This window comes from Taudactylus pleione, unplaced genomic scaffold (assembly GCF_031769625.1).
Source record: "Taudactylus pleione unplaced genomic scaffold, aTauple2 ptg000005l, whole genome shotgun sequence".
Taxonomy (NCBI): Eukaryota; Metazoa; Chordata; class Amphibia; order Anura; family Myobatrachidae; genus Taudactylus; species Taudactylus pleione.
In genome coordinates this window covers 19,592,531-19,880,888 of record NW_028284408.1, presented here as the reverse complement: position 1 = coordinate 19,880,888, position 288,358 = coordinate 19,592,531, and the positions used below count along the sequence as shown (strand labels likewise).

Genomic DNA, 288,358 nt, shown 5'->3' with positions numbered 1-288,358 from the left:
GATTTTCACACACCACAAGACAATCGGAGTGGTGAAAAAGAAATTTTGGAGTGGGTACATAAATAGATAAATAAATTATATAAATATATATATATATATATATTTTTTATATATATATATATATATATATATATACACATATACAAAAAAAATCAGCTTTACTCAACATAAGTTGAACTTTCAATTGTGCTGATTACCTCCAAGAGACTTTGGGCCTGATTCAGAGACGGACATTCTGAACGACCACTCGCTCTGAATCAGGGTGTTTTTTTTTTTTTTTTGTTCGGCCTCCTGGCCGCTCGCATAGCTGTGGGTGACCACCCACAGCTATTGCGAATGGCCAGGTTGATGGTCGCGATGTTCAAGACCATCACGACCATCGGGCTTGCGACGAGACCCTTGTGGTAGGATCTCGTGGCCGTAAGCCCCAGAGAGCTTCTGGATCTAATAGAGCCAGAAGCTCTCCCACTGACATCACTGGTGATGTCAGTGGGGCCGCCCCCAAATGGCAGGCGTTCCTTCAGGAACGCCTCCGTTTGGCCAGCCACCCCCCCCTGCCCACCTACCAAACGAGGCGAGCTGTCAATCACCATCAACAGCTCACCCCCTTTGGTACGAGACCCGGATGGATGGAGCACCCATCGCTAGCCGGGTCTCGCGCATGCCTGCGACGGAGCCGGTTCCGTCGTGCGCATGCCCAGTGGGCAAACATCGACCCGGTTGCGAGCGCTCAGTGCTTGCGACCGGGTCTGAATCAGGCCCTTTGTGCATATAGCTACAATAATACAATTACAATAGTACCATTTTCCTGCTGATACAGTATTTCCTTTTTAGAAATGTTTCTCTTTGAAATATGTGGCTGCTACAACTGAATTTTTAAATATATTGTTTTTCATATTATTGTTGTAATTGAATAAACAATGATAAAATATGTATTGACATATTTGCATATCAATTAGCATAGACATTCCCATTGCGCTGTTGTTTTGTGTTTTACTTTTAGTTTTTTTTTGGCTTGCTACCATTTCTCAATGGCAGCAAAGGATTGTGTATATATTTATTTATGAATGAGATTTATCAGTCTATTTTTATAATTATTGTGAACATAAGTCCTTCTAAGCGCCAGAGGCTATTATTTTGTTCTTTCATTGGCCCTGATTCAGAGCCGAACGCTCTGACCAGAGCGCTCGCTCTGAATCAGGGCCCACCTCCATAAATATAGAGCGTCCTCCTGGACGCTCGTATAGCTGTGGGTCACCACCCACAGCCTATATGAGCGTGCAGGATGATGGTCGCGATGGTCTTGACCATCGCGACGGTCTTGGGGCCAGCTTCTGACGGTAGGCGTTCCCTTGGGAACGCCTCCGTCTGGCTGGCACGCCCCCGGCACGCCCACCAAAGGGGGTGTGCTGTCAGTCAACATCGACAGCACGCCCCCTTTGATCAGACACAACGAGCGAAGGAAAGTTCTTCGCTCGTCGCGTCTCGCGCATGCGCACGACGGAGCTCCCTCCATCGTGCGCATGCGCAGTGCACACCATCGACCCACTTGCGAGCGGACAGCCGCTCGCGAGTGGGTCTGAATCAGGCCCATTGTTCCCAATTGTAAAGCGTAAAAGCATGTGCTGGCACTATATAAGTAACGGTTAATATGTTATTAAACATTACAGTTCTATTTATTGGCTATCCATAATGTCATTTCATACTAGATCTACTACCTATTAGGTTTATTATAGCTGTGCATCCATTGTTCATACATCAGTATAATATGGTGACTTGTAAGATTTTATATAATAAAATGATTTTAAAGTGTATAGAGCTAAAATATTTTTTGTGAAAGCAATAAAGTCATACAATTTTTCACCTGCCAGCAAAAATCACTTACATCTGAATTATTTGATAGTTTAGTCCCTGAATATTGAAAGATTTTCTTTGTAAGAAGAAAAAAGCATGACACAATTTGTGCCTTTCCAAACCACATGCATAATACAGCATTAGGGTCATATTGCAGTATAATTACTGTCTGTGAGGAGCACATTGTTTACAGGAAAATAAAAGGTGAGTGCTGTGAAAAACACAGATGATTATATCACAGCATCTGAAGGGAAACAGTTTTTTCAATAGGTTGTGAGAGAAAAAGTATAGAGGGAAAGAAATAGGAGCAAAAAAGTTAAGGAAAGGAGTAAAGGAATACATTTTTTGGTAATATGCATTTTGTCATAAAACATAACGGCCCAAATTTAATGGTCTACGATTTGCGGATATCTGTACAATTTTGGCAATATTGATGCTAGATTTAAAGTGGCAAATAGTTTTAAGGCAAAACTAAGTGGCTAAGGCCCCTATTTACTACAATCCACATTTCAATGCAGAGTGTAGTGTGATAATTTCACCTAAATTTGCATTTTGAAGTTAGGAATTACCATGAGAGTGTATCAACATTCTCAATCAGAGACCGAGCTTACGAGAAAGCTCTGTCCCTGTGAACCATCATCGCACAATTCTCATTATATTTTTTCACAAAAAACACAGTGAGAGTGCCTCCGCGCATTCACTGATATGGGCCAGTGCCCTCCCCTCCTCCCTGCGATCACCCATCTCAGCTGACACTTACCCCTGTGATTGGTGATCTCTCTCCATCGATTAGCTGGTCGTCTGGGCTCCTAGTCTGTGAGGTGGCGGTTTACAGCACTGCTGACCGGGGTCACAGTGCAGGAGTCCCAGTGACAGTGGCGTAACTAGGGTATTTGGAGCCCAGGGCAAATTTGATATGGGAGCCCCCCCCCCAAAAAAATGGGCGTGGTCACTTAAAAATGGGGCGTGTCAACATGACACACCACTTTATTTTCACGCTGAACATTCCTATCCATATGCACCTTAACCCCAGTAGTACCCATTATACAGCACCCCCAGTATACAGTTGTGGTCCCTCTTATGCAGGCCCATAGTAGTGCCCCTTATACAGTATCCCCAATAGTGGTCCCTCTTATACAGCCCCCAATTAGTTCCCCTTACTCAGTACCCCCAGTAGTGGCCCCCCAAATGCAGTGCCCCATGTAGTGTTCCCCCTTATGCAGTGCCCCCAGTAGCAGTCCCCACAATGCAGTGCGCCCAGTAGCGGTATCCCCTTATGCAGTGCCCTTTATATAGTGCCCCCAGTAGTAGTCCCCCCCTATGCAGTGCCCTTTATATAGTGCCCCCAGCAGTAGTCCCCCCCATGCAGTTTTCCCAGTAGTGGTCCCCCTTATGCAGTCATCCAGTAGTGATCCCCCTATCCAGTGCCCCCTGTAGTGGCCCTTCCTATTATTGCCCCCAGTAGTGGTCCCCCCAGTGCAGTGCCTCTTAGTAGGCCCCTTTTATAATGCCCCCAGTGGTAGTTCCCCCCCAAGTAGTAGTCCCCAGTAGAGGTTCCCCCTCCTGATTAAGTGCCCCCAGTAGTAGTTCCCCCATTAGAGGTCCTCCCAATAATGGTGCCCCCAGTAGTAGCCACCCCTCCCCCGTTGTGCCCCCTCCCCCAGTAGAGGTCCCCCCAGTAGTAGCCACCCCCCTCCCCCGTTGTGCCCCCAGTAGTGCAGACAGGTTTAAAAAAAATATATATAAAAATATACTTACCTGAATCCACGCTGCTGCTCCCGACCAAGACACTGCTCCCGCCGCCGCCGCCCGCCAGTCCTCCCGGGCTGGTGCGCTCAGCATTATGGGAGAGACGTCATGATGTCATGACGTCTGTCCCATTACCCACGGCAGGAGCTGGACGGAAGCCCGGCTCTTGCAGTGGGTGCTGCAGCAGTCAATGAGAGTCTATCTGACTCTCATTGGCTGCTTTTTAACACACGCATCGCCGCCAATGTGTTATGCACAGCCTGAGCCCGCCTCCTAGCGCTATTGGGCAAGCGCTCAGGGGTAGGGAACGGGCTCAGCTGTGCAGCACAGGACCGGCACTGGAATCCTAGCCCAGGTCCTGTGTAAATGTGTAGCGCTGACCGCACTCACTGTGGTCGGCGCTACACTGGTGGCAAACTAGGGCGGGCCGGCGGCGCCCCCCCGCGCCGCCGGTCCCATGGCGCCCAGGGCACGCACCCTGCCCGACCCCCCCTAGTTACGCCACTGCCCAGTGATCAGCTGACCGGAGGAGAGAGCTCACAGATCACCGAATGGCAAACTCCCGGCTGTAGGTGTTTTTTTTTTTTACTATTCTCTTTTTTGCAGTGATCAGTTTATTGTCTATTTAGACCACAAAGCTGATCACAGGAGGCCGGCTCCCAGCTCCGATCTGCCTGTCAGGGTGGAGCAGGAGCCCGGGAACCGGGGGGGAACCCTGCTTAATGCCATTTCCAGATGGCGATGTTATAGCAGGACTCCCGTCCGGTATGTTTTTTACAATTGCCCCGTAGTAAATTTCAAGCAGATCACATTTCCCATTACAAGTATGGGAAGAGCGATCTGCTTGCTAAAAAAATTTGAATTAAAGGGCTTGGAGTCGTTTTTCACGAAAGCTGCCTTTTAACTTTAATACATTTCAGTGAAATTAAAATAATGTGAAAAGGGTGTGAAAAAAAGATTGATAAATAGAGCTGTATATCTTCAAAATTTTACTGGTGCTTGCAAATCACAGGCTGTTATATTTGGGACAATATTTCACATGAAGATACCAGTTGTCTATATGTTGGCTCAATGAAGATGCATGGGTGAATATCACAGTCCTTTGTGGGTAACATATAGCAAATTCTATGTGCCTGGAACATTCACCTACTTGAACACAGTGCAGGAGAAATTGTATTAGTATGTGATATATGCAGTTAAAAGAAAACAGCTTAGAAAGAAAAATGTTCAGCAGTGACTGTCTGATTATTGTATAAAAATCAGGACGCTGGCACAACAGGGTGATTGGGAAGTAATAGCCAAGAGCCAGAGAACAAATTTGATGATTAATTGGAAGTTGATGATGTTGTGGGAAATTAAGGCCTATTAAACCACCAAACAAAAACAAAACATTATACAGAGAAGGGGCAGGACATCCAGAGAAGATGATAGACATTTACATTAGGACACAGCAGAGCAGACAGGTACTGATGAAACACAGATACACAGCAGGAGAGCCAGGAGAATTACGAGTTAAACATAAACAATATCCAGGAGAATGATAATGACCATGGGTATTATGTTGTTGGAACATGGGCCCTGATTCAGAGCTGAACGCTCTGAGCAGAACGCTCGCTCTGAATCAGGACCGTCCTATTTAAATGTGGAGCGGCCTTATGGACGCTCGCATAGCTGTGGGTTACCACCCACAGCTTATGCGAGCGTCCATGATGATGGTCGCGATGGTCAAGACCATCGCGACCATCGTGCTTGCGACGAGACCTTGCGGTAGGGTCTCGCTGCCACAAGCCCAGGAGTGATTTTGGCTCTATCAGAGACAAAATCACTCCCACTGACATCACTAGTGATGTCAGTGGGGCCGGACTTAGACGGTAGGCGTTCCCATGGGAACGCCTCCGTCTGGCAGCCACGCCCCCGGAACGCCCACCAAAGGGGGTCTGCTGTCACTCACCATCGACAGCACGCCCCCTTTGGTGCGAGACCCCGAGCGACGTATTTGTCGTCGCTCACTGGGTCTCGCGCATGCACACGACAGAGCTCCCTCCGTCGTGCGCATGCGCATTCGCCCACCATCGACCCGCTAGCGAGTGACCTTCGCTCGCGAGCGGGTCTGAATGACCCCCATGGTTCTGATGGTACTGTATGTCATTATCACATTGTAACGCTAGCAGTCTATAGACACATGGGTTAGATTGCAGATTAGACTTGCCTATTTTGTAAACCAAGATTTTACCTTGCATTATATGATACCGGATTCCATTGTGCAAGTGTATGAGACACCCATGGAAATACTTTGAAATCAGTTTATTATTGAAATTATAAATAGCTATTACCTTTACATTTCCAATAATATATTTAATTCATTATTATAACCCTTAGTACTAAATCAAAGGAAAAAAAAAACACACTCTTTAAAGAGACTATTGGATGATGCATAGTGTGTACTACGCAAGTTAAGCTGGGTACACATTACACGATATGTGTACCCAGCGTTGCAACCAGCAACACCCCCCCGTTGGGTGGCCCGTACACACTAGACGATCTGGTGCCCGACCGCCCGATATGTCGGCCCCTGCCGCATCCCGCTCCATGGGGTCGTTAACTGAATTGTCAGGTTGAGCTGCATGTTGGGACAACCTGACAATGTTGTTGACGACCAAATGGGAGCGCGCAACAGCCGACATAGTGGGTACACACTAAACGATTTTGACAATATGTTGTTCTGATCCGTCGGAATCGGGTATATCATCTGAGGAATCACCTAATGTGTACCCAGCTTTAGTGTAGCAGCATATCTTGCATGATACAGTATTCTTGAAAAGGGTATAAACAATTAGATACATGAAACTCATTCTGCATACATATATTTTTACTCACCAGCATATTTTCGTTGATATGCGCATACTCAGAGAATATGCGACCATACAGACAATGTAATGCTGCTTATACCCATCTGCTTCTGCATCGGCAGGATGGAGGATGGCAGGGGCATTCATGTGTAGGCCAAGTACAAGGGCGAGTTTGTATTTGACCGGTACACAGCAGTGACCAATCCATGTAATGTAGATTTAGCAAACCAGGTTTCTATTATTGGGATTGGTGTAGTGACTGCAATGCACTTGCACATAACCAATCAATACATTTCAATCAAAAGTTACTGGGGCAAAGTATAATATCAAAGATCACCTCACTTGCATCACATTAGATGCACATTGCAATATGTAGGAAGCACTACCAGGATGCTAATATTACATTGAGAAATTACATCTGATTGAGCATATTTGCTGTTAAAAAAATCCATGCAAATGTAAGCTCATACAGATGTGTCCTCTTGTATCTTTGCCATTTGGGCGGCTAATTGCACCACGTATGGCTTGGTGTGAACACTGCCCTGGCCTGGCGTACAATGGCGCACGTGTGTGTGGCAAGTCGCATGGCGTGATACTTGCACACGTTTGCTGCACAAGCTGTGATCATACAAGAGGACACATCTGTATGCAGAGGTATCCCCATTGTAAGATTTGTGCAGGACACCAGTAGCCAATGCCCATTAAGCAGACGTCACATACACCTGATTCAGAGCCGCTCGCTAGATGCGATCGCTCACATCCAGCGTATGCAAATTTTTCAAAGTGACGACATGGGAAGTGATCGCTCGCCAAGACATAAACGCACCCACTTTGGCTGTGTGAGTGCTCGCTCTGTGTATGCAGACACCCATAAGCGTATGTTGAGATGCCCACTAGCGCACATCATCTCCAGGAAGTGCATTAAAACATTGGTACATCGAGCACCATTGGTAGCGAACGCAGCGCTTGTGGTTGCCTTACCCTGCCGCAAGCACTGCGAGGACTTCAGTGTAAAAAACAGGCATGTGACGTGTACTATGACGCTGCCTGTTAATTATGCATGCCTTAAAAACGGAGTAGAAACACCGAGGCACGCCTGTGTTCGCACCTCCACTCCCCCGTTATTAGTGTCCTGCCCCTGTTACCACCCACAAGCTGCCTCTCCTGTCACTCATTTCACTGGGCTGTCTTCGCTGGGTGAGCGAGCGGGCTGTGATTGCACACAGTAGTTCGAGCACGCACAGAACGAAGCGAGCGCATGCAAACCATCGGGCCGCTTGCGAGCGGGTCTGAATGAGGTCCTTAGACCCATGTTTTTAACTACTTGTTTTAATTGCAAAATACACTTTCCCTATTAGGCATCAATAACATTTCACAATTCACTCTAATGTGCTTATTTGTGACCCTAAAAATTATATATACAGTCAGGTGCATAAATATTGGGACATTAACAGAATTTTCATATTTTGGCCGCTATTCACCACCACAATGGATTTGAAATGAAACAAACAAGATGTGCTTTAACTGCAGACTTTCAGATTTAATTTGAGAGTAATTACATCCTAATCAGGTGAACAGTGTAGGAATTACAACGGTTTCTATATGTGCCTCCCACTTTTTAAGGGGCCAAAAGTAATGGGACAAACTAAACAATCCTAAATCTAACTTTCACTTTTTAATACTTTGTTGCAAATCCTTTGCAGGCAATTACTACCTGAAGTCTGGAACGCATAGACATCACCAGACGCTGGGTTTCATCCCTTGTGATGCTTTGCCAGGCCTCTACTGCAAATGTCTTCAGTTCCTGCTTGTTCTTGGGACATAGACATATGCATACATAAAGATAGGGAGAGTGACACATAGGCACACACATACAGACAGGGAGGGTCATACATAGACACACAAATATAAATACATACATACATACAGGCAGGGTCACACAGACATATACATGCATATGGGCAGGGTCACACAGACACATACATACATATATACATACATAGGAACAGGGAAGGTCATACATAGACACATACATAGATAAATACAGGCAGGGAGGGTCACATACAGACACATACAAACTGGCTGAGGTACCTTCCACCTTGATATGGAGCCAGCAGCGACATGCTGCTGTAGTTCCACCCTCTACTGAGGTCAGAGGAGCATGTGCTGGGCTCCACCAATCAGGGCTCAGCACATGCTTCTATGTACTCCGATTCTCACCAGAGCAGTAGGAAGGAAGGACTGAAGCTGCTGCACTATATCTCCTACCACCATCCAGAGCTTTCCTAATGCAGTTCTCCAAAATTCGCAGCTGGGCCCGAGTCTCTACAGCTGGTAAAAAAAAATATCAAAGAAACGCCCGGCCATGGCACACAGTTTGGGAAACAATGTATTATAGTATACAACAAATTGCGAAAACTGAAAGTATTCAGTTTGCCTATGGAAACCATCTTCAGATAGGCGTTGGTTCCCGGAGCCCCACTCCTTCATATGGGAAGGAGGTCTGGGGTTGTGAAGGGGGATCCAATCAGATGAGCTGAGGTGACACCTGTGTAGTCGGACTGATCAGCAGTGGTCCCCAATGAGGAATAGGCTCCTAAATGAACAATGGGGGACTACAAAAATGGTCAGTTTTACCATACATTTTCTGGAGTAAATGTCAGGTAAATAACTAAATATATCAAGAAGGCACCATTTACTTTTTATGATGTTAGATCCATCCAGTGAGTAGCCTTTGATTTCAGTTATGTATAGTGGAATTATTTGATTCACTTTCCAAACACCCACTGGTAAAAACAAGATCTGTGTTCTATGTGATGTCACCATGGTCTGCTTTTGCTAAGGTCTGTCTAAATTAGATTGTCAAGGACTGAAGTGAATAAATATATTGTGGTTGTACACAGCTGTGTAATATGTTAAAGCAATAGGGATGCCATCGGATAGGCAGAATTGAATTGCTGAAGTGTGTCTGCCATCGGATAATGCATTTCAATGGTATGTGACCATTGTTCTAAACCATTCCATGGTTTAAATCATCCATTATCAGTTGTGCACATACGCAGATAACAGTGTTTTTTTCCTGTGGTTTGTTACATCACCACACATAGGGAGAACATGCCTAAAAAATATGCAATGGTGAAATAGTTGCAATCCAGGCAATGCATGGCAAATGTATCAGCATTGGATCGGAAATAAACCATCGGTTTCCGATAGCCATCCCTATAAAGCAATATAAACAAAAGATAGGAGGATAACAGTAATAATAATAGAACAGGGAAGACACAATCCATGTCTCCCAATACCACATTTGCAATAAATCACTATCAAAATGATCAAACCTTGGGCCTGATTCAGACCCACTCGCAAGCGGCTGTCCGCTCGCAAGTGGGTCGATGTTATGGACTGAGCATGCGCACGACGGAGGGAGCTCTGTCGTGCGCATGCGCCAGACGCAACGAGCGAAGGAAAGTCCTTCGCTCGTTGTGTCCGATCAAAGGGGGCGTGCTGTCAATGTTGATTGACAGAACGCCCCCTTTGGTGGGCGTGCCGGGGGCGTGCCTCCCTGACGGGGGCGTTCCCACGGGAACGCCTCCCTTCAGAAGCCGGCCCACTGACATCACTAGTGATGTCAGTGGGAGTGATTTTGGCTCTGATAGAGCCAAAATCACTCCGGAGCTTGCGGTTGAAAACCTCAACCGCAGGCTCCGGCTCGCAAATTCGATGGTCGCGATGGTCTCGACCATCGCGACCATCACAATGCACGCTCGTATAGCCTGTGGGTGGTGACCCACAGCTATACGAGCGTCCAGGAGGACGCTCCATGAAAATGGAGCCCGGCCCTCATTCAGAGCGTGCGCTCTGCTCAGAGCGTACGGCTCTGAATGAGGGCCCTTGTTGTTATCAAACTGGCAAAATGGTCCAAATCATTCCACAAAACTATCTATAGCAAATTTTTTCAAACCTGGTCCTGGTGCATATTGTCCTGGTTACATCATAGAATCACAAGTGAAATTAGTACCATAACAATATGTCAAACAATAATTAAGACACCTACTCTGCATCTGATTGTTACGGTTCTCGCAAGGTTGTGTAAGACCTCTAGAGCCAGGGAGAGGATCTTCCGCCAATAACAGCCACCCGCTGTTCCCTTAGTGATTTACTTACACACCTGTACTTAGGTGGCTGTCTGGACTGCTAACCAAGAACATGACAGAGATAAGGTGTGGCAGTCCTTCCACTACTGGCACTAATTTGAGTGTGACTGCAAGTGACTAGAACTGATTAAATGGACTCAGGGCCTGATTCAGACCCGTTCGCTATATGCGTGTGCTCGCAAGTGGCCCGATGTTCTGCATACGCACATGCGCAGCGGCCATTTGTGGGTGGTAACAGGGGCAGGACACTAATAACGGGGGGTTGGAGATGCGAACGCAGGCGTGCCCGGGTGTTTCAACGCCGTTTTAGAGGAGTGCATAATTAACAGGCAGCATCATAGTACACGTCACTTACTATTTTTTACCATTTCCTCGCAATGCTTGCGGAAGGGTAAAGCTACCTCGAGCACTGCGTTCACATCCGATGGTGCTCGATGTACCAATGTTTTAATACACTTCCTGGAGATGACATGTTGCTGGAGGGCGGCCGTGCCTGTGCGATTGGGCGTACGCATACACAAAGTGGCCGCACGCTAAGACATGGCGGGCGTGCTTATGCCTTGGCGAGCGATCGCTTACTGTGGCATCACTTTGAAAAATTTGCGTACACATCTAGCGAGCGTATGCAGATAGCGACCGGGTCTGAATCAGGCCCTCAGTACTCAAGCAGCGACAGATGACAAGATCTCAGGAATGTCTTGGGACTTATGGTGCAGCTGGGTTGTTTAGACAAGGTACAAGGTGACAAAGAATACAGGCTGCGCAGCAGGAGTGACCTGAACTGTGATATTGCAGGATTTAGAAAGGACTCACCCAGGCAGGACTGGTAAATTAGAAACCTAGACTAAACAGGCAAGATAACTGACAAGGAACAAGACAGGCAAATAACAAACATAAACCAGACATACAAAAAAAACAAAAACTAGGTACAAGATACGGCCTTGAGGGCCGAGGCATAACAGAAACAACACGGAGCGACCTTGAGGGCCGTGGTGCAGTTTTGAGAGCCAAAATGCGGCTGGAGAGCGAATAGATGTACAAGCTGTGATGCGACCTTGCGGGCCGAGGTGCGGCTTTGACCGCCGAGATGCGGCTTGAGAGCCGATAGGTGTACAGACTGTGATGCGGCCTTGCGGGCCGAGGTGCGGCTATGACCGCTGAGATGCGGCTTGATAGTTGATAGATGTACAGGCTGTGATGCGGCCTTGTATGCCGAGGTGCGGCTATGACCACCGAGATGCAGCTTGAGAACCGATAGATGTACAGGCTGTGATGCAGCCTGGTGGGCCGAGATGCGGCTATAACCGCCGAGATGCAGCTTAAGAACCGATAGATGTACAGGCTGTGATGCGGCCTTGCGGGCCAAGATGCGGCTATGACCGCCGAGATGCGACTTGAGAGCCGATCGATGTGCAGGCTGTGATGTGCCCTTGTGGGCCGAGGTGTGGCTATGACCGACGAGATGCGGCTTGAGAACCGATAGATGTACAGGCTGTGGTATGGAGATGTTACAGGCAGCAGAAAGATAAATTGCAATAGCAAAGTAACTGCTTTGGAGAGTCCAAACTGTGAGGACATAAGACAGATGGATACACGGCTGGAAAACACACTGGCAGGTACAGATCCAACTGGCAGGTACAGGACACCAGAACTGCAGAACTAGGAAAACCAGCTAGAACTCAGGCTTCTAAGAACAGACCAACAAACATAGCGGGCCAAATGTAATAGGTAGTCTGTTTTGGTAAATTGCGAGTTTGGTGCTAAACTCGCAATTTTTCACAACTCTCCAATGTAATAGGGTGTCTGTTCACTAAAACTCGCATTTTTCAGAGTTACTAAAACTCTCCATTCTCAAACTCGCATCCAGATGTTTTCACATTGAAAACAATCAACTGGCCCAATGTGATAGAGTGTCTGTTTCCGACTTGCAAAAAAAAGATTACCAAAAGTCCCCAAATAATAGACCTGCTTCAGGCTAGCGAGTACATCCTGAGCAGATCAGATTAACACAGAAACATGCACATATCCATGAGATATGTACATGTTTCTGTGTGTACTAATGTTAAATGTTATAAAATAAAAAAAAATTACGTGCACCCCCTCCCCAAAAGCATAACCAGCCCCGGGCTTTATAAAGCCTGTTCTGGTTCTAAAAATACAGGGGCCAAAATGCGTAGGGGGCCCCTGTATATTAAGAACCAGCACAGGGCTTTGTTGAGCTGGTCATGGTTCTGGAAAATCAGGGGACAAAACGAGTAGGGGTCCCCTGAAAATTCCTGAACCAGCACCGAACTCTTTCTAGCAGGGGGATAATGCCACGACCAGGGAAAACCTTTCACCGGTTTCCCCAGCCAAAGCATTATCCCTGACTGCTAGTCAGTCCAGGCCGGGGATCCCTGGGGAGTTGGGTACCCCCCCAATAAAGGGGTACCCCTCTCCAGGGCACCCCAGGCCTAGACTAGCCCGGGGCTATCCCCGGCACCCTAGAGTGGTGGGTGCCGGGTTGATAGTGTAAAGTGTAAAATTAAATTTACCATATTGTCTTTATTTGTAGAACCACAAGTACCAGCAAGCCTCCCCTGCATGCTGGTATTTGGAGAACCACAAATACCAGCATGCGGAGCATTACGGGCCCGCTGGCACTTGTAGTTCCACAACTAAAGAAATACGTAAATAAACAAACTTACACCGTGAAAGTATAATTTTAATAAAACATACATGCACACTCACACTCACCTATTATCCGAAGTAATCCATAGAGGTGTACCTGAAAAAAAAATCCATACTCACCTCTCCTATGCGTAGATCACGTCCTCTTCTCCAAGTAGGCAATCCAGGGGTTAAAATAAAAAAACGCTAAAAACCCGATCCATGCGGACTGAGCAAAGGTATGTGTGTACACATACCTTTGCTCCGCGTAAATGACCGGGGCACACGTGTGCCCCGTCAGTGCAGGGGCCGCCAGCCAATCAGGGAGCATCTCCGTCGGAGCAGCTCCCTGATTAGCTGAATGCGGCCAGCCTCTGTCTCCCATAGACATCTAGGGTGAGAAATCCCCATAGCCGTCTATGGTGGGAGCCGCTACATAGTAACCGCGACATTGTATCATTGATGTAACCACAAGATTAACATCAATTAATCTTGCGGTTACTATGTAGCGGCTCCCACCATAGACGGCTATGGGGATTTCTCACCATAGACATCTATGGGAGACAGAAGCTGGCCGCATTCAGCTAATCAGGGAGCTGCTCCGACGGAGATGCTCCTTGATTGGCTGGCGGCCCCTGCACTGACGGGGCACACTTGTGCCCCGGTCATTTACGTGGAGCAAAGGTATGTGTACACACATACCTTTGCTCAGTCCACATGGATCGAGTTTTTAGCGTTTTTTTATTTTAACCCCTGGATTGCCTACTTGGAGAAGAGGACGTGATCTACATATAGGAGAGGTGAGTATGGATTTTTTTTTCAGGTAAACCCCTATGGATTACTTCGGATAATAGGTGAGTATGTGTGAGTGTGAGTGTGCATGTATGTTTTATTAAAATTATACTTTCACGGTGTAAGTTTGTTTATTTACGTATATTTCTTTAGTTGTGGAACTACAAGTGCCAGCGGGCCCGTAATGCCCCGCATGCTGGTATTTGTGGTTCTCCAAATACCAGCATGCAGGGGAGGCTTGCTGGTACTTGTGGTTCTACAAATAAAGACAATATGGTAAATTTAATTTTACACTTTCACTTTACACTATCAACCCGGCACCCACCGCCCTAGGGTGCCGGGGATAGCCCCGGGCTAGTCTAGGCCTGGGGTGCCCTGGAGAGGGGTACCCCTTTATTGTGGGGGTACCCAACTCCCCAGGGATTCCCGGCCTGGACTGACTAGCAGTCAGGGATAATGCTTTGGCCGGGGAAACCGGTGAAAGGTTTTCCCTGGCTGTGGCATTATCCCCCTGCTAGAAAGAGTTCGGTGCTGATTCTGGAATTTTCAGGGGACCCCTACTCGTTTTGTCCCCTGATTTTCCAGAACCAGGACCAGCTCAACAAAGCCCTGTGCTGGTTCTTAATATACAGGGGCCCCCTACGCATTTTGGCCCCTGTATTTTTAGAACCAGAACAGGCTTTATAAAGCCCGGGGCTGGTTATGCTTTTGGGGAGGGGGTGCACGTCATTTTTTTTTTTTAACACACACAGAAGCCATCATGGATCTCACTGATCTGTGATGGCTTCTCTAAAACTCGCACCTTTTAATGCTACTCGCATTAAAAGGTGTCAGTTTACATAGTCCTACACTCGCCTGCACTCGCAAATGCAGTAGCCTCGAGCTGAAAACTGACTACCTATTACATTTGGCCCAGCATGTCAGACAATATCACCAGCATGGAGGGAAGGGCTGGCTGTATTTTAAGGAATGCAGGGTCCAATCAAAGCCATTTCCTGCAGAGAGCTATTCCTAATCACAGGCTAGTGTACATCTGAGCTGCACACAAACAGATGGTGATTAGTGAGCACCTGAGACCAGTGGCAGATCCAGACTTTACTTTTAGAGGGGGTGGTTTAAGAATACAATGCGGCTGGCCTCCAGGCAGAGCCACACTCAGGCACAGAGAGATGCTCTGTGCTCTGTGCCTGTGTGTGACTCTGGACACCGGCCGCGATGAGAGAATGGACTGACCCCCGGCAGCGATGTGTAGGGGTCGGCTTTGGTGCCGGGGAAGGGGGTGTGCAGGCAGCTGATGTCGCAGATATGTGAGCTGCTCATTTTGGTGTCATCCTTTTGAAGGGTGACATCTGGTGTGGGCTGCACCCCCCTAGTGATGCCACTGGGGAGGAGACAGGGGAAAGGGGCCACGGGACACTATGCTGGGCTGGCAGCCCAGCAGCAGAGCAGAATCACCAGCAGCAGCAGCAGCGATGTGTGAGTCATTGCTAGCACTGCAGGCTTGCAGACACTGACAATATAAGCGGACAGGGCTTCAGGCTTTCTGTATGGGGGGGCGATCGCCCTTATCGCCCCCCCCTGGATCTGCCACTGCCTGAGACAAACAGACAGACAGGAATGACAGGCTATGAGCTAAAAACAGACAAGACAGGAATCCGGCTGCCTGTAACAGCCGGAACATGGATCAGGACAAGATGCAGTGTCCCAGTGACAAGTATAGCTGGGACCTGCCACCAAGATGATCCGCTGTTGTGGATCCTAACACTGAGGTTTGGATCTTTACAGGGGGATAAGAATGAATGTGTCACCCATGTTGTTTGACTTGCATTGGTGACATGCATTCATGCAAAATAGCTTACAGTAAATTTCACTTGGAAGGAATGTGGTCCCAAATATGCATGCAGTGAATGGACAATGAGGTTTCTTCACAGAATGGACCTGATTCAGACCCACTCGCTAAGGCGCGATCGCTCGATCTGAGCTATTTTTGCCCATCTGCACATGCGTATAATTCGCAGTGCGCGTGCGCAAACCATTCATTATGATCTGCTTTAGGTAGCTCGTAAGCCACTATCAGGTCGGTGCTTTGAGTGACAGATAGTGCTGTTTGTGGGTGGTAACAGGGGAAGGTGCATGTGAACGGGGGGAGTGGTGTTGCGAACGCAAGCATGCCTGCCCGCCAAAACGGCATTTAAAGGGCGTGCATAATTAGCAAAGTAGCATCATTGTACACATCACCTGCATGTATTTCAGCCCACACTTATCGCAGTGCCTGCGGCGGGAAAAGGCAACACCTCCGATGGCTCACGATGGTCCCGATTAATCATACATTTCCCGGAGATGACGTGTGATGCGAGTGGCAAGGGGGTGTCTTCAGACACTTGTGAGCGCAATTTGCCATTGCATGCTAACACACAGTGGGTGTCCTTATGTGAAGCAGTGCGAGCGCTTAATTTAAATATCCGACCCCTTTTTGCCAGCAAGCGATCGCATCTTGCGAGCGGGTCTGAATGAGCTCCAATGTTCTTATTGTTTATACTTTCATCCCTCTTTTGGCCAATATCTGGCAGACTGGAATGCATAACAGCTTCATGTTCTTCTAGCCCCCACATTTCACCATCAGTGCCCAGGAATACTGAATAAATTTTGCTGCCAGAGTTGCAAGTAGCAAATGAGTGAAATACACTGAAGTGCCAAAAGTCATGGGATAGATGCCTAGTATCATGTAGGGGATGTAGTCAAGATCCCAACGGTCAGATTGCCGACAATCACAATACTGACAGTGACATCCTGATAGTCAAAATCCTGACAGATTACGATGGTGAGTATTAGGGTCAGGTTTAGGGTTGGGGTTAGGCACTAGGTGGAGGGTTAGGTTTAGGCAGCGGGAGGGAACAGTTAGGGTTAAGCTATGGGAGGGGTGGATTAGGGTTAGGATTGGAGTTATAATACTTACCAAAATCCCTTGGGCTTTTGACCTTTGGGATGCCGTTGTCTGTATTCTGATTGTTGGCATTGTGACCAATGGGATTCCATACCCAGCCCTCATGTAGGACCGCCTCAAGCCTTGCTAAGTGCAGCAACTCTACGTGGTCCAGAAGTGGATGGAATACCTCTGGAGGGATGTTGACCCATGCCGTCTGGTTAGATTCCCACAGTTCCCTGATATTTGTAGTTGCAGGATTTTGGGTGCGAATGGACCTTTCCTCCATGTCCCATAATGCTAATATGGGTTCATGTTGGATGAATGTGGTGGCCACACCATTCATTGGAACTCTCCTGAATACTCCTAGAACCAATTTTGGACAACGTGGCACCGATGACATGCATTATCCTGCTGGAATATTCCATTGTTGTAGGGGTACATGAAGTCCAAGAGGGGCTGCAAATGGTCATCAAGCAATGCAACATAGTAGTTACTGGTCAATTACATGTTCAGGCGGACAAGCGAACCCATCCCATTCCACGTTAATACACCCGATACCATTATGGAACCACCAACAGCCTGCATGGTACTGTCACACCTAAGATTTGGATTTGGTCAGAACAGTCATGGGGGGCTGAAGAGGAGACTTGGGAGGCATGGATGAAACTGGGTGGCTTGAGCCAGGACTTCCTCATGTATGATGAGGAGTTCATTGGACTGTAGAGGATGATGGGTTCTGAAGGTGAGGACAGTAAAGTAAATGTCTTTATTGAACAGCAGGTGGGCTTGGGAACTGGATATATGATACTGAAGAGATGGGCAGAATCGGATTAGGACCGATGGTGCTGGATTGAGAGCTGGATCGGTTTGAGTACGATCATGATGAATTGAAGAATTTGATGGAGGCAGATAGAAACAAGTCTCTGTGGTAAAACCAGACTAGAGTGTTAGATGGAATGGAGACTTGTAACCAGACTTGGAACTATAATCACACGGACTGGAACTGTTCAGATACAAAGGGCAAAATGTACTAAGCGGCGGGTTCTACATGCCCGGCGGTTTGGCGGCGGTTTTGCTATCTGCAGATTTACTAAGGCCAAAACTGCTGCAAAACTGCCGTCAAAACACATTATAGAATAGAACAGGGCTGTCATTTAGAAACTGCTGCAAAACCGCCACCAAACACCCGGGGTTCAGAAGAGAATAAAACCTGCTGTCAAAACGCCACCAAACCGCCGGGGTTTAGAACCCGCCGCTTAGTAAATTTTGCCCTTAGTACCTGGGAGCTCAGTACAGAGCTGTAACTTCAGCAGAAGCTACGTTGTACTGGCAACAGAGGCCAGTCAGGAGATGGAATGGAATTTATAGGGAAGGTTCCCCAGGGATTGGATGCTACGATCAGTTGGTCTGGGAGCAGCGCTGTAAGTGGATGAAGAGCATCAGGTGACAGAGTCCAACATAGCTGCACCCATACTGTGGTTTAGGAGGGAACTCTGGCGTTCAGCTTGCGTGCCACCATGCTGGGAAGACACGCTGTGAGAAAGATTCCTGGACTGCACAACCTGAATATATATAATGGGAGGTGCTACCTGATGAGATGAATTGCAGGCACAGAAACAGACAAATCTCAGGTGCACAACTCCAAATGATTGATAATATATAAATGCAATAAAATTTTGCAATCAATAGAGGTTTTTAGCATAATCATGGCCAAGGTTATAGGCCTACCCACCATATACAGGTAACCTCTTTAGGGTAGGTCCCTAACATACTAGGGTTCAAATCCAGAGTGCAGGACCCCCCCAAACTGGCCCAGCTAAGCTGCCCAGGGCACCGCCATAGTAATAAAAGTGAAGTGTAAAAGAGATTGTTAAGACCAGCCACAGCTGCATATAAAGAATGAAAATTAAAAAGTGAAATACATGTATAATAAACAAACAGTGAATGGTTAAAATGTGTTATAAAATAATAATGTGTTATAATGTGGTGCCCTGAAACAGATCAACCAAAGCAATCCAGGGGAACCCACGCCCCAAAATTGAACCAAAGTTGCACTACAGTATATAACTTGTAGGACTTACCTAGAATTGTGCCTAATACCAGTGTGCATATACTATACCAGACTCCATGCTTTTAAACCAATAAGGAAGGGTGCTAATCCAGACTGAGGGCATCTCCTTTCCCTCAAGTGTGCAATAAAGCACATTAAATGGAGCATATGGGAAAGATTCCTGGACTGCACATCCTGAATATATATATAATGGGATGTGCTACCTGATGAGACTAATTGTAGGCACAGAAACAGACAAATTTCAGGTGCACAACTCCAAATTATTGATAATATATAATGCAATAAAATTTTGCAATCAATAGAGGTTTTTAGCATAATCATGGCCAAGGTTATGGGCCTACCCACCATATCCAGATAACCTCTTGAGGGTAGGTCCCTAACATACTAGGGTTCAAATTCAGAGCGCAGGACCCCCCAAACTGGCCCAGCTAAGCTGCATCATAACCATAATTTGGAGTTGTGCACCTGAGATTTGTCTGTTTCTGTGAAGACACGCTGTGAGCAAGGGGCTGCGGAGAGTCATCTCTATGCTCAGTGACATGACACTGGGCGGACGGGGTGAGCAGACTTCAGTGCTAGCCTGGACAGACACGAGAGAGGTAAGAAAGTGGATTTTAAGGGCCGGAGCATGACAGGTACCTTGTTGACAACTAGGGACCATGGCCTCATGGGGCCTGCGCCACACTCGAACCCTACTCAGCCCGAAACAACTAGAACCATGACTCATTGGACTATGCCACATGTTGCTATTCTTCAGGGTCCAATTAGCGAAGTCACAGCACAGATGAGGTGCTGTGTATGGTGTCTTAGTGTTAACAGGGGCACTCTGGTGGCTTTTCTGCTCCCATATCCCATGGAAGTTAAAGAATGCTGCACTGACCTGCTGGATATGTGTCTGGCACCTCCTGCATTGAATGTGGATGTGATTTCAGCCAGTGTCACTTGTTTGTTACTATGGACAATTCTGTCCAGATGCCACTGGTCATGATCATTAAGCACCAGTGGTCAGCCACTATGCTGTCCACAGTGGGTGATAATGCCTTCCATGTGGTATTCCCCGGTACACACATGTGACACAGTACATCGAGTAATGTTGAATGTCCACACCACTTTGGAAATGGAATGTCCCATCTGTTGGGCACCCACTATCACTCCCCATTCAAACACTGATAATTCACGTTGACTTGCCATGAGCAGCCTAGGCAGTTTTCAAACTGACTCACGAGATGTCAGATTACAACTGATGCATGTCTTGGTATTTCCAAGACTTCACAGTATGGTGACGCCACCTACCATTACCTTTACATAATGCTGTCCCATAACTTTTGGGACTTCAGTGTAGATAACAATAGCATGAAGATTCAGTAGCAAGTGAGAAGACAAGGAGTTAGGAATTTAGAATAAATATATTTCATTATAATTCTTATTAATTGCAAAACATATTATTGTAAAACTGTGGATTCATTGATTTTTTGGGGGCACTTTACAATGAAACTTGAGGACCTCATTCAGACCCGCTCGCTAAGTAGCATACTCTCGCTGCTGCCGATGGTATGCAGTGTGTATCCATCGCAGTGCGCATGCACATACCTTAGCGAAAGATCACAATGCATTCGCTCACTGCACATAGACAACCCAGCAGAGTGAGTGACAGGGGAAGCCGTTTGTAGGTGGTAACAGGGGCTGGCCATTAAAAACGGGGAGTGGAGGTGCAAACGCAGGCGTACCTGAGCATCTCAATGGCGTTTTAGAGGTGTGCATACTTATAAGACAACATCATAGTACACGTCACCTGGCTTGTTTTTACATTGAAGTGCTATCAGTGCTTGCGGCAGGGTATGGTCAACCTCAAGCGCTGCGATAGCATCCGATGTACCGATGGTTGCATACACTTCCTGGACATGACGTCACAAGTGGGCGTCTTAAAACAGGCTGGTGGGTGTCTGCATACACTATGTGATTGCGCTCTAAGAAATACTGGGCGTGCTAATGCATTGCTGTGCGAGTGCACTGCCTACGCAATTTGCATACACATCGTGCGAGCGATCGCATCTAGCGAGCGGCTCTGGATCAGGCCCTGATTTCCACTACTGCTGCTATTACATATCGTATGAAACAAATCACATAGAACATACAGTACTAGTGTTTGACTTCATCTCCTTAATTGTAAGATTGTTTTGATGTCTATTCTAATGAATAATTATATTCTAAAAATCAGATAAAGATGGAAACAATTTATTTTCCATTGCTGCACTGCTGTTAAACATCAACTTACGTATGACAGATGTATTTTCAGAAGACTCAAAATGATTTTAGCTCATAACTTAATATTAATTTATGTCAAGATACTACTGAATTTAAACTGTTACAAAAAGGAGACATTTCACATTATCAAAATGTGACAGTGACATAAATTGAGCTGTTGAGTTAGAAATATTTGTTATGTAATACATGACAATCTACGGCACTTAATTGCAAACAACAAATAGTACCATTCAAACAGTGTGTTCAATTATCCTTATACTTGATTACAATCTAGTTTCCGCTGATACTTTGCTGCTGTGTCATTGGATCTAAAGCCGCACAATCTCTAGTCGACGGCGGCAAGACAGTACGATTACAACACTTTGGGGTCTATTTACTAAGCAGTGTTAGGAGACAGAATGAAAAGTGATAAGAAAGTGATAAGGTGCCAGCCAATCAGCTCCCAACTGTCATCTCACAGACTGTGTTTGAGAAATGACAGCTGGGAGCTGATTGGCTGGCACCTTATCACTTTCTTATAACTTTTCACTCTGTCTCCTAACACTGCTTAGTAAATAGACCCCTTTATCTCTATCCAAGGCTTAGTAAATAGACCCCATAGTGAGTTTTTTACTTGAATTTTGTTGATTGCAAGATCACATTAATGGGAAAAAAGGCCTGTCATAATCTTATTTTCGGGCTTTAGGGCCTGATATACAGTTGTACGCAAACCCAATGGTTATACACTGATGACCACTCTCTTCTCATACAAAATCTGTAATTCCTAGGTCTTCAGGACATTGGCCCTCATTCAGAGGTGCTCGCAAGAAGCAATAGCTCTCTCTGAATGAGGGCGACGCTTCTTTTTTTTAGCGCGACCTCCTGGTCGCTAGCTAAGCTGTGGGTTACCACCCACAGCTTAGCGACCGACCAGGGTGATGGTCGCGATGGTCAAGACCATCGCGACCTGCGCCGAGACCCTAAGGTTGGGTCTCGGCAGCCGCAAGCCCCAGGGAGCTTAATGCTCTGATCGAGCAGGAAGCTCCCCACTGACATCACTGCTGATGTCAGTGCGGCCGCCAACAAAATGGCAGGCGTTCCTTAAGGAACGCCTCCGTTTGTGAAACCACCCCCACGCTCCGTCTACAAAACGGGCCGAGCTGTTGATCAACATCGACAGCCGGCCCTTTTGTAGTGAGCTCCGGAGCGAGAGAGTTTCTCTCTCGCTCCGGGGCTTGCGCACGCGCAGTGCGGCCGCTGCACGTGTGCAGGGCCTAAACATCGACCCGGTTGCGAGCGCTCAGTGCTTGCGATCGGGTCTGAATGAGGTCCATTGTCTTTTCGTGATTCTCATCCTGCTTATTAAATAGCTCTTTCAGAGTTCACTTAAATTGATCCACAACCTCTTTTATTCCTTTATCATTTGGAGTACCACAAGGCTCAGTGAGGTACTCTGCTTTTTTTTATCTATACCACTTCTCTTGGTAAACTAATAAGCTCTTTCAGAATCCAGTATTATCTGTGTGTGGCTTGGTTTGATTTTCCCATCTGCAATCCATTTGTGTACCAGACCAGCTTGATGATCATTCTTTGTTCCTGCACATGCACGTCACATCTGTAGGCACGGCACAACTGTCCATCTGCAAAGCCCAAATCCCCATGCATGGCTCACTGGTGAAGATCACAGATTCACCAAGGAAGCACCAGCCTTCACAAACATTTACTGATGTTATATAAATATGGCAGATGGTGCGCAGAGCTGATCTAAGCTACAGCCATCTCCAGCTGCTGCCTGCATGAACTGTGATGTCACAATGCAGGTCACAGCCCTATATAAAGGATGCCTAGCTACTGGCAGCCATTTTGTGGTAACATTTGTCCTACATTGATACTCTCTGAGTAATTCCTGCTTTATTTAAATTATTTTTGATAACAACTACTGATAAGGACTTTGGATCACATCTTCCAATAAGGTCCTAAACAGCAACATCTTCAGAAAAATAATCTGAATAACATCTTCAGGTAAGGACTATATAACAAATTTTGGCCTGTCATCCTTACCCCTTCAGACACCTCCATCCATTTTATCCGCAGTTTTTAAGTTAAAAACAATGAATAAAGCAACTTATTCATCAGATATGATGCTGTATGATTTAAGATGGACACACACTTGTCCAAACCCCGGGAGAATCAACTCCAGACCAGACTTCTGACACAATCCTACTGGAGACCTGGACACAGATTCAACACACAATATATGCCTAGATAGCTGTTTAATTTTGCAGCAGATTTCAGATCTACATCTGCTTAAACAATCTGCTGAAAGCCTGTGTCACCGTACACACTCAAATCGTTGACAGACCAGCTGCCACTTACATGCAAGGGTATGCAGTGAGTGTGGCTACTGGTTCCAGGATGCCTGTGTAACCCTGGTTAAGGGTTAAAATAAGTACTGTACTCAAAAATGATTGTAATATTTCTAAATGTACAATTTGTGATGTAAAGTATTTGTATTTAATTGTATTCATGACATAACCCTTCTATAATTTATGTATACAGGTATATCTATTTTGTGTATTTACAGGAAGTTTATATGGTACTTCTTTCTTTGGTGGGGATGTGCCTCATTGTATGGGATACACACATACTAGTAGAAGAGGTGGAGTGATCTAGCTGGAAGTGGTTAGGTTCCTGTCAGAAAAAGAAGGACAGGGACAGAGAGATAAGAGGAGCTGCCAGTAGACTGAGAGGGCGCTGGAGTGCTCACCCTCCTGTGTCCCAGGTAGCAGCTGAGCGGTGGATAGGCTCCTGGAGGGCCGCAACTGGGGGGGGCTAGAGGTGCACGTGCACCTAGTGCCGGAATGCAGGGGGTAAAAAAGGGCTGGCTTACGGTGGCTTGGGGGCTGCAGATTCAGAAAATGGCCATCCAAAAATGTCCGCCGCCAAGGAGGAGACAGATGCTAGAGGTCCTACTGGACCTCTAGTGTCTATTTGGCAGCGCAAGTGCCGGGAGAAGATGCTGAAAGCTGCATCTTCTCCCGTGAAACCCCCTGGCAACGAGCATAAACCCCATAGCAACGAGCAAGAAACACCCTGGCAAGGAGCATGAAACCCCCTGGCAATGAGCATGTAACCCCCTGGCAACGTGCATAAACACCATGGCAACGACCATAAACCCCATGGCAACGACCATGTAACCCCTGGCAACGAGCATAAACCCCAGAGAAACTAGCATGAAACCCCCTGGCAATGAGCATGAAACCCCCTGGCAACGAGTATGTAACCCCCTGGCAATGAGCATGTAACCCCCTGGCAACGAGCATGTAACCCCATGGCAACGAGCATAAACCCCATGGCAATGAGAATAAACCCCATAGCAACGAGCATGAAACCCCCTGGCAACGAGCATAAACCCCATAGCAACGAGCATGTAACCCCCTGGCAACAAGCATAAACCCCATGGCAACGAGCATGTAACCCCTGGCAATGAGCATAAACCCCATAGCAATGAGCATGAACCCCCTGGCAATGAGCATAAACCCCATAGCAATGAGCATGAAACCCCCTGGCAACGAACATGAAACCCCCTGGCAACGAGCATGAAACCCCCTGGCAATGAGCATGAAACCCCCTGGCAATGAACATAAACCCCATAACAACGAGCAAAACCCCTTGGCAACGAGCATGGAACCCCTGGTAATGAGCAGGTAATTTTAAAGTAATTAGAAGCCTTACTGTGGGGCATAAAATGGTGTTGGGCAAATATGTAAGTGGCACTTTGGTAATAGGCATTACAGTGTGTGGCATAATGTGTAATGGGCATTATGGTGTGTGGAATAATGTAAGTCACTATACCAGGGACGTCTGAGTAGTGCACTGCCTTATGGAGGAGCAAGGACAAAATCCAGGTACGGGAAGGGAGGGGGCGCAAAATTGTTTGTCAGGAGTGGGTACAGGACAGCAGCACCCTGGCTGGGAGTTCTGAAAAAGCCATATCCTGGGCTGGTGAGCAGTGGCAGTGAGGATGCAGCGGCTGTAGCATCCGGTGACCAGGGGTAGAGAGCTGTAGTCGGAAGGCAGCATAGCTCTTTGTCATACAGCTGATTGGCGATCCTATCTGATGAAGGCTCCGGTAGGCTTTTCAAAATAACTGGACCAGCCCTAAGCAAGGCAAGTGCTGGAAGGAGTGCTGGGGGTAGGTTGGCAGTGGCTGTGGCACCCTACTACTAGTGAGTGATCTCCTTACACTGCCCCACACCCGGAGCTTAGCAGCAGCACAAGTGAGAAGAGTGTGGAGGCATATGGGAGTAATAGGGGAAATGACCCTGGGCACAGTTAGAGGAGAAATTTGGGGGAGCCCTTTCACATTCTCTTCAGTGAATATTAAAGGCAGAAAATAATAACAGATATCTATCTACCTGTAACTAACAGGTAGCGGTTGGAAATAGAGTAAAGCCGCCTTTAGCTGATCGGGCATAGGTAGGAGATAGAGGACAGCTGCCAGCAAATAACCAGTCCTCCCAGCTGAATAAAGAGGGGTATCCTGGTATTCTACACAGCAGCAGTCAGCAGAGGTTCATCACTATTGGCTGTCAGTGAGTAAATCATATGTACTGTACACATACAGCTACGGTATAGCAGGAGAGAGCTGTGCAGTCACACTGATAGCAGGCCGTGTTACCTGCAGTTACTAGCCTCATGTACTGTACACATACAGCTACGGTATAGTGAGAGAGCTGGGCAGTCACACCAATAGCAGGCCGTGTTACCTGCAGTTACTAGCCTCATGTACTGTACACATACAGCTGCGGTATAGTGAGAGAGCTGTGCAGTCACACTGAAAGCAGGCCTTGTTACCTGCAGTTACTAGCCTCATGTACTGTACACATACAGCTACGGTATAGTGGGAGAGAGCTGGGCAGTCACACCAATAGCAGGCCGTGTTACCTGCAGTTACTAGCCTCATGTACTGTACACATACAGCTGCGGTATAGTGAGAGAGAGCTGGGCAGTCACACTGATAGCAGGCCGTGTTACCTGCAGTTACTAGCCTCATGTACTGTACACATACAGCTGCGGTATAGTGAGAGAGAGCTGGGCAGTCACACTGAAAGCAGGCCTTGTTACCTGCAGTTACTAGCCTCATGTACTATACACATACAGCTGCGGTATAGTGAGAGAGCTGTGCAGTCACACTGATAGCAGGCCGTGTTACCTGCAGTTACTAGCCTCATGTACTGTACACATACAGCTGCGGTATATATAGTGAGAGAGCTGTGCAGTCACACTGATAGCAGGCCGTGTTACCTGCAGTTACTAGCCTCATGTACTGTACACATACAGCTGCGGTATATATAGTGAGAGAGCTGTGCAGTCACACTGATAGCAGGCCGTGTTACCTGCAGTTACTAGCCTCATGTACTGTACATATACAGCTACGGTATAGTGGGAGAGAGCTGTGACACTGTAACGTAGCATTTCACATGCACATACACCCGCAGACAGAACATAAGCATGCCACTTATCATTTTAATCAACAGAAGCTGCTTGTGCATTCTAATCGCACCACTGTGCGAATAAGACGCATTTGATTGAAAAGTCGCACGAAAAGACGTTCTGCACTACCGAGTCACGCCACGGCATGGTGTGACCAAAAGGGCTGTTTAAAGCGCAAGGAGGCTAGATGTATGTGGACACTTCTGTAAGCTAAAGGCCAATTCTAGCTGCTGCCTGCATGCAGTGTGATGTCACAATGCAAGTCACAGCCCTACATAATGGATGCCCAGTTACTGGCAGCCATTTTGTTGTGACAATTTGTCCTATTTTGATACTTCCTGATAATTTCAGTGACTTTGGATAACGACTACTAATACACCTTCCAATAAGGTTCATAATAATAATAATAATAATAATAATAATAATAGTAACAACATTTATTTAAATAGCAGCACCATATTCCATTGTAATTTGCCAGTGGGAACATAACAGCAATAAAATGAGACTGGGTAGAGGGGTTGGAATTTGGTAGACTAGCCTCAGGAGGTTAAGTGGGCACTTCAAGAATTTAAAGAAGTGTATTGAAAAACTATACATAAACATGTTTACATCTCTAAAAGCAAATGACTGGTTACTTGATTAAGATATATTATACTCTGTGAATCAAATTTAAAAAAAAAAAAAACAAAACAAAACAAGTATTACTTCAAGCAAAAGCCAAAGCAGCAGCGCTCAGAGCGTCACCAATCCTACTGCGGAAGGGCCAGAGCCTATAAGGGCCCATTGCCAACAATGCATGTGTTTATTTTTCACATTTATACTTTAATGGTTGGGCTCATTTTATATTTGCTCTCATTCCACATTATTTCAGTCTTTATGAGCTGAGTTATTCTGCTTCTTGAATAATTTGGGATAAAAAGCATTTATATAGAGAAGTTAAATGCTATTTCTGCATTAATATAATTTCAAGCTTTCCTAGTACACCATTGCAAGGCAATATATAATTTTACATTAATATTAAATAGATTATTTATTCAGTTTGTGTTTTGTTGCCAAAAACACCAAAATATACTTTTATGTTTCAGTTGATAAATACTATCATTTACACAAGAGTGCACAATTCTGCAAAGTTTTGAAAACATCTCCCTAATTAGCAAGCTAACTTTTATTTTCATACTGTGAGCATATATTACTCACAATCACCCACTGAGTGCACCAGCAGGTCTTGGCTGAGCCAGAATTACTTCTTTGATATGCCAGATTGATCAAGCTAGCCGTCTTGTCCATGCAACATCTGTCATAATCTTCAAGCGACTTATAAAATGTGACTTTAACTTACAGCCATTTACTGTAGACATGGTTTATTGTTTCTTATTACCGGCCCATCAGTTATACAGTGGTGATTTGATCTTACTTAGCTGGTCGTTCAGTGATAACATACTATCCTCATAACTGAGTTAGATATAGAAATGAGTCTGTACAATTGTGTTTCTGGAGCTGCATAAGATACCTGCATCTTGAAATCTAGTGCTTAGCATACTTGCGTAGTCTCCCAGGCAGGGCCGGTGCTACCATTAGGCAGGTGCCTAAGAGCGCTGGCCCCGGGAGGGCGCCACTGAATCCACAGCAGCATCTATAGAACAACCACCGTGACGAGGCAGCGGGAAGGTCAGTGACACTTGCACACCCTCGGCGCCTGTTTAACTGTGCCTGGTCTACTCCTTGAGACCCTCATGGCTGTGGGCATGGCTATGTGTGAGCCGAGCATCGTACACATGGCCTGATTAAGGGGGGAAGGCGCAGAGGTGAGTGAGTGCAGAGCCCCTGTGATTTCAATTTAAACAATGTGGTCACATACCATGTTGCACCCCAAATCTAGGAATGGTGAGTGCAGTGGATTAGTGCTATATATATATATATATATATATATATATATATATATATTAGGGGTGTGCACCGGCCACTTTTCGTGTTTTGTGTTTTGGTTTTGGATCTGGATCTTTCTTCGTGTTTTGGATCTGGATTGGTTTTGCCAAAACCACCCTTCCGTGTTTTGGGTTCTGGGTTTTGTGTTTTGGATCTGTATTTTTTTTAAAAAAAGCATAAAAACAGCTAAAATCACAGAATTTGTAGGTTTTTCTGCTCCTATGCTATTATTAACCTCAATAACCTTAATTTCCACTAATTTCCAGTCTATTCTGAACACCTCACATCTCACAATAGTGTTTTTATGTCCAAAAGGTTGCACCGAGGTAGCTGGATGACTATGCTAAGCGACATGAGTGGGCGGCACAAACACGTGACCCATCTAGGCATGAAACTGCAGTGGCAGACAGGATGGCAGTTTGAAAAACTAGGCCCCAAACTGTACATAATGCAAAGAAAAAAAAGAGGTGCAAGATGGAATTGTCCTTGGGCCCTCCCACCCACCCTTATGTTGTATAAACAGGACATGCACACTTTAACAAACCAATCATTTCAGCGCCAGGGTCTGCCACACAACTGTGGCTGAAATGATTGGTTCGTTTGGGCCCCCACAAAACAAGCTGGCAATTAATCTGTCCCTGCACAAACTGGCTCTACGGAGGCAAGATGTCATCCTCATCCTCCTCATCCACCGATTCCTCACCCTCTTCAGTGTGTACATCCTCATCCTCACAGAGTATTAATTCGTCACCGCTGGAATCCACAACCACAGGTCCCTCTGTACGTTCTGGAGGCAGGTCTCCCTGGAAGAGTTGATAATTCATTTTATGAACATCATCTTCTGCACATTATGTGGAAGCAACCTGCTATGCCTTTCGCTGACAAGGTTCCCGGCTGCACTAAACACTCTTTCGGAGTACACACTGGAGGGGGAGCAACTCAGGTAAAATAGAGCCAGTTTGTACAGGGACCTCCAAATTGCTTCTTTTTCCTGCCAGTACAGGTACGGACTGTCTGACATGCCTATTTGGATGCTGTCACCGATGTAATCCTTTAACAGACAGACGCACGCTTGTCGCTGCTGCTTTGAGGATGCAAGTGCGGCTACAGCCCACACAATTCACAAAGACAGAAAAAAGAAGAATATTTTTATTGTTTGTGTAGCACACTTTGAGGGTATCACCACCCTTTAACAGACAGACGCACGCTTGTCGCTGCTGCTTTGAAGATGCAAGTGCGGCTACATCGCACACAAGTCACAAACACTTCAAAAAAATAGTTTTTTAGTTTTTGGAGCACTTTGAGAGTTACACCACTCTTTAGCAGACAGATGCACGCTTGTCGCTGCTGCTTTAAGGATGCAAGTGCGGCTACAGCCCACACAATTCACAAAGACAGAAAAAAAAGAACAATATTTTTATTGTTTGTGTAGCACACTTTGAGGGTGTCACCACCCTTTAACAGACAGACGCACGCTTGTCGCTGCTGCTTTGAAGATGCAAGTGCGGCTACATCGCACACAAGTCACAAACACATTAAAAAAATAGTTTTTTATTTTTTGGAGCACTTTGAGAGTTACACCACCCTTTAACAGACAGACGCACGCTTGTCGCTGCTGCTTTGAGGATGCAAGTGCGGCTACAGCCCACACAATTCACAAAGACAGAAAAAAAAGAACAATATTTTTATTGTTTGTGTAGCACACTTTGAGGGTGTCACCACCCTTTAACAGACAGACGCACACTTGTCGCTGCTGCTTTGAGGACAGTATCATATGCAGTGACAGTAGACTTGTCAGAAACTGTTGGCACGTCCTTCAGTCCGGACCAGATGTCCAAACTAGCCCTTGACTTAGGACACAGGCGCACGCTTGGCGCTGCTACTATGTTGATGCACGTGCGGCTACATCGCACACAAGTCACAAAGACAGAAAAAAGAAGAATATTTTTATTGTTTGTGTAGCACACTTTGAGGGTGTCACCACCCTTTAACAGACAGACGCACGCTTGTCGCTGCTGCTTTGAGGATGCAAGTGCGGCTACAGCCCACACATTTCACAAAGACAGAAAAAAAAAGAACAATATTTTTATTGTTTGTGTAGCACACTTTGAGGGTGTCACCACCCTTTAACAGACAGACGCACGCTTGTCGCTGCTGCTTTGAGGATGCAAGTGCGGCTACAGCCCACACAATTCACAAAGACAGAAAAAAAAAGAACAATATTTTTATTGTTTGTGTAGCACACTTTGAGGGTGTCACCACTCTTTAACAGACAGACGCACGCTTGTCGCTGCTGCTTTAAGGATGCAGGTGCGGCTACAGCCCACACATTTCACAAAGACAGAAAAAAAAAGAACAATATTTTTATTGTTTGTGTAGCACACTTTGAGGGTGTCACCACCCTTTAACAGACAGACGCACGCTTGTCGCTGCTGCTTTGAGGATGCAGGTGGAATCTAGATGGGATTTGGAACCGGGGACACACTACCTCCATCAATTGTCTAAATCCCACTGCACTAATGGCGGATACCGGACGCACGTCTAACACCAACATAGCAGTCAAGGCCACAGTTATACGTTTTGCTTCAGGATGACTGCTGTCGTACTTCATCCTCATCGCTAGGGACTGTTGGAGGGTCAATTGTTTAGTAAAAGTAGTGATGTTCCTACTTCCTCTCTGGGATGACGAACAACTCCAAGCAGCAGGAACAGCGCTAGGAGGAAGTGGTTCTTGATCTTTCCCTATTTTATTTTTATCGGAGAAAGTTTGGTCCTCCATTTATGTTATATTGATATATACGTGCGGCTAAAGCGCACACAAACACAGAAAATATTTTTTTATTTTTGCTGGAGAGTAGTGCACTTTGTGGGTTACACCACCCTTTAAGAAATGAGCCAGCCGGCTCTTTACTTATGGGACACAGGCACACGCTTCGCGCTGCTCCTTTGTTGATGCACGTGCAGCCATAGTGCACACAAGTCACAAACACAGAAAATATATATTTTTTTGGTTTGGACTGGAGTGTACTTTGGGGGTTACAGCACCCTTTAACGGTCAAGCCAGCCGGCCCTTTACTTATGACACAGGCGCACGCTTGGCACTACTTTGTTGATGCACGTGCGGCTACTGCGCACACAATTCACAAACACAGAAAATATATATTTTTTTGGACTGGAGTGTACTTTGGGGGTTACAGCACCCTTTAACGGTCAAGCCAGCCGGCCCTTTACTTATGACACAGGCGCACGCTTGGCACTACTTTGTTGATGCACGTGCGGCTACTGCGCACACAATTCACAAACACAGAAAATAATTTTTTTTTTGTTTGGACTGGAGTGTACTTTGGGGGTTACAGCACCCTTTAACGGTCAAGCCAGCCGGCCCTTTACTTATGACACAGGCGCACGCTTGGCACTACTTTGTTGATGCACGTGCGGCTACTGCGCACACAATTCCCAAACACAGAAAATAATTTTTTTTTTGGTTTGGACTGGAGTGTACTTTGGGGGTTACAGCACCCTTTAACGGTCAAGCCAGCCGGCCCTTTACTTATGACACAGGCGCACGCTTGGCACTACTTTGTTGATGCACGTGCGGCTACTGCGCACACAATTCACAAACACAGAAAATAATTTTTTTTTTGGTTTAGACTGGAGTGTACTTTGGGGGTTACAGCACCCTTTAATGGTCAAGCCAGCCGGCCCTTTACTTATGACACAGGCGCACGCTTGGCACTACTTTGTTGATGCACGTGCGGCTACTGCGCACACAATTCACAAACACAGAAAATATATTATTTTTTTAGCACTTGGGGGGAGCACCCCTGATGGACAGAGCACCCCCTGGACAACACTACAGCACTCCTTTAGGACTGGGACACTGCACAGGACTTTGGAGTGGACACAGCCCCTATGGAGAACTGACTGCACAACACAGTCCAGCCAGCCCCTATGGACTTTGAAGTAGTGGACACAGCCCCTATTAACAACAGCAGCACAGCACAACACAGCCAGCCCCTATGGACTTTGAAGTAGTGGACAACAGCAGCACTACACTACACTACACTACACAGCCCAGCCAGCCCTAACTCCCACCCTCCCTCTTCACTGTCCACAGCCCGAGTGAGAAAATGGCGCCGACGCGGGTACCTTATATAGGATCCAAAACCCGCGAGACTCGGAAGCCGGGATGACGTTTTGCCTCGATTTCAGATTCGAGTCAGGCGGGAAAAGTCGAGCCTGACTCGGATCGGACTCGGATCGGGGGGGCTCGGGGGGGTTCGGATTTCAGAAATCCGAACCCGCTCACCCCTAATATATATATATATATATATATATATATATAATATTATGTGGTAGAACCTGTGCTGCTGCCTCATGGAGGTGTGGGGGGAGGAGGCGTATGCACCACGGGCCCGGTCAGGGGAGGAGGTGCAAGAGGGAGAGGGCCCCCTGTATTAAGTGCCCCGGGCTCCCCAATGTCTTAATGCGGCACTGAGCATGCAGTATTGCAGGCAGAGGCTAAGCAGTCATCCGGTCTCATACTGCTAGCAGAACAGGGGTTTATCCATTGGATCTCGTGCTCCAGGTACAGACAGGGGTGGAGGGCACATTCCGGACTATGGGCCTGATTCAGAGTTGGGAATAGAGATATCTCTCTCAACTGATCATCTTGGTGAATCCATGCTGCACTGCAGGTGGGGCAGATTTAAAATGTGCAGACAGATTTAGATTTGGGAGGAGTGTTTCCAAACTGACATCTGAATTGTAGAGTTATAATAAAGCTGTGCAGTATTTGTGGGCTACATGCAAAAGCAGCCAGTATTTACCCTACATGTAAATATTTTTTTCTGTATTTACCCCCCTTGCATTGCAATATGGTTTGTTCAGGTTCCCAGTTGAGAGAGATATCTCACTCTATTCCCAAGTCTGAACCAGGCCCTATGCCTTCGCCATGCTGCTGTGCAGGGTGTGTGGTGAGTGTCGGGGAGGGGGCAACATCATTGCTGTTGCTGTGTGAATCTCTGATTTTTAGTCACTGCTGGTTTTTGATGTCACGTTTTATCTTCCACAATTGCACAGTCATGTTTCCCTCAGTTTGTACCCCATTCCCACCATGTGCCAAGTGGGAGCAATAGGTGAGGCTGGCCTTCACTGCTATTCTGGCTCCCACTTGTCACTATGGTTACTTGCAGCCTGGTGCTGTGTATGTGTATATGTGTGTTACCCTCCTGTGTGCAGGAAGTACATGTCCTTAGTACATGGCGGGGAACTTGTGGGAGCGCTAGGCTGAAGCTTTGCCTAGGGTGTAGAGAGAGCTTGCTACCAGGATTTCTGGTAGATTTCTGACTTTCAGTGAGATTGATCACATCTTGGGAGAGTAAACACAGCCTCCCAGATGGGGGAGAGGGCTGCCAGGGGCTTGTTGACGTGATTCACACTGAATAATGATATTGTGGTTCCACCTTCCCCACAGTACAGAGAATAACGGCATTGTGTAGCATGAGTGAAGCCACGATGACATGAACCCACTACACACCCTAAGTACTTACCACCTGAATACCCTCCTTCGGATGCCTGCAGCCTACATTTTAAAAGTAGGCAAGTCTGGTGTATAGATCTGTACTTTGCAACATATGCACATTATTATCATCATCATCATGGGAAATAGGACATGTGAATATATCATCTTAAAATGTGTATCTTAAGAATGTATGTAAGTCAAAATTAGACATATCTCTAAAGGGTGCAGTAAGTTGTGCACTTGCATAGTAGTACAATCAGTTTTTAATAAATTGGTGAAAAAATTTATAAACCTAATAATAACACTTTCCCAATTCAAGTTCAAAGTATTTTAGTTTTCACTTGGCAATAGCCAGTTTCTCTAACGGGAATTCCCCAACAACATAGTTTTATGCTTACTTTGCCTAACTGTTTTGAAATTCCCAACTTATCACTAAGGGCTCTATTTACTACAATCCGCATATTGAATGCGGATTGTAGTGTGATATTACGAGTGAATTCGCATTGCGAATTCAGGCAATATCACAGGGATTTACTATAAATCCCATGCAGGGACAGAGCTTGCGATAAAGCTCTGTCCCTGCGGATCCCATCCGCACTCTAGTCGCGGTATTTTCGGAAAAAATACCGCGACTAAGAGCCTGCGCATGCGCCGACCGACCACCGCTACTACCCCCCCCACCGACGCTAAGCCCCGCCCCCGGTGCTAAGCCCCGCCCCCCACGATCGCGGACCCCCGCGACCCCCCCTCTCCCCCCTGCGACCCCCCCCTCCCTTCATTACACTTACCTGCATCCTCCTGGCCTCCAGTGATCTTCTCCGGGCTTCCCGATCAGGTGATCTCCCATACTGCACTGGGACCCGATCACCTGATGACCGGGCCCCAGTGCACTGTGGGAGACCAGCTGACCGGAGAGGAGCCATCACCGGAGGCCCGATCACCGGTCCCTGGATTCAGGTAAGGAAAAAAAAAATGTTTCATTTTTTTTTCAGTAATCAGCTTGCGGTCTACTTAGACCACATAGCTGATTACTGGTACCGGCTCCCGCCTCTGCTCTCTCCGTTAGAGCAGAGTGGGAGCCCGGTAACCGGGGGAGACCCTGGATAACGCCACCTCCAGGTGGCGTTATTATCACAGGGCTTCCCCCGGTATTTTTTTACAATTTATTTTTAGTAACTTGCACACAGATCACATTTCCCATTACAATTATGGGAAATGCGATCTGCTTTACTAAAAATAAGTGATACTGGGGGTTGGAGTAGAATTTTACTAATTCTACTCCAATTGCCCTGTAATGACTAAAGGTGAAACTAAAATAATGTGAAAAGGGTGTGAAAACACCCTTTTTCACTTTATTTTAGTAAAAACAATGTTAATAAATAGAGCCCTAAAAGTGGTGTAATTGTGCAGAGATGGATTGTAACTTAGCTGGAGGTATTAGTAGTTGCTGTGTAAACCATTATGCTGTCAATTACTAATGTGAAGTGGGCACCAATTAAATTTAAAAAAATCCATAATTTCAAAAGTAAAATGACTATTTTTTGAACCCCTATGTGACCACTCTGGCCTGATTCTGAGTTGAACACTATGTCAATGTTGGATGTATCTGAGCGTTTTGTTTTTACTGCACAAGCGTTTACTGTCACACAGCACATGTTCCAGTTGTGTCCATAGTCCATACAGGGTCACAGTAGTGATTTAAAGTCTGTGCAGATTTGTATCGATAATGTTTTGGACATGGTGACTGGTTGGTGACAGGGAGGTGGCTATGCAGATGCATGGAGATGGATTGTCTTATGGGTGTGTTATGAGAGAGTCACAAGTGTATGGCTGATAGTGGTTGCATACACAGACACTTAATCGCTCACATTGGAGGACGTACTCAGACAGAAAATCTCCACCTACCATAGGGCTTGTAGAGATATCTGCATAAAGTCGTACACATGCGACCAACAAAAACCACACACAGACACCACTTAAAACAAAATCCAAACCACCTGCGCCCTGTGACTGCAGCCCAGTACAAGCTTTAGGAGCACCACTCCTCCAGGTACACAGATAGACAAAAATAAGCGTTCCACAGGCGCTGTCACAATATTCCAATCCTCTCTCGTTCTCTTGATGTGGTATTCTCAAGTAAGGAAAATAAAAATATAATTAAGCTCCAAACAGATATGATGCTATTATACGATAGAATGACTTTGTAGGGACTCACCTATTTAAGGTGCCCTATATTCCTACAAGAGTTTCTTTAATCCTTTTCACCACAACCAATAGCGATATCTCTACTGCATATGATACAACTACTCCCCATTGGGTTTTAACTCACCTGGGATCAGGTATTGATATTCCCCAAAAGTTTCTTTGTATCCCTCAGTCCTTCAAACAGAAGCTTTGCAAGGTAGGAAATCAAAAGTCCTTTATTGAAGACCACTGCATCCGACTCAGAATCAATCACTATATGTTTCTTGGATCATGTAATTTAATTGATCATTTATTTGTATATTACCATTTTCGATGTGTAAACCTACAATCCTGTCCATGGCTGCAATACTTATAGCATAATAAATACATATGAAAAGCTGTACAGTACATATGTTTGTATGGCTGAACCATCTTTTGGGTGTGGTTACACCTTCCTTGCACTTACAGAACCCTAGGGAGGCCCAGATGGGTACATAGTACTTGCACCACCACCTCACGGACAGTATCATGAGGAGGGGTATGTAAGAAAAACAACACAACCTCAGACCCCCATTAGTACAGCAAAGTGATGTCAGGTTCTTAAAAAAGTGATGTACAGTAGGAAGACTACAGTGCATCCGGAAAGTATTCACAGCGGTTCACTTTTTCCACATTTTGTTATGTTACAGCCTTATGGAATAAATACATTTTTGTCCTCAAAATTCTACACACAATACCCCATAATGACAACGTGTAAAAAGTTTTTTTGAGATTTTTGCAAATTTAATTAAAAAAACAAACTAAGAAATCACATGTACATAAGTATTCACAACATTTGCAATGCAGCTCAAAATTGTGCTCAGGTGCATCCTGTTTCCACTGATCATCCTTGAGATGTTCCTACAGCTTAATTGGAGTCCACCTGTGGTAAAATCAGTTGATTGGACATGATTTTGAAAGGCATACACCTGTCTATATAAGGTCCCACACTTGACATGCATGTCAGAGCACAAACCAAGCATGAAGTCCAAGGAATTGTCTGTAGTCCTGCAAGACAGGATTGTCTCGAGGCACAAATCTGGGGAAGGTTGCAGCATTCCTCTGTGGAGAGAGGAGAACCTTCCAGAAGGACAACCATCTCTAAATAAATAATAAGTAGAATTTGATTGGTTGCTAGAGCCAACAACTTCACTTCTAAAAACCCTCACTTTAGTAAATATACCCCTAAGATTGAAAGGTATTAAACCCAAATATATAAAGAACAAAGGTTATATTTAAGCAGAAATAGAAATCACTTTAGATACACTTGGCAATGTGCTCACAATCTGACATTGTGTTCGATTTCCCCTTGAACTCTCCCCAGCAGCTCCCCGGCAGTCGTGGGCATGATTTGGTGTTAAAAACTGTCCAATGTGACAAACGATCTATCGTGCCTCCTAACTATTCCAGTACATCGTGACTGAGATTATCAGATCTGCCCTACAGCACGGCAGATATGAAGATGTGATGTGCGACCTGCGGGGATGCGCATCGGCATCGTGATCGTGAGTGGACACTCACGATTTGGGCATATTTTACACAATTTGTCGTTACGATGCGTCGGAATTGGGCAAATCGTGTAAAATATCACTGAGTGTAGGCACCTTAACAGCACCCAAAGTTACAATAGTGTATCCACATATATTTCTTTTGTGATATAAAGTAATTTGGTGAAAAAAATAACAATTTTTTTCTGTTTAATTTTAAATTTCCTGTACAATGTTTGTGTTAATAAATTACATTCTCTGAGTTTATAGAGATGATGTTTATAATCCAACCCCTTGCAACTTACAGGAAATATGCTTAAAAGTACTCTGGGGGTCATTCAGACCCGCTCGCGAGTGCTGGACGCTCGCAAGCGGGTCGATGGTGCCCTACTGAGCATGCGCACGACGAAGGGAGCTCCGTCGTGCGCATGCGCGAGACCCGGCTAGCGACGGGCTCTCCGTCGCTCCGGGTCTCGCACCAAAGGGGGTGTGCTGTCGATGTTGATTGACAGCACGCCCCCTTTGGTGGGCGTGCCTGCCAGACGGAGGCGTTCCCATGGGAACGCCTACCGTCTGAAGCCGGCCGCACTGACATCACTAGTGATGTTAGTGGGAGTGATTTTGGCTCTGATAGAGCCAAAATCACTCCAGGGCTTGCGGCAGCGAGACCCTACCGCAGGGTCTCCGTCGCATCATGGACGCTCCATTTTCATGTAGGAGGGCCCTGATTCAGAGCGAGCGCTCTGGTCAGAGCGTCCGGCTCTGAATCAGGCCCTCTGTCCTCAGCAGGGCCGTAACTAGGGTTGTGCGACCAGTACTACCGCACAGAGGGCCTGATTCAGAGCCGATCGTAAGCGGCCGCTCGTTCGCTATGAGCGATGTTCGCACGACTGCGCATGCGTATGGGTCTTAATGCGCATGCACAAACCAGTCATTGCGGTCGGAAATCGAGCGCTCGCAAAACAGCGAAGGGCTGCTAATTTGATTGACAGAATGTACCGTTTGTGGGTGGTAACAGGGGAAGGCGCTTGAAAACGGGGGAGTGGAGATCCGAACGCAGGCGTGCCTAACGGTAAAAAGGGCGTTTAATGGGAGTGCATAATTAGTAAAGGAGCGTCATCGACCACGTCACTTGGTTGTCTTTTAGCCTGAACTGCTCGCAGTGATTGCGGTTGAAAAAACCTACCACAAGCACTGCGAGCAGTTCAGACGCCTTTCGATGTACCCGATTAATCAAATAAATACTGGAGATGACGTGTGATGCGAACGGCAAAGGGGCGTCTTTACAAAATAGCGAGCGCATTTTTCGTTCGCTCGCTCAGACATAGAGGCGTCAACACACCGCAATGAGCGAGCGCTCAATTTAAATAGTCGGCCACTTTTTTGGAACGACTGTCCGCAAATAGCTTCCGGCTCTGAATCAGGCCCAGAGCACCGCAGGGCAGGGGGCGCTGTTCCAGCCTTTCAATTCTCTGTCTATAATCATTCTCACTTGTAGCTTCCACTTATTTTATCCCCAGAATCTCCTGGCCTCCCCATCTTTTCCCTGGTCCTTCCCTTTTTTGGGTGCGTTTTGTCCCCATTTGAAAAATAGGGGGGCGCCAATGGTCTTTCTGGCACAGGGCACCAAAAAGTCTAGTTACGGCTCTGGTAATCGTTACTGTCTGCTACATTTTCTTGATCATATAAATCTTGGGATTTAAGACATACTGATTTTCTGTACTAGCAACGCTCGTCCTTTATCTCTCTAGATTACTTTGCTATCTGTCTTGTTAAAGTTTTACTTTCTGTGGTTTTATTGCATTGTCATTGTGATATATTGCAAAATAAAGCAGACAAGTGTAGCATTCCATGTGAAGATTTATTTATCAGACACGTTTCCTAAACATCAAAATAATTGATTATTTTTTAACGCTTCCTTTCATCCTTTACAAAAGAACTCTCCTCAAAGTAATTGTTTTAAAAAGAGGTAAAATAAAACAGGAATGCATACTTACCTGTAACACTATACTGTGTTCTCTAGATGTGGTAAGGTCAGGGGCGGATTGGGAAATGAAAGTGGCCCTGGAAAAAAGTGTAAAAGAGGCCCAATGTGCGCGCGGCGGAGGCGCGTGCCCAAAAAAGTGGGTGTGGCCTTGTGGAAATGGGTGTGGCCTAATGTGAAAAGCCATGCCCACAAGCCACTCCTTCTGTTTCAGTCATGCTGGGGGCATGCCCACTGCTCCAGGAGCTGATGGGCTTGTCCACAGTCCTTCTCTCCAGTGAATAACCACAGCAAGCATGTGAATGAGCATTTTCTTACCTATATGATTTCTCTGCAACAGAGAACCTCTGAACAAATTGATCCTCCCTGGACAGGCAGTGTCTTGAGTTGGTATTTACTATTCATGCACGAGATCCCATGGTCTGGAAGTCGCCTGTATGTGTCGCAATAAAACCAATGTCATTATCATGCAACAGAGGTACAACCAGATAATAAATCAAACAAATTTATATTAATAAAATATATTTGCTAATTTGGTACCATTTGCATCAGTAATATGATTTAATTAGAATTGTTGTCTTACTGATGATTACTGTCCCCCAGTTGTTTCTTCTAATAGTACCAGCGGTTCTACCATCCTCTACCATGTATCACACAGGACACACACTATAATGCATCACTATATACAATATATGACAGGAGGCCCCTCTATAAACACCATGTACAATGTCTGAGATGGGACAGGACAATACAAAGCTGGGAAGAGGTTCTGCAGCAGCTGAGACTCAAGGTCTCCCCCCATTCCCCGGTTATACCTTTCGGAAAAGAAAAACGCTAATGGGCTGGAGAGAAAGAGGCTGAAGGGCAGGAGAGTATGACACTTAGGGGCAGGAGAGTGTGACACTGAGGGGCAGGAGAGTATGACACTGAGGAGCAGGAGAGTATGACACTGAGGGGCAGGAGAGTGTGACACTGAGGGCAGGAGAGTGTGACAATGAGGGGCAGGAGAGTGTGACACTGAGGGGCAGGAGAGTGTGACACTGAGGGGCAGGAGAGAAAGAGGTTGAGGGGCAGGAAAGAGAGAGACGCCGAGGGGCAGGAGCATAAGATGCTGAGGGGCAGGAGAGAGAGAGGCTGAGGGGCAGGAGAGAGAGAGAGGCTGAGGGGCAGGAGAGAGAGAGAGGCTGAGGGGCAGGAGAGAGAGAGAGACTGAGGGCCAGGAGAGAGAGAGACTGAGGGCCAGGAGAGAGAGAGAGGCTGAGGGGCAGGAGAGAGAGAGGCTGAGGGCCAGGAGAGAGAGAGAGAGACTGAGGGCCAGGAGAGAGAGAGACTGAGGGCCAGGAGAGAGAGAGAGACTGAGGGCCAGGAGAGAGACTGAGGGGTGGGAGGGGGAGACCCAGAGACAGGAGAGAGAGAGACTGAGGGCCAGGAGAGAGAGAGACTGAGGGCCAGGAGAGAGAGAGAGAGACTGAGGGGCGGGAGGGGGAGACCCAGGGGCAGGAGAGAGAGACCCAGGGGCAGGAGAGAGAGAGACTGAGGGGCGGGAGGGGGAGACCCAGGGGCAGGAGAGAGAGACCCAGGGGCAGGAGAGAGACACTGAGGGGACAGACACAGGGAAATCCAAAAGATTGTGTCCACCATCGAGGTTCTGCAGCAGCTGAGCCCCGCCACCCCCCTTCCCCCGGAAGAGGTTCTGCAGCAGCTGAGCCCTCTCCCCCCGGTTGTACCTTTCGCTGAACAGTATCTCAGCGCCATTTGTTCCTGGATGTGCAGCGGTCGGGGCGCCATGCTGCGGATGTGCGGCAAGATGAGGAGCCTCGCGGAGGTCACTGGCCGTAGGGCGCGACTACGGAGAGCAGCTGCTGCAGCAGCAGTAGCGTCCGGCCCAGCTAATGCCACCACACAATCACCGCCCCGGCCGCCAGGCAGCATCCAATGGAAGCATACGGCAGGACAGGGGGGGGAGGAGACTCCCAGGCAGCCACCCCAGCCCTGTTCTGCCTGAGTCCCTCATGCAGCCAGCCCCGATTATCAACTCTCCACTCTGCCCCCTCCTTAGGCTGTGAAGGTAAAGTTTAACTTCACAGCCTGGGGAGGGGGCAGAGTGGAGAGGAGACAATCGGGCTAGCTTCCTAAGCGGCCCCATTACTTACCCCACCTGCTGCCGCCGGCCGCGGATCTGCTGCTCTCTTTTCCAGGTGCTGGCAGAGTAGGAGACAGCTCCCTTCTCAACAGTAAAAGAAGCCCCTTCTCGCGAGAAGAGGCGGGCTGCGGGCAGCAGAACTCAGCCGGGCTGCCTGTCATGATAAAGCAGAGTGACAGCCGGATGACGCAATTCGGGGGGGCGGGGCCACAATTGACAAGCGGCCACACACACCAATCGGCCCACCGGGATTCTTCCCGATAAAAGTAATGGCCAATCCGCCCCTGGGTAAGGTATCTAGTTGGTCTACTGGTTCCACACTGCAATCCCTGTATTTTTCCTGCGCCACTGCCGAGGGGTAGGTTATTTTCCTTCTTTTCTTGCTTGTTCTGTTTGTACCTACAGGCAATTGCCAGTTTAAACCTAATATATTGGAAGCAAATATTCTATTTTTATTAGGGGTGTGCACCGGCCACTTTTCGTGTTTTGTGTTTTGGTTTTGGATCTGGATCTTTCTTCGTGTTTTGGATCTGGATTGCTTTTGCCAAAACCACCCTTCCGTGTTTTGGGTTCTGGGTTTTGTGTTTTGGATCTGGATTTTTTTCTTAAAAAATAAAAAAAAACGCTAAAATCACATAAAATGGGCCTTTTTTTGTTCCTACGCTATTAATAACCCCAATAACATTAATTTCCACTCATTTCCACTCTATTCTGAACACCTCACAATATTGTTTTTAGGCCAAAAGGTTGCACCGAGGTAGCTGGATGACTATGCTAAGCGACACAAGTGGGCGGCACAAACATGTGGCCCATCTAGGAGTGGCACTGCAGTGGCAGACAGGAAGCCAATCAGCGTTATGGTGCCCATTTGTATGTAGCACGAACCCGGGAGATCCGTGCTACATGCATCTGTGTGATTGGCACAGAGCAATGACAGGAGACCCGTCTGTGCTGCTGTGGTAAAAAAAACAAAACAAAACCGGTGTAAAAAAAAGAAAAAAATGGCGTGCACCCCCCCAAAAAAGAGCAACCAGCCCCGGGCATTAGTGACCCAGTGCTGGGTGTGCTTAAATACAGGGGACAAACGACGTAGGGGTCCCCTGTACTTAAGCACAACCAGCACCGGGCTAGTCAGAACCAGCACTGGTTGCCAAAATACGGGGGACAAATGACGTAGGGGTCCCCCGTATTCTGCGCAACCAGCTCTGGGCTCTGATCCGGTCCTGGTTCTGGAAATACAGGGGAAAAAAATTTGTAGGGTTCCCCCGCAGGGTAAACTTTAATAACCTTGCGACTCCCACCATTGACTACAATGGAGGGAGCCGTTCATTGGCTGAGAGACGGGAGATGACCTCTCTCAGCCAATGAACGCTTAGCAGCGGGGTTTCCATGGTGATACCCCGCCGCTAAGCTCTCATTCGGGAAGTACCGTTCTATAGAACGGTACTAAGTTCGTGGATCGCGTTTTCGTTTTTTTTTTTGCCAAGTCCGGGGATGCCTACTTTGGAACGAAGAGGACAGAACCTCGCATAGGAGATGGTGAGTATGTTTTTTTTCACAGGTCCCCTATGTATACTTTACCGGACAAGTGAACCGATGCTACAGGTTACATAGGTGAGTATGTGTACATGTGTGTGTGTATGTATGTTTAATAAACTTATACTGACACGGTGTGTGTGTCCTGTGTTTTTTTTAAACATTTTTTTACAGGTGAACTACAGGTACTAGTGGGCCCTTAATGCCCTGCATGCTGGTACTTGTGGTTCTCCAAGTACCAGCATGCGGGGCAGGCTTGCTGGGACTTGCAGTTCTACTTGTAAAGACAATGTTTGATATTCTTTATTTACACCACACCACACAATCAACCCGCCACCCACCGCCACCAGGGGTGGCGGGGATAGCCCCGGGCTATCAGCCTGGGCCTGGGGTGCCCTGGAGAGGGTGACCCCTTTATTGGGGAGGTCCCCAGCTCTCCAGGGATCCCCGGCCTGGGCTGACTAGCGGTCAGGGCTGATGCTGCGGCTGGGGGGCCCGGTGAAAGGGCTCCCCTGGCTGTGGCATCAGCCCCCCGCTTGAAAAAGTCCAGTGCTGGTTCTGGAACATACAGGGGAACCCTACTAATTTTTTTCCCCTGTATTTCCAGAACCAGTACCGGATCAGAGCCCAGAGCTGGTTGCGCAGAATATGGGGGACCCCTACGTCGTTTGTCCCCCGTATTTTGGCAACCAGCGCCGGTTCTGACTAGCCCGGTGCTGGTTGTGCTTAAGTACAGGGAACCCCTACGTCGTTTGTCCCCTGTATTTAAGCACACCCAGCACTGGGTCACTAATGCCCGGGGCTGGTTGCTCTTTTTTGGGGGGGGGCACGCCATTTTTTTCTTTTTTTACACAGGTTTTTTTTTTTACCACAGCAGCACAGACGGGTCTCACGGACCCGTCAGTGCTCTGTGTCAATGACACAGATGCAAGTAGCACGGATCTCCTGGTCCGTGCGTGCATCTGTGTCATTGAATTACACAGCAGCACAGACGGGTCTCACTGACCCATCTGTGCTCTGTGTCACTGTCAATCACACAGATGCATGTAGCACGGATCTCACGAGTCTGTGCTACATGCAAATGAGCACCATAATGCTGATTGGCTGAGAGCCGTGACAGACGGCTCTGTCAGCCAATCAGCACTTTGCCCATTAAAGGCAAAGGCATTTTTTTTAAAATGGCCGCTCGAGGCAAAACCTCGAGATCCGACAGCAGATCTCGAGGTTTTGCCTCGGGAGAGGGATCCGGGGCAGACAGGGAGATCCGAGCTTGGGCTCGGATCGCCCCAGATCCCCGAAGTTCGGGTGGGTTCGGTTCTCAGGGAACCGAACCCGCTCATCCCTAATTTTTATCATTAAATAACATATTATTATTAATTAATATATATGAACTCGCAAAGTGTTGCCCTAGATTTATATACCTTTTAAGTCATTAGAATAATTTCATTTGAATAAGAACATTGCACACAAGATGTGGTAAAGTAAAGTGTACAGTATTTATATTAATCAAACAGATTCTCATATAGTACAATACAATATAAGATATCTTGTAAAACATTATTAATTACATACAATCAGTGCTGAGAGAGAGGGAAAGAGAAAGATAGATGATTGCAGTGCCGGCTCTATCACTAGGCAGCTTTAGGCAGCTGTCTAGAGCTCCGGCCTCTTGAGGGCGCCGTATAACGAAAATAAATGAAGGATGTCTCTCCTTCCTTTACTTTGTGCTGGCAGCAGTCTGCGGGACTTAGCAGCAAGCGTTATCCCTGTCACCCAGAAGCGCTCTCACTGTTACCAACTGCATGCCGGGGCTGGCGGCCGTGCTTCCGGGATTCGCGTTCCTGTTGTACGCAACCCGGAAGCTGTCAGCCTCCCTGCCCTCCCTCCTAGCAGGACCATGGCCGGCCAGCGCAGCGGCCTCCCTGCACCCTCTAATGAGCGGTGGCAGCGGCAGTGCCCGGAGCTGGGGACTCCGCGTATCTTGCGTCTGGTGACAAAAAAGGCAGCAGCCATGGAAGTAAACATCAAGAATGATCATCACAACCCACAACCCAGGGAGAGGTATTGTGCTGTCATGCTGCATAATATACCACTGCTGAGCTTCTCTGTCCTCTCACAGCCTCTCCATGTACAGTGTAAACTGTATGTATGTATATAACTATATATATATATATATATATATATATATATACATATAAAGTAAAGTATATAATAGTATGTACATATATGTATGTGCAAGTCTGGGGTGTCAACTACTATACCTGGATATCTATATAAATAGGTATGTATATATATATAAAATGTGTACTAGGCTGCTGTCTGTGCAGTATGGGATGATGAATGTGCTCTATGGCGGTCACTGTCTGTATTTTCATGTCTGTATTTTATGGTTGCCGTATCTAAAGAAGGCAGCATTAGGTGTAGTTGGTCACTCGGAATTGCCACCATAACTGAGATGCAGGAGCCTTGTTAACTGCGAACGGGATCACAGACGCTGTACGTGAAACGGTTGAGACACGACCTGCATTTTTAACTGGCACTTCCCTTTCCCACCTCCAAATCGCTCCCTGCCTGCCAATCACACTGCGATTAAAGACACACAGTTTGCGCAATGCAACTCACTCATGCGCAGTGGCAAAAAAATTAGCTCTATTTGCGAAAACATTGGCGTAGCGTACAACTCTGAATACAGCCCCATGACAGCGCAGTCGGATATTCTGTTAGTAACAGATTATAACAACTTTCTTCCAGCAACATGAAGGGCCAGCGTGGGAGCAAGGGCGGTGCTGTGTAACTTTGCCTAGGGCACCTAGAAACCTTGCACCAGCCCTGGATGATTGTAAGAAAGCATGGTGGAAGATGGATATGTATGTTCTGTGTGGGGGGATGTTAAACTGCATGTTCCTTTGTTTACAGGCTTCATGTTACCAAGATAAACTCCATTACGAATGTAAGAAAACTCATTTAGGGGTCTAGTTACTAAGCAGTGTTAGGACTTAGGAGAAGTGAAAAGTGAAGAATGAAAAGTGATAAGGTGCCAGCCAATCAGCTCCCAACTGTCATTTTTCAAACACAGCCTGTGAGATGACAGTTGGGAGCTGATTGGCTGGCATCTTATCACTTTTCACTCTTCACTTTTCACTTCTCCTAACACTGCTTAGTAAATAGACCCCATAATGTTGTAACTCAGTAAATCATATATCCATTAATGATCATAATTACAGGGGCGGAACTAGCGGCGGTGCAGCCGGTGCCTTGCACCGGGGCCCGCAGTGGTGCACGTGCCCATGGCCGCCTGCATCTGACAGCGCCACTGCCCACCGACCTGGTCCCCATTAATAAAAATTGCCTGTTAATTGTCTGTTATATTGGAGCCGGAGCGCTCTGGCTCCAATATGATAGACATCCGCCACGGCTCGGCCCCTTGTTAAGACACGGCGCGCATGACGTCATGACGTCACGTGCGCCATGTCATAACAGGGGGCCGGGCTGCTGGAGAGGATCGAGAGGAGCCGCGGATCGAGGAGAGCAAAAGAGGAATGAAATAAGGTAAGTAAGTTGCAGTAGTATGGGGGAGAAAGCACACGCTGGAGAAGAAAAGAGGCTGACACACACGCTGGGACTGGGGAGGAAAAGAGGCTGACACACACGCTGGGACTGGGCAAGAAAAGATGCTGACACGCTGGGACTGGGGAGGAAAAGAGGCTGACACACGCTGGGACTGGGGAAGAAAAGAGGCTGACACATGCTGGGACTGGGGAAGAAAAGAGGCTGACACACATGCTGGGACGGGGGAAGAAAAGAGGCTAACACACATGCTGGGACTGGGGACGAAAAGAGGCTGACCCACACGCTGGGGCTGGGGAAGAAAAGAGGCTGACACATGCTGGGACTGGGGAAAAAAAGAGGTTGACACACATGCTGGCGCTGGGGAAGAAAAGAGCCTGACACACACTCTGGGGCTGGGGAAGAAAGGAGGCTGACACACACGCTGGGACTGGGGAAGAAAAGAGGCTGACACACGCTGGGGCTGGGGAAGAAAAGAGGCTGACACACACCCTGGGGCTGGGGAAGAAAAGAGGCTGACACACACGCTGGGACTGGGGAAGAAAAGAGGCTGACACGCTGGGACTGGGGAGGAAAAGAGGCTGACACACGCTGGGACTGGGGAAGAAAAGAGGCTGACACATGCTGGGACTGGGGAAAAAAAGAGGTTGACACACATGCTGGCGCTGGGGAAGAAAAGAGCCTGACACACACTCTGGGACTGAGGAAGAAAAGAGGCTGACACACACGCTGGGACTGGGGAAGAAAAGAGGCTGACACACGCTGGGGCTGGGGAAGAAAAGAGGCTGACACGCTGGGACTGGGGAGGAAAAGAGGCTGACACACGCTGGGACTGGGGAAGAAAAGAGGCTGACACATGCTGGGACTGGGGAAAAAAAGAGGTTGACACACATGCTGGCGCTGGGGAAGAAAAGAGCCTGACACACACTCTGGGGCTGGGGAAGAAAGGAGGCTGACACACGCTGGGACTGAGGAAGAAAAGAGGCTGACACACACGCTGGGACTGGGGAAGAAAAGAGGCTGGCACACGCTGGGGCTGGGGAAGAAAAGAGGCTGACACACACCCTGGGGCTGGGGAAGAAAAGAGGCTGACACATGCTGGGACTGAGGAAGAAAAGAGGCTGACCCACACCCTGGGGCTTGGGAAGAAAAGAGGCTGACACACGCTGGGGCTGGGGAAGAAAAGAGGCTGACACACGCTGGGGCTGGGGAAGAAAAGAGGCTGACACACGCTGGGACTGGGGAAGAAAAGAGGCTGACACACGCTGGGACTGGGGAAAAAAAGAGGTTGACACACATGCTGGCGCTGGGGAAGAAAAGAGCCTGACACACACTCTGGGGCTGGGGAAGAAAGGAGGCTGACACACGCTGGGACTGAGGAAGAAAAGAGGCTGACACACACGCTGGGACTGGGGAAGAAAAGAGGCTGGCACACGCTGGGGCTGGGGAAGAAAAGAGGCTGACACACACCCTGGGGCTGGGGAAGAAAAGAGGCTGACACATGCTGGGACTGAGGAAGAAAAGAGGCTGACACACACCCTGGGGCTTGGGGAAGAAAAGAGGCTGACACACGCTGGGGCTGGGGAAGAAAAGAGGCTGACACACGCTGGGGCTGGGGAAGAAAAGAGGCTGACACGCACCCTGGGGCTGGGGAAGAAAAGAGGCTGACACACGCTGGGACTGGGGAAGAAAAGAGGCTGACACACGCTGGGGCTGGGGAAGAAAAGAGGCTGACACACACCCTGGGGCTTGGGGAAGAAAAGAGGCTGACACACGCTGGGGCTGGGGAAGAAAAGAGGCTGACACACGCTGGGGCTGGGGAAGAAAAGAGGCTGACACGCACCCTGGGACTGGGGAAGAAAAGAGGCTGACACACTGGGACTGGGGAGGAAAAGAGGCTGACACACGCTGGGACTGGGGAAGAAAAGAGGCTGACACATGCTGGGATTGGGGAAAAAAAGAGGTTGACACACATGCTGGCGCTGGGGAAGAAAAGAGCCTGACACACACTCTGGGGCTGGGGAAGAAAGGAGGCTGACACACGCTGGGACTGAGGAAGAAAAGAGGCTGACACACACGCTGGGACTGGGGAAGAAAAGAGGCTGACACACGCTGGGGCTGGGGAAGAAAAGAGGCTGACACACACCCTGGGGCTGGGGAAGAAAAGAGGCTGACACATGCTGGGACTGAGGAAGAAAAGAGGCTGACACACACCCTGGGGCTTGGGAAGAAAAGAGGCTGACACACGCTGGGGCTGGGGAAGAAAAGAGGCTGACACACGCTGGGGCTGGGGAAGAAAAGAGGCTGACACGCACCCTGGGGCTGGGGAAGAAAAGAGGCTGACACGCACCCTGGGGCTGGGGAAGAAAAGAGGCTGACACACGCTGGGACTGGGGAAGAAAAGAGGCTGACACGCACCCTGGGGCTGGGGAAGAAAAGAGGCTGACACACGCTGGGACTGGGGAAGAAAAGAGGCTGACACACACGCTGGGGCTGGGGAAGAAAAGAGGCTGACACGCACCCTGGGGCTGGGGAAGAAAAGAGGCTGACACACACGCTGGGGCTGGGGAAGAAAAGAGGCTGACACACACGCTGGGGCTGGGGAAGAAAAGAGGCTGACACACACGCTGTGGCTGGGGAAGAAAAGAGGCTGACACACACGCTGGGGTGGTGGGGGGAAGAGGCTGGCACACATGCTGGGGGGGAGGGCTGGCACACATGCTGGGTGGGAAGAGGCTGACACATGCTGGGGCTGCCGGGGGAAGAGGCTGACACGCTGGGGCTGGGGAGGGGAAGAGGCTGACACACGCTGGGGGGGAATGAGGCTGACACACTCTGGGGCTGGGACTGGGGGAGAGAATGAGGCTGATATGCTGGGGCACACGCTGGGTCTGGGGGGAGAATGAGGCTGACACGCTATGGCTGGGGGGGAGAATGAGGCTGACACACCTGGGGGGAGAATGAGGCTGACATGCTGGGGCTGGGGGGGAGAATGAGGCTGACATGCTGGTGCTTGGGGGGGGAGAATGAGGCCGACACCCTAGGGCTGGGGGGAGAATGAGTCGCTGGGGCTGGGGGAGAGAATGAGGCCGACACACTAGGGCTGGACGGACTGGATTTACTGACTAGCGGGGCAGTGAGGGGTGGTGAAAAAACAAGGCTGGGCAGCAGGACGGACACTAGATCTAATTACGGGGGGGGAGTGGGGTGTGGTGAAAAAATGTTTTGGTGCGGGGTGCCAGGAATGGGCAGGGGGGGGCCCAAAGCATATTCTTGCACCTGGGCCCACCACTCTCTAGTTCCGCCGCTGCATAATTATAATAACTTTAACAAACCTATTTGAACTATACAACACCAAAACTGTCTACAATTATAACTATTATCACAAGACTAGTAATTCACAACTTCCATTGAACCAAGCACATGGTTCCAGGCCTTCTCAAAAAGGGAACAGCACATGGAACCTCCATTGAAAACTATTTTTGATACATTTTTACACACCATAACTGTGTGATATCATCAGGCAAACATTGCATTATATAGTATTGTAATATATAATACAGCCAGCATTCACTAGGCCCGGGCTATTGTTTAGCATATGGTTCAATGGGGGGAGGGGGAGCACATGGAGCACATGTTTCAAGGCTCAATGCTTTTGTTTATTCCACATGGCGGCAGCCATATTTAACAACACTGCAGACTCCATCTTGGTATGCGGGGGCCATCACCCTTATCCCATTCAAAGATGTTATTAATTCAACTTCCATGATGTAACACTGATACCAGCCTATGATTACATCCATGATACTATACAAATTTATTCAGATACTATAACATTGTATAATACATATGAGCTGATTCCTCTGTCTTTTATTATGTTCAACTTTGCTATCTCTAGTAAGCACCATATTACAGCTAACCACAAGAATATACTTAGACCCTTTCCATGCGTATTGAGTCTCATCTTACGTCTGTGGCTCCAGCAGTGTGAATGACTATATCTACCTGTATCCTGCTCCAAGTGTCTGCCAGCGACTGTTTCTAGTATCTGTTATTTTCCCATCTTCCCATCACCTGGTAGGTGTGTTCAAAAGGAAATAGGCTATTGGTCAACTGAAATCCTTGCTCAGTTGAAACTAGAGAGCTATTGATCTAAGGCTAAGCCTTCCTGTGTTGAGGCTATGTGTGGGCTAGCCATAGGTATACAAATGCTAATTAGATTGTAGTGTGAGCTGGCTACATCTAAGGTTATGCTGATGACCCTGATAAAGTGGTTTCTGAGCCCTGACTCTGGAATAAATAATTAATATTATTATGGCTAACTGTATAAGAATGTAATATTCATATACACACTCTTAACAGCCACCTATTGGAACTTAGCTGAGCTCTTGTTAATGCTCTTCTCCTTTTCCACTGAGGAAAATATTTACCTTTGGTTAGAGTTACATTTTAATATTTTGCGTAGTATCCAATTACCCCCCACTGGCAATTCAATTAGTTGCCTCTAGGTGGAAAAGTCCGTAAGAAAAAGGTACCATTGGGGGTTTAACACACAGGGAAACCTATTTATTCTACTGTATACAAAATAAGTGGGTTTCTTATGTTAACCCCTGATTTACATGCAGGGAAATACTTCTACATTGAATAGCATTTCCATAGCGGCACGGACAATTTGTTACCCCACAGCTTATTGCATTCCCCTTATATACCTTTAATAGTGTTTCATTTCAAATTCCAAAACTGATTGCTATGAAACTAATATATATGTGTATATGTATATACATATATATATATATATATATATATATATATATAAAAAGCAGCATAGGTATATAAGTGGCTGGAACACCGCATAAGCAAAAGTTTTTGTCAGATGGTACTATGGAATACTGAAGTAAAATTACAAGCATTTCATAAGTGTCAAAGGCTTTTATTGACAATTACATTAAGTTTATGTAAAGAGTCAATATTTGCAGTGCTGACCCTTCTTTTTCAAGACCTCTGCAATTCGCCCTGGCATTCTGTCAATCAACTTCTGGGCCACATACTGACTGATGGCCGCCCATTCTTGCCTAATCAATGCTTGGAGTTTGTCAGAATTTGTGGGTTTTTGTTTGTCCACCGCCTCTTGAGGATTGACCACAAGTTCTCAATGGGATTAAGGTATGGGGAGTTTCCTGCCCATTGACTCCAAATTTCGATGTTTTGTTCCCCGAGCCACTTAGTTAACACTTTTGCCTTATGGCAAGGTACTCCATCATGCTGGAAAAGGCATTGTTCCTCACCAAACTGTTCTTGGACGGTTGGGAGAAGTTGCTCTTGGAGGATATTTTGGTACCATTCTTTATTCATGGCTGTGTTCTTAGGCAAAATTGTGAGTGAGCCCACTCACTTGGCTGAGAAGCAACCCCACACATGAATGGTCTCAGGATGCTTTACTGTTAATTAACCTGAAATGCATAGAGCTGTACCTCTCAGCTCTGTGTTGGGGTATTACTTTAACAGTGACAAATGTTAGTGTGCAGGTGAAGCTGAATCTTCCTGGGCCTGGTCCACTCGCAATGTTGGATGGACAAAGTGATTTGCAGTGTTTTTTGTTTTGTATACAAATTACAATACATATCTTGTAAATAACTGAAATGTACTGACAGTATACCACTGGTATTTTTTTTTTAGAACAACAGGTGAGTTATACCACGGGAAACTGTCAATATGATTATTCCAAAAATTCAGTATGTTATTTATCAGTTCCTATTTATTCATTGGTTTAATCTCTAAATTTATGAGCATTTTCAGTTGCAATCTCATTAGGATTTTGGAAGTTTGCTTTTTCATAGTTTTTTTTCCCATGTCTCTGATTTACTTTTCTTTATAGTTATTAGTACCGTTAGTAATCAATCAATGAATCAATCAATCAATCCTGTACCTGGCTTCAACTAAATACTTTACCTTCATTAACATGTGCTGGCCCATGCCTCTGATCTAGTTCTTGATTACTTAAAATAGTGCCACTGAGGGCCGGATTATAGGTGGGGCGGACAGGGCGGTCGTCCAGGGGCCCCCACACATTGAGGGCCCCCACAGTGCCGCATTCATTCAGGGCCACACTACACACTCTCTGGCCAGCTCCCGGCAGCAGGCAGAAACATTGGTGACAGCCAGCAGCCGCAGCACAATCACTGCTGGACCGCCCGTGGCTGACATTGTAAGCCCCGCCCCCTGCCGCGGTTCGCGGGTGTATGGGTAGGGGGCGGAGCCTAATGTCATGAATTGCCCGCCCCCATCAGAAGCCTGCTGGCCTGATGCTGCAAGCCTAAGCCAGGTTAGTGATGTGTGTGCTCTCTCTCCCTTCCTTCCTCCTTCTCTTTCTCTCCAATCATCTCTCCCGTCCCTACCTCCTCCCCCTCTTTCTCTCCCTATGTCTAGCTCACTCATCTCCTCTCTTCCCTCCCATCCTCCTCTCTTCCTCCCCCTCTCTTTCTCTCCATCTTCTGTCTCCCTCATGACTTCTCTCCCCTACTCTCTCTCCCTCCCTCTCACTCTTAAGATAAGATGCCAGCAGTTACAGTGTGCACCCCATCAGCTTGAAAATTATGAGGCTGCCATAAAGCCGGCAACAGTCGACGCCACAGGCTGCTGCCTCATGGCAGTAATGCTCTATGCCAATGCTATGTACATTTTTTTCCTAATTAAGACATATATTTTTATGTCAGGCCTCACCCATAATCCCTATTTTTTCATTAAACTCTATTGAAGTGCAGTTGTTAAATATTTCTCTACTTATGCTAATTAATAGTCCTCTACTTACGCTAATAGTTGTATAAATTCATGTTCATTAGGTTCTCTTACTAAGTCATCCATTACTGATCTTGTATTATTCAGTGAGAAGGACAACTCCTGCTATTATGTTTTTGGTATCTAGTCCCGGGAATAGATCTTAGATCATGACTGTTACAGTGTTGGATCTCTGGGACTGATTCAGACCCATTCGCTAAGCCGCAAACGCACATCATGGGCGATTATCGCACAATTGCGAATGCATCAAAGTGGGCATGCGCGAATCAGTCACTGTGGCCAGGAATCGTGCTCTCGTAGTACACAGACTGGACACTAATTTGAGTGACAGATAGTGCCGTTTGTGGGTGGTAACAGGGGAAGGTGCTTGTTAACGGGGGAGTGGTGCTGCAAACGCAGGCGTGTCTGGCTGTCAAAACGGAGTTTTATGGGTGTGCATAATTAGCAAAGATGCGTCATTGTACACGTCACTTGCTTGTATTTCAGTCTGCAGTGATCGCAGTGATGCGGCAGGGTAAGGTCTACCTCAAGCGCTGCGTGCAGCTCCGATGGCTCTCGATGGTTCCGATTTTTCATACACATCCTGGAGATGACGTGTGCTGAGAGAAAAAGGTGGGCGTTTTTATACCGGCGTGCGTTCTCTCTGCCTTCGCTCTCTAAGACATAGAGGGCGTCCTTACACCAGACAGTGCGATCACGGCATTTGCATACCCGGCCCCTTTTAGCTGCGTGAGAGCGCAGCTTAGCATCTGGGTCTGAATGAGCTCCTCTGCTCCATAGTGATACCTGCCTGGTTGCCAGACCTTATGGTGGTTTTCCAGAGAGGTTAAAAGTTTATTTCTCAGCTCCATAGTGTAAGCTCAAGGCACGTGAACAGGCCAGGTTTTAAGGATATCCATGTTTGACCACAGGTGACTTAATTAGTACCACGGTCAATTTTATTTTTACCACCTTTGCTCAACCATGTATACCTGTAAAACCTGAACCCTCCCCGGCTATGGCGGCCGTGCATGTGCAGTCAGCCTGACTGCCCATGTGCAGCAGCCACCGTAGCTCTCTGGGCACATCGCAGAAACGGGTTCCTCTCGGAGCCCCTCTCCCTATATGTACCGAATGATACATCCGGGCACTGTGATCGTATCTTGCAATGCGATCATGAGCGGTAATGTCATGCCCAGATCACATTGCAATTGTGATCATTAAGAAATGGGGGCCTATAACTCTCTCCCTTCCTCCCACCTCTCTCTTTTTGTCTCCCTCCTCGTCTCTCTCTAACGCCACACTCAAAATCCTGCATTTGCCCCTGGCAGTGTACTAGATCATGCCTGCTATGCTGCCGGCAGTCGGTTCACAGCAGTGTTGCGGACATGATGTAGAATGCTGCAACTTTGCCGGTAAGTGGAGAGGCCAGAGACAAGGTAAGGGGCATAGTAGGCGCAGCGTGAGGCCATGGCAATTTTATTGATGGGGCCCCCACAGCATAGTTGCCCCGGGGCCCCCAAAAGCCTTAATCCGGCCCTGGTGCCACTATATTTCATAGATGTGCTATTTTATTTTAAACTGCCATGTATTTGTGCCGCTGCTCAGTTGCTTATGCTGGCCATACACGCTACAATTATCAGGGCGATCCACCCAATACCCGCGGATCGCCCCGATAATTGTAGGGTGTGTGTGGGCGACCAAGGGTTAAATATCGCTCGGTCATGTCAGATTGTCCAGCATGCCTGTCCGATGCAATATTTATGAGTTAAAATGTCGGCCGCATTGGGCAGTGTACTGTATTCCCAGCCGCTGCCAACAGACAGACATTTCCTGTGTTCCTTCCCATGGAAGGAACAGGGAAATGTCTCCTCCCCTGGGGGTGGAGCGCAGATGTCGGGGCTAATACACTGTGAGATATCTCACAGTGTATGTCGCGGACATCTGTGGGCTGGCAGGCTGCCAGATAAAATGTCTGTCGGTCTGACAGGTATATTATCTGGACGCGTATGCCCAGCTTTAGTTTAACCAGCCAGCTCGCTGTAGCCTTTGGTCAATATTGGTGAAAACAATATTGTGAGCTGTGAGGTGGCTAGAATTGACTGGAAATTAATGTTATTGATGTTAATAATATGTAAAAATAAAAAAACAGATCCAAATGACATGTTTTAATGCATTTTAAAGAAATCCAAAATCATAACCAAAACATTTGAGTGGTTTTGCAAAAACTAAAACATGACGAAGATTTAGAACCAAAACTATAACACAGGGGTCTGTGCACATCTCTAGCTTCAAGCCGTGCGTATCTACTAGGGATGAGCGGGTTCGGTTCCCTGAGAACCGAACCCACCCGAACTTCGGGGATCCGGGGCGATCCGAGCCCAAGCTCGGATCTCCCTGTCTGCCCCGGATCCCTCTCCCAAGGCAAAACCTCGAGATCTGCTGTCGGATCTCGAGGTTTTGCCTCGAGCGGCCATTTAAAAAAAAATGCCTTTGCCTTTAATGGGCAAAGTGCTGATTGGCTGACAGAGCCGTCTGTCACGGCTCTCAGCCAATCAGCATTATGGTGCTCATTTGCATGTAGCACGGACTCGTGAGATCCGTGCTACATGCATCTGTGTGATTGACAGTGACACAGAGCACAGATGGGTCAGTGAGACCCGTCTGTGCTGCTGTGTATTTCAATGACACAGATGCACGCACGGACCAGGAGATCCGTGCTACTTGCATCTGTGTCATTGACACAGAGCACTAACGGGTCCGTGAGACCCGTCTGTGCTGCTGTGGTAAATAAAAAAAAAAAAACCTGTGTAAAAAGAGAAAAAAATGGCGTGCCCCCCCCCCAAAAAAAGAGCAACCAGCCCCGGGCATTAGTGACCCAGTGCTGGGTGTGCTTAAATACAGGGGACAAACGACATAGGGGTCCCCTGTACTTAAACACAACCAGCACCGGGCTAGTCAGAACCAGAGCTGGTTGCCAAAATACGGGGGACAAACGACGTAGGGGTCCCCCGTATTCTGCGCAACCAGCTCTGGGCTCTGATCCGGTCCTGGTTCTGGAAATACAGGGGAAAAAAATGAGTAGGGTTCCCCTGTATGTTCCAGAACCAGCACTGGACTTTTTCTAGCGGGGGGCTGATGCCACAGCCAGGGGAGCCCTTTCACCGGGCCCCCCAGCCGCAGCATCAGCCCTGACCGCTAGTCAGCCCAGGCCGGGGATCCCTGGAGAGCTGGGGACCCCCCCAATAAAGGGGTCACCCTCTCCAGGGCACCCCAGGCCCAGGCTGATAGCCCGGGGCTATCCCTGCCACCCCTGGTGGCGGTGGGTGGCGGGTTGATTGTGTGGTGTGGTGTAAATAAAGAATATCAAACATTGTCTTTACAAGTAGAACTGCAAGTCCCAGCAAGCCTGCCCCGCATGCTGGTACTTGGAGAACCACAAGTACCAGCATGCAGGGCATTAAGGGCCCACTAGTACCTGTAGTTCACCTGTAAAAAAATGTTTAAAAAAAACACAGGACACACACACCGTGACAGTATAAGTTTATTAAACATACATACACACACACACATGTACACATACTCACCTATGTAACCTGTAGCATCGGTCCACTTGTCCGGTAAAGTATCCCTAGGGGACCTGTGAAAAAAAACATACTCACCATCTCCTATGCGAGGTTCTGTCCTCTTCGTTCCAAAGTAGGCATCCCCGGACTTGGCAAAAAAAAAAAAACGAAAACGCGATCCACGAACTTAGTACCGTTCTATAGAACGGTACTTCCCGAATGAGAGCTTAGCGGCGGGGTATCACCATGGAAACCCCGCTGCTAAGCGTTCATTGGCTGAGAGAGGCCATCTCCCGTCTCTCTCAGCCAATGAACGGCTCCCTCCATTGTAGTCAATGCTGGGAGCCGCAAGGTTATTAAAGTTTACCCTGCGGTTCCCACCATTGACTACAATGGAGGGAGCCGTTCATTGGCTGAGAGACGGGAGATGACCTCTCTCAGCCAATGAACGCTTAGCAGCGGGGTTTCCATGGTGATACCCCGCCGCTAAGCTCTCATTCGGGAAGTACCGTTCTATAGAACGGTACTAAGTTCGTGGATCGCGTTTTCGTTTTTTTTTTTTGCCAAGTCCGGGGATGCCTACTTTGGAACGAAGAGGACAGAACCTCGCATAGGAGATGGTGAGTATGTTTTTTTTCACAGGTCCCCTAGGGATACTTTACCGGACAAGTGGACCGATGCTACAGGTTACATAGGTGAGTATGTGTACATGTGTGTGTGTGTATGTATGTTTAATAAACTTATACTGTCACGGTGTGTGTGTCCTGTGTTTTTTTAAACATTTTTTTTACAGGTGAACTACAGGTACTAGTGGGCCCTTAATGCCCTGCATGCTGGTACTTGAGGTTCTCCAAGTACCAGCATGCGGGGCAGGCTAGCTGGGACTTGCAGTTCTACTTGTAAAGACAATGTTTGATATTCTTTATTTACACCACACCACACAATCAACCCGCCACCCACCGCCACCAGGGGTGGCGGGGATAGCCCCGGGCTATCAGCCTGGGCCTGGGGTGCCCTGGAGAGGGTGACCCCTTTATTGGGGGGGTCCCCAGCTCTCCAGGGATCCCCGGCCTGGGCTGACTAGCGGTCAGGGTTGATGCTGCGGCTGGGGGGCCCGGTGAAAGGGCTCCCCTGGCTGTGGCATCAGCCCCCCGCTAGAAAAAGTCCAGTGCTGGTTCTGGAACATACAGGGGAACCCTACTCATTTTTTGTCCCCTATATTTCCAGAACCAGGACCGGATCAGAGCCCAGAGCTGGTTGCGCAGAATACAGGGGACCCCTACGTCGTTTGTCCCCCGTATTTTGGCAACCAGCGCTGGTTCTGACTAGCCCGGTGCTGGTTGTGCTTAAGTACAGGGGACCCCTACGTCGTTTGTCCCCTGTATTTAAGCACACCCAGCACTGGGTTACTAATGCCCGGGGCTGGTTGCTCTTTTTTGGGGGGGTGCACGCCATTTTTTTCTTTTTTTACACAGGTTTTTTTTTTTTTTTTTTACCACAGCAGCACAGACGGGTCTCACGGACCTGTCATTGCTCTGTGCCGATCACACAGATGCATGTAGCACGGATCTCCCGGGTTCGTGCTACATGCAAATGGGCACCATAACGCTGATTGGCTTCCTGTCTGCCACTGCAGTGCCACTCCTAGATGGGCCACGTGTTTGTGCCGCCCCCTTGTGTCGCTTAGCATAGTCATCCAGCTTCCTCGGTACAACCTTTTGGCCTAAAAACAATATTGTGAGGTGTGAGGTGTTCAGAATAGAGTGGAAATGAGTGGAAATTAATGTTATTGGGGTTATTAATAGCGTAGGAACAAAAAAAGGCCCATTTATGTGATTTTAGCGTTTTTTTTTTATTTTTTAAGAAAAAATCCAGATCCAAAACACAAAACCCAGAACCCAAAACACGGAAGGGTGGTTTTGGCAAAACCAATCCAGATCCAAAACACGAAGAAAGATCCAGATCCAAAACCAAAACACAAAACACGAAAAGTGTCCGGTGCACACCCCTAGTATCTACTAGCAGATAGTGGAACGACAGTACGATTACAACCCTGCAGTGCCTACACTGAACGATATGTCATTCAGAGTAGGCACCCTCCCTCATCCCTGAACATGGCCAATTTATCGTTATCGGCAGATTGACCAGCATGTTCAGGCAATGATTGAGGTCAAAAAAGACCAGCGGGAGCACGCATCGCTGGTTGTTTCCAACATTTTCATGCCCGATTTGTGCACGATTAATGATCAATTGAACGATAACGATATCGTTCAATCGCTCATTTTAATCGGCAAGTGGATACCCGCCTTAAGGTTGACACATGTTTCTCATCGTAAAAATTACCTGTGGCACATTAGGAAGTTGCTATTAGCTCATTATTTAGTTTTTATCACAGCGTAAAAAAAAGTTCCTCTGAGACAGGTAATTTAATTCAATAAGTATATACCTTTACCTTACTGTACTGTACGTTTTTTTAAAAGCACTTAATCATTTCACTTTATAAAACTGTTTGCACACATCAGATTTACTGGTGTGCCAGTATCTATAATAAAAAAATTCCAATGTGATGCTGTCTATGTTGACATCAGTTGTTGAACTGACCTTGCCTTTTCCTACCTTATGAATCATGCAAATAAATATTTCAGATGCATCATCACTCTGCAGGTGATGAAGATTGTTTCTCCATACAGCTCGCTGCCTAACTCTTGGGACGGAAATCCCTCTAGTAGTTATATTTGTAGTAGTAGCTGCAGTGGCGTAAGTTCATCCCAGACGCCCGGAGGCAAGTTATAATTTGGTGCCCCCCGTCACAGCCGCTGACACTGTAATGTAGCCATTCACATGCAGACAGACTATAGATAGACAAAGGCAGCAGCTGATGGTCTGACATGGAGCTCTCCACTAGTGTATGGTGGCTTCTCAGGTGCCGGGAAGGGGTGCCATGTATTGGGCGGCAGTGACGGTACACTCCGGGTACAGCCCTAAGTGGGGTGAATATGTTGTGGACAATGGAGGAGGTGCCCCTTCAGAGCTGGAGCCCGGCAGCAGGCGCCTCCATTGTCTCCCATAGTTCTGCCCCTGAGCAGCTGTATTGCTTTTACATACTGCTGATGTATTTATTTTGCCACAGGCAGTAACCTTTTGCTGGAGACGCATCTTTGTCTTAATGAAAATGGGTGGTTGTACATTATATATTAAATTGGACTATTCTACATTAAAAGCTTTAGGCCATATCCCATTGCTGCCCAAATAGATCACAGAGTCAACTTAATCTCTCCTCTCTGTCATCTAAGAGGGTAATCACTAGTTATTCCTCTGTGCGATGGGACCCTCCTCTTCCTCTGCATGGCTGACCCTTTCCTTCACCATTTTCTTGGCACTCTGAACTAGAGCAAATCAGTTACATACCATGTCCACAATGCGCCATTCCAGAATAGCACATTACACCCTGCAACATCATAGGTCTTTCCTCATATCCCATAGTGTTACATCATGGTGATGGCGGACCATTGCTGGTAATTCAGTTATACTCTTTGAGGGGTATGTAGTCAAGAAGCTGGTGGTCGAAATGCCGACCGCCAGCTTCCCGACAACGATTTCCCGGCATGGGACTAATGATAGGCATCTAAATACCGACACCTATCATTATCCCCACGCCGAAATCCTGACGCCCGGCATACCGAACATAGGTAAGCCGGGCATCGGGCGATGATAGCCGTGGGGGGGGGAGGTTTAGGGACTCCTGGGGGGACTTAGGGTTAGGCACCTCCCCAGGAGGGTTAGTATTAGACTAGGGGAAGGGGAGGATAGGGTCAGGCAACAGTGGGGGGAGGTTAGGTTAGGCACCCCCCGGGAGGGTTAGATTTAGGGTGCAGGGGTTAGGTTTAGGCACCCCTGGGGGGAGGTTAGTGTTAGGCACTAGAGGGAATGTTAGGGTTAGGCACCCCTATATATATATATCCAAGTATCAGATCGCACACACCTTCAGATATATATTTGTGGGTGCCAGGTTTAGTAAATCCAGTAGCAATACCAAAAGTTATCCAACATAGGTAAACTTAAGGAACCAGCACACCACTGTTTTATAAATGTCCAAAAAATCGTATTTTAATTTTGTATCAAAAAGAGAAACATTTAAAAGCCATCCTGTGCAAAAGATGTTAGTACTAGGGGTGAGCGGGTTCGGATTTCTGAAATCCGAACCCCCCCGAGCCCCCCCGATCCGAGTCCGATCCGAGTCAGGCTCGACTTTTCCCGCCTGACTCGGATCTGACATCGAGGCAAAACGTCATCATCCCGCCTTCCGAGTCTCGCGGGTTTTGGATCCTATATAAGGTACCCGCGTCGGCGCCATTTTCTCACTCGGCTGTGGACAGTGAAGAGGGAGGGTGGGAGTTAGTGCTGTGTAGTGTAGTGTAGTGTAGTGCTGCTGTTGTCCACTACTTCAAAGTCCATAGGGGCTGGCTGTGTTGTGCTGTGCTGCTGTTGTTAATAGGGGCTGTGTCCACTACTTCAAAGTCCATAGGGGCTGGCTGGACTGTGTTGTGCAGTCAGTTCCAAAGTCCTGTGCAGTGTCCCAGTCCTAAAGGGGTGCTGTAGTGTTGTCCAGGGGGTGCTCTGTCCATCAGGGGTGCTCCCCCCAAGTGCTAAAAAAATAATATATTTTCTGTGTTTGTGAATTGTGTGCGCAGTAGCCGCACGTGCATCAACAAAGTAGTGCCAAGCGTGCGCCTGTGTCATAAGTAAAGGGCCGGCTGGCTTGACCGTTAAGGGTGCTGTAACCCCCGAAAGTACACTCCAGTCCAAACCAAAAAAAAAATTATTTTCTGTGTTTGTGAATTGTGTGCGCAGTAGCCGCACGTGCATCAACAAAGTAGTGCCAAGCGTGCGCCTGTGTCATAAGTAAAGGGCCGGCTGGCTTGACCGTTAAGGGTGCTGTAACCCCCGAAAGTACACTCCAGTCCAAACCTAAAAAAAAATTATTTTCTGTGTTTGTGAATTGTGTGCGCAGTAGCCGCACGTGCATCAACAAAGTAGTGCCAAGCGTGCGCCTGTGTCATAAGTAAAGGGCCGGCTGGCTTGACCGTTAAAGGGTGCTGTAACCCCCGAAAGTACACTCCAGTCCAAACCAAAAAAAAATTATTTTCTGTGTTTGTGAATTGTGTGCGCAGTAGCCGCACGTGCATCAACAAAGTAGTGCCAAGCGTGCGCCTGTGTCATAAGTAAAGGGCCGGCTGGCTTGACCGTTAAGGGTGCTGTAACCCCCGAAAGTACACTCCAGTCCAAACCTAAAAAAAAATTATTTTCTGTGTTTGTGAATTGTGTGCGCAGTAGCCGCACGTGCATCAACAAAGTAGTGCCAAGAGTGCCCCTGTGTCATAAGTAAAGGGCCGGCTGGCTTGACCGTTAAAGGGTGCTGTAACCCCCGAAAGTACACTCCAGTCCAAACCAAAAAAAAATTATTTTCTGTGTTTGTGAATTGTGTGCGCAGTAGCCGCACGTGCATCAACAAAGTAGTGCCAAGCGTGCGCCTGTGTCATAAGTAAAGGGCCGGCTGGCTTGACCGTTAAAGGGTGCTGTAACCCCTGAAAGTACACTCCAGTCCAAACCAAAAAAAAATTATTTTCTGTGTTTGTGAATTGTGTGCGCAGTAGCCGCACGTGCATCAACAAAGTAGTGTCAAGCGTTCGCCTGTGTCATAAGTAAAGGGCCGGCTGGCTTGACCGTTAAGGGTGCTGTAACCCCCGAAAGTACACTCCAGTCCAAACCAAAAAAAAAATTATTTTCTGTGTTTGTGAATTGTGTGCGCAGTAGCCGCACGTGCATCAACAAAGTAGTGCCAAGCGTGCGCCTGTGTCATAAGTAAAGGGCCGGCTGGCTTGACCGTTAAGGGTGCTGTAACCCCCGAAAGTACACTCCAGTCCAAACCAAAAAAAAAATTATTTTCTGTGTTTGTGAATTGTGTGCGCAGTAGCCGCACGTGCATCAACAAAGTAGTGCCAAGCGTGCGCCTGTGTCATAAGTAAAGGGCCGGCTGGCTTGACCGTTAAGGGTGCTGTAACCCCCGAAAGTACACTGCAGTCCAAACCTAAAAAAAAATTATTTTCTGTGTTTGTGAATTGTGTGCGCAGTAGCCGCACGTGCATCAACAAAGTAGTGCCAAGCGTGCGCCTGTGTCATAAGTAAAGGGCCGGCTGGCTTGACCGTTAAAGGGTGCTGTAACCCCCGAAAGTACACTCCAGTCCAAACCAAAAAAAAATTATTTTCTGTGTTTGTGAATTGTGTGCGCAGTAGCCGCACGTGCATCAACAAAGTAGTGCCAAGCGTGCGCCTGTGTCATAAGTAAAGGGCCGGCTGGCTTGACCGTTAAAGGGTGCTGTAACCCACAAAGTACACTCCAGTCCGAACCAAAAAAAAATTTATTTTCTGTGTTTAGCCGCACGTATATATCAAATCGATATAACATAAATGGAGGACCAAACTTTCTCCGATAAAAATAAAATAGAGAAAGATCAAGAACCACTTCCTCCTAGTGCTGAAGCTGCTGCCACTAGTCATGACATAGACGATAACATGCCATCAACGTCGTCTGCCAAGCCGATGCCCAATGTCATAGTAGAGGGCACATACAATCCCAAATGGCAAAGTTCAGGAAAATGACCTTGAAAAAGACATTTAAATCAGCTGAAGAGAAACGTAAACTTGCCAATATGCCATTTACGACACGGAGTGGCAAGGAACGGCTAAGGTCGATCCCTAGTATGTTCATGACTAGTGGTTCAGCTTCACATGACGATGGAAGCACTCCTCCCACTAAAAAAATCAAAAGAGTTAAGCTGGCAAAAGCACAGCGAAGAACTGTGCTTTCTAAGAAGATATCACAAATCCCCAAAGAGAGTCCAAGTGTGGTGGTGGTTGCGATGCCTGACCTTCCCAGCACTGGACGGGAAGAGGTGGCTCTTTCCACCATTTGCACGCCCCCTGCAAGTGCTGAAAGGAGCACCCACAGTCCACTTGCTGATATGCAAATTGAAGATGTCACTGTTGAAGTACAACAGGATGAGGATACTGGTGTAGCTGGCGCTGAGGAGGAAGTTGGCGAGGAGGATTCTGATGGTGATGTGGTTTGTTTAAATCAGGCTCCGGGGGAGACAGTTGTTGTCCGTGGGATGAAAAAGCCCATCACGGTCATGCCTGGGCAGAAGACCAAACATTCCACCTCTTTGGTCTGGCAATATTTCTATCCAAATCCGGACAACAACTGTCTTGCCATATGTACCATATGTAAAGGTGAAATAAGTAGGGGTAGGGACGTCAACCACCTAGGAACATCCTCCCTTATACGGCACCTGCAGCGCGTTCATAAAAAGTTACTGTCAAGTTCAGAAACTTTGGCTCAGACCGTAAGCAGTCCAGGGACACCTAAATCCCGTTGTCCTGTTGTATCCAAGCGCCTGCAAACCACACCGTCAACTCCCTCCTCGTCAATTTCCTCCTTAGTCAGGATCGGAAGTAGTCCTGCAGGCCATATCACTGGCATGACTGACTCTCCTATCCGGGATTCCTCCGGAGGATCCTGCATTGCTACGCCTACTGCTGCCGCTGCTGCTGTTGCTGCTGCTGCTGGGAGTCGTTCATCATCCCAGAGAGGAAGTAGGAACACCACTACTTTTACTAAACAATTGACCCTCCAACAGTCCTTAGCGAGGAGGATGAAGTACGACAGCAGTCATCCTGAAGCAAAACGTATAACTGAGGCCTTGACTGCTATGTTGGTGTTAGACGTGCGTCCGGTATCCGCCATTAGTGCAGTGGGATTTAGACAATTGATGGAGGTAGTGTGTCCCCGGTTCCAAATCCCGTCTAGATTCCACTTCACTAGGCAGGCGATACCGAGACTGTACAGAAACGTCAGAAAAAGTGTCCTCAGTGTCCTGAAAAATGCCGTTGTACACAATGTCCACTTAACCACGGACATGTGGACAAGTGGAACAGGGCAGACTAAGGACTATATGACTGTGACAGCCCACTGGGTAGATGTATCACCTTACGCAGCAACAGCAGCAGCGTCACCAGTAGCAGCATCTCAGAAACGCCAGCTCGTTACAAGGCAGGCTACGCTGTGTATCACCGGTTTCAGTAAGAGGCACACCGCCGACAACCTCTTAGAGAAACTGAGGGAAATCATCGCCCAGTGGCTTACCCCACTTAGACTCTCCTGGGGATTTGTGATATCTGACAACGCCACCAATATTGTGCGGGCATTACATCTGGGCAAATTCCAGCACGTCCCATGTTTTGCTCACACAATAAACTTGGTGGTGCAGAATTTTCTGAAAAGCGACAGGGGCGTGCAGGAGACGCTTTGGGTGGCCCGAAAAATTTCTGGCCACTTTCGCCATTCAGCGACTGCGTGCCGAAGACTGGAGCGCCAGCAAACACTCTTGAACCTGCCCCGCCATCACCTGAAGCAAGAGGTTGTGACGCGGTGGAACTCAACCCTCTATATGCTTCAGAGGATGGAGGAGCAGCAAAAGGCCATACAAGCCTATACATCCACCTATGACATAGGCAAAGGAGGGGGTATGCACCTGACTCAAGCGCAGTGGAGAATGATTTCCGTGTTGTGCAAGGTTCTTCAGCCCTTCGAACTTGCCACACGTGAAGTCAGTTCAGACACTGCCAGCTTGAGTCAGGTCATTCCCCTCATCAGGCTTTTGCAGAAGCAGCTGGAGAAAGTGAAGGAGGAGCTAAGACGGAGCGATTCCGCTCGGCATGTGGGACTTGTGGATGAAGCCCTTCATTCGCTTTGCCAGGATTCCAGGGTGGTCAATCTGTTGAAATCAGACCACTACATTTTGGCCACCGTGCTCGATCCTAGGTTTAAAGCCTATGTGGTGTCTCTCTTTCCGGCCGACACAAGCCTGCAGAGGTGCAAAGACCTGCTGGTGAACACACTGTCAGCTGAAGCGGAACGTGACACGTCAACGGCTCCTTCTTCATTTTCTCCCGCAACTGGGGCTGCCAGGAAAAAACTTAGGTATCCTAAGCAACCCGCTGGCGGTGATGCAGGGCAGGCAGGACCAAGTTTGGACATCTGGTCCGGACTGAAGGACCTGGCAACAATTTCTGACATGTCTACTGTCACTGCATATGATACTGTCACCATTGACAGAATGGTGGAGGATTACATCGGTGACAGCATCCAAGTAGGCATGTCAGACAGTCCATACCTGTACTGGCAGGAAAAAGAGGCAATTTGGAGGCCCCTGTACAAACTGGCTCTATTTTACCTGAGTTGCCCCCCCTCCAGTGTGTACTCCGAAAGAGTGTTTAGTGCAGCCGGGAACCTTGTCAGCGAAAGGCGTAGGAGGTTGCTTCCACAGAATGTGGAGAAGATGATGTTCATCAAAATGAATTATCAGCTCTTCCAGGGAGACCAGCCTCCAGAAGGTACAGAGGGACCTGTGGTGGTGGATTCAAGTGGGGACGAGTTAATACTTTGTGAGGATGAGGATGTACACACTGAAGAGGGTGAGGAATCGGTGGATGAGGAGGATGAGGATGACATCTTGCCTCCGTAGAGCCAGTTTGTGCAGGGACACATTAATTGCCAGCTTGTTTTGTGGGGGCCCAAACGAACCAATCATTTCAGCCACAGTTGTGTGGCAGACCCTGGCGCTGAAATGATTGATTTGTTAAAGTGTGCATGTCCTGTTTATACAACATAAGGGTGGGTGGGAGGGCCCAAGGACAATTCCATCTTGCACCTCTTTTTTTCTTTGCATTATGTACAGTTTGGGGCCTAGTTTTTCTAACTGCCATCCTGCCTGCCACTGCAGTGTCACTCCTAGATGGGTCACGTGTTTGTGCCGCCCACTCGTGTCGCTTAGCATAGTCATCCAGCTACCTCGGTGCAACCTTTTGGACATAAAAACACTATTGTGAGGTGTGAGGTGTTCAGAATAGACTGGAAATGAGTGGAAATTAAGGTTATTGAGGTTAATAATAGCATAGGAGCAGAAAAACCTACAAATTCTGTGATTTTAGCTGTTTTTATGCTTTTTTTCAAAAAAATACAGATCCAAAACACAAAACCCAGAACCCAAAACACGGAAGGGTGGTTTTGGCAAAACCAATCCAGATCCAAAACACGAAGAAAGATCCAGATCCAAAACCAAAACACAAAACACGAAAAGTGGCCGGTGCACACCCCTAATATATATATATATATATATATATATACATATATATATATTTCCTGACATGCAGAATCACACAGCAAGCTCACAGATATGCAAAGTCACACAGCAAGCTCACAGACATGCAGAGTCACACAGCAAGCTCTCAGACATGCAGAGTCACACAGCAAGCTCTCAGACATGCAGAGTCACACAGCAAGCTCTCAGACATGCAGAGTCACACAGCAAGCTCTCAGACATGCAGAGTCACACAGCAAGCTCTCAGACATGCAGAGTCACACAGCAAGCTCTCAGACATGCAGAGTCACACAGCAAGGTCTCAGACATGCAGTCACTCAGACATCCAGTCACACAGCAAGCTCTCAGACATGCAGTCACACAGCAAGCTCTCAGACATGCAGTCACACAGCAAGCTCTCAGACATGCAGTCACACAGCAAGCTCTCAGACATGCAGTCACACAGCAAGCTCTCAGACATGCAGAGTCCCACAGCAAGCTCTCAGACATGCAGTCACACAGCAAGCTCTCAGACATACAGAGTCACACAGCAAGCTCTCAGACATGCAGTCACACAGCAAGCTCTCAGACATACAGTCACACAGCTGGCTCCCAGACATGAAGAGTCACACAGCATGCTCTCAGACATGCAGAGTCACCAAGCTCTCAGACATCCAGAGTCACACAGCAAGCTCTCAGACATGCAGAGTCACACTCACAGCAAGCTCTCAGATATGCAGTCACACTCACAGCAGGCTCTCAGACATGCAGAGTCACACTACAAGCTCTCAGACATGCAGTCACACTGCAAGCTCTCAGACATGCAGAGTCACACTCACAGCAAGCTCTCATATATGCATAATCACACTCACAGCAGGCTCTCAGACATGCAGAGTCACACTGCAAGCTCTCAGACATGCAGCGTCACACTGCAAGCTCTCAGACATGCAGTCACACAGGAAGCTCTCAGACATGCAGTCAAATAGCAAGATCTCAGATATACAGAGTTACACAGCAAGCTCTCAGACATGCAGAGTGACACAGCAAGCTCTCAGACATACAGAGTCACACAGCAAGCTCTCAGACATGCAGTCACACAGTAGGCTCTCAGACATGCAGTCACACAGCAAGCTCTCAGACATGCAGAGTCACACATCAAGCCCACAGACATGCAGTCACACAGCAGGCTCTCAGACATGCAGAGTCACACTGCAAGCTCTCAGACATGCAGAGTCACACAGCAAGCTTTCAGACATGCAGAGTCACACAACAAGCTCTCAGACATGCAGTCACACAGCAAGCTCTCAGACATACAGAGTTACACAGCAAGCTCTCAGATATGCAGAGTGACACAGCAAGCTCTCAGACATACAGAGTCACACAGCTAGCTCTCAGACATGCAGTCACACAGCAGGCTCACAGACATGCAGTCACACAGCAAGCTCTCAGACATAGAGTCACACAGCAAGCTCTCAGACATGCAGAGTCACACATCAAGCCCACAGACATGCAGTCACACAGCAGGCTCTCAGACATTCAGAGTCACACAGCAAGCTCTCAGACATAGAGTCACACAGCAAGCTCTCAGACATGCAGAGTCACACAACAAGCTCTCAGACATGCAGTCACACAGCAAGCTCTCAGACATACAGTCACACAGCTGGCTCCCAGACATGAAGAGTCACACAGCATGCTCTCAGACATGCAGAGTCACCAAGCTCTCAGACATCCAGAGTCACACAGCAAGCTCTCAGACATGCAGAGTCACACTCACAGCAAGCTCTCAGATATGCAGTCACACTCACAGCAGGCTCTCAGACATGCAGAGTCACACTACAAGCTCTCAGACATGCAGTCACACTGCAAGCTCTCAGACATGCAGAGTCACACTCACAGCAAGCTCTCATATATGCATAATCACACTCACAGCAGGCTCTCAGACATGCAGAGTCACACTGCAAGCTCTCAGACATGCAGCGTCACACTGCAAGCTCTCAGACATGCAGTCACACAGGAAGCTCTCAGACATGCAGTCAAATAGCAAGATCTCAGATATACAGAGTTACACAGCAAGCTCTCAGACATGCAGAGTGACACAGCAAGCTCTCAGACATACAGAGTCACACAGCAAGCTCTCAGACATGCAGTCACACAGTAGGCTCTCAGACATGCAGTCACACAGCAAGCTCTCAGACATGCAGAGTCACACATCAAGCCCACAGACATGCAGTCACACAGCAGGCTCTCAGACATGCAGAGTCACACTGCAAGCTCTCAGACATGCAGAGTCACACAGCAAGCTTTCAGACATGCAGAGTCACACAACAAGCTCTCAGACATGCAGTCACACAGCAAGCTCTCAGACATACAGAGTTACACAGCAAGCTCTCAGATATGCAGAGTGACACAGCAAGCTCTCAGACATACAGAGTCACACAGCTAGCTCTCAGACATGCAGTCACACAGCAGGCTCACAGACATGCAGTCACACAGCAAGCTCTCAGACATAGAGTCACACAGCAAGCTCTCAGACATGCAGAGTCACACATCAAGCCCACAGACATGCAGTCACACAGCAGGCTCTCAGACATTCAGAGTCACACAGCAAGCTCTCAGACATACACAGTCACACAGCAAGCCCACATACATGCAGTCACACAGCAGGCTCTCAGACTGTCAGAGTCACATGGCAAGCTCTCAGACATGCAGACTCACACAGCAAGCTCTCAGACATGCAGAGTCACACAGCAAGCTCTCAGACATGTAGAGTCACACAGCAAGCCCACTTACAGTACATGCAGTCACAAAGCAGGCTCTCAGACTTTCAGAGTCACACAGCAAGCTCTCAGACATGCAGAGTCACACAGCAAGCACTTAGACAAGCAGAGTCACACTCACAGCAGGCTCTCAGATATGCAGAGTCACACTCACAGCAGGCTCTCAGATATTCATCACACTGCAATGGGACAATGCAATGAACAATGCCAAGCCTGGGTTTAACGGAGAAGGGTGACTCCTTTTTTGGGGGATCCCCACCCCCCCTGAGATCCCCAGCTTGGCCTGACCGGTTTGGGCTGATAATGCTTTGGACCCGGAGCCTCGGTGAAAGGGTCTCCGGGCTATGGCATTACAGCCTGGCCGTTTTGGATCTGGTGCTGGTTTCAAATATAGGGGGGACCCTACACAACTTTTTTCCCCTATATTTAAAATCAGGACTGTCCCTGCAGCCTGGTGTTGGTTTCTAAATTACAGGGGAACCATACACATTTTGTTCCCCATAAACTTAGAAACCAGGACAGGCTAGCAAGCCTGCGGCTGGTTAAGCTTTAGGGGGGGGGGGCTATGTCATTTTCTTTTACCACTTTTAACCCTTTTTTTACAGGTACAACACAAGCAGCTTACACATATCTCACTGATATGTGCAGGATGCTTGCTCGGGAGAGTTTTGCAGAGAGAAGACACTGCAATCTTGAGTGAGACATCTCCTGCAAAACCTGCTACTCGGGGGGAGAAATCTCCTGCAAAACCTGCTACTCAGCATAGAAATCTCGTTCTGCTTCACCATCTCATTCTCAGTTAAACTCCCATCTTTGTAAATGCTGATGCTGTGCTATACTCTGCTAAGTGGCTGTGTCCAGAGACTCACAAGTGGCTGTGACTGTGTAAAGGGGGCACACTGACTGGCTGTGTGTAAAAAAAAAAAAAACTTTTTTGGTGCTGTACTACACTGTGTAAGTGTGTATACAAGCACCGTGACTTTGTGGGCCACAGCCCTCTGTATATAAAATACAAGCACTGTGACTGTGTGGGCCATAGCCCTATTTATAAAAAACACAAGCACAATGACTGTGTGGGCCATAGCCCACTGTATAAAAAACACAAGCACCATGACTGTGTGGGCCATAGCCCTCTGTATAAAAAATACAAGCACTGTGACTGTGTGGGCCATACCCTCTATATAATAAATACAAGCACAATGACTGTGTGTACCATAGCCCTCTGTATAAAAAATACAAGCACCATGACTGTGTGGGCCATAGCCCTCTGTATAAAAATACAAGCACCGTGACTTTGTGGGCCATAGCCCTCTGTATAAAAATTACAAGCACCGTTTCTGTGGGCCATAGCCCTCTGTATAAAAAAATACAAGCACCGTGACTTTGTGGGCCATAGCCCTCTGTGTATAAAAACCACAAGCACCATGACTTGTGGGCCATAGCCCTCTGTATAAAAAATACAAGCACTGTGACTGTGTGGGTCATAGCCCTCTGTATAAAAAATACAAGCTCTGTGACTTTGTGGGCTATAGCCCTCTGTATAAAAAATACAAGCACCATGACTTTGTGGGCCATAGCCCTCTGTATAAAAAATACAAGCACCATGACTATGTGGACCATAGCCCGCTGTATAAAAAACACAAGCACCGTGACTCCGTGGGCCATAGCCCTCCATGTATAAAAAATATGAGCACCGTGACTTTGTGGGCCATAGTCCTCTGTATAAAAAATAAAAGCACTGTGACTGTGTGGGCCATAGTCCACTGTATAAAAAACACAAGCACCGTGAGTGTGTGGGCCATAGCCCTCTGTATAAAAAAATCAAGCACCATGACTCTGTGGCCACAGCCCTCTGTATAAAAAATACAAGCACCGTGACTTTGTGGGCCATAGCCCTCTGTATAAAAAAACATAAGCACTGTGACTGTGTGGGCCATAGCCCTCTGTATAAAAAATACAAGCACCATGACTGTGTGGGCCATAGCCCTCTGAATAAAAAATACAAGCACTGTGACTCATTGGGCGATAGCCCTCTGTATAAAAAATACAAGCACCGTGACTGTGTGGGCCATAGCCCTCTGTATAAAAAATACAAGCACCATGACTGTGTGGGCCATAGGCCTCTGTGTATAAAAAATGCAAGCACCGTGACTGTGTGGGCCATATTCCTCTGTGTATAAAAAACACAAGCACTGTGACTGTGGGCCATAGCCCTCTGTGTATAAAAAACACAAGCACTGTGACTTTGTGGGACATAGCCTTCTGTGTATAAAAAACACAAACACCGTGACTCTGTGGGCCACAGCCCTCTGTGTATAAGAAATACAAGCACCGTGACTAATTGGGCAGTAGCCCTCTGTGTGGTTTCATGATTATGGATCATGACAACCAACTGAGTGTAGAGCAGAAGCAGCAAGAAAATGCTATCAGTGCAATTCCTGGAACCAGTCATGATGACGATGCTAGTCATTCACTATCATCTAAAGCTAATGCTCAAGGGCGTAGAGGCTTTAAAAAATTAGGGTATCTGAAATAAAAAAATTGAGATTTCACATGAGTAAAGACCAAAAAACCTCTAAAGGTTACTGCAGAAAAACAGAAAATTCTCTATACTGTGTATACACAAATGTCAGAAATCCCTGAGGAAAGTCTAAGGACCTCATTCAGGAGCGGTGGTTAGTTGCAAGCGGTCGCTCTGAATCAGGGCGGCCATTTGTATCCTGAACGACCGCCTCCTTGTCGATCGCTAAGATGTGGGTTAACACCCACAGCTCTAGCGACCGACATGGGTGATGTTCGCAATGGTCAAGACCATCATGACCATCGGGGCTTACGACCAGACCCTATGGTTGGGTCTGGGCACTCGTAAGCCCCAGGGAGCTTCCTGCTCTTATCGAGCAGGATGCTCCCCACTGACATCAGCAATGATGTCAGTGGGGCCGCCCCCAAACGGCAAGCGTTCTGGTGGGAATGCCTCCATTTGGGCAGGCACGCCCCCTGCCCGCCTCCCAAATGGGGTGAGCTGTCACTCACCATCGATAGCTCGCCAAATCTGCTGCAAGACCCTTAGCGATGGAGCCATCATGCGCATGCCCAGTGGGGCAACATCGAGTCGGTTGCGAGCACTCAGCGCTTGCGACCGACTCTGAATGACCCCCTAAGTGTGTCCATGAGTGCTATGTGTGAGCCTGACCTTTCAGAGGAGCCACCTTCCACAGTTTCTGCTCCCTCTGTATTTGTGGGGATGAGCAGCATTGCTGATGACATAGAAATTGAGGATGTCAACATGGAATTGCAAGAGGATGAGTAGGGTGTTTCTGTAGCTGATGCTGGCACTAATGAGGATATTGAGGATGAGGTTGTTCTTTGTGTAAGTCAGGCACCTGTGGAAGGAGCTCTTGGCCATTATAAGAACAAGGCCGTTGTCATGCCTGGGCATAGGACCAAGAAATCCATATCTTATGTCTGGAATAATTTTTTACCAAATCCTGACAACATTTGTCAAGCCATTTGTAGCCGTTGTGGAACCACAGTAAGTAGAGGTAGGGACGTAAAGTATTTAGGAACCTCCACGCTATTACATCATCTGCAGTGAGCTCATGACAAGTTTTTTATAACATCAGAAACTGGTGCTAAAAAAATAACAACAAGCAGTCCAGCATCAGCTAGCTCTCTTCTCTCTACTAGATCCAAGCATCTGCAACCTCCTCCGCCAACACCCTCATCCACATAATCCTCGGTAATGATCAGAGGTAGTCCAGCATCCAATTTGCTAGGTGACTCATCCCCTTTCCAGGACTCCTCACAAGAATCCGTGAGCGCTAGGCCTGCTGCTGCTGCTGGGGGTGGATCTTCATTCCAGAAGTGGTCTAAGAAGACTACTAGTAGTAGTTTAACAAAAAACAATTGACTGTTAAAGAATCTCTTGCAAGGGGAAGCAAGTATGAGAGCTCTCACCCAGTTGCACAGCGGATCACTGAAGCTATTACAGCTATGCTGGTATTAGATCTGCATCCAATATCCGCAATTAATGCAGTGGGTTTTACAAAGTTAATTGAGGTCCTGTGTCCCCGGTACCAAATTCCATCTCGGTTTCATTTTACCCGAAAATCCATTCCTCGGCTGTACCAGGATGTTAAAAAGAACCTAATTATTGCCCTACAAAATGCCATTGCCAACGCACCCCTAAGGGAGGGTTAGGGTTAGGGGGGGTAATTAGGTTAGCGATACTTACCTTAGGGACGATCGGGATCTTCACCCTTGCCGGGCTGCCGCTGTCGGCATTTGAACCGCCGCCCGCATACCTACTACACCCTCTTTTATCTGTGCTGTCACATCCCAATCTCTCAGTGCTGGTTTTCCTGCACAGCCTACTAACTTTGGCTGCTGCACTGCACTCTCCTCACAGGCATGGCTCTCCCACTCAGACACTGCTCTCCTTCTTACAGCATGGGCAGTCACAGCACCCCCTTCTCCCTGTGTCTCACCCTGCTCCTCTTTCTCTGACTGGGCAAATCACCCAGATCTGTATCACTCCGCCTCCACATTGAAAATCACAGGAGTCATAGTTACACAATATATATTCCCATAACTGTTATATAGTGATATGTGCTCCTTCTGAGCCTCAGCTCTCTCCTTGTGTCAAGTGATGCCCCTCTTTGGGGGTATTACAATTAAAATGAACTGGAAATTTCACAAGGAAAACCTTTCCCGCTAATCACGTCACAGTACAGATACTTCTGTAATGGTGGATTCCAGCGGGGATGAATTAATATTGTGTGAGGAATCGGATGATGTACACACTGATGAGGGCGAGGATGGCAATGATGGTGACATCTTGCCACTATAGAGCTGTTGCCTTTAGCCGATTGGTAGCTTTTTTTGTGGGCCCAAACAAACCAAGCACTTCAGCCACAAAGTGGCAGTCCCTGTCGCTGAAATGCTTGGTTTGTTAAAGTGTGCATGTCCTTTTTAATATCCAACATAAGGGTGGGTGGCTAGGCCCAAGGACAATTCCTTTTTGCATTACCTTTCATTTCTGCCACTGCTGTGTGGCAATGTTTCATAGATGTGCTTTAAACTGTGGTGTCTGTGCCGCTGCGCCGCTGCTCTGATGCTTGGTAACCAGTCAGCTCACTGCAACCTTTGGCCAATACTGGTGAAAACAATATTATAAGCTGTGAGGTGATCTAAATTGACTGCAAATGACTGGAAATTAATGATATTGAGGTTAATAATACTCTAGGAAGAATAAAATGCCCAATTTATGTGATTTTAGCTTTTTTTGTAAAAAATCCAAATCCAAATCCAAAGTCAGTCACCGCAGTTTGGCAAATCCAAATTGAAAGCCGGACGACGACTTTGAACCAAATCCAAATCCAGCAAAAATGGTCCGGCGCACATCCCTAGTTAAAATGTCTAAAAATCTGAAAAAAGGAAGAACAGGTAGATGTAAAGGCACAACTACAATAGTATCTAATAAACAAAATGAGTTTGGAGTTGTTAAAGTTGCAGTACTTTAAAATTAGGATAAAGTATTCTTAACGATGTATAGGTGTTAAACAATGGTAGATACTACAGTAGTATAGAGATAAATTGACTGGTACAGGAATGATTTAAACATAAATACAAAAATTAAAGTGCAGCAAACTAACTGGCAGTTGCTTGCAATGCTGAAGCAGGGTATTGGATAAAGGTGTGTTGAGGTTATAATTAAAGCTGGTGGCTGAGTTGCAGGGTATCCAGAAGATCCTTTTAAATTGTTTAAAAGTTGTTCTATTTTAACTGTTGTCCTACTGTGTTCCTCCTGTCTAATGGTGCATACACACGGTCAGATTTTTCTTCAGATCTGAACGATAACGATTTTAAATATCGTTCAATCGCTCATATCTGAAGGAAAATCTGACATATCTGACATGTTTGCCAGATGAACGATGCGCGTTCCTGCTAGTCAGATAACGATATCTGTCATCTGATGTGTTTGCAGTCAGATTTGGACAATTCCATTCATTTTAATGCAGTCAAAAATCGTTCGTAGTTCAAATCATCGTTCAAATCGTTGGTCAAATCGTTCAGATCGTTCAAATCGTTCAATTGTTGATCTGACACATCTGACAAATCTGACCGTGTGTATGCACCTTAACTCTTTAAATTATGCTGTGCATATAATACCACTTAGAAAAAATCCCACTTTGAAATAAAAACCTATGCAGCCATGTAACAGGCCTGCAGCCTGTAACCTACTAAATATATAGTGAAGCAAACATGTATAGTAACTGATTGCACTCCACCCCCTGTAACCTCACCCACACCAAATGCAAGTCATACAATTCTAAAACAATAAGACACTAAACAGCATCCCATGTATCTAGGAGTTAATATATAGTTATATTGTCAGGATTTAAGTCACTCTGGTTTATGAAGATATTAATTGATGACAATATACCTAGAAAATCTGTATAGTCAAACAGCACTGGTATTTCTATATCAGCCCATTAAACTTAAACGGGCTATCAGCAAAATAACCCAAGGGGTATCTATGGTCTCAGAGTACTGGTGGTTCCAAAGAGGAGAAATGAGCCTCTTGCAATGCAACCAAATCAGCTCTATGTTTATGGAAGGTGAATAGGGCCATTCTATGCTTATTAGAGGAGTTCAACCCCTTAACACATAAGGAGAAAATCCAAACCATTCAAACAGGAAACTAAAATAATAGCCAAAACCATAGTTCTAAACAAAACATGACAAACATAAAAGCAATTCTCTTATATGACAGATAAACCCAGACCTCCCATGAAGTGCAGGGAGGGTAGGGGAAGGAACAGACTAATATTAATAACATACAGAAGGAAAGGGGGAAACCGAAACGACCCCCTACACTGGGCCAGCGTAGTTACTGCAGGGAAACAATGCAGTAAAATAGGGAAGATGGGAGTGTTGGCACTAACACCATCACCAATGCCCAAAGTAAATAATTTTAAATACTAGATAAAAATAGACGGCATTAGTATATAATGACAGTCAAATAGCAACCATATTAAAAATATTCAACGCTCTATATTAAGCATGAAAAAAAAAGAAATGGAAGGACAGCAGGTCTCAATTGGAAAATATGAAAATGCCCTGTGAAAATCCAGATCTTGGGGCAATAGGTCTCCAAGATGAAGTGCACATACAGGTCCCAAAAGATCCATGGATGAAACAGACGAAAGTCAGATAGTAAACCACAATATAATTTCTGAGACTTATCAGAGGAAAAGTAGAAACATTTTTGGTAGCAGAAAGGAAGATTGACCAATATGTTCCTGTCAGATAAGAGCTTAACTCCAGCCTCAAGCGATTATATAACATAAGTAGAACCTTCATATTAAACAGGCAATTTCACGGGAAAGCCCTAGCGATAGGGGATCTTTTGAGCATGGAGAGCTGTAGTCATAGGAGACAGAGCATTTCATTTGGCAATAGTAACGGCAGAGAAATCCGGGAACAACTGAAGGCCTCCCAGTCACTAGGAGGAGTTTCTCCTTAGTTGGAAAACAAACTGTATTCAAAGGGGAGTGTCTTTAGGGAGGGAACCAGAGGCAGACTGGGGACTATGGAGACAGTGTACTCAGGTGTTAATTCAGCAGTGCATGCAAGTTTTCCGGGAGTGGCAAGCCCAGGATCTGCGTTGATCAACGCAGTATACTGGGCTCGCAAGCCGGCCAGGCTGAGTAAGCTGAGGCTTACTCAGCTTTACTGCCACCCGGCACCATCCACCATCGAGATCATCAACTACCGATGGTCGTGATGGTGATCTCAGCACTTTGCAGTGCTGGGATCGCAAATGCAGCAGGATGTGTCATACACCTCCTGCTACATTTGCATTATTGCAAGGAAGCAATTGCAAAGCCTTTTCAATTCCGTTTCTTGCTGAATCAGGACCATAGTCAATAAGAAAGTCCTCTGCATTCAAGACTGACTCTGGGATGCCACTTATTTTAATGTTTCTGCAGGAACAGTCCTCCATGTCAGCCATTTTGTACTGAAACTTATCCTCCTCAGCTTAAAGTTAATCATATGCTGAAATGAAATCATTACCAGTTTCTCCATTTTTTGCTTAAGGCTAGGTACGGTCTCCTATGACTGAAAGTCCGACATTAACTTTCCATATGGCAACAGTGAGGTCACTGGACAGTTCAGTTTTAATGGCAGAAAGCATTTGGTAAAGAGTTTTAGCCAGTGGCAGCTCCTAAATGTCATCTCAAAGGGGGCTCCTGGCACCTCCTGATGCTCTGCTCTCACCATCCGCTGATTTGTCTGCAACTGCCGCTGCGCTGCCCGCACTTGCCGCCGTGCTGCCCACCACACTGCAACTATGTCAGGGAAGAGTAATTAAAGAACAAGCAGCAGTCAGTGTGGGGCATGGGTGGGGAACCTTTCTTCTGCCAAGGGCCATTTTGATACAAATAACATTATTAGCGGACCTGGTGTAGGCAACACCCCTCCGTGTGATGTCACAATGGATGGGGCAATAATTAGTAATCGCCAGTGATTATATCAATGTCCGCAGTATCCTGAGGATTCTCAGAGGAGCTGTAAGAGCAGTGGTGTAACCATCTGTAGAGTCCTAAGGATGCTCTAGATGGCACTGTTGCATAGATTCTGGCTGTATGGTGCCATTCTAGGCACCCTGCTAACCAGATGAGGCTAGCAGAAAAAAGCTCTGAGGGCCAGACCAAATGATTCCGCGGGCCTTATACGGCCCCCGGACAGGATGATCCCTATCCATGGTGTAGGGGAAGTAGAAAAAAAATACAGACTCGCACATGCACACTGGCTTCTAAGGACTGTATTGACTGTAGTCCCTTGAAGCATATCATGGCTTGCAAGGGAATTTGCGCATGCGCAACCCTACCCCCTTCTTGCCCACAACTTCTAGGGACTGAATCGGCTGGCCAAAAGGCTTCCCATTGGAAGCACTATTTGCCGATTGTAGTCCAGCATGTGATTAGCAGATAGTGACTCCAATGGAAAGCCACTGCAATCACTGGGGCTCACTGGTGGTGGCGGATTTTTACTGTGGGGGCTGCATCCCTGCAGCCCATAGGTAAAATCGGCCACTGGTTTTAACTGTTAATGGGGCCTCAGAATTAAAATCCACATCAGGTGTCAATAGAAGTCCAGTAGCACCCACCAGTAAGGGTCCATAACTGGCAAGAGATTGGAGAGTAACCGTCGAGGCTGGGTGACTGTGGTTGTTGAAATATGGGTCAAAGAATCTCATTGGTGGAGGAAGGTAGAGAGACTTTAGGCTTATTGGGAGGCATAGTGGATAGTATTATATATGGTAGTGTCTTTAGGTAAAGCAGAAAACAGTCTCTAAAGCCAAAAAAAAATAAAAATAAGTGGCATAGCTAACTTCCTTAGTAATGTTTTTTGCATTGCTAGGTCACAAAGCCATCAGCAAAAAGTATGGGTGGTAGAAGGTGAGAAAAGAGGTTTACAGCATAAGGACTCTGATGGAGAGAAACACAGGGAGCAGAGAAAAAAGACAGACAGTAGTCAACTCACATATCTTTCTGTGTGTAGGAGCTCCCACCGAGGAGTTGGAGGTACCCTGAAGCGGCAGCCACGTAGCCCAAGGCAGGAAAGGCAGCAATGGAGGTGCAGTAGGCTGCAGCACCCCCACAGTCCAGGATAAAGTACAGGAAATGATAGGCATCTGCAGATGGCTGGTGTTCAGCAGGGACAGCAGAGACCACCGCTGTGAAGAATCCAGGTCCAGCCTCTGAACTGCAGCTGATGAGAAGCTGTCCGTGACGTATCCCAGCCGAGGCACCAGCACTGGGGACACCACAACCGGACCTGCAGCCCTCCAGGTAACAGGGAGCTGGTAGGAGAAAGGATCGTGGCACATGATGAATGTTGACAAAATATGCCCAACCACTTTGAAAATCGATACAGTATCTTTAATAGGCAGAAATACTAAAGAAAATAGTATCTTAGTAAAACAGTTTCTTTTGTTTCAAAATACAATAACTCAATCAATTCAAATCATCAGTCATAATAACCGAATACTTGCACTAGATCCACTATTAAGAAAATGTTTAGACTTTAGCTCCTACTGTTGCTTTTCAAAAGCAATTCCACTTACCAAGGTTGTCATCTAAGCCAATTTAGTCACCAAGATGAATTTCACTACACTACAAACTTGTCTCATCCATGTACTATACAACTTATCATTATATTTACTCTGCAGCAAGAAGACAATTTCAAAGTCATTCATTAGAGCACAAAGATTTCCCATAAAATCACTCAATAATTGTGATTAAAAATCTATACTATATCTATTAGACTGTAAGTTGGATTTAAATAAATAGGACAAACAACTTGCATGCTGATAATACGTGCACAGAACTGTATGCGTATATTTACCTGGATACAGATTATACAGCTGTGCGACCGCACCACCCCTATCTGTATTCTTATAGCTGGCATCATTATCAGCGCACACTTGCATCTCCCCAATCCTTGATGTAAAAGGTGCATCTGAAAATAGGTGTATTTACACATACTCTTAACTCTGCATAGCCAGCAGCACTGTGGACACGCTTGCTGCACACCCACACTAAACTTATGCTGGGTACACACTGACAGATGCATTGGCCGATCAATTGATCGGCCAATATATCTGCTGCCTGTCGGCCAGTGTATACCCTCGGTATATCGGTGAACATCGTCGTTCACCGACATATCACATTGCGCTGCACAGAAGATTGACAGATATGTCTGCCTTCATTCTCTGTAGGGAGGGACTGTGTGACATCTACATCCCATCGTTCCTTGCGCACCACTGCCGCCTAGGGGCCGACTTGCCTGGCATGTATGGACGGCTAGGTGTAGAATTGGCTGCTGCAAAGGACCTCTGACGTCACACCAACATGACCCGCTACCAAAGGGGGAGGGGCAAGGATAAGAACGGGGGCCAAAAGGGCCCCTCGCAGGCATGCTTCGTTTCCCCCTCTATGCCCATGTGGATGGTAACACTGGAGCGGTCCAGCCCTTCTGCAGCGTTCATGTGGTGGCAACGTCAGAGAGGTCCTTTCTCCAACTAGGATCTAGCAGCAACATGCATGAACTCCCCTGTTCAATTCCACAGGTTGCATGTTTGTTCTTTAAGCAACCACTGGAGCCATCTATGTGCTAACAGTTGCTGTCCGATGTGGCCGTGAAGGCATGGCTATCTGTGTGAACCAGGTGCGGAAGGAAGCTGCAGCCTGTGTACACTCACTGTTTAAAGCAGAGAGTGTACACAGGCTGCGCCTTCCTTATGCACCTGGTTCACGCAGCCTTCCTCCCCAGCTGTGATGATGTCACCAACGACAACAGGCAGCCCCCTTCACCACGCTGCTGGCAGCATGCCAGTGCCCAACAGCAACATCTCCAACTTCTCTACAAAATCCTCTGAGGCCAGGCTCGAGAATCCATCCCTACAGTGATGGCAAAGGCAGCATTCCTGAGGAATACTCCACTGGACCCACTGCCCAGCACTGCAGTGCCTTATAACCTGAGGATCTCCATCTTCCTCCTGAAGTCCATGGGTGGCCCATGTTCCTTGATTGAGAGTGAGAAAGAAAGAAACTATTATTTTTATTTTGGTAAGTACTTTAATTCTATGTATTACATGTACAGTATACACTAACTGTTGTCCCCAGCGCTGCCCAGTTTTCTCTTTCATTCCTTTTGTCTATCAGTCCACTTCTTTAACTGTTTTATCAGGTTTGTTTTTACTTTCCTCTAGTTTTATCTTCTTATCCTCTATCTTATCACTTATATAATAGCATATGCCATTCTACCACTTTCATCCCTTTTATCCTTTCTAATCCCAGTCATTTTCACTTCCCTTATGTGTCTCTTCCTAATATACCCTCTCTCCTCTACTTAACTTTCTACCCTTCCTGCTCCATTGATTGACTGTTCTGTAGGGTCACTCCCTCTCTCTTTCCTGGATTCTGTACTTCCGAGGTATCAGCTCTTCCCAGCCATTAGCGTAAAGCCAGCTGTGGGGGCAATGAATCAATGTTTATTTTTATTTTTTCTGGCTGTGGGGGCAATAAATCAATGTGTGTTTTATTTTATTCTTTTTCCTGTGGGGGAAATTATTGAATCAATGTGTTTTTTTTTCCCCTGTGGGGGCAATAAATCAATGTTTGTTTTATTTTTAACTGGCTGTGGGGGCAATTAATCGATGTGTGTGTTATTTTATTCTTTTTCCTATGGGGGCAATCATTGAATCAATGTGTTTTTATTTCCTCTGGGGGCAATCATTGAATCAATGGGTCTAATCTGTGTGTGTCTTTTTCCCTGTGGAGGCCAATGTGTGTGTTTTGTTTCTGTCAGGGACAATGTGTGTGGGTTTTTTTTTCATGTAGGGGCCAATGTGTGATTTTTTTTCCCCTTTGTGGGTTTGACTCATTGGCGTTTCTTTGTTTCTCTTCTGTGAAATAATTTGTTTAATTAAAAACAAGGAAATATTTTTTTTGTTTAATAGAAGTATTAATTATGGATATAGCCGATATTATGGGTATAGCAGATCTGTGTGTGTGTGTGTGTGTGTGTGTGTGTAGGGGGTGGGGGGGCTCCAATATTTATTTTCCCAGGGTTCTAGTAGACCTGGTGCTGGCCCTGGCTGATCAGAAGCAACATGTCCAAAAATATCCGGTAAGTGCAAATATCTAATTTTAAGAATTTTTGCCCTATAACCCTGTTGCTGGTGAATGCGATGATGTATAATTTCAAGGTTTTTTGCTGGCATAGCTCAAAAGTGAAGGGCCCCCAACCAGTAACTTGTCAAGGGATCAATGTGGTGTTTACCCTATGTCCTTGGGTCTCAATAGGGAACCTGTAGGCATAGGTTCCCTTGAGTTATAGAAAAATAGGGCATAAAGAATAATACACTTAGGGCCTGATTCAGAGCTGAACGCTCTGACCAGAGCGCTCGCTCTGAATCAGGGCCCTCCTCCCTGAAAATGGAGCGTCCTCTTGGACGCTCGCATAGCTGTGGGTGACCACCCACAGCATATGCGAGCGTCCATGATGATGGTCGCGACGGTCTTGACCATCGCGACCATCGGGCTTGCGACGGAGACCCTGCGGTAGGGTCTCGCTGCCGCAAGCCCAGGAGTGATTTTGGCTCTATCAGAGCAAAAATCACTCCCACTGACATCACTAGTGATGTCAGTGGGGCCGGCTTCAGATGGTAGGCGTTCCCATGGGAACGCCTCCGTCTGGCAGGCACGCCCCCGGCACGCCCACCAAAGGGGGCGTGCTGTCAATCAACATCAACAGCATGCCCCTTTGGTGCGAGACCCGCAGCGACAGCTTGGCTGTCGCAGTCCGGGTCTGGCGCATGCGCACGACGGAGCTCCCTCCGTCGTGCGCATGCACAGTGGAGGAACATCGACCCGTTTGCGAGCGTCCTTTGCTCGCGAATGGGTCTGACTGACCCCCTTAAGCCCATGGCAACCTATAATTAACCCATGATTGTGTTTTGGGGCAAAAGTGGTTCTCAAGCTGATTAGTCTTCTGGCATAACACAACTAACTGCTAGAGTTAGAAGTCCAGCAAAGTCTTTAGGTAGCATTGGTGCTAATTCTCCAGGACTGTTAAAACACATACAATTTAATGGGATACAACAAAGGCAATGCACACTGGCAGTTATTTACAACAGTAGTGGGCGAGATCAAATGCCAGACAGGCTTGACCTTTATTTTCAATATACTTGGCACCTAATTGTGCACTTATCAAAATACATGTAAAGATAACGTCATTGAGCAATGTGATGGATGCAACAACCTGCAACTTGTGCATGACCTTATAGACACAGCACCGACTAGGTGTAGTAATGACAGTAGAATGTACAGACTTACTGTAGTTATGTGTTTATAATATGTATTTATGAAAAGTTGTACAACAGGCTATGGGGGAGATTTATCAAAACTTGGAGAGAAATAAAGTGAAGAGAGATAAAGTACCAACCAATCTGCTCCTAACTGTAATTTTTTAAATACAGCCTGTAAAATGACAGTTATGAGCTGATTGGTTGGTACTTAGGGGGATTCTATTGAGGGCAAATCCGTTTACCCGTCCAAATCTGCTTTACGGCAGCGGGATTTAACTTTTTTGTGCAACTCGGGCATTTGGCTGACCAGGCAAAGGGTGCGAGTCGGGCTGCCGTTGCCATGCCAGCATTTAAACGCCGCCGCAATAGCAATTCGCACCCTTCGCTGACAATTTAAGTCCTCCCCAAATCTCTCTCCACTTTCTCTCTCCAAGCTTTGATAAATCTCCAACAAAGTATTATACAAATAAAAGGGAATGTGAATAATTATTTAGTGAGCCTTTAATATCCATATTATAGACTTCAACTAAACGGTGACATTTTAAATAAAATAAAGTTATGTATTAAAAAATGTGAATGAAATTAATTTTTCTTCAGACCTATTTTCAGTAACCAAATCAAACCGCATAGTTTCTACTTATGCATATATTTTAAATATCTCCATATATTAACAACATGTATATATATATATATATATATATATATATATATTTATAGCTGCATAATCTACTGTATTGTTTAAAGTATGGCATAAATTAAAATGAGTAATTGTCTACATAAAAATTATTTATGTCCAGTGAACTACATCTTTCTTATAATAATCATTATTAATTTTCTTGCTGGCACATAAAAATTACATTTATATTATGCAAACAGTAAACTGAAACATATTTGACAGCTGTATTAACTGCTGATATCTTATACAATTCATTTTAAGCATAAACTACTGTACATTATTTCAAAGGAAAATCGCTGAATGTTGACTCCTCAGGGGCAGCTGGAGTAACCCACCACACCACCTACCTGATGACATTTCTCATGTGCACCATGCCGCTTGGATGCTGTAGGCAACGCCTATGGGCTTCTATCCGCAGAGCGATGTCAGAGAGATCCAATTGCATACCTCCCAGCACCCCCAGCGGGGTGTGATCAGAAGGACCGAGAAGTCCCTCACTCACAAAGGACATCTCTTACCGAGAGCTGTGCTTTGTGATTTTCTAAATGCATTCCGGCCTAATTAACACCGGCATGCATGAGAAAAGTGGCTGGTTGCATTGCATGCAAATTGCGATGCGTCATGCATCCTGCCCCTAGTCTTCTTACTCACAGACACAACACTAACACAGCACTACCGCGCAGCTCAGTGCTGGTCAACAAGTTTTATCACTCGCTGTGAGTGATAAAACTCGTTGATAAATAAGGCCCTGAGCCTGAGTGGTGCTGCTTGCAGTGCTGAGTGACTGTGCTGGCCTGGCTGCGTTGCTCCAATATCTGATTTAACCTCTCCAGCTGCACATTAGTTTGAGAGTGATATGCTGAAGAAAGGCTTATGCTTATGTTCAGCATAGAGCGAAAAGACCTACAATAAGTGCAACAAGCCATCTATATGGAACAATATTAAATAGAACACCGTGTAACTTGAAACACAGTGTAGGATGTATAGGGTGGACAGAGGAGCACAGTGTGGAATGTATAGGGTGGAAAGAGGAGCACAGTGTGGGATATATAGGGTGGAAAGAGGAGCACAGTGTGGGATGTATAGGGTGGAAAGAGGAGCACAGTGTTGGATGTATAGGGTGGAAAGAGGAGCACAGTGTGGGATGTATAGGGTGGAAAAAGGAGCACAGTGTGGGATGTATAGGATGGGAAGAGGAGCACAGTGTGGGATGTATAGGGTGGAAAGAGGAGCACAGTGTGGGATGTATAGGGTGGAAAGAGGAGCGCAGTGTGGGATGTATAGGGTGGAAAGAGGAGCACAGTGTGGGATGTATAGGGTGGGAAGGGGAGCACAGTGTGGGATGTATAGGGTGGAAAGAGGAGCGCAGTGTGGGATGTATAGGGTGGGAAAGGGAGCACAGTGTGGGATGTATAGGGTGGAAAGAGGAGCGCAGTGTGGGATGTATAGGGTGGAAAGAGGAGCACAGTGTGGGATGTATAGGGTGGAAAGAGGAGCACAGTGTGGGATATATAGGGTGGAAAGAGGAGCACAGTGTGGGATGTATAGGGTGGAAAGAGGAGCACAGGGTTGGATGTATAGGGTGGAAAGAGGAGCACAGTGTGGGATGTATAGGATGGGAAGAGGAGCACAGTGTGGGATGTATAGGATGGGAAGAGGAGCACTGTGTGGGATGTATAGGGTGGAAAGAGGAGCGCAGTGTGGGATGTATAGGGTGGAAAGAGGAGCGCAGTGTGGGATGTATAGGGTGGAAAGAGGAGCACAGTGTGGGATGTATAGGATGGGAAGAGGAGCACAGTGTGGGATGTATAGGATGGGAAGAGGAGCACAGTGTGGGATGTATAGGGTGGAAAGAGGAGCGCAGTGTGGGATGTATAGGGTGGAAAGAGGAGCGCAGTGTGGGATGTATAGGGTGGAAAGAGGAGCACAGTGTGGGATGTATAGGGTGGGAAGGGGAGCACAGTGTGGGATGTATAGGGTGGAAAGAGGAGCACAGTGTGGGATGTATAGGGTGGAAAGAGGAGCGCAGTGTGGGATGTAGAGGGTGGACAGAGAAGCGCAGTGTGGGATGTATAGGGTGGAAAGAGGAGCGCAGTGTGGGATGTATAGGGTGGAAAGAGGAGCGCAGTGTGGGATGTATAGGGTGGGATGTATAGGGTGGGAAGGGGACTCCACTGTCTCCACCCCTGAGCTAATGTTAGTCTTAGGGCTAAGCTACAGTTAGGGTTAGGGTGCTGTTAGGGTGTCTTTAGAGTAGGGTTAGGGCTTAAATGGATGTAAAAACACTATGCTGATCTACTGACTGCGGACATTGACTTGTCAATTTTGACATGTCAGCATTCATACCATATAGACATTCTGAATGTTGACATTTTGTACCACACCCTTCCATGTCTCTTCTGCTCAATAGCCTAGATGTTTTGGATAAATCCCATCACATGGAAGTCAAACACTATTCTTAGTACAATTGCCTCTACAAACTATTGGAACCATCACACTCCTAATGCTGTAGTTTAGTTAGACTCTTCACACTTCCAACAACAGTTCTGCGGAGCTATCTTTCCATTATTTTAGAAGAGACATTTAAATAAACAATATTCATAACCTGTGGTCAATTCACGCTTACAGTAGCTTTTAAAACTTAAGGCTGGATCTCACACCATTCATTTTCCAGCATAGCACAGCACACACTTGTAGTTCTTTCTCGCACTCCACTATTTTGCTTCTCTTGACGGGACCAGCATTTCCTAAACTTTTTTATTCTGTCCTTGGTGGGTTTTACCATGTATGATTTCTCATTCTTTTTTTTTTCCTTGAGGTTGACTACCCTCTGCTCATGGAAATATTTTTGGTGTCCTCTGCACGGGAAGTTTTAAAAAGGTGTTGATTCAAGTGGATCAACTAAAGCACTATCCTTATTTTCTGCCTTGAGCCAAAACCATGCCTTGGGGTGTTCAACAAAACCGGTATAACACATTTTTAGCAATATTTTGTAACTGCTGGATTGCCCGGTAGGTGGGGAATAAATTCTACCAAACCTGACATAAAAGGACCTCAAAATAATGTAAGTAGAAAATATGGGTTGTAATGTCAAATCAATAAGTGTAAGAAGAAAATTTGTGTCTCAAACTCACCTACAGTAATAAGGTGTATTTATAAACTCAGGGCCTGATTCAGAGCCGTTCGCTATTTGCGGTCGTTCGTTCAAAAACAAGGGGTGGCTATTCAAATGATCCGTTCGCAAATTGCAGTCTGTTCACACCTCTAAGTCTGAACGAGCAAGCAAAACATACGCTCGTTTATTTGTTAAAAACGCCCCCTGGCTGCTCGCACCATACGTCATGTCCGCTATTTATTAGATTAATCGAGTACATCGACCAGCGTATGAACTGCTCGCTATTCTTGTGGTTGGTTTTTGCTACCACAATCTTGCGAGCAGTTCTGGCTATAAAATAACCCAGTGACGTGGTCAATGACGCTGCTGTATTAATTATGCACACCCATAAAACGCCCGTTTTGACCTTTAAGCATGCCTGCGTTCGGATCTCCACTCCCCATTTTCAAGCACCTTCCCCTGTTACCACCCACATACGCCTCATTCTGTCACTCAAAATAGCAGGCATTCGCTATATTGCGAGCACATGAATTTCGGCCGCACTGACTGGTTCGCGCATGCGTATAACGATCCGTACGCATGCGCAGATGTGCGAACATCGCTCGGAACGAGCGTACTGCCGCTAGCGAGTGGCTCTGAATGAGGGCCTCAGTTTGTACTTTCCCCAGATCCAAGATATGGAAAGGAAACAAATAGAAACAACTTACTGCACTTTGTATATTAACTCTGTGAAACTACAAATGAGTGTAATAAGAGGCTGATTCAGCATTACACGTTTGTACAATGTTGAACACAAATTCCCGATTATATGGAATCTGCGCATGCACAGGACCCATTCTGCGAATGTACAGAATGGGTCCTGCTTGATCGCATGCAGCCCCTTTTATGCCTCTGCCTGAATTACAGACAGAGGCATTTAAGGGGCGATGCGGGGCGGGGATGACCATCGTTTCCGGAAATGGGGGTGTATCCGCCCCATTTTCCGGGAGTGGCAAGGCCATGGGGCTGCGTCCACAGATGCAGTTTCATGGCCATGCAAACCAACTAGTCTGAGTAAGCTGAGGCTTACTCAGCTGGCCGGCAGCCCGGCGCCATCCACCATTGCGACTGATGGTCGCTATGGTTATCCCAGCCTGCGACCTCGGTCGCAGTGCTGGAATCGCAAATGTAGCAGGGGGTGTCATACACCTCCTGCTGCATTTGCATGCTTGCGTTCAGCTTTGCAATTCCAGCCAGTACTGAATCACCCCCTAAGTTCATCTAGATGAAATTCTGTTTTTTTAAAATCTGAACAGAAAATCTTCATATATGGAAATAGCACATTTTGTTTATGTGCTCAAAAATGAAAAATAAATGTTATGTGTAATTCAAAGATAAAATAATGAGAGACATGGGGTGAAGGCTGCATTCATTTAAAGCACATCCTGATCGGGGCTTCAAACTGTGAATGAACAAAATATTTAGTCTACAAATACAATAAAAACATAAATAGTGCAATAGATCTTTATACTACAAACAGGATACACTCTCACATTTCGGTGATTAAAATTAATTTTCCAATGTTAGTCCTGGTTTCAGAAATTGCTGACATGCAAATCCTCTAAGATACCATTTCAATGTGTTTCCCAGGCAAGCTGCCTGCTTCCTCAGAGAAGTGTTGTAAGCTGCCTGCTTCCTCAGAGAAGTGTTATAAATTGATTTATGCACTGTTTATAAAGAGTCTCTAGTGCTCTGATTGGAGCATATTCACAAACTTAAAATTAAAGATGAGCTGGTTCGGATCTCAGAGATCCGAACCCACCTAAATTTCGTAGATCCGAGTCGGATCTGAGCCAGCCTGGGTTTTCCCATCTGACTCGGATCTCAAAATGAGGAAAACTGTCATCATCCCACTGTCGGATTCTCGCGGGTTTTGGATTGTATAAAAGTTCCCCGCGATCGCTGCTATTTTCATTCTGGCTGTGGAGAGTGAAGAGGGAGGGGGCTGTGAATATGATCACTGTTCTGAGCTGTTGCTGTGCATAGGGGCTGGCTACTGTTGTCACTCAAGGGCTGGCTGCTTAATGTGCATAGGGGGCGGGGCTGGCTGTTGTCCATATAGGGGCTGGCTGGCTGTTGTCCTGTCCATAGGGGCTGGCTGTTGTCCATAGGGGCTGGCTGGCTGTTGTCCATATTGGGGCTGGCTGGCTGTTGTCCTGTCCATAGGGGTTGGCTGGCTGTTGTTCATAGGGGTTGGCTGGCTGTTGTCCATATAGCACTGGCTGGCTGTTGTCCTGTCCATAGCAGCTGGCTGTTGTCCATAGGGGCTGGCTGGCTGTGCTGCTGTGTTGTCCAGAGGGTGCTTTGTCCATCAGGGGTGCTCTTCACCCCAGTGTGAAAAAAAATATATTTTTTCTGTGCGTGTGTGCGCGCGTTAGCCACACTTATCGCCAGCAACGTAGGTGCGCAGGGGTGCTGCCTGTGTCATTTATCAAGGGGCTGCTACCTTGTTCAGGGGAGCTCCCCGACAGTGTGAACAAAATAAAAAATACAAATTCTGTGTGTGGTTGTGTGCATTAGCCGCAACTTAGCTGCGCTATAATTGCTTGGTGACACTGCTGTAAGACCTCAGTGAGTATGGAGGACAGTTACATGACAGGAGAGCAGGATCCACATACCAGTCTTGTAGCTGCCAGCAGCAGTCATGATGATGATGCAAGGCCGTCAACGTCATCTATGAAGGTCGATGCACCAGGGCTTAAGTCAGGCCATGTAAAAAAATCAACTTTTACCCTGTTAAAGAAAAAAAAATCTACCGCTAAGTCAGCTTTAGAGAAAAAAAAATTGGCAATATGCCATTCACTACATGAAGTGGCAAGGAAAGGATAAGGCCATGGCCTTTATTTATGACTGGTGGTTCTAGTTGTGATGATGTAAGCCCTTCTGTTTGTAGAAGAGGTACAATAAAATTTAAATTGTCTCCAAAAAGTCACAGATCCCCGAGGAGAGTCCAAGTGTGTTTGCAGTTGCCATGTGTGAGCCTGACCTTTCTAATACTGTACTTGAAGAGGATCCTCCCTCCACCATTTGTGTGCCCTCTGCAAATGTGGGGATGAGCAGCACAAGTCAACATGCTGATGTAGAAATCGAGAATGCTTCTGTGGAATTGCACCAGGAGGATGAGGAGGATATTTACGTAGTTGGCGATAACAACAAGGATGATGAGGATGAGGATGTTGATGGTGAGGATGTTTGTGTAAAAACTGTAAATCAGGCAACAGTTGTTGCCCATGGTGGGAAAAATCACAGTGTTGCCATGCCTGGGCAAAGGACCAAAAAATCCACTTCTCATGTGTGGAATTATTTCCACCCAAATCCAGACAACCTTTGCCAAGCCATTTGTAACCGTATCCATGTAACTGTGAGTAGAGGTAAGGACTTTAACCATCTAGGAACCTCCTCCCTGTTACGTCACTTGCAGCGCATTCATCAAATTGGAAAGGGTATTTCAAATTCTGAAACTTTGGGGACAAAAAAATGAACAACAATCAGTCCAGTGTCACCTAGCTGCTCCCTTCTATATGGATCCAAGAGCCTGCAATCTCCACCACCAACACCTGCATCATCATCAACGTCCTCATTTGTGATCGGAAGTAGTCCTGCATTCAATTCCCTAAGAATAACTGACTACACTCCCATCCATGGTTCCTCAGAAGGATCCTTGAGTGCTATGCCAGTTGCTGCTGCTGGGGGTGGATCTTCATCCCAGAAAGGGGCCAAAAAGACTACTACTAGTAGTAAATTAAAAAACCAATTGACTATTAAACAGTCCTTTGATAGAGTAAGTAAGTATAACAGCTGTCACCCAGTTTCACAGCGGAACACTGATGCATTGATGGCTGTGCTAGTATTAGATGGTGAAATAATAGAAAATGAGGAGGATAGTGTGGAGGAAGTGCAAAAGGAGGATGAGGGGGAAATTTGTGCCCTATCTGACCCTAATGAGGATGTTGATGATGTTGTTTGAAAAAATTAGCCACCAGTGGCAGCAGTTCTTGCTCATGATAAAAAGAAAGCCAGAAAAGCCTCGTCTTGGGCATGGAATTATTTTAATCTAAATTCTGACAACAGCTGTGAAGGCATATATTCCATTTGTAAAGTCAAAGTTAGCAGAGGAAGGGACGTTAACCATCTAGGAACCTCCTCCCTCTTATGTCATTTGCAGCGAGCTCATGCAATTTGTTTAACAAAATTATAATAATTTGTAAGTTAATAACAAGCAGTCCAGTACCAGCTACCAGCAGTTTGGACCAGCACATGCAATCTCCACCACCAATGCCCTCATCATCAACCTCCTCCTTAATAATTGAAGGTAGTCCTTCCAAAAAATGTTTTGTGGGGGCCCATACAAACCAAGGAGTTCAGCCACGAAAGTGTCAGTCTCAGTGGCTAAAGTGCTTGGATTGTTAAACTATGAATGTCCCATTCACTCTTATGTGAATATCCCATATAAGAGTGGGTGGGAGGGACAATTCCATCTTGCACCTCCTTTCTTCACATTTTGCACAATTTGGGGCATTGCCGACTGACATTATTATAGTTTATTAAACTGCCATCCTGTCTGCCACTGCCGTGTGGCAATGTTTCATAGATATCCTTGATTATTTAAACTGCTATGCATTTGTGCCGCTGCTCTGTTGCTTACATTAGCCAGCCAGCTCGCTGCAGCCTTTCACCTATTTTGGTGAAAAATTGTGAAATCAATATTGTGAGCTGTGAGGTGGTTAAAAATGCCTAGAAATGCCTGAAAATCATTGTTATTAGGGTTAATAATACTGTAGGAACAAAACCAAGCCCAAATTATATGGTTTTAGCTGTTATTTAATTTTTTGAAAAAAATACAGATCCAAAACCAAAACCTAAAAATAAAACACGAAGGAAAAAGATCCAAAACCAGATCCAGATCCAAAACACAAGGAGGTACAGATCCAAATCCAAAACCAAAATACGGGGTTCGGCGCACATCTCTACTTAAAATAGTTCTAGGTTACATCAATACAGTTTCAAAGGTCATATTATTGTATTCATAATCACTTCTAATATAAAGAATATGTATTTCTCTGCGCCTTTGTTGAGGTTTCATCAGATGTAGTGAGTAAATCACATCTATGATGTGCAGAAACACATAAGGGACTCTTTCTGATGTCACAGACTGTGTCACCCAGCTTGTAATTGACATATTTTAATGAGGATGACTATGCTATGGACAGGTATTTTTTCCTGCTTTATAAATTTATTAAGTTATTTGTACCATGTCAGCCCACACAGTTCAGACTCGCAGTTGATTCAACAAGACTGTCAGAATTTACAGCAATGGACCATTGATACATGAGATGGCTAGGGAGAGTACACAGGGTGAGATAGACAATTGTTGGCCACATCATTCCCTATTGCAGCATATTGGGGCCCATTTATCAATGAGTTTCATCATAAGCAAAGAGTTTTAAAACTTGTTGCATATGATAATGGTGCACCAGCCAATCAGCTACTAACTGTCATCTGTTTGAAAATTTACAGTTGGAAGCTGATTGGCTGGAGCACCATTTACCTTATGCAACGGGTTTTAAAACTCGTTGTGTATGATAAAACTCATTGATAAATAAGGCCCATAATGCTGGACTTTTCTCCATTTCTGTTGTGAGTCTGGTTATTGCAGTCACACACAGTTTATTTTCTTACATTCACTGCTTTTGTTTTGTACCATTCAGTCCATTAAATCATACTAATGTTTAATATCCAATACAAGCACACATACTGTACATAATGCATTCATTTTTTCTCTCTGCTTCCTGCTGAATACTGTACATTTCCCTGTCCCTATATTATTATTGTTTTTATATTTATTTTTAAGTATTGTTTAGATTTTTTTATTTTTTATTTTCTATGACCTCCTGTGTACTTTTTATGTTATTTATATTTTTATATTTTATTATTTATTTTGATTATTTCAGATTTATTCTTTGATTTTGCAAGATTTTGTGCTTCTATTTTTTTATATTTTAAACATTTTAAACACACACTCGCAATGCACACACCACTACTCATAATATATGCCAAAACAACAAATAAAGAATGATCAAACATTTGCCAATCAAGAGCAACATCTACTGCTGACTTTTGGGCCTTTTTACCATTGGATGAAACTACCACTACATTCTATACAAATCCACTTCCCGTTACTGTCTGCATATGCACAGTAAAATGCAGCTGGATTTTAACTTTGTAGCCCCTTATGTTCGGAGAGTATAAGAGGGCAGCAATGCAACTGCAGGGCCTGATTTAGATTTAGGAGTAAATAAAACAAGAAGCAATTTGAACCTGGGGAAACCATATTGCATTGCAGGTGGGGAAGATTAATATGTGCAGAGAAATTTAGGGGTAAATTTACTAAAGGTTTTAATGATGGTTTGTTCCAGGAGCATATGGCTCCTATTTTGCTCCTTTTATTATGTGCTCCTATGTCTGAATCAGAGACTCTGTCTGCAGGACTCTTGGAGATATGGCAGGACCCCTGGAGATACGGCATAGATGGACATAGTTTTTACCTTGTTGGTTCTGAATGTTAGATGTAGATTTGTGCAGTTGCTGATGTATAATAATGTAAAACAGTTCTTTAGATGGAATGGGATTGAAATGCCGGACAGATCCCGACAGCGGCTGCCCGACAGGATGATAATCCCAACAGAGGCAGGTAAGTATGCTAACCTCCCCTGCCCCCCCTCCCTAACCCTCCCTTAGTGGTGCCTAACCCTAACCTCCCCCCCTAGTGCCTAACCCTAACCTCCCCCCACAAAACCTAACGCTAACCCCGCTAACTGCCCTAAACCTAACCCTCCCCCCCACGACTAACTACCCTAATCCTAACCTCCCTTACCACTCCCTAAACCTAACCCTCCGAGGGGGGTGATTAACCCAAACCTCTTCCTGGGGGTGCCTAACCCTAACCACCCCCTCCCCCCCCAAAACCTAACGCTAACCCCGCTAACTGCCCTAAACCTAACCCTCCCTCCCGCGGCTAACAGGACAGGCGCCCCGGACTTACCTCGTACGGGCACGTGTCGTCCTGGATTCGGGCATCGGGATTATGATAGGCGTCGGTATTTCGATGCTTATCATAAATCCCTAGCCGGCATTCTGCTGCCGGGATTATGACGGTCACATCCCGTTTAGATTGTGTGTTCCATTTTGCAAGAATACAGTTCAATATTTAAACTCTTGTGAAAATGTCCCCAGTCAAATCCTGGCAGCGTCTTTCAGTCTGAGGGGCTTATGTTATAACTTTTGATCTGCAGCCGCTGCAGGAATTCCGGCAAGTCTTCCCGTATTTTTAAAGTGGCAATCATTTTAAAGGCATAACCAGCTTGGTTTTGCCTTTAAAATGATTGTCACTTTAAAAATATGGGAAGATTTGCAGGAGTTCCTGCAGCGGCTGCAGCTCGCAGCGTATTACATAAGCTCCTGAGTCTTTTCCATGGCTGACCTCATACTGTACATTCTTATCTCTCCTGAAAAGCTGATATAGAAATCACAGACCCCATTAGAGCTAGAGATCACACTACTGAGTACACAGCATGGAGTGTGTGATAGTAGTTTTGGTACGTTCAACATTTTAAGCTGAAAATTAAAGTCTAACAATTTTTCAGTGCGGCACATCCATATAATAGTTTTTTCTTAATGTAAGAGATACTGTTGAAAAGGATTTATCACCGCAGGGAGCTTGCTCCTGAATAGACACTGTTCCCTTTGCAATTTTCTAATGAGGCATTTCTATCTTGTGTATTTCCATGCTTGGATGGCACTGTAGTTAAGTGAGTACCACATGTAGGACAGACTAGCAAATGACTCATCCATTCCCTCTTGTTTTTTTTCTGGCTGATGTGCTCAAAATAGATTCTTGATGCGTTAAAATTATACCTTCCATTAATGACAAACAAACGTCAATAAAAAGGTAATACTTTCACAATGTCGGAGCGGAAGCATCTATTTATAGGTATGAACAGCAACTGATCACTGTAACAAAAATGACCATAATTAAAGCTCTTTTTCTACTGTTGGATTCTTTTAATAGAAATCTATGTGACAGTCTCAGGTGATTGAACATTCTCTGAGCTGTTGGATCGAGATGAATGTGTTGCACACAAAAAAAAATTGGTTAAGACATACATGTGTAGTAAACTATGAAATGAATGCTGAATAGTTCTATCAGTTTCATTGTATATATGATCTGCATGTTCTCTATTTTGTGTCATGAACATAAATTATATAGAAAAAGGATTAGTCTTATTTTCGAGCAGCACCATTAACATAGTGGTTAGCATTACTGCCGCACATCACTGAGGTCATGAGTTCAGTTCATGATCAAGACACTATGGGGTATATTTACTAAAGTGTGGGTTTACAAAAGTGGAGATGTTGCCCATAGCAACCAATCAAATTCTACTTATCATTTATTCAGTACCTTCTAGAAAATGATAGCTAGATTCTGATTGGTTGTTTTTGGCAACATCTCCAGTTTTGTAAACCCACACTTTAGTAAATATACTCCAATGTGTATGAAGTTTGTATGCTCTCTCTGCGTTCATGTGCATTCCCTCTGGGTGCCTTGGTTTCCAACCGTAATCCAAAGACATACTGGTATATTGCTGTAATTAGCTTCTGATAACTGATTGTAAACTCCACTGGGGCAGGGACTGATGTGAATGACTGATTTATTCTCTGTAAAGTGCTGCACAATATGTGTGCACTATATAAATAACTGTTTATAAATAAATTTATTAATATTACATTTCAGGGATAACCCCCTCATCAAGTATATGTTTTAAAGAAGAGGAAGACCACTCACACATGCCATTCTTGCACCACAATGTTAATAAAGTCCGGTGAATACTGTTTTTGTGGAAACGAGATTGTTGAAATATTTGAAATCAATTAAAAAGTTGTTAGAATTTACAGTTTGTTTGAATTTAGCTATATTTTTTTAAATCTTCATTTTTTTAAATAAAATTTGAGACATTTCCATTTTTTTAACCAATTTTATGAGGTGATTTAAGACACAATTTATTGCCAGTGGTCAGTGTGAGAATCTCTAGGTACTGCATCGTAAAACCTCTGCATGAGTATTCAGTACAGGAAACTTGTGGGAACTGAGTGATCTGTGATCTGTAATTATTGTTATTAGTATGAAATGCATACAGACTCTTTTCCTAAGTTTTGTTTTTGTTTTGTTTTTGGCAGCCATGGTAGCCCCACATTTTACTGTAGTAACAAGTTCAACACACTTATAGTAATCATGCTTTTACCTAGGGTAATTTTTTAAGTACTCTGATCACCAGAACTATCAACCAGGAATGGAGGGGAAAAGATTAAGCAGTTTTAGGCAAGGCAATCCCCATAAAATAGAGATAAACTGGTAAAGAGAGTAGGATATTTGACTATTGAACGGTTACATGGAACAATACAAATTATTATTAATAGGCTAAGCCAAAATGACACATTGCTGCCTGTTTTCACTCCCCACAAAAAATGGTCATTTCCAATTTAACAATCTTTATTCATATGTTCACACTGCTACTAGCATATCATGTGGGCATTTTATAATGATATGAGATCACAGCTCTTGTATGGATAAGGATTAGTTTACAATTTGATCTAGGTTTATCTTTAGAAATTGAAATGGGACTATGAATCTGGAGTCTTAAACTAACAGGTCCAGGGTCACGTGGAGGACAAATGTTTTAAACTAGGCCATGTTACAAAACAGGCCAGGTTACAAAAAGGGTTAGTTTGACAAGATGGCATCTGTGTGTCTTGTCTCCATGCCGAGGTGAAGCTGATACGGCTATATCTTGCAGTATGCTGTGTTTCCTTGTAAATCATGTGTTTTCTAGGAAAAGGTGCATCTATGCTTTCTATTTATTTATATCAAGACTGATCATAGTAGGTCATGGTGTAACATTAGAAATTAGGTTTGCTAAGGGCCTAGCTATGCTCTGTTATTGACTTCTGTGTGATGTGTCTGATGATTCGTCTAAGATTAAGAGGATCGCTAATGGTTGTCCTTTTGCCCAGGTGGGCCCAGGCCAAATGCCTCATTGCACTATTATTGAAATAGTTCTACATGCAGCATCCCAGTCCTGTAGAAAGAATTACAGCAGCTGGATTTCATGATTTTCCAGTGTAGTAATGTTAAATAAATAGCTTAGGTGAGTGCTTGTGGAACATTGTATTTATATTTCTGAACATTTCATTTGGAATCAATAATACAAACAAAATTCTGCATAGTCATGAATTATTGATCCCTATGTTGATACATGTGTGTCCTTCACTTAGACAGTAATGTTGAACCCGACATGGGCAGAAATGCTAGAAATAATTGAATGCACATATTTAATGGGGCCCACACAAATAATCAGCATAACAGTTTACAGTTTAGAAATGAGTCCCAGACTGAATAGTGCATTTTGCACAGTATATGCAATACTCAGTTTCTATGGTAAGATCTCCAGTTTCAAAATGTCTGCAAGCAGCTTGTTTGTTTGTGACCAAGGGGGGGTTTTGACTTTTCAAAGGAATTTATGTTTAAATACTTCAAATGGCATCTGTCTAATTTACAGCAACACACAAAGAAAGAATGGCTTGGTTCAATAAGACTTGGAATTGAATGTCACACACTTAAATGTCACTGTGATGGTGGTGGGTTGCACATTCTACTGGCATAATGCCCCTTAAAGTAGCAATTTGCAGTCCCTAAGTGGAGTTTTATGATGTGTGTAGCAGAGTGCTATTAGTTCCTCAGGCTTGTGCCATTATTTTAGGCTTGTATAGCAGACTACTGCTCCACTAGCTTTATGCTGGTTTAGTTTGTTTGCATGCCCCAATGTGAAGCCTCATTTCTTCTTAGGTCCTGTTTTGTTGTTTGTTAATCCCAGTTCCATAGGCAAATATGATTTGCTGAAATAGGAGTGGGTTCGCTCATTCCCCAGTGGCAAGCTGCAAACTGCGGAAACATAATACTCCCTATGGGGTAAGCTGTTCTTATTTAAATATCCTTTTTCCTGTTGCTGATTCTATTCACCCTTATGGCACTGAAGAGAAGCTGTACTTAAGTTAGATTGCTGATTTAAAGCTCTTTTGCAATATATAATGTTTTGTTTCTGGGGCTAAAACTCACCTAAAATTGACCTTTAGAAAATATACTAAGAACCTTTTTCTTTTTTGAATGCAGAATAAGGATGACAGGCATTTTAAAGCTCTATCCTGGTTGTTTGAGGCACAAATCTCCTTTGTTAAAACATAGTGATGGGAGGACAATCTTCTAATGGTGCCCATACACGGTTTGATTTTTTACCCGATATGGACAGTTTTGACGGGTTGTACAGACCAATCGTATGAAAATAGGTGTTTTTTGTGTGAGTCCCATTTACTGCAGAAAGGGAAAAAGAGCGGGTTAATTTGACAACAGGAATTTTCAACTTTTGAACCAAAGATAATACCAGAAACTCTAAACTCTAAAAAGAAAGAATTTGAGAACAAGTCCAGTCAATATGAGGGTTATGAAGAGTTAACCATGGTAAACCAAGAACTATATCATACATAGAAATAGGTAATACCAGAAACTCTAAACTTTCTTCATGCAAAGCTCCTACCCTCAATTTCACAGACTTTAGAAATTCTAGTCCAATTTACTGCAGAAAGGGTAAAAGGACGGGTTAATTTGATAACAGGAATTTTCAACTTTTGAACCAAAGACAATGAAATAAAATTGCCAGCTGCTCCAGAATCTAGCAATGCAGAAAACTCTTGACATGAAGAACCAAAGTCAGGAATGCTCACAGAAATTAAACAATCTTTTTTGGGGGAAACTTTAGAGAGTACTCCTCGTTTGACTTCCCCTCTATCAACTAGGGATGACCATTTCCCAGCCTTATTGGACATTTAGCCAAAAAATGTTCTGAGGATGCACAATACAAGCACAGATTAGAATGCCTTCTATGTTGCTTTGCCACTTCAGACAATTTCTCTTTATTAATTTGCATAGGCTCATCAGATGTAACATGAACAGAGCGAGGCTGAGGAAGAGAATTTTTAGAACACTCAGTGCGATTCCTCTGAACCCCTCGTTCTCGCATACGCAGATCAATTTTAATAGTCAATGAAATGAACTCATCCAAACTCTCAGGAAGATCCCGAGTCACCAACTCATCTTTAAGTCTCTCAGAGAGACAATTCCAATATGCTGAAATAGAATGTATTCACAAAAGAAAGATAATCAGCAAGGTCTCAAATAAAGTCTCAAACAGCACAGAGGTTCACTTATGCAATAATAAGTATAGGAGAGAATTCCCAAATATATATATATGCAGTCTTTAACATATAAGAACTAATGTGGTAGGGAACCCCGAGTCCAGAATGAGGCCAACACCTCTGGATGACACTGAGTACCTTTGCCAGGGTAGAACCTTGTAGTAATGTAAATCTGGAGCAGAGCGGACCCTGCAGAATAATATAGTTCTGGGACAGGGCCAAGCCCTGTGGTGCAGTGAGAGATGAAGCAAACTTGAGCCTTGTGGAGGAGTGAAGTCGGAGCAGGGCTAACCCCTGTAAGGTGATGAGATTCCAGGGTTGAGCCCTGCAGCGTGGCTAGAGTTCGGAGCGAGGTTGAGCCCCGTGATGCAGAGAGGATTGTAGCGGGGTTGAGCCCCGTGATGCGGAGAAGATTGTAGCAAGGTTGAGCCTCAAGAGGCGGAGAAGATTGTAGCAGGGTTGAGCCCTGTGATGCAGAGAAGTTTGTAGCGGGGTTGAGCCCCATAACGTGGCTAGGGTTCGGAGCGGGGTTGAGCCCTGTGATGCGGAGAATATTGTAGCAGGGTTGAACCCTGTGGTGTGGCTAGGGTTCGGAGCAGGATTGAGCCCCATGATGCGGAGAAGATTGTAGCAGGGTTGGGCCCTGTGATGTAGCTAGGGTTCGGAGCGGGGTTGAGCCCCGTGATGCAGAGATGACACTGTAACGGTGCAGTTGACAACTGTAACAAGGATGAGATTAATATCCACAGGAACAGAAAAACAACAGGCAAAGTAAGTAGTTGAGCAAAATGGTGAAATTGCAGTGATGGAGCAATAAGCAATACTTAGGCAATAGGAATGATGGGCCCTGTAGTGCAGCGGATGACTGACATCAGAAGTTCATCTGGAATATAACAAAGTCCACAGCAATCCACAGGCACAGCGGGGATCTGGCAGGAGTCCAAGAAAAGACCTGAAAGCAACATTGCACAGACACTGAGACACAGTTAGTAACATGCTTTATATTAGAGGTCTGTGGTCCATAGGAAGTTTCAGAACATGTGACCCAAATGGAATCAGGTTTGAAGTAATTAGCAATCTAGGAATCCCACAACCTGACGACACGTGGGAAACAGATGATCACTTTAACACTCTATCCCCTGAATGAGAAGCATGCCAGCAAGCAGGATAGCTCCTCCAACGACCACAATGGAACTTTGGCAAAAGTAGTCTCTCTTTATGTACTGAAACAGTCTCAGTCATGACAGTACCCCCCCTTTTTGGGTGGTCTCCGAACACCCACCAGGTTTCAAAGGGAATTTAGCATGAAAGTTATGTAACAAATTAGGAGCATGGACATCAGAATCTTTAATCCAAGATCTCTCCTCTGGGCCATAACACTTCCACTCTACAAGATATTGCAATTGATTTTGATGCTTACGTGAATCCAGAATCTTATCGATCTCAAACTCCACACCTCGAGCAGTTGTTATGGGAGGTACTTTAGGCAAGCTGTCATAAAATTGGTGAAGATTTAAAAGATCTAAGCAAGGAGACATGAAAGGAGTAAGGTGCACGCATGGTTGGAGGTAACTGTAACTTACATGCCACTGGGTTGATAATTTTTATAATACGAAAAGGACCAGTATACCGGGGAGCAAACTTCATGGTAGGTACTTTAAGTCGAAGATTTCTAGTAGACAACCAGACACGATCCCCAACAGAATACTTAGGAACAGCCAAACATTTTCTATCAACAAAGGTTTTATAATTTTGAGAGGCTTTCCTAAGACACTTGTGTACCTGGGTCCAAATTCCAGAAAAATGTTGGAGGGTAGCTTTAGCTGCAGGAACATCCACAGTAGGAATTGACTGAAGCTGAGGAACTCGAGGGTGTCAACCAGTATTGGTAAAAAAAGGACTTACACCTGTAGCAGACGAATAATGAAAGTTATGAGCAAACTCAGCACAAGGCAAAAAATCCATCCCATCATCTTGGGAGGAAGAAATATACATTCTTAGGAAGGTCTCCAACTCCTGGTTCACTCTTTCAGTTTGTCCATTTGACTGAGGATGATATGCAGAAGAAAACTGTAATTTAATTTGCAATGATGAACATAAAGCCCTTCAGAACAAAGCAACAAACTGGACACTCCGATCAGACACTATCTCAGAAGGAAGTCCATGAAGACGAAATATCTCTTTGATAAATATTTGTGCTAATTTGGGAGCTGATGGAATTCGAGCCAAAGGACAAAAATGAGCCATCTTGGTAAAACGATCCACCAATAGGAACATTGCACAAAAGAGTACATTTTACGAACCCCTGGATGTCCAGAGAAACGAGAATTATGAGCCCAGGAAAAAAGTTTACCTCATAACTCAGGTGCCACAAATATTTTCCCAAGAGGAGGATCAGGAGAGATGGAAACTGAAGAAAAGGCCAGAGGGTTTATTATAGGGTACCCTTGATCCTCAATTTGTTCTTTCTCTTCCAACATTGAGAATGAGAGAGCATCTGCTTTTTTATTCAATGATCCTGGGCAATACCTGAGGACAAAATCAAAACGAGAAAAGAAGAGTGCCCAACGAGCTTGTCATGGGTTCAGACAATGGGCAGTCTTCAAATACAACATATTTTTATGGTCTGTAAAAATAGTAACATGATGCTTTACGCCTTCTAATAAATATCTCCACTCTTCCAAAGCTAACTTAATAGCTAACAGTTCTCGGTCTCCGATGGAGTAATTAATCTCAGCACTACAAAACTTTCATGAAAAGAATCCACAAGACACTATTCTCCCATCTGCAGCCACTTGAGACCAAACAACCCCAACTCCATAAGTGGAACCATCCACTTCTAGAAAAAATGGTTTCTCAACGTCAGGTTGAACTAGAATGGGGGGCACAGAAAATGCATCTTTAAGAATCTGAAAGACATTCAATGCCTCTGGGGACCATACTTTGGGATTAGCCCCCTTTTTTGTCATAGCAGTAATTGGGGCTACAATAATTGAAAACGCTTTATAAACTTTCTGTAATAATTGGCAAAGCCTAAAAATCTCTAAATAGACTTTAACGAAGTGGGCAAAACCCAATATTGAATAGCCTTTAACTTTTCAGGGTCCATCTGAAGCTCAGAACCGGAGATGATATACCCCAAAAAAGGTATAACTGGAACTTCAAAATCACACTTAGAGAACTTACCATAAAGCTTATTAGCTCAAAGACGACTTAATACCTCTTTAACATGGGTATGATGATCAGAAAGATTCCTGGAAAAAATCGAAATATCATCAAGATAAACAATAACAAACTGGTAAAGTATATCTTGGAAAATTTAATTCACAAACTCCTGGAACACTGCAGGAGCATTACATAAACCAAAAGGCATGACGAGATTCTCATAATGGCCATCTCGCGTATTAAATGCGGTTTTCCACTCATCACCCTCTTTAACTCTGATCAAGTTATAAGCTCCTTTTAGATCAAGTTTAGTCAGGGGCGGATTGGGCCGCCGGGCCGTTTCCCGCTGGGCCGGCCACATTGTTACCTTTAGAGGCTGCCACCCTTAATTCACCCCTACTTCACTACAGCTGGCCGGGCTGCAGTGATAGGAGCTCAGCTCCGATCGGGTAGCCAGGGCCGGCGCAACCCGCACATCAGTTCCTGCACTGCAGGGAGGCGCTCTCCCTGCAGTGGCTGCTGAGACAATTGTTGTTGCTGCTGCTGTGCGGGTGAACTACTGCTGCCCGCGCCCTGCTGTCTGCCTAGTAATCTGTAAGTAGAGAGGACAACTTAAAGCTCTGCCTCCTCCCTTGGCTCTATACAACTGGCCTGTGACTGGATAAATATAGAATGTGACACTGAGCACACGCAGCGCGCGTGTGCTCAGTGTGTGCATCTGCCTGCCTCCTGGTGAAGAAGACCTTGTTCGTGCCGAGCAGCCGAGGAGGAGCAGCGCGCTAGCATTGAACGGAAGCAGGAGGGTACCATGCGGTGCACCCCCCTGACTGAGACCCAATGTGAAAGCTGCGTCCTGGATCCTGAAGAAGAGGAGGCATTATGAAAAGCTATCAGGTAAGTGTGTGTAATTTATATATATTTATATATATTACACACACACACATATTTTTATATATACACATATATATATAATATATATATATATATATATAGATAGATAGATATATAATGCATATAGTGGTGTATGTACTCAAGTTCCACAGTGGTGTATGCACTCAAGTTTGCTTTGCCTGGTGCCTTTAGTGGTATGCAGTCGGCATCCCAGCATGCAGGATGCCGATGTTCTGAATACCAGTGCGGAAATACCAGCACCAGTATCCCGAACGGCAGCATCCTGAAGGTAAGTACGGGGTGTCAGGGGGAGGGTTAGGGTTAGGCACCGGGGAGGGAGGATTAGGATGCGAGGAGGGGGAGGTTAGGTTTAGGCACTAGTGGGTTAAGGTAAGGGTTAGGTACCGGGGAGGGTTAGGGTAGGGATTAGGAAAATACTTACTATTAGTTCCTATGGGTGTCGGGATTCTGGCTGTCGGGATGCCGCTGTCTGTATTCTGACCAGTGGCATCCCGACAGCCAGAATATCATACCCATTCCCTTTCAGCGATCCTCAAATAAGGTGCACATATAGGGGTCTATGTATTAATAATCACGGTACTGCCACATTTATTAACGGTCTAACTCGCCAGGAATATTTTCATTTTTAATAAAAACTATCCCGGCTATGTACTACCAGGAACTCACAGGGACAGCGGTTGCGGCAACCGCTGCCCTGCGAATTATATCCCTAGTATTAGAAGTCTTTCACACTCTTTCGGCAGCTTCTGGAGTCGACCGGGGGCTTTGAGGGAGAGAGGCTTACAGTATTTTACGCCATCTGAAGATAGTGTAAACTACTGGTGCTAAACTCCGAATAGCTTAGCTTTTTGGAGTTTAGTACATAGGGGTCAGATTGTAGTCCCTATTGATAATAATGGGGACTGTGATCTGAAGTGCTAATTAGCACTTTGCCAGAGATTTCTGTGAAATCTCCTGCATTGTGCTTTAGTTCATAGGATCGATACATAAAATTATGCAGAAACTGCAGTTTCTGCATAATTGTATGTAAAAATCGGCTAGATACATATGCCCCATAATCCACAGAAGCGGCACTCAGGATCCAGATAAAAAGACAATCAACACCAGGTAAATGTTTCCGATGTTTCAATGCTTTACTGCATTTTACTCAGGGATATAGATATCAACAAGCAATAAACACTACTCACCTTATATCTCCAAACACCTCGTGCAAACAGCCCAGCTTCCGGTTTCCTGCAGCTGGGAACAAAATTACGTTTTCAGCTGCAGGAAACCGGAAGCTGGGCTGCTTGGTTGAGATGTTTGGGGATATAAGGTGAGCAGTGTTTATTGTTTGTTCATATCCCTGAGTAAAATCAGTAAAGCATTGAAACGTCGGAAACATTTACCTGGTATTGATTCTTTTTATTTGGATCCTGAGTGGCGTTTCTATTGATTATATACATATATACAAATAAGGATTTTCTGGCACTCTCTGCATATATCTAAATGTATATAACCATGTCCACTTACAATATATTTTAATGGTGCTTTTCGCATTATCTATGGTGTAGGGTTAGTATCCTTGTCGTCAGCGTCTGGTTGCCAGGGCAATGGAGGGGTGTGCATGCTTGAACCAGAAGAGCCTAGACCGGAACTCCTATGTTAGCCACCCACAGAGCCTGCGGGTGACCAGCGTCGGTGACAATTAATGTTTATTTAAGGTAAGACACTGTATTGTGTTTCCTTGAAGATAGGTTGAAAGAAAGCCGAAACGTGAGTTATTTTTCACTGTTATGAGACCAGATATATATATAATGGTGTAAACATGGATGGCACTCTTGGTCCGTCATGCAAAAAATAAAGAATCATCAGGTCTCAAGGAGTCAGTCAATGTTTCACGATGCAAACCTTTTATCAAGACCTTGATCAAAGGGTTTGTGCCCTGAAACTTCGACTGACTCCCTGAGACTTGGAGATTCTTTATTTTTACATGACAGACCCAGAGTGCCATCCATGTTTGTATTGTATATGCCTGTATAGGAGAGGCACACCGGGCAAGTTGTTCTATTTCACTAGAGTGCCGGACAACAAAAAGTATTATTTGCCCTACTGGAGGATATCATTATATGTACAGGAAGTGCTGGTCTCCAGCAATTTCATATATATTTTTTATTTTTTATCACATGGTCACATTTGGTTACCTCAGAATCCTTGGCCTTACCCTTCCTGTAAATTCACTTGAGTGTCTCTGCCCTTAACTTCCCTGTTTCTCCCCCTTCAGTGTCCCTGCCCTCACCTCCCTGTAACTTCCCCTCAGTGTCCCTGCCCTCACCCTCCCTGTAACTTCCCCTCAGTGTCCCAACCCACACCCTCCCTGTAACTTCCCCTAAGTGTCCCTGCCCTCACCCTCCCTGTAACTTCCCTCAGTGTCCCTGTAACTTCTCCGTGTCGCAGTCCTTACCAATTCTGTAACTGTCCCTGAGTACCCCTACCCTCACCCTCCATGTAACTTCCACTGTGTTCCAACTCTCCACCTCAATATTCCTACCACCACTATGCCAGTCACTTACGCCATGACACTCATTCACATTGATCTTGAATTTCCCTACACTCATCATTTACAGTATTCCTGTCAATCAAACTATAACTCACGCTAAGTATCACATACTTGGCACTCATGCTAAAACTGAGCATACACGGTCAGATAAAATGGCTGTCAGGCAGACAGACATTTTACTGGACAGTCTTTAAACCAGCAGATATCATGGGCATACATTGTCACAGTGTATTGGCCAGGATATCTGGTTTCCTCCCCTAGGAAGAATACACTAGCCCATTCATTCCCTGTGAAGGAACAGGGGAAATGTCCATCGGTGATTTACTCTACTATGGAATTTGTGTATAAGGGGCACTACTGTGTAGTGTAAAGTGAATAAGGGACTCTACTATGTGGTGTAATGTGAATAAAATTGTGCTGCTGTGTGGCGTAACGTGAATAAGATTGTGCTGCTGTGTGGCGTAATGTGAATAAAATTGTGCTGCTGTGTGGCGTAACGTGAATAAGATTGTGCTGCTGTGTGGCGTAATGTGAATAACATTGTGCTGCTGTGTGGCGTAATGTGAATAAGATTCTACTGCTGTGTGGCGTACTTTAAATTGGGGGTCCGAATGCTTTGTTAAGCTCCTTACTTGTGAGACCACAGCCCTTCGGGGCGCGCTGTACCTTTATAGAATATGGGTGGGAGGGCGCAAATTTATAGTTTGCAGGGGGGCGCCAAACACCCTAGCACTGGCCCTGCCGTCAGTTACCAGATGTCTCCGCCTACAGCTCGTCAGTGGCCCGCCCCCTCTCCGACTCCTGCCCTGCACACACAGGACCCAGCACTGACCTGATTCCTGCCAATCTGCTTGAGTCAGTTAGCCTGTATATATAGTATGGGCCAGTCCCTTTAGTGGTCGGCCACTCAGCCAGCCGTTCATATACATATACATATAACAAGGAAATGGCAGTTACTTTTCTGGCAAAGCTCTTGATTCTGAGGGTACAGCATCCTGCCCCGTCACCAGTCTCCGCCCCTTGACAGTCCCCGCCCCCAATGGACTCCACCCCCATTAGGGCTGCTTCCAGAAATTTCCCGGGCTGGTTTTTTGACCCAATCCGCCCCTGAGTTTAGTAAATAGTTGAGAACCCTTAACTCTATCAAACAATTCCATAATGAGAGGTAAAGAATATTTATTTTTTACCGTAAACTCATTTAGACCTCTAAAGTCGATACATGGACGAAGACTGCCATCTTTTTTCTTTACAAAAAAGAAGCCCGCTCCAGCAGGAGATGAAGAAGGCCTGATAAACCCCTTTCGTAGGTTATCTCGCACATACTCCGACATGGCTAGAGTCTCAGGAACAGAGAGAGGGTTTACTCGACCTTTAGGTGGCATTTTACCAGGGATAAGGTCAATAGGACAATCTCAGGGACGATGCGGTGGAAGTTCATCTACCGCCTGCTCAGAAAAGACATCAGCAAATTCATGATAAGGCTGTGGGAGAGAAGGTGGAACATCTACTTTCACTTCAGCCAATCGTACCACATGAATCAAACAATTTAATTTGCATTTAGGACTCCAAGAAAGAATTTGAGAACAAGTCCAGTCAATATGAGGGTTATGAAGAGTTAACCATGGTAAACCAAGAACTATATCATACATAGAAATAGGTAATACCAGAAACTCTAAACTTTCTTCATGCAAAGCTCCTACCCTCAATTTCACAGACTTTGTTTGATGTGTAACATATCCATTAGAAATTCTAGTCCCATTTACTGCAGAAAGGGAAAAAGAACGGGTTAATTTGATAACAGGAATTTTCAACTTTTGAACCAAAGACAATGAAATAAAATTGCCAGCTGCTCCAGAATCTAGCAATGCAGAAAACTCTTGACATGAAGAACCAAAGTCAGGAATGCTCACAGAAATTAAACAATCTTTTTGGGGATAAACTTTAGAGAGTACTCCTAGTTTGACTTCCCCTCCATCAACTAGGGATGACCATTTCCCAGCCTTATTGGACATTTAGCCAAAAAATGTTCTGAGGATGCACAATACAAGCACAGATTAGAACGCCTTCTATGTTGCTTTGCCACTTCAGACAATTTCTCTTTATTAATTTGCATAGGCTCATCAGATGTAACATGAACAGAGCGAGGCTGAGGAAGAGAATTTTTAGAACACTCAGTGCGATTCCTCTGAACCCCTCGTTCTCGCATACGCAGATCTATTTTAATAGTCAATGAAATGAACTCATCCAAACTCTCAGGAAGATCCCGAGTCACCAACTCATCTTTAAGTCTCTCAGAGAGACAATTCCAATATGCTGCTCTTAATGCCTCATTGTTCCACTTAAGTTCTGCGGCTATAGTTTGAAAACGAACCACATACTGACCAACTGGAGCTGCTCCCTGCTTGACTCTTAAAATGTCCACAGATGCAGCCACTGATCTTCCAGGTTCATTAAATGTCCTTTTACAAGTAGAAACAAAAGCTTGGTAATTAGACATTAAGGCATAATTTCTCTCCCATAAAGGACAGGCCCACTCAAGAGCAGTACCAGACAATAATGACAAATCCTCTACATGTTTTTGGATTACCATCTTAAGAGGTGGGAGTTGGAAGTCATAAATGAGAAGCAGAAACCCCTGATGTACTTGTAAAAGAAATTTTAAGTTTATCAAGACGTGTGGAAAGATCCTGTAGCCATTGTAAAACTTGAACTTGAGTATTTTCCTGTACTTCCAAACGGGCGATCAAACCCTGAAGCACCTGTACCCCAGTAGACTGTTCCAGATCCAGATTCATTTTTAGGTCTGTGCAAACTGTCATGGCTGCCGACACCTGAGACTCCTGGAGGGAGGCAGGCCTACTAGGCACAATATACTGGGGTGGTCTTAGGAATTACCTTTCCATAAAAGTCAGTAGCACAGGATAAAAGTAAAATAGAATTTATTCACAAAAGAAAGATAATCAGCAAGGTCTCAAATAAACTCTCAAACAGCACAGAGGTTCACATATGCAATAATAAGTATAGGAGAGAATTCCCAAATATATATATGCAGTCTTTAACATATAAGAACTAATGTGGTAGGGAACTCCGAGTCCAGAATGAGGCCATCACCTCAGAATGACACTGAGGACCTTTGCCAGGGTAGAACCCTGTAGTAATGGAATTCCGGAGCAGAGCAGACCCTGCAGAATAATATAGTTCCGGGACAGGGCCGAGCCCTGTGGTGCAGTGAGAGATGAAGCAAACTTGAGCCTTGTGGGGGAGTGAAGTCAGAGCAGGGTTAAGCCCTGTAAGGCGATGAGATTCCAGGGTTGAGCCCTGCGGCGTGGCTAGAGTTCGAAGCGAGGTTGAGCCCCGTGATGCAGAGAAGATTGTAGCGGGATTGAGCCCCGTGATGTGGAGAAGATTGTAGTGGGGTTGAGTCCCATGATGCGGAGAAGATTGTAGCGGGGTTGAGCCCCGTGATGCGGAGAAGTTTGTAGCGGGGTTGAGCCCCATAACGTGGCTAGGGTCCGGAGCGGGGTTGAGCCCTGTGATGTGGAGAATATTGTAGCAGGGTCGAACCCTGTGGTGTGGCTAGGGTTCGGAGCGGGGTTGAGCCCTGTGATGCGGAGAAGATTGTAGCAGGGTTGGGCCCTGTGATGTAGCTAAGATTCAGAGCGGGGTTGAGCCCCGTGATGCAGAGATGACACTGTAATGGTGCAGTTGACAACTGTAACAAGGATGAGTTCAATATCCACAGGAACAGAAAAACAACAGGCACATTATAACATTGGCAAAAGTAGTCTCTCTTTATGTACTGAAACAGTCTCAGTCCTGACAGGGAGATACAGGACTTACAGCTCCTACCAGGAACGTGCAGTCAGAGTGGGCAGGGGAGGCAGAGCCTCCCCTGTCATACTCCCTCCCCTATCATATACCCTGTCATGCTCCAGAGTTGTGGTATAAAAACTGTGTTTTTATACATGTGTGCTTCCCCACCCATTGACCTCACCGCACATCACTGGCTCCTACATAATAGAAATGTATTTGTGCAGCGGCATACTATGATGCTTTGGGGCATATCCAATTAGGTGCTAGTTTACCAAAAATCTTGCACCTGCTGAGTTTTTCTCGCAGATTACATAAAAAAAAGAAAACAGGTATTCTTATAAAGGGCACTCACAGATTATATCCTTAATGTGAAAATGGCAGAAATCTGGAAGATGTATTAAACCATAACTTTTATTGAGTAATTTTATAATCGGCGAAATAAATATGAAAAAAAATATTTTTAATGTGAACAAAGAATAGTGGATTAAAATTATGACCGTAAAACTCTGTTGTGTATTATCTTATAATAAAGTCTGAGATACTCTTATAATTTGTACTATTGTGAACCGCAATATTCAAAATAAAGTCTCCACACACTGTAGTAGGCTTATTGATTGTCACTGTCTAAAGTTTATATCTTATATATGTACAAATATATGGTAATAGAGGTAAGTAAGCATATAATAATTATCTCTTATCAATTTCAACCACCAACCTCCAGATATATAGTAGTGCAATTACTTGAAGTGGGAATCAATAATAAACTTCCTCCTTATGAGATTATGCTACGTGATAGAAGAAAATGCCAAAAAGCCGTGTATGGCTTTAAAATATTTCAGCACACATAGAAATAATCCAATCATGTAAATTATTCTTATATTGTGTCCATCTTGATCAAATAATAATTGATTGCAGAACCGCCCTGACTTGTGGGAGTGTTATGGTAGTATCGTGGGCGTGTATCAAAACTTCTGTGTTATTCTGAGTTATGTGTATGGGGTAGGGAAGCCTGTCTCTGACAGATCTCTTGCACCTAACATGGGGCTGGTGCAAGTGCAGATACTAATGATGACGGTTGTGGCAGCCAGCGTAAAATCAATGGGTGGCATTGGTTTCCACTTGCACACACAAGATCCCCCGCATTAGTTGAATGGATACTCTCATTAGCATAAAGTAGTAAAACAGGTTTCCATGCAGGGGCGTTGTAAGAGAGGATGGGGCCCCCGCGGTGAAATAGATTCTGGCTTAGTGCCAGAATTTAGTGTGCATGCTCGGTTTGCCTGGAAAATTCCAGCCACGCCGGATTATGGCCCCAACTGTGCTCACTGGAACATTCAGAAGTTTAGAAAATCCTTCTGTAATAAATGTCATCAGTATGTTTTGCAACAATAAGGTTGCAAAGGTCTTGAGTGAGCTCTTTGCTTTTACCCATCATGAGATGTTTCTTGTATGACACCTTGGTAATGAGACACCTTTTTATAGGCCATCAGTTGTGACTAAACCAGCTTATAATAATTTGCACTGACAAGGGGCAGGATTGCTTTCTAATTACTGATAGATTTCAGCTGGTGTCTTGGCTTTCCATGCCTTTTTGCACCTCCCTTTCTTCATGTGTTCAATACTTTTTCCCTGTGTCATTTCACATTACACATAACTTAATTTATGGACATCTATGGTTTAATTTCTTTGCATGTGTGGATTGCATGGGTTGTTGCTGACATTTGGTGAACATTTCATTACAATAGCCCTATTACAAATATATTTACTGAGAAAATTGTTGATGTGTTCAATACTTATTTTACCCGCTGTATATATATATATATATATATATATATATATATATATATGTATGTACTGTAATATATATATATATATATATACACATATATATATATATATATACACATATTGCCAGCTATACGTAACTCTCTACCAAGTATATTTTTTATTATATATATTTTATTGTATGAAACTTGCCCTTCATGTGATAATTTATGCGTTTTTAGGCATATTTTGATTGACACACCAGTGAATCTTGCCATGCATTCAGCACAAGTATTGTTCCAATTATTGTGGAATAAGGTCCTGATTCAGTGCTGCTCGCAAGTAGCCTGATGTTGAGGGACTGCGCATGCGTGGCATCCGGCATGCGCGTGCACGAGCCCCGCCGAGCGACTGAAGTTCAGTTGCTATGGGGCTCGCAACAAGATGGGGCAGCTGTCGATGGTGAGTAACTGCTCTCCCCGTTTTGTGGGTGGGTAGGGGGGTTGGCTGGACAAACGCAGGCATTCCTTTAGGAATGCCTGGCGTTTGTAGGGAGGTCTTACCGACATCACTACTGATGTCAGTAATGGACTTCCTATTAGAGCAGAGAGTCCACTCAGCCTTGCGGCAGCCTATACTCTACCATAGGGTGTTGTCGCAAGGTCGATGGTCGTGATTATCGTGATGGTCTCCTGGCCACTCACAGAAGCTGTGGGTGGTCTTCCACAGCTTTGCGAGCAGCCGGAGATAAAAAATAAATGCCCACAATCCCAGCGTGCGGGTAGCGGCAGCGAGCGGCTCTGAATCAGGGCCTAAATCTTTATTTTTTTTATTGTGACCATATTACTGCTGCATTTTGGCTATCTATTACCCCCGCACCTTTCCTTCCCTCCCATAACCCCCCCCCCCACCGGAGGGTTAACATGAGAGCATTCCCTACATGATTACTATTTTCTGTGAACTAGGTAAAGAACCTAATTGTTTGCAGGCTGCAATCTATCACATAAACCTCATTGGATTTGCGCATATAGTTTCAACTTGATTCTAGGTTTAAGTTGTATATAATGTTTTTCTTTCAAACTGACACAGATCTTAAGAGATGCGAAGAGCTCCATGTGAGCAAGTTGTCAGCCTAAGTGGTACATGATATGACAACATCTCCTGCTTCAGTCTATCCTGCAAATGCTGCTGTCCTGACCTTTCCCAAGAGACCCACTGGTGATGAGCCAACTCAGAGCACCAGAGTAACACACCATTATGGCATCTGATCAGACTTCAAAGAATTGTCCAAAATTATTGACACCTCTGCCATGACTCAGTTTGACACAGTAAGCATGAATAGAATGGTGAAGGATTATTTTAATGACAATGTAAAAATTAGCATGTCACCCTGTCCCATTGAATACTGGGAGACAGAAAAGGCAATTTGGAGCCCCAGTTTGTACTCAGAAAGAGTGTTCAGCACATCCGAAACCTTTTGAGCGATCAGCGTAGGAGGCTACTTACTAAAAATTTGAAAAAACTGATGTTCATAAAAGCTAACTACAAATTCAAAACTACAAAGACAGACCTTTGCTGCCAATTACAACAAAGTACAGAGACCTCTGTAATGGTGGATTCAAGTGGGGATGAGCTAATATTGTGTGATGATTATATTAACACTGATGAAGGTGATGGTGAGGATGATAATTACATCTTCCAACCATAGAGATGATTAACAACACTGTTAGCCACCTTAAGCCCATTGGTAGCTTTTTTCGTGGGGGCCCAGACAAACCAAGGACTTCAGCGACAAAAGTGGCAATCCCTGTTGCTGAAGTGCTTGTTTTTTTAAACTGTGCATGTCCATTTTAATATACAACATAAGGGTGAATGGGGGGTCCAATGAAAATTCCACTGTGCACCACTTTTCATTACAGGCTTTGCCAAGGTTGTGTTTGACAAGCAGTGCACTATATATTAATGTACTATACTGGGGCATTCATGTTCTTTTGTATCTTGCCATCCATCACCTGCTTCTCATCCTGGCATGTAGGCCCCGTTTCATGCAGTTTCTGATACAAAGTAGTATTATGAATCAGATAATTAAATAATTAATAATTAATTATAAACTTCGACTAGGCCACAGGTTCTCAAACTCGGTCCTTAGGACCCCAAACAGTGCATGTTTTCCAGGTCTCCTCACAGAATCATAAAGTTAAATAATTATTTCCACCTGTGGATCTTTTAAAATGTGTTAGTGAGTAATGAATATACCTGTGCACCTGCTGGATGGCCTGAAAAACGTGAACTGTGTGGGGTCCTGAGGACTGAGTTTGAGTACCACTGGACTAAGCTGTTACTCTGCCTTGAATCCTGTGGCCTGTGATTTGCAGTTTGGAGTCAGTTTCCACTTTAAAAATCTCAGTGGGATTTTTGATGCTTGCTTTGTAATCGTTCATGCCATATGTCAGATTTGTTTTTGTTTATTTAGTTACAGTATGAGTAGAACCGTAATCAATCAATCAATCAATTAATCTCATTGGCATTTGGATTCTTGTTTTCTAAAAGTTTGTTCTATGTATCACACATGTTTTTCTTTATAGTTAAATTAGTACTGGAATCAATGAATTAATTAAATTTATTGGGATTTTGGATGCTTGTTTTTTATGTTTGTTCCATGTATCATATTTGTTATTCTTTATAGTAATATTAGTACTGTAATCATTGGGATTTTGGATGCTTTTTTAATAGTTTGTTCCATTTCTCACATTTGTTTTTCTTTATAGTTATATTAATAGTGTAATCAATCAATTAATCAATCAATCATTCTATTTGGGATTTTGGTGCTTGTTTTGTAATAGAGTTTTCCAGTTCTCTGATTTGTTTTTTTTAATAGTTATATTAACACTGCAATCAGTCAATCAATCAAGCTATCCTTTACCTGGCTTCCACTAAATACTCCATCTCCATTTTCCTGTGCTGGACTCGGGCTCTTATCTTGTTCTTGATTAGTGAAAACATTCTATAGCATTGTATAGTTTATATTAAACTGTAACCCTGTCTGCCACTGCAGTGCCACTTTGTTTCCTAGATGTGCTATATTATTTTTTAAACAACCATGTGTTTGTGCTGCTGCTCTGTTGTTTATACCCCTTTTACACCAAATCAAAACCCTGGGTTTTTGCTGTGTCTACCCGGGTCAATCCAACCCAATTAGCTACCAGGGTTGGACCCAGGATGGACCTGGGTAATGGTGTAGTGTAAAAGGCGCGACCCGGGTTATTCGACCTGGGTCATGCCTAAAATGAGCTGATTGGTGGTTGTGGAGCAGTCACCTCCCACTTTTTATGACTTCACAAGTTTAGCAGGGCAGATCCAGGTTCAGTGTGAACAGGGCTGACCTGAGAATAACCCAGATCAATGGTGCTGTGGAAATGGTTTCTGACCTGGGTTGGAATCATGGGCCTGAGTCAGACCCGGTCGCTATTTGCGGCCGCTCTTTGGCTAAAAGGGGACAGATATTTAAATCATGCGCTCACACTGCGTCGCTGCATAAAGACGCCCCTTTGCCACTCGCAACACAAGTCATCTTTGGCAGTTGTAGGATTAATCGGGAACATCGAGAGCTATCGGAGTTGCTCGCAGCGCTTGTGGTAGCCTTTTCCCACTACAACATTGCGAGCAGTTCAGGCTAAAATACAACCCAGTCAGTTGTGTTATGATGCTACTTTGTTAATTCTGCACACCCACTAAACTCCGTTCTGACGGTAGGGCACGCCTGCGTTCGCACATCCACACCTCCGTTCACAAGCACCTTCCCCTGTTACCACCCACAAACGGCACAATCTGTCACTCAAAATAGCGGACTGACTACAGGCTACGGGTGAGCACTTTGCCATCGCACTGACTGGTTCGCGCATGCGCATTGCAAATTGTACGCATGCGCAGATTGCTAAAAACCGCTAAGTACGAGCGCAGCATAGCGTCCAGATCTGAATCAGGCCCCATCTCTGAAAACTCAGGTCGGACCTGGGTTTTTGTTGAAAAGAGGTATTAGTCAGCTCTCTGCAGGCAGTCTTTGGCCAATATGGGTGAAAACAATATTGTGAGCTGTGAGGTAGTCAAAATTGACTGAAAAATTATTGGAAATTAAAGTTTTTAAGGTTAATAATATTGTAGGAACTAAAACATTTCATGATTTTAGCTGCTTTTAGCAATTTTTAAAAAGAAAATCAGATATAAATCCGAAACACTTGAGGATGGTTTTGCCAAAACCAAAATTTTGAGGGTGCTCTTGGCAAAGCCAAAACCAAAACACTGGGGTCCGCGTACATCTCTAAACCAATCTAACTTTGCAGACCATGCAGTATAGTTATATTTTTTTAAATAATATGTGCATCAAGGGAAATGGAAATATATATATATATATATATATATATATATATATATATATATTGTTATATTATTTTACACTGTATGTTTTTTATACCTCCCAACCTTCATTGGTACAACCATTCTGAATTTTGAATGTGAATGGTATAGGTACTAGAGACTGGATCGGTATGAAATATCTGATTTTTTTGGTCCCTATATGTATTTTCCGTTATTTTAACTGTCTAATACAGTAATGGGTAGCAGTTGGGAAGACGACGGACGTAATCCCAGCCGCCGGATTCCCAACTGTCTAATCCCGGCAGGGGTCTAAGAACAGGCATCGAAATCCCGACGCCTATCATTAGCCTTACGCCGGGAGCCCGACACCTGGCTTACCGATTGAAGGGAGGGAGGTGTTAGGTTTGGGGCTCCCGGGGGTGGTTTAGGATTAGGCACCCCCCGGGAGGTTAGCCTAGGGAAAGGGGGGGTTAGGGTTAGGCACCCCCAGGGGGAGGTTAGGCTTAGGTGGCGGGGAAGGGAGGGTTAGGTTTAGGCACTTAGAGGGGAGATTAGGGTTAGGCACTTGAGGGGGAGGTTATGGTTAGGCACCCCTAAGGGAGGGTTAGAGGGTAGAATAGGGTTAGTAAATACTTACCTTTGGACGATTGGGATTTTCATCCCTGCCGGGATGCCACTGTCGGGATTTGAACCGCCAGCCGTAAATCACACTGATTCCTACAGTAACTTAGTAAAAGTGTTATTTAATTTAAATTTAATTTGTAGTTTCCCCCTATCAAGGAGTGTCTTCTTAAATAGGTTCAGATTGTACCAGAATAATTCATTTAGAACAGAGCGCATCTAATTGCTTACCAATTTTTATTGTATTAGATTTTGTGCCATAGATCAGTTAATCTTTGCATGTCCACTCATTGATCTTTATACAGGATTAGTAGTCCTGCAAAGTAAACATTATTTAAAAAAAAAAGATCTATCAATGTTTTAGCTTTTTGTAAAGATCATAAACTTAAGTAACTTTTATACCAGTTGTATATACTGTGTCCCGACTTGTAAACATCTCTTCTTGGTAAAAATATGTTGTTTCCAAAGAATGCAAAATGCGTTACATAATTACTGCACAGAGATATGAATAAAATCCTGAAACAAATAATGGTACTGGGACAATATGTCTGTAGACTGGACATTGACTTATTAAAGGATTCTCACTGTTTCTTTTTTACATACAGTACATGTAGCACCACCTCAACGTTGTTGACATATATAGTAATATCAAATAAATCCAAACAAAATGATTTGAAGATGACTGTAATATTTTCATTGCCAAGCTAAAGAATCCCATCAGGGCACATCAAGCATCGAGAGGAATCTGTGACATATGAACATTCAAGTAGAAAAGAACGTTGCCAGGGAATTGTGGCCTGCAGTGGACATATGGGGGCCAGATGCAGTAAACTCCTGGTGTGCCAGATGGGTCTATAGTACAATAATAACCCCCATGGGCATTAAAAGGTTAATGCTGATATCTCTCAATGGGTTAACAATTTTAAATTGAAAAACGTTCAAAAAAAATAGGCTCTGGGTTTAGTTGTAGTGTATGCGTATATCGCAACATGATAATTTTGTCTAGTACACCGATGCTAATTACATATGTACAACAGACATCTTACAACTGGGTTTGCTGTATCTCCTTGCGACCAGTAGTATTCCTTGTGTTCCATTACTCAGAGATAATGGGCATTTTATACTGATAAGCAGGATAGATATGGTTATGTGTTGTTTGAGTGAGAGTGAGAGTGTTGGGGTTAGCTGCTATCTATCCATAATTACATAAACACTGGCACCTGCAGATGGCTGATTGATTGTTTGCTCTTTCTCACTAATGTAAATAAGAGCAAATGCTAATCTGCAGCAAGGATTTGCTAAGGTAAGAAGGAATTTGAACCATTTATTTAGTCATTTGTTTTTATTTTTACACCAAACCATGTTAACGTAGTCAGGCTTTAACATTATGTGTGTCATAGGACTGCATTGATATAATTTGACATTTGCCAAATCTTGTTTGCAATATATGAGTATTGATTCATGTTCAACATTTATTATTGCATCAAAAAATAATTTAAAACCAAATACTGTACATCCTCGAAACTGCATGGAGCATTTTGACAATATTCTGTCTGTAAACTGGTACTTTTATTTGTAGAGAATATGTTTATCAATAATGCTGGGCACACACTATACAATTATCTGTCAGATATCTGTCCAATCTGGCTATTTGAAATGAAAACCTGGTAATGGATGGGAGCAAATGACAATCGACTATTTGCTCACTAACACTGGAAAACAGACAAAAAATGGTTGTTCAGACAAATTGGTTAAAACACATGAATTTTACCAATTTGAACAATTGTTTTTTTGGCTGTTTTCCAGTGTTTAAAACCATATGATCAACTGACATTTGCTCCCATACATTACCAGGTTTTCATTCCAACCAGCCAGATTGGACAGATATCTGACAGATAATTGTATAGTGTATGCCCAGCATTAGAAATAAATGGTTTTAAAGAGTCATTGTGAATTTGTAGCATATTTAGGGGCCTATTTATCAAGGAGTTTTATCACTCACAACGAGTAATACAACTTGTTACTTATGATAAATGCTGCTCCAGCCAATCAGCTCCCAACTGTCTAAAATGATGACCATTATCATAAGCAGCAAGTTTTATTACTCGTTGTGAGTGATAAAACTCATTGATAAATGAGGCCCTTAGTGTTATATATTTTGAAAGCTAATAGTGGTGGAGTGAGAACTAACAAAGGAAAGTAGAGAAGCTGATTTAAATTTAAGAAATGTTAGTCTGGAAACAAAATTGTCATACACACACATATCTAAAGGGGAATAATGTATGTGGTAGAAATCAGACAGACCACATGTGAGGATACACATTACAGCATCTAGGACACAACCAAAAAGACTCAGGGGTGATGAGAGGGGGGAGTGGTGCGCGTGCAAATTACCAGGGCCAGGCCTTTCTGAGGAGCAGAGCCACACCCACTAAAGCATGTAATGAGGACAACATTAATCACAATGGGGCTTGGTCACACCCACAACACAGTTGACCACGCCCCTTGTGTACTTTCTGTGGCCCAGGAGAAGGCTCATTCAGCATCTCCCATAATCCATAGCTAAATAAAAGGTAAAGCTGCACAGCCACCCTGTTCTCCTGCTACTTAACTTGCTAATATTATTTCCAAAAAACGCTCAGAAATAGTTTTTTTTTTATGATTGAATGAGGAATTGGGAACGGTGACCAGGCATGCCCCTGCTCCGTCCCCCAAAGTCATACTGCGGCTTGGGGTTTCTGCGAAGGAGATCGCAGGACCCATTCTGCACATGCGTAGAATAGGTACTGCGCAGGTGCAGACCCCTAACCATCGGAGATGTATGTTTACCATTGGATGAACATACATCTCTAACTCAGGCTCTCTGTGAGAACCATTGGATCTCCACTATTGTTGCTAAAACCATCGACCAGTGGTGGTTAACCACAGATGAAAGATGGTGGAGATCCAATGGTTCTCCACCATCGATGGCACAGAGGGCCATCTCTAATGTCAGAGCACACTGGAGAGCTGAGGCTTTGTTATGTTTATATGTTCTGGGCGGCTGCTTCTCTCTGCAGCCCCCTGCTAATCACTCTGAGGGGGTCAGAACTGTCTAACATGTCCCTGGTGGCTGCATCTCTTTTCAGCCGCCAGGCAATCGCTGGAGGAGCGCTGATCTTACATGTCACTGGTGGCTGCAGGGAGAAGCAGCCGCCACAGACATGTAACATCAGCACTGCCACCCAGTGATTATCCAGCAGCTGCAGAGAGGAGCAGCCGTGGGGGACATTTAGGAACAGTGGATGCAGGCTCCAGGTACGAGCAGCCACTGGGTGTGGAGAGGTTGCCCGGCTGCCTGAACTCTGCAGTGATCGGGCAGCAATTGCAGGAGGTGCAGAGGGGCCGGGAGGTCCCTCTGAGATTGATGGCTGCTCATTAGATTATCTCCCCACAGCCATCCGGTGGGCATTTCTGAAATCAGACAGACCACATGTGAGGATACACATTACAGCATCTAGGACACAACCAAAAAGACTCAGGGATGCTGAGAGGGGGGAGTGGTGCGGGTGCAAATTACCAGGGCCGGGCCTTTCTGAGGAGCAGAGCCACACCCACTAAAGCATGTAATGAGGACAACATTAATCACAATGGGGCTTGGTCACACCCACAACACAGTTGACCACGCCCCTTGTGTACTTTCTGTGGCCCAGGAGAAGGCTCATTCAGCATCTCCCATAATCCATAGCTAAATAAAAGGTAAAGCTGCACAGCCACCCTGTTCTCCTGCTACTTAACTTGCTAATATTATTTCCAAAAAACGCTCAGAAATAGTTTTTTTTTTATGATTGAATGAGGTCCTAAACATCTAATTAAAACTTATCCAACATGATTTTATTAAAAAAGCTAATTTTTTTAAACACAGTATACTATAAAAATAGCATTTTTTATGGTCACTATTATTATTGATATTTTCAAACATTGATATCCATTGATATGTCAAAATATCCATATAACGCATGTCAGGTAGGGATGGCCATTGGTGGGTTAACAATCGATGGTTGCCATTGGTGGTTAACCTCGATGGTGTGTAACCATTGGCAAGAAACCATTGATGGAGGAACTCGGGGTGGGGAGGGGGGGGGAAGCTATGCTCCATGTATTGATGCCAGAAAGGGAAAAAAAAACATTAAGAGGCTCTGGGCCTGATTCAAAGTTGGACTGTTTTGCAGAGAGGCACACAAGCGGCTTGACTCTGGCCTCTTCCCTCCCAGAAAACGGGGTAGACATACCCCCCCCGTTTCTGGGAACGGTGACCAGGCATGCCCCTGCTCCGTCCCCCAAAGTCATGCTGCGGCTTGGGGTTTCTGCGAAGGAGATCGCAGGACCCATTCTGCACATGCGTAGAATAGGTACTGCGCAGGTGCAGACCCCTAACCATCGGAGATGTATGTTTACCATTGGATGAACATACATCTCTAACTCAGGCTCTCTGTGAGAACCATTGGATCTCCACTATTGTTGCTAAAACCATCGACCAGTGGTGGTTAACCACAGATGAAAGATGGTGGAGATCCAATGGTTCTCCACCATCGATGGCACAGAGGGCTATCTCTAATGTCAGAGCACACTGGAGAGCTGAGGCTTTGTTATGTTTATATGTCCTGGGCAGCTGCTTCTCTCTGCAGCCCCCTGCTAATCACTCTGAGGGGGTCAGAACTGTCTAACATGTCCCTGGTGGCTGCATCTCTTTTCAGCCGCCAGGCAATCGCTGGAGGAGCGCTGATCTTACATGTCACCGGTGGCTGCAGGGAGAAGCAGCCGCCACAGACATGTAACATCAGCACTGCCACCCAGTGATTATCCAGCAGCAGCAGAGAGGAGCAGCCGTGGGGGACATTTAGGAACAGTGGATGCAGGCTCCAGGTACGAGCAGCCACTGGGTGTGGAGAGGTTGCCCGGCTGCCTGAACTCTGCAGTGATCGGGCAGCAATTGCAGGAGGTGCAGAGGGGCCGGGCGGTTGGTGGCTGCTCATTAGATTATCTCCCCACAGCCATCCGGTGGGCATTTCTGACTGGTCGCATCAGATGCAACCATGTCAGGGAAAGCCCAGCCTGGTGTGGCCGCATTTGATTAGACCACGCCAGGCAAGTGGTTAATAGACACCTGCCTCAGGATGTCAAAGGACACTTCATTGGTAGTGGAAGAAAAGCAAATAAATGGTACCACTGAACAGGGCCGGACTGGGACTAAAAATAGGCCCTGGCATTTTAAAGCACACAGGTCCACCTTGCGTCAGCACCTGGCTCCTGGCTTAGACTCCTCCCCTTACTAATCCTGACTCATCCCACATCTTAGTCTATACGCTTACACATATAATTAATATTAGAACATAAAAGTGTACATCATTCTCTGTATTAAAATACACACATAAGAGCACATCCTGCAGGGGCTTCATACATGTGCCATATTTAAACATTTGGTATTTGGTTAGTTCTGTTAGGTAAAGCTGGCGCTACGTTGGTATATGTCACACACAATGTAAAGGAAAGGCATTTTCCAATTGACCAAGGCCTAGCCTAGCAGTTGTAGAGGATTAGATGGTGTTCACTGTAGGAATATTTTAGGGCAGGGGAGCTGAGCAGAGGAGGACACATCTGTGCCACCAAAGCAGAGCTGTTACTACACATTTTGATGCCTTGTAGACATAAAGAGGTTTCCCCCCGACACAAAAGAATATGGTAGTATGCGCACCGTAGGCGCGCGTCAAAAACAACAGTGTGTTCACTGAGAAGGGGCCTGAGCACACAATAGTACCCCCAATTCAAATTATTCCATACCATAGTGCCCCTTTGTCACATTACACTGCAGAGTAGTGCCCCTCATTCAAGTTACGCACAGTAATGCCCCTTACACCCAGTGGTCGCGCTAAATAAAAAAAAGTGTGGGTCCCAGGGACCCCTCACTTTAAAAAAAATGGGGTCCTACTCCATACTGTCTGGGTCCTATGACAATTTATGCCTCACTGTGTGTTGCGCATTAAAAATGCACAGAACAGCAGAAGGGGTACAGACATGAGGAGAATAGGGGGCACTTAGTACACAGAAGAGCAGAAGGGGTACAGACATGGGGAGAGGGGAACAGGGGGCACAGAGGTGGGAGGGCAGAGTACACAGGAGAGCAGAAGGGGTACAGACAAGGGGAGAGGGGAAAAGGGGGCACAAAGGTGGAAGGACAGAGTACACGGGAGAGCAGGATATGTAGAGACATGGGGAGAGGGGAGTAGGGGGCACAGAGGTGGGAGGGCAGAGTACACAGGAGAGCAGAAGGGGTACAGACACGGGGAGAGGGGAATAGGGGGCTCAGAGGTGGGAGGGCAGAGTACACGGGAGAGCAGAACATGTACAGGCATGGGGAGAGGGGAACAGGGGGCACAGGTGGGAGGGCAGAGTACACAGGACAGCAGAACATGTACAGATATGGGGAGAGGGGAACAGGGGGCACAGGTGGGAGGGGAGAGCAGAACATGTACAGACATGGGGAGAGGGGAACAGGGGGCATAATGGAGCTGGAGAGCAGAATGAGTATAGAAATAGGGGGAGGGTTAGGTTTAGGTACGAAGGGTGGAGGGTTAGCTCTAGGCACGAAGGGGGGGTTAGGTTTAGGCACTAATGGGGAGGGTTAGGGGGAGAAGGGGGAGGGTAAGTATGAAAAGCTCAGTTTTTAACAAACAAAAAAATTTGGTGAAAAGTGAGAAAAATATGGGAAACAATATGTGTATATTAGGGGTGTGCACCGGCCACTTTTCGTGTTTTGTGTTTTGGATCTGGATCTTTCTTAGTGTTTTGGATCTAGATTGGTTTTGCCAAAACCACCCTTCCGTGTTTTGTGTTTTGGATCTGTATTATTTTTTAAAAACACCTAAAAATCGCAGAATTTGTGGTTTTTTTTGCTCCTATGCTATTAACCTCAACTGTTTGGGGTCCTGAGGACCGAGTTTGAGAACCTGTGTGACTATACAATTATCTGTCAGATATCTGTCCAATCTGGCTGGTTGGAATGAAAACCTGGTAATGTATGGGAGCAAATGACAGTCGAACATATGGTTTTAAACACTGGAAAACGGACAAAAACAATTGTTAAAATTGGTTACATTCGTCTGTTTAACCAATTTGTCTGAACAACCATTTTTGTCCAGTGTTTGTGAGCAAATGGTCGATTGTCATTTGCTCCCAGACATTACCAGAATTTTATTCCAACCAGCCAGATTGGACAGATATCTGACAGATATTTGTATAGTGTATGCCCAGCATTAGTAGTAGTGTACCAAACTAGAGCACAACATCATTTGAAAGAGAACTGAAGCTATTGGTGTTTTAATGTGATTTTTGTGTTATTTGTTCATAAACATATTAAGCATTAGCATTATCTTTGAATTAATATTTACATAAATAAAAAGGTTAGTTTGTCCATGGGGACATATAAAATAAGCTGCTTTCCTTTGGAGTTTTTAGCCATAGCATCTCTGAATAAATATCCTATCTTTATCTTTTTTTCTGCTGTGAGATGACAGAAAGAGCAATGAAAGAGATGAAGAAAGACATTATCCTTTATCAACACCGTACTTCCTATAAACAGCCATCCTCCTCTGTTTCTAGCAAATGGCAATTGTATTTTACTGCCAGCATAATAAGAATAACTTCTGCCAAGTATGATGTTTCATCTATTGTTCTCAGGGATCATGGTTGCCAAATGGTAGTAAATTTACTGACGGTCAGAAAAAGATTTGCCTGCCACTGTGGAAAAGAGAGAGATCCGTAAGAATTATGACTGTGTACTACATTTCCTATAGCACTCACTACGCTGGTTATCAGTTGGAGTATGGCTATTCACCCATTATTTTCATTCTTTAGACACAACTTCTTTCATTAGATGCATTTTTATTTTTGGCACATTTTAGTACAGTACATAAATAATGTGTTAATAAAGAATGTTGGCACTCGGTACATTTTTGCAAACATGTCTGTAAACAGCAGTTTGCAGGAATCTATGACCTGCAGTTTATTTGTTCTAGAGCACAGGTTCTCAAACTCGATCCTCAGGACCCCAAACAGTGCATGTTTTCCAGGTCCTCTCACCAATTTGCAAGTGAAATAATTAGTTCTACCTGTGGATCTTACAAAATGTGTAATTAATTAATGAACACACCTGTGCAGCTGCTGTGTGAACTGGAAAATGTGACATATGTGGGGTCCTGAGGACCGAGTTTGAGAACCACTGTTCTACAGAATAGGTTTACCACCTAGCAACAGCCCCCATCTCATCCCACCCAAAAGCCAGAGGTAACTCAGTTAGAAACCTAGCAATATCATCATCTATATCCACTGTGGAAGGTGCTTGAACAATCTTGCAAAGATACTCTCATATGAGTGAACAATGGGATGACCATATTAGATATACCATGACTATACTTTGCGCCCGATCAGTTTTGATTTTGTTTAGTACACTCAGTAGAGATAGTGTGGGAAAGGCTTACGGTGGGATGTATGAAGCATCGCATTGTGGATGCAATACATCCCGCCACTTACCGCATGCATACCGGAGTTATTACTGCCCATATGCACGTAAAAATGCAAGTAAAATCTCAAAGGACGGCTCTTCTGAAAAGATCTGTCCTTTGTGATGGCAGGACTTCTGGGTATATGACCCTGGAATCCTTCTGTGTGTGCGCTGGCCGATGCACGAGCACGGGGGACACTGTAGGCTGTAGGTGAACAAGCCCACAAGGCAAAACGAGTGTCCTGAGAAGCCCCCAATCCGGCATTGTGGGGCATGGCCACTGACCAGAATAGGAGACCTCCACTCCACTTATAAATATAGGCTACCTTCTTTCTGTGTTGGCGACACTCCCGCAGCGAATTTGGTCTCTGCAATGCCTAATGCAACAGAGACCACCTAACACCTGCCATGGGACCTCTTGTCTTCAAATAACTTTCTTTTAATCAGCACTGGCTTAAGGCCCCCATACATCAGCAATCGATTGTGGCAATTCTGCAATTTACAATCGATTGTGTATAAAAATCTGCAATGTATGGGATTCACAGATCGCAGATTGCAACCAAAAAGTGATTGGAATTGTTAAATCAGATTGTCCAACATGTTGGATTTCACAGATCGATTGGGGCTGTAGATTGCTAATGTATGGACATGATCAGCAGATTTGCAGACTGTTACTAGCAAAAGGATGGGCCTTTCAAGATTGGCAGATCTGTGTTTGCTGCAATCGTTCTGTAAATCACTGAAAAAGATCTGTAATGTATGCGTGCAGATTACTAATTTGGAAAATCCGAAGATCGGGCAATAACTCTACAAATTGTTCAATTGTGGTTTTCAGATTGCTGCTGTATGGGGGCCTTATGTCCCTCTCTCATCCCGTGTCCTCTCATGCAAGACACCGGACAGCAGAGGGGACGGAGATATCTTAAGGCCCCCATACATCAGAGATTGATTGCAGCAATCGTGCAATTTGCAATCGATTGTGTATAAAAAAATATTTCCCTTTTTCAATCGATTGTGGCAATTCTGCAATCGATTGAAAAAGGGAAACATTTTTATACACAATCAATTGCAAATTGCACGATTGCTGCAATCAATCTCTGATGTATGGGAGTCTTTAGGCCCCCATTTACTAGCGAGTTTTATCACCAAAACGAGTGATAAATTTCACAGTGTATGATAATGGTGCTCCAGCCAATCAGCTCCCAACTGTCATTTTTCTGACAGTTGGGAGCTGATTGGCTGGAGCACCATTTATCACACACTGTGAAATTTATCACTCGTTTTGGTGATAAAATTCTTTAGTAAATGGGGCCTGTGTACTGTACTTAAAGCTATCTAATGCTCACTCGAACACCTGCGTTCTCAGCAGATTAACGGAACATGGTATTATATGCCTCATTGCATTTTATATTGAATCATGCTTGTCAGTATATGGCCAAGTTTGCTAAATGAGCTCAGCAGATACACCACGTTATAAGAGTGGGGAAATACTTTGGTACAGACTTAGCTATGCTCATTTAAATATCTGCGTTTTCAGATAATCATTGTAAAATATGAACAGACATTATTTCTGAGAGTTCTAAATGTTTATACCTTAGTAGCAAGCAGCACTATGTGTATTTAATTGTGTTTACTGTGAACAAACCCACCAAAACCACTGCAGTATATATTGAATTATGTTTTACAATATATGGTTATGACATGTTTTAAAAAATTGCTAAATGTCTTTACCTGTTGCACTATGATAGTGGAGATTCGCTTTGCTATGGACTTATTTAAGCTCAATTAAATGTTTGTGGTCTCAGAGGATTATTGCAACATATGAACAGACATTTGTTATGAGAGTTGCAAACATCCATGTCTTAGCAACAAGTAAAGCTGCCCATCCACTAGGCGATTTTGACAGGCGATTGCACGATAACAACATTGTTATCGCGCAATCGCTTGCAAATCGTGCATGCATTAGGCATGTTTTGGTCGGAAACAACCAGCGATGCACGTGCCCGCTGGTTGTTTCCGACATCTATCATCGCCCGTACATGCTGGCCAACCTGACGATCCCGTCAGGTTCAGCAGGTGCGGGGATGATCGATGTGCCTACACTGAACGAGTGAACGTTCAGTCTAGGCACATCACTAGACATGGAAACCACAGTACGATTACAATGTCGTAATCGTGCTGTCGTTTCTATGGTCTGCTAGTGGATGGGGCAGCATAATGCAGTATATAGTTGATGGATATTGCTGTGATATGTCAATAAACTGCTGAGTACCTCGAATGAATATGCTGTCAACATTAGATGTGTCTACTCATTTTCACTTTTATGGTTATGTGCACAAGTAAGGACACAGGGTTAAGCATTTCAAACCCTATGCTGTGAATATTTGCAGGATATTCGAGCAAGTATTTATGTTAATATTCAATAGCACCAATGCCTAGTTTCTGAATTATACAGTAATAACATATGAGGTTTTTTACAATAAGCATTGATGCATTGAGAGCTAGGCAAATCAAGACTTGTTTACTGATATTATTTTTTGATTATGTATAATAAGTGGAGGAATGTTTCCTATAATCTGATATATAAGAAAGGATTCATCTAATTACTCACTTGATCCTTTTTGTGGTTAGGTACAATTTAGTATTGACTAAAGAATTAGTATAAGAATTTTTTTGTTTAAGGACAGAATCGTTATCTTGTCCCCTCACCTCTTTTTGAGTTTGAAATAAACCCCTTTGATTTTTAGAAAATAATACTAATAAAGGTTACATTTTAGCATAAATTAATTTTTTACAATTAATATATTTCATAGATTGTAAATAAATGAGTGCCCCAAAAAGGATTTTTTTTATTTTTAGCTCTAGTTAAAATGTTGTGTATCTACAGGTATTTGCATATACTATTCCAGGGAGCACTGCCAACTACAATACTCATTTACATTGAGTAATAGACACATAATTGATAAGTTGGTACGCTACATGATTCTATATGATTAGTCCTGTGCGGGATCACCCCTAGTTCTTTGAGTGACATGGTTGGATTATTCCCAGATATTGGGTTGTCCATTTTTGTCAGTTAAGGAGAGATAAGTATATCACACACCCATTATTTCTGTAAATGTTCCCTTTTTTTCTCCTGTGCGGTTCTTCCTCTTGTGTTCTTTATAAATGCTAGGGTCCCTCAGAATAGTATACGAAGGCGGAATAAGCGTGAGTATAACTAAGAATACTATGTTTTTTGCTGTATGGCTGTTAATGACAGCCTTGTTGCTGGGCAGATTATATGGCTGTCTGGTCAGCTGGTTGGGTGAGCCAATGATATGGCTTGAAGGAGTGGTCAGATGATCAGTATATATTGGGCTGTGTGAGCATGGACAGCCTCTTGGTTCCTGGATCTTTGAAACAGGATGAGTAGTTTGCCTTTCAGATATGCTGTCCACTTTGTATTCACCTTTAACATGTCCTTCCCTTCCTTTCCCTTTGTAATTTATACTCAGTGTATCCCCTTTCATCTCCTGCACTCCAGCCACGCTTCCTTCTCCCCCCCCCTCCATGCAGGCTCATTGTTCTCCATTTCATCCCCTTCATGTGGCATACACCCTCCTCCCTCTCCTGCTCAAGTTCCTACGGGGCTGCGCGGTCTTCCGACTCTGCAGCCCCACTATATCACTCCCCTGTTACTCCGGCTATATCCCCCTCTTCTACGCCCCCGCTGGTCCCCCCCGGGCACCCCCCCCTCCTCCCTTACCTTCCTTTTCTCCCCCGGGGCTGCGCGGTCTTCCGACTCCGCAGCTCCATCATATCACTCCCGGCGGTATCCCCTGCCTCAACGTCCCCCGGGGCTCCCCCGGGCACCCTCCCCTCCTTCCTTACCATCTTTTCCTCCCCCGGGGCTGCGCGGTCTCATTACTAGGCAGCCCCGTCAGCTCAATTCCCTCCTCGTCGGCGGGTGTTCCCGCTGCCGTGGCTCACGTGTGGTTCTCCCTGCCGCCCCCCCCCCCTGCCTCCTCCAGCGGCTAGCGCCGTTGCGCACCCTCAGGATGGTGGGACTAGGTCTCCCCCCATCTAAACGGGGCCCCGGCACCCTGCCCTGTTGGTGGGCCCGGTGGCCATTTTAACTCCCTTGCAGCCATTTTGTTTGCGGTGCTCCACAGCACCGCGCGTCATGCCTAGCATCTGGGCAGCCTTGGTCACCCACATGGCACATTGTCCAAAGCAGTGGCCTCTGGCAGCGGCTATTCCCTGCCTCCCTGCCCCCCCACACGCATGTTCCTTTTACCTTTCACCCCTGTTCTCCCGTTCCGGGGTCTCTTAGTTTCCCCTCCTACATTCCATTATACCCGGTTTTCTCCCCCTCTTACCACCCCTATCAACTTTCCTTTTTCTCTTTTATACTTTCTCCTCACCCCTCCCCCTCCACTTTTTTTTTTTTCTCTCTCTCTTTCAACTCGCTCTTTTACTTCTCCACCATAACCGCCCCCGTCAGAGGGGCCACTCTTTAGCCCGCAACCCCCAGGGGTTCTTTCCACTTCAATTCACCCGCTCCACCCCCTGCTCCTCCATACATCCCCGCTTCCTCAACAGTCCCTCCTTTGCTTTTTCCTTACTTGTCTCATGTAGTTGCAGAGTGCGTTTTTGCACGAACAGTGTGAGGTGAAGACTCGGTGACTCAAGCGACTGATGACCCTACGCACGGCTGCTGTCCCGGTACGCGTCTAGTTGGCCCTGGATTACGGAAGAGTGTTGGGAGAAGACTCGGTGACTCGATCGGCTGTTGACAGCTACTGTTCCATTGCGGTGGCTAGTGATCCTGTGCGTTTGGAGATGGTTATGGCGGTCGAGCTGGCGGCTCCGCCGCGTTAAAACATCAAAGATGGTGTCTTGCAGAAGCATGGTAGAGGAGGTTCTGGGTCCACCTGGTGCTGGCGAGTATGATTGTGTCACAAATTTTGTTATGACTCCAGTTTTTGTTTTTTATCTAACGTTGTCTGGCGCGCTCGCGTCAGATTGACAGGAGGGTTGCGCAGAGGTTAGGCAGGGGGTTAGGAGGTAATTACAGGGAGGCTTATGATGCAGTTATCGGGGTTAGGGAACAAGGGTACTGTTCATTGTGTGAATTCAGCTTTTGCTGTGCTCTTTACGCTTCAGCGAATAAGGATCCGCAGAAGTAAATTTGCTGATTTTTCTTGTGCAATTTTGGGATGTCATAGTGTGGAATCAGGCGACTTAGGCGAGTGTCGCAATTTTTGTGAATAATAAATTGGGTTGGGGGTGGAGTTACATTCTCATCTGTGTCATGGGCTATTTGTCGAACAGAGTGCGGATCACAGGTGGATTTATTATACATTTGTGTTGTAGTAACATGTTTGTCTAGTCCAGAAATTTGGCATGGGGGCGATTTCGATGCCCAATGTGGGCGGAACCATGGCGGTAGGGTGGTTATGCCTTTTGGGTACAAAGGGTGTTTCAATTTGTTTATAGGTCACGGAGCAGCGTCGACCCTCCTTGGTCACGGGGCTGCCTCCGCATTACCTCTTCGAAACAGGGGTAATCCTGGTTTATTAAGGTATATGTTTCGCCAGTTATGGTCCCCGATGCGTTGTAGGTTGGGCTGTCGTTTGCCCTCAGGCCGCATTTGCGGGGGTAGCTCCTGTCCAAGGATAGCCTACGTGTATAGGTGGTTTTATCTCTCGTCTCAGGGGTTAGCTCTAAGGGAGCTAGTCGGGCTCAGGCACCTTTTTGTTTGGCTGTTTTTTCTCTGTGCAGCGTAGGTGGTGTGGTGGTTAGCGTTCCTCCCTCCCAGCGAAGAGGTTATGGGTTCGGTTTCCACCTTGGCCTGATATCTCCCTCTGTTTGTGTTCCTCCATGTATTCTGTTTCAATGCGTGGGGTTTTAGTGGTGTTCAGATGAATTAGCAAAATAATGTTTGCCTTCGGGCGGTGCGGTTTCCGGCACCTATATCGAGAAATCCATTTTTCTTACTTTCGCATGTTCAGGCCGGCACTGACCAGGTCGGTGTAGCACATCGTCCGTACGGATTTCTCTTCATGGGGACGGGAAGGAGTGACGTCTGTTTGGACCTCCTCTTGGGGCGCAGTCACCTTTTTTCCGTGTTTCGGGTGTTCCAGTTACGCGTGATATGTTGATAGGTTTTTGTGTCCAGTTGGTAGGTTGGAGAAGGAGATAGTCACGATAGCAGGTTATGGTTGTTTGGTAGATTTTGTAGCGTAGTGGGAAATGGACCACATATCACACTAGGCATTTAAGGTTTTGAGCCTCAGTGGAAACATTTAAAAAAAAAAAAAAAAGAATGATGTACGGGGTTGGTGAGTTGTTTGCTTAAATGCGGCTGATTTATAGGGTTACACAGTTTGAGCAAGCATTTCGTTGTTAGTCATGGTTTCTTGTTCAATTTAACGGTGAACTAATTTGTACTTCAGCGGCAGTTGTTGCTGCAATTTGTTTACCAATGCGGCTGGCTGGCCAGGTGTTTTGGGCTTTCAATTGGAGGGAAATTTTTTTATTTATTTATTTTTTCAGCGTGGTTTATTACGATACAGGTTTTTTTTCGAGTAATGGTTGCTGTTGGAGCCGTTCCCAATTTTCATGGCCATATAAGGCTGGTCAGTGCGCTGAGGATTAATTATTTTCTAATCTACGGAATTGGGTGCAGCTCATGCAATCTACAACCGAAACTCGTTCCTTTTGCATTTGTTTTGTCATTTAGTTTGGTGCGTTTAGGTTCAGAATGTTATATTTCTACATACAAATTGCGCTTCGGTCTCTCGTCCCAATGATACCTAGGAGGTATTAGTCTACCTGGCAATTTTGGTGAGTTTATGGGCTCAGCCATCTACGGTTTTTCAATATTTGCTTTACTACTTTGTTTGGAGCCATTCATAGTGGAGCGGCTTCAAAGTCTCTGCGGTGGCGGCGCCAGCGGGGATCTCATCTATTGTAAGCTTAAATGTATTCATGTACATACCCAGTCAGTTATTACATGTTGGGTGAATGGTTTCCCCGTTCGCATTGTCTCCCGGCGGCTTTTTGATGTGCATTGTTGATGCATTGCTTGTGGTTAGGGGCAGGTGGCTTCTGACGGGTGTGAGGCCTCGCTTTTATATTTGAACTTTCCAGCTGCAATTTTGGAATGTTTAGTTTTCTTCAAGGATTTTGTTTAAAGATATTGTTTTTCAGGGATTAGTGGTGCTTTGCAAGTTTTCATTGGGCAGTTCAGACCATAAAGGTAGGGGTGGATAGTTTCCGTTTCTCAACATCCAGAGGTTCATTTGCCTGGTACGCCTTACGGTGCATTACAGATGTGGCGCCCTGCTAGTGAACACTAGGAGAGTTTACAAGGAGGGTATTAGGCCTCGCTTTTACATTTGAACTTTCCAGCTGCAATTTTGGAGTGTTTAGTTTCATTAGGGATTTGGTTTAAAATATTGTTTTTTAGGAGATTAGTGGTGCTTTGCAAGTTTTTATTGGGCAGTTCAGACCATAAAGGTGGGGGTGGATAGTTTCCGTTTCTCAAGATCCAGAGGTTTATTTGCCCGGTACACCTTGCAGTGCATTACAGATGCGGTGCCCTGCTAGTGAACACAAGGAGAGTTTCATGCCAATCTTACCCTGCATTGTACAGTTCACTTAGAGCACGAGGGTGGTTTACAAACCACTCTTATCCTACATACTACATGTTAGTTTTCTGCGGGTTTTGGTCTAAGCTTTGATTGGGGCAGTTTCTATGCTTCAGTTTTTAGTACTCATTTTCTTCGAATCGGCGCAGCGATTGCCGGGGCATTTTCCTGCAGAGTTTAGGGCATACAAATGGCTGCCTATGAGACAAGTATTTCAGTTGCGAATAGAACTAGTTGCGCACCTGGCGACAACCTGAAACGTTGTTTACCAACCAATCGTTGAACGGCTAGCATTCAACAATTGGGGGGTGGTGAAGGGATTTTTTAATTTTTCCTCCCGGAAGCCTTGATCTGGCCCAATTTGGTTCACGGGTAGGTTTTTTAGTTTTTCCCCTTCACTCTGGTTACTTGTTTCCCCTCTTATGCATCCCTGCTATTTAGTTGCTATGTGTTTTCTTAAAGTTGTGTCGGGATGTTTTGGGTTTGGTGCGATACTCATGGTGCGGGTCTTTGTGGCTCACTGGGTTTGCAGCAGTTAACAATTTGGGTTGTGAATGATGTGCGCGGTTTGGTGTTGAATTTTGTGCTTGGTTTTCTTGTGTCCTCGGTGACTAAATAGGATGTGTCTGACTAGGAGGTGTTGCCTGTCAGGAGCAACAAGGTGCGTCAGCAGACAGGTGCGAGGTGATCGTTCGTAGTGAGAGATTTTGTGGGCTTCAAGCCAAATGGGATGATGTGTGATCTGTATAGTGTGACTCGGAGAGTGGTGTATAAGCATGGTGCGTTAGACAGGACGAAGAAGAAGGTGAATGTGTCAGAAGACTGTCATTAGGAGTCACTGGGTGGCTTGGTTGTGAGTCATAGCTTTTAGTTGGAGATTTAACTCGGTATTTTTCAATCCTGATTGAGGGCATCTTGATGACTTGGATTCAGTTTCCTTATTTAGGAATTCTTGTTTTGCGCTAGGTCGTGTTGGGTGGCGGGCCAGTTTCCTTTGGAGTCTGGCTTTGGCGGGAGTACGCTGCAGCTCAGTGGCTTTATGTGGCGTAAGATACGTTGTGGGGGCACTTGCCCTCGATGAACCTGGCGAATTTGTCCTGCTCCGCACGGGGGGACCCGGGCGCTTTTTGGTACGGAAGCGCCTCGGATTGGCCCAGGAGGGAAGTGGGACCCTCGCAGCGTTAGTGCGTCTAGAGGGGGGACGTGTCAGTCGTTCCCCGAGTATTTGAGCAAAGAAAAAGCTAGAACTGAGTCTGCAGCGTCTCTTTGCCACCCTGGTTAGGTTAATTCATTATAAATAAAAGCTGTGACCTTTTTTAGCCAAGCTCTGGTTGTCTGTGTCGTTATTTATTAGTTTAAGTTAAGTAAGCTATACAAGGTTGTTAAGGGTTAGAAGCAATAAACCAATGTATTTCTTATAGTATACGAAGGCGGAATAAGCGTGAGTATAACTAAGAATACTATGTTTTTTGCTGTATGGCTGTTAATGACAGCCTTGTTGCTGGGCAGATTATAAGGCTGTCTGGTCAGCTGGTTGGGTGAGCCAATGATATGGCTTGAAGGAGTGGTCAGATGATCAGTATATATTGGGCTGTGTGAGCATGGACAGCCTCTTGGTTCCTGGATCTTTGAAACCCACCATCCCACCCGTTACTGTTTATGTTGTGTCACACTAACTTTTTCTTCCCAATTCAGGGGAGGCGCAGCATGGCGGGAGTACGCTGCAGCTCAGTGGCTTTATGTGGCGTAAGATACGTTGTGGGGGCACTTGCCCTCGATGAACCTGGCGAATTTGTCCTGCTCCGCACGGGGGGACCCGGGCGCTTTTTGGTACGGAAGCGCCTCAGATTGGCCCAGGAGGGAAGTGGGACCCTCGCAGCGTTAGTGCGTCTAGAGGGGGGACGTGTCAGTCGTTCCCCGAGTATTTGAGCAAAGAAAAAGCTAGAACTGAGTCTGCAGCGTCTCTTTGCCACCCTGGTTAGGTTAATTCATTATAAATAAAAGCTGTGACCTTTTTTAGCCAAGCTCTGGTTGTCTGTGTCGTTATTTATTAGTTTAAGTTAAGTAAGCTATACAAGGTTGTTAAGGGTTAGAAGCAATAAACCAATGTATTTCTTAAGCCACAGAGAGACTCACATATTTATTGCTACACTATTGAGTTCAAATGACCATTAGCTGGCTTTAATTACAGTACACAAAGGCTAACTTTGCAAGAAGTACACAATGACACACTGAATTCTATCTAAGGTTTTGCTAAAGACACCTAACATAATATGATCATAAAAGAAGTCAACAATGAGCTAAGCAAACAAATGTATTTCATATTATGGTAAGAGGTGATTACCACTACAAATTATTAAATAGAACCCTAGAACTGGCTTAATGCATACATCAGAACCATCACCATTTGCCAGGGCAGTCTCACTTTTCAAGCACTGACACTGTCCTATCATTCCACCGGGTCAATTGTCCAATGAGGGGAAAGGATGGGAGGCCCATCTCTCTCACTTTCTTCTCTGCACAGCAGAGGTGGATGGCTTTTGTGCATCTAAACAGAGAAAGGTCAGACAAGCAGCCCAGGAATTGCTGGACACAGGAGCATCGGAACAATTTTATGTTGGAGGGCAACATAAATTCGCTCCGATGACCACCTGAACCTTCTTCCCTCCAAATGACGGCAGCTGCGGACAGTCAGGGGCTGTTCTTTACAACAATAGGCTGCGCAGCCTATCGCTATAAAGCACTGCCGCTTACTGTCCACAGCCGCCGCTCCTTTTCCAATGTTTGGGGGGACGGGCAAGCCACCTAAAATATGGTGCCAAATGTTGGGAGGTATGCTAAAAGATTGGAGTCCTTCACAACCTCCCTGAGGCATAACTACACTATTGTCTCCCTTAGCAAGATTTTGCAATGTCCCACATTTACCATCCAAAAAACCATCCAACACATACATTGTGCTTTGACAAGGAATTTGGGCCTTCCAAGCTGTGAGTCCCATAGCAACAACACCCCCTGCTACTATGGTAGTTAGGTGTTTGCACTCTCCTTTGTTCACTTCAGAGACACTGTAAAGCTATTATATAATGTGAGCTGAACTAAAGAAAGTCACCTTTCTACTACAAAACATCAGGACAAAAATCTAGGAAAAATGTAGACACCCTCAGTTTCCCAGAATTGTTTCTCACAATTGTTCAGGAAACAATGTTAACTTTATAAAATCGTAATATATGTATCTATTTTGAACAACTGGAAAACACAGTCCCAGAGACTGGGTATTGCTTTAGCAATACATGAAGTGATAGCGTGAAATGATACCCACACACGACAATGTCTTTCACATAAACATTGTTCTGATATAAAGGTTATGCAGATTGTGATAATAAATGAATATTGTAGACACATAAAGCAATGAGTCCACTCCTACTAATATTAAATAATATGTTCAATACATTAATTCATATTATTACTATGACTATAATATTACAAATATTAATGGGCCGCTGGTATTAACGTTTGCATCTAAAGAGAATAAATAACAGATTAGTCACTAAACCCATGACTATTTATGTTTCTATTTTCTAAAAGAAAAAGGCTCCCACTATCTTAGAGCAGCAAGGTCACAGCCTGTGTGGAAAATAAAGGTCATTGAGTATTATAGACTCAAGGTTGTAAAAACTTAATAAGAATAATATTTATACATTAAACCATCATACATTTTACACTGATGAACAAATGTAAATAAAAAAAACTGTACACTAAAATGTGGTTTCATCTGCCATCATTGTTATGTGATATGTCATTATAATCTCCTCATCACCTATTAGCCAATTCACTGAAACAGTCCTATGGTAAAATTACCAGAGACCTGTAGCGGAAGGCCATTTTTTTTGTCTTCAATTTTCTATCTCAGTAAAAGCGCCTTGTGTAACAGGCAAAAAATAATCTTTAACACAGTGAACATACAGAATGGTTGATTTTTGGCATGGCTTAGCTTATGTATGACATTATATTGTGCATTCAGGGTCTACGAGGGTGATTCAATTGACTTGGGCAGCCGTAGCTCCTGTCTAAAGTGAGTGGGAGCCATTTAATTGTTTTGGGCATCCAGCCGCAGGCTGCACTTATTGCAGGTTTCTGCGTGCACCCTCCTGAGGTGCGAGCAGAAATCCACCAAAAGTAAAGCTTTGGGTATCAGCGGTAGTGCCGGGTGCACCTTAATGGCTTTGTGCCTGGAACTTAGCACAGGATCTCCCGCTTTATGCATCCCATGCATTTGGGTGCAATAATGCAGCTGTCACAAGCAACGTGGGGGCTGGTTGCACAAACAGTTAAATAGCTCCCATCACTTTAGATGGTAGTTTTGAGCGCCAAAATAATTGAATCGCCCACTATATGTCCACTTGGATATATTCACTGTTAGAGCGCACCAACTAGTTGGGCTTAATACGGTATCTTGCAAAAAGATTTGTAAGAATGGTTGATAAAACTTGTAATGTATTTAATGTGAAGCATGTGCCAGACTATATTGAAAGCTGCCTGAACATTAGGAGCAGATAGTGATTTTAATGCACCTAGTTGACTGTAATGTGATGTGTCAGGGCCAGCTCGAGGCATGTTTAGTTCATGCGACCGCACAATTGCGCCAGGATCGCAACCTGGCCGGCCTCAGAAGAATCCCGCCCTCTACCCATACACTGGAGTTATTGGTACAAGCTCAGGGGGGGGAACGGGGGAAGGAAGGGGAGGAGGGAAGGGGCAGTGACGATTGTGTAGCACAGGACAGCGCTGGGTGATGAGAAACCTAGCACCGTGTCTGGTGTCAGTTTATTCTGGTGCCAAGTTGCCAACGGGATTGAGACCATAAGCAAATAAAATATTGTGAATATGTCTCTAAATAACGTTCAAAAAGGTTTGGAGTTTGAAGGAAGATCACAATATATATGAGAAGGTTCCCAGAGAGTTTTGAGAACCTCCATGTCTTATGGCTCTCTACCTCCATGTCTCACAGAAGGACCCTAATAACAGGCAGGAAAATACAGTGACATGGGGGGAAATGTATCAAACCTCTTCTAAACTATCATTTTATAGAATGTACTTGATAAATATTAGCTAGAAGCTGACTGGTTGCTTTGAACAAAATTCCACCACATGTCATTCATACCTACTATTACCTGCTACTAGCTCCAAAACACATGTCCTGAAACACCGACAAGCACTCCACTCTCACCTCCCCACATGCCAATGCATTTGTATAAAGACAAATATAATCCCAATACTATATGTACTCATTACCATATATGCATTAGAGATCAATTTATAGAAACCATTACGCTCCCTAACTACGCTTTCTGGTTACAGCGAGTGGTGGGAACAGTTAGCCCCCAATATGACGTTTTCTGGGTGTCTATATGAGGAACATTGCCCCACCAAGGACTGAATGATGTTTTGATAGTTTCCATAAATTTGATATCTAATGTATATATGGGTAATTAGTACATATGGTATTGGGAATGTATTTTTCTTTATATAAATGCATTGGCTATATTACCTTGTATTAAAATGATAATAAAATCCAATAATTTAGTGTTTAAATGTATCTTCCTCCTTTCTGAATTTTTGGTCTACTAAGTGGGATTTGAACTCTGGCTACTGGGCCTGATTCAGCAAGGAACGCAAATGAGAGAACGCACGCACCCAGCCACTGAGAAAATATGCTAATCAATGCATACCCACGGCAACCGCAGCATAAGATGCAGACGTCCAGCAGTATATAATGCCGCCCACCTCCCTTTACTCACAGCTTGAGTAGTTCATAAGAGAAAACATCGGTAACATAGAGAACCATCAAACACATTAGCATAATAGTGTTTGACCTAACCTCACGCTGGATTTGACCAACTTCCTGCACATAGTCAGAGCTCAGGCTTCGTAGGACCTCGCAATGGCTAATTTATGCATGCCCATGTAACGGCGTATAAATGCAGCCGCACGCCTGCATTCAGCCAACCACCCCCCATACCACCCACAAACGGCAGTTCCTGTCAATCCATATCGGATGGGTCTGCGTACACTGCGTGTAGTCTGCATACCTTTACCCATACACATGCGCAGTGCGAAAACATTGGCCGAGTGTGTGCGTTCTCTCACTTGCGTTCCTTGCTGAATCAGGCCCACAGTGCATTGTAGTGCATATATTTAATTATTTATGTGCGTTTTTATTATATTGATGTTTTTTTTATAATTTGTGAAACTCATTATTGGCTCATTGTTTTTTGGGGGTAGTGTATATCAGAGGTTCCCAAACGCGATCCTCAATGCACCCTAACAGTCCAGGTTTTAAGGATATCCATGCTTGACCACAGGTAACTTAATTATTACGTCAGTAATTGTGATGTAACCACCTGTGCTCAACCATGGATATCTCTAAAGCCTGAACTGTTGGGGTGTCTCGAGGACCGTGTTTGGGAGCCTCTGCTGTATATATTTGTTTATACTTGTTTCTAAAATGCAAGATATTTAGATAAATAATGTCATAATTGGTATAGTATGGCATATATAACATGAATTGGGAGCACTGTGTGGCATATAATGTGAACTGGGGCACAGTGTAGCAGACAATGTGACCTTATTGGCATAGTGTGGCAAACAATGTGAACAGTGGGCACAGTGTGGCATATAATGTAAATTTAAGCACATTGTAATCTACATATTGTAGTATATAGAGAAAAAATTATTTAATATTTTCTGTTGTTTTAATGGTACATATAGAAGACCTTTTATTCAACACGTTGAGAGAACCAGAAAGGGGAAAGAAGTAAATAAGCCTAATTGCTGCTGTTTGGTGATTTTGATAACTCCCATGCATGATTACAGAGGGCTTCCCCTACAGTAAGGAGTACTGCTAATCCAGCTAATAAAGGCAACGTGTTAATAAAATGGATGCAATGAAAGCTGTGGTCATTATTTGTCTAATATGGACAAGGTTTTATAAAGCTAACAAAAATGTCTAATCTTCGTTGTTTCAAGAATCTGTATTTAAATATAACTCATCCCCATCTGCAGGGCCACCATGTGATGTATAAGGTCCCAGTACTTGGGGTTGTGGCCAAGTGTAGGCGAATGGCCATACACCTTGGTACAGTTGTGGTGGTAAGCAGTTCATGGGGGCGTGGCCATACCATTTTGGGGGCCACCAGACAGGCATGGGTCTAGGTCCTTTAGATCCACACCCTCTTTTGGCTCTTCTGCCCATCCGTCACAACTGTAGTTACTGCTTACTCTGGATCCTACCATTAAACACCAAGAAAACTAGGCTAATCATGCCTAAAGCAACCTTTTTTCCAATAAGGTATATTTGCTAGTACCCAGTTGCCCCAGGGTTGAATATAGAGTTTTAAGTGTTTACTTACTCAGAGTGCAAACAAAAGATGGAAGTGGAGGACCCAAGATCAAAAACTGTTGGATACAGTCAGTTCAATAAAGGTAGTGTACAGATTTCAGTCAGGAGACATCTGATATATCCAGAGTTGATTTTAAGACACTAAAGTGACCATTCTAAAAACAACATAGAACATTCTAGTAACAAAAAGACAGTACAGGCATGTAGTCTAGTAATCAATATACAATGATGCTGGATGCATTGCAGTTATCACTACACACAACATATTGCTTACTATTGACAACTATACAATACTTACCCTAAACTGAAGCTACTCCAAATCTCTGGTGGCTTATCATACTGAACTCCCAAATCTTATCTGACTTTACAAATCAGACTCCCTTTGCTCCTGAGGAAGCTGGGTGTCACTTTACCCAGCGAAATGCGTTGAGTCACTTTCTGTGAACATCGCTGGATGATTATCTTGACTTATAGCTTTAAACACTGGGGACTGATTGCGGCGTTTTGGAAACCTTTATCCTGGACTATTGACAGCCTTCATGTACTGCTCCTTGGATGCTAATGGACTGTGACAACTAATCTATATCCACAATATGGTAAATCCTTTGCTGCTCAATTTTTATTCACGCTCCTGGATACAGTGGAAAAGTGTCCTACATCCAATGTAGATACACAGATACGAAGCTGTTTACTATTTATCATCTTTTCAATTTTACTTTTGACTTTTATGACAATTATTGCCTATTTATAGTTATTTGCACAAGATATATCATTAATATTTAAATAAATTTATTTATTTAAACCATCCTTCTATTTGTCTAAATTGTAATGCTGTTATTTCAAGTTGTCACAGACTCCCCAAATAGCTGGTGACTAAACAATACAGACCCTTACATTCAGGGGCGCAGCATGAAGGGAGCAAGTGGAGCTCATGCTCAGGGAGCCCTGGCCAGGGAGAAGCAGGATTTTTTTTTTTATAAGTCTCCAGGGGAACGTAGTTAATAGACTGGCAGAATAAATTCCGCCGGTCTATTTCCTGACACTAGATGCCCGACAAAGGACTTAGGATAGGAGTCGAAATACTGATGCCTATCTTAATCCCAACGCTGTAATTCCATAGGACACCGGACCGATCAAGGTAATTACGACCATCCTTAGCTGCAAGGGGGGGTTGTTAGGTTTAGGCAACCCCGGGGGGACTTAGGGTTAGGCACCCCCCTGGGGAGGGTTAGGGTTAGGCTAGGGGAATGAGGGGTAAGGGTTAGGCAACACTGGGGGGAGGTTAGGGTTAGGCACCCCTGGTAGACTTTAGTTTAGGGTGCAGGGCAGGGGGGTTAGGTTTAGGCACCCCTGGGTGGGACTTAGAGTTATGCACCACCTCCGGAGTTTTACGGTTAGGCACCACTAAGGGAGGGTTAAGGTTAGGGGGGACACAGGGGAGGGTTAGGGTACTTACCTGCCCCAGATGGGATCTTCATCCTGTCGGGCATCCACTGTCAGGATTTAAACAGCCGCCGGTATTTCTATCCCATTCCTTCTCCAGGGCCAGCCTCCACCTGCCAGCAGCATCCCAAATTGTGATCATGCCCCCTCCCCCCCCCCCCGATTCACAATGCTGGTTATCATGTATAGCTAGCCTATACAGTATATATACTGTTGATATGAGTGTGTGTGTGTGTGTATGTGAATATATATATTATGAAGTAATTGTGGCATTTCTTTAAATTTTTCTGCCAGAAATGTTTATATCTGTCAGTGAGGCAGTGATATGTCTGTCAGTGAGGCAGTGATATGTCTTTCAGTGAGGCAGTGATATGTATGTCTGTCAGTGAGGCAGTGATATTTCTGTCAGTGAGGCAGTGATATGTATGTCCGTCAGTGAAGCAGTGATATGTATGTCAGTGAGGCAGTGATGTGTATGTCAGTGAGGCAGTGATGTGTATGTCAGTGAGGCAGTGATATGTATGACTGTCAGTGAAGCAGTGATGTGTATTTCTGTCAGTAAGGCCGTTATATGTATGTCTGTCAGTGAGGCAGTGATATTTCTGTCAGTGAGGCAGTGATATGTCTGTCAGTGAGGCAGTGATATGTATGTCTGTCAGTGAAGCAGTGATATGTATGTCAGTGAGGCAGTGATGTGTATGTCAGTGAGGCAGTGATGTGTATGTCAGTGAGGCAGTGATATGTATGACTGTCAGTGAAGCAGTGATGTGTATTTCTGTCAGTAAGGCAGTGATGTGTATGTCTGTCAGTGAGGCAGTGATGCGTATGTCAGTGAGGCAGTGATGTGTATGTCTGGCAGTGATGCGTATGTCAGTGAGGCAGTGATGTGTGTGTCTGTCAGTGAAGCAGTGATGTGTATGTCTGTCAGTGAGGCAGTGATGTGTATTTCTGTCAGTGAGGCAGTGATGCGTATGTCAGTGAGGCAGTGATATATATATGTCTATCAGGAGGCAGTGATGTGTATTTCTGTCAGTGAGGCAGTGATGCGTATGTCAGTGAGGCAGTGATATATATATGCCTGTCAGGAGGCAGTGATGTGTATGTCTGTCAGTGAGGCAGTGATGTGTATTTCTGTCAGTGAGGCAGTGATGCGTATGTCAGTGAGGCAGTGATATATATGTCTGTCAGTGAGGCAGTGATGTGTATGTCTGTCAGTGAGGCAGTGATGTGTATTTCTGTCAGTGAGGCAGTGATATGTCTGTCAGTAAGGCAGTTATATGTATGTCTGTCAGTGAGGAAGTGATGTGTATGTCTGTCAGTGAGGCAGTGATGTGTATTTCTGTCAGTGAGGCAGTGATATGTCTGTCAGTAAGGCAGTTATATGTATGTCTGTCAGTGAGGAAGTGATATGTCTGTCAGTGAGGCAGTGATATGTCTGTCAGTGAGGCAGGGCTATTTTCCTGGAAAAGTAGGTTCAGGAACTGTGGGTTGAGCTACTGGAGGTCGAGCTATAGAAAAAACAATTAAATATATATTATATATAATATACATACACTACCGTTCAAAAGTTTGGGGTCACTTAGAAATGTCCTTATTTTTGAAAGAATAGCACTGTTTTTTCAATGAAGATAACATTAAATTACTCAGAAATACACTCTATACATTGTAGTAAATGACTATACTAGCTGCAAACGTCTGTTTTTTAAAGGAATATCTATATAGGTGTATAGAGGCCCATTTCCAGCAACCATCACTCCAGTGTTCTAATGGTACAGTACATTGTGTTTGCTAAGCGCGTTAGAAGCCTAATGGATGATTAGAAAACCCTGGTGCAATTATGTTAGCACAGCTGAAAACAGGTTTGCTCGTTAGAGAAGCTATAAAACTGTCCTTCCTTTGAGCTAGTTGAGTATCTGGAGCATCACATTTGTGGGTTATTATACTCTCCATTATACTCTCTAAATGGCCAGAAAAAGAGTACTTTCATGTAAAACTCCACAGTCTATTCTTGTTCTTAGAAATGAAGGCTATTCCATGCGACAAATTGCCAAGAAACTGAACATTTCCTACAACGGTGTGTACTACTCCCTTCAGAGAACAGCACAAACAGGCTCTAACAAGACTAGAAAGAGAAGTGGGAGGCCCCGGTGCACAACTGTGCAAGAAGACAAGTACATTAGAGTCTCTAGTTTGAGAAATAGACTCCTCACAAGTCCTCAATTGGCAGCTTCATTAAATAGTACCCACAAAACGACAGTGTCAATGTCTACAGTGAAGAGGCGACTCCGGGATGCTGGCCTTCTAGGCAGAGTGGCAAAGAAAAAGCCATATCTGAGACTGGCCAATAAAAGGAAAAGATTAATATGGGGAAAAGAACACAGACATTGGACAGAGGAAGATTGGAAAAAAGTGTTATGGACAGAGGAATCGAAGTTTGAGGTGTTTGGATCATACAGAAGAACATTTGTGAGACACAGAACAAGTGAAAAGATGCTGGAAGAGTGCCTGACGCCATCTGTCAAGCATGGTGGAGGTAATGTGATGGTCTGGGGCTGCTTTGGTGCTGGTAAAGTGGGATATTTGTACAAGGTAATAGGGATTTTGAATAAGGAAGGCTATCACTCCATTTTGCAATGCCATGCCATACCCTGTGGACAGCGCATGATTCGAGCCAATTTCCTCCTCCAACAGGACGCACACCTCCAAATTATGCAAGAAGCAGGCAGCTGGTATTCTGTCCGCAATGGAGTGGCTAGCGCAGGAAGCTTCAGGAAGCGTGTGATGACATTTCTTCAGATTACCTCAACAAATGAACAGCTAGAATGCCAAAGGTCTGCAATGCTGTAATTGCTGCAAAAGGAGCATTCTTTGACGAAAGCAAAGTTTGAAGGACAAAATTATAATTTCAAATAAAAATCATTATTTCTAACCTTGCCAATGTCTTGACTATATGTTGTATTTATTTTGCAACTCATTTGATAAATAAAAGTCAGTTTTCATGTAAAACACGAAATTGTCTGGGTGACCCCAAACTTTTGAACGGTAGTGTATATATATTATTTAGGAAAGAAGGCACTCAAAAGGGACTTTAAAATAAAACTTATCTTTTGAAAAATACATTTTGGCCCAGGACATTACATCATAGTTAATGAGAGGTTCCTGCTTGTTCCTGCTGAATAATAGCACTGCTTAAAATAGTTTAATTTAGATTATTTCTTTGCTGTTCTGTTTTATGATATTTGAAACCTCTATTGCACATTACACACTACATGTTGAGTGATTCTACATTCACTTATTGTTGCAGCTGGATCATTAGCTGTTACCAGCGACTGACTGCAGTATTGACTAGTCCAGTTTATGGGGTTTTAGTGGCTATTCATACCATTAAAATTATTTTGTTAGGAGAACATATTATTTGTTATTATGACTATTAGCAGCTTTTTTCTTATATTAAGGCTCAGTATACTGTATGTCATTTTACATACAGTTAAATCTTAGTGAGAGGCAGACATACTGTATAGATCTATACTGTTAATGGAAAAATAGTTTAATTCCGGCATCAAAATTAATCATCCCACGTATTATTGCAATGTAAAGGATATTCATATACAAATACTGTTCATTTCCATAAATATTGATGCTGATCCTGTCTATATGAGAGGAGCGCTACCGATGACTCTGATATCGTATTATAAGTCAAAAAAGAGAGAAAAAGAGTTTCTTATTTGGTGCACATTCCCATGGATCACATACATATTATATGTTTTATTATGTGGTGTGAAATTATTAAATTAAAACATACCTTTTACTAATTTCAACTAATATTAGACAGCTTGATACTGTACATAGTTGAAGTGAAATATAGAATAAAGAATGAGATATATGCAGGAAAACTGAAAAATAAAATCTGTTTAATACTGTTTAAATAGACAAACAGTATTTTTTTATATAGATTTTATTTTTCACAATGTTCCTACTTGTATCTCATTCTATATTTTATATTTCACTTCAGCTATATACAGTATCAAGACGTCTAATTTAAATTTAAATTAATAAAAGGTATTTTTGAATTAAATAATTTCACACTACATGACAAAACATATGACATGTATGTGCTCCAAGTGTATGTGCACCGAGGTAGAAACTTTTTTCTCTTTTTTTAAAATATAGATTTATACAGTTGCAACTAGGAGCTGCATCAGCTGCTCATCCACATCCATACTACAATCATTTCTCTACTCTTGTTAATTTGCCGTAGATTACAGTGTGTCATTGATAGCCTACAGCGTTCAATGTTAGTAAGTGCTTGGGTCTTTTACATCTGCAACGTGGTCAAACAGCTATAGACATTCTGATTCATTAATTTGACCTTTCATAAAGCAACACACTGCTGCCCTTTCTCTTATGGTCTATTGTTGTGTCCAGAGATTACATATCGTATCAGCCTTCAACAACTTCATACAGGTGATGCAAATAAGTATTCTAAATATTTGTTTTTGTGGTCTAATGTACTGTTTTGACTTGCTGCCTCCAGGAGTTTTCTGCTTACATTAGGTGTAAGCATAGGCTTGGTGTTTTACACTCATATTAGGTCTGCATGTGAGAGACAGACATACAAACCATTACTACTGTTACTAGCAGTCACACGCATGCACTAGGCTCACCACATTATTATTATTATTATTTTGCAGCACATATCATTGGAGCATTATATTATGTCAGTGATTTCCAGTTGCTAGCACTAGTGCTATTTGCTCTTGTGCGTGTCAGCACTTTAGTGTGTCAGTTTTATCTAGCAGTCTGACACACTATGCGGTTTCAGAAGTGACCTACAAAGTTTCTTTATTAATGTATTGATTGGATTACAGTAACATACTGTTGTTTATTTTATTATATCCTGCTGTTGTTATGGTGATGGTACACATTGGTGGAAACGCCCTCCCCCCTCCCCCACAGGAGTATGTAAATTTGTCTGTGCAATGAGACATGATGATGTCATCGCAACCCTGCCAGGATCTCTGTTAGGGCCTTATTTATCAATGAGTTTTATCATTCACAATGAGTGCTAAAACTTGTTGCATATGATAATGATGCTCCAGCCAATTAAGTCACAACTGTCATCTGTTTGAAAAATTAGTTGGGAGCTGATTGGCTGGAGCACCATTTATCATACACAATGAGTTTTATCACTCGTTGTGAATGATAAAACTCATTGATAAATAAGGCTCAACTGATAACTGTTTAAAAGATATGTATTGTTCTTTTTACACTGTTGTCCTGATGATTAAAGATCACTGATATGTTGCCCTCTACAGGCTGTTCTCCTCATTATTGAAGCTATATATATAGGCAAACTAGAAGCATTAACGGTAAAAAGATAATAAGAGATCCATGAGAGATCCATGAGATCCATGAGAGCCTCTACTTCAACATTTCAGTTTTATCCGAAAACTTTCTGCTAAAACTGAAATGTTGAACCGAAGGTTCACGTGGACCTTTTATTATATATTTACTGTGGATGCAGCCAATCTGCCAACATATTTGAACATATCTATGGAGGCCACCCAGGACAGTGCACATTTATTGATTTATTTGTGCTTTTTGGAAGCCCCCCTCCTCTAGAATGGACCACTCTGTGTCTCAAGACATTGGTGGAATACAGCAAGAGCCTCAGGCTGAATAAATGCTGCAAAGTAATACAGCCAATGAAAGGAGGTATTAATAGCGAAGGGTGCTAATGAAAGATAGGACTATTTTATTTTTAAATTTTTATTGGAGTACCAGTAAATATATAAATAACAAAGCCAAGCAGTAATAAATGTAAAATATTAGTAATTGTCAAGTAACTGAATGTAATGGGGTGCAGGTCAAGTTAATTTAAGAAATAAATATGTACAATTATCTTTTGGTCTTGTTTTTGTTAGATTTTGGATTGTTATTTCTTTGTGTGAGCATGGTGCCATGGACAGAATCAGTATGATTTGCCGCCGGCTGTACAACAGCCCGACAGAGGAGGGAATCCCGATCATCCAAAGGTAAGTACTAACTAATCTAATTCTACTCCCTAGCCCTAACCCTCCCTTAGGGGTGCCTAACCCTAACCTGCCCCCCCCAAGTGCCTAACCCCCCTCTAAGTGCCTATACCTAACCCCCCTGCCCCACAGGCTAAACCTAAGTACCCTGGGGGCGGGGAGACTAACCCTAACCTCCCCCTGGGGGTGTCTAACCCTAACCCCCCCTTCCCCTAGCCTAAACCTAAAGTCCGGGGGGAGGATGCATAACCCTAAGTCCCCCTCGGGAACCCTAAACCTAACCATCCCCTCCGCGGCTGTCCGCACCCTGCGCACCTTTGATCGTTAAGCCAGGTGTCAGGCTCTCGGCGTAGGTCTAATGACAGGCATCAGGATTTCGATGCCTGTCATTATTGCCTTACTGGGATTAGACAGTCGGGAAGCCGGCAGTCGGGATTACGTCCGTCGGCTTCCCGACTGCTTCCCCCATGGACTGCTGGTGAGAGAGGGATGTTTGAATAAGGTTTGGTGTCAGGGAGTGGTGATGAGTGACGGGTGTTTTAGTATTTGAGAGATGGCATCTGTGAGTAGTACTGGGTATGAGGCACTGTATACTGCATTGATGGGTGGGTGCTCTATATGGTATATATGGTGCTATTTATGGTGGTTGAAACAAGATAATGTGCAGTATATGGGATATATGAGTAATCTCAGTGATTAGCTCTGACATGGATTCATACAGCCATTGTCTAAGCACCCTCCTGCTGCTGTGCTTTCTCTCTGTGTAACCTATGGTCCACACATCATTGTTGAAAGAGGATTGTGCTACTGCACAGACTCCAGTCTTTCTGTGCTCTAGAGAGGATTCCTGCCCTGTTCTAAAATGGCCACCAAGCTCAATATTGAGCATGTGCAGGGGCCATCTTGTCTGTACTATGTACTGTGCAGAAAGACATGGTGGGAGACAGAAGTCTCCTATTTAGCTTCTCTGAGTGACCTGGTTAATACCTGCATATAAAGTTGTTCAAGATCCCTACACTGTTACCTATTTGTAGCATACACTCACCAGCTGAGCTGTATAGAACCACACTTTGCTCAAGCTCTGCTCCATCACCAGTGTGCATGTAACAGTACAGCTGTACCTGCTAACTATCAATAAACCAACACCACTAGTTAAGTAACTGGGATGTTCATAGTTTGAGTCATCCACAGGTGTGTGCCCACATAACTCTGTAATATCAACACCTGCACACACATAATTTCCAACAGGTTATGGGTCCTGGCACCCACAGGCCCAAACAAACAAGCTATTATGGCACCCAGAGCAGCATATACATGCCATCTTAAGCACATGTATAGTGCATAAGAAGTTAAGAACACAGAGTGAAGACAGCAGAGGATGTTTTCAGTACAGTGTAGCAGCAATGAAGCTGATTACAGTACAGAAGCTACACCCATGATGGGGGATATCAAGCTAAAAGGTGGCAACAATTATACATCATGGAAGTTTGCTATAGAAATGCAATTAAAGCGTAATAGGTTGGGGAAGGTCACTGTAGAACCAGATGCAAATTCAATCCCAGATGATATATAGAGAGAGGTGGGGAATATAGGCTTAAGTGTAGAGCAACATGTGTACTCTATATTGCATGGGAAAGAGTTAACAAAAGACACATGGACAGCACTATAAGCAGAATATCAAGATGAAGGTCTCATGTAGAGAATACATTTAAGATGTGTATGGTACAACACCAAATTGAATGAGTGCAGCAGTATGAGTGATTACATAGATAAAATTATGTCTGTTTCTCAGCAACTAATGTCTGTTGCAGTTCAAGTGAATGAAGAAGAATTGCTACAGCAATGCTGCAGAACTTGACGCCTGAGTTGACTTCCTGGTTGAGGCTTTGGAGGCAAACACAACAAGTTAACAACAGATAGTAAGAACACAGTTATTACAGTTCCTAGAATGTGTGCCCTGTGTTTTAAGTGCTGGGACAATTGCATTACATACAAAGAGTGAAAAATTCAGAAAATTTTAATTTTCAAGAATTACAATTGTTACAAGATAGATCATAAAGCAAAAACATGCAAGCAAAATAATGTGAATCCTATACAAAGCAAGAAATTTAATGGTAGAGATGAATCAGCCCTGAGTGTTACAGATAGCCACAGAAAATATTTTTAGTATATTGATTCAGACAGAACAATGCATATTAGCTGCAATGAGGAATGGTTCACCAAGGTAACCAAATGTGACCCTATCACTATCAAAGAAATTGGCAATCAAGTCCTTACAGCTACAATTAAGCTTGCTTAAAAATTGGAACAAGAACAAAAATTACATAGATCCAAGATATGCTTTATGTACTAGAAATGGGAACAACTCTTATAGCCATCAGTATCCTGGGGACCATCATAGCTACAGGCACAAGATGACACCAATTGTACATCCTTGATACACAGCACTGTTACGCATGGATGATAACTGAGTCACTGTCATTGGATCCCTGGCATAGAAGATTTTGTCATCTTGGATACAATAGTATTCAGAAGCTACAGAATGGGATGTTCACAGGATGTCGGTGACTAATGCAGAATAACCCACGAGAGAGCTGTATTGTAGGGAAACAAAGTCATCAGCCATTTTCAAAATCAACAAAAAGCTACGAAATCACTTGAAATAGTACATTCATATGTGTGTGGTCAAATGGAAGTAAAGTCTGTGAGTGGCTACAGGTACTTTGTGATGTTTATAGATGACTTCACAAGGATGAACAAGTGTACTTCTTCAGAGAGAAATTTTAAGTGGCTAAAATGATTGCAGATTGCAAAATACTTGTAGAAAATCAAACAGGTTACAGACACAAGATCCTGAGATCTGGTGGAGAATATCTCAACAGAGAGGTAGAACAATTCTTAAGAAAATATGGAAATAGAGCATCATTTGACCATTGCCTATACTCCTGAACAAAATGGCATCAGTGAACGAGCAAACTGTTTACTAGTAGAGAGAGCAAGATGCATGCTAAAGGACTCAGAACAAGCAGTTTTGTGCAGAAGCCATGTCCACAGCAGTTTATCACAAGAACTGTTTTCCTACAGTTGCCCTAAAAGACATAACACCTATTGAATTGTGATCAAAGAAAAAACAAAGTGTAAGACATCTCAGTACCTTTGGAAGTATGGCCTATGTGCATATACCAAAGCAGAAAAGATGAATGCTGCATTCAAAGTCAGTAAAGTGCATCACGCTTGGCTATTACCATGAGAGCAAAGGTTACAGGTTGTGGAATCCAAATACAAGAAAGCTTTTTAAGTCCAGAGATGTTATCTTTAAAGAAACAGCACTACTTGAACAAAAGTTGGAAGCTGATATGAACAGCAAGTATGTGTCACTGGACATATCAGCAGCTGGAGATATATCTATCAGCATAGAAGTTCAACCACAGAAAAGATCTGCAAGGTGAAATAGCGGCAAGCCACCTAAGAGGTATGATGAGGAATTTGCAAACCTTGCATTCAGTGAGTCTCAAGATATCCAAGTTGATTGATGTGAATGGAAATCCAAGATAGACAAAGACACTTTGCAAGATTTAACAACCATAAGTATGAGAAGCATCAAAAATTTTGAAAGTTGCAGCAGTCCCAAGCTCATGAGTCTAGAGACTGTTGTTAAGGTCAGTGCTATTAGTAAAGGAACTTTACTATAGTATCTTCTGAGAAGGACAACTTGGAGTCACGTGATGTGTTGATACCTTTTTAGTGCTAATAGTTTTTATTGATTAATTTGCTTATAATAGGAAACAAACATAGAAATCACAAACATTTCACCAGTTACATACAAATAAAATATAACACAAAAACAAAAAACAAATAAACAAAAATAAATATAAAATATGAAAATAAAATAAAATAAATAATTAGAAATAAATAAATAAATAAATACAACTCCGGGCTCAACAAAAGCAAACAAAGGAGAAGCAGCTCCCCTCTATTTCAATCTAAGGGACAGTCAAATTATAAACCAAAAAGGTGCTTCAAACTATTAAAAGGCTTAGGAAGGATGTGTTGCAATAATGTTCTTAAAGGTAGACGAGTCCTTGAAATCTAGCCAATGATACCATGTATCCCTAAAAGCTGTGTAGTTATCGTCTATAGAAAACAAAATATCTTCCATCTCCATGTAGAGGTCAACTCTATCAAACCAGTCCCTTACTGTTGGAGGAGAGGAGGAGCGCCACTTTACCGGTTAGCCGCATTATTTAAATGGCACAACAGGGACTTCTTATATCTTGAAATAGGGGCGGGGGATAGGTGAAACAGCCAGAACAACTGATCAGATGGGACCGGTTTGCAGAAAGTTTAAAGACTTCTGACCAAAACGGGCCAAGGAGAGAGCATTGCCACCATATGTGAAATGGGTTGCCAGGGGCATTTGAGCACCCCCAGCATATATTCGGCACACCTAATCCCATTTTTGAAAGGACATCCGGAGACCTATACCAGCGGGATATCAAGTTATATTTGGTCTCCCAAACACCAACACTAGGTGAGCAAGCATGTGCCAAATTAAATATTTTAATTCAATTGGCCTCCCCCACCTCAGAACCCAACTCCAAGTCCCATGTTTTAGTAAAGTATGGAAGACTGGTTCTCACGTCATCCAAAAGAAAATTATATATCAGGGAAATAGTATGGGTAGGAGGCGAGGAACTGGCACAAAGGAGTTCAAAGGGTAAGACTGTATGGAGGGAGCCAGAAGGGCCAAGGGAGTGAAGAAAGTGGTGAACTTGGAGGTATCTCCAGAATTCCCATTGAGGTAAGTTCCAATTACCATGTTATTCATCAAAGGATGTCACTGTGTCCCCACTTACCAGCTGTCTGACTCAGAAAAGACCTCTGTCCCACCAACAACTAAAGGCTATATGGTCCAATACAGGAGGAAAATTAACATGTGACAATAAGGACATATACTGGGAAGTCCGAGAGGAAATGGAAGGTTTTTGTCAAATAGAGTCTTCCAACAGGACAGTGTGGGCCCGATAGTAGGGTTTAATAAACTGGGGGGCGTCGGAAGCCACAGAGCTATATAAATAGGGACAGGCAATGACTGCTTCTCAATTTGCACCCATTGCTTTAATGTGTCAGTTCTTGACCACTCTAGGATCCTAGTGAGGAAACAGCAGTGATAATAACCTTGAATGTTAGGGAGCCGGAGGCCCCCTCTATGTGTTGTCCTGTACATCAAGTCAAATTTCAGGCGTGGTCTCTTACCTCCCCACACAAAATCTCTAAAGAGGGCCTGAATATCCAAAAACCAATGCTGGGGGATTGTAATGGGTAGAGTTTGCAGAAGATACAGAATCTTGGGGAGAGAATTAATTTTCAATACACCTAACCTCCCAAACAAGGGACGGGCTCTCCAAGAGTGTAGGTCCGAACGTATTTTGGCCAAAAGAGGGGAAAAGTTAGTTTCTGGTAATAACTACTTGAAGATATTTTAACTGGGAAGCATGCCAGGGAAAGGGAAAATCAGTTTTGAGTCCTGTTAACATTGGTGGTGGTGCGGTGATATTGAGGGCAGTTGATTTGGTATAATTAATCTTGAAGTTGGAAAGGTCACCAAATAACGTAAAAACTCATCAAGTAAATTAGGTAAGGAGATAGTTGGAGAAGTAATAGTACCCAGTAAATCATCGGCAAAGAGAGCCAATTTGTATTCCTTAACTTGGAGGACATAACCCGAAATATTAGTGTTTAGGCGAATCTATATACATGTACAGTATATATATATATATATATATATATATATATGTATACATATATATATATACATATATGTATATATCCATGTGTATATATTACACGTGTGTGTATATATATATATATATATATATATATAGACAATGGAAACGGCCCGGCACTCCCATGTAGAAATCAATTAGCCCAGGTGCCCTCTGCCAAACATAATCCAGATGACGAAGAACACAGCGGCACTCAGGGTCTTGTAAAAAATCGAACAAGTGAATTCAACAGATGTCACAGCATAAGTCCAACGTTTCGGAGCCCATAGCCCCTTTGTCACTCACCTTGACAAAGGGGCTACGGGCTCCGAAACGTTGGACTTATGCTGTGACATCTGTTGAATACACTTGTTTGATTTTTTACAAGACCCTGAGTGCTGCTGTGTTCTTCGTCGTCTATATATATATATATATATATATATATATATACAGACACACACACACACATACATATGTATATATATATATATATATATGCATATGTATGTATACAAGGCCAGTTTTGTCCCGGCACTCCCCTCCAATGTCAAAGGACAGCTTGCTCCTGGTGCCCTCCACTGGGGTACGAATCCTCCACAATGTAGAAATGAAGAACTGGAGGCACTCAGAAGACTTTTGTAGAAATAGTGAAAAACTTAGTGCTTTTAATATTTGTTTTGGGACTTTAAAATCAGTTCTTCAGGATACACAACATATCAGTGCTCGAAGTGTGCCGGTATGCAACGGTATGGCATACCGGCACTTCAAGCAATAAACTTTTTTTTTTCTTCTAGTTTATAGGGCAGAGAACTGAGCGGGAAAGCTACGTCTTACTGTCTTCTCCCGCAAGGCTCAGTGAAAAGGGGTGGACTGTGTCAGTGTGCTGCTGCCCTCCCATTCGTCCCCCGCCGGAAGGTCTCTGGAGTCCTCCTCCCCAGCGCTGTTGTGGCTAGTGGCTTGTGCCTCCAAAACTCCGACCGCCCGTCCGCGGGTGCTGTGTTCCTCACCCCTGTCCAGCATTTTGGCTGGTTTGTGCCTTCAAACCCTGCCCACTTACTCACGTGTGCCGGGTGCCCGTTCACCGCCCGTGCCGGGTGCCCGCTCACCGCCTGTGCCGTGTGCCCGCCCACTGCCCATGCCGGGTACTTGTCCCCACTGAAGGTATGCAGCATCCGTTACATGCTGCAAATGCAGTCCAGCATTGTGTCTCCGTCAGTGGCCTCCGTCCTGGCCGTCAGTGTGTGCCCATCCCCCACTGGTTTCAGTGATAGGAGCCATAGCCATACAGCTCCTTACTGGCCTCCGCGGTGAGGGTGACTGCGCTGGCTGAGGGAGCCCAGAAGCTTGGTTCTACTGATGGGGGCTGGCGGGACTTCCCCCTTCCCCAGTACAGCTGTTGGTGCCACTGGCTCCCTGCTTCCCTCTGAAAAAATCCTCTATGTCTGGAATCAGAAGCCTCAGCTCTGTTGCAGCAGCTTTCAGTGAGTTTTATACTTGCTTTCAATTATTTTTCCTAATGTGTACCCCACCTCCCTTGTGTGCCTCCCCACCTACCCTGTGTGCCTCCCCACCCCTGTGTACCCCACCTACCCTGTGTGCCTCCCCACCCCTGTGTACCCCACCTCCTCTGTGCCTCCCCACTCCTGTGTACCCCATCGCTGGGCGCCTCCCCATCCCTGTGTACCCCACCTCCTCTGTGTGCCTCCCCACCCATGTGTTCCTCCCCACCTCCCCTGTGTGCCTCCCCACCCCTGTGTACCCCACCTCCCCTGTGTGCCTCCCCACCTCCTCTTTGTGCCTCCCCACCTCTGTGTACCCCACCTCCTCTGTGTGTCTCCCCACCCCTGTGTGCCTCACAACATTTTCCTATTGGTGCTAATGTGTGTGTGTGTTTGTTTCCTGTAACCTATGTATTACTTTACTTTCCTATTGGTGCTATTAGGGGCAATTCAATTTAGCACAATGTTGAATAGCGCCGGGTAGAGGTTCCTGGAGCTATTCAACTGAGTGCGCTGTATAAATGGGTACACAGATGATTTTTTTGAACGATTTGGGCAATTCCAAAGGATCAGGACGACAAATCGTTCAAAATCGTCTAATGTGTACCCACTATGTCGGCCATTGCGTTCTCCCATTTCGTTGTCAGCCGCATCATCAGGTCATCTCTACATGCAGCTTAACTTGATGATGCAGCTGGCAACTCCATGCAGCAGGATATGGCAGGGGCCGACATATCGGGTGGTCGGGCACTTGAATGTCTAATGTGTTCTGGCCGCCCAATATGTATCAGTAGGGGGGTTATCAGTTGCATCGTTGGGTACACACTTTGTCTACTGTGTACCCAGCTTTAGTCTGACTAAAGGATTTATGCTTGCACCCTCCTGAGGGTGCAAGCAGAAATCTAACTAAAGTGACATCCGTGATGCTGTTTTTCAGTTTAGCGAGGTGCTGACAGCATTGGGTGATGTTTATAGTAATGGGAGTCCAACGGATCAATACTATTTATTCGGGCATCCATTACTTCTGAAGCACTCAGAAGCACTGGGTTTAGCCGTGCATTGCGGCTAAACAGGTCTAAACTTATGGTATCAAACCACAGACTTTTCGCAGATTTTCTCGCCCCTTCAGGAAGCTGCGAAAAGCAATGTATCACCCACAGTAATGCATGCCCAAAGGAGCAGCATCTGAATTGATCCTTTGGGTGCCTATTGACATAGGCAACATTCAGAACAATTGAATTCCCCTGTATGAGTTTGTTTGTTTTCCGGTGCCAATGTGTGTGTGTTTTTTTTGTTTTTGTTTTTCATGCAAAGCTTATGTGATTTATTTATTTTCTGCTGCAGGGGCCTATGAGTTTATTTTCTTTATGGGTGCCAATGTGTTTTGTTTTATTTTATGCAAAGCTTATGTGACTTATTTACTTTCTGCTGCAGGACCTATGTGTTTGGTTTTTCCTATGGGTGCCAGTGTGTGTGTATGTTTTTTTTTTCATGCAATGCTTATCTGATTTAAATATTTTCTGCAGGGTGCCTATGTGTTTGTTTTTTTCCTTATGGGTGCCAATGTGTGTGCGTGTGTATGTATGTATGTGTGTTTTTTTTTGTTTTATTTCATGTAAAGTTTATGTGATTTATATATTTACTATGGCTTATATGTTTCTTTATTCCCCTATTGGGTGGGGCCCTATGGATTATTTTTTATTTTCTTATCGGTGCCAATGTGTGTGTGTTTTATATGTGAAGCCTATTCGGCTTATGTAATAGGTATGTGTTCTGCAGCTGCTGCGGGGATTTATGCGGGTCTTCCCGTATTTTTTAAGTGTCAATTATAAACCAAGGTAGTTTTGCTTTTAAAAGATCACAACCGATTACATAAGCCCTTACGTGTGTTTTTGCTCCAGGCATGCTGCAGTGAGTCAGGAAATGAGTATGAGGCGTATGTACTATCTATGAGCGGTGTATAATATGTCTATAGCATTTAGTGAGAGTCTATAGGGAGAGAGAGAGGGAAGGAGAGAGTAAGAAGTACAGGGGAAAGGAAAACGGAGTGAGAGATGCAGGAGGTTACAAAGAAATAGAAGGAGGGAGTGAGAGGTGTAAAGAGTGAGAAATGGAAGTAGGGAGTGAGATGTGCAAAGAGTGAGAAATGGAAGTAGGGAGCGAGATGTGCAAAGAGTGAGAAATGGAAGTAGGGAGTGAGAGGTGCAAAGAGTGAGAAATGGAAGGAGGGAGTGAGAGGTGCAAAGAGTGAGAAATGGAAGGAGGGAGTGAGAGGTGTAAAGAGTGAGAAATGGAAGTAGGGAGTGAGATGTGCAAAGAGTGAGAAATGGAAGGAGGGAGTGAGAGGTGCAAAGAGTGAGAAATGGAAGGAGGGAGTGAGAGGTGCAAAGAGTGAGAAATGGAAGGAGGGAGTGAGATGTGCAAAGTGTGAGAAATGGAAGTAGGGAGTGAGAGGTGCAAAGAGTGAGAAATGGAAGGAGGGAGTGAGAGGTGTAAAGAGTGAGAAATGGAAGTAGGGAGTGAGATGTGCAAAGAGTGAGAAATGGAAGTAGGGAGTGAGATGTGCAAAGAGTGAGAAATGGAAGTAGGGAGTGAGATGTGCAAAGAGTGAGAAATGGAAGTAGGGAGTGAGAGATGTAAAGAGTGAGAAATGGAAGTAGGGAGTGAGAGGTGCAAAGAGTGAGAAATGGAAGTAGGGAGTGAGAGGTGCAAAGAGTGAGACATGGAAGTAGGGAGTGAGAGGTGCAAAGAGTGAGACATGGAAGTAGGGAGTGAGAGGTGCAAAGAGTGAGAAATGGAAGTAGGGAGTGAGAGGTGCAAAGAGTGAGACATGGAAGTAGGGAGTGAGAGGTGCAAAGAGTGAGAAATGGAAGTAGGGAGTGAGAGGTGCAAAGAGTGAGAAATGGAAGTAGGGAGTGAGAGGTGCAAAGAGTGAGAAATGGAAGGAGGGAGTGAGAGGTGCAAAGAGTGAGAAATGGAAGTAGGGAGTGAGAGGTGCAAAGAGTGAGAAATGGAAGGAGGGAGTGAGAGGTGTAAAGAGTGAGAAATGGAAGTAGGGAGTGAGATGTGCAAAGAGTGAGAAATGGAAGTAGGGAGTGAGATGTGCAAAGAGTGAGAAATGGAAGTAGGGAGTGAGAGGTGCAAAGAGTGAGAAATGGAAGGAGGGAGTGAGAGGTGCAAAGAGTGAGAAATGGAAGTAGGGAGTGAGAAATGGTAGGAGGGAGTGAGAGGTGCAAAGAGTGAGAAATGGAAGGAGGGAGTGAGAGGTGCAAAGAGTGAGAAATGGAAGGAGGGTGTGAGAGGTGCAAAGAGTGAGAAATGGAAGGAGGGAGTGAGAGGTGCAAAGCTTATGAGAAGAAAGGAAAGAATGAGATGGATGCATGACACAACCCCGTTTTGAGTGGCCGGTGTGGCACGTAGCCACGCCCTGGGATGTGGGACCATGCCCATTTTTTTTACACGTGCCAGAGGCACGCACACTGAATCCCCATACCCCCACTTCAAAATTCCCACTTCGACCACTGCAACATATAGATATATGCGTATATGTATGTGTGTGTATATATATATATATATATATATATATGCACATACGTGTGTGTGTATATGTATGTATATATATATATATATATATACTACCAGATCACTGTTCCGAGGGGAGAGGGGGGAAGTCACTGGGCACAAATCAGCAGACGCCGGGCCCCAAGGAAGAGGCACACATGAGCAGCTGCCACCGGGCAGAGGCAGGAGCAGCAGCTGCCACCGGGCGGAGACAGGAGGATCAGCAGCTGCCACCAGGTGGAGACAGGAGGAGCAGCAGCTGCTGCCGGGTGGAGACAGGAGCAGCAGCTGCCGCCGGACACCCAGCAGCTGCCGATGGGAGGAGAAGGTAAGCACGCTGCAGCAGCAGCCGCCGCGCTGGGGGGAGGAGGGGGCGGATTGTGGGCTGGCTCGGGGTCCAGCACTGGAGAAGAGAGTGGGACAACCCGTGGGCCCTGCATCACCAGAAGAAGGGGCGGGGGAGTCACTGCAGCACCGGGGGAAGTGGATGGGCCAGTCTGGGAGCCCTTCAGCACCGGAAGAAAGGGGGAGGGAGTCACCGCACCGCTGGGGAAGTGGGTGGGCCTGCTCGGAGTTACAGCAGCGCCAGGGGAAGGAGACACAGCCGCACCGGGGGAAGGGGACCCAGCCTGCAATGTGAGTACATGATGTGGCACCCGCTGCCTGGGGAGAAGGAAATGCAGGCTGCCTGATCACTGCTGGCCACAGGGATCATTATACATTGGAGCCAGTAGCCGCGTGGGGAGGGAGGTGCTGCTGGATGCCCGATCACTGTGGCCAGCAGTGATCGAGACACACTGGTGGGGCAGCTACATGTGCAGAGGGACCAGCATTCCTGACTGGTCGTATCAGATACGACCATGTTAGGTAAATCCCAGTCTGGTATGGTCGTATCTGATATGACTGTGCCAGGCAAGTGGTTAAACAACATATGTCCATTAAGGAGAATTTACTGAGATGAGCAAAAAACCAACTGCCCAGATGGGGAGGGGCCATATGATGATGTCAGGGAATAAGGGGCTGGAGGGATTCGGAGAACTTCTGACAAAAGTCAATATGGGCAACAAAATACTAACCCATTAACTATATCAGATTAGGAACTCAAAAAAAAGCAACAAAGTACAATGAGGAAGACATATATGTGTGGATATATATTCACATATGTATAATGGAGTCAGAAAACGAAACTTTTAGAGAGGTCAAGTGGCAGCAATGGAGGGTCAGCCCCATGAGGGGAATCGTGTCCTCTAGATTTCTTCTTGGAGTTCTGGACGTGTTCCCAGCGGGGTCTTCTCGGGAGGCTAGAAGGCAATGTGTTCAGGAGAGAGAGAGCCTGCCAATCAGGAATAGAAAGAGCATTCAAACCTAAGGCTGAGCAAAAATCAGGGAGATCTATGGGAGCTAAGAGAGTAAGGGATCTGCCTTCATACGAAACCTGGAGGGACAGTGGAAACCCCCATCTATATTTGATTTCCTTCTTACGGAGAGCTTCTGTGAGGGGTTTCAACATCCTTCACTGCTGTAGCATACACAACAAAAGTTCCTGAAAAATCTGTAAATGGGTGCCGTTAAAGTCCACTTCCTCCAAATTGCGGACCTTGCGGAGAATATCTTCCTTTTGTGAGAAGTAGTGAACGCGGCAGATCACATCACGTGGACGGTCAAACAAGAGCCCTTTGGACGAAGGGCTCTATGAGCTCGGTCAAATTCAATAGAGTAATTTGGATCCAGAGCCAGAATCTCCCCGAAGATTTATTAAGGACATCCATAAGGCCCGAAGGAGGAATATCTTCTGGGCGGCCGCGAATACGAAGATTATTTCTTCGACCTCTATTGTCCAAATCATCTAACCTGGTTTGCATAGCTCTCATATCCAGAGACTGTTGAGCGATTGTCTCATAAAGAAGATCCAGTTGGTAGTGTAGAGTATCTCTGTCCTCCTCCAAAGCAACCACGCGTGATCCCAGATGGGTGACATCGGTCTGGACTAAAGAAATTTGAGTTTGTAGAGATTCATGAAGCCGAGATTCCAATGCTTGCATATCTTGTTTGGAAGGGAGCGACTTGACATGGGACAGAATTTCCACATTTTCACCTCTCAACTGTGATATGTGATCATGAGGCCTATTGGAGGGAGTGGTGGTAGCCATGTTAGGGGGGGAACTGGTAATGATCCCGAGTGGGGCTTCAGAGCAGTCCATAGAGTGTGAGATAGACAAATAGGAGTGCAAATTTTGTTGGGAGGCGTTGACACTTGATTTCCGGGGAGTTCTGCTCTGAGACCCTTTCCCTGATTTGCCCATTAGAGAAATAAAATAGAGGAATATATATTTGAAAAAAAATAGAGAAAAAAGGATGACAAAACTCACATTCCCATGTTAGTTGATTGGCATAGCGGATGGGAAGTGCCTACATGAGGCCACTAATGCTGGCGATTCGAGGTCACATCGAGAGCCAGATGGGTGGACGAAGGTGCGGACAATGCTCCCAGCCAGGATAGATCTCAGTGACACTCCTTTACAGAGCACAATGGAGAGTATATATAATGAGGCAGTAGGAGCAGTGGGTTCCTTATTCAACCACTATGGGGAGCTCCAACCCAGGCAGAGAGTCCAGAACAGTATAAATCAGGAGAGCAATTTCACATTAACTCGAGGGGTTATCAGAATGTGCAGGCAGCTGAGAAACAGGTAGCCCTAAGTGAGGGATTTCTCAGGAGCACTACAGGTACTTTATAGGCTGGAGAGGCAGTCTTCTTTGCCTAGCATTAGTCCCCAAGCACCGGCAATGTGGTGTCCAAGATGGCGGTCAGGTCCCCACACAGGGCCGTTGCCACGGGTCCTGTCTGACCCTCAAAGCAGGGAGGAGAGTCAGGAGTCAGTGGTGAGAGGCAGCGGCGTCCCAGGTCCCGGGCATTAAGAAGAGGAGCGGGTCACCAGTAAACCGGAAGTTGCGAGGACACGGCAGCTGTGCGGGACTACCTGAGGCCGCGGCTCCGGCGATGTATAGGCCTCGGCTCGTAGGTGAGCCACAGAGGTGCACTACCAGTGGTGGGAGGAAGCCGGTAAGTAGTGGACACGGCCGGGTGACAGGGTGGGCGCCGATGGGTGCGTAGGGTCCGCAAAACAGCTCTAAATATAGCCCTAGCAGCGGGAGCTGATGTGAAGCATGTCCGTCCACTCAGCATGCCAAGCCACACCCCTGTATTGATGCCTTTTTACATCTAACCCAATTTATTTTACAGGTTGCTACGAGAAAGCCTTAGTTGAATATTTTTGTAACATGGAGAAGCTTATATGATTATGATTATCCTTAATTTAAATGGCACCAGAAAGGTTCTGCAAAGCCTTTCAAAGTACATAAACAAATGAAACAAGAAAATAGCAACTTACAGTACAAAACAATGCAGGACAAGGACATGCTTTATAAACATTGCTGCATTAGCAATCATAACACAGCAGGGCATCAGCAACCAAGTGTCAGGTACCCTTGTGGGGGGTTAGGAGTAGACGATAGTATGAGTAAGGGAAGGAGAAGCACATGAGGAAAGAGGGTCCTGCTCATGAGAGTTTACATTTTAAAGGGATGAGACAAACAGACAGGGTTGATAGAGATGGGGTAGACAGTTAGGAATGAGCATGGAGCAGCGGGTTAGGAGAAGAGTTCGGAGGCCCTGATGAAGTAATGGGTCTTGAGAGCCCATTTGAAGATTTGTAGAGAGGTTGAGAGTTTAATAGGGAGAGAGTTCCAGAGGTACGGAGCAACACGGGAAAAATCTTGGAGGTGGGAGTGGGAGGAGACATGCATTTGTTGAGTGAAGTGGGCGGGAAGGAGTGTAGAGGGAGATGAGGTCTGAGATGGAAGTGGAAAGGGGAGCCAGTGCAGGACTTCTAGGAGAGGGGAGGCAGATGTAGAATGGAGGAAGATGAGCCGAGCAGCAGCTTTGAGGACAGATTGGAGTGGAGAGAGGTGGGAGTCAGGTAGGAGGTGGTTACAGTAGTTCAATCTGGAGATGACCAGTGAGTGGATAAGAGTCTCAGTAGCATCCAGGATGAGAAAGGGTCTGATCCTGGGAATATTTTTGAGATGGAAAGGGCATATATTTTAGCAAGGGAGGGTGTTGAAAGAGGAGTGTGCTACTATGCAGATGCCAGTCTTTCTGTTCTCCAGATAGGCTTCTGAGCATGAGCAGGGGCTATCTTGTTTGTACTGTGTATTGTGTATGTAGAGTGACATGATGGGAAACAAAAGCCTCCTGCTTAGCTCCTTTGAGATACCAGGTTAATACCTGCATATAAACTTGATCCTTGCACTGCTACCAACAGTATTTGCAGCATACACTCACTGGCTGATAAGCTGCATAGAACCCTACTATGCTCTTGCTCTGCTCCATCAACAGTGTGCATGTAACAGTGAGTATGGCTGAACTTGTTATCTATCAATAAACCAACACCACTGGTTAAGTAACTGGGCTGTTCAAAGTTTGAGTCATCACTGGTGTGTGCCTATGCAACTCAATATCAACACCTGCACACACATCTTTTCCAGCAGTCATGTATATTTATGTTATGTGTAAAATACTATTAAAGCACATGCTCAAGTACATCAGTACCACCGTGTACCCCCCCCCCCTTCAACTCTCTCCACATGCTGGCCAAGCCCTCTCCTTAACCAAACTTTAGGGGTAGAGGATTTGTAACTTGGTCATGAATCGGACGCCTTGGCACTATGCTGCACCTCTACTTTTTTGTTGGTAATATATAGCAGGACTATTCCACCCAAATATCTATGGTTAGGAAACCCATATTTTTGTTGGCAATATGATGCAGGATGCAGACCCCCCATACCTGCAGAACCCACTCAGGTGACAATACAGTGCAGACTCTAACAGGTTTCTTTTGCTGCTCAATAATTAACATTAATTTTTGCCACTTAATAATACATTAACCTCTAAATCCCCTTGTTGTAGAGACCTCACTTGAACACAGCCTTTATAATCCATATGAATCTTTTCTTCTCCGATAAAACAAGAGACCAAATAAATACTCCTCCATTCAGTCACCGAGAAAGAAAACAACTGTAAGAGAACTTGGTGCAATTCGTTTTTAAATTTTTGTACCCAATAAAAAAGTAGACAGTTAACACTTAAAAATAATACAATCCAAATGGCCATATTCAATTGGGTGCGTGAATTGCAAAAATCCCGCACCTGTGAGGTTTTTCCTGTAGGTGCGGGATTTTTGCAATTCAATTAGGTGCGGGTTTTTCTTTTTTGACTGTCGGGAAGTTTTTTTCACGCACCTCCAGAGCAAGTGTGATTTTTCCTAAAATCGTTATTTTTAGGAATAATCAGTGGGACTTGCTCTGGGACCCCGGCGGCACTCACCCTTAGGACTAGCTAAGCAATTGGAAGTTTCCAATTAGCTTAATTAGTCCTTAATTACTTTCCTTCTGCAGCGCTGTCTTCTGCATCTTCATCAGCATCCAGCGTCGGAAGCCGGGTTTTCTACAGCAGGGGGAGTATGTCAGTGTGTGTGTGTGAGTGTTTGTAAGTTTGTGTGTGTGTATGAGTGTTGTGTGTGTGTGGCCCCCGGTGTGTGTAGCCCCCCCAGTGTCTGTGTGCTCTCCCCCAGAATGTGTACTGGGAGAACTACATCTCCCAGCAGCCCTTGCCCCTCCCACCAGTCCCTGGAGCCTCCCAGCAGCCCCCTCTCCTGTGTGAAGATAGAAGGGAGGCCATCAGGAGCCACGGAGACCACCGGAGACCCCCGGGCAGGCAAGTGAAGAATTTAAGCTTTTTTTTACGTGGTGCGGGGTTTTCAGAGCTGAAAACACTGTAACCACTTTTTTTTAATTGGATACAGCGCATATCGGGAGCGCGCATACCCACGATATTCCAAAATTGGGCGCGAGGGGAGCAAGGTTTTTACCTCGCTAAACCTCGCGCCCAATTGAATATGCAAAAAAATTATGTATAAAACCAGAAACATCAAAATGAAGTCCCAGTTTTCCTAACTGATGGTTAATAAATGAAAGCCCATTGCACAATATTAGTGCCAGGTGCACATACGATCCTGCACCCCACATTTCAAATAGGTCCAAAGTTGTTGATTGACACCTGTTGGCAAGGGACTGTAGTGTGTAGAAGACTCCTCTTTTTGCATATGGTTTAATTGCGTATACGAAATTAGATACCAATAACTTATACTTGGTACTAGTAAAGGGTGGAAAATACAGACTACAACTTGTACTTCAGGTTAAACCCAATAATCTACATAGAGGAAATGGTGTGAATATAAGCCAAAAATGTATCTGTGCACACACCTGTAGAAGACAAGCTAGTTATTCAGTTGCTGAAAAGTTGATAAGAAGAAATAAATTGTCAAAAAGTAGAAATATAACCTCCTTTGACATACAGTACTCCTTTGCACATTTTATTAAATAACATTTAATTTTACAAATAGTTCCTATTATATTGCTAGCAGAAGTTTTGTTGTGACTCATCACAATAATAATAAACCACTAGTGCTATATTAAATGCAAAACACCAGCATGTCAAAGTCAATACTATACTTATTTGAAGCCTGCCACTCAAAATGTCATTTTGTTTTCCAATAATATTCTTCTCTATTATGGATAGAAATTGTATGTTTGTCAAAGCGACATTGATTGCTCTCAAAATGTTAACATTCCCCGCTGCTACAGGTCTTCCAGCAGCTGATTACTGTTGTATATATTACTATCATACTGGTATATGATATTTTACAGACCTCATTACAGAGGAACTGCTGATCTGTGAAAATGTACAATATAACATAAGCAAACAAGCACAGGAGGGGATTTCAGTTGCCCGGAATCACCTCATCCCCACCTATTCCTGGCCCAGCCCACCACCAAAATCATGAGAACAATAGCGTAGTATAATACAAATTTACTGAGCTGCAGCCAGAACATGCACTGTATGGGACGGAATGGAGTTGCTACATATTCCCTGTAGCAGTAGCTTCTCCTACCGAGTTTGCTGTGTGTATGTGTGTATGTGTGTGTGTGTGCTCAATCAGCAACATGGCCAGAGAGACTAGAGAGCAGCTGTCATCAAGAAGATACTATATTCTAATTATAAAACCATAAGAAAACAAAAACAGTTAAGTTCTATACAAATTATATTCACTCATAGGTTACTTAAAAAGTCCAGAATCGTCTGTCAAGCAGGACTGGTCCAGGAGCATCTCCCACACTCTCCCAACTCCCAGCACAGTGTCTCCGCTGCTCAGTGACACCATCAGAGGTGACACCAAATGAAAATAGCAGAGCAGCTCTGCTACTTTGGTGGTACCCCTAGTGACTCCACTGTTTTCTATCTGTTACAGTATGGCTACAATGTCCAATTCAGATGGAGGACTAGGAGATCCCTAAGATTAGGTTCAATGAACTAAGAGGACATGATGATGACGTTAGTGCTTTTTCCCCAACTGCATGATTTTTGTTTTTCTATGTGGGGTTTGCAAACCGTGAGATTTACTAAAGGCTAAGGGGCATATTTACTAATCAAGTCTTTGACCCAGGATGCTACTAAGACCTTAATACACTCACTGGTCATCTCAAGATTGGATTACTGTAACCTTCTCCTATCTGGCCTCCCCAAATCCAATCTCTCTCCTCTCCAGCAATCCTTAATCCTGCTGCATGGCTTATCTTCCTCTCCAAATGCTCTACATCTGCCTCCCCTCTCCTACAAGCCCTCCACTGGCTCCCCTTCCCTTTCAGAACCCAATTCAAGGTTCTCACACTTGCTTACAAAGCCCTCACACCCTCCTCTCCCATTTACATCTCTGACCTCATCTCCCTTCACTCTCCTGTCCGCCCTCTTCGTTCAACAAATGTACACCGCCTCTCATGCCAGCTGATTACTTCCTCCCACTCCCGCCTCCAAGACTTTGCCCGTGCTGCTCCCCACCTCTGGAACTCTCTCCCTCTCCCCATCAGACTCTCCACCTCTCTACAATCCTTCAAACGGGCTCTCAAGACCCACTACTTCATCAATGCTTTCCAGCTCTCATCCTAACTTGCTACTACATGCTCCCTCCTCCCTGTCTTCCCCATCTGTATCATGCCCATCTGTCTGCCCCTCCCCTTGAGAATGTAAGCTCTTGCGAGCAGGGCCCTCTACCCTCTTGTGCTTCTCCTTACTTTATGTTCATCTACTTCTTACTCACCACTAGGACACCTAACACTTGGTGCCTATGCTTTGTTGCTTAATTGGGTGTTTTGGACACCTATGTATCAATGTATATTATCCATGTCCTTGTCCTTCATTGTATTGTATTTTACTGTAAGTCACTTTTTGGTTATGTACCTTGTAAGGCGCTGCGGAACACTTGTGGCACCATATAAATAAACGAATAATAATAATAATAATAATAATAATAATAATAATAATAAAGTCTACCCTTAATATATGTGGAAATTGTTGTTTCTGCATGTTTAATGGCAGAAATAAGTATCCTTTAAATGTACCAATACAGGGCCTGATTCAGAGTTGTACACTAATCTTGTACGCAGCGGTGATACAATATTATGCTACTGCCGCAGGAGGCATCTTCTGTAAATAAACACCTCCTGCATGATTCTGTGATCCGCTGCTGTGTTAGAGGACTAATCACTTGCATGAACATCAGCCATCTGAGTAACCCCATTGGCCGTTGACACCCCTTCCCCGCTCCTAAACGGCCGCAGCATGTCAAACATGCGGCGGCTTAGGGGGCTCTGTGACCGTCATAGCAGACACTGGGAAATGCACAATACAGATCCTGCGCATTAGCAGATCAGCAACCATCAGAGTTGTATGCAAATCATCGACTTTGCATACAACTCTGAATCAGTTCCACAGAAAGCAGTAGATATCAGATATAGCTCCTGCTTTCTGTCTGTCAGCCCCCCACATAAGTCAACCCCATAGTATTACTATGGGGATGGAATTTAACAAGATCCACAAAATGAAGCTTTGCCGATCTTTCCTGCATGGGTTAACGCATATGGCATTAACCCATAGGGGCCCATTTATTAATGATCGCATTTTGAAATGCGATCAGGGCATCCAGTACTGCTCGTGATCGCATTGCAAAATGCGATCATAGTGACTGAATGTATGTACCGGCACATGCAGGGAGATGGGCTCCGAAAGGAGCCCGTCCCTGCGATGTGGCCGTAGTGCATGCGGGGCTGCTGCGCATGCGCAGTCCAGTGGACTGCACATGAGCAGCGCCCATTGCCGGCAGAGGGATCTGGGAGATCCCTCTACCGGCTGAAATGCGGTAAGTCCCCATAGACTACACCGGATAGCGTTATCTTCAGATGGCTTTAGCTGCTGGGGCCAATACAAATGGGATCATTAGTATAATTTCCCTGCATTGGTTTTAAGGCACAATGATCCCTATGGCTGCATGTTCTGAAAGTATCAGTGTGTTTTCTTCAACAAGTAGATCTTGCTAACTGCTTTGGGGCTCGTTTACATTGGATGTAATGCCATTTTATGGCACGCTTTTCAGATGTAGCAGTACACGTCCACTTTACTGCCGCGCTCATAGGTGTTGATTTCACAATCTCCCTGAAATGCTTTTTCAAAAGTAGGCAAGTATGAAGCAAATAAAGAATTTGTATTGCCGTGATGTGTGGTGATAAGGACTCTTAATATTCAGTAGTTGCCACATTTTATAATAAATCTTTCCCCAAGTAACATATCAAAAACATTACTTCAAACTGCCAAATCTGAAACCGCTATTCTGATTGTTACACATGGAAACAATACAAACAGTACATTGTGTCACACTGTGGTTGGCAACTTCACGTCAAACTGCCATAAAAAATCCAGACACATAGATGAGTAGCATTGCTCAAACTGCATGCCACTAGAGTATGACGCCTATAAAAACGGTCTACACATTCCTGGTACCAAAACAATTTGAACCTGGTGGTGATTGATCAGGGCCAGATTAAGGTTTGTGGGAGTTCCAGAGCAACTAAGTTGTGGGAATCCCTACCAATAAAATTTTCTAAATGATATACTAGCAATGTTATTAAAAAGCATGTGCAAATACTCCCAGCACCACAAATATTGTAGTTTCCCCAGTTCACATTAGGCCATACAGAACTCCATTTTTTAAGTATGCCATAGTGACTTCCACATGATGTAGCTATGTGTGTGTTCCCTGGATAACAGCCCTGGCAGCCTGTTGTTATTCCTGTAGTGTGTTAAGTTGGTTGCTGTACAATAATTGGAGGAAAAAATATTAGAAGAAGGGAGGAAGAGGAGCAGCAGATGCAGAAGCACGTGCTGTGGACAGGGGTGAAGCTAGGTTGTGCTGGCAGGGCTTGTGCATTGGTCGTGGTAGGGTACCAGTAGAGATTCTGAGCAGGGGGAGCATTAGCAAACTCATCAACATGCCAGAGGCATGATGAGGTTTGTGTTAGGATTTGTAGGGATGATTACCCAAGAGCCTAGTCCTGCACAGTATTGAGGGCAGAGATGTAAGTCTAAAAGTAGTGTGGCAGCCTTTGGGCTGAGTAGCAGCCTTGAGGGCTGGAAACCTTGGCTATATGCGGCCTTAGGGCCAAGATGCAACCTTTGGGCTGAGTAGCAGCCTTTAGGCTGTGTAGCAGCCTTGAGGGCTGGAAACCTTGGCTTGGTGTGGCCTTTGGGCCAGGGAGCAGCCTTTGGGCTGTGTAGCAGCCTTGAGGGCTGGTAACCTTGGCTTGATGTGGCCTTTGGGCCGATAGACCTGGCAAGGTGACGCTGAGGTGCGCTAAGTTGACACTAGTGGCAGTACACAAGATTGCGTACACAGGACACTGAGGTGCGCTAAGTGCCGCCAGAATGACACTAGCGACACTGCACAAGTTTGCATACACAGGATGCTAAGGTGCGCTAAGTGCCGCTTGGATGACACTAATGGTAGTACACACAATTGCGTACAATAGTGTGCAACCTGTGCTGCCTGGTTGACACTAGCCGCTGGACGCTGGGTTGTGCACTCTGGACACTGAGTGTGGTCTGTGCCGCCTGGATGACAAATGGCAGAAGATGGTAATGCAGACCGTGCAACCTAGATGACATAAATGGCTGGAACAATAAAGCAGACTGGATATTGGGAACTCAACTGAATACAGAGACTATGCCAGAACCGGAAACACGTGGAATGCTATCACCGGCATGGAGTGAAGAGCTGGTTGGAATTTCACAGATACAGGGCCCAATCAGAGAAAGCCTAGCAAGCCTCTCTAATGACAGACTAGTGTGCACCTGGGCTGTGCACAGACAGAAGAATCAATTAGTGTGCAGCTGATACTGCACACAGAAAGGCAGTAATTAGTGCAGTGTCTCATTAGCAACTAAGTTTGGAAACTGCGAACAATATGATCTGTTAATCTATCAGTTTGAAAGCCCCACAACCCTGAGCTCACAGAAAGTTTGTTCACTTCTTGTCAAAGCAGAAGAGGTGCCAGACGGCACAGGTGACCAGCACTGCAGAAGTCCATCCCATGGTAAAAAGGTAAGAGGAAATTGAAGAGGCAGGAAGAGAGCTGTGAGGTGGCTGTATGAACTGTGAGGGGGCAATGAGAGAGCTATGGTGTAGGACAGTCAGAGAGCTATGGAGAGAGAGCTGTGGAGGGGGCAATGAGAGACCTATGGAGGGGGCAATGAGAGAGCTATTGAGGGGCAATGAGAGCTCTATGGAGGATGCAGTGAGATATATGGATGGAGAACTGAGAGATATGTAGTGGTAGTGAGAGATATGGAAGGAGAAATGAGAGCGATATGGGGGACAGTGAAAAACATGCAGGGATATGGATGGAGTAGTGAGAGATATGGAGGGGCCAGTGAAATATATGTAAGTGTAGTGAGAAATATTGAGGGAACAATGAGAGAGATATGTAATGGCAGAGAGACATATGGAAGGAGAATGAGAGAGATATGGATCAAGCAATGAGAGATATGTAGGGGTAGTGAAAGATATAGAGGGAGCAATGAGAGAGATATGGAGGGGTTAGTGAGACATACAGTATGGAAAGGAAAAATTAGATATGGAGGGAAAGTGAGTGATATGTATGGGTAGCGAGATAAATAAAGGGAGTACCAAGAGATACTGTACATGGAGTGGTCAGTGAGAGATATGGAAGGAGAAATGAGAGAGATATGGAGGGGTCAGTGAGAGATATGCAGGGGTAGAGAAATATGGAGGGAGCAATGAGAGTGATATGGAGGGACAGTGAGAGATATGTAGGGGTAGTGAGAGATATAGAAGGAGCAATAAGAGATATATTGAGGGGTCATTGAGAGATATGTAGGGGTAGTGAGAGATACGGCAGGAGCAACGAGAGAGATATGGAGGTGTCAATGAGAGATATGGAAGGAGCAATGATTGAGAAATGCAGGGGTCAGTGAGAGATACTGTATGTAGGGATAGTGAGAGATATAGAGGGAACAATGAAATATATGGAGGGGTCAATGTGAAATATTTAGGGGTAGTGAGAGAAATAAAGGGAGTAACGAGAGATATATGGAGGTGTCAGTGAGAGATATGGAAGGAGAAAGAGGAGAGATATGGAGGGGTCAGTGAGATATATGTAGGGGTAATTTAGAGATATGGAAGGAGCAATGAGAGAGATATGGATAGACAGTGAGAGATATGTAGGAGTAATGAGAGATATAGGCCAGGATGCACTAAACGGAAAATGCTGTAAAACTCCTGTTTACCGCATTTTCCATATTCATCAAACTCCTGGCCACAGGGCTCCGATGCAGAGGGTAATGCCAGCTTTTGCTGGCATTACCCTATAGAATCCTATGGGCTTCTACCGCATCGTGCTGCTTTGAGGAATCTGATCGGATCCCTCCCAGCATGCCCCGCAGCCGTTGCGTCACTCTGCGCATGCACAGATGGACTCCCAGGTCATAAACCCGTAAGTCCATAGCACAGGGCAGATCGCAAAGGACAGCTCTTATCGGAAGAGCTGTCCTTTGTGCTGCTGATTGCCTATGTTAGTGCATATGCAATCAGCAGGGAGGCGGTGTCCGGCGGTAAGTACTGCGAGGTGTTAGTGTATCTCGCCCATAGAGAGAGCAAAAAAGATAGATATTGAGGGGTCTGTGAGAGATATGTAGGGGTAGTGACAGATATGGCAGGAGCAATGAGATATGGAAGGGTCAGTGAGAATTATGGAAGGAGAAATGAGAGAGATATGGAGGGGCAGTGAGAGATATGTAGGGGTAGAGATATAGAGGTAGTAATAAGATAGATATTAGAGGGCTCAGTGAGAGATATGTAGGGATAGTGAGAGATATAGAGGGAGCAATGAGAGAGATATGGAGGGGCAGTGAGAGATATGTAGGGGTAGAGATATAGAGGGAGTAATAAGATAGATATAGAGGGCTCAGTGAGAGATATGTAGGGATAGTGAGAGATATAGAGGGAGCAATGAGAGAGATATGGAGGGGCAGTGAGAGATATGTAGGGGTAGAGATATAGAGGGAGTAATAAGATAGATATAGAGGGCTCAGTGAGAGATATGTAGGGATAGTGAGAGATATAGAGGGAGCAATGAGAGAGATATGGAGGGGCAGTGAGAGATATGTAGGGGTAGAGATATAGAGGGAGTAATAAGATAGATATAGAGGGCTCAGTGAGAGATATGTAGGGATAGTGAGAGATATAGAGGGAGCAATGAGAGAGATATGGAGGGGCAGTGAGAGATATGTAGGGGTAGAGATATAGAGGGAGTAATAAGATAGATATAGAGGGCTCAGTGAGAGATATGTAGGGATAGTGAGAGATATAGAGGGAGCAATGAGAGTTATGTGGAGGGGTTAGTGAGAGATATGTATGGGTAGTGAGATTTATGGAAGGATCAATGAGAGAGTTATGGAGGGGTTAGTGAGAGATTTGGAAGGAACAATGAGAGAGATATGGAGGGACAGTGAGAGATATGTTGGGGTAGTGAGAGGTATGGAAGTAGCAATAAGAGAGATACTGATGGGTCAGTGAGAGATATGTAGGACTAGTGGGAGATATGGAAGGAGCAATGAGAGATATGGAGGGGTTAGTGAGAGATATGTATGGGTAGTGAGAGATATGGAAGAAGCAATGAGAGATATGGAGGGGTTAGTGAGAGATATGTATAGGTAGTGAGAGATATGGAAGAAGCAATGAGAGATATGGAGGGGTTAGTGAGAGATATGTATGGATAGTGAGATATATAGAGAGGTAGTGAGAGATATGGAAGAAGCAATGAGAGCGTTATGGAGGGACAGTGAGATATATTTAGGGGTAGTGAGAGATATAGAGGGAACAATGAGAGATATGGAGGGGTCAGTTTAAGCTATGTAGGGGTAGTGAGAGCTATGGAAGGAGCAATGAGAGATATGGAGGGGTTAGTGAGAGATATGTAAGGATAGTGAGACATATAGAGGGGTAGTGAGAGATATGGAAGAAGCAATGAGAAAGTTATGGAGGTACAGTGAGATATATGTAGGGGTAGTGAGAGATATAGAGGGAACAATGAGAGATATGGAGGGGTCAGTTTAAGCTATATAGGGGAGGGACAGTGAAAGACATGCAGGAGTCAGTGAGAGATATGGAGGGACCTCAACATTTACTGTATCCCTGACTGGGGGTGCAACTCTGCTATAGACATAGTGTCGTAATATAAATACCTTGCTTATTATTCTGCCACCACTGATGGAAGTGATTCAAAGAGGCCACTGATCTTCTATTTAACTAATAATTGCGCAGGCTCGGCAACAGGATTCCCACTCAGTTAATCTGTTGCCCCGTGCTTCTAGCAATTAACACAGTTATAGCATAACCTCTATCACAATTGTGCTGGCTGGGCCACACAGATGACCACACAGTTCGCTGGCCCCTCGCTCGGCAACTAATAACAGTTTATATTGTAGCCCTTAGTGGTCTAATAATCTCTTCAAAGACTTGCTTTTTGAGCATATATGAAATAAATTAATAAAGAATATTTTATTTACAAAGGGAGTACAATGCTTAGTTTAAAAAAAGTGTTATGAAGAAAAATGGTTACAAAGGTACATGCATGTATAGCAATTAAAAAAAAAGGAAATACGTACAAATTAACAATCAGCTAATCTGTCTGGAAGGAATGGTAAGAAATGCAAGGAATGCAGATTAAACTTCAATGAGACATTGATCCCTCAGTTTGGACCCAGAACAAAGGACTGCAATACCTTTTATCAGCAGAGCATCACACCTAGGAAGATGTCATCCCAGTCCTGGCTGAATTGTGGATAAGGTAATTGGGTCTAGGACCCTTCCTGACTGCTAAATCTCTTTTTAACTTACTTCCCTTGCGGAAGCATAACCTAAAATACTGTATAGGGGTGTTCACATTAATTATCCTTATTTTAGCTATCATATGAATGTAAAAGTCAAGAGTTTGCAATGTGGGATTGTTGAGATATCTCATATCTCCCAAACAATACTTCTAAGCGATTTGAAAATCGTACTTAACCTGCAAATAGGCATGATACCTCTTTGTGGAAAGTTGGATGCTCCTAGTAATAAGGGAAAGATTAATTTTTCACGCAAAACCTCATAAAATAGTGTGTATGTGTGTGCGCATGTGATAGGGAATATAGAGTGTAAGCTCCACTGGGGCAGATCTGATGTGAATGGCCAAATATTATCTGTAAGGTGCTGCAGAATATGTATACACTATATAAATAACTGGTAATGAATAATAATAAATAAATAAAATACTTTTAATCTCTGCTGTATGTGTTAACGATACTGGATCAGAACCTCTATACACTCCTTCCTATACCTTCTAATATCCTGCCTATACCTCCTAGGATGACGCTAATTTGCGTACGTAGTCATACAGTAAATAAAGACTTAAGACCTGGAATCTGTGGTTCCAAAGCACAAGTATTATTCAGGTAAAAGTACAGTCAGTTACACGCTATTGATCCAGACACAATTCGGCGCAAAGGAATTATACAGACCCAAGTACAGTATACATACGCAGCGCTTCCGGACCAGATGCTAGGCATCAGCAAGAAACCCCTCGTCTATCAGCATTCAGCACGAAGACTAAAGACCCAGTGTTGGAGCACACATATTTATACCCCCCAGGAATAGACAACACAATAGGGATGTTTGTTGCTGATGCTATTGGTTCCCAAGGGGGACCCATCTGTTACAGAGCATTTAACAGGCTGATTCAAATAGACACAACCTAGCCTCCAACAACTGAGAGTCCATAGATTCCTGCCACATGCAACATCCTAACAGTTATTCATATTATATACATTTTGTTGCTTGAAGTCTCTGCGGTCCATAAGTCGAGAATGCATGATGCAATCTCCCCACCGTTAACACCGGAATACTGTGGAAAGAGTACGCATCAGTACAAAACCAAACATGGCTTACTTATCATGTATAAAACCTTAGTTACCAAACAATCTTTATTTCATAGCATCTATAGTAAATGAACAAACTTAAATCTTATACCTTAAAGCTTATGAAACCTTGTATGTGAATATGTAATGTGTGAGTATGCGGGGTTTGATATAAAGACGCTAGTTAACTTGGTGCGGGTGCGTGCGCATTTAGCTACTAAACGGTGTTTTCATATAGGATCTTATGCATTCGCTAATATGCAACTAGTTAACAGCGCAATTGTGCGCATTAAGGTGTATATGAGAAATGGTGAAAGATGCAATCACATGATGCTATTAGTAATATCGCCATATGTACTAAAATGTGAGTTTATCTAAAATGGCGCTTGGACGGCCATTCGCAAAATTACGTCTTGCGATCTCATTTCCAAGATGGCGTCTTGCGGCCAGTCACAAGATGGCGTCGCCACGATTCAATTTTAAACTGATCTTGTCTCAGCCAATTATATTCTTCGACAGTGTAATCACTTGAAGGTCAGAAGGAATACACATTGGTTTGACCAGACTTTGTTTATACCTGCAGATGCCTGCTGTGTATGGTTTCCTGCTTCACAGGTGATCAACATGTGGCCCCAGTCAAAAGGCCTTGTTTAATTGGATTGCTGGTCATAGGATGCCCTCAGAGAGTGACCTCCACATATCCGCTCTTGAGTGGAATTAATATGCTAATGAAAACCTTGTCCTGAGTTTTAATTGAGTCACCTGTGATAGTATGACAAGCCTTAACAAAAGGGGCTTCCTATGCCCTTACACTTACAAATCAGTTATACTGTGATGGCCACTTGCCCACTCTCTCCGAAATCAATTCATTTATGACTTTTAATTAACAACCATGTATCATATATAAACTATAATTCGCAATAGGTGCTCTATCTCTATATTCCTCACAGCATGTATAGGGTATACCTCCTTAAAGGAAAAGGGTTTTTGCTGCTATTGTGGGCATTTCCGTATAAACCTGGTATACAGAAGATTCAACATGGCCTGTAATGTATAACCATAGGGCTAGGGGCTTAGAAGAACCAGCTGCTACATAAGTTCAGATACTATGCAATTTTGCATTTACTTGTCATTTTACTCTAACCTAACTCTAACAGCAGCCTAACCCTAATCTATTTCTAATGCTATATCCTCTGTGAATATTCTGGCTGTCGATATTCTGAATGTTGACTTTACAACTACATACTATACAAACTGTTCTTTATATTTTCTTTATGTAATTTAGGTCACTTTTTTCCAAACTGCATTTTCGGAACAGTACTAAGAGATTTATTTATTTAATTGTACCCTGTAACATTTTGGTAAAAACTTCACACGCACAAGTAATTTTTAAATAAATATATGAAAATTTCTTCCAATTACATGCTTTGTTTTATATTAATTGTTTTTTTGTTTATTTTTTTTATAATCAAAGTATTATTTCAGTGCTCAAACAGCTACATTCCACTGATTTCCATGTCACAGTGCAAATAACTAGAATTCAGTTTTCAGATAAATATGTTAATAGTTAAAAAAATGCAAAATGTTTTTCTCATGAGCTCATATGTAATGCTGTGACTGCAGATATATTAGATCCATAAATAGTAAAGCACATATGACCTTTTATTAGGGGTGAGCGGCTTCGGATTTCTGAAATCCGAACCCCCCCCCGAGCCCCCCCGATCCGAGGCCAATCCGAGTCAGGCTCGACTTTTCCCGCCTGACTCGGATCTGAAATTGAGGCAAAACGTCATCATCCCGCCATCCGGGTCTCGCGGGTTTTGGATCCCATATAAGGTACCCGCGTCGGCGCCATTTTCTCACTTGGCTGTGGACATTTCTCACTCGGCTGTGGACAGTGAAGAGGGAGGGTGGGAGTTAGGGCTGGCTGGGCTGTGTAGTGTAGTGTAGTGCAGTGTAGTGTTGTGCTGTGCTGTGCTGCGCTGTGCTGCTGTTGTCCATAGGGGCTGTGTCCACTCCTTCAAAGTCCTGTGCAGTGTCCCAGTCCTAAAAGGGTGCTGTAGTGTTGTCCAGGGGGTGCTCTGTCCATCAGGGGTGCTCCCCCCAAGTGCAAAAAAAATATATTTTTTCTGTGTTTGTGAATTGTGTGCACTGTGGCTGCACGTGCATCAACAAAGGAGCAGCGCCAAGCGTGCGCCTGTGTCCCATAAGTAAAAGACCGGCTGGCTTGTCCATTAAAGGGTGCTGTAACCCCCAAAGGGCACTCCAAACAAAATAAAAAAAAATATTTTTTGCGTTTGTGAATTGTGTGCGCAGTAGCCGCACGTGCATCAACAGAGTAGTGCCAAGCGTGCGCCTGTGTCCCATAAATAAAGGGCCGGCTGGATTGACTGCTAAAGGGTGCTGTAACCCCCAAAGGGCACTCCAAACAAAATAAAAAAATGTTTTCTGTGTTTGTGAATTGTGTGCACTGTGGCTGCACGTCCATCAACAAAGGAGCAGCGCCAAGCGTGCGCCTGTGTCCCATAAGTAAAAGGCTGACTGGCTTGTCCGTTAAAGGGTGCTGTAACCCCCAAAGGGCACTCCAAACAAAATAAAAAAATATTTTCTGTGTTTGTGAATTGTGTGGGCTGTAGCTGCACGTGCATCAACAAAGGAGCAGCGCCAAGCGTGCGCCTGTGTCCCATAAGTAATGGGCTGGCTGGCTCATTTCTTAAAGGGTGGTGTAACCCACAAAGTGCACTAGTCTCCAACAAAAATAAAAAATGATTTTCTGTGTTTGTGTGCGCCTTAGCCGCATGTATATATCAATATAACATAAATGGAGGACCAAACTTTCTCCGATAAAAATAAAATAGGGAAAGATCAAGAACCACTTCCTCCTAGTGCTGAAGCTGCTGCCACTAGTCTTGACATAGACGATAACATGCCATCAACGTCGTCTGCCAAGGCCGATGCCCAATGTCATAGTAGAGGGCACATACAATCCCAAATGACAAAGTTCAGGAAAATGACCTTGAAAAAAACATTTAAATCATCTGAAGAGAAACGTAAACTTGCCAATATGCCATTTACGACACGGAGTGGCAAGGAATGGCTAAGGTCTTTCCCTAAGTTCATGACTAGTGGTTCAGCTTCACATGACGATGGAAGCCCTCCTCCCACTAAAAAAAATCAAACGAATTAAGCTGGCAAAAGCACAGCGAAGAACTGTGCGTTCTAAGAAAATATCACAAATCCCCAAGGAGAGTCCAAATGTGGTGGTTGCGATGCCTGACCTTCCCAGCACTGGACAGGAAGAGGTGGCTCTTTCCACCATTTGCACGCCCCCTGCAAGTGCTGAAAGGAGCACCCACAGTCCACTTGCTGATATGCAAATTGAAGATGTCACTGTTGAAATACAATAGGATGAGGATACTGATGTAGCTGGCGCTGAGGAGGAAGTTGGCGTGGAGGATTCTGATGGTGATGTGGTTTGTTTAAATCAGGCTCCGGGGGAGACAGTTGATGTCCGTGGGATGAAAAATCCCATCACGGTCATGCCTGGGCAGAAGACCAAACATTCCACCTCTTTGGTATGGCAATATTTCTATCCAAATACGGGCAACAACTGTCTTGCCATATGTACCATATGTAAAGGTGAAATAAGTAGGGGTAGGGACGTTAACCACCTAGGAACATCCTCCCTTATACGGCACCTGCAGCGCGTTCATAAAAAGTTACTGTCAAGTTCAGAAACTTTGGCTAAGACCGTAAGCAGTCCAGGGACACCTAAATCCCGTTGTCCTGTTGTATCCAAGCGCCTGCAAACCACACCGTCAACTCCTTCCTCGTCAATTTCCTCCTTAGTCAGGATCGGAAGTAGTCCTGCAGGCCATGTCACTGGCTTGACTGACTCTCCTATCCGGGATTCCTCCGGAGGATATTGCATTGCTACGCCTCCTGCTGCCGCTGCTGCTGTTGCTGCTGCTGGAGTCGTTCATCATCCCAGAGAGGAAGTAGGAACACCACTACTTTTACTAAACAATTGACCCTCCAACAGTCCTTAGCGAGGAGGATGAGGTACGACAGCAGTCATCCTGAAGCAAAACGTATAACTGAGGCCTTGACTGCTATGTTGGTGTTAGACGTGCGTCCGGTATCCACCATTAGTGCAGTGGGATTTAGACAATTGATGGAAGTAGTTTGTCCCTGGTTCCAAATCCCGTCTAGATTCCACTTCACTAGGCAGGCGATACCGAGACTGTACAGAAACGTCAGAAAAAGTGTCCTCAGTGTCCTGAAAAATGCCATTGTACCCAAGTCCACTTAACCACGGACATGTGGACAAGTGGAACAGGGCAGACTAAGGACTATATGACTGTGACAGCCCACTGGGTAGCTGTATCACCTTATGCAGCAATAGCAGCAGCGTCACCAGTAGCAGCATCTCAGAAATGTCAGCTCGTTCCAAGGCAGGCTACGCTGTGTATCACAGGTTTCAGTAAGCGGCACACCGCCGACAACCTCTTAGAGAAACTGAGGGAAATCATCGCCCAGTGGCTTTCCCCACAATCTCCTGGGGATTTGTGATATCTGACAACGCCACCAATATTGTGCGGGCATTACATCTGGGCAAATTCCAGCACGTCCCATGTTTTGCTCACACAATAAACTTGGTGGTGCAGAATTTTCTGAAAAGCGACAGGGGCATGCAGGAGACGCTTTGGGTTGCTCCAAAAATTTCTGGCCACTTTCGCCATTCAACGACTGCGTGCCAAAGACTGGAGTGCCAGCAAACACTCTTGAACTTGCCCCGCCATCACCTGAAGCAAGAGGTTGTGACGCGGTGGAACTCAACCCTCTATATGCTTCAGCGGATGGAGGAGCAGCAAAAGGCCATTCAAGCCTATACATCCACCTATGACATAGGCAAAGGAGGGGGTATGCACCTGACTCAAACGCAGTGGAGAATGATTTCCGTGTTGTGCAAGGTTCTCCAGCCCTTCGAACTTGCCACACGTGAAGTCAGTTCAGACACTGCCAGCTTGAGTCAGGTCATTCCCCTCATCAGGCTTTTGCAGAAACAGCTGGATAAAGTGAAGGAGGAGCTAAGACGGAGCAATTCCGCTCGGCATGTGGGACTTGTGGATGAAGCCCTTCATTCGCTTTGCCAGGATTCCAGGGTGGTCAATCTGTTGAAATCAGACCACTACATTTTGGCCATCGTGCTCGATCCTAGGTTTAAAGTCTATGTGGTGTCTCTCTTTCCGACTGACACAAGCCTGCAGAGGTGCAAAGACCTGCTGGTGAAAACACTGTCAGCTGAAGCGGAACGTGATACGTCAACAGCTCCTTCTTCATTTTCTCCTGCAACTGGGGCTGCCAGGAAAAAACTTAGGTATCCTAAGCAACCCGCTGGTGGTGATGCAGGGCAGGCAGGACCAAGTTTGGACATCTGGTCCGGACTGAAGGACCTGGCAACAATTTCTGACATGTCTACTGTCACTGCATATGATACTGTCACCATTGACAGAATGGTGGAGGATTACATCGGTGACAGCATCCAAGTAGGCATGTCAGACAGTCCGTACCTGTACTGGCAGGAAAAAGAGGCAATTTGGAGGCCCCTGTACAAACTGGCTCTATTTTACCTGAGTTGCCCCCCCTCCAGTGTGTACTCCAAAAGAGTGTTTAGTGCAGCTGGGAACCTTGTCAGCGAAAGGCATAGGAGGTTGCTTCCACAAAATGTGGAGAAAATGATGTTCATAAAAATGAATTATCAACTCTTCCAGGGAGAACAGCCTCCAGAACGTACAGAGAGACCTGTGGTGGTGGATTCCAGCGGGGACGAGTTAATACTCTGTGAGGATGAGGGTGTACACAACACTGAAGAGGGTGAGGAATCGGTGGATGAGGATGATGAGGACGACATCTTGCCTCCGTAGAGCCAGTTTGTGCAGGGACAGATTAATTGCCAGCTTGTTTTGTGGGGGCCCAAACGAACCAATCATTTCAGCCACAGTCGTGTGGCAGACCCTGGCGCTGAAATGATTGGTTTGTTAAAGTGTGCATGTCCTGTTTATACAACATAAGGATGGGTGGGAGGGCCCAAGGACAATTCCATCTTGCATCTCTTTTTTTTCTTTGCATTTGCATTATGTACAGTTTCGGTCCTAGTTTTTCAAACTGCCATCCTGTCTGCCACTGCAGTGCCACTCCTAGATGGGCCACGTGTTTGTGCCGCCCACTCGTATCGCTTAGCATAGTCATCCAGCTACCTCGGTGCAACCTTTTGGACATAAAAACACTATTGTGAGGTGTGAGGTGTTCAGAATAGACTGGAAATGAGTGGAAATTAAGGTTATTGAGGTTAATAATAGCATAGGAGCTGAAAAACCCACAAATTCTGTGATTTTAGCTGTTTTTATGCCTTTAAAAAAAAAAAAAAATACATCCAAAACACAAAACCCAGAACCCAAAACACGGAAGGGTGGTTTTGGTAAAACCAATCCAGATCCAAAACACGAAGAAAGATCCAGATCCAAAACCAAAACACAAAACACGAAAAGTTGCCGGTGCACACCCCTACCTTTTATACTGTTGAAACAGTATTTATATGCTGTGTATCTTAGTATAAGAATATACCGTACTGTACATATTGTAGTGTGTATATTTACATATTTTAATGTTTTAACATGTGTATTGTGCTCACTCTTTAAAGCTAATTGCCAATGGGCTTGCAGAAAATTTATTTAGTAGGGTTATTAAAACAGCATGTAGCCAATCAGATATATATACATATGGGATGCAGTTATTATGCCGGCAGATGGGTTGCCAGCAGTCGAAATACCGACCCCGCAATCCCGCTGCGTGGGCATAATGCTGACACGGATATCCCAATGGACATCAGGATACCGGCATCGGCATCCCGACCCCCGGAATCCCGAACGTCCAGACGGTGGTTAAGTATGAAGGTAAGCCGGGGATGGGGGTGATTAGGATTAGGCACCCCCAGGGGGGTGGGTTAGGATTAGGGTGGAGGGCACGGTAGGGTTACATTACTTACCTAGTCCCGTCGGGATCTCCTGCAGTCAGGCTTCCGGAGGTGGTATTTGAACTGGCGGCTAAAGAGCCGTCGGTATTTCAATACCCTTCCATTCACACTGTGTTCTGTTGCCTAGTGCAGAGGTTCCCAAATGCGGTCCTCAAGGCTCCCCAACAGTTCAGGTTTTAGAGATATCCATTTTTGAGTACAGGTGGTTAAATCAATTTGACTGAGGTACTAATTAAGTCACCTGTGCTCAACCATGTATATCTCTAAAACATGAGTTGTTGGGGAGCCTTGAGGACCACATTTGGGAACCTCTGGCCTAAGGGCATATTGAGTTAGGTTGCCTAGTGCATACTGAGTTCTGTAGCCTAGAGCAGAGGTTTCCAAACTCCACCATTACAGTCCATTGTTTAAGGATATCCATGCTCGAGCACAGGTGACTTATTTAGCACCTCAGTCAATTTGATTTAACCATCTGGGCTCAAGACTTCCAGAAATGTAAGTAAGAGTACAGTGTGGGAAAAGTGTGTATGTAAAACAAAAGTTTATTATTGAGTATAATAAAAGTGGAGATTTGGTGGGAGCAGAAGTTAAATAATAAAATATACAGTGGTTGGAGCTAGATGATATAAGACTTAGAAACAGAGCTAAGGTAAAAGTACATTGTCATAGAGGTAAACTGACATAACACAGATAAGTATGCATTAGGATTATATGTAAAGCACAGAGCCAGCAGCAATAGTAGGAAGGGAAGCACCAGGTGTATGCAGCTACCAGACAGGGAGTTCAGTGATGAAAGTCCTGGTTATGTAGTCCACAGGAGCTAGTAGTATGGAGAATGTGAATTCACAATTGTTCATTCCACTTTGTCCAAGTAATATTTGGCTTGCTGTTTGATTGTAGATCGGTGGGTTTCCCTCTGTTTCACTTCTGTTTAACGCTGATATAATGCCAATAATCGATTTAAAATTTAATTGGCACTTTTAAATAGGGCACTTATGAGATAGGGCATACCAGCCAAAGGCTAACCAGCGTAACTATGAACCTTACATAGGAGATCTGGCATGTGAGGCCACTGATTACTACCTACCCCCAAAACACTCCCACTAGTATTGCCAGCAATAAATTACCTTAAACACACAAATAGCACATACCAATAAGCTAGTATCTGGGTCTATATAACTAAAAGCTAACAAAGGACACAAAAACATAAAAAACTATATTCCAAACCATCAGCTACAGATAATATGCATTGATAAACTACTTAATTTAACATAACTGCTAAGTTAATTGTTCAGAGCAGTAGTCAAATACCTAGTACAGCTGAGGAAGGGACATACAATTACAATTGCAGCAAGAATATGCTGGGAGCAGTAGTCAAATACCTGCAGGTGAGAGAGAAGGATGCAGCAGTTCACAAGCAGCAGCAGCTGTAGATATATTAGTAACGCTGATATAATGCCAAAAATCGAATTAAAATTTAATTGGCACTTTTAAATAGGGCACTTATGAGATAGGGCACACCAGCCAAAGGCTAACCAGCCTTACTATGAACCTTATTTATAAAGTACCAAACTTCCACAGCACTAAGTAGGTAATACCTAAAGAACCTTCAATAATTACATGATTTTAATGTTCCAACAAGCATGAAACATCTTCTGACATAACCATCAATACTGATTTGGACCAAGAAACGCGTTAGTACACGCTATTCTACCTCTGAGACTCCACTCCAAAGACACTATCCCTTTTGGTTTGCTGGCCGGCAGTCCCTCGACTTACAGAAAATGTTACCACCATCTGGAGCGGACCATGTTGTAACTGTACTCCCTATGCATGGATTCCAAGCTGGGGTAAGAACAACCAATCAGCATATCTACCAGTGCATGTACGAGTGGGTGTGTGCGAGGTTATACAAGGCACTGGCTATGAGCAACACGGTCAGCGCTCTCCCTCTGCTCGTCACTCACAAAGTTGTGCAGCAGTTTCTTATTACATCCTTCCAGGGTTGAGCATAGCGCAGATGTGGAGTCCGGTCTGCGCTCTTCCCTGCATGAATACATGGCTTAGACTGACATATAAATGGAAACATTTAAAGGAACATACACCTATTATTATAAGTCCGTATTTAATTACTTGCAAGGACTTTCTGGCTGGCATCCACAAGAGACATTGGGCTACTGACCCTACACTAATATCAGCAAACAAGTGAGCAATATTTAGGAGTGGTATAATTAGCAGAGGACCTTTAGGTGTATTAATTGTGAATAAATTTGGATATACCATTATGGTTAAAACAACTTATTGATTATTCATTACACTACGCGCTCCCTATAGTGAATTGTCTCACTCCCCTGTTTTCCAATTGTTTGTGTGTTAATCCAATAATGAGGAGCTGTGATTATAAGTAATCTCAGGTTTTTTAATTAATTATACATTGCATCTCCGACTATGGCCCGTATTCAATTTGAGTGGACCCACGATACTTTTCCATCTCCCGGATTTTTCACCTACATTGCGTGTTTTGCAGGCGGAAAAGTATTCCGCACGTGACCGCGTATCCCGTATTCAATTTGAAAGTACGCAAAAACGGGACCCGGCGAAACTTAAACAAGTGGAAAGTACTGTCAGATTTGGGGAAAGCAGCCTGACACCCCCCAAAAGATGCTCTGACATGGGGGTTAGCTATGGTTACCCCCGATTTGGCTTGCTGAAGGTATTTTGGTGTTTTTAAATCGGCTCAATAGCTGGTAAATAGCGTTTTTGTATAAGTGGTGCAGAATAGTATTCAGGAGGTTTTTTTGTAGGAAATAACTTATCCCAGCAAATTTGGGGTACTTGAAAATGGGGGCCAGCATATTTATAAGTTGCTAAAGTTAACTTGAAAAAATCATGAAAAATCCCCCTGCCACAAGCCCCTGCAATGAAAAAAACGCATGGGGCATACTTGGGGACCCCCCCAGAGTCTAATTTGATAGTTTTTAACTTTGTCCCCCAACATTTTTTTTTGCCCCCAAATTCAAAGTGATTTTTTTGGGTGTTCTTAAGTGTTTTTTAAAAATAATTTGATGCAGTTTACCTTTGGGGAATTGTCTGAAGGCTGCACCCCAAAATCCCAATTCTGCATTTTTTTCCGTAATAGGCGAAACTTTTCTGCCTATTACATTGCATTGACTTTCCGCCTAGCTGGAAAGTCTTTCAAATTGAATACGGTGATACTTTTTCGCCTGGCGAAATGACGTTATCGGCGAAACTTTCCGCGGATTCCGGCTTTTCACCTCAAATTGAATACGGGCCTATATGTTAATGCTAGTATCAGGCCTTTCCCTGGTGTAGAGCCGTGTGTCTGACTGTAGAAGGACATGCCTATTTTGAGTGTCTTCAGATGCTGTAATATCGCTTTGTGTGTGTGATAACTCGCCATCACGAGGTATCACACAGTGGTTCCTTTCCCCTACCCTCGCATGCAGTCAGAGCAGCGTGCAGCCGAGGATGGGGCTTGTCCTCATGGAGGCCCGACACTAGGAGAGGGGAGGAACAGATTCTCTCCCTCATGGCTGGGATCTGTGAGCCTGAGGCTAGAAGGTGAGGTGGCTCATCCCGGGAAACTATTAAGTCGCGTACACACTTGTATATATCGTTATCGTTGAATCGTCAACAATATCATTCATCGCCTGAACATACAATATCGTCAGGTTGTGCATATTCAGAGATGCTGCCGGTGATGTCACTGAGGAAATCGTTTAGTGTGTATGCGCCTTTAGATAACGAGGCCAGCTGACAGTTGGGAGGTAACTGCCATGGAGTGAGAACCTGCGTCGGCAGCTGGGGACCTGTAGTCAGCGGCCGCTTGTCTGTGACGAGAGCTGATGGGATCTAATCAGAGGAGGACTAGAAGAGCAGCTGATTGAAGCCCAGCCTGCTGCTCTGCCAGTTGAGCTCAGAGCTTGCTGCTGAGGTGAATCACAGGAGACGGAGCTATTCTGCTGACAAGGTGCTGACTGCAGAGGAGAGAAGCAGCCTGAGGAAATAGGTCTCTCTGCAATTTGAGATAACTGCACATAATTAAAGGAGAGGACTAATTGACTTTTTTGAAAGAATCTCATTAACCCATAAAGACACATTAAGGAGAAAAGGGTCTCTTTTGTTAATTGACACCCCATAAAGATTTCTGAACACTAGCAGCTCTGAATTAGCATGCCTATAAATAATGAAATGTCACGTATGGGCAACTTCTATATGAATATTAGGGAGGAAGAAAACAAATGTTCCCCCTTCTATAATCCACCCCTCATTGGACTAGCCTAAATATACCTGGGAGATCAGGATAGACAATTTGTAAAGAGGAATAACCCTCAGGACAGAGGAATACTCACAATTCCCTCACTCACTTTATACATTTGACTGATTGGAGAGTCCGCTGAAAAGCATCTGTAATGGGGCATATGCACTAGATGATGTGCTGAAAGATATTGGTGAAAGATATTGGGTGTACACACTGAACGATATCGTTCAGTGACGTCATACTGCCACATCCCTGAACAGGCCTGCATATTTGCACGCAGAGCCAGCCCTAGGCATTGGCAAACTAAGCAAATGCCTAGGGCACCAAAGCCCACCTAGGGCTGGCGGAGTTTTGGGGAAAGCACTGAGGCACAGGGCACCTGCTGCTGGCTGGGACAGCTGCTACTGCCGCTGCACAGTGTCCACTGTTTGCTGCTGCTAGGCCTGATGGGAGTTGTCAGCTGAGCTCCGGTCAGGCCCGACAGCAGCAAACAGTGAGCGTATAGCAAGCGGCGGAACAGCCGGCGGCAGTTGCAGGGCACGTGGACAGTGGGGCTCTGCTACTGGTTAAGCGGCCATGATTGAAGGTCTCAGCTCCGATCAGGCAGCAACAGGCAGCTCGCAGCCAGCAACAACGGGCTGCCACTGCTGAAGCAAGCAGGTCCAGGGAGGCTGGAGCAGAATAGCAGACTCTGCACAATGGGGGCACTGGGCATCAACAAAAGTGACCAGTGGTCTCTGGAGGAGGACTGCCGTGCATGCCCATCCATAGCAGCTCCCCCTCTCATGGGTCTGTGCGGAGTTCAGCAGGCTGAGCCTCCACTGACTCCTTGCAGCCTGCCAGAGCCACCCCCACAAAGCGCAGTGATGAGGATTCAGCTGGAGCTGAAAACCGCATGCGGTGTCCCTGTAAAAACAATAAGTTGGTGGTGGGATTATCTGCTAGTGGGCACCAACAAAAATCTAGCCTAGGGCATCAAATTGCTTAGGGCCAGCTCTGTTTGCATGATAACAAACATCGGTAATGACCTGTGGGAGTGTGCATCGTTGGTCGCTTGGTGCATACACACTGAATGATATGAACGATATATCGTTGAATGATATCGTTATCGTTCATATTCTTTCACTTTTATCATCTAGTGTATATGCACCATAACTGATCTGTTCAGTAAAGTCATAAATTGGACCTATGACCCGGGTCATAAATAGGAGACTTTTGTAGAAATAACAATTTATGGGCTATATATCACCTATATAACATTTATTAAATTATCTTATTTTTTATGTTCATTATTATTAGTAGATTTTACACCCAAGAGAGGATCTAGTTGTTTTATATATTATATGGTATATTTGGATGTGAATTAATTTGGTTACATTTTCCTCCTATGAGTAATATTCTTTAAGAGCTGTTTTTAATAGGTGAACTCTGAATGTGTGATTTGTTCAGGTAATTTCTAACTAATGAAGAGCTAATTGACAACTATTGTTGCATGTAGGATTTGATTGGTGCGTACCCATTTAAATAGCCTTCCTATGTGCACAGGGTTGATATGACCTTTTGATAAAACCCCTGTGAGAGGGGAGAAACGAGTCAAGGGAACATCTTAGTTTCTGCAGTACTTCTGGGATCTATTAAGGCCATCTTTACTGGACTATTCCATTCAGCCACTGCATTCTTTCTTCAACCTGCCTATTCACCTTGGTTTTGATTGATCAGCTGCTGGTGCTGCTGTCCGGGTCCACTGTCGGTCATTGTGCTGACGGAGGCTGACCACGTTCTGCCCTATGTTCATTCTGCTGGCACAGCACATGGAATATCAGCGGGCTTCAAGTTGCTGGAGACTCACCACGCTGTTCTATTGTTTACTCCAACACCAAAAGGAGTTGTATTACACCGGATTACCAACCAAGGGTTAATTGCAAGTCAGGATTTCTGGAAGTCTTTGCTATTCCACCTAAGGGAGTGGTGAGTGGCATTGCTACTCAGTTCCATCTGCTGGATATTACTCCCCTGGAGATGGGGAAAGGTTACTAATACACCATTATATAGATGGTGTGCATATATACATCTTTTTACTGAATTTAATTATGTACTCATACATTTTGATAAACAGGACATTTTTTTATTGTATATGGAGCAAGCTTCAAATACATATTTTTTATTAGTTGGGACTATCTTTTTGGATACTCATTTCAATTTATCATTCAGTACACTGATTGTTAAATTTTTTCAGTTAATTTAACATTGTATCTAATATCCTAGGAACTGCAATTCTATTTTGTTTATGTTATTTTAATCATTATGTTGCTAATTGTCAAAACCGCTTTTAAGGAGTACTTTTTATAGTGGTTATAAGCGCAGACATTCATTCCTTGTCCATTTGCTTTTCTTAAGGGGTTCTGGCAGTATCCCTTTATGTTAGCTGCTATTAATCCACTCATGATCCCTGATTAAAGGGCGCACCACTATATTACTTTTTCTTTATTAAGTGTGTGTGTGTGTGTGTGTGTGTGTGTGTGTGTGTGTGTGTGTGTCAGGTATCCTTATTAGGAGTTATGCAGCCCCAGGTTTAAGAAAGACAGGCAGCACTAGTCCATATGTGAAAAGATGATGAATGTAATTCAATAGCTTCATGTGCAGGTTGACATTTCAAGTAGAGATGTACGCTGACCGCTGTGTTTTCATTTTGTTTTTGGATCTGGATCTCCCATGGTTTTGGATCTGGATTGGTTTTACCAAAACCTCACCTCCGTGTTTTGTGTTTCGGATCTGGATTTTTTCTTAAAAAATCATAAAAACAGTTAAAATCACATACTGTAAAATGGGCCTGTTTTCATTCCTACAGTATTATTAAACTCAATAACATTTATTTCCACTAGTTTCCAGTCTATTTTGCCCACCTCACAACTCACAATAGTGATTTTTTTTTTTCATCTAGTTAAGGGCCAAAAGGTTGCATCCAGCTAGCTGGCTCAAAACTGAGTGATAAATACAGTTGAGGACTGTGCAAAGATGATGGTTGGGGTACCCCTTGAGGATTGACTAATTGATAATTAATAGTTGGTGCAGCCACTGGCTGAAGTAAGAAGAGTTGATACTTGATGATTGGTGCAGCCACTGGCTGAAGAATTGATAGTTGGCGCAGACACTGGCTGAAGTAAGAAGAGTTGATACTTGATAATTGGTGCAGCCACTGGCTGAAGTAAGAATAGATGATACTTGATAATTGGTGCAGCCACTGGCTGAAGTAAGAAGAGTTGATACTTGATGATTGGTGCAGCCACTGGCTGAAGATAGTTAATTGTTGATGCAGCCTACGGGCTGAGTAGTAGTGGAATACAGAGCTATGATTAGGAAGGAACCAGTCCTGCAACAACCTTGATGGCTGGAACTCTTGGAAAGTTACAGCCTTGAAGGCTGGTGAGGAGTGACGACAGGTGGCATTTGGGCCCCTGAAGCAGGATGTGGCCTTTGGGCTATGTAGCAGCCTTGAAGGCTGAGAACCCTTGGCTAAATGTCACTGTTGTGCAACTTGTGCCACCAGGTTGACACAAAAAGCAGCATTTGGTTCTGAATTTACTTTAAAAAAAATGAAAGGGGCATGCAGGAGATGCTGTCTGTGGGCATTACAATTTCTGGACATTCATAAACCATAACATTAAAAATGTCAGGCAGCAATGCCCCAAACCGCACATAATAGAAAGGAAAAAGATGCAAGATGGAATTGTCCTTGGGCCCTCCAACCCACCCTTATGTTGTATTTATGAAACAGGAGATTCACAATTTAACAAACCAATCATTTCAGTGACAGGGACTGCCACTTGTGGCTGAAATTATAGGTTTGTTTGGGGCCCCCACAAAACAAACTGCCAATGCGCAGTGGACATTGGTGGCAATGATCCCATACACAAACTGGCTTTACAATACATTAGATTAGATGTCGTCATTATCGTCATCCCCATCAGTGTGTGCATTCTCCTCTTCTTCACACAATATGAATTCATCCCCGCTGGAATCCACCATTATAGACGCTTCTGTATTTTTTTCACTTAAGTGCTGGTAAAGGTCTTCCTCATAGAATTTGTAATTAATTTTGATGACCATCATCTTTTCTACATTTTGGGGAAGTAACCTCCTATGACAATCACTGACAAGGTTCCAGCTATGCTGAAAACTCTTTCAGAGTACACACTGGAAGGTGGGCAACTTAAGTACAGCAAAGCCAGTTTGTGTAAGGGACCCCAAATTGCCTTTTTCCTACCAGTAGTGAAAGGGACTGAGTGACATGCCTATTTGGATGCTATCCCTAATATAATCAGCCACCATTCTCTGAATGGTGACCGTATCAGACAAAGTCATGGTAGACATGTCACTCATTGTAGCCAGATCTTTCAGACCCAACCAGATGTCATTAGGTTTTGCTGACTGATCTACATCACCACCAGCAGTGGGTCTCTTAGGAAAATTTCATTTTTTCCTGGCAGCTGTCGAAAATGAAGGAGGAGATGCTGCCGTGTCATGTCCTGCTTGAGCTGGCAATTTTTTCACCATCAGCTCTTTGCATCTTTTCAGATTTATGTTCGTCAGAAAGAAAGACATAAGGTATGACTTAAACCTAGGATCAAGTATGGTCACCGAAATATAGTGGTCTGATTTCAAGAGAAGCGAATGAAGGGCTTGATCTACAAGTCCAACATACTTAGCTCACAGTTTCAGCTCCTCCTTCAGTTTCTCCAACTGCTTTTGCAAAAGTTGGATTAGGTGAATGACCTGACTCAAGCTGGCAGTGTCTGAACTAACTTCACATGTGGTTTGAGAACATTGCACAACACAGAAATTATTCTCCACTGCGCTTGACTAAGGTGCATTCCCACTCCTCTCCCTATGTCATAGACCATAGTGTAGCCTTAGATGGCCTTTTTCTGCTCGTCCATCCGCTGAAGCATATAGAGGGTAGAATTCCACCTAGTTACTACCGCTTGCTTCAGCTGATGGCAGGGCAAATTCAACAGTTCTTGCTGGTGCTGCAATCTTCAACACGCAGTTGCTGAATGGCGAAAATGTCCAGAAATCTTTCGGGCCACCGAGAGCATCTCCTGCATGCCCCTGTAATTTTTTTAAAAATGTTGCACCACCAAATTAATTGTGTGAGTAAAACATTGTATGTGTTCGAATTTGCCCACATGTAATGCTCACACAATATTGCTGGCATTGTCAGAAATCAAAAATCGCGAGGAGAGTCCAAGTGGGGTAAGCTATTTTGCAATGATTTCCCTGAGTTTTTCTAAGAGGTTCTCAGCGGTATGCCTCTTAGTGAAACCAGTAATACACAGAGTAGCCTGCCTCTGAATGAGCTGGCATTTGTTAGATGCTGCTGCTTTTTGCACAGTTTGAGGCAATACACCTACCCTGTCCTTGTACATATAGGGAATTGCTATTCTAGAGAAGTGGAATCTAGAAGGGACATGGTAGTGGGGACACAGGACCTCCATTAACTGTGTAAAACCCACTGCATTAATGGTGGATACTGGACGCACATCTAATACCAGCATAGCTGTTATGGCGTCAGTAATCTGCTGTGCAACTGGGTGTTTGTCATACTTGTTCGCCAATGCAAAGGATTGTGTGACAGTCAAAAAGTAGTCTTCTTATTGGTCCCCTTCTGGGATGAAGATCCACTCATAGCAGCAGCAGTAACAGCAGCAGCAGGCGGAACACTCAAGGCTTCTTCTGAGGATCAATTTTTTGTTTCTCTAAAGCTGACTTAGCTTTAGATTTTTTTTTAACAGGGTAAAATTAGATTTTTTTTACCTGGCCTGACTTAAGCCCTGGTTCATCGGCCTTCATAGATGACGTTGACGGCCTTGCATCATCATCATGACTGCTGTCAGCAGCTACAAGACTGGTATGTGGATCCTGCTCTCCTGTCATTTGATTGTCCTCCATGCTCACTGTGGTCATACAGCAGTGTCACCAAGCAATTATAGCACAGTTAAGTTGTAGATAACGCACACAACCAACCACACACAAAAATCGTTTGTTTTTTTTCACACTGGGGGATGGAAGCACCCCGGAATGAGGCAGCAGCCACTTGATAAATGAGACACAGGCAGCACAGAACCCCTGCGCACTTACATTGCTGATAAGTGTGGCTAACACACACACACAAAAAAATGTTTTTATTTTTTTCACACTGAAGGGGGAAACACCCTTGAGCGAGGCAGCAGCCCCTTGTTAAATTACACAGGCAACACCCCTAGTGCAGCTACGTTGTGCATAAGTGCAAATTGTTAACATGCACACACAGGAAAAAAATATTTACATTTTTTGGGCACTTGGGAGGGGAGAGGACCCCTGAATTAGGCAGCAGCCATTTGATAAATGACACAGGCAGCATACCTGCACACCTACATTGCTGATAATAAGTGTGACTAATGCACACATAGAAATAAAAAAAAATATATATTTTTATTTCACACTGAGGGTGAAGAGCAACAGCCAGCCAGCCAGCCAGCCCCTATATGGATTATGGACAACAGCCAGCCAGCCCCTATGGACAACAGCCAGGCCCTATGGACATTAAGCAACCAGCCCCTGAGTGACAACACAATTGTAGCCATCCCCTATGCACTTCAGCAAAGCACAGCACAGCTCCCAGCTCCCTCCCTCTTCACTCTTCACAGCCGGAATGAAAAATGGCGGCGATCGCGGGACCTTTTATACAATCCAAAACCCGCGAGAATCCGACAGCGGGATGATGACGTTTTGCCTCGTTTTGAGATCCGATTCAGGTAAGAAAACCTAAGCCGGCTCGGATCCCCTAAGTTCGGGTGGGTTCGGATCTCTGGAATCCGAATCCGCTCATCTCTAGTTTCAAGGTTACGTGAACCTTTTCATCAGGATATGTGTAGCATACAGAGTAAAGGAAAACATGTTGTACCTTTATAAGTGCAAATCTAGTGTGTAAGGGGCATGGCGATGCTGAGTCTGTCCAGCGGCTGGAGAGCGTTGCATACAGCAGCATCACAAGTGTTAATTAGCGCTGCAGATCGCAGTCTCCATAATTATCAATGGGGACTATGTACTAAACTTCAAAAAGCAAAGCTTTTCGGAGTTTAGCACCAGTAGTTTACACCATCTTCAGATGGTGGAAAGTAGTGTTTGCCTATGGGGGCTCCAGGAGCAGGAGAGAGTCTTTCGATCTCTCCCCCACAGCCCCTGGCCAATTACGGAAGCTGACACTGTACACATGTGCAGTGTCAGCTTCCCCCGGCGAAGTCTTTCACTTCTGCCGAGGATGTAACTTGCGGGGACAGCGGTTACCACAACCACTGTCCCTGCGAGTTCCCGGTAGTACATACCTGGGATATTTTTACTAAAAATGAAAATATACCCGGCGCGTTGGACTGTTAATAATGGCATCAGTACCTTAATTATTAATACATAGACCCCATAGTCTGTTGTATGCTCATCTGGAAGCATTGCTAAAGGATTTCTACCTGCTCACTGTTTCATGTTGGAACCTTGTTTGGATATTTTTTGTTTACCACAGACCTCATTCAGTAAAAATTAGAGTAAATTAAGAATTTCCTATTGCTTGCATTATTACAAATTGTGGATGAATACTTTATTGTTATAGCTAACCACCTCCATTGTTATAGCTAACCACCTCAATATTCATGTAGAAAGTTAGATTGTCTTGTTGTGTCTCCTTTTATTGACTTGCTAAAGTGAATATTGGTAACCAACTGAGGGCCTGATTCAGAGCCGGACGCTCTGACCAGAGCGCTCGCTCTGAATCAGGGCCCTCCTCCATGAAAATGGAGCGGCCTCCTGGCCGCTCACATAGCTGTGGGTGACCACCCACAGCATATGCGAGCGGCCAAAAAGATGGTCGCAATGGTCTTGACCATCGCGACCATTGGACTTGCGACGGAGACCCTGAGGTAGGGTCTCCCTGCCACAAGCCCTAGAGTGATTTTTTCTCTATCAGAGCCAAAATCACTCCCACTGACATCACTAGTGATGTCAGTGGGGCCGGCTTCAGACGGTAGGCGTTCCCATGGGAACGCCTCCGTCTGGCCGCCACGCCCCCGATGGAAAGCCCTTCGCTCCCCGGGTCTCGCGCGTGCGCAGGACGGAGCTCCCTCCGTCGTGCGCATGCGCAGTGGGGAACATCGACCCACTTGCGAGCGTACTGCCGCTCGCGAGTGGGTCTGAATGACCCTCTAAGTCCAGAGAATAAAACAAACCTAGATTTCAGCAGTTGTTTGTCTGGGAAGTGGGGACTCTTGCCTCTCTGCAGTGGCATGGAAAACAAGAAGCAACAAATATTATTATAACAGTGAGAAAGTCCACACTAAAGATCTTCAAACATACTAGAGTACTACACTATGTCTTTAGACACAACCATTGGTTGCACCCTCAAAACTTGCACAAGCCCCATGTTAGGTGCAGATTCTCCATCAGAGTATGGCCTCCAATGTAAGTGATTAAGCATCCAGTGAGTGAGTTTGCAACCAGTTCAGTGACACTGCCATAACACACCAATAAGATGGGCCATCTTTGTGCATCTAATATCACCTCCCAGTCACCGCCTAGGAATGTCCAGCACATTTTTAATACATTTCTGCTACTGTGCATCTCAATCAGAACTGCATACACCAATCAGCTCCATGATCATTGGCATTGCATGCGACTCAGAATCAGGACCTGTGATTGTCTGCTGGAATGAGGAATAGATATGGGGCGAAGTGTAATAGGGTGAGAGTTTCGAAAATGTGAGTTTTCTCGCACTTTTTAAACTCTGCCACTGTAATAGTGTCCGGGAACATGAAAACTCGCATGTTTTTAGACTCAAAAACTTTCACGATTTAAACTCTCATCCAGATGTTTTCCCATTTTGAAGATAACACTCAACCAATGTGAGAGTTTACTTCTAACTTTTTCTAAACTCTCACCCAGTTACATTTGGCCCTTGGTGTTGGAACTGTATACAAACTTGAAAACGATCCTTCATGAATCTTTATTTCTATTTAAGCAAGGTATAGCACACAGAGGGCCTGATTCAGAGCCGGACGCTATTTGCGGACGGTCGTTCCAAAAAGGGGGGCCGGCTATTTAAATTGTGCGCTCACTCTTTGCGGTTTGTTGACGCCTCTATGTCTGAGCGAGCAAATGTAAAATGCGCTCGCTATTATGTAAAGATGCCCCTTTGCCGTTCGCATAACACGTCATCTCTGGTATTTATTAGATTAATCGGGAACATCAAAAGGCATCTGAACTGCTCGCAATGGTTGTGGTAGGTTTTTCTTACTGCTATCACTGCGAGCAGTTCAGGCTAAAAGACAACCAAGTGACGTGGTCGATGACTTTCCTTTACTAATTATGCACTCCCATTAAACGCCCTTTTTACCGTTAGGCACGCCTGCGTTCGGATCTCAACTCCCCCGTTTTCAAGCACCTTCCCCTGTTACCACCCACAAACGGTACATTCTGTCAATCAAATTAGCAGCCCCTCGCTGTTTTGCGAGCGCACGATTTCTGACCGCAATGACTGTTTTGCGCATTATGACTCATACGCATGCGCAATTGTGCGAACATCGCTCAGAGCGAACGAGCGGCCGCTTACAATCGGCTCTGAATCAGGCCCTGAGTATAATAGGCAATGCAATTAGCAGCATAAAGTCATCATACAAGTTGGTTGATGGGATGAACGATATCCATAACATGTTTTATTCACTTCTTACACAACAATAATAATCTATCTCTGCAATATGATAGGTCATGCTATTATCTCTAAAAAGCACATTTTACTTGCCTTAGGCAACTATCTGAGTCCTGCATTTGTGCTAAACATGTAAGATTGTTTATCCATGAATTCAATTGACAGGTTGTTCCTTTAACATCTCATACAACTCCTCAGTTACAGTTGTGTCCCCATATACCTGTCCTAGCACAAACTGCCTGGTGCGATTCCAGTGATGCATACTTTTTGCACAGTTTTGCTAATTTTTGCACAACTTTGCTACTTTTTTCTTCATTGTGCTGCTTTTTCCTCAATTATGCATCTTGGGTAGATTTACTAATCGACAATTTGTTTTTTTTTTGCATTTTTCCAATGGTTTTCAATCCAGAGATTTACCAAAGGCAAATCTGATGGAAAATCAGACAATAGAAAACCCAGATTTACTAACCATTGTGTTTCTAAAACCAATAAAACCTGCAGAGAATATGCAGGAGAATAGTAATAAAAAATAGACTACCAAATGAGAGGCGAGCTTGTATGGCAAAAGTGCTCCTATATCTTCAAGCTTTATCATGATGCATAAAGGGGACAAATTCACCTGCAGCAATGTGGATGTAGAAAATATGGTATAAGCAGGCACTTAGTCTGTGATCACCACTTACCTTAGATACTCAGCACTCCAACAAAGGGCCCAGGAGGCAGAAACAGAGGAGGATCAGTGAGATTTAGTTAGCACCCCCCGAATCCCGATAGCAGTTGGAATCCCGGCTTCAGAATCCTGACCGCTAACAGCCTGACATTAAATATTAGGGTTAGAGGGAGGGTTTGGGTTAGGCACTAGTGGGAAGGTTAGGGTTAAGCTGCAGGGGGGAGTTAGATTACAGGGGGGAGGGTTATGGTTAGGCTGCGGGAGGGGTGGGTTAGGGTTAAGCTGCAGGAAAGGTGGATTAGGGTTTAGGATACTTACCTAATGCTGTCAGGATTCTGATGCTGGTATTATGACAGCCGGCATCCCGACATCCGGGATCCCGTACCAAACCCGGATCAGCAGCTTATTGAGATACCGCAGAGTCTACGCAGGCCTAGTTTCTTCAATGAGCAGTTAAATCTATTAAAATGTAGGTTCAGGTGCCTTGACAAATCTGGTGGAGTACTGTTATATAGCCCCACCAAATGAGCTGTATCTCTGCTGCTTTCTATTGTATAATCTGGCATTCCTCCCCATATTATGCAATATGCAGTGAGAAGGTAAGAGTCTTATTACCATCAGGTGACTCTCTGAGCAGGGACAGTAGGAGGCATGTCAGGCAGTCAGTAATCAATATTTTCACCTGTAAGTACAGTATACTTTATACTAGGGGTGAGCGGGTTCGGATTTCTGAAATCCGAGCCCCCCCGATCCGAGGCCGATCCGAGTCAGGCTCGACTTTTCCCGCCTCACTCGGATCTGAAATCGAGGCAAAACATCATCATCCCGCCTTCCGGGTCTTGCGGGTTTTGGATCCTATATAAGGTACCCGCGTCGGCGCCATTTTCTCACTCGGCTGTGGACAGTGAAGAGGGAGGGTGGGAGTTAGGGCTGGCTGGGCTGTGTAGTGTAGTGTAGTGCAGAGTAGTGTTGTGCTGTGCTGTGCTGCGCTGTGCTGCTGTTGTCCATAGGGGCTGTGTCCACTACTTCAAAGTCCATAGGGGCTGGCTGTGTTGTGCTGTGCTGCTGTTGTCCATAGGGGCTGTGTCCACTACTTCAAAGTCCATAGGGTCTGGCTGGACTGTGTTGTGCAGTCAGTTGTCCATAGGGGCTGTGTCCACTCCAAAGTCCTGTGCAGTGTCCCAGTCTGAAAGGGGTGCTGTAGTGTTGTCCAGGGGGTGCTCTGTCCGTCAGGGGTGCTCCCCCCAAGTGCTAAAAAAAAATATATTTTTTCTGTGTTTGTGAATTGTGTGCGCAGTAGCCGCACGTGCATCAACAAAGTAGTGCCAAGCGTGCGCCTGTGTCATAAGTAAAGGGCCGGCTGGCTTGACCGTTAAAGGGTGCTGTAACCCCCAAAGTACACTCCAAACCAAATAAAAAAATATTTTCTGTGTTTGTGAATTGTGTGCGCAGTAGCCGCACGTGCATCAACAAAGTAGTGCCAAGCGTGCGCCTGTTTCCCATAAATAAAGGGCCAGCTGGATTGTCCATTAAAGGGTGCTGTAACCCCCAAAGGGCACTCCAAACCAAATAAAAATTTTTTTTCTGTGTTTGTGAATTGTGTGCTCTGTGGCTGCACGTGCATCAAAGGAGCAGCGCCAAGCGTGCGCCTGTGTCCCATAAGTAAAGAGCCGGCTGGCTCATTTCTTAAAGGGTGGTGTAACTCACAAAGTGCACTACTCTCCAGCAAAAATAAAAAAATATTTTCTGTGTTTGTGTGCGCCTTAGCCGCACGTATATATCAATATAACATAAATGGAGGACCAAACTTTCTCCGATAAAAATAAAATAGGGAAAGATCAAGAACCACTTCCTCCTAGTGCTGTTGCTGCTGCTGGGAGTTGTTCATCATCCCAGAGAGGAAGTAGGAACACCACTACTTTTACTAAACAATTGACCCTCCAACAGTCCCTAGCGATGAGGATGACGTACGACAGCAGTCACCCTGAAGCAAAACGTATAACTGAGGCCTTGACTGCTATGTTGGTGTTAGACGTGCGTCCGGTATCCGCCATTAGTGCAGTGGGATTTAGACAATTGATGGAGGTAGTGTGTCCCCGGGTCCAAATCCCGTCTAGATTCCACCTGCACCCTCAAAGCAGCAGCGACAAGCGTGCGTCTGTCTATTAAAGGGTGGTGTAACCCTCAAAGTGCGCTCCACAAACAATAAACAAATTCTTCTTTTTTTTTCTGTCTTTGTGAATTGTGTGGGCTGTAGCCGCACCTGCATCCTTAAAGCAGCAGCAACAAGCGTGCGTCTGTCTGTTAAAGGGTGGTGTAACCCTCAAAGCGCTCCAAAAAATAAAAAACTATTTTTTTATGTGCATAAACGTGCATCAACACAGTAGCAGCGCCAAGCGTGCGCCTGTGTCATAAGTCAAGGGCCGGTTTGGACATCTGGTCTGGACTGAAGGACGTGCCAACAATTTCTGACAAGTCTACTGTCACTGCATATGATACTGTCCTCAAAGCAGCAGCGACAAGCATGCGTCTGTCTGTTAAAGGGTGGTGTAACCCTCAAAGTGCGCTCCACAAACAATAAAAATATTCTTCTTTTTTTTTCTGTCTTTGTGAAATGTGTGGGCTGTAGCCGCACCTGCATCCTTAAAGCAGCAGCGACAAGCGTGCGTCTGTCTGTTAAAGGGTGGTGTAACCCTCAAAGTGCGCTCCACAAACAATAAAAATATTCTTCTTTTTTTTTCTGTCTTTGTGAAATGTGTGGGCTGTAGCCGCACCTGCATCCTTAAAGCAGCAGCGACAAGCGTGCGTCTGTCTGTTAAAGGATTACATCGGTGACAGCATCCAAGTAGGCATGTCAGACAGTCCGTACCTGTACTGGCAGGAAAAAGAAGCAATTTGGAGGTCCCTGTACAAACTGGCTCTATTTTACCTGAGTTGCCCCCCCTCCAGTGTGTACTCCGAAAGAGTGTTTAGTGCAGCCGGGAACCTTGTCAGCGAAAGGCGTAGGAGGTTGCTTCCACAAAATGTGGAGAAGATGATGTTCATAAAATGAATTATCAACTCTTCCAGGGAGACCAGCCTCCAGAACGTACAGAGGGACCTGTGGTTGTGGATTCCAGCGGGGACGAATTAATACTCTGTGAGGATGAGGATGTACACAACACTGAAGATGGTGAGGAATCGGTGGATGAGGAAGATGAGGACGACATCTTGCCTCCGTAGAGCCAGTTTGTGCAGGGACAGATTAATTGCCAGCTTGTTTTGTGGGGCCCAAATGAACCAATCATTTCAGCCACAGTCGTGTGGCAGACCCTGGCGCTGAAATGTTTGGTTTGTTAAAGTGTGCATGTCCTGTTTATACAACATAAGGGTGGGTGGGAGGACCCAAGGACAATTCCATCTTGCACCTCTTTTTTTTCTTTGAATTATGTACTGTTTGGGGCCTAGTTTTTCAAACTGCCATCCTGTCTGCCACTGCAGTGTCACTCCTAGATGGACCACGTGTTTGTGCCGCCCACTCGTATCTCTTAGCATAGTCATCCAGCTACCTCGGTGCAACCTTTTGGATATAAAAACACTATTGTGGGGTGTGAGGTGTTCAGAATAGACTGGAAATGAGTGGAAATTAAGGTTATTGAGGTTAATAATAGCATAGGAGCAGAAAAACCTACAAATTCTGTGATTTTAGCTGTTTTTATGCTTTTTTTCAAAAAAATACAGATCCAAAACACAAAACCCAGAACCCAAAACACGGAAGGGTGGTTTTGTCAAAACCAATCCAGATCCAAAACACGAAGAAAGATCCAGATCCAAAACCAAAACACAAAACACGAAAAGTGGCCGGTGCACACCCCTACTTTATACCATCAGGGATGTTGCAGAAAAGCTCAAATATTTGCTCCAAAGGACAAATATTTCATTGTATGCATATGAATATACCTTATATTTCACTAAGGTGCCATATGTGAAGTTAGACATATATCATATGACCAAAACCATCATGCATAATGTGCTACTCAGGGGCAGAACTATGGGAGACAATGGAGGCACCTGCCGCCAGGCTACAGCATTGAAGGGGCACCTCCTCCATTTCCTACAATATATTCACCCCACTTAGGGTTGTACAGCTGCCCAATATATGGCACCGCTTCCTGGCACCTGATAAACCACTATACACTAGTAGAGAGCTCCGTGTCAGACCATCAGCTGCCGCCTCTATCTCTCTATAGCCTGTCTCTACTCATTGGTGCTGCTGCTCCTCAGCAGCTTCTTTGTCAGTGTAACACGTCCGGCACTCCCTCACCCACAACTCTCTGTCTCACTCCTCCATACAGTGTCAGCGGCCGTCACCAAATATGAACTTGCCACCGGGCATCTGGTATCAACTTACGCCGCTGGTGTTACTACTGTATGGGGAGAATTCAATCAGCTGCAGTAAAATCTATGTTTACCATCGCTTGACTTAACACTCTAATTTAACGATAATTTTGCTTACCGTGTGTACGCGTGCTCCTGCTTAACGCAGAAATCAATTTGGAAAAGGCTTATCCTGATGGTCGTGCAGTATTTCTGACTGGTAAAACCGACATTAAGGGCCATATTCAATTAGGCTGTGAAGATCCGTTATCGGCGATACTTTATCACCAATGACGTCATTTTCGCATTTTTCACTTTTCTTCATATTCAATTTCAAAGCCAAAATCCAGGGATAAGTTTTCACCATAGAATAGGTGGCGAAAAAAAGTGCAGAATTGGGGTTTTGGGGTTCAAACTAAAAAAAAGTACCCTGCATCCCTTGGACTGTCCCCCAAAGGTATTCTGTGTCAAAAAAATGTAAAAAGTTACACATGACACCCCAAAAAAGGGCTTTTCTTTTGGGGGCGAAAAAAATAAGTTCACTTTAGGGACTTAAAAATATGCTATTTTCATGTACCCCAAATTTGATGGGACTAGTTACTTATTTTTTTTTTTTAAATGTTGCTAAATGCTATTCTTCACCACTTTGTTAAAGACGCATAAAAGCACCTGTAGAGACTGTTTAAAAACCCCAATACCTTTAGCAGGGCATTTCAGCGGTACCCATAGTGATCCTCCATGTTAGTGCATCTTTTGGGGGGTGACAGGCTGATTTCCCCAAAAGTGACAGGACTTTTCGCTACTTTACTTTGCTGCCGGGTCCCATTTTTGCTTATTTGAATTTGAACACAGGGATACACAGGCACGCCCGATACTTTTTCACTTCCGAAACCTCAGATGGCGACAGAATTTTTTTGAATATGGCCCTAAGTGTGGAGAAAAATAGGGAAATCAGCCTATACCGCAAAAAAGTGCAAACAAATATTGGATAACAGTATAGAAGTCTATTAGTGGCCAAAAGCAAAGCATTCGGGGCTTTTAAAATGTGTGAAATGACTGATTTTTGCATTTTTTAATAATAGTGAAAAAATAATAGAAAGCAAGTGTTTTTCAGCAAATTAATGCTCTAGATAAATTTGGGGTGAATGAAAATGCCTGAAGTAAATTTTGTGTCATTTTTGCCACTTTTAAAAATAAAAAGAACACCTGTAACTTCCACCTGCAAGCTTAAAAACACCAGTCCCATCAATACAATACCTTCATATACTCTACCTGTCCCAAATCTTTTAACCCATTATTCTGCATTTTTCAGAATATAACCCCAAAAATGATATGCCATTATTGGCCAAATTAAGCTAATTAAAAACTTCTATGTACCTAATTAATCATTACGGGGAGGTGTCCCAGGGTTTCTGAATCAAGTCCCAATATTTTTTTTTCACCTTAAAATAACAATTTTCCCCAACTTTTCACCTGCTCAGGGCAAGCAAACAAAAATCTGCGTTTAATCCTATAGAGAGATAACGCTGGTTAATTGTGTGGCTAAGTGAATAGCAAATACATTTGCAACTGACCACGTTAGGTTGTATATACCCCTGCTAACCCGTGTAAAACTGTTTGCTCAATGTGTGAAATGTGAAAACATGAATCCTGAAATGTCATACTGTACATTAGGGGTGAGCGGGTTCGGATTTCTGAAATCCGAACCCCCCCGAGCCCCCCCGATCCGAGTCCGATCCGAGTCAGGCTCGACTTTTCCCGCCTGACTCGGATTCTGAAATCGAGGCAAAACATCATCTTCCCGCCTTCCGAGTCTCGCGGGTTTTGGATCCTATATAAGGTACCCACGTCGGCGCCATTTTCTCACTCGGCTGTGGACAGTGAAGAGGGAGGGTGGGAGTTAGGGCTGTGTAGTGTAGTGTAGTGTAGTGCTGCTGTTGTCCACTACTTCAAAGTCCATAGGGGCTGGCTGTGTTGTGCTGTGCTGCTGTTGTTAATAGGGGCTGTGTCCACTACTTCAAAGTCCATAGGGGCTGGCTGGACTGTGTTGTGCAGTCAGTTCTCCATAGGGGCTGTGTCCACTCCAAAGTCCTGTGCAGTGTCCCAGTCCTAAAGACGTGCTGTAGTGTTGTCCAGGGGGTGCTCTGTCCATCAGGGGTGCTCCCCCCAAGTGCTAAAAAAATAATATATTTTCTGTGTTTGTGAATTGTGTGCGCAGTAGCCGCACGTGCATCAACAAAGTAGTGCCAAGCGTGCGCCTGTGTCATAAGTAAAGGGCCGGCTGGCTTGACCGTTAAAGGGTGCTGTAACCCCCGAAAGTACACTCCAGTCCAAACCAAAAAAAAATTATTTTCTGTGTTTGTGAATTGTGTGCGCAGTAGCCGCACGTGCATCAACAAAGTAGTGCCAAGCGTGCGCCTGTGTCATAAGTAAAGGGCCGGCTGGCTTGACCGTTAAGGGTGCTGTAACCCCCGAAAGTACACTCCAGTCCAAACCAAAAAAAAAATTATTTTCTGTGTTTGTGAATTGTGTGCGCAGTAGCCGCATGTGCATCAACAAAGTAGTGCCAAGCGTGCGCCTGTGTCATAAGTAAAGGGCCAGCTGGCTTGACCGTTAAAGGGTGCTGTAACCCCCAAAGTACACTCCAGTCTAAACCAAAAAAAAATTTATTTTCTGTGTTTGTGAATTGTGTGCGCAGTAGCCGCACGTGCATCAACAAAGTAGTGCCAAGCGTGCGCCTGTGTCATAAGTAAAGGGCCGGCTGGCTTGACCGTTAAGGGTGCTGTAACCCCCGAAAGTACACTCCAGTCCAAACCAAAAAAAAAATTATTTTCTGTGTTTGTGAATTGTGTGCGCAGTAGCCGCACGTGCATCAACAAAGTAGTGCCAAGCGTGCGCCTGTGTCATAAGTAAAGGGCCGGCTGGCTTGACCGTTAAAGGGTGCTGTAACCCCCGAAAGTACACTCCAGTCCAAACCCAAAAAAAAATTATTTTCTGTGTTTGTGAATTGTGTGCGCAGTAGCCGCACGTGCATCAACAAAGTAGTGCCAAGCGTGCGCCTGTGTCATAAGTAAAGGGCCGGCTGGCTTGACCGTTAAAGGGTTCTGTAACCCCCAAAGTACACTCCAAACCAAAAAAATATATATTTTCTGTGTTTGTGACTTGTGTGCACTGTGGCTGCACGTGCATCAACAAAGGAGCAGCGCCAAGCGTGCGCCTGTGTCCCATAAGTAAAGAGCCGGCTGGCTCATTTCTTAAAGGGTGGTGTAACCCACAAAGTGCACTACTCTCCAGCAAAAATAAAAAAATTTTTTCTGTGTTTGTGTGCGCTTTAGCCGCACGTATATATATCAATATAACATAAATGGAGGACCAAACTTTCTCTGATAAAAATAAAATAGGGAAAGATCAAGAACCACTTCCTACTAGTGCTGTTGCTGCTGCTGGGAGTTGTTCATCATCCCAGAGAGGAAGTAGGAACATCACTACTTTTACTAAACAATTGACCCTCCAACAGTCCCTAGCGATGAGGATGAAGTACGACAGCAGTCATCCTGAAGCAAAACGTATAACTGAGGCCTTGACTGCTATGTTGGTGTTAGACGTGCGTCCGGTATCCGACATTAGTGCAGTGGGATTTAGACAATTGATGGAGGTAGTGTGTCCTCGGTTCCAAATCCCGTCTAGATTCCACCTGCATCCTCAAAGCAGCAGCGACAAGCGTGCGTCTGTCTGTTAAAGGGTGGTGACACCCTCAAAGTGTGCTACACAAACAATTAAAATATTATTCTTTTTTTTTCTGTCTTTGTGAAATGTGTGGGCTGTAGCCGCACCTGCATCCTTAAAGCAGCAGCGACAAGCGTGCGTCTGTCTGTTAAAGGGTGGTGACACCCTCAAAGTGTGCTACACAAACAATTAAAATATTGTTCTTTTTTTTTCTGTCTTTGTGAATTGTGTGGGCTGTAGCCGCACCTGCATCCTTAAAGCAGCAGCGACAAGCGTGCGTCTGTCTGTTAAAGGGTGGTGTAACTCACGAAGTGCTCCAAAAAATAAAAAACTATTTTTTTAATGTTTGTGACTTGTGTGCGATGTAGCCGCACTTGCATCCTCAAAGCAGCAGCGACAAGCGTGCGTCTGTCTGTTAAAGGGTGGTGACACCCTCAAAGTGTGCTACACAAACAATAAAAATATTCTTCTTGTTTCTGTCTTTGTGAATTGTGTGGGCTGTAGCCGCACCTGCATCCTTAAAGCAGCAGCGACAAGCGTGCGTCTGTCTGTTAAAGGGTGGTGACACCCTCAAAGTGTGCTACACAAACAATTAAAATATTGTTCTTTTTTCTGTCTTTGTGAATTGTGTGGGCTGTAGCCGCACCTGCATCCTTAAAGCAGCTGCGACAAGCGTGCGTCTGTCTGTTAAAGGGTGATGACACCCTCAAAGTGTGCTACACAAACAATGAAAATATTGTTCTTTTTTTTTCGGTCTTTGTGAATTGTGTGGGCTGTAGCCGCACCTGCATCCTTAAAGCAGCAGCGACAAGCGTGCGTCTGTCTGTTAAAGGGTGGTGACACCCTCAAAGTGTTCTACACAAACAATTAAAATATTGTTCTTTTTTTTCGGTCTTTGTGAAATGTGTGGGCTGTAGCCGCACCTGCATCCTTAAAGCAGCAGCGACAAGCGTGCGTCTGTCTGTTAAAGGGTGGTGTAACTCTCAAAGTGCTCCAAAAAATAAAAAACTATTTTTTTTATGTGTTTGTGACTTGTGTGCGATGTAGCCGCACTTGCATCCTCAAAGCAGCAGCGACAAGCGTGCATCTGTCTGTTAAAGGGTGGTGACACCCTCAAAGTGTGCTACACAAACAATAAAAATATTCTTCTTTTTTCTGTCTTTGTGAATTGTGTGGGCTGTAGCCGCACCTGCATCCTTAAAGCAGCAGCGACAAGCGTGCGTCTGTCTGTTAAAGGGTGGTGACACCCTCAAAGTGTGCTACACAAACAATTAAAATATTGTTCTTTTTTTTCGGTCTTTGTGAAATGTGTGGGCTGTAGCCGCACCTGCATCCTTAAAGCAGCAGCGACAAGCGTGCGTCTGTCTGTTAAAGGGTGGTGACACCCTCAAAGTGTGCTACACAAAGAATAAAAATATTCTTCTTCTTTTTTCTGTCTTTGTGAATTGTGTGGGCTGTAGCCGCACTTGAATCCTCAAAGCAGCAGCGACAAGCGTGCGTCTGTCTGTTAAAGGATTACATCGGTGACAGCATCCAAGTAGGCATGTCAGACAGTCCGTACCTGTACTGGCAGGAAAAAGAAGCAATTTGGAGGTCCCTGTACAAACTGGCTCTATTTTACCTGAGTTGCCCCCCCTCCAGTGTGTACTCCGAAAGAGTGTTTAGTGCAGCCGGGAACCTTGTTAGCGAAAGGCGTAGGAGGTTGCTTCCACAAAATGTGGAGAAGATGATGTTCATAAAATGAATGATCAACTCTTCCAGGGAGACCAGCCTCCAGAACGTACAGAGGGACCTGTGGTTCCAGCAGGGACGAATTAATACTCTGTGAGGATGAGGATGTACATAACACTGAAGAGGGTGAGGAATCTGTGGATGAGGAGGATGAGGACGACTTCTTGCCTCCGTAGAGCCAGTTTGTGCAGGGACAGATTAATTGCCAGCTTGTTTTGTGGGGGCCCAAACGAACCAATCATTTCAGCCACAGTTGTGTGGCAGACCCTGGCGCTGAAATGATTGGTTTGTTAAAGTGTGCATGTCCTGTTTATACAACATAAGGGTGGGTGGGAGGGCCCAAGGACAATTCCATCTTGCACCTCTTTTTTTTCTTTGCATTATGTACAGTTTGGGGCCTAGTTTTTCAATGCCATCCTGTCTGCCACTGCAGTTTCACGCCTAGATGGGTCACGTGTTTGTGCCGCCCACTCGTGTCGCTTAGCATAGTCATCCAGCTACCTCGGTGCAACCTTTTGGACATAAAAACACGATTGTGAGGTGTGAGGTATTCAGAATAGACTGGAAATGAGTGGAAATTAAGGTTATTGAGGTTAATAATAGCATAGGAGCAGAAAAACCTACAAATTCTGTGATTTTAGCTGTTTTTATGCTTTTTTTCAAAAAAATACAGATCCAAAACACAAAACCCAGAACCCAAAACACGGAAGGGTGGTTTTGGCAAAACCAATCCAGATCCAAAACACGAAGAAAGATCCAGATCCAAAACCAAAACACAAAACACGAAAAGTGGCCGGTGCACACCCCTACTGTACATATACGTAAACCATTTAGATATGTGTAAATAAGAAGCAGAGGTGTTTACAATCTTTAAGAAAAAATCACACATAATACGCAACAGTGTACAAGGTACTTTCAGGAACATATATGGTGCACACATATGATAAAACATCTACAAATATGAAGGGCCAGGGGCAGGGGCATTTCTAGAGAAGAGGGGGCCCGTGTGCAGTCTCCGACACGGCCCCCTCCTCTCCGCCTGGCAGCTGGCAGCGCACTGAGCTGTGCACGGCCAGCACCGGAGTTATAGACTCTGGGCAATAGAGTGTGCCCAGAGTCTATAATGAATGCACAGGTCACCGGGAAAATGGCCGCGGCAGCCATTTTCCCTGTACTGCGCATGCGCAAACGATGGGAAAATGGCAGCTATGGCCATTTTCCAGCCGTTTTACAGCGCCAGACCCCCGCCCCGAAGTGGGACTCCGGAGAGGTAATTAATATTATTGGTGCAGGGTGTTTGGTGTGGGGCCCCCCCTGGACCCAGGGGCCCGTGTTCCCCGCACACCCTGCACTCATTATAGATACGCTCCTGGCCAGGGGCGTAAATAAGTATTTGAAGACCCCATAGCAAAAGTTTGTAAGGGCCCCTATGCACCACCCAATGATGGAACGTGTATATAACACATGTAACTTTGACACGGAGGATGGACCTCCCTAAGCTCTGGGCCCCATAGCAGCTGCACTTATGGTATTTACACCCAGGGCAACAATAACAATATTGTACAGTATGTACATGTATTCATGAATGTGGCAAAATAAAATGTGCAATGCATATTTTATTTTCTCCTTCTAGGATGTTGACTAGAAGGGGGTCCTTCAGGGCTTCTCCGCACATATCCACCTCTTGTGCGCAGACCACTCCTGGGTGGTGATGATGGGGGGGGGACTAATGAAGGGCTGGTTGTTGAAAAACTAGCATGTCCCAGGTAGTAGGGCAATCAATTGAGGACCAGCACATTAGTGTTTAAGAGGTCTATTTACTAAGCAGTGTTAGGAGACAGACTGAAAAGTGATAAGGTGCCAGCTGATTGGCTGACACCTTATCACTTTTCACTCTGTCTCCTAACACTGCTTAGTAAATAGACCCCTAAATCCTTTATGGCATTGTTTTGTGAATCTTGAATCCCAATGTTAGAAGAAAAAAGATTGGGGAGTTTGGGGAAAGCTGGACTGCACACCCCAATTTTAAACATAATAAGAGGTGTTACCATGCTTGTAGTGCCATGCAGAAAAAATGAATGTATGTGCACACTCTGGGCCTGATTCAGAGCCGCGAGTGCCTGCTAATTTGAGTGACAGGATGAGGCGTTTGTGGATGGTAACAGGGGAAGGTGCTTCAAAACGGGGAGTGGTGATCCGAACGCAGGCGTGCCAAAAGGTCAAAACGGGTGTTTTAAGGGTGTGCATAATTAACAAAGCAGCGTCATCGACCACGTCACTTGGTTGTTTCTTAGCCTGAACTGTTCGCATGATTGCGGTAGGAAAATCCTACCACAAGCACTGTGAGCAGTTCAGATGCCTTTCGATGTACTCGATTAATCTAATAAATACCGGAGATGACGTGTGATGCGAACAGCAAAGGGGCGTCTTTACAAAATAGCGAGCGCATGTTTCGTTCGCTCGCTCAGACATAGAGGCGTCAACAGACCGCAAAGAGCGAGCGCTCAATTTAAATAGCCGGCCCCTTTTTCTGAACGAGCGAGCGCAAATAGCGTCCGGCTCTGAATCAGGCCCTCTAAGCACTAAGAATACTCACAATCAAATCAATTATATTTAACAATTTACAAGGAGTATAAAAAAGGTTCTTACCACATGTTTGGCTAAAAATGTATGCCCACTACCACGTCATAGTGAACCTCATCAGGTGGGTCCCTAACATTCCTAATACTGAAAACAAGGTGATGTCCGACGCTAGTTAGACAGGAGGGTCAAATATTAATGCAGCAGTAGAAATAAGAGGTGATTGTCAACCTCATTGGAAAAAACAAAACTGAAAATGACTGCACTCTAATACTTGTGCTGGGACATTAGTGAACACAAATGAATATCAGAATATTAATTTATTAAAGGAACATGAGTAGAAGCATACATGAATTAATTAAATAAACCTAAAAATAACCATGAAGGATAAGATAAAGAAAAATAAAAAATAAAAGAATAAAAGATACAAATATATAAAATATATTAGTAAAATATCATAAATAGCCAACAATAAAAAGCTGTAAAGACTAGAAAACACAGAGTTGATCAAGCTCTCTATGGAGTAAAAATTGTATGGAAATATATGTTCTATACAAAGTTGTATAGAACATATATTTCCATACAATTTTATATATATATAAGTAACTTATATATATAAGTGTGAGCCGTGCATGTGCAACAATGCAAATAAATATTAAATATTACAGTCACAATAACTTATTAGATAGTGAATTCATAAAAAATAAATTTAATTACAAGAAATGCCTCAAACAATGGGGCAACCAACATACAATAATAAATATGCCACTGCAGATGTTTAAAGCAGTTAGCATAAAAACAAGGTAAAAATACAAATATACAATGGAGGGATAAAAACGGGAATGGCTTATCTGAATATGGAAAGGTAAGTTCATGGAAGGTGGAGTCAGGAGTTGCCAACACGTTTCGTCTGAATTACTAGACTTCTTCAAGGGATATGTTTCTCCTGTGGGCTACCTGGTATAAATACCCACTTACTGGGACAAACTAGGCAGGAAGTGACATCACTTCCTGTTTCGCGGATAAAATGTTTGTTTTGTTAACTAAAAATAAAGTTATTTATTGTCCATATGCTGTTTTGGATGTTAAGGAGTGGAACCGCTGTTACTTGGATATAATCGCGATCCAACATTTAGGGCCAAATGTAATAGGGTTTAGAAAAATTAGAGTTTCTGACACTTTCTAAACTTTTCCAATGTAATAGAGTCCAAAAACAAAGTAACAGAGCGAACTTGCATGTTTTTTTAGACTTAAAAAACTCTCACGATTTAAAATCTTATTCAGATGTCTTCCCATTTTGAAGATGAAACTCAACCAATGTGAGAGTTTACTGCTAAACTCTCACATTTTCTAAACTCTCACCCTATTACATTTGGCCCTTAGTGTTTCTTTACCAATATGGGTAATCATATGATATACCCGGAAGTCACGTGATTGCAGTGTCTTCCTCTACGTCCGCCCAATTCGGGCGCTATTTAGGGAGTCTAGTGAGTGGTTTCTGCCCTGAGTTAGTGGTCAGATGACTTGTGTCGGCCATCTTGGTGCTCATAGATAGAGGCTGCAGTTATTGTCTTTTTGCTCACAGCCGGGATCGGCGGTGGTCATCTTGGTTCTCATATGTGTTGTCATCGGTGTCCATCTTGGTACTCCTATTCTCAGGGTTTGCGGTGGCCATCTTGGTTCTCATATATGTTATCATCGGTATCCATCTTGGTACTCCTAGTCTCAGGGTTTGCGGCGGCCATTTTATTATTCCTAGGCAACTGACAACAGACAGCTTCAGATTATGGTGGCCATCTTGGTGCTCTCATTTTAATAAATGCAGCCATCTTGATGCACCCCAGTTGGAATGTATCATCATAGGATGAGTGATGGACATCTAGATATGCAAAAACAATCTATTTATTTTTCATAAGGATAACTACTAAATATAAATAGAAGATAATATTTGTATTTATATCTATATATATAACAGATTATAGGTTCCCTTTGCTATAAATGTATTACTGACATAGGTATAGTGAGAAGTAAAAACAAATCTATTAAAAATTACATTAATGTAAAAAATATAAAATATGGGCTAGGTATGCTTAATAATCAATGCAGATATTTACTAATAAAGGCAGTTATAACAACCAGAAAAATGATTAGAATGTGTTCAGGAATTAAAAAATCTCTCTAAAAATAAATATATATATATCTTCATGAAACCAGTTTGTATTTTTATAGAGTCATTGGCGGAGTATGCATTCCATATTTAATATAATGTAGTCCAGGGAGGCCGGGGTTTCTTCTTATGATGTGTTCATGACTTGATTCTGTTTCTTATAAACTCAGTCTTTTTCTTTGATGATGCTTTCTGCTCTCAGGTAGCTGCAGACTGATAGTATAGAAAAGTGAATCTCGTGAAAAACTACAGTTCCAAGTCTTCCCTGGTAATCTTTCACCCAAGTACTAGTCAGGCCCATCACTGCTTAGCTTCCAAGATCTAACTGGATTGGGCGCTTATAGTGAGGTATGACTGTAGATACAGTACAAGAATCATAAAATACCATCAGAAGATGTTTATAGGAAAGGGGCTATCTCGTAGCTATCGTTGAATCCTCGCGGTGTCATGGTGTGGAGTTCAAAGATCCAATACATTTCTCTTTTGGAGAGTTTTTTGCCAGGTCTCCGCCCCTTGCTCCAAGTTATACATGTTCAATTGATTTAAAGGTCAGGTCTTCTGGATTGGAGTGATGGTGATGAATAAAATGTTGAGATACCAGATGTCCTTCTACTTTGTTCTTTATATTCCCGATATGTTCTTGTATCCGCAATTTTATTGGACGTTTAGTTTTGCCCACATATTTAGTCCCACAGGTACATTCTAGCAGGTATATGACTGATGTAGAGTTGCAATTCAGATGGTTTTTGATTTTATATTCCTTACTGTTTGTAGAGTTATGGAAAGTCCTTCTTTCTCTGTGTACATATTTACAGATATTGCATTTACCGAATTTGTAGCAGCCTGGGCAATTATGAAAGGCTGTTGGTTTTTAAGTGCCAGGATTTCTTAGCATACAAGGTGCTAGTGTGTTTTTACGATTTTTGGCATTCCTGAAGGCGATTGGAGCTTTTTTGGGGAGAACCTCTTCCAAAACTGGGTCCATTAGTAAGATGTTCCAATGTTTATTAAAAACATTCTTTAATTTTTCTTTCTTGTGTATTAAAAGTGGTGATGAATGGGATAATGTTGTTATCATCTTGTCTGGGGAGATCCTTATACTTTAGTAGTTCACATCTATTTACAGATTTTTTTTTTCTTTTCCCAGTATCCCCAGGGATCGACGCATGCAGGGATTTCCTTGAAACAGATCTAACAATATTTGCACCCACATAGCACATTGTGCGCTTTATATCAGTTTCACTATCTACACATTTTCTTTTTAACAAATCACCATTGTTAATATTTTACTGATAAGCTGACAACCACAACACTGGGGAGTGCTGTGTTTTAACTAGGGGTGAGCGGGTTCGGATTTCTGAAATCCGAACCCCCCCGAGCCCCCCCGATCCGAGTCCGATCCGAGTCAGGCTCGACTTTTCCCGCCTGACTCGGATTCTGAAATCGAGGCAAAACGTCATCTTCCCACCTTCCGAGTCTCGCGGGTTTTGGATCCTATATAAGGTACCCACGTCGGCGCCATTTTCTCACTCGGCTGTGGACAGTGAAGAGGGAGGGTGGGAGTTAGGGCTGTGTAGTGTAGTGTAGTGTAGTGCTGCTGTTGTCCACTACTTCAAAGTCCATAGGGGCTGGCTGTGTTGTGCTGTGCTGCTGTTGTTAATAGGGGCTGTGTCCACTACTTCAAAGTCCATAGGGGCTGGCTGGACTGTGTTGTGCAGTCAGTTCTCCATAGGGGCTGTGTCCACTCCAAAGTCCTGTGCAGTGTCCCAGTCCTAAAGAGGTGCTGTAGTGTTGTCCAGGGGGTGCTCTGTCCATCAGGGGTGCTCCCCCCAAGTGCTAAAAATATAATATATTTTCTGTGTTTGTGAATTGTGTGCGCAGTAGCCGCACGTGCATCAACAAAGTAGTGCCAAGCGTGCGCCTGTGTCATAAGTAAAGGGCCGGCTGGCTTGACCGTTAAAGGGTGCTGTAACCCCCGAAAGTACACTCCAGTCCAAACCAAAAAAAAATTATTTTCTGTGTTTGTGAATTGTGTGCGCAGTAGCCGCACGTGCATCAACAAAGTAGTGCCAAGCGTGCGCCTGTGTCATAAGTAAAGGGCCGGCTGGCTTGACCGTTAAGGGTGCTGTAACCCCCGAAAGTACACTCCAGTCCAAACCCCCAAAAAAATTATTTTCTGTGTTTGTGAATTGTGTGCGCAGTAGCCGCACGTGCATCAACAAAGTAGTGCCAAGCGTGTGCCTGTGTCATAAGGAAAGGGCCGGCTGGCTTGACCGTTAAGGGTGCTGTAACCCCCGAAAGTACACTCCAGTCCAAACCAAAAAAAAAATTATTTTCTGTGTTTGTGAATTGTGTGCGCAGTAGCCGCACGTGCATCAACAAAGAAGTGCCAAGCGTGCGCCTGTGTCATAAGTAAAGGGCCGGCTGGCTTGACCGTTAAGGGTGCTGTAACCCCCGAAAGTACACTCCAGTCCAAACCAAAAAAAAAATTATTTTCTGTGTTTGTGAATTGTGTGCGCAGTAGCCGCACGTGCATCAACAAAGTAGTGCCAAGCGTGCGCCTGTGTCATAAGTAAAGGGCCGGCTGGCTTGACCGTTAAAGGGTGCTGTAACCCCCAAAGTACACTCCAGTCCAAACCAAAAAAAAAATTATTTTCTGTGTTTGTGAATTGTGTGCGCAGTAGCCGCATGTGCATCAACAAAGTAGTGCCAAGCGTGCGCCTGTGTCATAAGTAAAGGGCCAGCTGGCTTGACCGTTAAAGGGTGCTGTAACCCCCAAAGTACACTCCAGTCCAAACCAAAAAAAAATTTATTTTCTGTGTTTGTGAATTGTGTGCGCAGTAGCCGCACGTGCATCAACAAAGTAGTGCCAAGTGTGCGCCTGTGTCATAAGTAAAGGGCCGGCTGGCTTGACCGTTAAAGGGTGCTGTAACCCCCGAAAGTACACTCCAAACCAAAAAAATATATATTTTCTGTGTTTGTGACTTGTGTGCACTGTGGCTGCACGTGCATCAACAAAGGAGCAGCGCCAAGCGTGCGCCTGTGTCCCATAAGTAAAGAGCCGGCTGGCTCATTTCTTAAAGGGTGGTGTAACCCACAAAGTGCACTACTCTCCAGCAAAAATAAAAAAATATTTTCTGTGTTTGTGTGCGCTTTAGCCGCACGTATATATATCAATATAACATAAATGGAGGACCAAACTTTCTCTGATAAAAATAAAATAGGGAAAGATCAAGAACCACTTCCTACTAGTGCTGTTGCTGCTGCTGGGAGTTGTTCATCATCCCAGAGAGGAAGTAGGAACATCACTACTTTTACTAAACAATTGACCCTCCAACAGTCCCTAGCGATGAGGATGAAGTACGACAGCAGTCATCCTGAAGCAAAATGTATAACTGAGGCCTTGACTGCTATGTTGGTGTTAGACGTGCGTCCGGTATCCGACATTAGTGCAGTGGGATTTAGACAATTGATGGAGGTAGTGTGTCCTCGGTTCCAAATCCCGTCTAGATTCCACCTGCATCCTCAAAGCAGCAGCGACAAGCGTGCGTCTGTCTGTTAAAGGGTGGTGACACCCTCAAAGTGTGCTACACAAACAATTAAAATATTGTTCTTTTTTTTTCTGTCTTTGTGAAATGTGTGGGCTGTAGCCGCACCTGCATCCTTAAAGCAGCAGCGACAAGCGTGCGTCTGTCTGTTAAAGGGTGGTGACACCCTCAAAGTGTGCTACACAAACAATTAAAATATTGTTCTTTTTTTTTCTGTCTTTGTGAATTGTGTGGGTTGTAGCCGCACTTGCATCCTCAAAGCAGCAGCGACAAGCGTGCGTCTGTCTGTTAAAGGGTGTTGTAACTCTCAAAGTGCTCCAAAAAATCAAAAAAAATTTTTTAATGTGTTTGTGACTTGTGTGCGATGTAGCCACACTTGCATCCTCAAAGCAGCAGCGACAAGCGTGCGTCTGTCTGTTAAAGGGTGGTGACACCCTCAAAGTGTGCTACACAAACAATAAAAATATTCTTCTTTTTTCTGTCTTTGTGAATTGTGTGGGCTGTAGCCGCACCTGCATCCTTAAAGCAGCAGCGACAAGCGTGCGTCTGTCTGTTAAAGGGTGGTGTAACTCACGAAGTGCTCCAAAAAATAAAATACTATTTTTTTAATGTGTTTGTGACTTGTGTGCGATGTAGCCGCACTTGCATCCTCAAAGCAGCAGCGACAAGCGTGCGTCTGTCTGTTAAAGGGTGGTGACACCCTCAAAGTGTGCTACACAAACAATAAAAATATTCTTCTTTTTTCTGTCTTTGTGAATTGTGTGGGCTGTAGCCGCACCTGCATCCTTAAAGCAGCAGCGACAAGCGTGCGTCTGTCTGTTAAAGGGTGGTGACACCCTCAAAGTGTGCTACACAAAGAATAAAAATATTCTTCTTCTTTTTTCTGTCTTTGTGAATTGTGTGGGCTGTAGCCGCACTTGCATCCTCAAAGCAGCAGCGACAAGCGTGCGTCTGTCTGTTAGAGGGTGGTGTAACCCTCAAAGTGTGCTCCACAAACAATAAAAATATTCTTTTTTTTTTCTGTCTTTGTGAATTGTGTGGGCTGTAGCCGCACTTGAATCCTCAAAGCAGCAGCGACAAGCGTGCATCTGTCTGTTAAAGGATTACATCGGTGACAGCATCCAAGTAGGCATGTCAGACAGTCCGTACCTGTACTGGCAGGAAAAAGAAGCAATTTGGAGGTCCCTGTACAAACTGGCTCTATTTTACCTGAGTTGCCCCCCCTCCAGTGTGTACTCCGAAAGAGTGTTTAGTGCAGCCGGGAACCTTGTTAGCGAAAGGCGTAGGAGGTTGCTTCCACAAAATGTGGAGAAGATGATGTTCATAAAATGAATGATCAACTCTTCCAGGGAGACCAGCCTCCAGAACGTACAGAGGGACCTGTGGTTCCAGCAGGGACGAATTAATACTCTGTGAGGATGAGGATGTACATAACACTGAAGAGGGTGAGGAATCTGTGGATGAGGAGGATGAGGACGACTTCTTGCCTCCGTAGAGCCAGTTTGTGCAGGGACAGATTAATTGCCAGCTTGTTTTGTGGGGGCCCAAACGAACCAATCATTTCAGCCACAGTTGTGTGGCAGACCCTGGCGCTGAAATGATTGGTTTGTTAAAGTGTGCATGTCCTGTTTATACAACATAAGGGTGGGTGGGAGGGCCCAAGGACAATTCCATCTTGCACCTCTTTTTTTTCTTTGCATTATGTACAGTTTGGGGCCTAGTTTTTCAATGCCATCCTGTCTGCCACTGCAGTTTCACGCCTAGATGGGTCACGTGTTTGTGCCGCCCACTCGTGTCGCTTAGCATAGTCATCCAGCTACCTCGGTGCAACCTTTTGGACATAAAAACACTATTGTGAGGTGTGAGGTATTCAGAATAGACTGGAAATGAGTGGAAATTAAGGTTATTGAGGTTAATAATAGCATAGGAGCAGAAAAACCTACAAATTCTGTGATTTTAGCTGTTTTTATGCTTTTTTTCAAAAAAATACAGATCCAAAACACAAAACCCAGAACCCAAAACACGGAAGGGTGGTTTTGGCAAAACCAATCCAGATCCAAAACACGAAGAAAGATCCAGATCCAAAACCAAAACACAAAACACGAAAAGTGGCCGGTGCACACCCCTAGTTTTAACACATTGTTTGTTTGTGGTTTGAAATATCAATTACTTCAATTACGAGTTACTCTAAACTGTGAAGGGATTTATATTCTCTCTGGCGCTATAATTTCTTATATATATATATATATATGTATATATATATATATATTAGAGATGTGCGCGGAATTAGTTTTGGTTCTAATTAGGGGTGTGCACCGGCCACTTTTCGTGCTTTGTGTTTTGGTTTTAGATCTGGATCTTTCTCCGTGTTTTGGATCTGGATTGGTTTTGCCAAAACTACCCTTCCATGTTTTGGGTTCTGGGTTTTGTGTTTTGGATCTGTTTTTTTTTTTTTAAAAGCTTAAAAACAGCTAAAATCACAGAATGTGTTGGTTTTTCTGCTCCTATGCTATTATTAACCTCAATAAACTTGATTTACACTAATTTCCAGTCTATTCTGAACACCTCACACCTCACTTTAGTGTTTTATGTCCAAAAGGTTGCACCGAGGTAGCTGGATGACTATGCTAAGCGACACGAGTGGGCGGCACAAACACGTGACCCATCTAGGAGCGATACTGCAGTGGCAGACAGGATGGCAGTTTGAAGAACTGGGCCCCAAACTGTACATAATGTAAAGAAAAAAAAGAATGTGCAAGATGGAATTGTCCTTGGGCCCTCCCACCCACCCTTATGTTCTATAAACAGGACATGCACACTTTAACAAAGCAATCATTTCAGCGCCAGGGTCTGCCACACAACTGTGGCTGAAATGATTGGTTCGTTTGGGCCCCCACAAAACAAGCTGGCAATTAATCTGTCCCTGCACAAATTGGCTCTACGGAGGCAAGATGTCATCCTCATCCTCCTCATCCACCGATTCCTCACCCTCTTCAGTGTTGTGTACATCCTCATCCTCACAGAGTATAAACTTGTCCCCGCTAGAATCCACCACCACAGGTCCCTCTGTATGTTCTGGAGGCTGGTCTCCCTGGAAGAGTTGATAATTCATTTTTATGAACATCATCTTCTCCACATTTTGTGGAAGCAACCTCCTACGCCTTTTGCTGACAAGGTTCCCGGCTGCACTAAACACTCTTTCGGAGTACACACTGGAGGGGGGGCAACTCAGGTAAAATAGAGCCAGTTTGTACAGGGGCCTCCAAATTGCCTCTTTTTCCTGCCAGTACAGGTATGGATTGTCTGACATGCCTACTTGGATGCTGTCACCGATGTAATCCTCCACCATTCTGTCAATGGTGACAGTATCATATGTAGTGACAGTAGACATGTCAGAAATTGTTGCCAGGTCCTTCAGTCCGGACCAGATGTCCAAACTTGGTCCTGCCTGCCCTGCATCACTACCAGTGGGTTGCTTAGGATACCTAAGTTTTTTCCTGGCAGCCCCAGTTGTGGGAGAAAAAGAAGGAGCTGTTGACGTGTCACGTTCCGCTTCAGCTGACAGTGTTTTCACCAGCAGTTCTTTGCACCTCTGCAGGCTTGTGTAGGCCGGAAAGAGAGACACCACATAGACTTTAAACCTAGGATCGAGCACGGTGGCCAAAATGTAGTGGTCTGATTTAAACAGATTGACCACCCTGGAATCCTGGCAAAGCGAATGAAGGGCTTCATCCACAAGTCCCACATGCCGAGCAGAATCGCTCCGTCTTAGCTCCTCCTTCACTTTCTCCAGCTGCTTCTGCAAAAGCCTGATGAGGGGAATGACCTGACTCAAGCTGGCAGTGTCTGAACTGACTTCACGTGTGGCAAGTTCGAAGGGCTGGAGAACCTTGCACAACACGGAAATCATTCTCCACTGCGCTTGAGTCAGGTGCATACCCCCTCCTTTGCCTATGTCATAGGTGGATGTATAGGCTTGAATGGCCTTTTGCTGCTCCTCCATCCTCTGAAGCATATAGAGGGTTGAGTTCCACCGCGTCACAACCTCTTGCTTCAGGTGATGGCGGGGCAGGTTCAAGAGTGTTTGCTGGCGCTCCAGTCTTTGGCACACAGTCGCTGAATGGCGAAAGTGGCCAGAAATTTTTCGGGCCACCCAAAGCGTCTCCTGCATGCCCCTGTCGCTTTTCAGAAAATTCTGCACCACCAAGTTTATTGTGTGAGCAAAACATGGGACGTGCTGGAATTTGCCCAGATGTAATGCCCGCACAATATTGGTGGCGTTGTCAGATATCACAAATCCCCCAAGAGAGTCTAAGTGGGGTAAGCCACTGGGCGATGAGTTCCCTCAGTTTCTCTAAGCGGTTGTCGTCGGTGTGCCTCTTACTGAAACCGGTGATACACAGCGTAGCCTGCCTTGGAACGAGCTGGCGTTTCTGAGATGCTGCTACTGGTGACGCTGCTGCTGTTGCTGCGTAAGGTGATACATCTACCCAGTGGGCTGTCACAGTCATATAGTCCTTAGTCTGCCCTGTTCCACTTGTCCACATGTCCGTGGTTAAGTGGACATTGGGTACAACGGCATTTTTCAGGACACTGAGGACACTTTTTTTCTGACGTTTCTGTACTGTCTCGGTATCGCCTGCCTACTGAAGTGGAATCTAGACGGGATTTGGAACCAGGGACACACTACCTCCATCAATTGTCTAAATCCCACTGCACTAATGGCAGATACCGGACGCACGTCTAACACCAACATAGCAGTCAAGGCCTCAGTTATACGTTTTGCTTCAGGATGACTGCTGTCGTACTTCATCCTCCTCGCTAAGGACTGTTGGAGGGTCAATTGTTTAGTAAAAGTAGTGGTGTTCCTACTTCCTCTCTGGGATGATGAATGACTCCCAGCAGCAGCACCAGCAGCAGCGGCAGCAGGAGGCGTAGCAATGCAGGATCCTCCGGAGGAATCCCGGATAGGAGAGTCAGTCATGCCAGTGACATGGCCTGCAGGACTACTTCCGATCCTGACTAAGGAGGAAATTGACGAGGAGGGAATTGACGGTGTGGTTTGCAGGCACTTGGATACAACAGGACAACGGCATTTAGGTGTCCCTGGACTGCTTATGGTCTTAGCCAAAGTTTCTGAACTTGACAGTAACTTTTTATGAACGCGCTGCAATTGCCGTATAAGGGAGGAAGTTCCTAGGTGGTTAACATCCCTACCCCTACTTATTTCACCTTTACATATGGTACATATGGCAAGACAGTTGTTGTCCGGATTTGAATAGAAATATTGCCAGACCAAAGAGGTGGAATGTTTGGTCTTCTGCCCAGGCATGACGGTGATGGGCTTTTTCATCCCACGGACAATAACTGTCTCCCCCGGAGCCTGATTTAAACAAACCACATCACCATCAGAATCCTTGTCGCCAACTTCCTCCTCAGCGCCAAACCAGTATTCTCATCCTGTTGTACTTCAACAGTGACATCTTCAATTTGCATATCAGCAAGTGGACTGTGGGTGCTCCTTTCAGCACTTGCAGGGGGCATGCAAATGGTGGAAAGAGCCACCTCTTCCCGTCCAGTGCTGGGAAGGTCAGGCATCGCAACCGCCACCACACTTGGACTCTCCTTGGGGATTTGTGATATCTCCGTAGAACGCACAGTTCTTCGCTGTGCTTTTGCCAGCTTAACTCGTTTGATTTTTTTAGTGGGAGGAGGGCTTCCATCGACATGTGAAGCTGAACCACTAGTCATGAACATAGGGAAAGACCTTAGCCATTCCTTGCCACTCCTTGTCGTAAATGGCATATTGGCAAGTTTACGTTTCTCTTCAGATGATTTAAATGTTTTATTCAAGGTCATTTTCCTGAACTTTGTCATTTGGGATTGTATGTGCCCTCTACTATGACATTGGGCATCGGCCTTGGCAGACGACGTTGATGGCATGTTATCGTCTATGTCATGACTAGTGGCAGCAGCTTCAGCACTAGGAGGAAGTGGTTATTGATCTTTCCCTATTTTATTTTTATCAGAGAAAGTTTAGTCCTCCATTTAAGTTATATTGATATATACGTGCGGCTAAGGCGCACCCAAACACAGAAAATATTTTTTTATTTTGTTTGGAGTGCCCTTTGGGGGTTACAGCACCCTTTAACGGTCAAGCCAGCGGCCCTTTACTTATGGGACACAGGCACACGCTTGGCACTGCTCCTTTGTTGATGCACGTGCAGCCACAGTGCACACAATTCACAAACACAGAAAATATTTTTTTTTCCTTGCACTTTGGGGGAGCAACCCTGATGGACAGAGCACCCCATGGACAACACTACAGCACCCCTTTAGGACTGGGACTCTGCACAGGACTTTGGAGTGGACACAGCCCCTATGGACAACTGACTGCACAACACAGTCCAACCAGCCCCTATGGACTTTGGAGGAGTGGACACAGCCCCTATGGACAACAGCAGCACAGCACAACACAGCCAGCCCCTATGGACTTTGGAGGAGTGGACACAGCCCCTATGGAGAACAGCAGCACAGCACAACACAGCCAGCCCCTATGGACTTTGGAGGAGTGGACACAGCCCTTATTGACAACAGCAGCACAGCGCAGCACAGCACAGCACAGCACAACACTACACTGCACTACACTACACTACACAGCCCAGCCAGCCCTAACTCCCACCCTCCCTCTTCACTGTCCACAGCCGAATGAGAAAATGGCGCCGACGTGGGTACCTTATATAGGATCCAAAACCCGCGAGAACCGGAAGGCGGGATGATGACGTTTTGCCTCGATTTCAGATCCGAGTCAGGCGGGAAAAGTCGAGCCTGACTCGGATCGGCCTCGGATCGGGGGGGCTCGGATTTCAGAAATCCGAACCCGCTCACCCCTAGTTCTAATTCATTGTCATGCTTTTGTTTTGGTTTTGCCAAAACCACACTCATGTGTTTTGGTTATAGATCTGTATTTTTTTCCCCAGAAATTGACAAAAACAGGTAAAATCATGTTTGTGTTTTTATATTATTATTTACCTCTATAACAGAAATTTCCAGTCATTTCCAGTCAATTTTGCCAACCTCTTTGCACACAATATTGTTCTCCAATATTGGCCAAAGGCTTGCTGGCTAAACTAAGCAACAGAGCAGCAGCACAAACACGGCAATTTAAAAGAATATAGCACATCTATGAAACACTGACACTCAGCAGTGGCAGACAGGATGGCAGTTTAATAAACTATATTACTAGATAAGTCTCTATCCTCTCTTGTGGGATACAGAACTACAGTAGGATTTATATATCCCATGAGCAACAGTCACCAAGAAAGCACCAACATTCACAAACATTTACTGATGTTACATAAATGTGGCAGTTAGGGCCCAGAGCTGATCTAAGCTACAGCCATCTCCAGCTGCTGCCTGCATGTATTGTGATGTCATAATGCAGGTCACAGCCCTACATAAAGGATGCCCAGCTACTGGCAGCCATTTTGTGGTGACATTTTGTCCTACATTGATACTCTGAGTAGTTCCTGCTTTATTTATTTAAGCGACTTTGGATAACAACTACTGATTAGGACTATGGATTACATCTTCCAATAAGGTCCTAAACAACAATATCTTCAGAAAAAGAATATGAATAACATCTTCAGGTAAGGACTATAGAACAACTCTTGACCTGTCACCCTTAATTCTTCAGATACCTCTCTTCGTTTTAACTGCAGTTTTTAATTTAGAAACAATGGATAAAGCAAATGATTCATCTGATGTGACACTGCATGATTTAAGATGGGTATACACTTGGCTAATCCCAGAGGGACACAATCGTACTGCAGTTCTGGTCACAGATTCAACACCCAATATATGCCTACACACCTGTCCAATTTTGCAGCAGATCTCAGATCTATGTCTGCTGAAACAATCTGCTGAAAGGATTGTGTCACCGTACTAACTCTTTCAATCTTTGACAGACCAGCCGCCACTCACAGGGATGAATTGGGAGAAAAATTGATAACACCAAGGTGATCTTCATGAAATTTAACTATTCTGCACTCTGTTGATAACACTGAATGAAAGAAAAGAAAATATATAAAGGGCGTCGGGTCAAATAAAACCAGGCTCAAATGAAAAAAAACATACAGATGTGTCCTCACACATCATTGCTGCAGTCATGCCAAATAGTCCCTTTTGGCATGCCATGTTCCATGCGACTCTGCTAGCACCAAGCATCTTTTTTACCTTAAATGTTTTAGTCGCAATAGTATGTGACTAGGATGCACCAGGACACTGTACTGAATAATTTGATATGCAATACTTGTATATCTGTGTGCGACTGAGTCTGTATATATGAAGCAAAATGGAACTTTGCATGGAAAATAATTAGCTCCACCTGTGGAATTTTAAAAATGTGTCAATGAGTAATGAATACACCTGTGTACCTGTTAGATGACCTGGAAAACGTGAACTGTGTGGAATCCTGAGGACCGAGTTTCAGAACCTCTGCATTATTACTTAGAACTTTAATAGACCACCAACCAATCCACAAGTATCATTTATACACCCTCACCTTCTCCAGATACTTACCCCCACTCCTGAAGAAGGCTCTTTCTGGTCTAGTACCTGTGGTCTCTTCGCATTGTGCAGCTCCATAAGAGACAGGAGGAAGGGGCAGCTGCGTCCCTATCTGTCTTTTCACCCGGTGTGGGCAGCAGGGGTGTGGCCTCACCGGGGGGAGCGTGGCCTCATGAGTGGGGGCATGGCCTCGTGGCCCGAACCCCCCCTTTTTATGTCACACCGGGGGTGCAGGAGGTGCAGGCTGCCCCCGGGGACCAGCCTGTGTGAAGTGCTGACTCCCTCACTGTGCTAGGAGCCGAGTGCTGCACATAATGCAGCACCCGGCTCCTGTCACTGAGGGGGAGCCAGCACTTTGGTGTCACCCCTCGGCTGGTGACACCCGGGTGCGACCCGCACCCCCCTTCTGACGCCAGTGGGAAGGGGTAATGATTAACACAGGAGAATAGAAGGGGCAGTGTCTCGAGAAGGGGAGGGAATAGGAACTCCTCACAGATAACTCATTGGTGGCTGGTCCTGGGGGGAAGGACCAGCCACAACGAAGCATATACAGTACCAGCCCCCTTTTTGGCACAGCACCAGTCACTGGTCCCATGAGGCACCCCTGCACAGCCGCTCTGCTTGAATTACCCTCGAGCCAACCATGATGCTATGATTTTGTAAATGCTATTAGATGTCAGAACACTTTCAATGGCTCACATACTTCAACATAATTAAAACCCATGCTAAGTGTATGAGAAAAAAATATAATAGTTGTCACAAATTATATTTTTTCTCTATCAATGACATTTGAGTAAGAAAACTGGATATTGTTTTGTAATCACAGTCTTCCTAAAATGTGAAGCCGTGGGGTTGTAACAACTTTTATCTATTATGCCATGTCTAAACAATGCAATTTTATGCTTTAAGCAATAGGGTTGAAAAGCAATTTCAAAAGAGAAAAATAGACATTTTAATGCATTACTTTAATAATCAGTCTGTGTTCAAAAGATAAAAGGTTAAACCATTTACTCTTACTTCATCAGCAACCATAATTACAACCATAATTACAGTAATATGCTTAATAAGAATTGTAAAAATGTAATGATGTGAATTTTATTTGTTGCTGTCAATCTCATATTAACTAGGCATAAAGAAATGATTACCATGATCATTACTCATTGTCATATTTTTGAGGCTCATTAGAAATGTCACATGAGAATTAAATTTTATAGTTTATTATATTAACCCATGAAAAATGACATAGTTCTCTAAGTAGTTCTTTATTTGAATGCTGGTTATGTAGATAAATTTGCAGGTTCCAGTGAAATGTAAACAGTGTTTTTTATATTTATGTTACTGTACAAATAGGATGTAGTTTATATCCCTGCTGTCGGGATGTGCAATAGATCCACTCTAGTGCCCAGAGTCTATTGATTCTGCGGTGTCCGGCCAGCCACATCAGTCGGTTACCGGACACCGGAGTGACAGGAGGGGGCCCATGACGGGAAAGGATGCACACAGGCCTCCTCCTCTCTAAAGACGCCCCTAATGGGAACATTCTATACTGCCATAGTCCATGTGTGGATTTCAGTTAAGCAATGGAGCAACTTCATATTGTATAGCAGCCACACACATATAAAATAAACTAGAAAATAATTAAGCTGATGAAGAGTTGGCCAAATATGAGCCCCAAACCGCAAGCAGAATAAGTCACAATTGCATGTACTGTATATGTAAAGCTACAACTGTTGCATGGTATTTACAGCTTGGCAAATCTGTAACCTATATACCTGGTTTGCACCAGTCATATGTCACATATACTTACACCATGTTTATGGCCAGTTGCGGAACTTGTGAGTGGTGGGCCCAGGTGCAAAAATTTGCTTTGGGCCCCCCTCCTCCACCCTACTTCAAGTTCAAAGTACAGTGGGTGACAGGGAGAGTTAGAGGGTGATGGGGAGAGGCAAGAGGTAGACAAAGAGAGGCAAGAAGGTGACAAGCAGAGGGTGACAGGGAGAGATAACAGGCAGTGGGTGACAGGGAGAGGGAAGAGGCAGTGGGTGACAGGGAGAGGGTTATAGGGAGAGGTGACAGGCAGTGGGTGACAGGGAGAAGCAGTGGGTGACAGGCAGTGGGGGACAAAGAGAGGGAAGAGGCAGTGGGTGACAGGGAAAGGGAAGAGGCAGTGGGTGACAGGGGAGAGGGTGAGAGGTGACAGAAGCAGTGGGTGACAGAGAGGGGGAGAGGGTGACAGGGATAGTTGACAGGCAATGGGTAAAAGGGAGAGGGGATAGACAGTGGGTGACAGGGAGAGAGTGATAGAGAGAGGTGACAGGCAGTAGTGACAGGGAAAAGCAGTGGGTGAGAGAGAAAGGGTGACAGGGATAGGTGACAGGGAGAGGGATGGACAGTGGGTGACAGGGAGAGGGTGATAGGGAGAGGGTGACAGGCAGTGTGTGACAGGGAGAGGGGAGAATCAGTGGGTGACAGGGAGAGAGTGATAGGAAGAGGTGACAGGAAGTGGGGTGACAGGGAAAGGGTGACAGGCAGTGTTTGACAGGGAGAGAGGAGAGGCAGTGGGTGAGAGGTAGAGGGTGACAGGCAGTGGGTGACAGAGAGAGGGGAGGGGCAGTGGGTGACAGGTAGAGGTTGATAGGAAGAGGTGACAGGCAGTGGCTGACAGAGAGGGTGACAGGCAGTGGGTGATGAAAAGGGAGAGGGTGACAGGCAGTATGTGACAGGGAGAGGCAGTGGGTGAGAGGGAGTGGGTGACAGGCAGTGGGTGACAGAGAGAGGGAGGGGCAGTGGGTGACAGGGAAAGGGTGATAGGAGGAGGTGACAGGCAGTGGGGTGACAGGGAGAGGGATAGGGTGACAGGCAGTGTGTGACAGGGAGAGGGTGATAGTGAGAGGGTGACAGGTAGTGTGTGACAGGGAGAGGGGGGAGGCAGTGGGTGACAGGGAGAGGGTGATAGGAAGAGGCGACAGGCAGTGGGTGATGGAGAGGGAGAGTTTGACAGGCAGTGTGTGACAGGGAGAGGTAGTGGATGACAGGGAGAGGGTGATAGGAAGAGGTGACAGGCAGTGGGTGACAGGGAGTTGCAGTGGGTGCCCAACATATTATACCACATTGTAGTGCCCCACACTATAGTGCCCACACATTATGCCACCTGTAGTGCCCCCACATTATGCTATACTGTAGTGCCCCCACATTATGTCACACTGTAGTACCCACACATTATGCCATACTATAGTGCCCACACATTATGCCACCTGTAGTGCCCACACATTATGCCACACTGTAGACCCCACACATATACCACACTCTAGTACCCACACATTATGCCACCTGTAGTGCCCACACATTATTCCACACTGTAATACCCACACAATATGCCACACTGTAGTCCCCACACATTTTGCCACCTGTAGTGCCCACACAGTATGCTCCACTGTAGTGCCCCCACATTATTTCACCTCTAGTGCCCACACATTATGCTACACTGTAGTCCCCACACATTATGCTACCTATAGTGCCCACACATTATGCCACCTGTAGTGCCCACACAGTGTACTCACCAGCAGCATCGGCAGCCGCCAGAGCAGCAGTTACAGCCTCACAATGAGTCACATGCATGAGGCTGCGCTGCTGCTAAACTCCAGGTCAGAGGAGCATGTGATGGGCTCCTCCATGCAGAGCTCAGCACATGCTCCTCTCACCCCACTGCAGCGACTACTGGGGTACATTACCCAGTAGTGCATTGCAGTGCTGAGCCTGACTGCACTGTGCTCTGATCCTCTCTGCGTGTAGCCTCCGGCAGGGTCAGTCACAGCCTTGGTGACTGCCTGGAAAGCAGCTGCACTGCAGCCGGTCATACAACTACAAACGGCGCCAGGCTGTGTGGACCCGTATCTTGCGGTGGGCCCCGGTGCAGTGCACCTACTGCACCGCCGGTAGTTCCGCCCCTGTTTATGGCTTTTGTTCGGTTTACAGAATGTACATTCACTATTAGGCATAGATAAAACTAATATAATTCTCTTATACATCAGAAAGAACTCATTTGCTATAATTCTGTATTTTTTGTTCACTTTTTGACAAAATGGTAAGTGGAAATGTATTAGAATTTGTCATGCTTTTCTACATTTTCTGTGCAATATTACTGTTCTATATGTTCTTTTTTGTGAATGTTACTGTCAAATACTATATCTTGCTGTATTTTTATATCATTTTAGTGGTGCTTACTGAATAAAAAAAAGAAAAAATAATCAACTCTCAGTCTTACACATGGGAATAAATATTGTGTTTAAACTTGCAAAAAACACACACATACACACACACACACACACACAATATATGCTCCAGCAACACAGATAGCAGCAGCAGTAATGCATTTGCAAAGAGCCAATCACAAGTGGTTCACTTGCGCTGGCCACCGTCATCTTCATCATCATCGTAATCATCATCGGCTATTTGCATCTGAACTTGACGATTTAATGCAACATAAGCTGCACTCATTGACATAATATTCACTCAGCATCAGGTACAATGTACTTAATTGAGGAATGGGGATGGATGTTAAATGCAATGTTGTTTGCTATGTTTAACTAGAAAAATAATAATGGACAGCCTTTACAAATACTAATTTGAAAATGTCATACTAGAAAATTGTTTCATAACAGCTGGCTTCCAGAAGTTTTCTATGAAACATCAAAATGGAAAGTTCCCACTAATTATATTATGAAAAGAGTAATAACAATATGAAGGTTGCAGTTCTGCTAGTACATTATTGACTTATCTTCATGATATCCTCTGATATTGGGAGATGGGAGATTGGTGGTCCGGAGTGATCCACAATACAAGTTTGCAAACATTTTTTAAGTAAGATAAACAGAGTTATTGGATGAGAATGGAGTGGGTTAAGCCTCAAGCCTGGGGGCTGACTTCGGTAACACAATGTGACTGAATTTGTCCTATTAGGAATAGGTGTGTATTTTACTTAGTCTGCCTGACATGCTCTAGCTCTGGGGAAGGCACCGTGTGGCACTCCAGCTGTTGTGGAACTACACATCCCAACATGCCCTGCCACATGCCCTGCCACATTTTAAGCATGCCCTAACAGCAAAACTGTGGAAAGGAATTCTGGGATGTGTAGTTCCACGGCATCTGGAGTTCCACAGGTTGCCTACACCTGTTACTGGTGCAACTTTTTTGGAGTTTTCCTCAGATATTTTTTTGGTTCTAAAATTCAAAACTTTCTGGCTAATGTTCACATTTTTGTACCTATTTGATGAGCCAATTAGAAAAACATCATGCGGCAGTTTCTCTAGATTTAATGAGGTTTATATTAATCAGCTTCTCTATTTTTTTTACATTGTTACCTGTATGTTATGTTGATGTACACGTTTTGGCCATTGCTGTCAAAGAGAAAAGAGAAGTAACGTTGACAGTACATTCCAAAGTATAAATGGGTCTGCATCTGAATAAAAGTTGTGATAAAATTGCTGAAAACGTTATGAATTTGGATGCCCTTAAGTAATCAGAGCATGTTAAAAGTTAAAGGTCAGTCTAAAAAGAACTCAAAACCTGGTGAAGAAAGGCAATTTTGTTTTAACGCCGATTTAATTACCATTCCCTAGGTGAATAAAATGCACATTACACTAAATTGATGGTGTCATAAGAGTTAGTATTATTTATAAACAGTAATTTAACCAGCGCACACATAGGGTCAGAGGCTTTTTAAGAGAAGAGGGGGTCTGTGTGCAGCCTACATGCGGGCCCCCTCGCCATTTTCCCAGTGATTTCATTCTGCAGAACTATCCATCGTGGGACTCCGGAGAGGTAAGTATACTAGTTATATTGGTGCAGGGTGCACACATTATAGAGACGACTGTGCATCGGGGGTGATTCAGAGGTGGATGCAAAGCTGTAACAGATGCAACTTTTGTCACCATATGGTGAAGTGCATAAAACCCTTCTCCACTTAAGCTCTGCTCCATCTTAACCAGTGTATTACAGTGAGTACGGCTGTACAACATTTAACACCAAATAAACCATTCAACTGGATAAGCAACTGGGCTGTCTAATAAGTAGGGATGTGCGCCGGACCATTTTTGCCGGATTTGGATTTGGTTCTAATTCGTCGTCCGGCTTTGGATTTGGATTTGCCAAACTGCGGTGACTGGCTTTGGATTTGGATTTGGATTTGGATTTTTTTTTAAAAATTTACAAAAACAGCTAAAATCACATAAATTGGTTTTTTTTTTCTTCCTAGAGTATTATTTACCTCAATAACATTAATTTCCAGTCAATTTAGACCATATCACAGCTTATAATATTGTTTTCAACATTATTGGCCAAAGGTTGCAGTGAGCGGACTGGTTACTAAGCGACAAAGCAGCGGCACAACGACACAGACACCACAGTATAAAGCACATCTATGACACATTGCCACACAGCAGTGGCAGAAATGAAAAGTAGTGCACCCACCCAGTGGGGTACGGCCTGCAGAATCACAGTACTTGTTTACATAGTGGGCTACGGCCCAAAGAGTCACAGTGCACAATCTTATTCACATTACACCGCACATAGGGCCTGATTCACATTACACCATAAAGTAGTGTCTCTTATTTATGTTACGATACACAGTAGTGCCCCTTTTACACAATGCCCACAGTAGTGCCCCTTTTACACAATGCCCACAGTAGCGGTGTCCCTTACACAATGCCCCCAGCAGTGGTAGCCCCTATGCAGTCCCCTTAGTAGTAGGGTCCCCTATGCAGTGCCCCCAGTAGAATGCCCCCCATTAGCAGGCCCCCCCAGTAGTATGCCCCCCATTAGCAGCCCCCCCAGTAGTATGGCCCCCCCAGTAGTATGGCCCCCCCAGTAGTAGGCTGCCCCAGTAGCATGCCCCCCCCAGTAGTAGGCTGCCCCAGTAGTAGCCCCCCTGTAGTATGGCCCCCCTGTAGTATGCCCCCCCAGTAGTAGTAAGCCCCTCCCCAGTAGTATGCCCCCCAAGTAGTAGTAAGCCCCCCCAGTAGTATGCCCCCCACAGTAGTATGGCCCCCCCAGTAACAGGCCCCTCAGTAGTATGGCCCCCCCAGTAGCAGACCCTCCCAGTAGCAGACCCCCCCAGTAGTATAGCCCCCCACAGTAGCAGGCCCCTCAGTAGTATGGACGCCCAGTAGCAGACCCCCCCAGTAGCAGACCCCCCCAGTAGTATAGTCCTCCCAGTAGCAGGTCCCTCAGTAGTATGGACCCCCAGTAGCAGACCCCCCCAGTAGCAGACCCCCCAAGTAGTATAGCCCCCCCAGTAGCAGACCCCCCAGTAGTATAGCCCCCCCCAATAGCAGGCCCCCCTGTAGTATGGCCCCCCACGCGTCCCCAGTAGCAGACCCCCCCCCAGTAGCGCCCCCGGCCCTTGCACAAGTAAAAAAGAAAACTTACCTGTATCCCCGCTCCCGCGCCGTCCGCTCTGCTGTCACACGCTGAGGAGGGAGCCGGAAGACGGAGCTCATGTGTGAGCTCCAGCCGGCTCCCTCCATGCAGCAGCCAATGAGAGTCTGTGTGACTCTCATTGGCTGCTGTAACAAACACACAGCTGCCGCTGGCGGCTGTGTGTTTGTGTCTGTGTAGGGCAGAGCGCTATCACAGCGCTCTGCCCTACACAATAGGAGCCCTGATGTCGGATTCTCTAGTGAGAATCCGACATCAGGCGGTCGCCGTTCGGCCCCGAACGGGGATCCGAGTCAGGCGGTGAACATCCTAACAGGGTTCGGGTGGACTCGGATCCCCAATGTTCGGAGCGGTTCGGATTCCACAGAATCCGAACCGCTCATCTCTACTAATAAGGCATCAGCTGGTGTGACTGTGTACATACAGTAACTCTGCCATAACACCGCACCAGTTCACACATTTCCAACAATATATACAAGATATTGCGCCTGTTTTTTTCCTTCCTTTTCTTTTCCCTCTTTTTACCCCTCTTACTCCATGTCTCTTTTCTCCATCTGTCTATATCAGCACTTGATTTTCTTATATACTTAGATTACTCTTAACTTTACCTTTTTTCTTTTTTTCTTTACTATTGTACTTTTTGGGACGTCTTCACCTTTCCTACTATACAGAGTATGTGACCTATGCATTCCTGTGTGTGCCATTTTCCTTTCTTCTATGCCGTTATACATTTTATTGGTTGATTTTCAGGAATATAATAAAAGTGGGTTTGTGGTGAAACTATAATGGTGCTAATACTGGGATAAATAAGTAAAACTTAGTCTTATGAAATATTTATATAAATATATGTTACGTAATATAAAATTGATAATCAAACATAGAAAATAAAGATAGAAAATAACTTTCCTTAAATTGACTCTTTGGACATTTTAGCTTGGAATTCCAATTTGGTCATTGGCACAGGTAAAATAAATAACATATAACAGTGAATAGTGGTATGCAGAAAAGCATTTCTGAATGCCCAGCATGTTGAACCTTAAAATAGTGGGCTACAGCAGTAGAAGACCACACCAGAAACCAGAAAAAGAGAGCACAGAATAAAAAACTATGCTATAAAAAAATGTCATGGACACACACATTAGCCAGATTATCTAGTATACAATTGCATCAATATATGCTGAAATTCTATATTTATGTCCTTTAAATGCATCTTGTTGCAGACGCATTCTCACACGCTATGTTGAGTTAGAACCAAGTGAGGGCGCAGTGTTTACACTTTTCACTTATATTAATATTTGGGTCAGAAATTCACTGTACATGAGCCCCATAGTATGAAACAATTAATGTTAGTTTATCAAATATATCAACTTTTTAGAATGAAAATCTTGAGGACAGTGGGTTAGTGAGCTTGAGAAATGTAAATGTATTTATGGAAATACATGTTTCCAGCCCACTCGCTGTAGGTGTAAAAAGTTCTAAGTAGTTTTTTCTGTTAAAAGTTAAAAAATTTTTCCCAAAGAGAATGAGAAAAAAAACTAACTTTGATTACGTATTATGCATTCTCTCTCTCCCTCTCTCTCTGTTTCTCTCTTTCTCTCTCTGTCTCTCTCCTCCCTCTCTCTGTCTGTCTCTCTCTGTCTGTCTCTCTCTCTCTCTCTCTCTTTCTCTCTCACACTCTCTCTCTTCCCTCTCTCTCTGTCTCTCTCTCCCCCTATTTCTCTCTCTCTCTGTCTCTCACTCTCCTCTCTCTCTCTCTCTCTCTCTTACACACACACTCTCTCTCCCTCACGGAATACAGACATGGCATGTCATAACACCTTGTGGTGAACTGCAGATTCAGCACTATCATGGACAGAGATTACAGCCACTGAAAATGGTGGAGCTTCTAACATCCTAACACTCTAAGGGGTCTATGTCAGGGGCGTATCTATAATGGGTGCAGGGTGTGCGGGGCACACGAGCCCCTGGGTCCATGGGGGCCTCGGCACCGCACACCCTGCCCCATAATATTACTTACCTCTCCGGAGTCCCACGTCGGTGAGGGGGTCCGGTGCTTTAAAAACGACTGGAAAACGGCCACCACGGCCATTTTACCGTCGTTTGCACATGCGCAGAACAGTGAAAATGGCCATCGGTTATCAGCGCATACTCTATAGCCTCTGGGCGCACTCTATTGCCCAGAGTCTATAACTGAGCTGGCCACGCACAGCTCAGTGCACTGCCGGCTGTCGGACAGAGAGGAGGGGGCCCGTATCGGAGACTGCACACGGCCCCCCTACTCTCTCGAGAAACTCCCCTGGTCTCTGTACTAAGCCTTGGAGATAGATAAAGTGGATCATGTAGTAGATCTAATAGTTTAACCTATTTAAGTTTTACAGATCCACATGTTTTATGTTAGCATACAAAATAAAAATAAACACTTTTCATATGAGGCTGGCATTTAATGCAACATTTTAAAAATGATGTTTGAGAATCCCATCATGGGCTTGAGCAGTGGTCTATTTATACATTTTCCTTTAAAGGCCTTGAATTTACTGTGTTTTCAAATAGAACACTCCAGCCTAGATGTACAAATATTTTTTTTTAGACCATTTAAAAGTAGGACTATTGGTAGCACTTTCCTAATCTGTGTAATCTCTGTTTTATTCTCAGTTACTGAGTAGTTATAATGATTCCTAGCAATGGAAGCTTAAACTCATTTTGTTAAAGCTATTTAAATGTACAAACTAATGAAGAGTTTAAGTGGAATACCTCTAGAGAATGAAATGTTCTAATATGGAATTAAACCTATGCTGTGTGCTAAATAAGATAATGTTATTATGTGTCTCTTACTAATAATTATGCCACACATTATGTTCATTTAATGAAAACTCAAAAGATGTTGAGGAATTCTATTTATTGATTATTATAATATAGTTTTACAAAAGATATTGGTGAATCCACTGCTATATATGCTAGAACAAATGTCATTTTCATTCTCCTGACTTGTTATTCTTTCACTCAATATAATTTGTTAAAACATGTGCCCACTATAATATACACCACAGTAACACCACCAGCATCCATCCAGCATGCCTCTACTTGTTTTTACCATGCCCTTTGAAGGGAGCAAACATTTAGCCGGTTTAGGGCTAATTCTATTTTCAGTGTGAGGGAATTCTATACGGTTTAGGGGTCTATTCAATAATACTTAAATTACCTTGGAGATAATTAGGTTTTGAATTCATCATTCCTCCTCTCCATAAGTATCTATTCCGAAAAGCTGTCATTTTTGCGATGACAACTTTTCTGAAAATAGATACTTTTCTCTCCCTGCCTGCATGCTGTGGGACTCCCTGACCCCCGCTCCCCGATCCAACCACTGTACTACAAATTTCTGTTGTCGGCGGGGGTGGCTCCAATCCCCCCGCAACTTATGTCCCTGCACCCTCCCCCTACCCGGCCGGCTGTCAAAGGCTGCCCTCCTGCCCATTCCCGGGCTGCAGCGGCTACAAGGGGACAGGACAGCCAGAGGGGGCTGTAGACTTATTTTTTTTTTTACTTTACTATGTTCTCCCTGCCGCAATGCTGCTGCTACCACCAGGCAGCGTCTCCCCTCTGTGTGTTCCCCGGAGGCACTTGTAAGTGCTTCTTTATTTAACTGTTTATAGAAGAATTGAAATAGCACTTACAAGTGAAGATGGCGTACAGTAACACCATCAAATTCTGAAAATACATAATTTTCAGTATTTGATGAATAGCCTAATTTCTTCATCCCCATACTTAAGTATGGGAAGTGTGGAAATGAACACAGACTCACTTAACCGGGAGATATCAGTGATATCTCCTGCGTTAAGTGTGTTAATAAATACAAGAAAATGGTAATTAAGGAAAAATGTCCTTAAAGTCGTTAATTTGGTGTTAATGAATAGGCCCCTCAGTGTCTTTATTAAAACAAAGATTTTTGTTAAACCTGGTGTGTTTTTTTTTTATTTGTTTACTTGACTTTGATTAAAGTACTCATTGTAAACTGTTAGGTTGCATAACTGTAAGATCAGGGGTATATATAGAACTTTGGGGGCCCAATAACAACATTTTGAGGGCATCCCTTATTTTTCTAGAAAGACACCTCTCTCTGCAGTAGTGGTTCATTTTATAATTCATTGTAGTGCCTCCAGTTCACATGCCACACAATTCCTCCAGTTCACAATATGCAACAATTTTAATGCCCCAGGTCACACTATGGGACATTGTATTGCCCCGGTTCATAGTATGGGCCTGATTCTGAGTTGCATGCAAAAGCACACGCAGCAGAGTCTATTGGCGGTCGCCCATCTGTGAGTTTATGAAAATGGTGCTTCAAACTCCTTCCCTCATGTACAGCCGATGGGCCAAATGTGCAAATACAGAGACATCCACTGTTAGCGCTCATGCAAACTGTAATACCGATTGGTGCATCCTTATACACCATCATCAGTCGCACCATTGAAACATGCACCGGCCCTATGGCCGGTGCAGTTTATCCGCCTGACCATGGTCTCTTATGCCTGCGGCTGTGCGTCTGTCGATGCAGCGGCTTGCACTGACACGCCTGTGACACTCCCATAACACACCGAATGAACTGAAACTGAAATTTGTGCATATGCGCAGTTGCAAAAAATCACTCAACTAAATGTACATCGGCATTATGTGCGGATTGCATACGGCTCACAATCTATGTCACACAGTGGCCCCAGTTCAGATTATGTCACGCAGTACCCCCAGTTCACATTGTCACATGGTGCCCCAAGATCACATTATGTCACAGTGCCCCCAGTTTACATTGCCAGGCTCCTACCACATTCCTTGACCTCAGACACTTTCTTCTTACCCTTGTGCTCCGTATGTTGAATCTGCTGTGAAAGGGACAGTCTACAAACCACTTCTCATGGTCTAGTCTAGTGTGTTCAGCGTGTAGACTGTCCCTTTCTGTATTCAATAAAGTGTCATCTGTTCTTACTAGAGATGAGCGGGTTCGGATCTCAGAGATCCGAACTCACCCGAATGTCGGGGATCTGGGGCGATCCGAGCGAAGCCCCGGATCCCGCACCCGAGGCAAAACCAAGCGACCCCGCTGTCGAGTCGCGAGGTTTTGTTTTGAGCAGGCTTAATGCTGATTGGCTGTCATGGCTCTCAGCCAATCAGCGTTAAGCCCATTGAAAACAGCACAAAGGAGAAAAAGAAGATGGTGCCCGCCATCCCCCACCGCCTGACAACGCTGGCATCCCCCGCTGCTGACTCCACCGGCACCCCCACTGGCAGCATCCCCCGCTGCCAACAGCACCACTGCCGACACTCCTGCACTACTGTCCAACGTACTGAGGACACCGTCAGCGACCCCCACACTGCCGACACTCCCACACTGCGGACACCACCAGCACCCCTGCACTGCTGACACTGTCAGCATACATGCACTGAGGACACCGCTGGCACCCCCGCTCTGCCGACACCGCCGGCACCCTGCATTGAGAACACCCCCGAACTGCCGACACAGCCAGTAAACCTGCACTAAAGACACAGCTGGCTCTCCCGCACTGCCGACACAGCCAGTAAACCTGCACTAAAGACACAGCTGGCTCTCCCGCACTGCCGACACTGCCAGCAAACCTGCACTAAGACACCGCTGGCACCCCCGCACTGCCGACATCACCGGTACCCTTCACTGAGGACACTGCCAACACCGCAGCACTGCCATTCCATGTACTGAGGACACCGTCAGCAATCTCGCTCTGCCGACACTGCTGTCACAGTAAGTGCACTATTGGTGTATCCAACCCACACTGTATAACACACTGCATCCATGTTGGAAATTAGAAGCTGAACTGCCACATGTCAGTGCCGCCCACTGTGTCACTTAGCTTAGTCAGCCAGCTAGCTGGATGCAACCTTTAGACCTTAATTAGATGAAGCAAATAATATTCTGAGGTGGTCAAAATTGATTGGAAATTACTGGAAATAAATGTTATTGAGGTTAAATATACTGTAGGAACAAAAACAGGCCCATTTTATGTGATTTTAGCTGTTTTGATGATTTTTTAAGAAAAAATCCAGATCCAAAACTGAAACACTAAAACAAAACACGGAGGTGAGGTTTTGGCAAAACCAATCCAGATCCAAAACCAGGCGGGATCCAGATCCAAAACCAAAACATGAGGGTTGGCGCACATCTCTAGTTCTTACCATGCCATTTGGCATTGATGTTGATATGAGCTGGGTGCAGGGAACTTAAGGCCAAAAGTCGGGCCCTTAAGCTTCTGGGACCCATAGCAAAGGCACATCCACTATAATCATGCCCATGTGCAAGTTCCCTCTTAGGCTAAAGGAAGAACCTCTGCTCTTTCTTGTGCAGGTCTTTTTTGCTCCTTATGCCAATATTCCTAAGGGAACCCTAACAGTGCATGTTTTACATACACTGTGCTGGAGGCTCCGGTATACAGTATGTATAACCATATTTTAATATATTTGTTATGATAAGCTTTTATATCTACTATTAAAGAAGTTTATCATAATTCTGCCCTTACGTTTACAACACGCGTTGCATAATTGGCATGTTTGGTGTTTGTACACAAATGTGGATTTATGTTACTTATACTGTGACATCAGCAGGAGGTTCAGGGTGATGATTTCAAATGTTCATCACAGGGGTGTATATAAACATGTTCTAAATGCATAATGGATTATCTTGATACAGTGTTTGCTAACTCCAGTCTACAGGGAAATTTAACAGTGCATGTTTTCCAGGTCCCCTCACAGAATCACCAGTGAAATAACTAGTACAACTTGTGGATCTTTTCAAATGTGTCAGTCAGTAATGAATATACTTATAAACTAGGGGTGTGCACCGGCCACTTTTCGTGTTTTGTGTTTTGGTTTTGGATCTGGATCTTTCTTCGTGTTTTGGATCTGGATTGGTTTTGCCAAAACCACCCTTCCGTGTTTTGGGTTCTGGGTTTTGTGTTTTGGATCTGTATTTTTTTAAAAAAAAGCATAACAACAGCTTAAATCACAGAATTTGTGGGTTTTTCTGCTCCTATGCAATTATTAACCTCAATAACCTTCATTTCCACTCATTTCCAGTCTATTCTGAACACCTCACACCTCACAATATTGTTTTTATGGCGAAAAGATTGCACCGAGGTAGCTGGATGACTATGCTAAGCGATACGAGTGGGCGGCACAAACACGTGGCCCATCTAGGAGTGACACTGCAGTGGCAGACAGGATGGCAGTTTGAAAAACTAGGCCCCATACTGCAAAGAAAAAAAAGAGGTGCAAGATGGAATTGTCCTTGGACCCTCCCACCCACCCTTATGTTGTATAAATAGGACATGCACACTTTAACAAACCAATGATTTCAGCGCCAGGGTCTGCCACATGACTGTGGCTGAAATGATTGGTTCGTTTGGGCCCCCACAAAACAAGCTGGCAATTAATCTGTCCCTGCACAAACTGGCTCTATGGAGGCAAGATGTCGTCCTCATCCTCCTCATCCACCGATTCCTTAGATAAAACAGGAAAAAGGGATTTAGGTGTCCCTGGACTGCTTACGGTCTTAGCCAAAGTTTCTGAACTTGACAGTAACTTTTTATGAACGCGCTGCAGGTGCCGTATAAGGGAGGATGTTCCTAGGTGGTTAACGTCCCTACCCCTACTTATTTCACCTTTACATATGGTACATATGGCAAGACAGTTGTTGTCTGGATTTGGATAGAAATATTGCCAGACCAAAGAGGTGGAATGTTTGGTCTTCTGCCCAGGCATGACCGTGATGGGCTTTTTCATCCCACGGACAACAACTGTCTCCCCCGGAGCCTGATTTAAACAAACCATATCACCATCAGAATCCTCCTCGCCAACTTCCTCCTCAGCGCCAGCTACACCAGTATCCTCATCCTGTTGTACTTCAACAGTGACATCTTCAATTTGCATATCAGCAAGTGGACTGTGGGTGCTCCTTTCAGCACTTGCAGGGGGCGTGTAAATGGTGGAAAGAGCCACCTCTTCCCGTCCAGTGCTGGGAAGGTCAGGCATCGCAACCGCCACCACACTTGGACTCTCCTTGGGGATTTGTGATATCTTCTTAGAACGCACAGTTCTTCGCTGTGCTTTTGCCAGCTTAACTCGTTTGATTTTTTAGTGGGAGGAAGGCTTCCATCGTCATGTGAAGCTGAACCACTAGTCATGAACATAGGGAAAGACCTTAGCCGTTCCTTGCCACTCCGTGTCGTAAATGGCATATTGGCAAGTTTACGTTTCTCTTCAGATGATTTAAATGTTTTATTCAAGGTCATTTTCCTGAACTTTGTCATTTGGGAATGTATGTGCCCTCTACTATGACATTGGGCATCGGCCTTGGCAGACGACGTTGATGGCATGTTATCGTCTATGTCATGACTAGTGGCAGCAGCTTCAGCACTAGGAGGAAGTGGTTCTTGATCTTTCCCTATTTTATTTTTATCGGAGAAAGTTTGGTCCTCCATTTATGTTATATTGATATATACGTGCGGCTAAGGCGCACACAAACAGAAAATTATTTTTTATTTTTGTTGGAGACTAGTGCAATTTGTGGGTTACACCACCCTTTAAGAAATGAGCCAGCCGGCCCTTTACTTATGGGACACAGGCGCACGCTTGGCGCTGCTCCTTTGTTGATGCACGTGCAGCTACAGCCCACACAATTCACAAACACAGAAAATATTTTTTTATTTTGTTTGGAGTGCCCTTTGGGGGTTACAGCACCCTTTAGCGGTCAATCCAGCTGGCCCTTTATTTATGGGACACAGGCGCACGCTTGGCGCTGCTCCTTTGTTGATGCACGTGCAGCCACAGTGCACACAATTCACAAACACAGAAAAAATATTTATTTTTTTTGCACTTGGGGGGAGCACCCCTGACGGACAGAGCAACACTACAGCACCCCTTTAGGACTGGGACACTGCACAGGACTTTGGAGTGGACACAGCCCCTATGGACAACTGACTGCACAACACAGTCCAGCCAGCACCTATGGACTTTGAAGTAGTGGAGACAGCCCCTATGGACAACAGCAGCACAGTGCAGCACAGCACAGCACAACACTACACTGCACTACATTACACTACACTACACAGCCCAGCCAGCCCTACCTCCCACCCTCCCTCTTCACTGTCCACAGCCGAGTGAGAAAATGGCGCAGACGCGGGTACCTTATATAGGATCCAAAACCCGCGAGACCCGGAAGGCGGGATGATGACGTTTTGCCTCGATTTCAGATCCGAATCAGGTGGGAAAAGTCGAGCCTGACTCGGATCGGCCTCGGATCTGGGGGGCTCGGGGGGGTTCGGATTTCAGAAATCCGAACCCGCTCACCCCTATTATAAACTAAGGGAATATTTTTCAAACTTTCCCGGTTCTGTCGATCCAATCTGCCTATGAGCGATCCATCCATGTATCTCGAAAAAACAGCATGTTAAAATCCCCGACTCACCAATCACAATTATTTTTTGGTCAGAATCGGCGAGTCGGGGAAATCCAATAAGTTGGATTTTTCTGATTCCCTGTGCCAGCCAATGGAAGAATGGGGAATTGCGGCCAATCAGTTGCAGATGTATGGGCCCTTTACCTGAAGCAACCAATCAGATTCTACCTATAGTAACTTTTTATAGACTGTTATAGATAAATGACAGCTACAATCTGATGGGTTGCTACACTTGTCCTCCTAGGAACATTTGATAAATTTCCCCATCCCCCCCATACCAAATGGTAAATGGAGTTATCAAATGTCCTCAATGAGAATAAGACAAATAATTGTCTAGTTTCTGAGAAACAATGAAATATAGAGTTCACAAATTCCCACTGCAAGTTAATAATAAGAACATGCTAATATTGTCTCATTATGATGAAGTGGTAAAATCATGAATATAATAATTAGAGATGTGAACCGACCCCCGTGTTTTGGTTTTGGTTTTGGATCTGGATCTCCCCTGGTTTTGGATCTGAATCTGGTTTTGGATTTTTTTCCTCCGTGTTTTTTTTTCGTGTTTTGGTTTTGGATGTGGATTTTTTCTTAAAAAATCATAAAAATAGCTAAAACCACATAATTTGGGCCTGTTTTTGTTAATACAGTGTTATTAACCTTAATAACAATGATTTTCAGGCATTTCTAGGTATTTTTAACCTCCTCACAGCTCACAATACTGATTTCACTATTTTTCACCAATATAGGCCAAAGGCTGCAGCGAGCTGGCTGGCAATAGTAAGCAACAGAGCAACGGCACAAACGCACGGCAGTTTAAAAAAATATAGGGCATCTATGAGACATTGCCACACAGCAGTGGCAGACAGGATGGCAGTTTAATAAACTATAATAATGTCAGTCGGCAATGACCCAAATTGTGCAAAATGTAAAGAAAAGAGATGCAAGATGGAATTGTCCCTCCCACCCACTCTTATGTGGGATATTAAAAAGTACATGCACAGTTTAACAAACCAAGCACTTTAGCGACTAGGACTGACACTTTCGTGGCTGAACTCCTTGGTTTGTTTGGGCCCCACAAAACATTTTTTGAAGGACTACCTTCAATTATTAAGGAGGAGGTTGATGATAAGGGTGTTGTTGGTGGAGATTGCATGTTATTGTCCAAACTGCTGGTAGCTGATACTGGACTGCTTGTTATTAATTTACAAATTATAATTTTGTTAAACAAATTGCATGAACTTGCTGCAAATGACATAACAGGGAGTAGGTACCTAGATGGTTAACGTCCCTTCCTCTGCTAACTTTGGCTTTACAAATGGAACAGATGCCTTCACAGCTGTTGTCAGAATTTAGATTAAAATAATTCCACACCCAAGACGTTGCTTTTCTGGCTTACTTTTTATCATTAGCAAGAACTGCTGCCACTGGTGGCTGATTTACGCAAACCACATCCTTATCATCAACATTCACATTAGTGTTAGATAGGACACAAATTTCCCCCTCATCCTCCTTTTGCACTCCCTCCACACTGTCATCCTCATTTTGTATTATTTCACCAACTAATACTAGCACAGCTGTCATGGCGTCAGTGATCCGCTGTGAAACTGGGTGACAGCTGTTATACTTACTTCCTAGAGGATACTTATACTTACAGCTGTTATACTTACTTCAAAGGACTGTTTAATAGTCAGTTGTTTTTTTAAATAACTTCCCATCACTAATGAGGATGTAGGTGATGATGCAAGTGTTGGTGTTGGAGATCGAAGGCGCTTGGATCCCACAGAGAGGGTGCAGGTAGGTGACAATGGACTTGTTACGTTTTGAGTTTTGGAACTTGGCGACGTACACTTTGATATTTGATGAATACGCTCCAAGTGACGTAACAAGGAGGAGGTTCCTAGGTGGTTTAGGTCCCTCCCTCTAGTCACTCTTGTATGGCAACAGGCACATATGGCTTAACAACTGTTGTCCGGATCGGGATGGAAATAAATCCAAATGTGAGAAGTAGATTTTTTTGTCTTTTGTCCCGGCATGACAACAATGGACTTTGGCTTTTTAAACCATGGGCAACAGCTGTTGCCTTACTTACACAAAGGACATCCTCGGCATCAACATCCTCATCACCAACATCTTCATCATCAACATCCTCATCATCCTTAGCACCTTCAACTACCAAAATATCCTCCTCCTCCATGTGCAATCCCCAGAAGCATCCTCAATGACTACGTGTGCAAAATGTTGACTGCCCTTTCCCACATTTACAGAGGGCACACAAATGTTGGAACTTGGATGATCTTCCAGTACACTAGTATTTTGGTCGGGCTCACACATGGCAACCGACGACACACTTGCACTCTCCTCTGGGATTTGTGATTTTGATTTCTCAGGGCACAAAGTTGGTTTTCCCGGAGCTGTCTTAACAACTTTCACATTTTTTGTTGGACCACCACCACTACTACTACAAGCAGAAGGGCTATCAGCAGTCTTCATAAAGAAAGGCCAAGGCCTTATCTTTCCTTGCCACTTTGTGTAGTGAATGGCATATTGCCAATTTTTTGTTTATCTAAAGGCAAATATCCTTTCAATTTTTTTTTCTTAACTTCAGTAAAACTTGCTTTACCATATAGATGGCGTGACTTTAGCCCTGGGGCATGGGCCTTCATAGAGGACGAGGACGTTGATGGCATTGCACTGCTGGCGGCAGCTACAACATGTGGTTCTTGACCTTGCTCTCCTGTCATGTGACAGCCCTCCATATTTTCTGCAGTATTGAAGCCGTGTCACAATCACCAATAGTGTAGCCAAGGTGCGGTTACAAAATTCACACACATGCAGTCGTGCGCACACACAAAAATATTAGAAAAAAAGACAAATGATTTTTATTTTTTGTCAGCTCCAGAAGAACTTGGGCCCAAAGCACAGATTGATCATGACTGAAGTCGGGCAGCACAAGGTTGTTGCAACGTGCGTTGCTGGCTGGCTCTTGGGCGTTACTGCAGTTAAGCCTAACACCCATGAGCACACACACAAGAAAAAGATATAAGACACTTTGACTGTTATTTTTTTGGAGCACGACTGTAGTCGGGCAGCACAAGGTTGTTGCAACGTGCGTTGCTGGCTGGCTCTTGTGCGCTACTGCGGTTAAGACTAACACCGACGAGCACAGACAAAAAAATATAAAAGACACTGATTTTTTTTTTTTCCCTTTTTTTTTTGGAGTCCAGAACTTGGGCCCAGAGAAGGACACAGCACAAGCCCAGGACACAGCAGACAGCCCAGATGGATCAGCAGACAGCACAGTAACAGTGACAGCACCGTGACCAGAGACCAGAATGGATCAGTAGACAGCACAGTGACAGTGACAGCACCGTGACCAGAGACCAGAATGGATCAGCACTAGCCCAGGACACAGCAGATAGCACCAGCACTTCTCCCAGCCCTACACTACCCACCCTCCCTGTTCAGTCTCCACAGCTGGAGTGAAATGGCGTCCATCGCGTGGTCCCTTATATACTGCATTGATCATAGAGACGAAAGCTCGCGAACCGCGAGATTTAGGACCTCATTCAGAGGCGGTCACTCGGGAGCGATCGGTCGCACTCAAAATGACCGAGAATATGCAAAACAAGCGCTCAGTCGCAAAGCACATCGTAAGAGCGGAAACACCCACAACAATGAAAGCATACCTCCTATGTCTACAACCTAATTCAGAGTCGGTCGCAGGCGGCAACCTACGTCAGCACGATTAACACCTGTTACATTGTTAATTGCCTGCAAACATCGGTTGAGGCAGTGACCATCGCCAGTACTCGCAATGCTTAAGGTAGACCCTGGGCTACCCTTAGCTCTGCGAGCAGTAGCGTCGTTATTGCAACGAGATGACGTGTGTGATGACTCGCTCAGTAATATATGCACACCCTTAAAACGCCCTTTTTAAGGTCAACCACGCCTGCGTGCGCACCACCAGACCCCCGTTCACAAGCACCTTCCCCTGTAACCACCCACAAACGGCACGAAATGTCAATCACAGCTACGACCTCGTAGTGACTAGCGAGCAAGAGGATTGCGGTCGGGAAGACAGGCTTGCGCACGCGCACTGCCAGGTACACGCATACGCAGTTGAAAAAACATCGCTCGCTACATTCAATCGCTCCGTGTGACCGCCTCTGAATGAGGTCCTTAATGTCTATGGTTTTGCCTCGATCTGAGAGATCCGAGTAAGGCGGGAAACTCCGTGCCTGCTTGGATCCGACTCGGTAATGCTAAATTCGGGTGGGTTCGGAACTCTGGAATCCGAACCCGCTCATCTCTAATAATAATCAACAAACTCTACCTCTGAATAACAAGAAAGGAAACCTTTATTCTTATATTATCTTAAATAAACAAGTAGAATTAGCTCAGCAGAAGGACACTTAAGGCAAGCTAGTTGAATTTTTACAGCAAATGCTTCAGAGTTAGGGGGAGATTTATCAAATGCTGGTTTACCATCAGTTTTGAAATCAATGCAAATTGCTAGTGGTTTGGAGGGTTAAAACTAGGGATGAGCGGGTTCGGATTTCTGAAATCCGAACTCCCCCGAGCCCCCCCGATCCGAGCCGGGAACCAAGTCCGGCTTGGGTTTTCCCGCCTGACTCGGAACTGAAATCGAGGCAAAACATCATCATCCCGCCTTCCGGATCTCGCTGGTTTTGGGTTCTATAAAAGGTCCCCGTGTCTGCGCCATTTCTCACTCCGGCTGTGGACAGTGAAGAGGGAGGGTGGGAGCTAGGGCTGGCTGGGCTGTGTTGTACTGCTTTTGTCCATAGGGGCTGTGTCCACTCAGTCCATAGGGGCTGGCTGGGCTGTGTTGTACTGCTGTCATAGAGGCTGGCTGGGCTGTGTTGTGCAGTCAGTTGTCCATAAGGGCTGTGTCCACTTCAAAGTCTATTGGAGCTGGCTGGACTGTATTGTGCAGTGTCCCATAAAGGCTGTAGTCCTAAAGGGGTGCTGTAGTGTTGTCCAGGGGGTGATCTACCCATCAGGGGTGCTCCCCAAAGTGCACTCCAAAAAAAATGAATTTTTTTTTTCTGTGTTTGTGAATTGTGTGCGCAGTAGCCGCACATGCATCAAAAAAGTAGCGCCAAGCGTGCGCCTGTGTCATTAGTAAAGGGCCGCTTGGCTCGTCTGTTAAAGGGTGGTGTAACCACCAAAGTGCACTCCAAACAAATAAAAAAATATTTTTTACTGTTTTTGTGAATTGTGTGCGCTGTAGCCGCACTTGCAACAACAAAGTAGTGCCATGCGTGCGCCTGTGTCATAAATCAAGGGCCGTCTGGCTTGTCCATTAAAGGGTGCTGTAACCCCCAAAGTGCACTCCAAAAAAATATATATATATTTTTTGTGTTTGTGAATTGTGTGCGCAGTAGCCGCACGTGCATCAACAAAGTACTGTAGCGCCAAGCGTGCGCCTGTGTCATAAGTAAAGGGCTGGCTGGCTCATCTGTTAAAGGGTGCTGTAACACCCAAAGTGCACTCCAAACAAAATAAAAAATTATTTTCTGTGTTTGTGAATTGTGTGCACTGTGGTTGCACGTGCATCAGCAAAGGAGCAGCACCAAGCGTGCGCCTGTGTCCCATAAATAAAGGGATGGCTGGCTCATCTCTTAAAGGGTGGTGTAACTCCCAAAGTGCACTCCAACAAAATAAAAATTCTTCTTTTCTGTGTTGTGAATTGTGTGCGCTGTAGCCGCACGTCCATCAACAAAGGAGCAGCGCCAAGCGTGCGCCTGTGTCATAAGTCTGTTAAAGGGTGGTGTAAACCCCAAAGGGCACTCCAACACAAATGCAAAATTCTTCTTTTCTGTGTTTGTGTGCGCCTTAGCCGCACGTATATATCAATATAACATAAATGGAGGACCAAACTTTGGGCCTGATTCAGACCCAGTCGCAAGCGCTGAGCGCTCACAACCAGGTCGATGGTGGCCCAGAGTGCATGTGCACGATGGAGCCGGCTCCATCGTGCGCATGCGTGAGACCCGGATAGTGACGGGCAATCCGTCGCTCCGGGTCTCACACCAAAGGGGGCGTGCTGTTGATGTTGAGTGACAGCACGCCCCCTTTGGTGGGCGGGCTGGCAGGGTAGCTGCCCTGACGGAGGCATTCCCATGAGAACGCCTACCATCTGGGGGCGGCCCCACTGACATCACAAGTGATGTCAGTGGGAGAGCTTTCGGCTGTGTTAGAGCCGAAAGCTCTCTGGGGCTTGCGGCCATGAGACCCTACCACAAGGGTCTCATCGCAAGCCCGAAGGTTGTGATGGTCTTGACCATTGCGACCATCATCCTGGCCGCTCGCATTAGCTGTGGGTGGTAACCCATAGCAATGCGAGCGGCCAAGAAGCCACACCATAAAAAAAAAAGATGCCCTGATTCAGAGCGAGTGCTCTGTCAGAGCGTTCGGCTCTGAATCAGGGCTTTTGTCCGCTAAAAATAAAATAGGGAAAGATCAAGAACCACTTCCTCCTAGTGCTGAAGCTCCTGCCACTAGCCATGACATAGACGATAAAATGCCATCAACGTCGTCTGCCAAAGTCGATGCCCAATGTCATAGTAGAGGGCATATAAAATCCCAAATGACAAAGTTCAGGAAAATGACCTTAAAAAAAAACCATTTAAATCATCTGAGGAGAAACGTAAACTTGCCAATATGCCATTTATGGCACGGAGTGGCAAGGAACGGCTAAGGTCTTTCCCTATGTTCATGACTAGTGGTTCAGCTTCACATGACGATGGAAGCCCCCCTCACGCTACAACAATCAAACGAGTTAAGCTGGCAAAAACACAGCAAAGAACTGTGCGTTCTAAGAAGATATCACAAATCCCCAAGGAGAGTCCAAGTGTGGTGGCGGTTGCGATGCCTGACCTTCCCAACACTGGACAGGAAGAGGTGGCTCTTTAGACCATTTACACGCCCTCTGCAAGTGCTGAAAGGAGCACCCACAGTCCACTTGCTAATATGCAAATTGAAGATGTCACTGTTGAAGTACAACAGGATGAGGATACTGGTGTAGCTAGCGCTGATGAGGAAGTTGGCCAGTAGGATTCTGATGGTGATGTGGTTTGTTTAAATCAGGCTCCGGGGAAGACAGTTGTTGTCCGTAGGATGAAAAAGCCCATCACGGTCATGCCTGGGCAGAGGATCAAACGTTCCACCTCTTTGGTCTGGCAATATTTCTAACCAAATCCAGACAATAACTGTCTTGCCATATGTACCATATGTAAAGGTTAAATAAGTAGGGGTAGGGATGTTAACCACCTAGGAACATCCTCCCTTATACATCACCTGCAGCACGTTCATAAAAAGCTACTGTCAAGTTCAGAAACTTTGGCTAAGACCATAAGCAGTCCAGGGACACCTAAATCCCTTTGTCCTGTTGTATCCAAGTGCCTGCAAACCACACCGTCAACTCCCTCCTCGTCAATTTCCTCCTTAGTCAGGATCGGAAGTAGTCCTGCAGGCCATGTCACTGGCATGACTGACTCTCCTATCCAAGATTCCTCTGGAGGATCTTGCATTGCTACGCCTACTGCTGCCACTGCTGCTGCTGGTGCTGCTGGGAGTCATTCATCATCCCAGAGAGGAAGTAGGAACACACTACTTTTACTAAACAATTGACCCTCCAACAGTCCTTAGCGAGGAGGATGAAGTACGACAGCAGTCATCCTGAAGCAAAACGTATAACTGAGGCCTTGACTGCTATGTTGGTGTTAGACATGCATCCGGTATCCACCATTAGTGCAGTGGGATTTAGACAGTTGATGGAGGTAGTGTGTCCCCGGTTCCAAATCCCATCTAGATTCCACTTCACTAGGCAGGCGATACCGAGACTGTACAGAAACGTCAGAAAAATTGTCCTCAGTGTCCTGAAAATTGCAGTTGTACCCAAGTCCACTTAACCACGGACATGTGGACAAGTGAAACAGGGCAGACTAAGGACTATATGACTGTGACAGCCCACTGGGTAGATGTATCACCTTGCGCAGCAACAACAGCAGCGTCACCAGTAGCAGCATCTCAGAAATGCCAGCTCGTTCCAAGGCAGGCTACGCTGTGTATCACCGGTTTCCATAATAGGCACACCGCTGACAACCTCTTAGAGAAACTGAGGGAAATCATCGCCCAGTGGCTTACCCCACTTAGACTCTCCTCGGGATTTGTGATTTCTGACAACGCCACCAATATTGTGCGGGTATTACATCTGGGCAGATTCCAGCACGTCCCATGTTTTGCTCACACAATAAATTTGGTGGTGCAGAAGTTTCTGAAAGTGACAGGGGCATGCAGGAGATGCTTTGGGTGGCCCAAAAAATTTCTGTCCACTTTCACCATTCAGCGACTGCGTGCCGAAGACTGGAGCACCAGCAAACACTCTTGAACCTGCCCCACCATCACCTGAAGCAAGAGGTTGCGATGCGGTGGAACTCAACCCTCTATATGCTTCAGAGGATGGAGGAGCAGCAAAAGGCCATTCAAGCCTATTCATCCACCTATGACATAGGCAAAGGAGGGGGCATGCACCTGAATCAAGTGCAATGGAGAATGATTTCCGTGTTGTGCAAGGTTCTCCAGCCCTTCGAACTTGCCACACGTGAAGTCAGTTCAGACACTGCCAGCTTGAGTCAGGTCATTCCCCTCATCAGACTTTTGCAGAAGCAGCTGGAGAAAGTGAAGGAGGAGCTAAGATGGAGCGATTCTGCTCGGCATGTGGGACTTGTGGATGAAGCCCTTCATTTGCTTTGCAAGGATTCCAGGGTGATCAATCTGTTGAAATCAGACCACTAAATTTTGGCCACCGTGCTCGATCCTAGGTTTAAAGCCTATGTGGTGTCTCTCTTTCCAGCTGACACAAGCCTGCAGAGGTGCAAAGACCTCAGCTGAAGCAGAACATGACACGTCATCAGCTCCTTCTTCATTTTTTCCTGCAACTGGGGCTGCCAGGAAACAACATAGGTATCCTAAGCAACCCGCTGGTGGTGATGCAGGGCAGGCAGGACCAAGTTTAGACATATGGTCTGGACTGAAGGACCTGGCAACAATTTTTGATATGTCTACTGTCACTGCATATGATACTGTCACCATTGACAGAATGGTGGAGGATTACATCAGTGACAGCATCCAAGTAGGCATGTCAGACAGTCCGTACCTGTACTGGCAGGAAAAAGAGGCAATTTGGAGGCCCCTGTACAAACTGGCTCTATTTTACCTGAGTTGCCCCCCCTCCAGTGTGTACTCCGAAAGAGTGTTTAGTGCAGCCGGGCACCTCGTCAGCGAAAGGCGTAGGAGGTTGCTTCCACAAAATGTGGAGAAGATGATGTTCATAAAAATGAATTATCAACTCTTCCAGGGAGTCCAGCCTCCAGAACGTACAGAGGGACCTGTGGTGGTGGATTCCAGCGGGGACGAATTAATACTCTGTGAGGATGAGGATGTACACAACACTGAAGAGGGTGAGGAATCGGATGAGGAGGATGAGGACGACATCAGCAACAGTCGTGTGGCAGACCCTGGTTCTGAAATGATTGGTTTGTTAAAGTGTGCATGTCCTGTTTATACAACATGAGGGTGGGTTGGAGGGCCCAAGGACAATTCCATCTTGCATCTCTTTTTTTTCTTTGCACTATGTACTGTTTGGGTCCTAGTTTTTCAAACTGCCTCCTGTCTGCCACTGCAGTGTCACTCCTAGATGGGCCACGTGTTTGTGCCACCCACTTGTATCGCTTAGCATAGTCATCCAGCCATCCAGCTACCTCGGTGCAACCTTTTGGACATAAAAACACTATTGTGAGGTGTGAGGTGTTCAGAATAGACTGGAAATTAGTGGAAATTAAGGTTATTGAGGTTAATAATAGCATAGGAGCAGAAAAACCCACAAATTCTGTGATTTTTGCTGTTTTTATGCTTATTTAAAAAAAAAAAATACAGATCCAAAACACAAAACCCAGAACCCAAAACACGGAAGGGTGGTTTTGGCAAAACCAATCCAGATCCAAAACACGAAGAAAGATCCAGATCCAAAACCAAAACACAAAACACGAAAAGTGGCTTGTGCACACCCCTAGTTACAACAATGAAATGTAGTTTTGCCTATCTGGTCTTTTACAACATAATGAATAGGCACCATACATTGATGCATTTTGCTGGAAATAATTATTTCTCATTTACGCCAGCCAAAACAGTCAATAAATACTTCTATGGGGGAAACATTTCTGCATTCTATTAATAATTCTATTAATACTTCATATTAAGAGAGTATTATTATTTTTTTTATTAAATTACAGGGGCAATAATATTTTAAAGTAAATGAGGCAATATTAATTAATATTAATAAACTAATGAATACCAATTAATATGAGTAAACTAATGATGATTATAGTGCAACCTTTTGGCCCTTGCCAGGTGCATGCTGGCAGTTGTCACTAGTGTGCACAGTAAATCTTGCCCCTCAAAGTCACCTCTGTTTTTTTCTGACAGTTTTCCCAGCGGCTTTGATTGCTGTTTGAAAACTTAATAAATATTGTGTTTTGTATTCAGAACATGCAAAAACATAGGATGGCAGAATGTTGGGTTTTAAAATGTCGACTTAGTGATTTTCTAGCTATTTTGCTTTTGATAAATATGTCAGTCCACAGGCACTGTTAGGAATCCAAGTAACCAATGGATTAATTAAAAACAGTTTCAGAATTTTTTATTACCAAAAGCAAAGTATGGTCTTTCACTACATTTTTAATCCATCTATAATGTAATATAGAAGGTTGATGGAGAATACAGGGAAATGGCAGTAATATAATTATTGAAAACATGCATAAATCTGATTGACATTAAGTTCCCTTGGTTTTAAAGCGCCCAGTTTATGGATTCATAGATAATCTTGCTTCAACTAAAATGTAATCTAAAAGAGGAGACTGTAGATTAATAATAACATATCATACTTGTTATTTATCACTGTTGTTTTTTTCCAATGCTAGAGAGATGTACACCCTATGGTTAGACATTTTCCTTTTGAATTCTGTAGTAGTTTTACCTATGTGGAAGAGGATGTATGATATTTAAGCACAATGCATGCCCAAGAGTGGTGATAATTGAACTGATCATCCAGAATGAGACTCCTATGAGTACAATATTTGGGCCCTGGTCCACCCCGCCCCCTCTTACCTGTCAGCAGCGTGAGCTGGGCTGCTGCCACTGTGTGCTGGGCTGCAGTGGGTCCATAGAGGCTATTGCCGCTGAACTCAGCAGCATACACCTCTGCCTGCACATGATGTGCGGGGGGAGGGGGAGCGATCGCAATGATCGGCCCCCCACCTAGACACCTAGATCTGTCCCTGGCTGTGGGGTGCACGGTGCTATGATTCATAGTTTGCAATACTCTCTTTGTAGGTGGCATGGCATGATTAGGCCATGCCCCCTGCAGTACCCGGGACCAGCACCAGACTGTTAGTGTCATCTAGAACCCACGTGCAGCAGTTTGACTGCGGTTTTAATGTCAAATTGCTAGCATTGTCTAACATTCACTTTTAAAATCAATTAAAATCAATTTAAAAACAGTCCCCCTTCAACCCCCATCGGATTATAAATGACATCCCACCATGGTGTGTTCTATATGACGGCGGTTTGAAACTAATATGGATTAAATGCAGTGGCATCATGCGGGGGGTGTGGGCCGCACACGGGTGTCACCCTCGGAGGTGGTGACACCAAAATGCCAGCTTCCTCTGCAGGAGCCAAGTGCTGCAGTCTGACATTCTCCTGCAGCACCCTGCTTCTGTCAAAGAAGAGGAGCCAACAGTGCAGACTGCCCAGTCTCCGGGGCAGCCCAGCATCTCAAGTGATACTGGGCTGCCCCCGGAGTGATGTTATCCGGATCCCCTGTGAAGCCATGCCCCTTTATTTAGGCCATGCCCCCTTTTCGGGTGGGCATGATGCCTCTGATTATATACTATTCTTTTTATATTTATTTAATGGTGCTTTTATAGAAACACCATTCAACTGACATCATTGAAACAGCTGGCTACTTTCTCTTTGACTTTGTGGGTTTGTGAGAAGTTTAATAGTGAGCTAGGAAAGGTCCTGTGTGTGTGTGTGTGTGTGTGATTGTGGTGTGATTGCGTGTTCGTGCTTTATTTTTTATATGTTTTTTGTTTATGTATATCTGTTAAAGTCCAGTCATATCTGGTGAGAGGCAGTATAATCCTCCATAGACTAATCGTATGATATTCCTGTCAATCAGTCTTGCCAGTCAAAATGAATTAATTTACATACTGTTTCAGCTCCTGTCTGAGTCTAGTCATTTTATTAGTCCGGTTTGCCAGGAGTTCTATGTCGGTTTTGATAATCATCGCAGCGAGTTGGATACCAAAGTGTTGAGGCACCTTAGGAGCATATTAATAAATTGGCCCCTTAGATATTTATTAATAGGTCTTATGATATATCACAGAGAAAATGTAAATCATAGCAAAAACATAATACAAATATACAATGTATTCACAGTAAAACAATGTACCAGCATTATTTCAATCAATTATAGTGTTAAATTGAACACATTTTCAAACATGTCATATGAGCTTGTTCAAATCCATTACTCAAAATGCAAATATTGCTCATAATCAGCTGTGATGCACCTTCAATTTTTTTATTCACACTTCTTATCTTATGAAATATGCAAATTAATCTATGGTGTCTGTGAACTGACAAGTTGATACATTTTCAGACCAAAGACTAGTGACATTTGTATAATTGTTCAGTGAGTTTGAAAGACAGAAATGTGATATATAAAAATCAGTTTGATGTGAAAATTGGCTGAAACTGCCATACTCTATGTATAGTATAAAGGGAGTTACAGAAAAACTTTACATTTCAAGTAATCATAAACTACAAAGTTAGACTTAAGGGGCCCATACATATGTAACTGATTGCAGCAATTCCCTGTTTCCCAGACACATGTGTTTAGGCATTGGGGAAATCCAGCATGTTGGATTATAATGATTTGTCGATCCCGACCAAAATATAATTGGGATCGGTAAATCGGGGAATTATGACATGCAGAATTTCCCTGATTTCCCGACCGCCCGGCAATCATCGATGCCCACCGTTCAGTAGTTTTGATCGGCACATTACTTGTGGTACGTTGATGCTGTGATCCAGTAGGACTGAATGAAGGCTCCTCACTTTTTCAAAAATTGGTAAGTATTGTTGACAACTAGAGATGAGTGGTTCGGTTTTGGCTGGGATATTCTTGCCAAGTTCAGATGTCAGAATGAGGCAAAATGCCTTCTTTCACAGATATCTGTGCCGAGATGTTCGTGAAAGATGATGTTTTTCCTTGTTCTTAGATCTGAACTTTGCAGGAAGATCAAAAATGGAACCGCTCATCTCTATTGCCTACCCTCCCCCCAGGGCACAAGTATATTATATAAGAGGGGAGATCTAAGAAACAGAGAGGTGTCCTTATACATAGCTGCAGTCACACCAAACCACCCCTCTTGGCGCACCATATCCCATGTGACTAGGCCAGAGCGGATTTAGAACTCATGGGGCCCTAAGCAAGACACCGATTTGGGGCCCCCCTTCCTTAAACAATCCTGAACACTATTTACGTTCCTGATTTATTCCCCTAGCATTATTAGTCAATTTTCCTCCTTATATTCAACTTTTTAGAATATTGAACATTAGGGGTGCTGTGAAAAAAATGCTGATACTCTAGGGTGCTGTAATTCAAATAAATATGGAAACTGCCCGATAGGTAAAGTCTGAATGCTGGCTGCAGGGACAGAGGGCCTGATTCATAGATGGACGAAATGGCAGAGCCGCACACAAACAGCTGTGCAATTCCGTCCATCTCAGATGCAAATGCAGCACATGGTGTCTGTGGGAAACAGACACCTCCTTGCTGCATCTGTGACCCCAGTGTTGCGACCGAGGTCGCAGCCTGGTATCACCATCACGACCATCACGACCATTAGACTCACAGATGGAAAACTGTGCATGTGCAGTCCTTTAACAATTGGAGATGTGTGCTAACCATCCCCCCATAGAAACCTATGGGGGAAGCGCCTGCCAGCTGGAATGGAGGGATTGCAGCATGTATCAGAGATATCTGCTGCGGTCCCTCTGTGTTATATCTGGGGGAAACTTAATATCTGCGGTTAAAGGGGTTATGTCATCCTTTCAGTATTTAATAAACAGCAGGAAACTTAGTTTACCGCTGTTTGTTACCCGAATCACCGCCAGGTGAAAGTGTAATGCACATGCACAGACTGGCACCTGGCATGTGCAATACACGACAGCCCATCGCTGGCAGCTTTAGGCTGCCAGCAACAGCGTGGAGGACATCGCTGGACCTCGCTGAAGGGGTAAGTAATGTTAAATACCAATAGCATGTTTGCTAGTATCACTGCGATACTAAATTAATATGCCACTGGTAATATGGATTGTTTTTAAATTGAGCCCTTATTACCTGTCTAGGGTCCACACTAAAAGGTAAATCCCTTTTGTTAGTATAATGGTGGCAGTCATCAATCAATAAAAGCAGGGGAAGAGAAGAGGATGGAAAGTAGAAGGGGTGTGATGGGGAGGAGATGAGGGGGCAAGTCTGAAGTTAGTAACTCTCATATATACACAGACAGCAGCTTAGCAGAACCTTATCACTACCTTTCACAGAGATTAATGCCTTTGTGTAGCTTTCCCTGCTGCAGAGATATAAATCAGAGCAGCTATATAGCTGCACTGCTAATATACAGCTATATATACAGTACGTGTGGGGAAGCAGGTCATATGCTAATAGTGCTCCTCTTGTTCATGGTGACATAGTAATAAATCCACCCTCCTCTCTCTTACTATATAACAGTGTACAGTCAGAAGTACATCAGCATACTCACAGTTTTACATAGCAAAGCCCTAATCCCGGTGAGCACAGTAAAAGGGGAGGTGATAATAATTACACCCCGGTGGTAATCTCTCTTGCTTCAGCCGGTAAAAACTAAAGGCACTGACAGCAGCCACCTCACCTTATATTAAACAGCTGAGCAGCGCACTCTGCGTGACCTCGCTGTCTCCTCCATCCTGTGTTGCCGGCTCCTCGCCTCTCTCCCCCTCTCCGTGCGTGTCACGTGTATACAGTGCAGGGGAGGAGGAGACGGACACTGACTAGGCAGAGTGGTGTGCTGGTGCTACTGTAGCTAGCTCCCGGCGGTGACAGCAAGCAAAATGCCCTATGCTTCATTACACATCCCCGTCGGCTGCTGGGCCCCATGGGACCCGCCGGGCACTAAGCGCGCGTCTGCGTTGCCTAGCGGTAAATCCACCTCTGGACTAGGCTAGTGCTGAGAATATTTTTTTCGTGCATTATTTGCCTGAAAAATCCATCTTAGTCACATTGTAATGCAACTAGGATGCACCAGAAGACTGTGCTGATTAATTTGATATGTGACACTTGTATATCTGTGTGCGGCTGAGTCTGATTCTGTATATAAAATGCAGTGGCCATAGCATTTTTCCATGCCAAGTTCCATTATGTTTCATATACAGACTCAGGGTCTTATTCAGCAGGCAGCTTTGCAATTGCGATCCTTGCAGATTTGGTAATCCAGCAGGAGACATCATGCCTCCTGTGCATTACCTATTCGAGCTGCATTGTTTAACACAGCATTGGATAATCTGCGTAACATCGGCCAGAGTCATGCCAGGGCCGCAACTAGGGGGGGGCAAGAGGTGGACGTGCACTGGGTGCCGGATTGCAGGGGGTGAAAAAAGCTGACTCGAGGTGGCTTGGGGGCTGCAGACTCAGAAAACGGCCATCCAAAAATGGCCGCCGCCAAAGAGGAGACAAATGCTAGAGGTCCTTACTGGCCCTCTAGTGTCTGTCTCCTCCTTGGCGGTGGCCATTTTTGGATGGCCGTTTTCATCTAATTCCATGCGGGCTAGCTGTCCGCATGGACTCTTCTGAAAACGGCCATCCCAAAATGGCTGCCGCCTAAGAGGACCTCTAGTGTCTGTTAGGCCAGCGCAATGCACACAGCGTTCCCGGCAGCAGGAATGCTGGCGCTGCCGGGAGAAGATGCTGAAAGCTGCATCTTCTCCCATGAAATCCCCTGGCAACGAGTATAAACCCCCTGGCAATGAGCATAAACCCCCCTGGCAACGAGCATAAAACCTCATGGCAAGAAGCATAAACCTCATGGCAACGAGCATAAACCCCATGGCAACGAGCATGTAACCCCTTGCAACGAGCATGTAACCCCATGGCAACAAGCATGAAACCTCCTGGCAACAAGCATGAAACCCCCTGGCAACAAGCATGAAACCCCCTGGCAACGAGCATGAAACCCCATGGCAACGAGCATGTAACCCCTGACAACGAGCGGGTAATTTTAAAGTAATTAGAAGCATTACTCTGGGGTATAAAATGGTGTCGGGCAAATATGTAAGTGGCTCTTTGGTAATAGGCATTACAGTGTGTGGCATAATGTGTAATGGGCATTATGGCGTGTGGAATAATGTAAGTCACTATACCAGGGACGTCTGAGTAGTGCACTGCCTTATGGAGGAGCAAGGACAAACTTCAGGTACAGGAAGGGAGGGGGCACAAAATTGCTGCCTTGCACCGGGTGACAGATGTCCTAGTTTCGGCCCTGGTCATGCAGCCAGCCACCGCATTTGAGAGCAAGAGCCAACAGAGATCCTGGCCTCTTCCCTCCCCCCCAATGGCGGCGACACACCTCTGTTTCAGGAAACAGAGGCCATCTCTGCCCCCTCCCCGCAATCAAACGGCAGTGCGCTGCCAGTCTGCGAGCGGGATCTCATACCTGTTCTGCACATGTGCAGAACTGGTCATGCACCTGCGCAGATTCCCGATCATCGGGAATCTGCATTCAGCAGTGCATGCTGAATCAGGCCTTCAGTTGCACACAGATCCAAAAGTGTTGTATATCACATTAATCAGCACAGTCTCCTCATGCATCCTAGTCACATCACATTGATGCATTTTCAGGTAAAAAAAGACCTGGCACTAGCAAGGTAGCATGGAACCTGGCGGCTCACTTGCACCAGGCATCTCACACCTCATGGTGTATTGAGGATAGATGTACACACCTAAAAATAAAGCAGAAAAAAAAGATACAAATCTAATTTAAGTTGTAATGCGTTTCACAGCAGTTGAACAGTGAACTGCCTGAGGAAGTAGCTGAATGCCATGAAATGCGTTGCAACTTAAGTAAGATTTTTTATCCTTTTTTAATGCTGTGTTTAATATATATTAGTTATTATGTCCTATTTTATCATGTGATACTGCTTTAAATTTATAAATCAGAAGAAAGAAGCGCTAACCAAAATAGTATCAAATTTAATCAATCGAATGGATAAATATGAATTGAAATATATAAGCATTAAAAAATATTATCAACTGATATCAACGATCAATAATACCGGAATACCGGACTATACTCAGAACTAATCATTGTTAGATTGCATCAAAAATCAATAACAGAGACCAGGGAGAAAATAAAAATAAAAATAAATGTAAAAATAAATGTAAAGATAAAAATAAGTATAAAAAAATATAACATAGTAAAAGGAAACTGCACAAGGGCAATTACTTTGAGAAATTCCCTTAAGTAACCATTTGTGTGCACACATAACAATTTACTTTAACAAGGGATTGTTTATCATCCTAGGAATTGGAAGATCTCCTCATCAATCAATCTAGGAATCGTGACAGATTTTCTTTTATGTATTGGTCCTAATTGTTTATTCTAATGGGAGACACAACGAAGTCACTATGCACATAGACAAGCGCCTATTTAAATAGGTTTTATTGATTTTCATATTTTTATTATTGTGTTAATTATTCATTTCATTACTGTTCATTGATATCAGCTGATAATAAATTTGTAATGCTTATATATTTCATTTTATATTTATCCATTCGATTGATTAAATTTGATACTATTTTGGTTAACGCTTCTTTCTTCTGATTTATTCTCCTTTGTATTTATATAAGGTCCAGCACCTTATACATAGCAGCAGCAACCAATTTTTAAGTATCAATTTAATTATACCAATTTTGAGTCACGCTAGCGCCTGATGAAAAATATTCTCTGTGTGATTTCTGTTTTAAATTTATTTAATTTTACATTTTTCATCAATTATTGTCTACACTAGAGAAAAACGCTTATCCAGGACAGTAGTTGTATGTTTTTGATGCCATTAATAAATACAAATGTACTATTTATACTTGGTCACTCTATTGGTGAATCCTATTTTATAATATAGCTCAATGTGTGAGAAAGAGGTTGATAATTATATTGGTTGAAGTTGAGACAATTATCAGGACAGTCCCAGAACAGTATAGTTCTCCTTTTAGGAGAGTAAGGGACAGTCTAATCACAGTACTATGTCACAGACACATTTTATCAGGTTATAACCAAGATTGTTGCTGTTCCCTCCTCCAGTGTCAGACTGGGACATGAAGGGTCCACCAGGGGAAGGCAATGTTAGGGGCCTGCTGAAAAACTGCAAATCTGCCATAGAACACATATTATTGTCCCCTCAAAGGCACCTCTAAGTAAGTACTAGCTGCATGAGCCAGGGACTTGGGGAATGTAGTTAGTACAGACACAGTATGGAACACAGATAGGACAGGCAGACACCGATGATGGGGAGATACATTAAGCCTTGGAGATAGATAAAGTGGAGAGTGATAAAGTACCAACCAACCAGCTCTTAACTGTCATTTTTCAAGTATAACCTGTAAACTGACAGTTAGAGGCTGATTGGTTGGTATTTTATCACTCTCCACTTTATCACTCTCCAAGGCTTAGTATATCTCGCCCCGGATATAGAACACAGACAGGACAGACAGACACTAAGGATATGGAACACAGACAGGACAGGCATACGCAGGATATAGAACACAGACAGGATAGGCAGATACAGGTTATAGAATACAGACAGGACAGGCAGACACCAAGGACATAGAACACAGACAGGACAGGCATACGCAGGATATAGAACACAGACAAGACAGGCAGATACAGGATATAGAACACAGACAGGACAGGCAGACACAGGATATAGAATACAGGCAGGACAGGCAGACATAAAATATGGAACACAGACAGGACAGGCAGACACAGGATATAGAATACAGGCAGGACAGGCAGACATAAAATATGGAACACAGACAGGACAGGCAGACACAGTATATGGAACACAGGACTCGCAGAAACTGAGTGTGGAACACAGACAGGCATCAAATATCTGACCACTTAGCACTTGCATTTGCTGTGCCTCTACAATGGTCACTGCTACAATGGTCACTGACAGCTGGATGGATCTCTGTGAAGCAGAGGGGGGTGAGAGGGCTGCAGGCGGCAGAGCACACTTCAAAGGCATCCTCCTATTCCATCTATGTTCAAGCTGCTAGTTGGCTCCTGCCCTGCATTCTGGACTCCTCCTGCTCCCTACTGCCTATGGGACCAGAAGGTCAAATTCCCCAGCTATCACTTTCCACATGACAGCAAAGGGTTCTGAATCCACCACTGCTCTGATGACTGCTTGGGAGGGAAGGGGCTGGGAGGGCAGATACATATATGCTGGGCAGCAACCCAGAGGCATAACAAGGGTTCATGATGCCCGGGGTAAATAAAAATAATGGTGTCACTCCATTGTCTCACAGCCTCATCCCCCCTGTTTCTCTCAGCTTCACCCCCCATGTTTCTCTAAGACTAATTCCCCCCCCCATTGTCTCTCAGCCCCATCTTCCTTCATCTCCAGCCCCCCAGTGGTGGATTTGCAAAGACACACACAAGTTTGTATCAATAATGTCAAAACCAAAGAGGTTGCATTCAGTTCCAACAAGCCAAATGACAGCCAAGTAATCACCACTAGTCAGTGACATTTATCTTCTATATATTTATATTTGATTTAAAATGAAATAAAACAATAGAAGCAGGTAACACTGACGAAGTCTTATGGATGAAACGCGCTGGAAAGTGGTTCCTCTTGCCTCATGAACTTTGTGCTGATATTTCACTCAGATAAGAACTGTCTTTTTATTGTCAATCAATTCATTATTCTTATTTATTTATTTATTTAAGAATTTTTTCTCTTTTACCGAGTACTTCTTTTAACATCTACAGTATGTTATGAAATTTCATCCTATGAACTCCTGTACTAATAGCTTGCTTTTAATTGTCTTATTGCAGCCATAAACTCTATTAATTTATCTATACCCTTCTTAGCATTGTGGATCTCATGTTTTAAACCATATTTTTAGACCCATTAGTATTCTCCTGTATTTTTATGTATTTTTTTTCTCTCACGTTAAATGCACATCACTGTTTTAGTTTTTATATATTGTCTAGAATAAATATATATTGTTATACTTATATGTTCACCACCACCTTCTTTATTTATTTATCTACTGAATTACTATTTATTCACTTGCACTTTAAAACCATATTAGAAGGCACAGATGCTTATCAGTTGATATAATGATATCTGCCTATCACTAGATTTTGTGCACTCACTCGCTAGAAACAAGACAGTCGCTAAAAGCAGTACACCCATCTATATACTATTTATAGCATCTATCCCTTACTTCTTATACTGTTTAAGCTGATACCCTGATACACAAATATAGGGCAGTTTCTTTATACCTATTAACATATATACACATTCCAGTATACACTTACATAGGTGTTTTGTGTTATATTTGTTTTGTATTGAGGGGGATTGTTATCTGTTATTGGCACCATCTTATCTCTACTTACACAACACTGATTTGTTATCTAAGAAATCTGCCCATGCAGTACTGGTCAAGTCAAAGCAAGAAGCCATACCAGGGTGTCCCACCACAGGTTGGGTATGGGATGCCGGCGCTCGGGATCCTGACTGTCAGGATCCCAATGATAATAATAATAGTGTGTCTTCCTTTCAAAATATTATACTAGTACATGTAAACACATAACCCCACCATTAGTGAATAATAATTCATCCCGTCTCATTGAAGGCTGTGCGTGCATCTCGTTAATGTATCGGTTATACCGTCATAACAACAGGGAAATGACATTAAAAAGATTACAGTATTAAAAAGATTGGTTGTGCGAACATGCAACATGCAACATGCAAATACTGTACACTGGGTGAACTTGATTGGCCAGCTTGTCATACACTTCTACAGTATGGTATTCATTAGTATATGCACCTTCTGACTTGCCTCAAGCTATGCTCTGCAGTTTCCCTCCCTAGCGCTGCCTGTGATAACCTGAAATGACCGCACTGTGCTCCATTCACTACAAACTGCGTACCTGTCAGCACAGGAACCTCTTTATTCTGTCTGGTGTGGGGGGGACAGGTGATACAATTTAAATAAATATATAAATATATTGGGTTGCCAAAATGAATTATATCTTGCCCCCAACCTAAAAACTTTGTGAGCCCCTGGCAACACTATTGCTAATTACTAACTAGGGCACTCCCAGGGGCGGATTGGGATGGAAAACCAGCCCTGGAAATTTATGTTAGCAGCCCTAGTGGGGCGGGGTCTGTTGAGGGGGAGGGGCCTGTCAAGGGGGCGGGATCTCTCCTCATATGATCTGATTCTGAGTTGGATGCAGTTGCAGTCTTTCTTTCATTTTTTGGTGCAGTTGTGTCTGTGACTTTAGGCAGTGGCATCCCTCTCCGTTGTGACACCCGGTGGTGGGAGGGATGCCATGCGCACGGCGCCACCAAAAAAGGGGCATGGCCTTGGGGAAGAGACCGTGGCCTTGCTGCCCGAACCCGGGTTACCGGTCCGTGGTCAAACTTATCAATGGGGTGGTGGGAGGTGCCGGAGCTGCGGGCAGTGCCGGCTCCCTCACTGTGACAGGAGCCGAGTGCTGCACTTAATGCTGCAGTGAAGCACCCGGCTCCTGTCACTGAGGGGTAGCCTGCACCTTGGTGTCACCCGTCGGCGGGCGACACCCGGGTGCGGCCCGCACCCCCCTTGTGACGCCACTGACTTTAGGCTAATGCTGCTACAATTCCTTTCACTGGTGAACATTCAAATATGCAAGGACTGAGACAACCACTGTCTACAGAGGCTTAATTCTTAGTAGTGATGAGCGGTTCGGATTCTGATGAATCCAAACAGCTCCGACCAGGTGGAATCCGAGTCCACCCGAACGCAAGTTCGGGTGTTCCCGCCTGACTCTGATTCCACCTTGAGGCCGAATGTCACCTGGCCGGCGTCAGATTCTCGTGAGACCTCGCGAGAGCGGGGTGACGTTCGGCCTCTATAAAAGGTGCGGCGCCCTGCTGTCGGTGCCATTTCGCGTGACTGTATCAGACGGAACAGTCACGCTTAGTTAGTTAGTGATAGAGAGGGGAAAAGTGAGACTAGAGTTAGATTACAGTTAGAGAGAGTAGTTCTTGCCACTGTGTGCTCCGTGACTGGGCTTAGCCCACTGTGTGTGTATTATACAAGCTCGATGACTGGACTTAGCCCACTGAGTGTATTATACAAGCTCCGTGACTGGACTTAGCCCACTGTGTGTTTTTATATTATACAAGCTCCGTGACTGGACTTAGCCCATTGTGTGTATTATACAGGCTCCGTGACTGGGCTAAGCCCACTGTGTGTATAATACAAGCTCCGTGACTGGGCTTAGCCCACTGTGTGTATTATACAAGCTCCGTGACTGGGCTTAGCCCACTGTGTGTATAATACAAGCTCCGTGAAAGGGCATAAGCCCAGCGAGTGTATTATACAAGCTCCGTGACAGGGCATAAGCCCAGTGAGTGCATACAAGCTCCGTGAAAGGGCATAAGCCCACTGAGTGTACTATACAAGCTCCGTGACTGGACTTAGCCCACTGTGTGTATTTATAATATTATACAAGCTCCGTGACTGGACTTAGCCCACTCTGTGTATTATACAAACTCTGTGACAGGGCATAAGCCCAGTGAGTGTATTATACAAGCTCTGTGAAAGGGCATAAGCCCACTGTGTCTATTATACAAGCTCCGTGAAGGGGCATAAGCCCACTGTGTCTATTATACAAGCTCTGTGAAAGGGCCTAAGCCCACTGTGTCTATTATACAAGCTCCATGACAGGGCATAAGCCCAGTGAGTGCATACAAGCTCCGTGAAGGGGCATAGCCCACTGTGTCTATTATACAAGCTCAGTGAAAGGGCATAAGCCCACTGAGGGTATTATACAAGCTCCGTGACAGGGCATAAGACCAGTGAGTGCATACAAGCTCCGTGAAAGGGCATAGTCCACTGTGTCTATTCTACAAGCTCCGTGAAAGGGTATAAGCCCACTGAGTGTATTATACAAGCTCCGTGACAGGGCATAGCCCACTGTGTGTATACAAGCTCCGTGACGCCAGTTCATAGTGATAAATTAATATGGATCACGAGAATGAACTGAGAGGAGAGCAGAAACAACAAGCAAATGCTAGCATTACAGTGGCTGGAAGTCCATCACTTTCATCTAAAGCTGATGCTCAAGGGTGTAGAGGCTTTAAAAACATAGGGAACCTGAAATCAAAAAATTTAGATTTCACAGGGGTAAAGACAAAAAAAAAACCCTCTAAAGACTACTACTATTGCAGAAAAACAGAAAATTGGCAACATACCATTCACCACACGTAGCGGCAAGGAAAGACTCAGGCTTTGCCCTTTATTTCTGAGTGGTGGTTCTGCAACTGTCAGTGAGGCATCTTGTGCTTCTCATAATGACAGGGGCTGGCTGGCAACTTTTAGCCTGGGGGGCAAATGCATGCAGGCGGCCCTGGCAGAGGAGTAGCGTGTAGCCAGGGTGCTCGAAAGAACGTGCGTGCTACGGTGCCCCCCCTCAAGTGTTCTAGGAAGGAGGCGGGTCCATATGGGATTAATGTAAGGTAAAAATAAAGATATGGGGCAGCCCCCTGTCGTAGTGCCCATATGCAGTGCCACCCTGTGCCACAGGAGGACACCCTTATGCAGGCCTCGAGTAGTGCCCCCAGTAGTGATCCCCCCTATGCAGTGCCCCTTGTGCCCCCAGTAGTAAGCCCCTTATATAGTGCCCCCAGTAGTGGTAACCCTTATGCAGTGCCCCTGAAATAGTGGCCCCAGTTGTAGTCTTCCCCCTATGCAGTACCCCCACTATTGCCCTTTATATAGAGCCCCCAGCAGTGGTCCCTCGATGCAGTTCCCCCAGTGGTAGTCCCCTCCCCCCTATGTAGTGCCCCTAGTAGTAGTCCCCTCCCCCCTATTTAATGCCCCTAGCAGTAGTCCCCTCCCCTTGTAGTGCCCCTAGTAGTAGTCCCCCCCAGTAGTAGTACCCCCCTTGTAGTGCCCCCAGTAGTAGTAGTCCTGCCCTTGTAGTGCCCCCAGTAGTAGTAGTCCCCCCCTTGTAGTGCTCCCAGTAGTATTCCCCCCTGTAGTGCTCCCAGGAGTCCCCCCCTTGTAGTGCCCCCAGTAGTATTCCCCCCTGTAGTGCTCCCAGTAGTCCTCCCCTTGTAGTGCTCCCAGTAGTCCCCCCCTTGTAGTGCCCCCAGTAGTATTCCTCCCCCTGTAGTGCTCCCAAGAGTCCCCCCCATGTAGTGCCCCCAGTAGTATTCCCCCCCTGTAGTGCTCCCAGTAGTCCCCCCCCTTGTAGTGCTCCCAGGAGTCCCCCCCTTGTAGTGGCCCCAGGAGTCCCCCCCTTGTAGTGCTCCAAGGAGTCCCCCCCTTGTAGTGCCCCCAGTAGTCCCCCTCTTGTAGTGCTCCCAGGAGTCCCCCCCTTGTAGTGCCTCCAGGAGTCCCCCCCTTGTAGTGCCCCCAGGTGTCCCCCCCTTGTAGTGCTCCCAGTAGTCCCCCCCTTGTAGTGCTCCCAGGAGTCCCCCCCTTGTAGTGCCCCCAGTAGTATTCCCCCCTGTAGTGCTCCCAGGAGTCCCCCCTTGTAGTGCCCCCAGTAGTATTCCCCCCCTGTAGTGCTCCCAGTAGTTCCCCCTGTAGTGCTCCAAGGAGTCCCCCCCTTGTAGTGCCCCCAGTAGTCCCCCTCTTGTAGTGCTCCCAGGAGTCCCCCCCTTGTAGTGCCCCCAGGAGTCCCCCCTTGTAGTGCTCTGAGGAGTCCCCCCTTGTAGTGCCCCCAGTAGTCCCCCCCTTGTAGTGCTCCCAGGAGTCCCCCCCTTGTAGTGCCCCCAGGAGCCCCCCTTGTAGTGCCCCCAGTCGTCCCCCCCTTGTAGTGCTCCCAGGAGTCCCCCCCTTGTAGTGCCCCCAGGAGTCCCCCCCTTGTAGTGCTCCCAGGAGTCCCCCCCCTTGTAGTGCTCCCAGTAGTCCATCCCCCCCGCAGTAGAGGCATAATAAAAAATTTTTTTAAAAACCACACTTACCTTACACCCGCTCCTGGTCCCACCGCCGAGATCAGCTCCTCCGTCCGCCGCTTTGCATTATGGGAGTGACGCGTCATGGGAGTGACGCGTCACTCCCATTTTACCCACTGCGGGAGCCGGAAGATGTCCGGCTCTGGCAGTGGGAGCAGCAGCCGATGAGAGTCTGTCTGACTCTCATCAGCTGCTAAAGCAAACACACAGCTGCCGGCTCCGGCGGCTGTGTGTTTGTGCTGTGTAGCGCTGACCGAACTCCGTCCGGTCAGCGCTACACACGCGTTGCAGACTGTGTCACAGTGACACAGTCTGGACCGCGGCCCGCGGCCCGCATGACGCTGCGGCCCGGGGGGCACATGACACCTTGCCCCCCGGCCCAGCCCGCCACTGCATAATGATAAAAGACCTTTTCAATCAGACTATAGAAGTGTGAAAAAATTTAAAACCAATAAGGCAATAGATCAAACTGTGTTTTTTGAAACACAAATGTCAGAAATCCCTGAGGAGAGTCTAAGTGGGTCCACAAGTGGCATTGCTATGTGTAAGCCTGACCTTTCAGAGAAGCCGCCCTCCACAGTTTCTTTTCCATCTGTAGTTGTGGGGATGAGCAGTATTGCTGAGGACATAGAAATTGAGGATACAACCCTGGAATTGCAAGAGGATGAGGGGAATATATGTGCAGCTGACCTTGGCACTAATGAGGATGTTGAGGATGAGGATATTATTTGTATAAGTCAGGCACCAGTGGAGACCACAGTTAGTAGAGGTAGGGACGTTAAGCATCTAGGAACCTCTATGCTATTACATCATCTGCAGCGAGCTCATGACAGGTGTTTGATAACAGAAACAACTGCTAAAAAAATAACAACAAGCAGTCCAGCATTAGCTAGATGCCTTCTCTCTACTAAATCCCAGCACCTGCAATCTCCGCTGACAACATCTTCCTCCTCAATATCCTCAGGAATGATCAGTGGTAGTACAATATCCAATTTGTTAATGCTAAGTCACGGTGACTCCTCCAATTTCCAGGACACCTCAGAAGAAACTGAATCTTTGAGCGCTAGGCCTGCTGCTGCTGCTGGTGGTGGATCTTCATCCCAGAAGTGGACCAAGAAGACTACTAGTAGTATACCAAAAAAACAATTGACTGTTAAAGAATCTCTTGCAAGGGGAAGCAAGTATGACAGCTCTCATCTTGTCGGACAGCGCCATGACAGCTATGCTAATATTAGATCTGCGTCCAATATCCGCAATTAATGCAGTGGAATTTACACAGTTAATTGAGGTCATGTGTCCCCGGTACCAAATTCCATCTCAGTTTCATTTTACCTGAAAAGCCATTCCTCGGCTGTACCAGGAGGTTAAACAGAACCTAATTATTGGCCTGCAAAATGCCATTGTACCCACTATCCACTTAACCACAGATATGTGGACAAGCGGTAGTGGACAAACTAAAGATTACATGACTGTGACGGCCCACTGGGTGGGTGAATCACCTTCGGCAGCAGCAGTATCTAACAAACAACACCAGCTCATTCAGAGGCAGGCAACTCTGTGCATCACCGGATTCAATAAGAGGCATACTGCTGATAACCTCTTAGAAAAACTAAGAGATGTCATAGAAACATGGCTTACCCCACTTGGACTCTCCTCAGGATTTGTGATTTCTGACAATGCTACAAATATAAAAGCATTACAGCTGGGTGAATTCCAACACATCCCCTGTTTTGCTCACACAATAAACTTAGTGGTGCAGGGTTTTTTAAAAAACAACAGGGGCATGCAGGAGATGCTGTCTGTGGCCCGAAAAATTTCTGGACATTTTCGGCATTCAGCAACAGCATGCAGGAGATTGCAGCACCTGTAAGAGCAGTTTAATTTGCCCTGCCATCAACTGCAGCAAGAAGTGGTAACGAGGTGGAACGCAACACTGTATATGCTTTAGCGGATGGAGGAGCAGCAAAAAGCCATCCGTAGCTATACGACAAGCCATGACATTGGGAGAGGAGGTTGAATGTACCTTAGCCCAGCACAGTGGAGAGTACTTTCTGTCTTGTGCAAGGTGCTCAAACCATTTGAAGTTGCCACTTGTGAAGTGAGTGCTGACACTGCTAGCTTGAATAAGGTGATTCCCCTGATCTCGCTTTTGGAAAAGCAGCTGGAGAAATTGAAGGATGAGATTAAACAAAGTGATTCCGCAAAGTATGCTGGACTGATAGATCAAGTCCTTTGTTCGCTTCGCCAGGATCCACGGGTGGCCAAGATCTTGAAATCTGATCATTATATTTTAGCAACCATGCTTGATCCTAGGTTCAAGTCGTATGCTGTGTCTTTTTTTACAACTGACCCAGATCTTAAAAGAACCAAAGCACTGCTGGTGAGCAAGTTGGCAGCTGAAGTGACACATGGCACTACGATGACGTCTCCTCCTACGGTTTCTCCAGCAGCAGCCAGAAAAAAAATCACCTTTTCCAAAAGACCCAGTGGTGATGCAGATAAGTCAAATCAACATTTTGACATCTGGTCGGGTCTAAAAGATTTGCCCAACACCAGTGACACCTCTACTGTAACTCCATCTAATACGATTATCATCCAAAGAATGGTGGAGGATTATTTTCAGGACACCATACACGTAGACATGTCACAGAGTCCATTCGAATATTGGAAGAAAAAAAAGGCAATTTGGAGACCCTTGTATAAACTGGCTTTGCATTACTTAAGCTGCCCACCCTCCAGTGTGTACTCAGAGAGAGTTTTCAATACAGCCGGGAACCTTGTGAGCGAATGATGAAGGAGGCTACTTCCACAAAATGTAGAAAAAATTATGTTCATTAAAATGAACTGGAAATTTCACGAGGAAAACATTTCCCGCCAATCATGTCACAGTACAGATACTTCTGTAATGGTGGATTCCAGCGGGGATGAACTGATATTGTTTGAGGAATTGGATGATGTACACACTGATGAGGGTGAGGATGGCAATGATAGTGACATCATGCCACTGTAGACCTGTTGCCTTTAGTAGATTGGAAGATTTTTTTGTGGGGGTCCAAACAAACCGAGCACTTCAGCCACAAAGTGGCAGTACCTGTCGCTGAAATGCTTGGTTTGTTAAAGTGTGCATGTCCTTTTTAAGATCCAACATAGTGCTAGACAATTCCGTCTAGCACTATCTTTCATTTATGCCACTGCTGTGTGGCATAGTTTCATAGATGTGCTTTAAACTGTGGTGTCTGTGCCACTGCGCCGCTGCTCTGACGCTTGGTAACCAGTCAGCTCACTGCAACCCTTAGCCAATAATGGTGAAAACAATAATTTAAGCTGTGAGGTGGTCTAAATTGACTGTAAATGACTGGAAATTAATGTTATTGAGGTAAATAACACCCTAGGAAGAAAAAAAAGCCCAATTTATGTAATTTTAGATTTTATTGCGAATTTTGGCAAAAAATGCAAATCCAAATCCAAAGCCAGACACCGCAGTTTGGCAAATCCAAATCCAAAGCCGGCCGACGAATTAGAACCAAATCCAAATCTGGCAAAAATGGTCTGGCGCACATCCCTAATTCTTAGTTACCCTATCATACGCACCTTTAAAACTTTCACCAGCCCTATCATCCACCTGAGTATGGCCTCCAATGTGAGCAATTCAGCATCTCTATATGCAACCACTTTCAGCAACACGCCCATACTATGTTACATCTGCATCTGATTAGCCAGCCCCCTGTAACTGCCTATGGACACCCAACACATCTCTAATACACTTCTTGCATGGATGATTCTGACACTGTACTGCAACTCTGTATGAACACCTACACGGTGCAACTCAGAAGCATGCGCAGACAAAAAACATTGTACAGGGAAAAAAACATGCACATTGGCCCCCACTGGAAAAAACACAGACATTAGTCCCCACAAAAAAACAATAAAATACATTAGCCCCCACAGGCAAAAAAACAAACACATTGGCCTCAGTAGGAAAATAAAACACATTGACCCTCACAAGCAAAAATAAAAAACACATTGGCCCTTATATAAAACAATAAAACACATTGGCCCCCACAGGAAAACAAATAAATCCCAATGGCCTCCACAGGAAAAAAAAACCCAAACACAACAACTCCCGACAGGAAATAAAAAAGCACATTAGTCCACACAAGGGAAAAAAAAATACATTGGCCTCCACAAGAAAAAAATACGGTAGATAGTGTATGTCCTGTGTCTAAGGGGCTGGTGAGTGGTGAGTGTACATACCTGGGAGATTGGTGGTAGCGTGGGTAGTGTATGTCCCTGGGCCGAGGCATACTGTATATCTAGGGGCCAGGGGGTAGGATGGGTTACAGATATGTACCGAAAAGGAGGGTGCCACTACAAGCCCTGTATACTGGAGGACCTAGAGGGTAAATCCTGTCTAAACTCCAACAGCAGAAGTATGGGTTGGAGAAGCATGGGACTCCCAAGCTCCCTGTGTGTCTGCACAACGGAAACAGTTAGTTTCAAAAGAACCCAGTTGGTGGTGCCCTGCTGGGATGGCAACCCAAAAGCCCTGTCGAGCAAGTGTCAACCCATAACAAGAGGCCAGTGTATGTGAGGCCATGGAAGAGGAGCAGTTATTGAGCTGGGCAAGTGGCTTTATATCTGTGAATAAGGGTGAATAAGAGCTGTGTGGCAATACATCTCAGAGGAAAGAAGGGGCAAAAATAGAGCAAAAGGGAGACAGAGGCACGGGAGGAATTGGAACAGTGAAAGAGAGCCACAGGGAAAGGGGGAGAGACAGAGAGAGAGTGGGGAAGGGGAGGCGGAGAGACAGGATGAGAAAGGGGACAAGGGGCATATATAGAGAGATATTGGATAAGGCAAGGATAGAAACAAGTGAAAGAGGTAGAGAGTTGGGAAGGTGGAGGAAGAGAGGAAAAAAAATGTCTGCAATGCTGGGCACAACAACTAGCGACCCAGCAAATGAGCGTACAACATACTAATTTTATATAAACACACTTACTGTACATACAAGCTAGCATGGTACCTTCTGCATCTACAGTATACATACAGTACATGTATTTTATATTAAACCAAAATTATACAGCTCTGTGGGATATATATATAAAAAAGTATACTTAAAATATTTAATCTTCATCGGGTACCACACCTATTAATTTTAAACAGTAAGGGGATTAATATGAGACAATTTAAATTTTATTTTGAGACAGCTGAGGGTGGAATGACCTTGAAAAATATATTAATCCCACACAACCTGTATGGTACACAAAAAATTACATAAAATAAATGAAAAAAATAAATACAATGCAGAAAATGTGACCCGGGCAATTATCAGCCACAAATTCAGAAAATGATTGCATATTGATTGTCAGTACACCAGGCAACTATGTAATGCAGATTACATGACTTTGGGCTCTATTTATTAACATTATTTGTACTAAAATAAAGTGAAAAAGAGTGTTTTCACACCCTTTTCACATTATTTTAGTTTCACCTGTAGTTATTACAGGGCAATTGGAGTAGAATTCGTAAAATTCTACTCCAACCCAACATCACTTATTTTTAGTAAAGCAGATCGCATATCCCATAATTGTAATGGGAAATGTGATCCGACCAGAGTTACTAAAAATAAATTGTAAAAAAATACCGGGGGAAGCCCTGTGATAATAATGCAACCTGGAGGTCTCCCCCAGTTACCGGGCTCCCACTCTGCTCTAACGGGGAGAGCAGAGGCGGGAGCCGGTACCAGTAATCAGCTATGTGGTCTAAACAGACCGCAAGCTGATTGCTGTAAAAAAAAGAAAAAAAAAATTGAAACATTTTTTTTTACTTACCTGAATCCAGGGACCGGTGATCGGGCCTCCGGTGATGGCTCCTCTCCGGTCAGCTGGTCTCCCATAGTGCACTGCGGCCCGGTCATCAGGTGATCGGGTCCCAGTGCAGTGTGGGAGATCACCTGACCGGGAAGCCCGGAGAAGATCACCGGAGGCCAGGAGGATGCAGGTAAGTGTAATGAAGGGAGGGGGGGGGTCGCGGGGGTCCGTGATCGCTGGGGGCGGGCTTAGCGTCGGTGGGGGGTAGCAGCGATGGTGGGTTGGCGTATGCGCGGGCTCTTAGTCACGGTATTTTTTCCGAAAAGACTAGAGTGCGGATAGGATCTGCAGGGACAGAGCTTTATCACAAGCTCTGTCCCTGCAAGGGATTTATAGTAAATCCCTGTGATATTGCCTGAATTCGCAATGCGAATTCACTCGGTAATATCACACTACAATCCGCATTCAATATGCGGATTGTAGTAAATAGAGCCCCAAGTGATCTGCAGTATACAATTAGTTAAGGAGAGTTTATGTTGGGACATCCAATTACATATAATACACTTCATTGTATATATTACACCATATTACTAAAATTATTGTAGTTATCTAGACACACACTGACCTACAGTATAACACTCACTAGTGGTGTAGACACACTGGATTGCACATTTGGACGATGAAAACAGGAGACAAAGGACCGGAACCGTCCTTCTGCACCAACAGCTCACCCCCTGAGCTGCACCTGACGGGGGCAGAGTGAGTTTAACATACAGCTAAACAGTGTGTTCAATGAATTGTCGGCATAGGAAGAAGAGAATGTAATGTTTTCAGCCAATGGAACATGATCTATGTGTATGCTGAATCAGGGAGGGAAGGGGCAGTGGCAAACGCAGGATTTCCAGAGTGGGGTTTCCAAATGCTTGATTTAGAGTGAGTGTGGCCAGTCCATGAAGAGGGCATAATTAGCACTTATCCAGCTTTAATATGCATCATACAAAGTATATTGTGTGTCATAATTCCAGCATATACAGAACCAGCTATCACAGTAAGCTATTAGATGCGGCAGTAGAGCCATCTTGCCTGAGCTGAATGTTTTCATTTCAGATGTGGGCACCATTCCAGAGTATTAGAGCAAGTCCAGGAGTCTGGAGGAGCAGCGGAAGAACATAGCACTACCCTGGACATATATGTACATATTGGGCTCTATAGCAGCACATCCCTAACAGTGAATGTTTTCCAGATCTCCTAGTTGGTGCACAGGTTATTTATTACTGACTGATACATGTTAAAAGATCAACAGGTGGTGCTAATTATTTAATTTGTGATTATGTGAAGAACATGCAGCACTAGTAAAATTATATTACATTACTATTGCTATTGTGGTCATGGTGTGGGCTGGGGAGGGGGGTTTCCAAGCAGACGGAAACCCCCCTGCGTTTGCCTATGAAGGGGGGAGGTTTATGGAGCTCCTGTCCCTTCTGCTACAATCCCAATTCCCAGGTAGTCTAGTAATAACTCTGGGAGGAAACAAAAGTAGTACTATTTCGGCCAGGATGTCGACAGTCGGCCCCTATCAACCTCGGTGAGCACTAGCTTCACTAGCTCCGGCACCTTACGCCTCTGCCTCCAGCAGCCCCATAGGAGGTGTACAGGCAGCAGAGGCTGAGGGAAGGGACACAAAAGCCAGAATTTACTGGAAACGCAAATGCGGCAGCTGCCTCTTGCTTGCAGTCATAGGAATCGGCGTGGCAAAGAGGAGGATGGGACCGGCCCAGCGGGAACTTTCCCACTGTCCCGGTGGCCCAATCCACCCCTGGATACTACTATGAATCATAAAATGAAATAGCTCACTACTATGGTTCATAGAATGAAGTAGCTCACTACCATGGGGCATAAAATGAACAACCAATGTATCGAGAGGTGTCTCTCTTGAAGCATTGGGCAGGGTCCGCTTCAAAATGTCACCATGAGACCTTAAACTTTTGGCTACGCTCCTGTGCACTATTATGGGGAATAAACAACTGCTGCGGAGAGAGGTGTCTATCTAGAACAGGCATTCCAAACTCGTGGCCACGGGCCGCATGCGGCCCAAATAAGCATTTTATGCATCCCGACAGTGTGGGCCCAAATACATATATGATGGGGCCCACACCCCTGCTGCGGTCGCTGGAGCAATCAGAGACCAAAGAATCCTCTGATCGCTTCAGAGGCCAGAGTTCCCAGTGATGCAGTGCGCGGGTGACATCATGACATCACCCACGATGAGAGAAGCCTGCGTCTGCTGGTCTGGATCTAGTTAGATCCAGTCAGTGACAGTGTCTACGCGGGAGCGCTGATGGCGTGGACTGGAGCGGTGCCCAGTGGCCAGTGTGAAGAAAGGTAAGTACCGCACAGGGGAGTGGACCCTGTTCTGTACTGGGAGGGGTCACAGCATAAGGGGCACTACTAGGGGCAATACTAGGGACACAACATAAGGGGCACTACTAGGGGAATTACTGGGGGCACTGCATAAGGGTCTCTATGCAGTGCCCAGTAGCCAGTGTGAAGAAGACAGGTAAGTACTGCACAGGGGAGTGGGGCCTGTTCTATACTGGGAGGGGTCACAGCATAAGGGGCACTACAAGGGGCAATACTGGGGACACAACATAAGGGGCACTAGTAGGGGCATTACTGGGGGCACTGCATAAGGGGCACTACTGGGGCACTGCATAAGGGTCTCTAATACAGGGGGGCACTGCATAAGAGGCTCTTATACAGGAGGCATTGCATAATGGACACAACTACAGTGGGCATTGCATAAGGAGCACTGCATAATGGGCACAACTACAGGGGACACTACATAATGGGCACAACTACAGGGGGCATTGCATAAGTGGCACAACAACAGTGGGCATTGCATAAGGGGCACAACTACAGGGTGCATTGCATAACGGACACAACTACAGGGGCACTCTACAGGTAGACTTATGTGGGCCCTGAGGAAATTTTGCTATGGGGCCCCCATAGTCAGTAAGTAATTTTACTTTTTTTTTTCTTGCAGCCCACACACTCTTAGACCTTGAATATTCTGCCCAATTGGTATTTTGAGTTTGACATCCCTAAATCAGAAGCATTAGGGTTGGGGCCCCTTAAAAGTGTTGCTATGGGACCTACACAGTTCTAGCTATGCCCCTGTATAAAGGGCCAAAACTAGGATTTTTGTCACCTGGAGCAAGACAGTAATTTGGCGCCCCCTGGTAATTCTTCCATTAATGCCCCCTGCAGCAGTGCCCCTATAGTAATGCCCCCTTCAGCAGTGCATCTATAGTAATGCCCCTGTAGTAGTGCCCATATAGTAATGCTCCTGTAGTAGTGACCGTATGGTAATGCCCCCATAGTAATGCCCCTGTAGTAGTGCCCATAAAGTAATGCCCCTGCAGTGCCCATATGGTAATGCCCCTGTAGTAGTGCCCATATAGTAATGCCCCTGTGGTAGTGCCCATATGGTAATGCCCCCTAAGTAGTGCCCATAAAGTTATGCCCCTGTAGTGCCCATATGATAATGCCCCTGTACTAGTGCCCATATAGTAATGCTCCTGCAGTAGTGCCCATATGGTAATGCCCCCATAGTAATGCCCCTGTAGTAGTGCCCATAAAGTAATGCCCCTGGAGTGCCCATATGGTAATACCCCTGTAGTGCCCATTTGGTAATGCCCCTGTGGTGCTATGAATACCTAATAACCTTTATACCCAAATATTGCTAATTAGCGTTGCAAGTTGCACAAGAAATAATTACTTTCCAGACTTTGAGTGTGTTTCCAAAGCACAAAAAGTTATTATTACAATAAAAGAGTATTACGCGCTTTGATCTAAACAATTCGCGCAAATGATTATTAAATACATAAGGTACAGTCAATACATACACAAGTGCACCGGTCCCAGTTACAGTCATCAGTCCTGAGGTCCATGGCCGGCGCTACCATTAGGCAGCTTTAGGCAGCTGCCTAAGGGAGCCGGCCCCTGGAGGGCGCCACTGAATCCTCAACAGGAAGACAGTGACGCTTGCACATCCCCGACGCCCGTTCAACTGTACCTGGTCTGCACCTTGTGACCCCATGGCTGTGTGTGAGGTGCGCAGAGGGCGAGTATTCCCCCGGACCTCCTCCTAGGGGGCCTCCCAGCCTGCTACAAAGCAGCTCTAGCGCTGCAGTCTGGAAACAGTTTTGCTTATCTCTAGCCTCCGCTGCCCCGCGCTGCTGCTGCTGGCGGTGGGGGCTGGAAACTAGTCGGATCGCTGTCCCTCATCCCCGGCCAGTGCGGTGGCTGGCTCCTGACAGCCTTCCCTACATTCCTCCTCAGGCGATAATGAATCGGCACTGCGCCTGCGCTATTGACATCAACGAGGAGCAGGACAGTGGTGCTCTGATGCTAAGGGACAGCTGGGAGCCTGGAACTCTTGGAGAACTGAGCTGAACGCAGCCCTCCCCAGCCAGCAGAGGTAAGTGAGAAAAGGGGAATTATTAAATATATATTGGCTGGGGGTGAGGGGGCATAATTAAATATATAATGGCTGAGGGTGAGGGGGTCATTAAATATATAATGGCTGGGGTGAAGGGGGATCATTAAATATATAATGGCTGGGAGTGAGGGGGGCTCATTAAATATATAATGGCTGGGGGTGAGGGGGGATCATTAAATATATAATGGCTGGGGATGAGGGGGGATCATTAAATATATAATGGCTGGGGGTGAGGGGGGCTCATTAAATATATACTGGCTGGGGCGTGAGGGGGATCATTAAATATATAATGGCTGGGGGTGAGGGGGTATCATTAAACATGTAAGGGCTGGGAGTGAGGGTATCATTAAATATATAATGGCATGGGGTGAGTGGGGATCATTAAATATATAATGGCTGGGGGTGAGGGGGTATCATTAAATAAATAGGTAAGGACTGGGGGGTGAGGTGGTATCATTAAATATGTAAGGACTGGGGGTGAGGGCATATAATTAAATATATAAGGGCTGGGGGTGAGGGGGTATAATTAAATAAATAGTTAAGGGCTGGGGGGTGAGGGGGTATCATTTAATACATAAGGGATTAGGGTGAGAAAATCATTAAATATATTATATAAGGGGTGGGCCATAAAATATATTATATAAGGGGGGAGGGGGAAGATCCTTAAATATATAATATACATATTATAATAATAATATATGTAATTTACTAATATATTATATTGCTGTTGGGAGTGGAAAGAGACAAAATCATACAATATATAAGGGAAGAAGTGGGGGGACATTTACTACACATTACAGAATGGATTGTGTCTTTGTGCGTATATATATATATATATATATATGTTGTCTGCCCCCGTTGGTAGGAACTGTGCTACTGCCTAATGAAGGTGTGGAAGGAGGAGGCGTACGCACCACGGGCAGGGTCAGGGAGGCTTAATCGGCACGGAGTGTGCGGTATTGCGGGTAGAGACTAAGCAGTCATCCCGGGTCATACTGCAAGTAGCACAGGGGCTTGTCCATTGGAGCTCGTGCTTCATGTACTGACGGGGGTGGAGGGCACCGTCCGGACTGTGCCTTTGCCATGCTGCTGTTTAAAGAGTGTGGTGAGTGTCGGGGAGGGGGCGATGTCATTGCTGTTGCTGTGTGAATATCTAGTCACTGTTGGGATTTGTCGCAATGGTTACTTGCAGCCTGGTGCTGTGTATGTGTATATGTGTGTTACCCTCCTGTGTGCAGGAAGTAAATTGGGGGCGCTATGCTGAAGCCTTGCTTAGGGTGTAGAAAGAGCTTGCACCGGCCCTGCTTAGGTCTGTGGTCATCCTTGAGAATGGCTACTAACTGGGACCGGGCACAGGCTATATACCCTAACAGATCATGATAACAACAATGTAAACAGACAAACATAATTCCATTGGTTCTTGCTCTTGGTCTTTGTAGTACGCTGTAGTTCATAGGACAGTTCACTAGGGGTATGTCCCAATTCTCCAGATTACATTGTCTTTCTTTGATTGATTTAAACTAGATAGAGACACTACATTACAGTGTATACATTCTAACCAATAATTTCCTATATTCCATAACCATCGAACGCAAGATGCGACTCCCTCGCTGATAGATTCGGATATCTGGAAACAAACAGTGTGTCAGTTTCAGTGGCGTAACTAGGGTATTTGGAGCCCAGGGCAAATTTGAAAAGGGAGCCCCCCCCCCCCCCCCCCCCGATATGTGCGCGGAAAAAAAATGGGCGTTGTCTCTTAAAATTGGGGCGTGTCAACATGACACACCCCTTTATTTTCACGCTGAACATTCCTATTCATATGCACCTTAACCCCAGCAGTGCCCCTTATACAGTACCCCCAGTATGCAGTTGTGGTCCCTCTTATGCAGGCCCATAGTGGTGCCCCTTATACAGTATCTCCAGTAGTGGTCCCCTTATGCAGCCCCCAATTAGTTTCCCTTATTCAGTGCCCCCAGTAGTGGTCCCCCCAAATGCAGTGCCCCATGTATTGTTCCCCCTTATGCAGTGCCCCCAGTAGCAGTCCCCACAATGCAGTGCGCCCAGTAGTGGTATCCCCTTATGCAGTGCCCTTTATATAGTGTCCCCAGTAGTAGTTCCCCCTCCATGCAGTGCCCTTTATATAGTGCCCCCAGCAGTAGTCCCCCCCATGCAGTTTTCCCAGTAGTGGTCCCCTTTATGCAGGCACCCAGTAGTGATCCACCCCTATCTAGTGCCCCCTGTAGTGGTCCCCCCAGTGCAGTGCTCCTAGCAGTAAGCCCCTTACATAGTGCCCCCAGCAGTAGTCTCCCCCCCATGCAGTGCCCCCAGTAGTGGTCCCCCTGATGCAGGCCCCCAGTAGTGATCCCCCCTATCCAGTGCCCCATGTAGTGGTCCTTTCTATTAATGCCATCAGTAGTGGTCCCCCCAGTGCAGTGCCCCTAGTAGTAGGCCTCTTTTATAATGCCCCCAGTAGTAGTTCCCCCCCCCAAGTAGTAGTCCCCAGTAGAGGTTCCCCCTCCCGATTAAGTGCCCCCAATAGTAGCCCCCACCAGCAGAGGTCCTCCCAGAAATGGTGCCCCCAGTAGTAGCCACCCCCAGTAGAGGTCCCCCCTGTAGTAGTCACCCCCCTCCCCCGTTGTGCCCCCAGTAGTGCAGACAGGTTTAAAAAAATATATATACAAATATACTTACCTGAATACACTGCTCCCGCCGCCGCCCGCCAGACCTCCCGGGCTGGCGCGCTCAGCACTATGGGAGAGACGTCATGATGTCTGTCCCATTACCCACTGCAGGAGCCAGACGGAAGACCCGACTCTTGCAGTGGGTGCTGCAGCAGTCAATGAGAGTCTGTCTGACTCTCATTGGCTGCTATTTAACACATGCATCGCCGCCAGCGCTGGCGGCGATGCGTGTGTTATGCACAGCCTGAGCCCGCCTCCTGACGCAATTGGGTAAGCGTTCAGGGGGAGGGAACGGGCTCAGCTGTGCAGCACAGGACTGGCGCTAGAAGCCTAGCGCCGGCATGTGTAAATGTGTAGCGCTGACCGCACTCACTGCGGTCGGCGCTACACTGGCTAACTAGGGCGGGCCGGTACCGTGGCCAGCGGCGCCCCCCCGCACCACCGGTCCCACAGCGCCCAGGGAACGCACCCTGCTCGCCCTGCCCTAGTTACGCCACTGGTCAGTTTAGTACCAAACATGCCATGTCTAACATGTTGTATACCATTAATATCAAATACATACATTTTACATCATAATTAATAACTTTAATATAAACCATAATGTGCAGGAACCTTTTATGAGTGCGTGTATATTTATGGCTACATGTAAGTATGCATTGTGTGTCTACATGCAGTGTAAAAAGGTGTGCTGTATGTGTTTCTATTTACAATAGCAACTGTATATATGTGTGCACGCATTGTGGATACACATGCGATCATTTAAGTGTATATATACATATATATATTAATATTAATATATATATATATATATATTTTAGGGGTGTGCACCGGCCACTTTTTTCGTGTTTTGTGTTTTGGTTTTCGATCTGGATCTTTCTTCCTGTTTTGGATCTGGATTGGTTTTGCCAAAACCACCCTTCCGTGTTTTGGGTTCTGGGTTTTGTGTTTTGGATCTGTATTTTTTTGAAAAAAAGCATAAAAACAGCTAAAATCACAGAATGTGTTGGTTTTTCTGCTCCTATGCTATTATTAACCTCAATAACCTTAATTTCCACTCATTTCCAGTCTATTCTGAACACCTCACACCTCACAATAGTGTTTTTATGTCCAAAAGGTTGCACCGAGGTAGCTGGATGACTATGCTAAGCGACACGAGTGGGCGGCACAAACACGTGACCCATCTAGGAGTGATACTGCAGTGGAAGACAGGATGGCAGTTTGAAAAACTAGGCCCCAAACTGTACATAATGCAAAGAAAAAAAAGAGGTGCAGATGGAATTGTCCTTGGGCCCTCCCACCCACCCTTATGTTGTATAAACAGGACATGCACACTTTAACAAAGCAATCATTTCAGCGCCAGGGTCTGCCACACAACTGTGGCTGCAATGATTGGTTCGTTTGGGCCCCCACAAAGCAAGCTGGCAATTAATCTGTCCCTGCACAAACTGGCTCTACGGAGGCAAGATGTCATCCTCATCCTCCTCATCCACCGATTCCTCACACTCTTCAGTGTTGTGTACATCCTCATCCTCACAGAGTATTAACTCGTCCCCACTGGAATCCACCACCACAGGTCCCTCTGTACGTTCTGGAGGCTGGTCTCCCTGGAAGAGTTGATAATTCATTTTTATGAACATCATCTTCTCCACCTTTTGTGGAAGCAACCTCCTACGCCTTTCGCTGACAAGGTTCCCGGCTGCACTAAACACTCTTTCGGAGTACACACTGGAGGGGGGGCAACTCAGGTAAAATAGAGCCAGTTTGTACAGGGGCCTCCAAATTGCCTCTTTTTCCTGCCAGTACAGGTATGGACTATCTGACATGCCTACTTGGATGCTGTCACTGATGTAATCCTCCACCATTCTGTCAATGGTGACAGTATCATATGTAGTGACAGTAGACATGTCAGAAATTGTTGCCAGGTCCTTCAGTCCGGACCAGATGTCCAAACTTGGTCCTGCCTGCCCTGCATCACCGCCAGCGGGTTGCTAAGGATAGCTAAGTTTTTTCCTGGCAGCCCCAGTTGTGGGACAAAATGAAGAAGGAGCTGTTGACGTGTCACATTCCGCTTCAGCTGACAGTGTGTTCACCAGCAGGTCTTTGCACCTCTGCAGGCTTGTGTCCGCCGGAAAGAGAGACACCACATAGGCTTTAAACCTAGGATCGAGCACGGTGGCCAAAATGTAGTGGTCTGATTTCAACAGATTGATCACCCTGGAATCCTGGCAAAGCGAATGAAGGGCTTCATCCACAAGTCCCACATGCCAAGCGGAATTGCTCCATCGTAGCTCCTCCTTCACTTTCTCCAGCTGCTTCTGCAAAAGCCTGATGAGGGGAATGACCTGACTCAAGCTGGCAGTGTCTGAACTGACTTCACGTGTGGCAAGTTCAAAGGGCTGGAGAACCTTGCACAACACGGAAATCATTCTCCACTGCGTTTGAGTCAGGTGCATACCCCCTCCTTTGCCTATGTCATAGGTAGATGTATAGGCTTGAATGGCCTTTTGCTGCTCCTCCATCCTCTGAAGCATATAGAGGGTTGAGTTCCACCGCGTCACAACCTCTTGCTTCAGGTGATGGCGGGGCAGGTTCAAGAAGTTTGCTGACGCTCCAGTCTTCGGCACGCAGTCGCTGAATAGCGAAAGTGGCCAGAAATTTTTCGGGCCACCCAAAGCGTCTCCTGCACGCCCCTGTCACTTTTCAGAAAATGCTGCACCACCAAGTTTATTGTGTGAGCAAAACATGGGATGTGCTGGAATTTGCCCAGATGTAATGCCCGCACAATATTGGTGGCGTTGTCAGATATCACAAATCCCCAGGAGAGTCTAAGTGGGGTAAGCCACTGGGCGATGTTTTCCCTCAGTTTCTCTAAGAGGTTGTCGGCGGTGTGCCTCTTACTGAAACCGGTGATACACAGCGTAGCCTGCCTTGGAACGAGCTGGTGTTTCTGAGATGCTGCTACTGGTGACGCTGCTGCTGTTGCTGCGTAAGGTGATACATCTACCCAGTGGGCTGTCACAGTCATATAGTCCTTAGTCTGCCCTGTTCCACTTCTCCACATGTCCGTGGTTAAGTGGACATTGGGTACAACGGCATTTTTCAGGATACTGAGGACACTTTTTCTGACGTTTCTGTACAGTCTCGGTATCGCCTGCCTAGTGAAGTGGAATCTAGACGGGATTTGGAACCGGGGACACACTACCTCCATCAATTGTCTAAATCCCACTGCACTAATGGCGGATACCGGATGCATGTCTAACACCAACATAGCAGTCAAGGCCTCAGTTATACATTTTGCTTCAGGATGACTGCTGTCGTACTTCATCCTCCTCGCTAAGGACTGTTGGAGGGTCAATTGTTTAGTAAAAGTAGTGGTGTTCCTACTTCCTCTCTGGGATGATGATCGACTCCCAGCAGCAGCAACAGCAGGAGCGGCAGCAGGAGGCGTAGCAATGCAGGATCCTCCGGAGGAATCCCGGATAGGAGAGTTAGTCATGCCAGTGACATGGCCTGCAGGACTACTTCTGATCCTGATTAAGGAGGAAATTGACGAGGAGGGAGTTGACGGTGTGGTTTGCAGGCACTTGGATACAACAGGACAACGGGATTTAGGTGTCCCTGGACTGCTTACGGTCTTAGCCAAAGTTTCTGAACTTGACAGTAACTTTTTATGAACGCGCTGCAGGTGCTGTATAAGGGAGGATGTTCCTAGGTGGTTAACGTCCCTACCCCTACTTATTCCACTTTTACATATGGTACATATGGCAAGACAGTTGTTGTCCGGATTTGGATAGAAATATTGCCAGACCAAAGAGGTGGAATGTTTGGTCTTCTGCCCAGGCATGACCGTGATGGGCTTTTTCATCCCACGGACAACAACTGTCTCCCCCGGAGCCTGATTTAAACAAACCACATCACTATCAGAATCCTCCTCGCCAACTTCCTCCTCAGCGCCAGCTACACCAGTATCCTCATCCTGTTGTACTTCAACAGTGACATCTTCAATTTGCATATCAGCAAGTGGACTGTGGGTGCTCCTTTCAGCACTTGCAGGGGGCGTGCAAATGGTGGAAAGAGCCATCTCTTCCTGTCCAGTGCTGGGAAGGTCAGGCATCGCAACCACCACCACACTTGGACTCTCCTTGGGGATTTGTGATATCTTCTTAGAACGCACAGTTCTTCGCTGTGCTTTTGCCAGCTTAACTCGTTTGATTTTTTTAGTGGGAGGAGGACTTCCATCGTCATGTGAAGCTGAACCACTAGTCATGAACATAGGGAAAGACCTTAGCCATTCCTTGCCCATCCGTGTCGTAAATGGCATATTGGCAAGTTTACGTTTCTCTTCAGATGATTTAAATGTTTTTTTCAAGGTCATTTTCCTGAACTTTGTCATTTGGGATTGTATGTGCCCTCTACTATGACATTGGGCATCGGCCTTGGCAGACGACGTTGATGGCATGTTATCGTCTATGTCATGACTAGTGGCAGCAGCTTCAGCACTAAGAGGAAGTGGTTCTTGATCTTTCCCTATTTTATTTTTATCGGAGAAAGTTTGGTCCTCCATTTATATTATATTGATATATACGTGCGGCTAAGGCGCACACATACACAGAAAATAATTTTTTATTTTTGTTGAAGTCTAGTGCACTTTGTGGGTTACACCATCCTTTAAGAAATGAGCCAGCCGGCCCTTTACTTATGGGACACAGGCGCACGCTTGGCGCTGCTCCTTTGTTGATGCACGTGCAGCCACAGTGCACACAATTCACAAACACAGAAAACATTTTTTTATTTTGTTTGGACTGCCCTTTGGGGGTTACAGCACCCTTTAGTGGTCAATCCAGCTGGCCTTTTACTTATGGGACACAGGCGCACGCTTTGCATTACTTTGTTGATGCACGGTGGCTACTGCGCACACAATTCACAAACACAAAAAAATATATATTTTTTATTTTGTTTGGAGTGCCCTTTGGGGGTTACAGCACCCTTTAACGGACAAGCCAGCCGGCCTTTTACTTATGGGACACAGGCGCACGCTTGGCGCTGCTCCTTCGTTGATGCACGTGCAGCCACAGTGCACACAATTCACAAACACAGAAAAATATATTTTTTTATTTTGTTTGGAGTGCCCTTTGGGGGTTACAACACCCTTTAACGGACAAGCCAGCCTGCCTTTTACTTATGGGACACAGGCGCACGCTTGGCGCTGCTCCTTCGTTGATGCACGTGCAGCCACAGTGCACACAATTCACAAACACAGAAAAATATATTTTTTTATTTTGTTTGGAGTGCCCTTTGGGGGTTACAGCACCCTTTAGCGGTCAATCCAGCCAGCCCTTTATTTATGACACAGGCGCACGCTTGGCACTACTTTGTTGATGCTCGTGCGGCTACTGCGCACACAATTCACAAACACAGAAAATATTTTTTTATTTTGTTTGGAGTTTACTTTCGGGGTTACAGCACCCTTTAACGGACAAGCCAGCCGGCCCTTTACTTATGACACAGGCGTACGCTTGGCACTACTTTGTTGATGCACGTGCGGCTACTGCGCACACAATTCACAAACACAGAAAATATTTTTTTATTTTGTTTTTTAGTGTACTTTGGGGGTTACAGCACCCTTTAACGGACAAGCCAGGTGGCCCTTTACTTATGACACAGGCGCACGCTTGGCACTACTTTGTTGATGCACGTGCGGCTACTGTGCACACAATTCACAAACACAGAAAATATTTTTTTATTTTGTTTTGAGTGTACTTTGGGGGTTACAGCACCCTTTAATGGACAAGCCAGCTGGCCCTTTACTTATGACACAGGTGCACGCTTGGCGCTGCTCCTTCGTTGATGCACGTGCGGCTACTGCGCACACAATTCACAAACAAAAAAAAATATTTTTTTATTTTGTTTGGAGTGCCCTTTGGGGGGTTACAGCACCCTTTAACGGACAAGCCAACCGGCCTTTTACTTATGGGACACAGGCGCACGCTTGGCACTACTTTGTTGATGCACGTGCGGCTACTGCGCACACAATTCACAAACACAAAAAAATATATTTTTTTATTTTGTTTGGAGTGCCCTTTGGGGGTTACAGCAACCTTTAGCAGTCAATCCAGCCGGCCCTATATTTATGGGACACAGGCGCACGCTTGGCACAACTTTGTTGATGCACGTGCGGCTACTGCGCACACAATTCACAAACCCCCAAAAATATTTTTTTTTATTTTGTTTGGAGTGCCCTTTGGGGGTTACAGCACCCTTTAATGGACAAGCCAGCCGGCCTTTTACTTATGGGACACAGGCGCATGCTTGGCGCTGCTCCTTTGTTGATGCACGTGCAGCCACAGTGCACATAATTCACAAACACAGAAAAAATATATATTTTTTTCAGCACTTGGGGGGAGCACTCCTGATGGACAGAGCACCCCCTGGACAACACTACAGCACCCCTTTAGGACTGGGACACTGCACAGGATTTGGAGTGGACACAGCCCCTATGGACAACTGACTGCACAACACAGTCCAGCCAGCCCCTATGGACTTTGAAGTAGTGGACACAGCCCCTATTAACAAGAGCAGCACAGCACAACACAGCCAGCCCCTATGGACTTTGAAGTAGTGGACAACAGCAGCACAGCGCAGCACAGCACAACACTACACTACACTACACTACACTACACAGCCCAGCCAGCCCTAACTCCCACCCTCCCTCTTCACAGTCCACAGCCGAGTGAGAAAATGGTGCCGATGCGGGTACCTTATATAGGATCCAAAACCAGCGAGACCCGGAAGGCGGGATGATGACATTTTGCCTCGATTTCAGATCCGAGTCAGACGGGAAAAGTCGAGCCTGACTCGGATCGGCCTCGGATCGGGGGGGCTTGGGGGGGTTCGGATTTCAGAAATCCGAACCCGCTCACCCCTAATATATATATCTGTACTGTATCGGTGGCATTCCAAATAAGAATCACAGTCAGCAGGGGTTCAATCAACGTTTCGATGCTTTAATGCATCGTTTTCAAGATACTGTGGGGGTCATTCAGACCCGGTCGTTAGCGCCGATGTGCTCGGACCGGGTTGATGGCCCCCCACAGAGCATGTGCACGACGGTGCCGGCGCCGTCGTGCGCATGCATGCCGGTCGTAGCGGGTCTCGATCCAAAGGGGGCGAGCTGTCGATGTTGATTGACAGCTCGCCCCGTTTGGAAGGCGGGCCGGGGGGTGGCAGCCCAAACGGGGGTGTTCCCATGGGAACGCCTACCGTTTGGGGGCGGCCCCACTGACATCACTAGTGATGTCAGTGGAGAGCTTCCGGCTCAGACAGAGCCGAAAGCTCTCCGGGGCTTACGACAAGGGAGACCCTACCCTAGGGTCTCATCGTAAACCATCGCGAACATCACCTTAGGCGGTCGTAAGGCTGTGGGTGTTAACCCACAGCCTTACCACCGCAAAGGAGGACATCTTGAAAATTAAATAAGTCCTCCCCTCATTCAGACCGACCGCACGCTCTGTGCGACCGGCTCTGAATGAGGTCCTGTATCTTGAAAATGATGCATTAAAGCATCGAAACGTTGATTGAACCCCTGCTGACTGTGATTCTTATTTGGAGTGCCGCCGATACAGTACGGATATTTGGTTGCCTTGTTTGGCTAATCACCGAGGGCACCCTCTTTTTCTGGCAGTGACTGGGAGTGCAATCCACAACGTGTTTGATATATATATATATATATATATATACAGCTTCAAACAGTCACTGGCTACTATCAATATTACTTCTGTCTGAGCTAAAAAATTACAGACAATGGAGTTTGTCCTGTTCATAGATGGAGCAAGCTTTGGCAAACAGTCTGACCATTTTAACGAAGGGATTTCCTATGTTTATACAGAATACAACTGTTAGTCCTACTTAACCACATTAGCATGGGGCACAAGGCCTACAATTTCTAACGATAGCTAAACGTCTGACAATTGTTTCCAAATACACATTCAAAACACTCCTTCTGAGCATATCAGTGTCTGTGTTATACTTCAATTGTCACAGACACACTGTATCTGTATGCGGAGCAAACACTCACAGTATCTTTGTGTATTCTTAATTATTTGTCACAAACATGTCTACAAGACTTTGTCTGTCATCACTGAATATATGTGTATTAATAAATGTACGTATTGTTTTTGTAAGGACTTTTAACAGTGTTCTAATGCGTAGGAAACGCACAACGCTAAATAATAACATAGCGCCGTATACTGTGTAGGATTAGCAAAAGGCGCTGAGTAGCCATTCGCAAAATGGCGTTGTGCAGATTTTGATTTTAACAGATTCTGTCTTAGCCAACCATCCGGCTTCGACAGTGCCCATATAGTAATGCCCCTGTAGTGCTCATATGGTAATGCCCTTGTAGTGCCCATATAGAAATGCACATGTAGTGCCGGTTACATAAAAAAAAAAAAACATTACTTACCTTAAACCCCGCTCCGATGTCCGCCACCGTCTGGACCGCCCTGCTGCTCCTTGGAACTATGGGAGAGACGTCCCTTGCAGGGACAGAACTTGCGATAAAGCTCTGTCCCTGTGAATCCCCTCCGCACATTTATCACAGTATTTTCGCAAAAATTACTGTGACAACTGCCCGCGCATGGGACGGCCGGCCGCCACTAAGCCCCACTCCCCGTCACTAAGTCCCATCCCCCGCTATCGCAGCTCCCTT

General features: G+C 45.1%; 1 pseudogene; it reads right to left on the bottom strand.

Annotated features, from left to right (window-relative positions):
• Positions 1-212,512: 212,512 nt before the first annotated feature.
• Positions 212,513-212,631, bottom strand: LOC148543261 (5S ribosomal RNA; annotated as a pseudogene).
• Between the last annotated feature and the right edge of the window lie 75,727 nt (positions 212,632-288,358).